Source organism: Fringilla coelebs (genome assembly GCF_963513975.1).
Source record: "Fringilla coelebs genome assembly, chromosome: 15".
NCBI lineage: Eukaryota > Metazoa > Chordata > Aves > Passeriformes > Fringillidae > Fringilla > Fringilla coelebs.
The window spans coordinates 8,538,033-8,798,576 of NC_140041.1; the positions used below are offsets into that span (position 1 = coordinate 8,538,033).

Sequence of the window (260,544 nt, forward strand, 5' to 3'; positions counted from 1 at the left end):
TTTGATTGTATACAACCTAATATATTAGAAACTAAAATAATAAGTAATTCAATAATGTGGTCTACCTCAAATAATCAGTGACTGATGGTGAAAGTAAAAGTCTATTTTCTCTGATTTGGAACTTCAAGCTGGATATTGGTTTATATAGTAAGTGATACTTTTTATATTTTTCAGGACATAAATGACATTGATTTGATTTAATCATTGATGACTTAACCAGAACAGAAATAGGAAGAAATTTCCCACTATTTGTACTTAATAGACCTATCAGTACAGTACATCTAATGGATTCATGTTACCTGGAAATGACAAGAACAGGGTAGGAAGCAATAGCACAGAATTCCCTCTATTTCCTTTTCATCCAAACACAGTTTATCCATGGTATGCAGATTCTGCATTAGGGCTCCTTCAGTCCAGTGCACTCACGAACATCTGAACTGCTGAAACAGAGAAGGTTGCAAAAGCATCACTGGCTCTGTGGTGGCTTTAGGTGGGAGTTCATGATAATTCATATGCTCCCAATCCCTAATTTATTACTTCACATGCTGCTAATACTGCGTAGTCCAGCTGGACTAACTCCCTTCAGAAACAGCGCTAAAGAAATGGAGCACAAGGAATAAGCTGTGATTCTGGATGGGGTTTAGCAAAATGAAAAGGTTTGGGAAAAGGCCAGCCTGAGATGCAGCAGTGGAGGGCATCCTTTATCTGGCCATGGAAGGGGAAGGAATACTGCCCCAAAAGACTCATGGGGATGGGCTAAAGGCTGTGTTGGCCATTGCTGTGCAAGGTGTCACCGTATGGCAGGACAGTGGATGTGGTGGCAGAATGGCCTGTTACGGGAACGTCTTTATGGTCAGGCATCTGGAAGCATCAAATCCCATTGGCATCACCTCCAATGGCCTTTCTGGGATAACCAGCAAGTTGTTTGGATAAAACCTTACATTTCTGTGGTCATCAGAAAGGGTATAAGTCTCATAAAGAGTAGGAACAGACTCTGGAGCTCTCTCTTAGTACAAAGCATGGTACAAGGAAAGAGAAAACTGTCATGTCAAGTTGCTTGAATACTTGGACTGTTGATAGCTTCTTTCTGCTAAACAGGGTCCTAAATATCTGTGTCTTTTACTAGCTGATGTTCGTTGCACCAGTACATGCTAGCATGGAGCTGTGCCTGCTAGATCTTTGCTAGGACAGTGGAAGCACACTTATTTTCTCTCTTATAGTGGAATCCACTGTAGACTTCTGAAGCTAAAAGTTTAAATTTTTAATCTAAACAGTATCTTATTTTCTCTCTGAACTTCTGTTGCATGCTTCCAAATGAAATAAATTGAATTAATAAGTTAGTGTTTTACGAAGACTGATTTATTGCAGTGATTTCAGAATAAAATGATACTTAGGAAAGCGTATCAGTAACATAATGACTCAAAGAATGTGGCAGTTTGATTTATCAAATGTGCGTTTGTCTGATTCCCTTTATGCATCTGATTCCTCATTTGATTTCAGTGCAGTGACTCATATCAGTCCAAAGTAAGTAAAGAAATATCTGAGATCTGATGGGATCATCATTTTTCACTGATGTGTGCAGCAATAGCATCCCTGGGGAATTTGCCACGTCAATGGAGGACAGGGATTATTGCATAAAATCTGGCTCTTTCGGTCAAGTCATAAAGGATTTTTATCTCAGTGAAGTTTAGTTCATATCCTTTTTGTATCAGCCAAAAGACAGTCATTACATACACAACCTTTAAAGCAATGGAGAATTAAATTCAGTACAATTTCCTGTCTGTTTTAATGCAACAGTTTTAAAATAAAAACCCCCAAACCCTAGTCATCTAACAAAGTAGAGAAAAGCTATTTTTCATGTTTTTTTTTTTTTTTTTGCCATTTGAATTTGATTTACTTTTCTCTTAAGGTGATTTCAGGCTTTTTGAGACAACTAAAGTCTGTATAAGTACAGAAGATTCCCATGTGAGTTTATTTACAGCTTAGATGGCTGTTATTTTTACATATATGACCCTGAATAATATATCTAGATTCTTCTTTTGGTATTTGATGCAAAATGTCAGATGCACTATAGCCAAATATATGAACACCAAAAGAATAAGAAAGTAAAAATGCAGACTTGGCCACACTTGGATGATGTAAAATCTGAGTTGGTTTTTGTCACACCAAAAGTGTGAATGCTTTCAGAACTTGTGAAAAATTATATAAATAAACTAAAAGCTCTCTTTTATACTTGTATAATCAGATTTTCCTCTGCAGATCACTCTCTAGCCACAATCATAAGGATGTAAGAGGTTAACACCTGAAAAAGAGACATGCATAAGGCATGAGCTAGGCTCAATCCTGCTTCTCTTCAAATTCCAGGAATATTTATTTTATATTGAGCTGTCTTAAACTGAAACACTTCTTGTGACCACCAAGGAAAAATCCCCAGGGCTGTCCAATAACCAGTTTGGTTTTGGTTTTTTGTTTTTACCTTAAGATAACTATTACAAAATTAGTTTCTATTATTCATCTTAAAAGGTGGAAACTCTTTTTGCAGTCAGTTTTACAGTTGCAGTACTGCATTCTTGGTTCTTCCTGGCCCTGGTGCTATGCCTATGGAATCACTGAATGTCTTATATATAAAAAACCATAATAAAATACATTTTTCAGGAAGAGGCTCTTGCTTAGTTATATATTTTGTATGTTCTTTGCTTGATATATTGCACAGAGAAAAAATCTGTTCTGCCAAAATGCACAAAGTGTGAGCAGAAACCAGACCAGAGTCTTTAACCCCATGGGGGCGGGGAATATATGGAATAATTCTGTCCTGAAAGGCACATTTGCAAGTTAAAATGCTTGATTTACATCAGGTGAGAGAGGGTGAATTTTTATTGATAAAATACCATTTTGCAATCTGTTAGTCAGTATCTGTCAGCAACAGTAAAGTCCAGTCTCATTGTTGCCATGAATGTAAAATTCTCATGTGTAACAAAATAATCTGACCTTAAACTCTGGAATGAAAAAAATTAATTTAGATTTTTTTTTTTTAGTTTTACATGTGTTAAAAGCACAAACTGCTGATTTATATGTAAATAAATGCTGCAAGATGAATGTAAAATGGGAAAGAATATACTATTTTTGCATGGTAATAGGTGACTTAAAGACCTCTTGATGCCTTAGAAAAAATTGAAAAAGAATTTTATTTAGAGGCAATTCTATTGGCTTGTCTTTTGTATATTTAGTTCACTTTGGTATTCTCGGGGTGGGGGGGGGAAGGAAATCAGAATTAATCATTGTTTCTTCTTGGAATTGGTGTTCTTCTATATTTTACACATTTGGTGGTTTCTATAACCACCTTTGCACCTGTGAAACAATGAAGCTTTTCAGAGAAGAAATCTGGATGCCCGTAGGCCAGAAGTGAAAAAGTTTTAAATCCCTTGAATTCTTCCAAAGAAAACTGTTTTCTGAGGCATCTGGAGTCCCTTTAAGCCCTTCATTTCAGCTTTTTGTTATGTATTTTAGCAAAGTAAAGCAGCCAACAAATGAGGCGTTTTGGTAAGTGTTGCCTATTGTATTTTCAACTGAAAGTGAAGGGGGGTAAAATTTAACATATACATTTGTGTAAAAAAAAAAATCCTAAGTTATTAAAAAATTTTCAGTTTTGGTATAGCATGTATATCAAAGAGTCATCTATGGAAACTTTTGTAAAGAACTAAATTTTCACCTTTCTCAAAACTGCTCATAAGATTTTCTCGTGGACTGACATAAAATAAAAGCTCTTTTATGAAATCTGTTGTTCCTCCAGCACTTTGTCCTCACCATTGGTATGAAGTCATTCAGAATGTGTGGCTAAACTAGACGTGTTGTAAAAATAAGAAATTATGTAAAATAACGACCAAAACCATATTGGGACATGAGATTGATTTTAGCAATCTCCTATGAAAACTAATTGTTGCAAAGTTCTCTGAAGATGCAGAAGTCTTTCTGTAATTGTTTCGATTTTAATTTTAAATCAATAATAATATAACCACATGTATATGCTTGTTTAATATGAATTGCAATTGGGAATGCATAGTATTTTTTCAGATTGTGTCTAAACCAATAAAGTTTCAAAGCATATGGGCTCTATTCCGCTTTTTGTGTTCACTTTTGTGTCCTTTCACTTGGAAATCCAGAAAGGCCTGGAGTGCCCAGGGCCAGGCAGGATGGGGCTGGGAACATCCTGGTGCGGCAGAAAGGGGGGAAGGGGATTATACCTGGGGTCCCTTTAACCCGAACCATTCTGATTCGATACGCTCTGTTTTTTCAGGTAACGATGCAACGAGATTTCCTCCTCCCTACAACCTGAAGCTGAAACGCGGGGTCGGAACAATACAGGGATTATCACACACACACCATTTATTGACCATTTATTGCGGGTGTTTTTCCCTGCGAGGGCGGCGAGGCGCTGGCACAGGGACGGCCGAGGCCCGGAGCCGCCGGGCTCGCTGAAGTGTCCCGAGTCCCGTGTCCGGTGTCCCGTGTCCCGAGTCCGGTGTCCCGTGTCCGGTGTCCCGTGTCCCGAGTCCCGTCTCCGGTGTCCCGTGTCCCGTGTCCCGTGTCCCGCGCCCCTGCCCACAGCGCCTCCCTCACGAGCGCCGCTCCCTCAAACAGGCCGCGCGCCGCCGCCCCGCGCATGCGGCCTGGGGCGGTGGGCGCTGCGCCGCCGGAGGCGCCGCGGGCGGCGGAGGCTGTGGCGGCCGGGGTTGCCATGGAGCGGGAGCGCCGAGTCCGCGCTCCCTGCGCCGGGAAGGCACCGCGGAAGAAGCGCCGCTCGTCCCCTCTACCGGGGGCGGCCGCTCTCCCGGGCAGCCGGGCCGGCGGCTCCCAGATGTGCCGGCGGCGCCTGTTCGGGGCCGCGGGGCCTCGCGGGCCCGAGCCCGCCTGTAAGCGCCTCCCCGGGGCGGCGGCGGGGCTTGGGGTGCAGGAGGCCGGGCCCGTACCGGCGGGAAAGGGTGGGGGGGGGAAAGTACCTGCGCTGTGCTTTGCGCGGTGTGTTCTCATGGGTAAAGATGCTGGGCAGGGTAATGAGGCCAAGATTTTTACCAGCAGCGTCCTCGGTGGCCCTCAAAGGTTTGTTCCTCGCACAGGTACCTAGTGCAGCGGCTCCTGTGTGAGGCTGGGAGGTGATTTCTTGTTATCCATGTCCCTCGCCGCTTGGAGAAAGCAGAGTGCTCTTCTGGAAACAGGAGTGTTACTTCTATTTTAGCTGCTCGTTAGCAATGGGAAGGATTTTTCCTTCTGTGAAGTGCCTCCCCTCCATTTAATCGAGTTGGAAGGGAGCATCGAGAAATGGCAAGACAAAAGCCTTACTTACCTTTGAGAGAATATTTTAAGAATTGCTTGAAGTCGTTACTCCAAAGGAGCTGCCTCGTTGTTGATCGCAGTGCAGCAGATACCAAGCTAAGCATTTGAGACCTGTTATGAAAAAAGGGAATGGATAGGAATCAAGTGAAGCCTGACAGACTATGGGGAACCACCAGCGCGGGAAGTCTTGATCTTAGGCTGATCTCAGTAATTTAAAAGGAAAGCTTTGCTGTGAGAGGGTACGGCAAACATTTGTTATTGCCTTGTTCCTGCTCTGCTGGCTCCTGCTCTTGTATGTATTTAGTACTCCTGCGCAGGGGACTGGGTGCAACCAGCTGCCTGGAGGTCTTCCATATGCTTGAAAAAAAAAAAGGAAGGAAAAGGATGAGTCCTGTCCATATATCATCCTGTCCTGAATTCCCAGGAAGCTTCAGCCTAAGGGCTCTGTGTGGCCCTGGGGAAATGCAGTGACTCAGACCCAGGTTTTAGTGTGGGTATGGACACTCCTTTGCAGTCATAAAAGTGTAACTCTAGAAAGTTTGGCTGTTTCTAGCTCTTAGATAATGAAAACAAAGCACAAAGCTAAATTACTCAAAAAATTAGTTTTAGGATAACAAAATATGTCTCTGAAATTTGGTGGTTACTGATTGATTGGGTTGTTAATGCCATTTGGGATTATATACAGTGAGGACCAGTTTATGCAGAAATCCTTGATAGTCCTAAGAAACACCATTTAAAACTGATTTTTACTCAGAATACTTTGAATCAAGGTAAAGGTTGCTTCCAAGATGGTGGGGTTTTTTTCCTTTTAATCAACAGGTTTCTAAAACATGAGAAGTATTTCTTTAAATCTGCTTTTTGCTTTTTCTTGATGTACTGCTGAAGAAAGCAAATTCAGATTTTACAGTGTTTGTGATAATAAGGTCAAAAAGTGTTATGAGTGTAGAAGGTGGAAACAGTTAAATTAGAAATAATAATCTAAATTCTAATGTTGAAATTATTATTATTCTCTAGACCTGAAGAAAAAGTCCAGTGGGAAAAGCTTGGCAAAGATTAAAGAAAATGTTGAATATACTGAAGAGAGCTCTTCATGCAACCAAAGGTCAGCTAGAACTCCTTCAAACACACTATTGTTACGACTTGCTAATAAATGATATTGTTTTGTTTTGTGAGATGGCAGTTGGAGCAATGCACTCTGAATTTTCAGTGCACTGAAGTTTGTCAAATTATTTATTGACACCCCATAAAGACATTTTGCAGTTGTTGTTTTTGTCTAAAGCAGTGTAGCTCTGTGATTGAACTTGGTCCTGTTCTTCAACCGCAGCAATCAAGTGACTGGAGGCGAAACAACAGACTTCAAGATAAAAGAAAAGGAACCAGAAGAAAGCAGTGTACCACTGAAGGTGAGAATGCTGTCTTGCTTTTTATCTACTAGTGATGGAGGCTTAATCAGAGAAATGTGACACATTAAATTCTTGTATTCAGGTAAAATTTCCTATGAGTTATGTCTGAGTGAGCCCAGACATTTTTCAGGCTGAACTTGGTCCTGTATTTTGGATTACATTTTATGTGTCTTTGGCCAGAATAAAAGATGCTGGAACTACTGGTAGCATGAGAAAACATCAATACTAATTATCTTGGATGAGGAAAGGCTGTAGGATTGTGTTCTGTGGAAGAGAACTCAGTAGATTGTGATTCCAGAGAATTGCTCACTTCTAAGTCAGGCACAGACCTTTGACATGTCACTGATGCTCTTTCTTGTGGTATTAAAACTGGAACAAAATGATTGGAGGTGATGGTGCAGAAGTGTTACAGGACAGTTAATACTACAATGGCAAGAGAATAGTGAACCAGATGTTTTTGAACTGAAATCTGCTGCAGCAAAGAGCACAGGTGATACTGGTATAGAGCTATTTTTCTTTAAAATGTTAGCTCTTCTGTAGAGTTTACCAATTATTTACATTTTCTACAAAATGCCTAGTTTTGTACAACCTACTGCCTACACATTGTAGATGTTTGTATTTACAGAAATGGTGTAGGATTCTGAAAGTGAGGTGTTTGAAAAAAAATCAAAAGACTGTGAAGATTATTACTCTACCTCTGTTGTGCCTAAATTCAGTTCATGTCAGTATGCCTTCAGTGGCAGTCTCATCCTGCATAGATTGCAGGATCAAGTGGTGGGATATTTGTCATGAATTTTAGAGCTGTAAGTTTGCAGATTTGTTAATGTACATGAAAAATCCTGCTACAAATTACACTGTGAATAGCAGGTTTAAGTGGTGAAGTACCAGATGCTAATGTAGATGATGCTAATGTATGATGATATTTGAATGCCTTTCTATGTCTGCATTCAGTTTTCTTAGGTTGTTTGTATCGGTCTTTTAATTTTAGAATTTCCAAAAAATCAACTTTGAAAATAAAGGAAGTTTGAAAAATGCTGAAGTGACTTCAAGTGAGTATAATGGCTATACATTATATTATTAAATACATTTAATACTGATAATAAACTAAATGTAAAATTCCTGATATAATTTTATTTATTTTAAAGTACTGGTCATGTACTGTGCTGTTGTTGTACAGGTTCTGAATGTGTGATATTAGAAAGTGAAGGCTCTGATACCGCTGGCTGCACTTCTGCCTCTTACTGCAGCCTGTGGCTGGACTCACATGAATTGGTTGTAGGCAGCACAGACAGACCCACAGCACCTGAGACAGTCTTGAGCCCAGCCTGCTGCAAACCACATGATCTTGGTTTTATCATTGACACAGCCAGCTGTGGACATGAGTTCTTCAGTTTACTCAAACCTGCATTCCTAAAAGCTTGTGATGTACTTAAGATTTGCCTTAGCAGAGGCTATATTTTTCAGCTATGTCTTGTGAGCCTTGGGCAATGAAGGTATCTTCTCTTGGCTTATGGGAGTGTATGGAAATAAACTAAGGATGCCCTTTACTGTATTATGACTTATTATATGATGAGTGACAATATTTAGCTCATTACAATAATGAAACTCAGATAAGGAAATTCTGATGGTTTGTATAAGATGATAGATTTTTTTTAGCCACATTTTTTGTCTCTTTCTCTAGGTACAGAAATTACTCTTCCCACAGGTGTTTCCACCTTTCTCATAGAGTGTTTAGATGAAGATGCAGCTGCAGATTTTAGCACTGCTAGCGACAGCCTGAAAACTTACTCATCCCCTGAAACATTCAGAGATGATGATTTGGGTGAGACTTTTGGGTGACTTTTTTTCAGTTTTTTTTGATGTAGGAAATGTGGAGATACTGTCTACAACAGAAAGACTAGTGGCCTCCCTTTCTGTGACTCACCAAGTCACATCTTTGCTAGAAACTTGTGTTTAACGTGGAATTAGTGTATCTGTCCTCTAATCTGGTGTGAATCAGGTCCTTATGTAATTGGAATCCTACTTTAAACCTGAAGTATTCACTGTTGACACAAGCTGTTTCTTGGGAATGACCCACAAATGTGTGTTCAGTCAAATTCCTTCCAAACTTTTCTGCAGCTGTTTGAGCCAAGACAGTGCTTTAATTTTGCTTTTTTAGTTCCTGGCTTGCAATTGTGATTGCTTTCAGTTTGGTCACAAATTTAATAACTCAATGAATTTTAGCATAAGAAATCTGCACTTATATTTTTTATGTCCAGAAAGATGCAATTTTTACTCTGTAGACCTTGGCAAGTACAAGAACTCTACTCTCCTGGACTCCAGCAAAGCGGTGACCATTGATAAGATACCACAGATGTCAAATCTTTCAGCAATATTAGGTAATTCTTTTCTACAATACTTCAGGAGGTAAACATAAACAAATTTCACTCTGGTGTGAGGAACCTGTATAAAATATGTAATGATCATTTTATGTAAGGTCTGTTAACATAATGGAGAGCAGCTCCCTGCTAGCGGTTTGTGTTTGCTTCTAATATTGTGCTTTATAAGCTAGTTTGCACTAAAAAATTGTCTGGTCTAAGCTGGCATAGCTTTTTCATTTAAAGTTTAGCTTTCATGTTTTGGGTTTTTTTTAGAACCTGTACCAAACGATCTTCCAGACCGATGCACTAAAAGGTAATTGCTACAGCAGACTCTGATGCACCTAAATGTTCAGACTTTTCTCTTTTGAGAGGTACTTAAAAGAAAGGCCAGTACAAATACACCTCTGCTCATGCAGACTCTTCTGTGGAGTTTCAGCTACCTGTGTTGTCACTAACTTTGATATTGGTGGAATTTGAAACTGGTCAGGGAAGAGTTTGCCTTACAGATTTCTAGTTTCGCCTTGCAGCTGTAGGGAAGTCAATGTAAGGGAACTCAGTGAAGGATTTTAGGAAGGAGATGGCATTTATTTACAAAATCCCTAAATAAGTTGCTTTTATGCAATTGTGCTAATTCTGTCAGATTTCATTCAGTCACAGCAAGAGGGGTGTGCTCAGGTGGTCTGGCCAGGCTTGTCTGTGCAGCAGACTGTGAAGAGTACCTGTTGTCAAGTCTTCATTAAGTCTGACATTCTGTGCTTGCCCAGAGAAAAATCAGTTTTTAGGCAGGTCTTTAATGTTCTGTAGGAATCATCAGCTTACATGGGGAGCAGCCTTTGCTTTGGAATCCACTTGACTGTATAGTATAATCTTAGGCCAGGTTACTGCCTGTTGATAGTGTTTCCTTACTCAGAATGTGTGTGTGTGCTGTGCTGGCATCCTGTTGACATCCTCCTGTTGTTGGGTGCTGGGTTTCCTCTGACAAGTTGTCTGTGGTGAGGTTTTATCACAGGGAAGGGTCTTCTATGCTTGGCTTTGTCACAGAGCTGCCTTCAGGTCCTGACACAGAAACCTGAGGAACATGAGTGTTCTTCTGGGAACAGCATAATTTCTTTTAACCCGTGTGCTTCTCCTTCCAGTCTTATATGCAGACATTTCCCTTCATAACACATATCAATCTTACTGTTACAGATCTCTACACAATTGATTCTGAATTTTCTTGCAAATGTAATTTCTCCTGCATCCTCCTTAAATGTGTTCTGTCCTAGAAAGCTGAAGTGCTGAGTATTTAGTGAATCTTCTGTGGGTCTTGAATTGCAGAAGTCGTCAGGATAGATGTGTGACTTGATAAACTATCAAATAACTGTAAAGGGTGATCAAGCAACTCCTTAACAATATTTTTTAAAATAAGATTTATCCTGTTTCACTCAACCTATATTTTCCTAGGATTTTCTTATTAATAGGTTTTTTTAATGTTAACGTTCATTCAGAATAGTTCTTTTCTTTTTCTCCTCCTCTAGAAAGAGACCATCAAGTTGCTATAACAGTTCTTCAGCATCAAGCATTTCAGCTACGCTGGCAGGTAAAATATGACCTGAAGCAGTTGTACTAGCTGTGAGAACAGAATATTCTACCCAAACTTAAATGGTTGCACAGTATCTAAACCAGGTTTCTACTGTGTCATTTGTCTTCCAGCACAGACTAAACTCAGTTGTATCTAGAAGGGAAAGTGTAAATTGAAAAATCGTCCCAGCAAATAAGACTTTGTTCTAATTAATGTGTTAGGAGAAGAAAACAAAAACAACCAACCAACTAAAGTCTCAAACCCTGCGTTTTTCCATTTAATCACCCATGATGCTCAGTGAAAATTGACATTTCTTATTTACCTTACTCAGGAGCACAACTGTTTGTGCCATGCTCTTTACTTCAGCTTATTTCATGTCAGCTTCACAAATACATTGCGTCCCTGATGTAACTGTAGTTCTGATCTGTGATCAGTACAATTCTGTCTGCAGCCCGGGTACCACATAATTTCCCCCTGCTTAATTTGGAGGGTAATAGCATCAGAAGTTGCCACTGGTAAAGACTGCTGTGATTATGTGGGTCTCTGGTCCCACAGTATTTCCCCAGCTGTAAATAGCCAGGTGAACATTTTAATAAGCAGCCTTGGGTACGGAATGGGAGAGGAGTAAAGCAGTCCTGATGGTGGGGAGAAGGAGACAAGGATTATATTGGAGGGAAGAATTGTGTTTACAGGAGTGGCTTTGGAATTCCTCTTTAAAAACCATCCTGTAAGACATGGGGTGGAGAGTAGCTGTAGTAGTCTTTGTCTCGAAGTTAATTAATGTGTTGGAAATCTGTCACAGGAAAAAAACTCTGTAAAATAACAGCTGCAAGAGAGAGAACTCCAGACCTAAAAAGCGGTATGCGCTGTTCTTCACCGTTAGGACCGGAAAGCAAGGTGAAAGATCTTAATAAAAAATCAGCAAGGTTGTAGCACAAATGACTTCCTCCTTGTATGGATGGAAAACTCCACCTAGAGGAATAGTAGTTCTTGCTACACTTGTAAAGTGGTGTTTGCAGCCAGGGCAGAGTGAAGATGTAGCTTGCCTCTCCCTCTCGAGAGAGCAATAATCATGATGTCCCCAAGCTCACTGTTTTTCAGACTGCCTGTGTCAGTAGTACTGAAATGGGTTGTCTAGAGCTTGACTATGACAAGGGGACTCTTTTTTTAGTGGCTCTACCAGGCTTTTTTACCAGGTTATAGAGATTCACTTTGTAACACCAAATCTAATTGTTTTACTATTTAGTATGATAATCGAACAGCCAAAGCCAAAAGGCTGAAGAAAAAAGAAAGCAGTTTTAATCCCTTTGAAGAAGGTTCATCATCGTTTAGGCAGCTTGATGCCCCAGAAAACACGTCAGCCCAACCAGAGGGGTTGACAGCAGAAGTTCTGCCAACCAAACCCACAGATGCTGTGGTGGTAAGTGTTCCCATTGTGCCCCACTGATTAACACTGGCATGGAAAATGGAAATGGGCGTTGTGAATCTTGACTGAAGTTACAATTAAACAGGAGAAGTACCAGGAAGTGCCACATCTGAAATATGTGAGTTGCAGTAAACTAATTCTTCATCTTAATTTTGGAGAGCATAAGACCAAAAAATAACCCTGAATGACAGGAATTCAGGACTTAAATCTGAAGAACTAGTAGTCATTCTAAATGGAATTCTCAAGTATTGTGTATTAGGAGAATACTGTAAGAGTAGTAATAAACAGCCAAGACTTTGAAACTGATACTGAGTTCTTCTCTGCTTTTGTTTAGCAAATGACTTCCACCATGCTAATCATGGAGGGAAATAAAATCCTAAAAAATCCTGGTAATGCTCAGCCTCTACAGCTAGATGTGAGTGCCTATCTGGTTTTTTTTTTGGTTTTTTTTGAATGATTAAAACCAAAGAAATCATTCCTTGTTCCTTGTGGCACATTCCATTTTTGTCTATATTTATGTTACATTGCAAATTGCACAACAAAATTTTAATTCTGGACACTTAAAAACCCAAACAACTCAAGCTAGGAATTTGTTTTCTATTTTTATAAATGTAATGTAAAACCAGCACTAGTATCCTTATTTGCATAAACGCTTTGATTCAAAATTGATATTTAAATGCCAGTTTGAATTCTTTGCCTGTACAGGTAGTACAGTACTGCTACTTGTCTCTATACTTGAGCTAGTGCATACTAGATTAATAAATAGGGAACATTAGGGTCTTGGTAAATCCCTAAATAATTTTTACTTAAGCAATAGAATATCTTCTGCGTGAGCCAACAAGCATTAGCCAATCTGAATTGTTGTCTGTTATTTAACTGGGCAGTTATTCCTGTACATTTTGTATTTTTATGGAACTGTAGCTTAGCCTGTCGCCAGTGTGTAAAGCCTCACCTGGGGAAGACCTGTTCCTGAATACCACAGGTCCATTTGTTAACTCAGATGAAATTGTTCCTGCATCTCTGAGCTCAGAAAAAGAAATGAGTCCTCAAAGTCCAGAAGAAAAGAATATTTTAAAGGTCCTGATTTTATTGTACTTCTTAAATCCAGTTTTGTCATGCTAGTTTCTACTGTACGTATATTTAATCTTACAGTATCAAAACTGCTAAAGAGAATGTTTAAAGCTTTAAAGCTTTTTATCACCCTTTCCAATAGCGTGTTGAATATACACAAGTAGTCTTAAATGTTTCCTAGTGACATGCCTTGAAATCTGCATGTAATCTCTAATTTCCCTAGAAGAAAGCTAAAAGAACATTTCTTCAGTGGGACTAGTTGTGTGAATGAAACGTCATTAATCTTTTCAGCCTCTGTGTGACAGACGAGAGATCTGCTCCATCGTTAGAATGTCACCAGACCCGAGGCCTTCCCGGCTGCAGCAAGTTCCAGTTAACTCCAAAAAGTTCTGCCTTCCCAAAAGAGTGCCTGAAGGTAAAGTGGTATAGACTTGGTTCTATACTCCTGTTTATATAGTACATATGGTATATATATACTGTGCCAGGTGCTGCCTGGTTAGTTGAGTGTTTAAGGGTTGTTGGGCTTTTTCTTAAAGTCTGAATATTTGGAAAAATCACAAGGCTAAAAAGAGGGAAAGATGCAGAAAACTTCAACTCTCTGGCTTAATAGTGTTCATGTGTAACAGTACTTTATTAAAATTGCATTAATGTTTTCTCCTCCAAGGATCTTTAACATAGGAATTAATACAATCATAGGCTACTTCAGAATTAAGGCCTTACTACTATTCTGTGCTTTATTTCTAGGTAGAGTAAGCCTGAGTTGAACTTTGGTATTCACTACCACCCCTCCACCAAAGTAGTTCAAGTTATCAGTAATGTTTTTCTTCAAAAATTACCAGTTTCTCATAAGGTTTCTGTTCTTTTTTCCCGTAATCCTTAACATAGGGAAAGCTCCTTTATTCACTTCCTTGGTTTTTCTTGAACAAAAATGAGAACTGTGAACAAAACTATCTCATCAATTAACACAGAGGTAAAAGCCTCTCCCTTTGCCATCTCTCATGAAGTTTCTTGGTGTACCACTGGATGGCACGTGTCTTCCAAAGTTTAAAGTAATTTTTCTCCACGTTTCCTGCAAGTTGTGTGTCATTTATTCTGTTTTAGTTCAATACTGCCACACTTCATACTGCTTAATGTGGCAGCTTTGGAAAATACTGAGTACACAAAAATTTCCATTTACACTCTCTTAGGTCCAAATGTCTTCCTACTTTATTACCAGTTATATGTAGCACCTAGAATGCAGGGGAGTGCTTCTAAGTGTGTGTGTATGTATTAATTATGTATTAATTAATGACACTCATCTGACGCTTCTGTACAGATCAAAGAACTGGGACTATGCTAGCTCATGTGCCCATGCAAGTTGTGGTAATACAGAACACAGGTTGTACTTGGTGGGCAAGTGAATCAGAAATCAGCAAGTAGTGCTGTCAGAGCAAAAGTTTAGTTTTCTTACTCCTTTTCTAGAGGGACCTGGTATCAGGAATAAGACCCCACTGTGGTGAGGGGTTTATGCTGGATGTTTTATTCTCTGCTTAAGGAGTCTTTCAGATGATGCTGGTATCCATTAGGAATGTACATATACTCAAAATCATCGTTCTCTTCTCACTGGTAAATGAGACCTGCAAGATCCAGATTCTTCCAGACAAATCCTAGCATTGGATATATCTAGTGAACATCTGAACAGCTGGTCAGATCATTGAGCTTTCTTTTACATGTGAGAATATACCACTTTATTGATAATTATTTATCACTTTTTTTTTTCTCCCAGATACTATAACAAGTACCAAAAATTGGATCTACTGTAAACAGAGATGAGATTTTTGGCTCTCAACAGGAGTTAACAGAAGAAATTACCATCTTGCTGCTGTGACAGGGTGGTAAAACAGAACTCCTAACTAGTAAATAATGGTTGTATGTTGTTTGAAATTTAATATTACATGTTTCAGTAAGCTAGTAAATTCTCAAATACTTTATATTAAATTATTTTGTACAGCAGCTAGATCCTGTTCTGGGCATTATTCTGTAAGGATTCCATAAAGATGATTCTTCAGTTTGTTTAGATTTTTAAAAAGTTTGACTGAAGAACAGCAGACCAAATTCCTTCCTATTCTTTTAATAGAATTACTTTTAGCTCTCTCTCTGCCAAGGTTTGTAGTTTTCTCTAGCAGCATTAACATCTAAAGATGGGACCTCTATTTAAGTGTTAACATTGACTATGAAGGTAACTGCATGTCCTGGGAGTGGCCATGAAAGCATTCATGTACTCTTGGAGACCCAGAAGCCAATAGTATGCCACCATTAAACTCCTTGAATGCTTAGGTCTGCAGAACTTTGGAGGTACAGGACTGTGAGTTCTGTGACTACAGGTCATCTTCACCCCATCATCACTGAGAATTGGCTCGTAATGATCAGCACTGTCACCATTCTGGGCACATCCACTACCCATCCACTGCTATCTCAGTCCTTCCTGCTTCATCTCAGGTATTTTGTAATATCACATCTCTCAGTCATTGTTTCTTGTAGTGGCTTCAGACTTAGAGAAAGTAAATGCCTTACATGAACACAATGGTGGGGAAAACCCTTTTATATCTAAACTGTTTTGAAGAGATGGATATTGACATTCTGGATTTTCAGGTTTCTGTTCACACTGTATCCACATAAGTCAATTTCCCAGTGCTTCCAGTTCAGGTTGTGGATTGTTAATTCATAAATGTTGTACTCAGTGTGCTGAATGTCTCAGAAAACACTGTCAAGAACAATTTTTTTCTACTTGAATTCATTGCATTGAAGTAATTTGGACCCCTAGAGTGTTCTCACTACAATATCCTTTACTCAGACTTTATCTGGACAAAAAGGAAGTTTTTCAATGTTTCAAAATGCTAGTATGGCTTTCAAAAGTTTGAGTTTGTTTCCCAGTGTTACCACCCTGGAAAATAGTTCTGTATTTTGTAAAAGAGCATTAAAAGAAGGCATACAAAATCCACAACTGTAGTTTGACTGCATTTGAAAATACCTGTAAAAGTTCAAACCCTGATCTTTTCTCCATTGCTCTGGGGTAGAAGGAAGTGCAAATAATTGCTGTTGGATTGTCTGTGAACAAGTATTATATAAACATTCTGAATGGCTCAAGGTTAAAAATTATGCCATTAAGCTATTTTTTTTAAAGCTTTAATAGAACGAGTTCTGCCAATAACTCCTTGGAGTCCTGTCGGGTATGCTTTTAATTATCAATATCCTTGTTCTTGTAAACACTAAGTCACTAGTAATTATGCAAGAATATGGAGCCCCTAGGAGACAGAGGTGAGCTCCTTGATGCAGCTTTAAGCAAAATTGAAAATTACATATTTAGTAAGTTTACTTGAATAATCATCGTAATGCTTATGATGATTATTCAAGTAAAGGATGGTCCACAATAAAGATATGTTTATTGTAAGGGTATTCTGGAAGTTATAGGAAAAAACACTTATTTTGCCCCAGGCCATTTGATAGTGTTACACAAAGAGACTAATACTGGCAAACTAATTGGAAAGTACAAGAGAGGAAAACATGGTCTGTAACTGTGGAATTGGCTGTAGTAGACTGAATATTGCTGGGGGTTGTCTTTGTTTTTCTTGATGTGATGAGGCTGTATGTATAGGAGGACAGAAATATCATGAACCACAATCTCTTGTCCTTCCCTTCAGTTAGGAAAGCACTGCTTCTTAGCAACTTTTGTCTGACTCTTAGAGAAAGTGTAATTAATTACCAGGCTATCTCTTTGCCCCAGGGAAGGAAATTCATTTTGAGGCTGCAACAATCCCTACTCTTGTTCTGCTGTTCTCAAAGGAAAGGCATTTTCCCATAGTTTGGTTTTCAGCTGAAAAATTACTACATACAATTTCATTCAGAGTGGAAACTGGCTCTTCCATATTGGTAGATAAAGGTTATGGGTCATGGCCAGTTAATGGGTAGGACTGAGGAGGTTATTTGTGCAGTGATTCAGGAAAAGAATCTGTTCAGTGTCACCAGGGCTGCTCTGTCACATCCCAGACATGATGAAGTCTTAATGGCTTGAATGGAATTGCTTCCAGCGAGTCAGTCCATGCAAGAACTCTGATAATCCTTTATCAGCAGGAATTGTGCATGGCAGATGCATGTTGAGTAAATGTATTGTACATAAATCTGTAAGAGGTTTTTCATTAACACTGTTCAGTTATTCTTGTTATCTGAAGTGCACTGTTAGGAGACTTTGACTCCAAGTACTCAGAGATGGTGGGAGATGTGTCTTGTACAGGAGCACTACAAGGGTACATGTACAGGTCAGTGGAGGGTAAAGCCCTACATGAAAATGGTTCTGGTTTGGTTCATAATCTTTAGACACAGAAGAGATGTCTGGGGCCCAGATCAAAATATGCTGAATGTACATGTAAGTTCACTTATATTTAAAAGGACTCCATCAGCTTCAATTGCAGTGCACTTGCACTTAGCTAAATCTTCATTGCTCTAAGTTGTGAAACTACTGAAAGCTGAGTTACACATCCTGGCCAAAATTCTATCATTTTGTTTTGTTCCCTGAGGACGATTTATCTTTGAGACTGTATTTATGTGCTCCTCTTGAAGCCAGGAGGCTTCCACATGGTGAAAAGATGTAAAGGTTGGTCATGTGTAAATGTGTGGCAGCCACGTGTGTCTTCTGTACAGAACAAGGGGGGAAAGATGCATCTAAACATTAATTCCTGTTTTGTGTTAGAATTGTCTACAACTTCTGGTAGATGGCAAACGAAGTTCCTACAGATGGGTGATTGTGAAGAATCATTCTGTAGATATGTTACACATGCACTAAATTATGCCTTAAAAATAATAATGCTTAATTTAATCTTACATCATACATTTTAGTTTAATTCCATTTTCCAGGGAAAGCAGATGAGTCAGTCAGTTTTGTCAGTCCTTAATTAAACTTCCTAGCAGGGCTGTATCTGAATAGTGACACATTGAAGGAGACTGTTCGCTGTTACCAGTGTTTCTATTTCACTTAAGTATTACTAATAAAGAGTTTTGTAAAAAGGCGTGGATCCTTTTGATTTTTAAAAAACCTATCACACCTTTTTTTTTTTTTTTTTTTTTTTTTAGAGTCAGTTACTGGGCTTTATGTCCTAAATACTCTTTTGTGGATGGATGTTTTACCTGTAATGATGGCTTCCTCTGCCATCAACTACACGCGTTCCACCTTCCCTGTAGGTTTTGACTCCAGTGCATCTGAGCTAAGCTGTTCTGCTACAGCTGTGGGAGAATTGCTTCTTGTACCTGGAAGGAGAGCGGGAAGGAGCTGGGTTTTCGAGGTTTGGGTTAAAAGACGTCGCCTATGTCTGGTGCAACCGTGCTGAGTCCCGAAGGCTCTGAGTACAGCCACGGGAAGGATCTGATGCCTCGATCGTGACCTCTTCTCGCCTTCCTGGGCCTCCTGCCTTTAACTTCCGTCCGAAGAAGGAAAACACAACAGCGGCGCGTTATCGCCGCCCCCGGGGCATTCCTCGGCCCTGCCCCCGGCTGCGCCCCGCCGGCAGCGACCGCTTTTCCCGCACACGCTGCGGCCGGAGGAGCGTGAAAGGCCGAGGCGGGTGAAAGGCAGGAACTCCGAACTCCCCCAGGCTCGGCTCTTCCCGCGGGCGCTGCGGGGCTCCGCTGTTCACTTGAGGCCGCCCCACGGGGCCCGCCCCGCCCGCCGGCCGGCCCCCGCTCCCTGCGTCCCTCCCTTCGCTCCCTCCTCCCCTCCTGGCAGCGCCGGGTGACTAATTTCTGTCATATGACTGTGACACCGAATGGAGCGGGGCGGGCGGAACTAGCCGCGGCGAAGGGACGGCGCTGCGCGGAGCCCAGCGCCTCGGCGGCGGGGGCAGCGGCAGCGCCCCAAAATGCCGCCCACCCTCTTCCAGAAGCTCTTCAACAAGAAGCACGGCCTGATCTCCCCGGCCAGGGACGCCCGCGACGACTGTGTCTTCAGGTAACCGGGACGGGGTCGCGCTCCTCCCATGCCCCAAACTTCTGCTCCGAGTTCTTCGCTCCCTCCGCCGCCCGGAGGACGCGGGGGCTGGCAGACCCTTCCCTGCCCCATCGGCAGCTCCTCGGCGACGTGTCCCGCTCCCCCCAGCCCCGGGGGATCCGTCCCCCGTCCTCCGCGGGAGCTCCGGGGCCACCCCGGCCGGGCCCCTCCGGCGGGCGCGGGGCGGGAGCCCCCCGGGACCGCCACGTCGGGGCCGCTGCGGTGCCTCCGCTCGGCTGCCTCCCCGCCGGGGCCGCCGCTCCCAGCGCCGGGCCGTGCCTCGCCCCCGGCCCGCGGCTGCCTCCCCTTCCCCGGCGTGTGTGAGGCCCCGCTCCCCGCGGGCCCCTCCGGGGATGCTGCGGGCCGGGGGAGGGCGGCAGGCGGCCAGGTCCCCAGGGAGCAGCCCCAGGAACGGGGAGAAAACGTGAAGTTTTGGCCAAGAGAGGAGTGGGGCTTGTAGCGAAATTCGTCACGCTCTGACCGCAGCAGCGGCGGCACTGGAGCGGCCGAGCGGGGCCAAGCTCAGCGCGGGGAGCAGGGCAGGGGCCCCAGGGCAGCCCGGGGGGCTCGCACGGGCCGGGCCGGTGCCTGTGGGGCCGGGGCGGGCAGAGGCTGCGGTCGGGTGCTCTGCGGGGCCTGGGCATCGCCCGGGGCTTCCGCGGGCTGGTTTGCTTGGAAACAGGTAGCTTTTGTGCTGTTCCACGCGTGAATAATGGTCAGGCTCGAAAGCGATGCCGTGTCTGCGTCCTGGCAAAGAGAGAACCTTCGCTATTGTTTTAAAGTGCGGTTTGCCACCTAGATGGAAATAAAATCTGCTTCATTAGTAAGAGTTACGGGCTTCTTAAAGCACTTCTAACAGTGTGGTGAAGCTCTCTCCCACTCGCTTGTGGGAAATTTACTTGAAATTTACTGCCTACAAATGATCAGCCCTTGGGTTGCTCTGTAAAGGGACATCTCTGACTGATGGGCTTAATTTTCAGTGGTGGGATACCCCTTTTAGCTGCAGTATTTAGCAGGTTACGTGGATAACAGTGTATCTGCAGTTATCTAAGCACAAGGGTTTTCAAAAAATATTGATTAGACTGTGTGAGTCCTCAAGGAGTCAAGACATGCTCCTGGACATTATCTGAAGCTCACACAACTTTTGAAGACACTGATCCATAACTGCTTTCACACCTCTCTGATACTCGCGGTGGAGTGAATCCTTTTTTTTTTTAGTGATATTTTCTAAGAAACAAAATGTTTTAATTATGTCAATGTCATCTTATTTTCCAAATCATCTTAATACTGGACCAGAGCCCTCGGTGGGGAAGGGAAGGAGTACTAGGACTGCTCTGTATAGCTGTCATGCCTTTTGCCCTGCCTTAGTGATGGGTTTTTCTAGAGACTGGTGGTTCAGGCAACAGCTGCAGTGCAGACCTGGGGCAGAAATGTGGGAATCACACCCGTGTTGAAAGAAGGAGAGTGAGTACTTGGCAAAGTCTGTGCTTTCCTTGTCACCTGTATCATTCTGTGCCAAACTGGGTCTGAAACTGATAGTGCTGTTGTATCACTTTGTGATAAGAATTGTCAACTGGTAGCTGGTGAATTTGCAGTTGGGTTTTTTTTTGGTGGACCCTCAGGTAAAATTTGCAGGGAAAGGCTGATGAGGCTCTGGGGAGGGTGGGAGATCCAGCTCTGACTTAGGAAAGCCAAGTAGTATTTTTGAAGATTAATACAGATGCTCTCTAGGCACATTACCTGATGGCTGCTTTCATTTTCCAAATGAAGCTAAGTTTATAGCTAAGATCACAACTTGTTAGGATAATCAATTCCTGGTGAAACTTTCAGATAATGCACAAAATAAGGACTGATATTTATGACAGCTGAGTCTTTGGAGACTGGAAATAAGCACTTCAGATTCTTGCTGGTTCCAGTGAACCTGAATGCAACAGCCTCATCAGTTCCATTGGGACAAGGTGATGTTTTATGGATTGATACATTATATCTTTTTACAGTCTAAATGACAGAGCATTTCCCAAATACTCTGAGCACTGTTATTTCTGTCTGTCTTCACTTTGAAAACAAAGGTCTCTTATTGAGAAGACTGTGTAGAACAACTGTAAAAATGCATAAATTCTCTTACTATATTTTGTGAATAATATGTCCTTGGAGAGAAGAGCCCAATTACTCTGGCAATGACATTACTATAGCAGAACATTTAAGGATGATTTTGCCACTCTTTTTTTTTTTTTGCTATCAATATATTTTACATTTCCATCAGGCTTATTGTGAAAATTCACCAGTTCTATTTATCTGACCTTACACTGTTTAAAAAATAATACTTTTCAGGGGAAACATTTGGTTTAGTTGTTGATTTGTTTGTGGTGGTCTTTATTTCCCCCCCCCCCCTTTTTTTTTATTTTTAATTTTTTAAAATTTCCTGCCAAGAAGCTCTCTCTGTGCTGCGGGTGTGTGAAATTTTGTGAGCCTTAGTCTAGCCAGACTCTGTAAAACCCTTTGGGACTAGGTGCTGGAGAAATTAAGAGGTTTAGTAATGGGAACAGTAGGTTAGCAACTATAAAATAACTGGCTGAGGTGCCAGTTTGCCATTTATATCATTTTTATATATATATATATATATATATATATATATGCCGTTAATTTACAGAAGAAACTTTAGGAAATCACAGTAGATCTGCTGCTTGATAGTTTTTTAGCTCTTCCATTTAATTCAGGGCAACTTGGCCCTTAGACTGAAAGCTCTTGCTGCAGCTTGACATTCACATGGTGAGCAAGAATATTCAAATTTTAGTGGTAAAATCTGTTTACAAGAAACACAGAAACACCTGCAAGTATTCTAAGAGGGAAAAATTAAGCCCTTATATTCCAAGATGTAGAGTACCTGCTGTCTACTGCAAATAATACTCATGTGAGTGGATTTTCCCTGAGGGTAATTCTTACTATAAATAGGATCTCTTGGCCATATTGTAGCATCTGGCACAGGCTGCTGCTGGTGACAGGAGAGCTCAGCCCAGGCTTGGGCTGTTACAGTTATTAGGAAAATAAAATTTCAGGTAAGCAGTTTTCTAGAATTTTATAATCAAAGCATTCCTGTTGTAAAAATACATAAAGGTGTTCACATGAGCTGTAAGCTGTATGTATCTAAAATGGAGATACACTTTAAAATAGTAAATAAATGAACCCTGTTCTAGTAAGACGGAAATAATCTTGCAAAAACTTCCTTAAATTAAGCAGAAGCAGCCATGCATTTCTGCTGTATATTATATGGGCACACAAAACATTCCACTGCACATTTACATTACTGACTGCTGCAGATAGTGGTCTTCAGCTGCTGTGTCTTTCCTGGCTTTCCAGGGATCCACTTCAGTCCTCTGGAGAAAAGGAAGCTGGTAAGTCACTGAAAACTCAACCAGCTTTTTGTTCTTCAAGATGGGCTCAGTAGATTGAGCCCAATGCTCAGTAAATTACCAAGAGGGCTGAGGCTTTATATCCTGGTCAGGATGTGTGGGCAGTATTTCCAATGGTAAATACAGCTGCAAGGACTGCAGCAGGGTTTCTGCAGGAGAGTGTGTTGGGATCCTGATTGGACCTGGGGCACTGTTAGCGTGTGGCACGAGGGAGAGGGATTGTCTTGTAACACTGAGCTATGGGACTTGTTGGGGCTCCGTGTAGGAGGGAACTCAGTGGGGATTTTTTCCGCTTCATGTATAAAGTTCAAATACTTGTTCCCTTCTGTCTCTAGACATCCTGCCTGCCTAGCTCGAGGATAGAGGGATTATTAATCAGGAGTTCTTTTTACTCTACAGCTCAATAAAAGCTTCAGTGTCTCTTTTTTTATTTTAATCTAGGGAACTCTAAAGAACCATCTCACCCCGAGGGGCATTCCACTGATGTTTGCAAACTCTGTTTTGCTCTTGTTAAAGCACCTGTTGTAGAGGTACAGCTGTGTGGTGATTGTTCAAGCTTGACAGAACCCCTTCCAGTTTGAAGTCTTACCAATGGTGTGGGGTGTCTTTGGGCACATTCTTCCTTTAGGGCTTTGCTTTGGTTATCTAGGTATTTTTGAGAACGAGTGCTGTTTTTCAAGCTGGGAGATACAGGAATAAATAATTTTAAATGTTCTTTATGATAGAGAAAGCCATTTTTGGTTGTCCTGGATATGTGCTTTTTTGGGGACTTCTAGTAATATGTGCTGCTCCTTATATTGAGAGAATAGTTTGCCAGGTTCCTGAGATAGGACTGGCCTCAGGCTGACTGCAGAGTAGTATTTCCTGAAATCTGTCTAGGCAAGCATTCCCCATCAGCCCAGGCTCTTTCTGTTCTCTGTGGCAGTGACTTTAAATGGTATCCTGAGATTTGTTTCCTTTCACATAATTTTTGGCAGTGGCATTCATCAAGGGAATTACAATGAACCTAGAGTTGTAAATGGGTAGCTTGATACAAAGATGTTTCATGAGCCAGTTCTTCTGCAGAGCTATTGTTCTTGCACAGTAAAACTGGTACGTGCTTTCTTACAAAAGCATAATTGCTTCTTGAACCAGAGGCTAATTTCTTGAAAAAAAGTGCAAAGAGACTCAGAGACTTTTATTAGTGTGTAGCCAGAGACTACTGCAGCTTTTCAAAGTGGAGGCTGGAGTACAGTGAAGGAGGAACATGAAAGTTGTCTTTATATTGGTATTTCCAGTCAAAAATTTTACCCAGAGAACTTTTATCTCAGGAGCAGGTAGCTTTGTGTACAGCTTGGCTGAGCCCAGGAAAGCAGATCTGTTGGCAAATTGTGTCAGTTATTGGGAGCAATGCAGCCAGCAAATTCCTGATCCTAGTAGCTGTGCACAAGGCTTTTTAAAGTTGTTCCTCAGCAGTACATCAGGCCAGCCTGACCAAAACCTGTTGTTAATGAAACAGCATGTTTTGATGTTTGTTCATTTCTGGCATTCTGACAGGTTTTTTGTCAATATTTGTAAAACTCCTGGAATTTCACCACCTCAAAGTCTTTGTTCCAAAAGAGCATTAGCTGGACCTCATTTTGTAATAGGTCCAGCTTTTTATCTTTTCCAGTTATCTGATGAATTTAAAAAGCTTTCCTGCCATAATTTTTAAGACTACTCGAATTCTTAACCATCTCAAATGTTACTGTGCTTTTATTGAGCTAATTTCTGCCCTTTAATGTCCTTTCAAGTTTTGCTTTTTTATAAAAATCCATCTCTTCTGTAATCTCTGGAAGAGTATGGTTTTGGCTTTTTGGTTGCATTCATTAGCTTGAGTGCACCAAGTTTTAATAAATACTTCTCTTTGATTTATGCACAGTTTTCTCTATGCTATGATGACTTTGGCCTGTGTTCTGAAATATATTGCTGTTTTCTAAAGTACTTCTATTTGCCAAAATCTGTTTTGTGTTTCCTGTCATGTAAGTTTTTATGTACCTTCCAGTGCTTACAGTCAATTTTCATCTTGGAAACGGAGACATACAAATGACAAGATTCCACTGAGCACCTCTGGAGCTTGGAGAAAGTTTTGTTAATTTCTTCTGAAAGGGCCACTCTCCAAGCCTTCCTTGCCACCATTCTCTAGGTCTCCCAATGCTTCTCCAGGTGTGAATGTGATGCCCCTAAAACACCCAGCATGTCCTTGAAAATTAGGTGCTGGCTCTGAATAAAGCAATGCTGCAAGCTGGGCCTGTACAGTGACTGAAGGAGCTGATAATCAGAGGGTTGGCAGTCCATCCAGTGATTATTTACTTATATCATCATCAGATCTGAAGGAATTAACTTGGCAGCATGCTAGGTGCATGTGAGCGCAGAGAAAAATGAAATAATTTGAAAACTGTTGGGGTGCTTGTGTCTGCCTGGCTTTGTGCCTTGGAAAGTTTTTCCCTGCCCTGGTGGGACCTCTGCCTAGCCCTTGCTTCTCCTTGGCTTCTTCCCATCACCAGTGGAATGGGGAACACGAATGGTGGAGTGAAAAAGCCCTCTGCTCGTTTTTTCTCTCATTTGTTAGAAGGAGGTAAAGTACATTACAAAATTAGCTAACAGGTGAAGGGTCACCCTTATTGACTTTCCTCCTGGCATATCCTGTGGTGGCTGGGTGCTCGTGGTGTCTTGAGAATTTGGCATCACGAGGCTGCCCTGCCCGTCCTGGCCATCACGAGGTCAGCACTGTCAGCGCGCACTCGGCTTCCTCCCAGCCTGCGGCGTCGCTTCCTCCCCGTGGGATGGCCTGGCTTGTCTGGGGAGAGCTGCAGTCTCCTGTCTCGCTGAGCAGCCCTTGGAACAGTCACTTTCTTGGTTCCCCTTCCTGAATTTCAACTCCTTCCTCTAAATTAGAAATCTTTTTCAGGAGAGGTTGGGGCGGGTGAGTCATGTACATGTAGATATACTTGAGTGGAAGTGCTTCACACTTGGGTTACACTGGCAAGCGTTGTAAGAAGGTGTTTCTACAAACCCCTGGGTTCTGTTTCTTCACTTTTCCTACTCCAGGTGAGGTCACGAGGCATGAGGATGTACCAAGAGCATGGGGTGTATGTACCTGCTTGTGCACTGTGATGTCTTCTCCTTTTCTGAAGCAATTCCACAATTTGTTTTCAGGTGACTGAGGGTGTGTTTACATGTCTCATGTTCCAAACCTTGCTGACTTGGGATGATCAGCTCATCTGGTTGACTGATAGATTGACCTTGTATTTTCAAAGGGCTTTATCCTTTGCTCTGTGCATACTCTGTTATGGTTCGAGTTAGCGTATGCTCATGGTGACAGCTTGGATGAATCCAAGCTTCTGTTCTGGAATAAACTGGACCAGTGTGACTTGGAGCCTGCAACTTGTTTTGTAATTTTGGCTGAATGCTCTAGGTGACCACTTCAGCAGTGTGTTTTACAAGTGGAAACTAATGCATGCAGTGGTTTCATGCTCAGTGGTTGTGTTCCCTCCCAGTGCTACATCTGGAGCTGGATGTCTGCAGGATCACATGTTTGTGAGTAATGTTAGGAAAAATGCAAAGCTCAGTTGCAGCAGCGAATCCACAGTGTGGTTGTGCTGTGCTTCCAGAATCTGCCAAGAGCAGAATTTGTCTCTGAGGACTTGAAACATTTTGCATTTGTGGTGTTAGATCTATAAAATATCTGCTGGAGAAAAAAAGTTATGCCCATTAAAAACAGGAAATAATTTTATTAATTAGTAATCGGTTAGCTAATGCACCGGCTGCTGCACCTTACAGTGAGTAGTAGCAGAATTCATATATGGGAAATATTCAAATATGGGAAATATATTTGCACACAATTCATGTGAATCTTTTGTGCCTAAGGAATGTGACCATAAGCACTATGTTCAATCAAGAATTTCTAACAATACCTGCCCAATACACACAATACAATTATGTTCTGCTTCATAGACAAGTGAGTGGATGTAGTCTTTGTATTGAAAAGGATTTATTTATTTTTACAACAATGCATGGTTAACAATGTTCCTTAGTGCTCAACCGAAGCTTTTACTTGTTGATTCTGCACATTTGCGTAAACAATCTTTTTCTTCTCTGAAACTGATAGCTTCTGGAGATACTGTTATTCAGAACACAATGCATTACAGCGAAACCTGTTCAAACGTGTGAATTGCAGCATGAAATACTCCATGAACTGCATATAGAGTATTAACAGTGCTTGTATGTGAGATGCATCTGCAAGTAAAATGTGCTTGTAATAAAGTTTTTTGTCTTTTCTAATTTCATAGCTCTTACCAAGCAATTAGGCTTTTGGACTTAAACAGTTTGACTGTATGTAAAAAATTTTGTATTTAACAGTCTTGTCTGATGCTTTTGTGTTGATAATCAGGGTGTCTTCCAGCTGTTGTATGTTATCTGTCTTTGGAACTCTGGCCTTGAAAGAACCCATTTTGTACAGGTGGAGGATTGTACATTGATGACAGTGTCAGTAGCAACAATCCTGGCTGTAGGTACCCCTGCCCACGTCAACAGCCCAGCAGTGCCCTGTGGTTGGCTGTACCCAAGTGTGGATCTGCAACAGCCCCTGCTGACAGCAGTGAGCTTCAGGCATGGGAGTGATCCATCACACAGCACTGATCCTGCTCTGTTTCTCCAGGATAGTTCCACAACATCCAGTAGTTATGTCTAAAACGAGTGAAATACATCACAGAAACAGTCACATTTCCTTTACTCTGGGGAATGATCATGCCCTGCACATTCATGCTGTTTCATGCCCCTCCAGATCTGTGTGTGCCTCACTCTCAGCACCTTCAAATGTTTTTTCCCTTTCTCCAGCTAAAATGTCAGCAAAACAGAATTCGTAATAGTACCAGAAACCTTCTACTCTTTCAGTTTGTGTGATACAGAGCTGGGAAGAAACAGGAGCCAAATTACAGTTCTCTTCCATCTGTTTTAGTTGATAAATGAAGAAACTTTGAATGCAGTTCAGCCCTGACTTTAGATCCTGGCCTTGTGCCTGTTTAAGCCAGAGCAGTATCTTCACCACAGTTCTTGTGTCATTTCCCACTCAAAGAGAGAGAAGGTAAATTGTCTAAGAGTTGCCCAAAGGAACTGTTACTTTGCTATATGCCTTCTTATTTTGTTTTATTTTAGCCTCAGGAGCTGTGGAAATGGTGGCTCACACATTGCAGTGCTTGGCCTTGCACTCCCCTCAGTAATTTCTAAACCTTTTGATTGATTTCTGTCGTGTCTGGTGGAGAATGTGAGAACAGCAGTTTGAGTGAGCTGAGTTTCTCTAACTTCAGTGAAAATGGGTGCTGTTGGGTGTCTCCTGGCAGTGAGGACATGTGCAGCTCTGAGCTGGCTGCACTTTGTCCATTCCAGTTTCCAATGGCTGTGTCCTGGGGACAGCCAGAGCATGGGCATGTTGGAGGAAGACAGGAGTCATGTGGTTCCATAGTTTGCAGGGAACAGCTGTAGGGCGACCTCAAGAAAGGCCAGCCCTGGACTACTGTGAATACCAGAATATCAAAACCTCTGTTAGCTAAATTATTTTGTTTTCAGACGAGTATTAAAGCACACACTGCCTGTTACATACCCAGGTTTCTCTTGTCTCATGCATGTCCAAGGTTAAAATCAGGCCTCCCAAGCCTGTGTGCTCAGCACTTAGTTTGTCTTGTTGTGGGTAATTACAGAACACTCCAGTTGGGCAGAAGGAAGCACATCACGTGTGAGCAGTTCGGTGAGAAATGAATGGGATTCTTGTCGAGTATTTCTGCACTCTCCCCGCTCTGCCCCCGTGAAGCCTTACCTAGAAAATGTTCTTGCCATTTGGAGAGTTGGCTGAATGCTTTGTTTACTCCTTTTTATGAAACTTGATACCAGAAATTTGTAGTGCAAAACTGTGTTAGTTCAGGTGTTAATGAAGAATGGGTGCTGATGATAAGCTGTGTGGCTGGCTGTGCAGGGAACAGGCTGTGGAACTTGGGGGGAGCGTGTGCTCCTTCTCAGAAGCTTGTTCTAGTTGAATGACATTATCTGAACATCTGAGAAGCTGCTAGGGGAGAAGTCTGCCAGAATTTTCTTGTTCCTACAGGAAAAATAACAGTATTACCCCTTAAGACAGACTTAAAGAAATGCCTCAAATGTCAGGACAGCGAATTGGCTTACAGCACTAACTGTGTTTCTATTTAAAGGCAGCCCAAACTGACATAGAACTTAAATAGTCAGACAGAAAAAAGTGGTTGGTTTTTTCAGTACTTAAACCTATTTCAGCTGCTGTGAGTTACTGGAAGTTACTCTACTTGCTCAGTAGAAAAGGAAATTGTTCTACTGACAGCGTGGAGTACTAAGAAACTCTGAAAAAGGGCATGATGGTTCTGAACTGGGTATATTTACTGGTCACACAAGAGATGCTAATCATGAACTGCTGACCTCTTTTTTTTTTTTTTTCCCAAAACAGACATAATAAAAAAGTGTAGAAGAAAAAAAAAATCAAAGCAACTTTAACTTCTTTTGAGACTATAATTTTATCTTTGCATAAATAAATATTTATCAAACTTTTTTCAGATAAGCAAAAAAAAAATCACTTTGTAATAAGACTAATTTATTTTACTTTCTCTAAATTTAGTAGGGTTTTTTTTCCCATAGTATCTTTTCTGCAGTTATCAGCAAAATGAATAATTTTGGTTAGCCTGAATATGTAGCTCCTTTAAAATGTGTCATCAGACTTTATTTTTCAATTGAAGCATGCTCAGAAACTGCTAGGTAGCTTATGTTTGTGTGTTTATGAGGCTTTTTCTCACATTAGGGTCAGAAGATAAGACACCAGGTATTGTGTGTGTGTGTGTGTGTGTGTGTGTGTGTGTGTGTTTGTTTGTTTGTTTGTTTGTTTGTTTGTTTGGGATTTTGTTGGGTTTTTCCCCCGCCTGGGTTTAGTATATGCTCATTTAAATACTGGTCTTTTCTATTAGTAGCTAGCAGGGCAAATCAGCTGAATTGCACTCAGGAGGTGACATTAGTCTATGCCCACACTGGAGAAAAAACCCATGCAAGATAATGTAAGATTCAGTAATGGCAATTGTTCTCATCTGTATGGATAGAGAAGACAGAGGAGAAGAAAATATAAAGGGAGTGGGGAATTTGACAAGAAATTGTTTTTTATATAAAAATTAAAATAAAGAGAAACTTAAACATTAAAGCAAATACCAAGTGGCCCATTTCTATGAAGTTCTCAGCATCCTCATAAGGTTTGAAGGCTTTCAGTGCCAAAGCCTTGAGCTTTGCTGAAGGATATTCATGCTGGGAGAAAAGAGATCACAAGAGCAGGAAAGTCCTCACTGTTTGATCTGTGTCAGAACACACATGTCTGTATATTTGAAAATACACCCAGGTGTCTTCATTTGGTATCATGGCTCTGAGTGTGCAAGCACCTGTCTCAAGTCACAGTGATCAGGATGCCACAAAGCAGGAACCTGCCTGCCTTGCTCAGCTGCTGTCTGTGAGAGAAGGACTTTGGTGTTTCCCCCAGCAGTGGGACAGGTAAATTCATTACCTGTGTGCACTGTGTAGACAAGCCTAAATTGCTGTCATGTAACACTGGGCAGACAGACTCCTTTGCATGATCAGAACCACAATGCTAAGATTTTTGTGGTTTTGGGGCTGATAGATGCTGTATAAATATAAGCTTTTTGGAGTTGCCCTGTGTTCAGAAGGTTATAAAGGTACACGTGCAAGTGCAGTTGGAAGCAGTTGTATGATGCTGCTGTGATTACATACATACAATTTACAGGATATAGTGGTTTTGTCAGCCTGGTGGTATTTGGCCAAAGGTTGGACTTGATGATCTTGGAGGACTTTTCCAACCTTAGTGATGCTGTGATTCTTTTTGCTTAGAATTTTTTGTTCCTTCTGGTGTTCTCCCTCATTGTCACTGTCCCTGTTTGCTGCTCTGCTTTGTGAACTTGTATTTAGTTACATGCACTCATACACAGAAGAAGAAGAGAATTAAAGCCCATCTTGCTTTCCCTTCTATTCTTCTGCTCTCTTCTTAATGTCTTCTGAGGCCTGCAGTGCTGCCTCTCCTCTCTGAGGTGTTCCCCTGGGTGCTGTGCTGTCCCTTCCTTCTCTGCCGCAAGCAGTGGCGTGCATCCTGTTTGGGGTTACTGTTGTGTCGCATCAAGTGATGTGTATGAGTAGGAAAAGGGGAAAGGGAAACAAAAAGCAAAGCGAGCAATTACTTTGCCAACAGCTCCTTTAGAAAGACCATGATAAAACAACCCAGTCCAAAATGTCCTGGTGGCATTGACAGCTGTTGCTGTCCAGCATGTGAGCCTTTCTTTTCTCTTGATGCAGTGTAATAAATAACTTTGTGTGTTGCTGTGGCTGGTTCACAGCAGGTTATCTGCAGCACTAGGCTTCTTCGGGTTCCACATTTTAAGGATGCTCATGTGGGCAGACTGAAATCTGCTGGCAAGCTGTGGTGGCTGGGAGTGTCTGGAATTATGTTTGCATCAATTTGGTTACTGCTAGCAGAGAGGGGTTTATTGAACATATATTAAATATACATATATATCTTGATTAAGTACAGCCTCTCCCAGTAGAACAACGTAGGTTTTATCAAGTGATTCTGTTGATTCTGTCAGGCAGAGCTGGTTTGGACTGTGTGTTCCAGCTCAGTTCTGTGATAAGGAAGGTGTGTGTTTGGAGTGAGTTTCAGTGCTGATACCCAGGGAGGTCATGTTGAGCTGAACCTGCAGTTTTCTTTATCACAGACAGATTTTAGCAGTAAGAAAAGCTCTGGGGCATGTAAGGGCTATGTTCAGCTGATGTTCAAAGCTGCCATGTATGTGTCATGTGGGGTTCTCAGTAATACTTGACCAGCTCAGTCTTTCTGCTGTGGAAAATCCCTCTAGATGGATAGTTGTATTGGAGAGCTTGGGCAATGGCCAGTCCTACCCTGTATTTTCCATTCCTACCATTCTTGGAAACCCAAAACCGTGAGCATGTAGTGAGACTTAGAACACTGAAGGGGATGGCAGAAAGCCTGAGGGTACAGAGCTCCTTGCAGCAGTGAGCAAAGCACAATGGAGCAAACCCAGTAGAGCACTTTGTTAAACTTGGTTTAAAGGCTGAGTGGGCCTTTTTACATGTGCATTTTTACATGTGCATTTACATGTTCTTCTGCTTTGGGGAACCAAAACATTTAGGACCTCACACTTAAGGTGTATTTGCTTGAAGGTGCCAGGCTGCTCCAATATTCTGATAGTCTCTATTTTTTTTCCAATATGAATGAAGTTGTGGCTTGTTCAAGCATCTGATTTTTATTTGTCCTCGTGTCCTTATGAGTTACATAAAGGTGAAGTGAACCAATGTCTTTAGTGTCTGCTCTATATAAATCTACCTGAAATAGTTTCAGGTCACCTTTACATGCTTAATTTGGAAAACAGTTGAGCAGCATGACTCTTGCCTTGGAGAATTAAGCAGTCTAGGCTCCTCACAGTAGTCTTGGGGCCCTTGCAATATCTGCACAAATCAAGATCTCATCCCTTCTGCAAGTTAAATAGGGGCCTGTTTGACTCGTAGAGCCAGTAAGGGAGGGATGTTCAGTGCATGGGTTGGAGCCAAGTTAGAAAAGTCTTCCCTCCTGAAGAGCAGCTGTAGGATAGATCCAGTCCACCTAAATATTCAGTAGTATTATTTGGCAGATCTATGAAATCATTCCTAATTGTTTCTGGTTCAGAACCTGGCAGTAGTTTTGAAATGCAATGTACTTGACATTTAGGGGTTTTGAGGGTTAACTAAAGGATGGGTTAAAGTCTTCTGTGCTTATGGCAGCAGGTAACCACTCTGTGTGCAGAGTGCAGAATTGGGCCACATCAGACATTTGAAGGTGTTGGAGGATGCTTAGATGGCCAGTGACTAGCACTCACGTCAGGCAGTTGTTGATTCCTGGGGAGTATCTATCATTAGGACTTCTGGGATGTTGATATTAATGAGCATCACATACAGATAGGGCAGCCTGGGATTTCATTCCATAGATATGAATTTCTTTTACTTGCTTGTATAATCATCCTCTGTCTTTAGTTTGCAGTTGTTCCTGTGTAACTGAGATGGGGTTTTGGTGAAAGCTGGTGGGGGCAATAAGGCTGAGTCAGCACTGTGCTTAGGCATGTGCTCTAAGTCTGGAAATAGTCTGACTGCTCCCAATGAACCCAGTGATGTGCTTAGCACTAGGCTTGTGTTATAAAGAAGTTGTAAAATTACACAAATGAGGAGGGTGAGACTGCAAACACACAATGTTTAAAATCAAAGGTTTAGGGGGTTGTACTCTTCAGGAAAAAAGCTTTTGGCATTTAATACTTTTCAGTGACATACTGAGCTTAAATGTCACCTGCATCGGGAAAATGACTGTCATCTATTAATTTTATGTGACTGTCTTGATAAATGACCTGGTAACATAGCAAGCTAAAGTTCACTGTAGTCCTCTACAACCCCAGGCTGTGGGCTGAGAGCAGCATCTTGGCATTATCCCTACGTCAAACCTTGTTTGAACTGAGTACGTACAAATAATTGTCCGCCAGCTTTTCCTATTACAAACATATACACAGTTTGTGAAATTGGCTTACCATGTCCTGAAAATTTCTTTGATATTTTTAAAGCCTGTTGCTATGGAAACCAGACCCCATAACAGGAAAGCTTTTTGGTGCTAAGGAGGCCAAGAAATTCACTTAACAACAGGAATAAAGCCATGGAAAAATAGCTTGTATTCTTTTTCCAAAAGCAAACAAACAAACCCCAGAAGAAACCCTGATATCCTGAAGCAGCTTGGACCTGGATTACCAGATGGAAGGGGACACTCTGCTCTCAGGGCTTCAGAGCCTGGCCAGGGAGCTCACCCTTGCACTGGTCGTGGCTCTTACAGGCGAGAATAACCAGGGAATCTACAAGCATCTTTCTCTGAAATAATTCATATGTCTTTTTTTCCTTTTTTTTTTTTTTTTTAATATGGAAAGGTTGAAATGATGTGATGGATTGGTTTATGGGCAAGAAAACACAAGTTTTGCTTCTCAGAACTGGATGTCCCCTTTGTGCTTTGCTAATACAGAAACTGGCAGAACAGGCATTACTTTGACGTTGGGGCTTGCAGCCCTGTTTCCTTGTGTCTCATGACTGAGTGAATCAACACCTAATTAAAGTCACATGAGGGACAGAGTAAAATGCTGTTCAGGCACTGATCCCTGTGAATCTTTGGAGAATAACTACTTACCTCTGTCTTCCTCCTTTTCCAAGCAACCCTGAACAGCTGTGGCTCTGCCTTTTTTCTTTTTTTTTTTTCCCAGAGAAAAGAATAGCGTGTGGACCTTGGCTAAAGCAATGCTGCCTATGCAGATAAATGAGATCTGGGGTAGGGGGAAGGAAGACCAGGGAGTTCTCAACATAATCTTGAGGAATTTGAATGGTTTGAGTTTGTGCTAGGGATGATTTAGCTGAAAGCCTGAAAGTATAGTCCTTGTGCATTTGATACTCCTGGAAATTTAACAGAATGTAAAGATTGGGCAAGGAAGTTGGAAGTGATCTGTGGGCTTTCTTGTTATTTTTAATATTAGCTGCAATTTTACCACTTGTGGCTCGTTATGAAGGTCCATAACAATTGTTTTCCATCTCTGAGTGACAAATACTTGTGTGGAGATTTATTAGGCTCTCAATTATCACTCGGTCACAAGCGCAGCCACCTTAATCAATTACAGGACTGTGGCTTACAGCCAAGGAATGCTCCAAGCCCCATGCTGCCTTGCCTGTGCTGGATGACTTTCACCACCAAGGCCATATTTTTTCCCCTTATAAAACTCACAAAACAAGTATTGCAGGATGTTTTAATCAGCAGAAGCAGATGTCTCCCTGCACCCTGACGCAGCAGAGGCTCATGGGTCGCTGCAGGGCTGTGCAGCAGGTGCAGTGGCTGCAGCCAGAGGTTTGGTGGCTGTCATGTGCTGGCACTGGAGGTACCAGTGGTTTGGGCACTCCATGGAGTAGCATCTCCAGGCTGGAGGTATCCTGGCTGCCTGCAGCCAGGCCAGGGGGTTTCAAGGTGGAAAAAGCAGGCTCTGGGCAGAAGACCTGGCAGGGACCCACTATATCCTGGCACCCTTGGCACAGCATCATCCACCCTGGTACAGCTCACAGGTTAAAAAGCATGACATAAAAAAATTGCAGCTCTTTACATTCTAGTCTTTTAGCCTTTAAAAATGTATTTATTTTTAGATGTATCTGTCTGATTAAAAAAAAAGCTTATTTAGATGTGTTTGCTTGTTGCAAGAATCAGCTGACATGTCAGGAATAGCTAGAGCAAACTGGCAGTTCAGTTATGCACCTTGCAGCTTTTCTTTTAATGTCTCCTGAAGTAATATATTAAAAATCTCAGTTTTCAGAAGTGCAGAAAGAATAAAACTGCCATAGTCTGTATGAAAATAAAAATAAAAGCCCTAAAGACACTCTAAGCTGAAGATAAATACAGGAAATTCAATATTTGTCTATTAAAAAATTGAAAATGTTAGGAGTATTGAGCCAAAGTACCCTTATTCCATCAGGAATCTTTCAAGGGTTCATTATTATTATTATTAATATTGGTGTTGATAACAATAGTGGAGCCTTAGTGATTCCTCTAAGATGTCTTCATTTTCATGACAGGAGAGGTCTTGCAGTCAACCTCGACTGTCATTTGTCTTTTCTCTTCATTGTCTCATCTATTAATATTCACAGTTTCCAAAATAAAAAGCAGCAATTCACCATTAAGTTCCGTAAGCAAACTTTGCAGTTGATAAATCCGAGCTTGTGAGCTTGATTTTGTTTTGTCAAGTTAGTTTTGTGTGTGAATTTAAGGATTGTTGAACCTCTCGTGACATCTCCAGAACTGCACAGCACAAAGGAGGGAACACAGACTGCCCCCCATAACCCTTCTCTGCTGCATTACATAATTCTGGGTGATTTAGGAGAGTCTTTATTTCCAGCAACTATGCTATTTCCAGCTATGTTCATCAAAAGCAATTTGTATTGGAACTTTTTTCTCCCCAACTTTTCATTAAATGCACACAACGCTGAGCTATTTACACTTCATTTTTACTAGCTACAGCAGAAGAGTCTGCTCTGCACAGCCGAGATGCACAATAAAATAACTGTTTGGCAGGGGGAAAATGCCCTGTTGTCTTGCAGTACCAGTTGGTATTATGGAGGTTTGTTTGGTGTCTTATTGTAGATTGCAACTGGAAATGTGATACAAAATGAACACCAGTGTTTCAGTAGCCTAACCATGCATCAGATTTTTACTTTAATAGTTATTTTCAGCATTTTTAGCAGGACGTGAAAAATTACAGCAGTGGATAGTCAATCTGCTGAGGTCTCCATGTTCTTAAAAGAGAGATAATTGTTTCATGTCCTACCCTCCAAGAATGCTCATAGGCAGATTTGTAGTTGCTGATGCTCCTTTACAATGCTGGTAGAGACAGTTTATTCCAGTCATGAGACCTTGTGCTGGTAGTGAGAATCCTGTGTATGGAAAGTTTATAAACTTGTTTATTTTTTTTTTAATCTCATCTCAAAAGCACTCTTTTCAGCATTTAACAATCTGTTTTCCTTTAAAGAATAGAGGGCTCAAGTTTTGAAACTCCTGAGGGCTGTTTGCGGTGATCTTTCTCATTGTTTGGGCTCTTGCTGACCTTTGGCTGGGCTCATGTTTGTGTGTGCAGGTTTGAGTATGCTCCAAGCGTATATGGGAGGTTCATGCTTTAACATCTCCGCTCTTCCTCTCCAGTAGTGAGAAATTTTTTTTTTTTTGAGGGATATAAAAATGCACAGAAAGCACATTTGTTTAGAAGTCTAGCTCAGTGGTAATCCTAGTGAGGTAAGTGTTTTGCAGAGAAATGGTATCCAAGTATTTCTAGTCAGATTTCAAATAAAATCCTAATTGGTTTTCTCTCTTTTCGTCTAGTGCGGCTTCCAGATCCTACCTTCGTGCATTACTAAGCAATAAATATTTCTTGGCTCACTCACTGGCTCTTTGTTGTGTGCATTTACAACATGTGTGAGGGAAGCCTTCCTTTAGAAGAAAGACTGAAAAAACTTGTTAAGGCAGTGAAGACCAAAAATTAATTATTTCATTACTCTTTAGCCTGTGGTTGGAGCAAACTCTGTTGTCTGCTTGGTTTAAAATCAGATGATTTATACCCAAAAGGTGCATATGAGCCTTTGCATTAGTTTTAAGTGTTTTAGAAATGCCTTTGGCTAGAGTGAAGAAAGTGGTTATTTTTGGTGCTGTTTGGTTTTGAGGGTTGTTTTGGGCTCTGTCTGTTTCAGAACATGCCCCAGCCCCAGTTGGGTGTGGGGGTCTGCAGAGAGTCCATTGGGCTCTGTGGCTGCTGGATGTGGTTGAACACCATCACCCTCATCTTTCCCATCTGCAGCTGGCTGGGTGTGAATGGATACTGAATTATCTCTCTGGCAGGTGATGGGCTATCACAGGAGATTTTGATAACTTCATTTTTTTGAACTTGAGTGTTTTTCTGAAACAGGGTAATATTACCAGCTTTGTTTTTCAAACTCAAATTTTAGACACAAAAAAAAGAAAAGCCTTCACCTTTTCAAAGAGAGGCCTGGATATACACCTAAAGGAGGGGATGGTGCATATCTCATGTTAAAGATGCTCCAGTGTTTTCTTGGATATGGGAATGGTGACAGTGTGTATAAATAAACATTGAATATCTGAATTCCTTCCTCAAGCAATAAATATTCACTGATCTGGCTAAAGCACTGTTTACTCTCTGTACAGTTTAAGTCTGTCTCTATTTGCAGAGAAATTCCTTCCAGTATTTTTCCTGGTCAGTTGTTGGATGGAGGCTGGGTCAGCTTTCAAAGCACTTCTTTTGATACGCATCAGGTTACCCTGAGGTAAAATGGAAACCTCAGATGTTACTCCTGTAAATAAATGTTTACATAATACAAGGCACTTCTCAGCATTGCATGTCTAAGAAAAAAGGTCACTTTTGACATCAGTAACCTTTAGAGAGTGGTGCTTTTGCCACACAGGTAAAGGAAGTTACTGTGCACTGCACATTCCTTCACTAGATCGAGTGGTCAGATGTTACTGCTTTTGTCTCCTAAAGCTTGGCGTTTTAAGCTTTAAAGGCAAGATTTGGGCTTCAGGTCCTATAACCTGGACATGCCCAGTTTTGCTCATGTGAGTAATTCCACTGAATTCCCTGGCACTTGTCACATATGAAAAGCCAAGTCTCTAATGTATGTGTTTGTGGCATCAGGGCCTCAATTCTTCATTTCTAAATGAGAAACTTCCTGTGAAGCATGGTAACAAAAGATAATGGTTTTATCTCTCTTTAATTTTGCTGCTTTTGTGTCAAAACACTTGTCCAACATTAAATATAAAAATATTACCATCCTATAAAACAGCAGCAAAACCATTGCAGTGGCAAGAGATTAAGGATTTCTCCCTGAACTTAACCCATGAGATGTGTAGCAGAACAGGGAGCTTTGTGTTCTGCTTTGCAATCCATTCCAGAGGACAAGCAACATCTGTCCTTTTGGGATTGTATGGTCTTGGAACCAAAGTCCATGAACAGGTGTGCCAGTTCACCCACTCTGTGATACAGGGGGAACCATCAATAACATTGGTTTGTGGGATGCAGTGGAACAGGAGATCCTGATGATAAATCTATTTTTTCTGCTTATGTATTTAAAATACTGGCAAAACTTATAGGTTTTCAGACACTGGGGGAAAAAAATAAAGTAGGAACTATGATGCTGTAGCCTTCTGCCTTCATGTATTACTTGAGTTTTATCCAAAGATGATAAAGAATTAATAGTATGAGTGATTAGCCCCGCCTATCACAAGACTAGATGGCTTTTAATGTCTGAACGCCCAATTCCTTCTTCACTTCCCCGTCTATCTGTCTCGTTCCTCCCCCACAGTTTAAAGTTTGTTAAATAGTTCTTTGCTATTTAATGTTTGTTAGAACGCGCTTTGCAGCTGTGATGTCTGGGTACCCTTCCTCGCATGACCCGGAGCACAATCAGCGAACCTTGTTCACAGCCACCCGGCTTGGTCGGGTTTTCTTTCAGCGCATTATTTTGCGTATTTAATTTTTTCCTCTCTATGGCCATCCAATTGTCTTGCATATGCCCGTTTCTCCCCTTGTAATATTAATGAGCCCTCGCCGAGCGCACAGAGCGCTCTTTGTTCGGAGCGGGGAGGGGGAGCTGCGCCGGGCGGGATGCGGGAGTCGCGCCGCAGAGGCAGCAGCGAGCGGGGGCGGCCGGGGGCTCCTCGTTCCCCTTCCCCGCCGAGCCCCTGCCTGGAGCAGCGCTCCACAGCCGCCGTGCAGGGAGGGCTGGCGGCCGCAGGTGGCCCGCGGTGACAGCCGTGTCACATGATGGCTGTCAGCGCGGGCTCGGCCACCCGCGCGGCCGGCCTGCGCCGGGAGCATCCCGCCGCTCCCGGGAATGTGCGGGCCGGGGGTGCCGCCTGCCTGGAGGCCGCCGTGCCGCGCCCCCCCGTTCCCCGCCGAGCGGGCTGAGTGCCCGGCGGTGCCCGGGACTCGCTCATGAGACGGAGCCGGGAGCGCGGCGGCGGACGGCGGGCGGATGGATGGCACTGACAGGTCCGGGCAGCGCTTGGCTTCCCCCTGAATTACGCTGATCTTCTCTGCAGCGAGCCCTGGAAGAGACGGAGGAGCGGAGAAGACGGGCGCTCTTTCCTCGAGCAGAAATCCCAGGCTGTGCAGAATTGTGGGGCAAGGATTTGCGTTATGAAACTGCGGGGCAGCGCAAACGCAGGCGGGTGCAAACCCCGACGCTGCTGTCCTTAAGGTGGTTTCTGTGCTCCTGTTGCTAGGATTAAGGCTTTGCATTGCAGCATGGAGAGTCTTTTGTTTGAGTTAAATTCAGACCTCTTGATATGTCACCTGACAGTCTTGTGGTTTTGGATGAATATGGCTCATTGCTATTATTAACCTGAGTTGGCAGCCAGGCACAACAGGAGTTTATAGGGATTTTCAAAAGTGGAGCTGCTCGGGCGACAAAGATGCTTCCCAGGTATGGTCACTGCACAGTTCTTGAGATAATTTTAATTATTTGAAAGCATATTATTTTCCCTGTGATGAAAATACTTATTTTCCAGAGATATGAATCTTCTAGAGACTTATTTTTTTATGATTCTGACTATAATTTTATGCTAAAGGACATGATTTTTTTTGCCTGAATTGATTCTATCTTGTAACTTTGTAAAGGGAAGTGCAGTCTGCTTGAATAATGTAATTTTGTTCAGTGCTAGTGAATTTAACTGAAAGGAGCTGTGTCTCATTTGTGTGTGGTTTTAATGAAAACATATTTCAAGAGAGCATGAAACTTGTGTGTGTATGTGCGTATATTTTGCATGCATACACGCGCCTAAATCAGCTAAAACCTGAACAGGTACTTTTTGAAATAGCATAAGTGAAGTAGTCCCAAAAATATTTTATGAAATTATTAAGAGTGACTGTAAATATTGCAAGGTGTGTGAATTGCCAAATTATTCAACATATTACACAGCTTTAGCAAAATCTTCCCACTTCCCACCAATTTATTTTCAGTATAACACTCCAGATTATGATTACTGTGTTGACTAGGCTGTACCTAACCTGTCAATGTTACATCTTTTTGCTTTTGGAAAAGCATCTGGCTCATGTATTAGACTTTGGAGTATAAATTAGGTATCTTAATGAGAGTCAAGTGACTCTCATTAGAAGGGAGAAAAAATGAAAACAAACTAAAGTCAGCTTCATATACAGATAAAGAATTGGAAAGAGCCAAGGAGCTTGGCAGGCAGTTGAAGTTCAGGTCCAAGTTTGTTATACCTGTGAAATACCTGGCTGATGTACTTTGTTCCTGGTGTACAATATGTACTTAGTATAAGCAGCACAAGTTTCCTGGAGCTCAAGAAGTGCATCTATTCCAGGTGAGGATTGCTAAGCTGGTAAATAATGAGACTGACTTAGAGATGGAGCAGGGAGCTGACCTCCACAGTGCTGCAGTGCCTGTGGACATGTCACCCTCTTTCAAGAGAATAAAAAAGCAGGGGGCTTGGATTTATTTTTTTATATTTTAAAGAAACATTATTTCCATGGGATCAACCCACGTCACCACTGCAAGTAGTCAAGGGTGCTTGTCCCTGAGATGATCCACCATCTGTCTATGCTTCCATGCTACCCAGAACCCAGGTCCTGTGACTTCTGTAAAAGCCCAGCTGAGGTCACCGTGGCAGAGGGCAGAGTCACCCAGGGCGGGTGAGCTCCTTCGCAATCCAGCCTCGAGGGCTCCCTGCCTGCCCCGGCCGAGGCACCAACGCTGCTTTTCTGGGTAGAATCAGCAAGTGCTCTCCACCACAGTGACACAGCCCTGACATGACCTCAGCTCTTGTAAAGACAAATGTTTTGCAAAATTTTTTCTAAGAATAGGCCCCGTAGTTTCTCTGCTTTAGGGAACTTTCTTCCTCCTCGCAGCCTTATGGTTGTGTTGTGTCACCAGCACTTAAACGGAATCTCTCTCTTGAAATGCCAGCTTTGCAAACCAGCCATGCAGCCTGGATCATCCTTGTCTTGTGAATCCTGAGAAAGTTCATTTGTGTTTCAGGTGCCGTTGTTAAAGAAATAAATAACCTGCCCATGCCTCTAAGAGGAGATGGTCTTCCAAAGCTGCAAGCATCATTAATACACATTACAGTTCTATTTTCATTGTTTCCAAATTAGTTGTGATCTTTCAGAATGGTCTGTGCAGCTGTTTTGTGCAATAATGGTCAAATAATAAGTGAATTACTGAGATACAGTAAGGAAGTATTAAAGTATTTAGAAGACCTTCCCCATTAATCCTATATAATGAACTTTTGTTGTATCTTCTCAAAGCCAAAAGAAAAAATCTAATAACAGATAATAGAAATCAGTAGAGGTGTTTGGGCAGGAGAAGGCAATTCCTAGTTGGAAAAGGCATTCAGGGCTGAAAGAGTATGATAGGATGGTTGGACTAGGCAAGGATCTTTCCTTCTGGATTTGATCACTCTTCTCTGTAGCAAAGTAACTGCAGGATCCTATCTACTGGGCTGTATAGGTACAGGTGAGTGTGCTTTGATGTAGGTGTACATCTCCATGGAATGTGGATATAATCTGAAATCCCAGTGCACTCAGTGCAACAGTCTTTTATTTACAATGTTAGCTCTTCATGACAGATGCAGCCTCTGTCAAATGCTTGTGTAGTAGAAGTTGGCTGGGTCTAAGCACCACTGCAACAAGGATAATACCTGGAGAGTCATCTTCAGGTGCTGGAGATAAGCTCTGGAATCCCTGTGCCTCTGTTCTGAAGCTCACCTAGCAGGAGTGAAGGAAGATGTTTCCTTTTGCCAGAGCCTGTGAGGGGAGCATGGGACAAGGTGGGCCCGTCTGCTCTGCCGGGCTGTTCCTGTCACCCTTTAAAAAGGTGCTAACATGTAAACCATGCAGAACAGATAAGCTGGCATAAACTATAAATATCATTTGCGTAGATGCATTTAAAAATAGTTCCAAGTGATTCATCACCAGGCAATTTTTATAACTATGGGTAACATGATGTAGGAAAACAATGGTTTGACTGATAGTTTCAACTTACTTTTTACATGTTTAGTCCTGTTCTGATTTTGAGCAACCTTACTTTTTAGAAAACTCTTTTCTAGTTCCTACCTGCTTAATATCTTGATCATTTTGCTTCAGTTGCTTTACTTTTAGATTTCTAAAGTATCTGTTTTTATTTAAAAGTAACCAGACACAGTCTAAGTCATGTTAATATAAACAGTTTTAAAAGTAGTCTCAGCCAGGAGGGAAGATAATACTAAGCTAAACCTTTAATGTCATGAAGAAGTGGTGTTCATGTTCTAGGTGGGAATGAGGAGGAAGGAATGTACTGGGATTCAATTACAGGGGAAAATCCTGTATTTTAATTGTTGGAGTGGTAATGAAGCATTTCTGTGTCTGTTGTGTCATCTATTAAAACTTGCACAGAGTGAAATAATACCAATTTACAGCCATTCAGTTCTTGCTGAGAAACCTTGATGGTGGTAATAAACTCCAGGAATACAAGAAAATTCATCCTTAGAGAGCAGTTGGCATTCTGGATTGCTATGAATCTCTATAGTAGAGGTGTCAGGAAGCATGAAATGGATTTGGTAGTGTAAGCTACAGGTGATATTTCTTGTGATTGAAGGTAAAGAAGGCAGAAAACCTTACAGGATGAAAAAAGGGAAGATCTGAACAGCAGTTGGGCTCAAGAGTGAATATGCTTAAAAATACCATTTTTCAGATCTTGGTCTCATTGTTGCTAGTTTCTAATAATTCCATCATTAATAATATGGGATTTTCCCATTCTCTCCCAAATATTTCCTTTTCTTTTGCACTCTGTACTTGCACAAGTAGGGGCAGTGCAGGGGCATTGGATCAGATGCCTTCCAGAAGACCCTTCCAACCTCAACCAGTCTGTCATGGTGTGAGAGCTGGTTTTGTTTCTGAAACATTCCATACAGCATTTATACATCAACGGATTTCCACTCCTTATAGGTATTTTTGAACATCTCATTCAGGAGGAATCCCCACTTGTGTAGTGGAGATCTCCACAGGAGCAGTGTCCTGCTCAGAAGGAATTTGTTTGTCACCAATTTTTCTCTTGCTCCATGCCCGAGGTCACAGCGCTGTGTGGCAAAGTCACAAACACTTCTACTGGTGAAAGGTATTTAGGGTTTTCTTGGTAGTGGTTCTTATGGGGTTTTTTGCCCTGGGTTAATTTTGAGGTTCTTCTTTTTTCTGCTAAGTTTCAAGGAGAGATCAGAGAGTGGCAGATAGTTCATGCAGGTAGAAGTCCTCATTAAGAAACTGTCATTTCCAGAGCAGTGTGGGAAATGGAGGCTCACCTTTCATTATCTTTGCTAGAACATTTCATTCTACATCTCCTGGTTTTCCTGTAGGAATCTCAAGAAAACATCAGTTAAATGTCAAAGTTAGTTTCCATTTATAAACAGAACTAATTATATTCAGAAGATCTAGGTCAGTTTTCATCTGCTGAAGAGGAGCGCTGGAGTGCTGCCCTGTTATGTTTGTTTTGAGAATGCCTCTTGCATGCAGGAATTTTATGTTTCTGGGGATAATCTATTCAGATATCAAGCTTAACAGTATTTTAAATCTGCTAACAACAAAAGCAAAGCTCTGTGTCCTGCTTCCCCCTCACTGGTGGGGGTGAGTTGGAGGTGCCAGGCTGCCTTCTGTTTACTGTCTGTCTGAATGAACTTTCCCCCAGCTCTCTGAAAGGCTCTTCTGGTTTGGGAAGTGGCCCGCTATTGCCAGGGAATGTTTTTGCAAGGCTGAAATGTGCTTAAGGATGCTATTATGTAACAGAGATAGCGCTTCTTTGGAATTATCACAAATTATATGGATAATAGCTACTAAATGCTTGTCTAGAGAAAGTTAAAATGTCATGTGAAGAAGCTGAGAAGTAAACAAGCTCTTGTTACTTTCATCAAATATGTTTCTGAATACAGCAAGAGTTTTATATTTAGCTTTCTCTCCTCTTAGTGTGTAATCTGCTCTTGGAGCTTTTTATAAGTAGACTTTCCTAAGATCTGGAACAGCTACTGCCTTCTTTGCCAGTAATTTCAAAGTCAAATATCAAAAGTACTAGGTAATGGAAGACATGCTTTTGTCTGAGTGTGAAGGAAATTCAAACGCGTTGCAAGGGTGGAGCAAGCAATCGCACCATTTTGGCAAGCAAGTCATTGTTATTGTCACACAGTTTCTTTATAGGAACCACAGTGGCCTATCTGGAAAAAATGTTTGTTTCTGGACTTCCACTGATTCCACTTTAATATATGGAGTTGTTCTTCCAGGAAGCCAGTTTATCCAGTGGTCCTCCTCACTTCTAGCCAAAGTCATGCTCCTAGCAGTTACCATCCCCAGTTCCAGTGCCTTTTGTGCCTCTCAGTTGGTAACACCCCAGGCATGTGTCAAACTAGGGGCTTTGTTTTCTTATATTTTCTGAAATGCAAGATGGGGTTAATTGGGAGAGCCTCCAGTAAATGTAAGCTTGGCTCTGAGTTTGTCACTGTGCTTGGGTTTTGGTACAGAGTTTGCTCAGTTTGCTCAGTCTGCATTTCATGTGGGCATTTCATGCTGCAGGTAACATTTGGCTGTAGGTGCCCAAATGAGGGAGCATGGCTCTTTGCCCCCAGATCTGGACATGAAGTTATTTCAGCTCAAGTTGCTCAAGGTTTTCTTTCTTGTAATAAGCGGATTTGGGCATTTGTTGCACACCATCTTCTCTGCAGCTTCTGTTTTTCTCTCTTGTTGCTAAATGGTGGGGATAGGCAGATTAGGAAATAGATTCCATCTCAGGAGAGTGTGTAACTGTATGTCTTGATGCTTAGTTTCACCTCACTGGGACTACACTAGCTGTAAAACTTGTGTACCTATACTGGAGCATCCTTAAAAGCTTCTGATAGGTGATGATGGCTTTGGTGGTCAAATGGATTTTCTGCTGGAACTTGTTGGTCACATAAAGCATGGGTGTAGAGCAGGAAACCCTTGGGTGCTGAGTTAGAAGAGAGGAAATTTTACTGCTGTCTTGGAGTGTAGCATGCTAGGTTTAACCCATGTTGTGGATGTCTTTTTGCTGAAATACACGTTCAGCTTCATACAAATTGGGACTCTGAATCCTTCATTAATGGCTGGAAAGTTCCAGTGCCTTGTTTCTGGCTTCTTGAAGTTCATGCTAACACTGCTTGTCTAAAAGCCAAGAATAAGGAAGACAGAATTTCACTTGATCTAGGAAATGGCTTGTAAACTAGCTGAAAGATGATCCCTGGTGGTTTCAAGGATACAGCAGATATCTTGTTTCTAATCTTCCAAGAATTGATATGATGTCAGTGAAAATGGATTCCCAAGCCAATGGATGACAATGCTTGCTGGGCTTTAAAGTGATGGCTGGCTTTTTAAATTGAAAATTTAAAATGGTGGCTACAAAGCACCCTTAAAGAGAAGATTATGGAATGGTTTCCAAGCTTGATCCCTGCAAGTTCTCCCTCTGAGACCTCCTCTGGAGTAGTGGCACTAAGGAAGGTTCCGAGACTTCAGGAAAGCTCCTTCCCTTGGAAACCAGTTTGGGAATAGGTGTGTTAGGACTGCTTTGTGTGGTTTGCTGACCGTGCCCTTGAGTCACAGTGGCTTGTGTGGAGAGAATCAGGTGGTTCTCTGAAACCACCCTGTGATTATTCATCTTGGGGTTTTTTGTGTCTTTAAAAACAAAAGCTAAGGTCTATGATGTTGATTCTAGATAGCTGGAACTTGAAGAAAACATCACAAGAGAGAACACAAGATCTATTAATGCTGCACACACATCATTTTGTGCAGTTGTAGAGGATTGGTGCAGTTTATGACAGTGTAATTTGGCACATGTAGGGGAAAGAAAAGAAAACAAAGGCTGTAGTTCTGGCTACAGGATCAAAGGGTTTGATGAAATGGCATTGACTTTTCTGGACTCTGTTTTAATCAAGTTGTATATACAGATAATGTAAAAAGAGCAGTGTAATAAAGAGTTGTGGTAATTGATCCTTCTGCTCTTTTCTTTTTCAATTAAAGCTGGCCTTTGCCGGAGTTTGACCCAAGTCAGATCCGACTGATCGTGTATCAGGACTGTGAAAGAAGAGGACGGAATGTTTTATTTGATTCCAGTGCTAAAAGAAAACTAGAGGATGTTTCAGTGTCGGTGAGTATTTTGCTAATTTACATGTTTATAGTTGTATGTTTTCAAATGGCCAAATTGATAAATTGCAAACGCTCTGCTTTATTCACATTGACATTTAAACCTTGGTTATATGCAGGGCTATATTTAAATGCCTGTTAAGTTGCAAATTATTCAGGCTTCAGTGGTTTCACTTTTACCAGCTTTAAATACTATAGGGATCTCTTCATTCTGGGATTTATGTACTTTCTGCTCTTTCAGCGAGAAGGATTTCTTTCTGGGGCTGCAGCAAGCAGTGCTGGGGGTTGAAACAGGGCCTGAACTGGGATTTATTGATCTAGTTTTGTGCCATGGTGGGGTCTGCATTCTTAATCAGAAGGTCCCCCCAGCCCTGTGTCCTTTTATCAATTGTTGTTTGTATGCTTTGCTGACAGTTTTTTCACACAAAGTTACTTGAAAACTCTGTTTTTCCTTTTCCATGATTTGCATGGTAATCTATTAATTGAAACTGAAATGGATGTGGTCAGATGAGGATACTTCCTTCTAAGGGCTCTGGACAGAAGATTAATTTCTGGCCACAGTGCTACTCAAAGTGGTGGTATGAGGCTGGACAACTTATTTTGCTGCTTTGAACTTCCTTTTCCCCATTTCTAAAAACATTCACAAATCATTTTAAGCTCTGCAAGCAGAAATCATGGTGTGAATTGAAATTAATGATTCCAGCTGCTTTTACCTATAGGACTTACAGAGGTCCTTCTGTAAGCAGGAATGCACAAAATAACACATTACCCCCAGGCCCTGGTTTTCCTGCTGGATATGGGAGTTCTCAAGAGCAAGAAGATTTTTCATCCAGCTTTCCAAACTCTTCCAGCCTGTTGCCAGCCTGATGCTCTTAACCCTGGTCTCAAATGCTGTGTCCGATATCCAAACCTCTGGAATCTGTGTCTTACCAGGCACAAACTTCCAGGCTTCTCCATTGCTTACTCCAGTGTTTTTATAGCCATGAATCAAAATCCCAGTATTCTAGTTTTTATAGAGAATTTGTGAAATAAATCAAGTTTCATAAAATGTTAAAAAAATGTATCTTTCTTTTTTATTTAAACTTGTAAGAATGGTTCTACTAGTTCCTGTTCTTCCTGATGTTCTTGCCAGGAAAACAGGTTTTTAAAGACAGAAGATCTTTAGAAGTGGTTTATTGGTATGAATTGCTGGCTGTACTTACCACTATTACTTCATTAATAAAAATAACTTACAGTATAAATCCTCTTGCCAGATTTAAATTAATTTCTTGAAAGTCTAAAACCTCTTTAAGATAGATGTATACTTGCCCACTGACCTTGCCAACTTCACTGCTTTGGGTTACTTCAGAAAGCTCATTGACTGTGGCATCTCAACAGCCACAGGATAAATGGCTGATAATGGAGCTGATAAGCTTCCATATTAATCTTCCTTTTTTCTTTGCTAAGGGGGAGGGAAACAACTGTAGTCACAATCTCCACTTGAGAGTAGTGGAGGAAAACGCTTCCCAGGGCATTTGAAATACCCAGAAGTCATCTCCAGGAACTTTATACATTTGTCTTTCATAGTATTAGGAGTCTTTGAAAGTGGATATATTGAAACATTTGCTTGCCATGTATCTGCTTTCTCCAGCATTCAGATAATGTCATGTCAGGCAAAACTTCTCTCATAAAACAAAAGTTTGCAGGTAAAAACATGCAGGAGAGTCTTCAGCTGGGCATGATGTGAGCTCAGTGTGGGTTTGTGCAGTGAGCAGGATGTACTGGCCATTTTCAAGGAATTGCATTGTTCCTTTCTCTGCTCTTTATCATGATTTTCACTAGCAAAGACACACCCTGCCTATACAAAGCCAGATCTTGGCTCTAAGCACATTCCAAGGCACTCTTGCCCTTTTGCAGCCAGCCATGTGTGGGCTGGGCACTCTTTGTTCTGAAAAGGGTATCTGTTCAGCACCCCAGTTTTTGTGCAAGGCTTTCTGCATCTCTTCCCCCTCACCCCCATTTTCTAATGTGACTTATACCTCTGGATCTACAAATAACATTGGGCAGACATTTGGAAGAGTGCCTGGCAGTGGCCAGAGTGTTCTGGTTCAAGTCAAAGCAGTCTAGCACAGAGAATCAAGAGGGTTTCACTTTGCTTTTTGGTGCTGTGCTCTTCAGTTCCCATTTTCTGTTGCTTATCAGACATGAGAGGAATTGTAATTTAAGAGTTGTATGCCTGCAAGGTGAGATGTATTTTGGTCTGGTTTATTATGTATAATCCCTACATATGTTAAAAGTTGTGTGTGGCTGAGGCTGAACCTGGCTCAGGCATTTGAATTCTGTAAGGGAGGGTGTGGTCATAAAATTTAAGGAGCATCAGAGAAAATCTTTGCAGACACAGATGTTTCAAGAAATGAAACAGTAAGCTCTGGATTTTTGATCAGTGAAAACTGCTGAGTTTGTGCTCACACCAAGCTGGGATCTCCTTAGTAAAGCATTACTAGATTCATCCTACCTGTGAGGGAAGTGTGGCTATCACACAAATAAGGACCTCTTGTTTTTGTTGGCTATTAATTCAGCCTCTTCATGTCTTCAGTAAAGGCAAATATTAAGTAGACAAGAATTTGGAGAGGGTTTTGCACAGCAGGACACTGAAGGCAGTCAGGAGTTTGCAGTGGCCATTGCAATATTCTGATTGCTCAGGAGAAGTGATGATTCCCCCAGCCTTGCTAGAGTTAAAGGTGCCAGGGAGGCTGAGCAGCAGCCTGGTGAGGGAGGAGGGCTGGAGGCCATTCCCCACACCGGGAATGTTGGCCCAAGGCTGTGCCAGGCGCAGATCTGCCTCAGGCAGCTGTGGGCACTTGGCAAGTGGGAGGCAGAGAGATCCCCTTTGTGAGTCCTATACCTTTTTTGGTGCTAAGCAGGAGAGGTCCTTCCCCAGCTTTCCAGGGGATGGGCTATTGATCAGCTGGGCTCTGGAAGCAGAGGGGAAAGGCTGCTGCCTCCTGAGCATCGGAAAATTGTGTGTGTGAGTTCTGCCAGGGTATCCCAGAAAGAGAGTGGCTGCCCCTTCCAGCCCTGTGGCACTAGGTCATGAGTAAATGCTTCAGAACAGCCATTTGCACACTGACTGTACCAGGGCAGCCTGTGGTATGAGGAAGAGGCATTACTGATGGCTTTACTGAACAGCCTCTGTCCCCACCCAAGCATCCACATCCCTTGGAATTCTATGGGCAAGCTTGTGGGGTTGAGCCACTGTCTCCTCTAGAGAGTTTTTGGGTTTTTTTTTGTTCCTGATAGCAGTAAGTATCTCATTTCTAATGAGACTGTGTTACTTGATGTGCAGGTTATAATGTTACAACCTATGACTGCTTTCTCCTGTTAGACTCTGTTCTGTGCTCCTCTGCTCCTCCTGCTCTGACACCTCCTCTCCTGCTCTCTGCTCCCAGGTGCCATCAGCCCCGCTCTCCTCCCTGTGCCCTGGCCTATGCTGAGTGCCTGAGCCAGGAGCTGTGTGTGAACACAGGTGTGCTCCTCAAAAAACTGTGGCACCAGACCTCCTTTGAATTTCAAATAAGCACAACAAGCAGCTCCTTCTCCTGCTTCAGGTGCAGCAGCCAGGTGGCCTAGGCAGTGCTGGGCTGTCAGCCTCAGCTCTGCCTTTCCCTGTGCTTGGTTGGCTTCCCAACCTTGACACTGCATCCATACTCAGCTCGTGCTAAGGCTGCCTTGTGTTTTACTGTGTGGTGCAGGAATTATGTCCCCATAAGTGCCAGTGTGCAAAGGCCAACTGAAGTATGAGGAGTTTGCCTCCAAGGGCTGGTAATTGATTGGGATAAGGATGCCACAGGAATGGTGCCAGGAGGGAGTGAGACAGGGATTAACTGTCTCATTCTAATGCTCATTTTCCTTTCTGTTTTGTCCAGTGGGGATTTAGGACAATAGAGTGGTTAACATTGGGGATCTGGCTGGAGAGAGGTGCTGATGGGATGTGTAAGAGCTAAAAGATTTCCTAAGTTTGAAGATCAGCCTAGAGAAAGGTTTGAAGTACAGGGAGGAAGGGGGGGTGTCAAGAGACCATGAGGAAGAGAAGGGAGGTAAAAAAAGGAAGGACCCAAACTGCACTGTGCTGAGCAGAGATCTAGAGTTTTGGGCATGTGGTAGGAAAGGGGGAAAGACAAGGAATCAGAGAAGGACAGTGACTTGTTGCCAGGACCCAGAGGCAGAAGAAGGTTTTCAGAAATAGCATTTGTTTTGGTTTTCTGAAGAAATGAGAAACCTGGGGTACAGAATTTGAGATGTAGAGGTGCCTTAGTGAAGTTCAGTTTGGAGAATGGAAAGTTCACCTCTTCCACTAGTTGTCTTTATCTTTGAATAATTTCACTAAAAGGTCATATGATACTTGATCTCCTTCAGTGTCAATTTCTTTTACTCCGAATGTCATATTTATCCCAAAGTAGAGAAATGGCACGCTGCTTGAAACAAGCCAGGATTAGCCACGTGTTCTGATAGACTTCAGCACTGGATAAATGTTGAACAGCAAATTGCTTTGAGGGATTAGTAATTGGATAGTGAGCCTCTTGCTTTTAGGTGAGTTGTGTGAAATGGAGACTCTGGACTCTGTCTGAGCAGAGTGGAGCAGATGGATAAAGCTGTAAGCACAGAGATCAAGTCCCACCTTCTTAGCTCAGCTTATTCTCTCTAAACAGACATGGAAAAATACTAGTGGAGTAAGGGAGCACAGGGTTGTCTTGACTTCTTTCACTGACCTCTGAGTAACAGAGGAACTCAACAACTCTAGAAATGAAGGAAAACTGCAGCACTTGACAGCTGCATTTTAAGAAACATATCTGGATTTTTACATGAGCACTTGAAGGGGAGGAAGGAGTGCCTGTTCAGGTTACTCCCATGTGTTAGGTGAATACATACATTTCATTGCACATACAGACCAACTCACATTAATACAGCAAAAGAGTTAATTTATCTGTTTTGAAATATTTATTATTCTGGAAAGCCTGTTTTGAAAATGAGGAACAGGGCTCTTGAAGAGTAGCAACTTTGCTTGGTAATAGAGATTTCTCTATCACTGCCATCATAGTGGTATTTGAGCACCTGCTGTTGCAGAGAGGTAAAAAAGAGTAAAGCATATGATGACATTTCTTTTCCCTTCTGTCACTCAGTCACAGCCCTAACACACCTACACAGACTCTGATTTAGTTCAACACACCAGGCTCCTTTCAACTTTCTTGTTATCCCCAAACCAAAACCTGCCCAGCAGAAATTCCTCTTCCTCTTCACAGCACTGGGCATGTTTTTCCCACTTGCTGAGGAGAATAGAGAGTTTGTGTCAAAGAGTTAAAAGGCTTTGCTGACAGATGTGGAGAAAAGAGACTCCAGAAGAGGAACTGAGGAAGAAAATGACTTTGTACCCTGTACCCTATAAAGACATTTTACTTTTAAGTTTTCTTCAGATCTACCTGATAGGTCTGCAAGACTTTCAGCAAATGATGACCTCTAATGTCAGAACTGGGACTGCCAGAAGTCTTTGGAGCTGGGTGGTATCTGCAGTGAGCTGGCAGGGAGAGAACAGAGTGTGACCCCAGCAGGGAGAGCAGGGTGGCAGCCAGGAGCAGAGGCATCCTTCCAGCAGATGTTCTGCTCTCCAGCAAAAATGGGCATTTCAGAGCACTCCAGCACCACCCTGCCCAGGGATCAGATTTGATGCAACTTGCTCTAATTGGGAAGAAAATTCACAGCTTTGAAACATTCCCATGTACAGTTCTTAAATAATGAGGTTATTTTTTCATTTTTGGAAGCCTGGCTTGAATATCTTTGGAATATTATGTGAGAATGCAAGCAGTCCTACTCCTTTGATGGATAATATCTTGAGATTTGTAGCATCTAAAATTTCATTGACATTTGAAGTCAGAAATTGCAGAGGAGAGGGTCACTGCAAGTACTTGATTTCATTGTGCAAGGAGTTCATCTTAAACACATGGAAGTTTGTGAAAGAGCAAACACCAAAATTCATCAGTGATCTGCATTTTAGGAGGGATTTACTGTTCACAAGGTTCTGAAAAGTGGGAGCTGAAAGATTCTGACCTCATTTAAAGACTCCTTGCAGGAGTTTTGGTTCATTAAACTCTGCTGCAAAGACCAAACAGCCATTTTCCTGGTTTGCTATTTAAATTAGGCAACTATTACTGCCAGTTACCCGACCACCCAGTGGATCTGGGAAAAGCTGCTGTGCAGAAAAATGCAATGACAATGAGAAAAAATTATGTAAAAGCAATTGATTTGCAAACTCAGCCTATTCTTTTTAATGCACAGAATTTTATTTTTTCTTGTAAAGTCAGTAAATGCATTTCTACAGTCTCAAGGAAGCTTAGTTATAATTGTAACATTTTAGAAGGAACTTTCAACATCTGATGGAAAATGCAAGCTGAAATGTGGTTTGCCTGCAAAAGCTGCTGTAACCCTGTGGATTGTATGTGGTTTTATCACATGATGCTTGCTTAGCCTAGGACATTGTTGTTTGTGTCAGAGATAAAATGCAATTCTAGTTCACGAGCTCCTACTGAAGTCATATGATGATCGTTCACATGTTCCAGCCATTGTGCACTGTGCTCAAGCCACAGATCCTCAGAAGCCATTAGCAAATCTACATATTGCAGGATTTCAACCAGCTTTCTACTGTGTGGAAAGGAGAGGACACTGCTGTGTGTCAGGAAGGCTGACAGGGCTGGGGGAAAGTGAGCACTTCCCTCCTCTCTGCCGCAGAGTTACTAATTCCTCTGCACATTTTTCCTTGAGGCTTTCTGTGGCAGCAGCTCTCTAAGGGAGCAGCAGTGAAGGCTGCCACGTCGGGCTTTATAATCCTGGCCATTTTCTGCTGCTTTGCTGACCCTCACTCACAGTTAGGGCCAAATTTGAGTCACCTGTCCCTAAAAAAATAACCTGGACAACCTAGGACAGAGGCATGGGACCCCCATCCCTCCACAGCAGTAAGGCCAGTCATCTTTCAAGCAGCTGTTGCTGATTATTGAGCAGTTGTGGAGTTATTAATGTGTGCCTTGGCTATTTCACACTTTTCTTTATGCCTTTTCCTTAAAAGTTGAGACATGGCCATGTTTTTGCATGGAGAGGAAGCTTGTGACAGGGAGCTGTGAGTCCAGAGATGAAGCTGTGACATATAACAGCACTTCTGTGTTCCCATCTGTCCTTAAACCTTGCTTTCAGCAGGGTTTGCTTCCAGCTTGCTCTTACTGGTTTGGTGATTGTGTAGGAAATGGTAATTAAGGAAGTCTTAGGGCAGAGTTAGTGTGGAATTTTGAGCAGTGCAGACTATTTCTGTCTCCTAGTGCTGCCTACCAGCAGATGTAAATAATGCCAACCTTACGGGGGTGTGCTGAAGTGTAACGAGTGTGTGAAAAATACATTGAGATCTTTAGGTGAAGAGGGTTGACGATGCCAGTGCTGTGTAAACTGCATTAACTTGGTGGATGCTGATTCTGCTCGGGATGCTGGGATTCTCCAGGGAAATCACAAATGCTTTTAAATAGTGAATGAAACATAGTGAAGCATCTCCCATGCCAGTGATTGATAATTCTCTGTGTGTAGAGTGAACACAGATCCTGCCCACCCTGTACAGCAGTTCCAGCTCCATCTGGGCCCTCTAAACTCTCTGCTCTGCTCTGCTTTGTCTGAATCTCTATCAGAATTTACCTTTTGGATTGATTCTCCATAATTTTGCAAATCTTTTCTGCCTTCTCTGTAGCACTGTGTTTTTCAGCGTTGTCCATTTTCAGCCTCACAATTCCCTCCTACAGAAAATGTAAGGAATATGTCACCTCTGTGCCACTTGAGAAAGACTAGGGGGCTTAGACACAGCTATGAGACATCTCTGAAAAACAGGATCTTTTCTCTCCACTTGCCTTTGTAACATGAATCTCCTGATTTCTGTGTTATTCTTGCTTGATAATTAATGGTGAGCTGCTGCTTACACTCCTCTGTCATCTGCACTCTGGCAGGCACAGGGAGTAAGGTGGACATTGCCATCCTTCCTTTAAATGCTTTGGTATCATCCTCTCTCCTAGTCCTGGGTCTAAAAATGTCTACTTAGGAAGATGGAGTTGTAGTGACCTGTTGGCTTCTGGCTAATTGGAAGTAAGAGAGTTCAGCCTTCCTTTGGACAGCCAGGCTGCAAGAGATATGATTATATGTTCTATTACCTGTTTCCTGGGGCATGAGCCTTTCAGCTGCTAAATATCTTACTTAAACAGGTAAGTGCAATGCTACTAACAGGGATTTCAGATCGTGGGTCTTAGTGTGTCACATGTGTTGTCTTTATTTCAGAAACTCTGCAGTGATGCTCAGGTGAGGGTTTTTGGGAAATGTTGCCAGCTAAAGCCTGGAGGAGACAGCTCTTCTTCCTTGGATAGTTCAATCAATTCATCCTCTTCATTCTCTGATCCAAAAGAGCAATGCCCAAAATACCAGGTGAGTCACTTTTTTTTCTCCATAACACATGTCAAATGCTTCACAGCAGGTGAAGCACAACTTGAAATGAGAGGCTGGCAGTGGAGAGCAGGTTTCAGTCAGAATCAAGACCTTGGGTATGACTCAAGAATGTTTAACACTGTAGCTTTGGGTATTATCAAGTCTAAAACCAACCAGCTGGTTCTCTTGGGATGTCTTGAATGGCAGCAATTTCTCCAGGGCATTTGTTCCATTTTGTGACCCAGGTGACAACACTTATTTGGTGCGATCAGGCTAGGCACAAATATCTTGGTGTACATGAAATAGTCTATTTCATTGTCAAATGCCAGGGAAATAGCAGAGAGACACATTGTCTGTAGGCATGGTCTGTGTAACAGCTTTTTAAGGGATTCAGTGCACTTGGGTTCCATTTTATATAAGAGATTTTGGCCATGAGAGTAGCTAGAGTCATCTGACACGGATATATTTTTGACATCTCTCCTTCCACAGATCACAAGTGTTTTATATTAAGCCACCCTAAAATAGAACTAAGCCCTTTTCACTCTTTGTAATGAACTAATTGTGTGTTTGAGGGAAGCTGCTATCTCCACAACCTGCTCTGGAGTACAATACTACTGATGTCTTAATCTCCCACAGATAGAAATGAAGAAGCTTCCAGTGCTGACTTTCCTACTGTCACGTTAACTCCTGCTATATTTGGCAAGCTGTGTATTCTTGTTTTCTCTGTCTCATCACACTCTTTTCCACAGCTTGGGTAAGGTGGCTGAAGATCTGTTTTCCGTTCCTCCCTTCCTGGCAGGGCATTTGCTGTGGTTATGAAAGGAAGAGACGTTTCTGTCAGCAGCTCCCTTCCAGCACAAAGCAACCTCCTTTGTGCACTGTGTGCCCAAGAAAAACCATGCCCCCCACTACCCAGAAACTGGCTCTGCTCCAGAGCAGGCTCTCTGCAAACAATGCTCAGTGTTACTAAAGAAAATGAATTTTAGTGTTTGGCATGAGGGTGTATTTTAAAGCTGTGGAAAGTTTTCCTTTTGAAGTTCCCATTTCCTCACGTGTGTCACTCACTCAAAATGTTACTGAGTTGAACTGAAATCTCAGTGGCTGTGTGACTGTGCCACACACTTTCAGCTGAAGTTGGTTTTCCACAGCATATTTATTGTGAACTATCTACTGCATTCATCAGACTCCTTCCAGGCTTCCCCAGCAAGTGAGCAGAGGGACAAAAATACAAGAATTCTTTAATGTGCAATAAAATTTAGTATTGGCTATGCAGAAGGGCCAGATTAAGTTTGTCCAGACTTCACTCAGCCTGGCATTTCTTACTGCTGTGTCTGTAGCCTCAGAGGTTACTTACTGCAAATCCAGTATTTATAAATTCTCTTGTTTGTTTTTTGTAAGGCTGTAAAATGGAAGTTCAAATAATGTAATACTATGGGATTTTTAAAATACTGCTTTATGTTTTCTTGTTTAAATACACTTTGATTATATATGAGCAACTTTAATTGCAAGGTGAAATAGGATTTGTTCCAGGTTTCCATATTTGTAATTATGTCCTATATTTAACACTTATTTCCTTATTGCCTTTTTAATTTACAGATATACTTAGTTATTGACAGGACAATATGTACAGTAAAGGGAGTATTAAAAGCTGTAAATATGGTCAGAAATGTAATTTCCAAATCATGCAAATGTTACTATCTGGAATGTGCTAATGTGCAATCACAAACACTTGTGGGTATTTTATGATCAGTTTTGATGGGAGCTCTAAGCTGTGACCTGAGGAGTTGGTTTGTGTCCAGGCTGTCAGTGCCCCAGGCTGTGCCCTTCTTGCCAGATGCTCCTTGGCTACTTTTTGTTTGAGTTTTTAATATTTAACCCATTCCCCAGTTGGTTGTACTCTGCTTTGGTTTTGAGTGACCTGTATTTTGCAGCATTAGAGGCCCAAAGAGTTGAGCTGCAGCAGTGTTTCCATACTAAATGCATGAAATATGTGTCTTTGGTTCTGCATGGTAAAATTACTGTTATTAATTGTAGAGGAAATGCCAGACTGAACAGGCCATGGGCTCATCTTGTCACACTCTGCCTTCAGCAGGGCTTGTCTGTCTTTCAGAGGAAAGGGAACCCCCTATAATTAAATTTGAAAGCAGCTGATTTTCACTTTAATTTGGCTGTCTGACAAAGAAAATCAATACTTTAAGATAAAGTATTTTTACTGAGCTTTAGAATGATATTTTCACAACAGCAGAAAGTTGAAATCAAAACCCACCATCAAGGGCTTGACAATAAATCAGAATTGTGTCCTTCATTTGGAGATCTGCAACAGATTTAAAAACAACAATCATAGTGTGAGGCTGTAGTAATTTGCAGTGTTCTTAAGACAGGATTTTGTGATGCTGGCAAACCTGTTATTTCCTGGAGTCATTAACATCTATGCTGAGATTTCCTTGGAGCTGCTGGTTCATACTGACTGGTTTTAAATTCTAGTTTTTCCAGTACTGCCTACAGTGCACCTGAGCAGTGGGATGTCCTGGGAGGCAGAGATGCAAATTTCACTGAGGCCCAGCTAATGGTCAGCTTTTGCCCTGACATTGAACACTTACAAACCCTGGAGTTGTACCCTCATTTTTACAGTTGTGGTTTCTGTTTTCAGTCATCCCCTCTCCTGGCAGGGATAGATTTCAGAGGTTAAAAGTATGGCTGTTAAAAGTATCATCAGCTTAATTGAGAGTGCTTGAAAAGAACTAAAAATTGAGAAATGTTGTGAGTGTGCTGCCTTTTGGCTGATGAGCTTTTCCTTGTTCCTGCTCTTGTTCTGTGGGCTGGTGTGAGCAGGAACACTGAGTGGGATGTTCACAGCTATTCTTGCTGCCAGTAGGGTCTGTGGTGGGGACACCCTGACCTTGGTGTGCTCCAGGCTCACTGTCTGACACTGGCACAGGTTGTCCAGAGCAGCTGTGGCTGCCCTAGCCCTGGAAATGTTCATGGCCAGGCTGGACTGGGCTTGGAGCAGCCTGGGCTAGTGGAAGGTGTCCCTGCCTATGGCAGGGGGTGGAACTAGATGAGCTTCAAGGTCCCTTCCAACCCAAACCATTCTGCCATTCTGTATTTCTGTGTAGAATACTTGGCTATTCAGGATTCTGGTTGTTCAGAGCTTGCATGAGGAATATGGAGATGCACTGAGCATCTTCCAGCAGAGCTGTTTCTGTGAGTGGTTTAAGGGATCTTTTGGAAGGATTACTCCAGGGAATGGAGTACTACATGCTATCACACACTTTGAAGGAAATATGTTGCTCTTTTGCCCAGGGTCAAATCTCCTCACCTGAGAACTGTTAGTGAGTTCTGAGTTCTAGTGAGTTAAAATGTAGTGATCACTCACTAACAGGCTGAGCTCTGTTAGTGAGTGATCACCACATTTTAAATTATTCAGGGCAAGGCACAAGTGGAGACCCAGCACTTACACTCTGCTGGCCTGGAGGTGAAACAGCCCTGGACAAAGGGACAGTAATCACAGTCATTGAAAACACACAAATAAGAAGTCTGTCTGCAGAGCAGTTGTCTCCAGTTGATTGCCTTGAGTAATTTTTTAATTTTAGGGTTTTGTTTGCAGAATTTGCCCTAGCCAGTGATGAAGCAAAATGACTTTGCTCCTTGGTATTTAGCCTGTGTGCCTTTTACAGCAAGTCCTGCCACCAGAGAAGCAGGAATTGCACCACTTTAGCCTGGCATCATGATGCTGCAGCTCTTTCCTGGTGCCATCACAGATGCACCAGGGAGAGATTCATCCCATATAAAATATCATCCATGGATAAGTTATGAATCAGTCTTTGTCAAGTAAACATTGGTCCAGTTTGGCTCCATTGCACAGTCTAACATCTCCAGTGAACTGCTGATTCTTCTTATCAAGCAGGAACAAGGTTTAGGCTTTAATTCAGTGAGATGTGTTAACACATTCTTAAAAGTTCTGTTCCCTGGCTCAGTGCTGTTGGAATCTGCTTCTTCTCACCTAGGTGGGTTTGGTTTGTTGCATGGTTTTAGTGGTTGAGCTCATAGCCAGTGTGAAGATCACCTTCTCTGTTAGCATTACCTTGATTAAACTGTTCAACTTTGCATGTTCAACAGTGTTCCAGCAAGATATTTTGCATATTTATCTTTTAAATAAGGAATATTTTTTCTCTTGTGTGTTGCCTTAGTAGAAATGTGCCTCTAAAATGTTTAAAACCAAACGTTGGTGGATTTGATTTTTTGCAGGGTTCTCGGTGCTCCTCAGATGCCAACATGCTTGGAGAGATGATGTTTGGCTCTGTGGCCATGAGCTACAAGGGCTCCACGTTGAAAATTCATCAGATCCGGTAAGAATAACGTTTTGCTGCAGGTGTTTTCAGAAGACTCACTCCTTAGTGCTGATAAACAGTGAATTGAATGGCACAAGTGCAGAGTAAAATGGATTTTTGTGTTTGCTTTAAAGTCAGTCTGATGTCATTTATGAAATAAAAGGCTGTTATGTCGTGTTAAGGTCAATAAAATCTGAAGGGCTGTGAAATGGAAGGCAGAGCTGTCTTGGCACTGTTTGGGACTGACATCTTCCCTCCTCTTCCCTCCCCAGCTCCCCTCCCCAGCTCATGCTCAGCAAGGTGTTCACAGCTCGCACGGGAAGCAGCATCTATGGCAGCCTGAACACGTGAGTGCCCTGCACTTTGTAGCTATTGCACAGAAGCAGGTGGATGTAAGGACACACAGGACTTTCTCTGGGCCCTCCAGATTCTTTCTCTAAAAAAATAACTCCTTGCTCCATCCTGTCCGTGGTGTCCTCACCTTGCCCTCACATTTGTCTTCACCTCAGCTGGCTCTAAGGGAATGAATGAACCATTCCTTCCATGCTGAAGGTGAAGCTTGGTACTGTGAGGTACAAAAGTACCTACCTGCAACCTTGGGGATTCAGCCCAAGATGAAGAAAAATACAAAAATATCAAAATGCAAAAGCATTATAAAAATATTTTACAAAAATATCTGTTTTCTGTTATTAAGTGACCCACCTGAAGATGTGGCTTAGGTGATGAAAGCTTTTTCTAAAAGCCTGTGTTCTTACCTTGTCTGTTCCATTTTGGCTATAAAGAACTATCTCTCTATTCTACTGAAATGCAAATCACTGGTTTTGTTATATGTTTTATGTTTGTTATAGGTTGCAGGACAGTCTTGAGTTCATTAATCAAGACAGCAATACATTAAAGCCTGACCACAGTACAATTATGAATGGACTTCTTGGGAATATAGGTAATTGCAAACAGATTTTATTTGCTATATTTTTAATTGAGTAATCATAGATTCTAGAATATGAAAATATTTTAAATAGAATCAAATTTTAAAAAAGCTAAAGATGTAACAGAAAATTAATGCTGATGGAGCTTGGAGGAGAATAACTTGGACTGTTCAGGGAATTAGCAGTCATTCAGTATACACAGCTGCATATGTGTATACAAAGTACATAATAGAAATATTTATATATACTTAAGTTCAAATACAGAAAATGTTGGAAAATAATTTTGTAGAAATTCCTGAACAGCATATCTCTGATCAGGCAGGACTGATTCTGCCTGGCTCAGTTCCCTGGTTTTATTGTCATTAATAATTCCTGTTCTGCTCTGTACTCTGCCCACCTGAGCACTTGTAGCTGTGTGTCCTGTGTGAGTCTCAGTTAACCTCACACAGCTGTGCTGGAGCTTTGGATCAGATCAGACAGAATATCTTTGTGTTCTCTCCTCTGACTGACCATGGCAGCTAAGCAGTCTTGAGAAACCATCTGGTGTCCTCAGTTCTCAGCTTCCCTGGAGGAGCTGTGGGTGGAGGCTCCATGAACATTAGATAACAAAGGTCTTGGCTTTTCCTCTTGGGAACAGTTGAGCTGATAGGACTGCCTTTGGTGCTTGGTTGTCCAGGGTAGCAGCCTGATCCATGGCTCTCTCCCCCCTTTCTGTTCATTTTGATTGTTGACTTTCCAAGCAAATGTCTGTTCTAAGTGGAATAAGGGGGTTATTTTCACAATTGCTTTCCAGGATATTGCTGTGTGTAAAATATGCTTTTATAGGGTTGTAAGTAAGGAGTATTTTTGATGACTGTGTTACTCTTAATGGGTTTCTAACTTTGATGTGGTTCTAGATCTTAGGGGTGTCTGCTGCTTTCCTTCACATTGACTTTGCTAAGACTGTGCCTGAGCGTGGGCTTAAATGCTTCTCAAGCTCATGAGCTGTATACCTCATTAAAATAATTTGTAAGAGAAACCAGTTAAGGTTGGAAGAACCTTACAGCCTACAAATTCATTTCCCACAGTCCTTTTAGGCTTCAGTTGTGATTTTTACAGTGAATCTGAGAGACAGGAGATCACCTTCATCTACTGTGAGGGTTTGCTGTGGCTTGTGCCTGGCAGAAGTTTGCTGTAGCATTAGAGTGATCTAAACTGCAAGTTCCAGTTCAGATAAGGCAGCTCTTAGGCATGGAGTGATTCAGGTGTAGCCAGTGCCACCTGTTCCCCTGTGTCCAGCTCTGAGGTGACTCTGGTGACTGCCCCAAGAACCGAGCAGGAGGTATGGGCACCTCGGGGCAAGGGTGTGGGGCAAGAGGCACAAGGTTGCCAGCAAGAAGAGGATGCTGAAGTTTTCTTTGTGGTTGAGCTGCACAAGTTTTCAACAGTGTTTGTTTACAGTTCCCCTTTGAGCACAGAGGGAACCCTAGGTAAAGCAGGGAGAGGAGTTAATCTGTAACTGCAGCATTTCTAACAACTGTGCTCAGCAGCAGAGATTGCTCCTGACTCACCTGTGACAGGAGGAGGGTTTATGTGTTTTGGCTGGGAACTGTTTACAAGGTGTTTTTTTCACATGTGCTGGTTAAAAAAAGCCAAAGCAGCCCTGGTCATGTGTTCCCTTTGATGACTGGAGGCCTGAGAGAATGGAAGGGAGCTTTGAGGTGCAGCTTTTGTGTTTTGTATAATCAGGAAACCTTGAGTGAGCGTTGGCTTCAAATATAGGAGGGGGACTGGCAATTAACTCTTTAAAAATACATATGTGTTTTTTCTGGCTCTGTATACAGTAAATACAGTGTTTCCCTGGTATATCTATAGTCCAGTATTACTTTTAAAATGAACTACTGAGACTGCTAACATTTATTTTCTATGTGATCATTTCACTCAACTTATGTACTGATTATTCTCAGAACTACTTCAGCCTATAATTTTCTGTTGGTTCTACTAAGATGAATTCCTGCCTTCTTTCTCCCCCTTCCTCCTTCTCTTCAGAAGCAGTGTTCCCAGGCACCCCACCAGTGTGGATGTTAAAACAAACATTATACTCTGTGATGAATCTCCTGTTTGTGGTCAAGTTAGGCTTTGAGCCTGCATAAATTAATCATTTTTCAACCTTAAAATTAAAAAAAAAAAAAAAATCCCTTTTCAAAAGCCCCATCCTTGTATGGGAGACAGTGGAAAGCTGGGTCTATTATTTTAATCTATAAATACTGTATAGCCCAGCTGTGAGACTCATCCTCGCATCAGCGTTCTGCTAAAGCCTCAGAGCTGTTCTCCTGCCTGCGTTACTCTGCATTTATGTTGGCTCAAACCTTTCCCTGCCCTGGCCCCCTCCCTATGGACTGTTCTGCTTTACTAACCTCATTCTCTGATGTGTATTTTACGTTTTGCCATGTAGGTCTTTCCCAGCTTTGCAGCCCCAGGCGGGCATTCTCAGAGCAAGGTCCGCTCCGCCTCATCCGGAGCGCCTCTTTCTTTGCAGGTTTGCTGTGTGCTGTGTGCTGTGCTGTGGGGCTAGTCTAGCTGGGGTGACAAACTCTGTGGATTTGTAGTTTAGCCCTGCAAATAAGATCTCATCTTTCAAAAAAAAAAAAAAAAAGAAAAACATGAACAGTGGTGTAGTGGTGTTTGCTCCCTTACCTTTCTGGACACATTGCTTAAATCCCCAGAGGACAGCAGGCATTAGACAGTCCTCTTTGGGATTGTCTGTGTTGTTCTGTTTTGGAAACTTAAATACTTAAATATGGAATTAATATTTTTGGGGATAATATTTCACAATGATGTCAAGCTATTTTGATCTGGATTGGTTTCAACCAAACTGTAAAAATTAGAGCTAAATTAGAGTAATTCAAAATGGACATTTCTTGCTTTTAGTGGATCTTATTTCCATGGCTGAGTAGCTTTATTTCACACAATATTTGTAAAATATATCACATTTAAAGACTGTTGAGCCTGACACACCTTTGATCTTGTCTATATGCAGACTGTGAATCTGGACAGCTTACAGCTTAGTTGAACAACCAATGCACTGCTCACAACTTAAAAGTTTCAATTTCTTAAAGACAGCATTCAAAATTCCTTTAAAAATACATATCTAATACCTGAGAAAGCCAATATAAGAATGAAGTTGTGTTTATTTTGAGTTTTGGTTGGGTTTTGCCTATACATTGAGTACTACAAATGTGACCAACATCCTCTTGGTACAATAAAATTTTATTGAAAATTATCTGTGGACAGAAACAAAGTCCTGGTTTTAGTTTGCACTAAAATAGGTGTATGGACTTGAGAAAAACACATACAGCCTTCTTAGGTAAGTGTTTTGGTTTGTTCAGCTAAGCAGCCTTTCTTGGTGATGGCCTTGTGCAGTGCTGTTGATCTGAATTAATGAGCATGTTTTTGTTTCATTAATTACATGGAGATCTGCAAACAAGAAAGGAACTGTACATTCCCCTGCTAATTGGTATTCCTTGTTTTACAGTTCACAGCAACCCTATGGATATGCCTGGGAGGGAGCAGAATGAGGACAGAGACAGCGGTATAGCAAGATCTGGTAATGGCAGTTCCATGTGTTAACCCTATAAACTCCAAAAATATTCATTTGTCTTGGGATCTCTGCACATCATGAAGTAGTGCTGAAATGGGATTGTTCTGGTTTGCTCTGTGACATTAATGGCACCTCTCTGTACAGGTCCAGATGGTGCAGGTGTTGAGGGTGTGTGTTGGGCACCCCACAGTAACCTGACAGCAGTGTCTTTTATTAAACAAGCTGCAAATAAGCAAGGCAGATTTAATATTGAAACAAGCTTGCAGCATTTCTAATCAATACTTGCTGTCATCTCCTTTCCAAATCCAGGAGGCCAGGCTGGATGGGGCTTGGAGCCACCTGGTCTAGTGAAAGGTGTCCCTGCCCATGGCAGGGGATGGAATGAGACGAGATGAGCTTTCAGATCCCTTCCAACCCAAATCATTCTGTGATTCTGTGTTCCTATGATGGTAATGCTAGAGCATGAATTGGCCTCAACAGCTCCCCTTTCCTCCCTCCAAATTCAGGATGTTGGTCACTTGGGCTAGGATTGTAAAGGCTGTTAAAGGATGTGATCAACATTACTCCTTTCCACAAGGAATTTATTTCCTGATACTCAGGTTGCTGAGCAGGGTGCATCCTGTGCATTACCTGTTATGAAAATCAGCAGGACTGTCCCACCCTTGTCATGATTGCATGGCTTGTTAATGCAATTATAAACTGGTTATTTTTATATTAGAAACACAGCTAAGCAACAGAGAAGACACTTGAGAAGCAACATCAATATCTCTTGAGAGACTTGTTTTAGTTGCTGGTGTTATATTCCGAATTCTCTTTTTTCTGGAGAGGTTTTTATTCCTCTTGTTGTTGCAGCATCTCTCAGCAGTCTGCTGATCACCCCGTTTCCATCTCCGGGCTCCTCGTTCAACAAGAGCTGTGCCAGCAGCTACCAGCGGCGCTGGCGGCGCAGCCAGACCACCAGCCTGGAGAACGGCGTCTTCCCTCGATGGTGAGCTGGCATGGGAGGGCTGCCTGCTGCCCCTGCACCGCTGTCAGCCTCATTCTGCTCTTGCAGATGTGCATCTGCTCTTGCTGGTGCTTTCACTGGGGTATTTACAGAGGTGCAAGTCAGGCTGAACTTCTTTAGTCTCTGTGTTCCTCATGGCGTTCGTTGTGTTTTCACTGACTGGAAAGCCTTCAGCAACATGTAAATCTGTAGGCTGTAGTTTTGAGGATAAGAAGCCGTAAAATTGTACTCAAAACACAAATTCTTGGCAAGAATGGGAGAGAACTAGAATACCAAATTCTGATCCTACGAACAATTTGAATCTGGTTCCCGAATTTTGTGATTGCAGAATCAATTACTAGTTGTTTGTAAAAAATCACAAAGGGGTTGTTATCAAAGATGATGATTTGACAACAGATTCAAGCAAAAGGTATTTGTTGAAGTTAAATGTTTAAGAACTGAATCACACAGGAAACCAAGGTACAACTTTAGCAGTGGATTACATTAACTTTCCCTTTTGTTCCTGCTCCAAGGTCCATGGATGAAAGCTTCAACTTGTCAGATGACAGCTCTGGTCCAAACCCAGGAATTGTTAGGAAGAAAAAGATAGCAATTGGGGTTATCTTTTCACTCTCAAGAGATGAAGATGAAAACAACAAATTTAACGAGTTCTTTTTTTCACACTTTCCTCTTTTTGAGAGTCACATGAACAAACTGAAGAGTGCAATAGAACAGGTAAACACAGTTCCTTTGGCTTCTTGCACTTGTGTATGTTCTCCCAGCCCTGTCAGATTAATTTCTAACTCCTGTTGCTAGTTACAAAAGTGGGATCAACTTCATGTTGGGTGTGGGAATTGCATCAATGCAGTTAACACTTTGACCACTTTTATGTCTTGAATAGTGAAAAGTACAGAAGAGGCAAAAGCTGCAAACGTGCCTCACCTGTCTTCCCTCAGATGGGAAAGCTGGCACTTGGACCGTCACTTTATCACTTAAAAAAATTATTTGCATGACCAGTTGAACAAAAGATAAAGTCAAACACATGACTTGGTTTTCCATTTTCTGTTCTCCTGTAGCTGTTTGTTACTTATCTGTTTAATGATTGTTTTCAAGGCCATGAAAATGAGTCGGAGATCAGCTGATGCCAGCCAGCGGAGTTTGGCATATAACAGAATTGTGGATGCCCTAAATGAGTTCAGGTGAGCCACATGTCTCCTGTCTTTTCTGCCTCTTTCTTCAAAAGCACTTGAGCCTGTTTTAGAAGGGTCTTCTTAGTGCAGGACAAGTAACGTAAAATGTCTAAAGTCCTCTGCAAAAGTCAGTACAGCAAAGGACTGGTGATACCAAGCCATCCTGATGTGTCTGAGGTTTTGGATTTGTCCAAGTGTGTGTGTCCATCAGTCCTGTGTGAACAAGACACAGATGTTCAGGGTTTTCTGTGCTTCAGGTGATAAGGAAGCTCCCAGTGACCTCTTAAGTGGTCTTTTGTGGCTTGTTGAGAGGAGGGGAAGTATTGCAAAGCCCTGTTAGGAAAATCCTCCTCTAGTGTGTATTGTCCTGATGTGTGAGCAAAGCTCACCCCTCTCTAAGCTGTGCTCCAAAGGTGTTTCAGAAAAACAGCTAAGAAGAGGGAGAGCTGTCTTTTCCCACAGTCAAATGCAGTGCTGTAATCTCTGGCTATTGGTACCTGCAGAGCCTCTCTGTTCAACAGTTATTATACAAAGTAACACAGATAAGCACATCCCTGGCATTTAGCTGTATTTTCTTTCCATAGTTGAAGTCATGGGGAGGGAGTTAAGATGAAATCCATCTGTTTGGAGTGATTCATCTCCTTTTAGATGGGAGTGGCAGGGTGCTTCCTTTTACAACCACTGTAGAGCTCCTTTTTAGAGACATTATTGAAGACAGCTCTCTGATGTTATAAAAAGAAATTTCTGACATCAGGATGTATTTTACCGAACAGAGAAGAATCCTGAGGGCTCACTTATTTTTCCACAATTCCACTTCTTACCTGAATGCCATGGATTAGGTGGTGTTGCAGGATGAAGACACAGTGTATTTTAAATTTTTTTAGAAGCTCACCTCCAGGCAGTCACAAGGAAGGGCAGAGGATATGTCCTGTAGGGACAGAAGGCAGAACACAGGGAGCACGTGGGCTTGTGGATGGGATAAGCTGTGCCAAGAGAGGGAGCAGAGGGAGCTCATGACTGCTGGGAGCCACTGATCCAGCCCAGGGGCCTGAGACAAGTTCAGCAACTCGGAGCAGCCACAATGATTCCTCCACTCCCACAGCTCTGCCTTGTCTTTCCTCCCAGGTCTCTCCCTGTGCCATTTCTGTGCCTTCCCACCTTCTGCTAGCACCAGCTCCCCAGCTGTTTTCCAAACCTTTCCCCCAAAACATTCCCCCTCAAGATATCCTCAGTGGACTTTGCCCGTTCTCCTTTGTCCTTCCAAGTTAAACAGTTCCAGAGGGCTGGGGAGGGGCACCTATCCCAAGTCAAAAGCAGCAAAAAAACCCTGAAAACATGGGCCAAATCCTCTGTGCTGGCTTTTCCTCCTGGAGTGGGCTCAGCAGTGCTGAGCTGGGATGGGGTGAGGAAGGCTGCTGTGGTCAGGCTGAGGAAGAAAGCACTGTCCCAGCAGGCACAGGCAGATTGGCACTCACTGCACACCAGGAGCTGGGATCATTCCCATGACATGGCCATTGCATAACCAGCACTTGGAGCTGAACCACCAGGTCTATGCAGAGGTTTCCATGGTGATATAAATACTGCTCTTTAACAGTGTAATGAAGTTAATTAAATCCAGTTTAATTTCATAGAAATTAATTTCCTGGGGAAGCAGCCTTTGGCAATTTTGGGTTTTGCTGGGGTTTTTTAAGGAATTGCATTCAGAGGTGGGCAACAGCTGGTGCCCCCAGTCTAGGCAGGGTCCTTCTGCCCCTGTGACATGCAAGACCCCCTTGCTTTTCAAAGCAATGCAGGATGTGTCTGGTAAGAAGGGAGAGGTATATTTAAATACCAAAGGCTGGATGCAAAGATGCTTTGGCACAGGTTCAGCAAACCCATTTAGGACACTATTATCTCTTTAGGTGTCTGCTTTCCCACTGAAGTCACGGGGAAGTCAGGAGACGAGTCCTTTGGTGAACCTGAGACTTGTGTTGATTCCTGTCCTCTTAGCAAATTGTGCTGGAGGGAAGAAGGGTGCTGACTTCAGTGGGCTGGTGATTCTAAAATGTAATCCTGTTGCTGGTTTAACTCATTATAGTCTAGTTGTTTTAAGGAGAATTTTCTTTGTATTTTCCTTTTTTTTTTTCTTTAAACCCCCCAGATTTTCAGAGGTGCTCAAGAGTAGCTGGTGTGCGCTCGTCTGGTGATCAGAATAACCTCAGATCAGTGGGCATGGAGGATGTGCTGCCCTGCTGATCAGGGAAGGCAGCATGTCACCCCAGAGTCCCCTCTGCAGGCTGTAGGTCACTCCTCTGCCTGCAAAAAGGGAGCTGGGTCAAAGCTGGAAAACAAAGCTGCCTTCTCTCAAAGGCCCAGGCTGCTTCTGCAGATGGAGGCTGTTGATAAATTTGCCATCAGTTTGGTGCCCAGCTCCAGGCCTACCTTTGCATCATTAGTCACTTTACAGCAATTTTTAATTTTCGAAAGCGCTGATGGGTTTAGCTATTAACACTTGACTTAGAGGCTTAGAACTCTGTGGATGTCAGCTGTGCAGACACATGACTTAGGAAATAAGCTACTGTACTTGCATAAACATTTTGGCTCCCCCGGTCCCCGAGGCCAGCGCAGCACATTGATAACACAGATTATGCATGTGACTAATACCTGTGTGGCACAAATGCTGGCTGGCAAGGAAACCCTGATTGCAGGGCCTGGGGAAACACCTCTCTGCTCTCTGGCAGACAGATTTGATCCCATTTTCTGCCAGTAATTTTTAAGCAGCTTATGCTGCTGTGAACTGAGTGTGCTCAGTGGTGCCAGCACGGGCACGGAGTTGTGGGGGAGCCCCGCTCCTGCATTCCCTGCAGAGGGGATTGCCTTTGTTTTGCTGTTCCTTTTTAAGGAAAAATCATCTTTGGAAGGATGGAATGAGGATAGGAAACAAATGTATGTGTATTAAGCTTTATAAACCACTGATTATTTTCTTTCTTTGCCATTATGTTGTGGCTCCTAAATAGCAGAGCTGCTGTGGGGGCACAGTGCTGAGGGTCAGTGTGTTTTCCCTGGGGAGGAAGGGGGCTGCAGCAGGATGCTTCCATCATGAGGAGCTGTCTGGCTCGTTTGGTTTGTAGAGCCCCAGGGAAAGATGTCTCTGACTGGTACTGAGAATGGGTACTGAAACCGAGGGTGCTTGGGGGGTGTGTGAGGGTGGAGCAGGGAGCAGCTGTGCTGTGGTGCCTGTGGGAGCAGGGCTGCTCACCTTGGTGCCACCTGTGCCTGCAGGGCGGGCAGACCCCAGAGGAATTGGGCTGGGCTTGGCTCAGGGCTTCCTTTCTGCTTGGCCGGGCTGGGTCTCAGTGCTTCTCAAGCCCTGTGAGATATGAAGGTGTTTCCTGAGGGGCTCCTCTGGCCCCTGTGCTCGATGCTCCCCTGCTGGGGCCAAGGTGCCTGGAAGCTCCAGGCTGGAGTTCAGCCTCCCAGAGGCATTTCCAAATATAAACCAATTTAAATGTACTGGAACCCTCAAAAGAGCAGAGTCTCTCATTAACTGAGCTTTTCCTCACATGCTGGTGTGTGTGTGGGGAGGGAGGGGAGGGGTGCTGCTGCAGATGGCCAAGAGGAGAGTGGCCAAGTGAGTTTTTAATGATTGTTATTTTTGAAATCCAGTTAACTTCCCTGTAGTGTTTGAGGAGGGTTTCTTGGTGTCGATTTTTTTTTTTTTTGTTTTGTTTTCATTTTTGCCCTTTGCTATCTGGCAGGAGAGCTTCCCTGGGTGTTTGAAGAGCTGGGAAGCAGTTAATCCTTGCCCTTGGTCTCTGTGCCATTGCTGCCTTGGCTGCCGTGGAGGGTTCCCTGTACTGCAGTCACATGCCTGCTGGCCAGGGGCCAGGGCAATCTGATCTGGCTCGGAGGAAACACTATCAGCTGCAGATGCAGCCAGGGTTACCAGAATAGTAAATAACGAGTCACAAGACTCGGGCTATCTTTTCAACGAAAACAAGTATTTTAATATGTTGGTTTTAGTACAGAAGTAGTTTCTTTTTTCAAAGCAGCCAAGCTGCAAGAGGCTTGGCTTGGGTTAGTTTGCATAGGATGGAGAAATAAGCTGTGTTTTACGTTGTGCTGTTTATCTTCAGCTTCTCAGGTCAGCTGTGTCTGAGGGGTGTAAGTTTTCATGCTTGTTTTGAGCTTTGAAACTCCTTGAGTTTGAGATCCTTGGACTTTTCTTTTTTTTTTTTTTTTGGGCATCTTTAACATCTGTTCCAGTTAATGGACTGTGAACAGAAAGCTTTCCCCCAATAACCCCCCCCAGTCCCAGCCTGTCCCTGCAGAGGAATGAACTCCCAGTACCCCCAGACTGTTTGTGCTGCTGGAGACCCTCTGGTGCCCCAGAGGCAGTGCTGGTGTCCCTGGCTGCCTGCCCCCCTCCTGCCTAGGCAGCAGGACTTGTGCTCAGGCTGGGCTTTTCTCCCAGGGCAGGACCAGCAGCAGAGGTAACATGGAGCAGCTGGTGAGGCTGCTCCAAAGTGAGCCAGCAGCCAGCAGAGCCCCTGGGGGCTGGGGAGGGCAGAGGTAACTCAGCTGTCCCCCTCTCCAGCACAATGACTGCTCATCATGCAGTGGAGGATTTGAAGGTGTAACCTTTGAAGAAGACAGAGTTGATTTTGGCTGTTGTGAACACAGAGAATGGATTTTGTATTTGATGCAAATTGTTAGGAAAAATAAAGCGGAGAAAGCCATTGCCCCCTCACCTTCCACCTCAGTCACCTTTGCTGCCCTTTGGGGAGCAGCTCTGGGGTCACCACCCAGCTGCTTCTGTGCCCAGGAACTGGGGGTGCCCCCCTCCTCCCCAGGGTGGGATGTGCTGAGCTGCTGCTGCTGACGTGCAGCTCTCACTTCCTGGGAGTTTCACTTTAAACACTAAACCATGGAAGATTTGGCAGCTGCTGCTCCAGTGTGTTTGCCTGCCTGCTGTGCACAGCTTTGCTGCTGAAAGTGTCTGTAAATCCTGAGACCACGATATCCAGAGAAGATATATAAGATATAATAGAAGTTCAGGAGTTCTTATATCTATAAAAAAGAAGATATAAGATCTTTATAAATCAGGGGTGGTGCTAGGGATAATAGGGTAATGTATATCTTTGCCTTTGAAAACAAAAATACTTTGCCTAGAAAGAGTAGTGGATAAGGCAGGGAGAAACCTGAATTGATCAGTCATTTCCTATGTCTTTTTGGGTTTTTTCAGACTTACATTTTTACTGAGTTAAAAATACAGCTTCCCATAGTGTCATAATGTAGGCCCTGTACTTTAAACTATAACTTGTTTATATTTTAGAGAAGTTTAACAGTAATCTGAGGGATTTTAATCTGGTATTTTACTGCAGAGCAAATTTTTAATCATACATTTACTGTCCTCTGTAGAGTCAAAAAGGATGTGGTGAGTGTGTAATAGGTACAGCCACAGGGTGCCTTTACTGTCATACTCTCTATTTAAAGCTAAAGATGTGAACTGGTTCCCTGCTCTACACACCCACACTTCATAGGTTTGGCCTGGAGATTCACCAAGTTTTTAAAGCAAGGAGGAAGTTAAGGTATTTTTATAAGCCAGATACATACAATCTTGTCCTAGTCATAAATAAAGCAGAAGTTTGTTTTAAATGAAATGAAGAACAAGCAGGGAGATAAGAAGAAATGATCCATTCCTTCTTCATTCAGAGCAGGGCAGCTCTTGCCTTGTGCCAGGGAATGTTGATGTGTTTGGGATCGGGTCAGGTGGATGCAGGAGGAACCTGTGAGGTTCAGCTCTCTGAGTTAAAGGGTGAATTTGTGCTATTTAATGAACAACAGGGTTTGGATAATGGTTGCTGAGAGAAATTTTGTTTCTAATAGAAATGATAGATGGATCTAAATGTTGCACAGAATTCTTTTAAGCTGGGATTTCTACTTTTTGTTGTTGTTGTTTGGAATTTTTGGTTTGGTTTTTTCGGGGCTGTTGGGTTTTTTGTTTGGGGTTCTTTTTTGTTGTTTTTTTTCTTTAACCTCCTGGATTTTTTGGTTTTGTTTTCTAGAACAACTATTTGCAATCTCTACACAATGCCACGGATTGGGGAGCCTGTCTGGCTCACCATGATGTCAGGGACACCAGAGAAGAACCAGCTGTGCCATCGCTTCATGAAGGAGTTCACTTTCTTGATGGAAAACGCTTCTAAAAATCAGTATGGTGGATTTTAGTTTCGAAATTACATATGTGATTGTGCCTTTTTATTTCAAACCAATTTTTAAATCAGTTGTTAAAATCCTGATAATCAAAGAATCAAAAGGCCATCCATAAATACCTTATTTTTGAAACAAGTGAGAAGTTATCTCATTAAATTCCTGCTTCCTCACAGTCCTCTAAATCTTGATAGAGGCTGAACATCTGAAACATGTCCATAGGAAGTGTGTGGTGTGTGTGGATGTCTGGAAAGGGGTGAAGATACCTTACAAAAGGAATTAACTTATCTTTCAGAATCAGTTATCATATGATGAGGGATTATGCATTCAGGAAGAGCTGTGTCAGACCACAAACCTTAAATGTCATTTTAAAATGCCACTAAAGAACTGCTGTGCTCTTTGGTGCTCACTCACCTCTCTGGCCTCAGGCCCCAGCTGGTGAGCAGAAAACTCAGAAAGAAAGAAAGAAAGTTCCTGATAAACTGGGGAAAGTCTGATAAATGTACTCTTTTGTCAGTACTTTATCCTCTTTTCCCAGGGTGTGAGCAGGGGTAATTTTTAAAGGGTTTATCTCCATTAAAGTCCTAAACAGAGCACAAACCTAGTTTGGGTGGGGATGGCACTAGCAGATCAGATGTTTGGTCAGGGGCACTGCTCCCTGCAGGGTGGGAAGGGGCTGCTGCTCCCATCCTCCAGCTCTGCCACCACCTTGTCATCTCTTCTCTCCCCTGAGGGCAAGGTGACAGTGGTCACTGTGACAGTGGTCACTGGGTCTGCCTGCTCCTGCCCCAGGGCAATGGGAGAAGCCACAGGGAGTTGTGAGGGGTGCAGATGTATTTTCTTAAGATCAATTCCTGCTTCAGTGGAGGCTCTTTACTGGGATTGTCTCCTTTGATCCCTGCCATTCTGAGTCCTGTACATGTTGGTTACATTTAAGTAGTCATTTATTTCGGTTTGTTTTCTTTATTTTAAATATAATAAAATTTTAAGTGATGGAAACCAAAGAAAAATTAGGCCCTTTATCCTTCCCCTGGGTCCCCATTGTCATGCCCAATCTAGTTTTAAATCTCTCCTCATTTGGCTGTCTCTAGCATGGCTGCATGGAAGCTGTAGGGTTCCTGATGCTTGTAAATTATTCAAATAACACTATTTTGAGACATTTGGCTGTTTTCCTCTCCACACATGAACCACTGTGGCCAAAAGCACCATGTGTTGGTGTGTGGAGCCTCCTGGATCAAGCTCCTGCCAGGAAAACCAACTGGGAAAACTCCACAGAGCAGAAACCATTGCAGTAAATCAGATAGTTCATATTTTTCATTAAGTTTTTTCACCTTAATTGCTTAGCTAGTGAAAACTTTTTTTGTCAGCATAAGAACACAGTTTCTCTGGCTGAGCTACAGAACTTTGCGGGGGTTCTTCTTGAAAAGGAGCAGCCATATGGGCTGAAATTGCACAATAGTTCGGTGAAAGAACACAGCACCCAGCTATTTTACAGGTTTGGTGGCAATAGTCTTCCTTCTCATCCACAGTCACAAGGTTTGGGGGTTTGGGATCTTCTTGGAGTACAGGGGCCACACAGTGCCCCTGCTTTCTTACAGTGAGTGAAATAAATTGGTTTTGAGATGTTTTACAACATAAAACTTGCAAAATAGGAAGTCTTATAATTATTGCCAAAGAGTAAGTGAGATGCCACAAAAAGTTAAAATATTTCATTTTACTTTAAATGTGTGTTCTAGAGAAGAGCTTTGCCAGGCTGGGAGGGAGGGTCCAGCCACCCTTTCTCTCCCCAGGGAGCCAAGACTGAAGGGATGATCTCTGCTGATTTTGTCAGGCTGTTTCTTTACTCCTTGATCCATACAGATGAGACCTGCTGTCAGTTAAACATCTTGAGTGTATATCTGGAAAAAGAAAAAACATGTTGAACATTTTGCTTTCAGGTTTTTACCAGCTTTGCTGACTGCAGTGCTGACTAACCACCTGGCCTGGGTCCCCACTGTCATGCCCAATGGCCAGCCACCAATAAGAATCTTCCTGGAGAAGCATTCTTCCCAGAGTGTGGACATGCTGGCCAAAACTCATCCCTACAACCCACTGTGGGCTCAGCTTGGTAGGTGGCAAATACCTCTGAACCCCCAGCAGCTTTACAGAAATGGGAGTGCATGAGGTGGGGTTTATGATGCTGCTTACTCCCCTCCCAGGTTATTTGTTTTCAATACAAAATGAGACAAAAGTGTGTTTCAAGGTTAGAGGTGGTCACTGTGGTTTTTTATGCTCTAAGTTTTTAAGGCATTATCCATTAAAAAGTGTTAGCCAAAAAGTAAAGTCCTCTTTAGTCCTCTCTGTGTTGGGCCCCTTAAGGTCCCCTGCTCTGGTGCTGGTGGAGGATTCCAGGCCTCCTCTGGTCCTCCTCCTCCTGTAAGGAAAACCTGCTTTTATGTTTTGGGATGCCACTATCACTAAACCTCATTCTGGAATGAGAAAATCAAGAAAATTCATATTTTGATCAGAAGTGAACATACTTCTAATACAACAGAGCAACCCCCAGGCAAGGTCTCAGAGCCCAGTCAGTGATGTAGCTGGTCATATTGTCTGATAATTGCCCAGCAGAGAAGAGCAGGGCAGGTCAGATTGTCCTGCTCTGCACACAAACTCAGGCATAGAATTTGATTAGAGAAGGTAAGGAAGGTTTTCTGAGGTTGTCCTATTATTGTACAGGTAGGAATGGCCAGGGTGTTGGCAAGAAAACTTGATTTCAGGCCTCATGTGGCTTGAGGGACCCACTGTGGTGAGGGTGGCATTTAAGAGGACTCCTTGTCCCCTCAGCCCTGCAGTCATGCAGTGCCCTCATACCTCCAGAGCACACTTGCCCAGGTGACTCAAGTACAGCCAGAACACCCCATCCAACCCATAGCAGAACTCAAGGAGGGCAAGAGAAGGAGGTTGGCTTCAGCCATGCACCTGTCATGGTCACTTTTTGTCCTCATTCCTGGCATAGGTTTGTTTCTTTTACAGCTTTCTTTTGTGGGTAAAAGTCCAGCCCACTTTCCAGACTCTCCAGGGTAATGTGGCACAGATGCCTCCTCTTTCCCATGGCTGTATAAGGATCCCAGGAGATGAGCCTCCAAAGCTGGAATGAGGTGGTGTGAATGCTCCCTGATGTGTGAGATCAGATGTCCCCCTGACCAGTGGCTCACCTTACAGATCATACCAACAGCATCTCTGGGATTCTCTTACTGAAAACAAAATACAGCATAGCTGTTTTAACTCTACTGCTTTAGTATTTCTCTCTTATAGACCTGGTCTTTGAAACTGGCCCAGAAGAATAAACTGGCTGTTAGAAGAATAAATTATTGCAAAGATGCCAAATAATTGTGTGTTTAATATCCTGTCCTAGGTGACCTGTATGGGGCCATAGGATCACCTGTGAGATTAGCGAAAACAGTCGTGGTTGGCAAAAGACATGACCTGGTCCAGAGGCTGCTTTATTTCCTCACTTACTTCATCAGATGCTCTGAACTTCAAGAGACACACCTTCTGGAAAACGGGGAAGATGAGGCCATCGTCATGCCTGGCACTGTTATCACTACCACGCTGGAGAAAGGAGAAGTGGAAGAGTCTGAGTATGTGCTTGTCACGATGCACAAGAACAGGGGCAACTTGCTCCCTGAGTCTGAAGAGATGAGAGCTCCCAACTGCAGCTGTAAATACTGCAAATGTCCCATTTCCCTCGCACAGAACATAGAAGGTGTTGTACAGCAAGAGAGAGAAGACATGCAAAGCACTCCTAAGGTAGAGCTGGAATCTTCTTCAGATGAGAACAGAACCATCGTTCCTGAGGATGGCCAGGAAGATGCCGTGGATGTGACACAACCGAGGCCCTGCCTGGATACCAAACTAGAGACTGTGGTGTGCACAGGGTCAGCTTCACCCGAGAAATGTGCGGGGACAGAATCTTGTTTGGAGGCAGGAGGCAGCACGTGGAGGAGCGAGGATGCGCTGGAGGCGGGCAGCCAGGCGGGAGGGGGCACAAGGACACCCGGCATTGCTGTGGAGAAGAAGCCTCCTGATAAGCTCTTCATGGACACGTTCCCATGCAGTGCTGCTGAGGCTCAGACAAAGGTGACTTTCCTCATCGGAGATTCCATGTCACCTGACTCAGACATTGAACTGAGAAGTCAGGCAGTAGTGGAACAAATTGCCAGGCATCACAGCCCGCCAGCAGCGGAGGCAGGAGTGTCTGCTGATCAGAACTGTGAAGCTAAACAAACTGTTGAGGACCAAAATAGAGACTGTGGGACAGCTGAACACTTTCCTCAAGTTGCTAGTGAGCATCAGAGCTGGAACTCAAACCCATACAGTGCTGAGAGCATGAGTCTGTTTGATGAATATTTCACTGATGACAGTTCAGTTGAAACCCAGACTACTGATGATATTCCAGGGCAAGCAGCTGCGAACCTTCTTGCTCACAACAGTAGTTTAGAATTTTCTAAAAAGCTGTGTACAAAGGCTTGCAAACCACCTAGTGAATTTTGTAAATTTATGGACTCTGTTCGACAAGAGACCTGCAAAAACTGCTTTAATGAGCAGGACCAAAGAGAGAAAATCTCTATTCGCGTCCCCCATGGGGACAGGGAAAACGTAGAGAAAAAAGTGGCCCCGGGAATTGATTGGGACATTCCAAGAAATGAGAGTTCAGACAGTGCCCTGGGTGACAGCGAGAGTGAGGATACAGGCCATGATCTAACTAGACTGGGCAGTAACTATTATGGAGGAGAGCAAGAAGACTGGGCAGAGGAATATGAGATTCCCTTCCCTGGGTAAGTACTGTTCAGCCCTAACAGAGCCTAAAAAAGATGGAGCCTCTTCTCCTGTCACGTATTTGGAGGACTGTAGCCTAACTTGGCATCAGGGGCTGGAAAAGTGTCTCTTGAGCTTGCTGGTTGTTGAGGAATATTGAGAGATCAGTTGTCTGGAAAAAAATACTAATGGTGTATTGTGATCTTGGCTTGTATTCTCTGCTTCCATGATAAGGTGACTGCAAAAGCTTAACTGTAAAGTTTTTTAAAAGTGCTTTACTTCAAGTTAGAAGATATATGAAAAAAATATAAATGCACCCTATGTAAGGTGAATTTGTTGTTTACTGTTGTACATCTCTTTGATGTGCCTTTCTTGCAGGTCAAAATTAGTTGAAGTCAACTCTGTCCAGCCCAGTATTGCCAATTTTGGAAGATCCTTACTAGGAGGCTACTGTTCCTCTTACGTCCCTGACTTTGTTTTGCAAGGAATAGGAAGTGATGAAAAGCTGAGGCACTGTTTGGTGTCAGATTTGTCTCATGCTGTGCAGGTAATTAAGCTATATTTGGTAAATGTATTTCTCACAGTAGGGAAAGATAAATGTTTGTGAAGGTACAAACCTGCTGGAAGTGGAAATATTTCCTGTCACAGCTCCTGTCAGATTTCTCCAGTCCCAGGTCACCAATTTTTCTCCTCTCTCAATTAATGTATCTGAAAAACGTGGATATTTCACTGCAATTCTGGAGCATGAAAGATGAGATTCCCACTGAAGCCAGCTGGGATGCTTGTGCCCTGGGAAGATGGATCTCAGTGCTAAGCTGTATCACTGTCTCCTGTAGCTTGGCAGCTGATGTTTGTGTCCCCACAGGATGGAATGATGTTAAGCAAGCCCATATTCTGAGGTTGTGCCTCTCTCCCTGGGCACAGAGTCCTTCTGCAGTGGTGCAGGAGCTCTCATTGCTCCCTCCTCTGTCCCTGCACGTCTAACCAACGTGCTGCTGCTTGTGCAGCAGAATGTCTTCTCCATCACAAATGCTCAGTATTTTGGAGACATTCTTTAGGATGGTAGTCCATGTGTCCAATAGCACTGTCCTCCTTGGAAAAGGAGAAACCAACATAAAGATTATGGTCTGAAGGGAACTCGTGCTTCTGACGTGTTGGAAATCATCTCTCTTCCACAGCAGTTTTTCCCTAGATGAACTGGGGCATGACTAGGAACTGTGGTGTTTCCTCCCTCTTTTTCCAGGAAAGAAGTAGAAAGTAGGCTGTCACTGAAAGTGTGACATCTGCTCCCATCTAGTTTATTCCCCAGAGAATAAGGAAAAACAGACTGCTGAGCAGCTACTTTCCTGAGACCTTCCAAAAAATCCCCTTTTCCCTACTTCTCACTTCAACAGTGTGCATTAGACTTGCAGCCCTTCTCTGCATGCCCTTGCTGACTCCTTGGAAGCAGATAATTGCTAACAGTTCAGCCCAGAAAATTTATTAGGGAAGGACAGTGGGTTTCCAAATACTCCCCTTTTGAACCCTTTTTCATGGCTTTGGAGAGGTGGAACACCAGCAGGGGGGAATGGCAAGGCACAGGCTTGGTTCCTGACTCCCTCTGCTGGCCTCCCGTGAAGGCAAACCTGTGACAGCTGGGAATAATCTGACCTCATTAACACACTAAACAGCAAGCTGGATTTCTGGTGCTTTCAGTTTTAGGAGTTTAAAATACACTTTGGATATGTTAGATTTCTTCTTATATCAAATACCAAAGATGTAACTGTCAGCCAGTGACATGCTTTAAAGCCTGTAAGAAAAGATAGCCACTATCCTAACACTGTGCCTTGCTCACAAAACCCTGCTGGTTTTAATGGATGGCATGCAATGTGGGCAGATGTATTTTAGGTGAAGCAGTGTCTGGGATGCTATCCTGCTATCCAGCAATGCTCTCCTAATATCCAGGATGGATGTTTCTGTGAAAAGAAATACTGCTGTCATTTGTCATTCTTGGGGTTCTGCTCTTCATATTTTGTTCCTAGCACCCTGTTCTGGACGAGCCCATTGCGGAAGCTGTCTGCATTATTGCAGACACGGACAAATGGACGGTGCAAGTGGCCAGTAGCCAGAGGCGAATGATTGAGAATAAACTAGGAAAAGAAGTGTTAGTCTCCAGTCTCGTCTCCAACCTGCTTCATTCCACTCTTCAGCTTTACAAGCATAATTTATCTCCAAACTTTGTAAGTCTAAATGGAAATCACAGGGGCAATGGTTTTGAAGCACCCTTTAACATCACAGGTTAGAGATACGTAAGGCTCTCCCTAGTGTTTCTATTCCTAGCCAGTGCAACTTCTGGTGTAGCTGTTTGTGATGCCTATTGAAATGCCACTCTAAACAAAACAGCTGCCTCATTAATTTTGATTTAACATGTAATCAAAGGCTTCTGCTCAAAAATGAAAGTCCTGCCACTTAGACACGGCCACAGAATAGTCAACAGGGGTATGGGATCTGTGCTTTCTGGTTTGGTTCTGTCTTCTCCCTGATACAAGTATTTTTGCTTTTTTTAGTGTGTGATGCACCTGGAAGATCGGCTGCAGGAGCTCTACTTCAAAAGCAAGATGCTGTCTGAGTATCTCAAGGGCCAGATGAGAGTCCATGTCAAGGAGCTGGGCGTGGTGCTGGGGTATGGTCACAAACTTCTCCCAGCAGTGCTACCCTGGGTGTCCTGGTGCCACACCCTCCGCCTGGGCTTGTTCCTAAGCACGGTGAAATGGATTCCTAAATGGGACTGGAACTCCTAAGTTACCCATGGCTTCAGGCTTCTCCTTAGGCATTGCTCAGTCACAAGGATCCCCCAGCTTTTCTGTCTTCCCTGCGGGCAGGAAGATGGGCTCAGCACTCCGGAGCTTATCAAACTCCCTTCTTAGTTGGTCAGTCGTCACTGAACAGCATGGGGCACCTGATTCCTCCAGGTTGACTTTCCCTACATGGCAGGAAACACACTCTGTGTCATGTAAGGCACATAATACCTCTCTGTGGGTGTGGGGCATGGGCAGAGGAGCTATTTAAGGGGTGTTTATAGGAAGGCTCTGACTATGTTTTCCTGCAGAGGAGTGCAGCGTGAGCAGGAAGGCACACAGAGCATGTGTGGTGCTGGACATGGCAGCTTTAGCTGGTCCTCTGCTCCTGTACTGTGTCCCCCAACTATTATTCCCTTTACTCTGAAGTTAGGCAGGAATTTTCCTTCCCCCATCTGCTTCCTCACCAGTTTGTTGGCCCTGTTAAAAACCCAGCAGACAGGTGGGAGCTCAGACAGTGCTGACAGTGTGGGAGCAGGCACATCTGGAGGGGTGGGAGGAGCAATCTGGCAGCTGCAGTGTGTAGCCCATGGCCCAAGTGCAAGTGCTGGGGCTTGAGCAGGCGGTGTGGGTTCTGACACGTGTTCAGCCCAGTGACATTTCAGGCTGGATTAAACATGACTCTTCTGCTTCCTTTCAGGATTGAATCCAGCGACCTCCCCTTGCTGGCAGCTGTAGCGAGCACTCACTCTCCGTACGTTGCCCAGATCCTACTTTAAAATGCCAGAGGCCACAGACTTTGACTTTTTGCTTCTCTGGAAACAAAGTGGAAGACAACTTGTTCTGGCTCCTTTCTCTTTGCAGCAAGTAAAACAAACTGCTTGTTGAGCTTGCAGCACCTCCATATATGACTGCATGGTGTGCAAACAGTTGGAGACTTCCTCTCTCCCACTTAGCAATTTATAAAAAAGGATAAAGAAAGGAGAAAGGAAAACTGAGTATGCCCAAGATTTCCACCACAGAAAAGTGGAGATTTTAGCAAAGCTGAAGAGATGCATTTTTTTAGCAGTTTCTGCCACAATAGCTGACTGTGACTTATACTGGGGAATGGAGGAAGAACTGCTCTAAGAAATACGTGATGCCATCACCCCTTACAAACTGAACAAGAGAGCAGCTGCCTTCAGCCAGGCTGCAGCTGATGAGGATCACATTAGGATCTGTAATTCTCAAGCTGCAATGATTTGTAAACAACTTCTACTTTTTCACATCATAGTCCAATTCTGAATACTTACCGGGGCAGAGGCCTGTGTTTTTTTCTGTAAGAAGCTTATTAATGACAGTCAGCTGCAGAATTTATTTATGATCTTTCTCCTGGGAAGAGGAAATAGTGGGGGACAGAGGGCGACAGGGAGAACGGACGAAGAGGCCAACAGACAAACTAGCGATGGAGATTCTTGGCTGGATGCTGTAACCAGTATTAAATGTTTATAATGTTTAAATGTTGCTTTATACGAAATGATGCTTTTCTTTGTCAACGTAATCAAAATGTTAAAAACAAAAATAATCTAAAGAGAACGTTGGCTGAAATTTCCCCATGGGTTCCCCAGAATGACATGACAATTACCTCTAACTTTTTTATGATATATAAAATCTTGGACCATCATATTCTTTTTACAGCAGTCAGTCAGCTATTGAAATAATGAACTAGAAATAATTGTACCAAAGCATTGGGGACAGAACGAGTAGACTATTACCCTTAACTGCTCAGGTAACAAATTGATACATTTTTTAAAACCATTCTACAAAAAAAAATGAGCATTGATTACACCATAGTGTAGTAATATCCAAATTATTTTTTGACAAATATACCCTTGCTGCAGATGACTCTAATCCCTTTTCTACTCACTTGTGTAATTACCAGCAGGAAATGTTGTTTATTTTATTCTCAGCATTTCTCTTTTACTCAGCCATCACTGGTTTGTCATTGTATATACAATAGCTGTACGAGTAGCTGATGGACCCAACCTGGTGTAAGTAATGTAAATACACAGTGGGAGGTGGATTGTGTTTTCGAAGGCTCTACTACCTCAGTTTAACTGGACACTTCATTCTAGGCTTTGCTTTCTATATTTGTCCTAGCAGCCAATTAATGTTGCTGATTTTTAGCTTCCGTTTTCATCTGTTAGGTTTAGCATATTGAAATTCATGGATTATCCAAACAAGTAGGAGACACGTATTCATTTGGTCGCTAAACTCTATAAAATTTCTATAAATACGTCATTCTGTAATCATCTTTTCAATAGTACAGCACGCCTGCTATTGTTGTTTGAAGAGTTACTTTAAGTACAAATCTATTTTAACCATTTGATAAACTTGAAAACAATAGGAGAGATCCCCGCCCCACCTCTGTCAGTGACAGAACTCTCCTCCCTTCCTTCTCTGGGGCCAGGATTCACCTGGAGTAGTTTTTCAGTACTACTTAAAATCTGTCACCTAAAACTCTGTTCCAGGGAGATCTACGTGGCAAACCCACCCCTCCCTTCCATGTAGGACTGAGTCTACATCAGGAAGTGACCCCAACATTCATACAGGCAGTGTCATTGGAAACTCTTTTGTATATAAAATCTAATGCTGACTGCTGCAGGGGAAAACCTTGTGTTTAATCTGTGATCCAAGGATTTGTTTCTCCCATTTTTCAAATGTCCTTTACTTGCCACACAATTATATTACATCTGGCTTTTGGAATGAGCACAAAACAGGGGCCCAGTTGTGTAAACACATTTCTAATGAAATATAGGATTGCACTCAGAACGTGGATGTTTAACTCTTTGCTAGGATATGTGGCATAGGCAGTAGTTGGATACCACGTTGTGCACAGACTGACAGCGGCGACCTGGCAGTGTCTGTGCTGCTGGGGCTGGCAGAGGAGGGTTCCTTCCTGTGCCTTGGGAGGTTCTGTGGGTAAGTTCATCCACAGCACGTGCCCAGAGAGCTGGGCAGCTGCACCCTCCCCCTGGCATCCCCCAGGACTGTGCTCACAATGATCCTTACAGGAGAATACTGGTCCTCATTTGAGCCTTTATTGTGCGAATTGTTGGGGTCACTTTGAAATGGGTTTGACTCTCCAGAAAGGCCCTTGCATGGCCTGCAGTGATGACTGATGTGAGAGGAGAAGGAGGTGGCTGTTGAGTGGCACCTTCTCTGCTGCCCTCTGCCCAGCACCAGCCAGTAGTGGCATTAATGGTGTGCTCAGTCAGTCCCAGACAGAGCAGCCACGGATGCAGCTTCCTCATCATCCTCCCACAGTGCCAGTCCCTCCTGGCATGGCAGCAGCCTCTCCACCCCTCAGCAGTGTTGTGGGCAGAACAACCAAAACCCTTCTGTGATGGGAAGTTTTCCTGTGAGTGAACTTTTTGGGTACGTGAACAATGTGGTACGTATGTCTGTTTGTTAAATACGAAAAGGGATTTTTACAGGATATAGAATTGACTTTTTAAAATATATCACTATTCTTTTATGTGAATAGAAAACTAATGTTTGATTTCTTTTTTTCCACTACTCCCAGTCTCCATTATTAACATGTCTTAATTTTCTGGCTGAAACCTAATTATACTAGGCACACAAATTAGCAAATTTGATTTTGTTGCAATTGGCAAACACTGGGCTGCTAAGAACAAAAAACTGTTTAAAAGAACAGATTTTACACCTTGCATATGTTTTCCCTATTAGTTCTTAGAAATGTTTTATGACAATTTTTTGCTTTCTCTAAATTATTTAGATGGTGGTACTTGTAAAATGCTGGGTAAAATGTACATACTTGTTATCTCTTCTGTTTTTGTATATATTTCCCAAGATGTGCACTTGTATTATAATAACCATTCCCAATTTTAGGGGAAATTTGTGCAATAAATACAGTATGTCAGTTTAGTTCTGGTACCTTATGTGTCCATTTTTTGACATGTGCTATGAGTCCGTGGGTGAGTGAACCACCTTACATTTGACACCTGTCTCCTCTCAGCTCCCCTTTTTGGGACATTGATTTTGGCACTTGGCAGTGCTGGAGCCATTTTAATTTGGGAATCTCGTAAGGAATTAATTGTTTCAAATAGGAATTTGTGACTGAACTTCCTGTCCCTTCAGCTGTGAATGTTGTTGGCCCCCAGAAGGCAGTAGTGAGATGGGAGGGAGGTCCTGATGCTCTGTACCACTGCGTGACTTTGTGTGAGGTGAACAAACATAAGCAGAAAGCCATTGTCTTCCATTGGTTCATACCAGTGTATTCATACCACTTTAGGAATGAATATTCCTAAAGTGACTTGCAAGGAAGTTTGTCACAGAGGTGTTTGCCATTTGTGCCCATCTGCCTGAGTACAATCCCTTCTCTGTCTCTCTGGGCTGCTGCCCCGGAATGAAGGTTATTGAGGAGTTGTCGTAAGGTTTTATTAAATCTTAAGTTCAAATTGTGATAGCAGTGCTGCCAAGAAAAGTGAAGTAATAATCATACAGCAGGAAAAAAAATTAGGAAGATGTAGCAGAGTATATAAACGAGGCTTTAAAGCATCTGGGTTAAATAAGGTCCTGTGTTCCTAAAGAATGGAAAAAGGACAAGCAGAAGATGGAAGCCTTTGCCTGAAGCAGCTGCATCTTCTATTTTTGATAAATGCTACATGGTTTCCTGCCCTGGTACATACCTGCCCCAGGTGCCCTTGCCACATGTGAGGTGCAGGATGAGCTGAGGTCAGTGTCCCCAAGCCCTGTCTTGCAGTGACTGAGGTGCGGGGCAGGGACCACTGTAGGTCCCACATTCAGCACAGCCAGACAGCACAGGAGCCTTCTAGGATTTCCACTTGCACCTGCCAAGTCCTGTAAAAGGATGCCCATGATGGGAGCGTTTGGAAGAATGGAATTTGTCCTCTCGGAGGAATGAAGGCCACAACAACTGACTCTTGGGTGCTTAAACTGGTCCTGTAACACCACCGTGAGGCTTCCCTGTGCACAGGGATGAATTGCTCTGCCTGCCTTCTCTGCTGGCATCCCAAGTAACACTGTGTCAGTGCTCCAGGTGGGTGAGTCAACAGAAGCAATTAACATGGGATTCTTTGCCTTTTAATACTGATAACACAGGGTTTTTGCTGGCCTGGTGTACTGTTCATGATGGATTCACAAGGCAGAGCCTGCAGTCCCACAGCAGCACTGAAGGTGTCAAGCAGGCAGCTCCAGCAGAGTCCGCAGCAGGAGATGCTCGGTTTTAGCTGGGAGTTCTGCCATGGAACACTGAGATGTGCACTGTGCACTGTCAGACCTCCTGCAGGGCTTCTCGGGCTGAGTGCACCTGACAGAGGGCAGAGAATTTTGTGTTACCAGAGTAGATGGTCATGAGGTGTCCTCCTGACGGGGATGGCAAGAGGAGCTGGAGTCATGTGTCTGTGTGGGTGTTTGGCAGCAGTGATGTGAGCAGTAAATTCAGCAATGTAATCACTGCAGCATCCAGAAAATGCTGATGTTAATGCCCAGAATTGATTTCCCTTTTAACTTTCCAGCTAGACTGGGACATAGCACTTGCTAGGCAATATTTTTAATGTATTGTTGCTCCTTTTCTGTAATTCCCTTAATTTTCTTGAGACAAAAGTTAATTCACTTAGCTGAGGCAAAGACAGGAAGGAAGCCACAGGAACCCGAGTACCATGGCGTCTCTCATCTCCCACATTATTCCCAGGGGTCTGTAGAAGAGGATATGATTATTTTCTGTGTGGCTTAGAGCAGAGTAACCACAGGATAATTTCTGGATCCAGGGGTGGGAAGCAGCTTGATGTGTTGGCTGTACAAAAGCATAGAGCTCTTAACAGCTCTTTGCTAAGCTGCTGTTGCTTTCTTCTCTCGTAAACATTTATTAAAAAATAGTGGCCTTGTAGTTGGAGGTAAAAGTAAGCAGAGAGCCTGGAGATACACGTGATTTCTGAATCTCTGTGCTGCAAGGAACATTTCTGTTTATGTGCTGCAGCATGCACATTCTGTTCCAGCCATCCCCTCATTTATTTTGTGGTACAGGAGCAGTTACAGGCTTTGCACACCACCCCTGCAGCCTCCTTGTCTTCCCCCTGTACAAGATCATCTTTGCTTTTGCTGCAGGCAGATCTAAATACACTAGTGCTTAGGGTTTTTGAAAGTGTTGCTGGTGCTGGCTGGAGATGCTTCTTTACTGTGAGCAGCACTTCTCTGTTTTGACTGCCAAAGAACCACAAGTTCAAATCCTATGGGATCTGTCCACAATTCTGGAGCAGAACCTGATCCCCCAGCAGCAGTGGCTTTGCTTTGAGAGTCCTCTGGCAGAGGAGCTGGAAGGTAAATCATCTGTGCCCAATGGGCCTGGTAGCTCTCCCAAAGGGGTGGTTAATTTTCCCGTTGCTGTGGTCAGTGGGAAGGAACAGACATTAAAGGACAGGCAGCTCAGCACCGAGGAACAGGAGTGAGAGCTCCTGCCCTGACTGGCATGGAAAGTGCCAACACGGAGCATCCCATGGGGCTGGGGTCCCCACAGGAACCTGGTGGAAGAGCGGGCATGAGGGGTTTTGCGTTGGAGAGGTGCTGTGATTCTCCTTCCACTGAGAGGACTGCTGCTGGGCAGCATTTTCTGCCTCAGCAAGACCTGCTGGCCTGCAAGGCTGGACAGTTGTGTGGCCTCTGGAAGGGAACAGCTTCATGTGAGCCATCACCTACATGTCACCCACTTGGGTCTAGTTCAGGCTCTCCGGCAGCTTGTCTCCTCCTAGAAGAAGCATAGTAGCAGGAAGCAGCCTGTTACTCCCATGTATTTGTTTATTTTCATTACCAAAAATATTTGTACAGCAGCAGAATTTGATCTCCAAACCTCTGTGTGTTCCAGCTGTTTGTTCCCAGCTAGAGTTTAAGACATCTGCTCGAAGGGTGGGGATCAGTGCCTGGGCTCCTGAGGACCAGCTGCGGCAGGGCCCAGAGCGCTCTTCACACCGGTCGCTGGTGGTTACGGTACGAGCAGGTGCAGGAGTAAAGGCAGGTGGCAGCAAGTAGCTGGTCCGGCGGTTTGGGATGTGGGTGATAAGGAAAGGCTACCTGAAGCACTCGGGAGTGGTTCGTGTTGAGGCAGCACCTCCTACGTCCGGCATGACCTCAGAGGGCACGGCGGTGACACGAGCCCTTCCCCTCACCGCACGTCAGCTGCACGCCAGCAATGGGCGCTGCCCCTGCCCGCTGCTGTTGCTCAAAGCTCCGTGGGTTGAGCAATGCCCGCGCTGGCCGTGGCTGTGTGGGCAGGGCAGTTGGTGCCCCGGATCCCATCGGCAGCCAGGGAGTGCCGCCGTGCGCTGCGGCCGGAACAACCGGCCCAGGTGGTTCGCGGGGCGAGCCCGGCCGCGGGGCTGCTTCCTGCTGGGACTGACTCGGGCGTAGAAGTCGCTTTGTTTCAGGGCCAGGTTTCCCCAGAGCTCCATCTCGGAGCCCTGCAGTACAGCCAGGCAGCTGTCTGGGTGCTCAGGCACCAGCGAGGACGAGCGGCCGGGACTGCGGGGCAGAGCTGTGCTGCCGGGCCGCACGGAGGAGCCATTCCGGCCCGGCCAGCAGCCCTCATTGCAACATCCCAAAGGAACTATTTGGGCCGAAGGCGCGTCCCAGATTTCCAAAGCAGCACAGGCGATAAGCTGTTGCCTTTTTTTTACGACACAGCTGCTCTGCCTATGCTCCAGCTTTGGCCAGGCCCCCGGCTGCGAGAGGAGCACCCAGTCCGAGTGCTGGTGGGGACTTCTGCCGTGATTCACCTCTCACTGCACCTCCGTGCTTTCAGTGTGGCGTTGCCTTCCTTAAGGACCTGCAACCCAGCCCCTTTGGTTACAGATTTTCTTTGGATAAAGCTTCTCAGAAATGAAATTATAGACCAAGAAAAATCTTAAGGAAAAACGAGCCAGGGTCGGCAGGATGGAAGTGTCCTACTCTGGCTCAGCTTTTTTCAATTTAAAAAACCAGAACCTTGTGAGCGGGAGGGAGCCCCTTCCTCTGGAGCAGGTCACAGGGGAGCACGGGCTGGGAGAGCCCTGCGGTGCCACAGTGCCAGACATCAGGGCCATCCCAGGGCCATGATGCTGCCTTTTAGCCCATAAAGACATTGTTTAATTGCTGGTATCTTTTGGTTTGAAGATTTCATCTGTCCTGTTCTTTTTAAGATGCTGAGGGAGTGGAACTCCGTCTGACCGTGCCTTTGCCTGCTTCCATTGTTCAGTTTCTAGCACTAACCAGAGTGTCTGTTTAATCTGGAACTTGCTTTTCCTTCTTCATTAACTCCTTAAGATGAGCTTTGATTCCACTGGTTGGACAGGCCCTGATTTTTCCTTATGGGAGAGCACTAAGGAGGAATGGGGGTCGTGCAGATCACGTGCAGCTTTGCTGTGCTGGAGCAATTGCAACCAGTGCTGCTCTCATCATTATTTCCTGTATGAGCAGGATGGGCTGAAGTTGCAGCTCTGGGACATATGAATGTGTCACTGGTGGCAGAGCTAAAGATGGAGTTTGTCCTAGGTTCTTAATGGAAAACAAACATTTTCCTTAAGTGGCATTGAAAATGAAGGCCGTGTTTCTTATGAAAGTGCACACAGGTGGGCTGAGGAAGAAGGGTGAGAACATTTCCTTGAGAAATGAGCATCTTACTTCCCAAATGCTCATTAATTTAGTTTTCTTGACTAATCAAATTAATTTCTAGAATATTTTCACTAATGTCACCAAAAGAAAAGTGGTTTATAAACAGCCTGGAGCCAGCAGAGAGAGCAGTGGTGAGGGCGCCTGGAGGCAGAGCCCAAGTCAGTGCAGGGGTGACCCCAGCAAGTCCCTTGGCCAGCTCCCAGTGCTGACACAGAACCACTGGTGGGATATCTCCTGAGCAAACACCCTCATGTGGGGCATTTGGAGTGGCACTGGCAAGAAGTCCCTATGCTACAAAGGTGTCCATAAACAATGACTTCAGGGCAGAGGGTACCAGTGGGTTTATGTGCTTGATTTTCCTGACAGGGATGCTATTCACTTTGGAGAACTTCAGTGTGTTAGAAAGACTATGTTCAGCATTTCTTCTATAGCTATTTCTAGAATTACTTCAAAATTACAGCCATGAGCAATTATAGTTTCAATAGCTTATTGAGTGCGCTGAATCCTAAGACATTAACTACCACATTTTCAAGGAGTCAATTTATTAATAGCAGCTGTAACTAGAAATCTTGTCTAATTTTGATCTCTACCAAAAGACATGAAAAAATAAGGACTCCTGTTTTCATGTATTAACAGTAAGACTGATAAAATTTGTGGGAGATATTCTGGGCAAACAAAAAAATTACAGCTGTGTTCCTTGTGCTGCAATAATTAATGATCATGCACTTTATTCTCCAAAGCTGTTTTTCTTGTACAGTTTAACTAAAGGTCTTGATCTCTGTCATTTCACATGACATTGTTCTGAGGCTGTAAAAGCCATCAGCCTGAAGGAGAATTTATTTTTCAAAATACAGCTTGACTCTCCAAACTATTTCTTAAATTATAGGTTAGTGAAAAGCAGGCCCTTCCCATGAAAACAGAGTTTTTTAAGAACTATAGACTTGATCTGATTGAGTATTAAAATCAAGGGCTCTGTCAGGCTGGTAAGAATCCCCATTGCCCCTGGCAACAACTACAGTTCTTCACAGCTGTGAATCCAGACACATTTTTCAGGGGAAAATAATCCTTAACCTAAATACAACTTTTCAGATATTTTGAGGTTGACCTTCGCCTCCTTGTCTGTTTTTTCCTAGGCTGTCTGGCTGGGAAGATGCTGACCCCACTGGATTACAAGCTCCTACAGCAGCTCATCCTTCCAGTGAAGGAATCACAGGCTCTGTTGAGCCCATGCAGGGTTTGTCCAGTGCAAGTGATTAGTCTCAGAAATACAGGATGAATTCCCACTTTTTCAGGATGCGAACAACAGAGGAAGGTTTGGAGGAAATGTCTTCCATCAGAAGTTCTATCCTCTGCCTTCATCACTTACAGTCAAAGCATGAAAGCTCATTAGGTGTGATTTGGCTGTTTCCTGTTCAGGCTGTCAACTAAAGAAGCAGCAGAGCAGCATTGCTGGAGCATGTGGTGGTCTCATTATCTCAGCAAGGGAAGTACTCTGCAACAGAACCCTCACCCCCTCCTTGCCCATGGTGTTTAAACTAAATGGTTTTAAATGAAAAGAGAGTCAATTTATGTTAGATACAAGGAAGAAGTTTTCTGCGGTGAAGGTGGTGAGGCCCTGGCACAGGATGCCTAGAAAAGCTGTGTCTGCCCTGGAAGTGTTCAAGGTACGGTTGGATGGGGCTTTGACCACTAAAGGTTCCTTCTAACATAAACCATTCTGTGTTTTTGTTATTGCATAAGTTACTGACAGCTTCATCTGCTGGACCACCATCACCGCACCTCCAGGTTTGGGGTGTCCCTGACACCTGTCTCCACTCACAACCTTGCCACACCCCAGGACATGGCTTTACTGATAATTCCCACCCTGGCCCAAGGAGCTGCAGAGCTCTGCCCTCTCAGTTTCTTACTGCAATACTCTTGCCAATTTTGATTGCAGATTCCTTACCATGTGTGTGCACATCCTTCTTTAGACCACAACTGGAAAAAGCTCTGGGGTGGTTCCTGCTCAGGGTCTCCTTAACTGCAAACCCACAAACTGTTTCCATTTCTCTGGGTACCTTCTTCAAAAGTGCAGCACTTTTGTAATACCCTCCTAGCGTGACACCCAGTGATGGTTCACAAAGTAGCAACTACTACAGCAAGAGTTTATATAAAAGAAAACACTTCTACTGCAAAGGCAGTTTTGCCTTGGATAAACAGAGCAATGAAATCCAACTGTTCCAATGCAATGGACTGCCATGGAAAATGTTTGCCACTGGCAAAAGCTCTGGAAAAAAAAGTCACTTTTTTATCAAAAAAGTAGTGAGTTATCTGCTGGTACCATCCATGGCTTTTAGTGTGCTGATATGGCACTGAGAGTATCCCTGACAGACAGAGGGGGGAGGTAAGGGCACTTGGAGGGCAACTCCACTCAGCTTTCTAGAAAAGTCAAAGGTTCCTGGTTCCACTTGTGCAATTACTTCATATGCAGCTATTGAAAATTATATTTCCTTGACAAGATTGTTTTTGGTGTCAGGGTTTTTCTGGAAGTCAGTGTGCTGCCTATGGGCCAAGCAGGTCACTGCACAAATTTCATTGTGTTTCCCTTTTCAATGGAAATTGCAAATGCATTTCCAGGCACAGCTCTCTGGAAATACCCCAACAGCAGCCTCTATCACCTCTTCAGTATTTTAGACTGGGCAGTGCTTGTGTCTCAGCTTTCAGCTACATGGAGTGAAATGCCTAAAACTCTTAAGAAATTGCATCTGCCTTAATGTCATCACTGCTATCCTACCTAATAAATATTTTCCTAAAAAACCTCAGTCCTCTCTCTCTGATGAAGAAGACTACTTCCTCAGAGGTAAGCAGTGATAGGTAAGTGGTATTTGTGTACTTGGGTGACATCTGTTTTATTGGGAGGAGCACTCAGCTGTGCACTTGATAACTTGCGTCACCCTCTGATTCATACAATCATCTGACCTTCATCTAACTGCTGCTCTGCTTTTATTTCCTTTTCTCCCGATGAGTTACAGTAAAGGAAATTCGTCCTGTGCTCCATCCACAATGCTTCCTTTCATTCAAGGTTTGGTTGTGCTTTTAGCATTTAAAAAGACAACCAGTATAGCCATCTACTGAAAAAGCACAGGATGAAGTATCACGTTCCTCTCCCCTCACATTTACCCCCCTGCAGGCTACACACTCCAGGAGTTGCTGTACTTTGGACACAGCCTGGTGAAATCCCAGCTGGGAGATGCTGCAGCCCCTCAGGGTGGGATGATGGGGTTTGCTGTGAGGGTTTCTCCCTGTTTGGTGTATGGACAAGTAGGCAGGTCTTCCAGGAGGAGTCTAACTGCTGGTTCTGTCTGGTGCTGCACCTTCAGCTCCTGCTCTGCCCTGGTGAGGCTGTTCCTCTGGGTGCACACTTGTGTCCTTCCCTTGCAGCTGAGGAATGACACCCATCTCCCTGGATGTCCCAACTTTATGAAGTATGAAGGTAAAAGAGAGTCTGGTGGTCTCTGAGCAGGAGCATCTCAGCTGTCTGATGCAGGAGAGCTTCTGGAAGAGGCCATCACAGGCTTGAGACACTGTTAGGAATCAATATCCCAGGACACAGAATTACTGTATGTTACCAAGGGCAGGGTCTCCAGAAGGAAGGGAGGAAAACCACATTGTGTGGAAGAAGAGTGATCTGCAGATCTTTCTAAAGTTAAAAATAGTGAGGATTTTGTCTGCTGAAGACAGTTTGTCCTGTTATGCTGCTGTCATCATGTGAGCAGGCTGTATGCTTCTGCATTTGAAGGCTAAAACTGAATGCTGAAAACAGGAACTTTCTGGAAATTCCGCATGCCTGAGATGTAATGGTTTCAGTGAGTTTCCTGATATCATCTCATCCATATGGTTGTGCTTGGATGGGGGAACTAAACATGTCATTAGCTCTGTAGGGCCACTATAAGTCGAAGAAGAGATCATAAGGAATCATAAGGATGCATAATATCCTGCAAAGACATCCTGACAGCGAGCACTTCAAGGCAAGAGAGCCCAGTTTAAGAGCATGGAGGAACTGAGCTCTTGCTAACTTATGCCAGCAGGATCTGTTTATCCCCTCTTCATCAAAAAAATCAGACTGACAGCATCGAAATGTGACTAAAACCAGAGGATGATACAGGGAATTTTGGCCTTCATAGCTTTGCAATGACTTCACCAAGTATTCCTGGCTCCCAGGCCTGGACTGAGTCTACTAAACTGTGCAACATTTCTTCATAATCAAATTATAGTTTATACACAGGCACAAAAACACAAACACAGAGACCTGTATCTTCCCACAAATGCACCAAATGTCTGCAAACAATGGAAAGCTGGTCTGATGCTGGCTGAATCGTCAGTGTGGTCTAGGCTACAATAGCAAAGCTCGTGGTTGCAAAGAGCCTTAACACCAGCAGCAAGAGAACGGTAAGAAATGAAAGTCTTCCCCAGCCTTGGTCTTGACTCAAATGCTGTAATGTTTCTCATAGGATTTCACAAATAAGTAGAATGTATTTGATTGCATAAAGCAGTGAAATTGCCTGTCAGGCGTTTATTCACAGTTTCTTAATCTAGATGATTTCCAGTTAAGAGAAAGTCTAGACCGTTGGCTTGTTCTTTGGCAGAAGAGAAGTTTTTTATTGTTTTTTCACATGCTCAGAGAATTACTCAATTTACTTAAAAAAGGGGAAGGACTGAGATCCTATTTACTCTAATTTTTATCATATTTAAACTGGCTGCTCTCTGTAGGCATGCCCCATTCTTTTACCAGCTTAACATTATCGGTCAAAGTGTTGTCCAGTAACAAATGCCACAGATACACAGAATGGTAACATTGAGTTATGCAAGTGCTTGGCTTTTTGCCTCTGAAAATAGCTACTCAGTAGAAAAATACAAATCCCCCTGCAGGTTCTCTTTGGGTTATAACAGGTCACAGACACAAAATCCTCACTGTTTGTGAAATCTTGCAGCTTATAGTTGTACAACTTTTAAATCCTTAAAAAATTACCGGGAATAGGATATGATAAATTGGCAACTGATACCAAATTACTGCTGGAGAGTTTCCCATGCCAAGATTGGTCTTTATGTTTGTTACTTAAGTCTTCATCTTTATCTGCGCCCAGCCCATTCTTTTACCCACCTTCCACTTTATAATGGCTTTTGGCATGATGTTTCCAATGAAAATGAAGAAAATGTTTCAGTTGAAGCTGTAACCTGATTTTAGCAACAAAGAACATGCAAATGAAGCAGTCACCAGACTCCAGATTGCCTGCTGTCAGGGCAGGTTTTCCCCCACCACCCCCATCTTTAATTTTTTCAGGCTTGAGCATGGACATCTGTATACTGTTTCTGGATACCTCCAATATCTAGACAGGTCCATATGCTCTTTTGGGTTTTGTCAACAAAGTGCTGGGACGGGAATCACATATCTGTAGGTTGTGTGTAGTAAAAATAAAGTGGCAGAAAACACACAAAAAAATTGATACAAGAGCCTGTTTCAGACAGAGTTGTTCCATTGTGTGGCGTGTAGCAAGCCACCAACTTGCAGCTTGGAGCAAAGCAGCTCCAAGGGTTTAGGGGTTTAGATGTTATTTTGTAACTATTTTGAATGGTTTTTTTTCAGTTCTTACTCGCTGTTGATAATGTTGTACACTACACCACGCCTGAGGCAGTTTGGATACTCCGGATTTGGCAGGAGTCCTTTTTTTCCTCATCCCACTCACTCACATTCATCAGGGCTTGGTAACTCCATCAGGGTGGTGGCAGGCCCTGGAGAGACCCTTTCAAGTCACTCAGCAGTGGCACGGGAGAGGAATGCCCTCCTTCATACCTGCTGTTTGCCATACAGACAGGGAAGGGAAATGAGAAAGATGAGAACGTACATGTCAGTGTCATGGGACAGCCAGTGTTCTTTCAACACAAACAGCTTTCACTGTCCTCACTGGCAACCTTCAGAGAGTGCATCAATGCCTGTCTTTGTGTTCACAGAAACCTTAGTAAATGAATAGCAAATAACCCAATTCACTGTTTCCTTTTCAGATTGTCCCTGACTTGGGAACAGGACTCCATAAGCACTGGCCAAGGATTACATGACACAAAGGTCAGGGTGACATGTTCCCAACACACTGCATCCTCAAGCATCAAATATTTGTTAATTCATAATTTCCACCTGTCGTCCATGAAGCCTTTCCTGTGGACACCCCACAAATTACCCTCAGCTGAGAGATGTGTCCTTCAGTTGGGACTAAGACTTGGGAAATTGTTACTGCCTCCAGCTGAACTATGGCTCAGGCTGCTCTTAGGAGCAGCTGGGGCTTGTCATCCCCTCTCTTTGCATGTTAATAAAATCTTTCAATCTTAAGGCTCACTGAATTTCCAGTCCATTCACACCAGCACTCAGCACGTTAGAGACCATCACAGATGTGTGACAGTGAACATGAAAAACAAGGAAAATTGCCACTGAAGGTAAAATGTAAGGAAGGAAGGTGTTCCACCCCCACATTTAAAAGGTGTCAGGCTCCCCATTTGTTTCTGTATTGTTGATGGCTGAAAAATAAGTGTTTGACTGTCACAAGGAGATCTGCAATTGCTTATGTGTACATGGCTTCTACTCTTCAGGAAAAAAATCTATATATGGAAGGAAAGCCCTTCAGGAAAAATCTGTACTAGATTTGTTTTTTAGAAGGAAAGTCATGTTAGTCTCATGTTAGTTAGATGAAAATTTAGTTTTAAAAGCTAAATGTTAAACTAATATTATAATAATACAGCAGAGGGATAATGATCTCACAGTTCTGTTTCTTTTTTTTTTTTTACTTTTACCTTTATCCTTTGAACTGAAGCTCTGGAAATATGCACAGTGGGGAAAAGTAGCTCCAGTATTTGGATCATTTCATTCTTGCTCTTGATTTTTCAAAAATAATTTGATATTTCACTTTTAATTTCAGAATGGAAATTTTGAGCTGAAAAATGCTGTCATAGCCAAGAAATCAATGTTCTTACGTAGCTACCTGAGCAGTGTTGCGCCATTTGCAAAATTGTAACTTTCCTGCAAAAGGTGAGCTCTTACAAAATTCCTAATGATCCCTTTGCCTCCCCAATTTTTCAGAAGTTCATCATCAGAATAAGTATATATGGTACCTCTGTCTGAAGAGGTTCTTCCCATTGGACATCCCAGAATATTTTGTTTTCCTCTAGTCAGGCAGAGAATTAATTTGTGTATCCTCCTTGTGGTATGTTAACCACGTACTTAGCTAGTAGTTGTTGCCAAAGATGTGCACAAATGTCCAAGGGGATTTTTTTTCCAAAGCTAAGAAATTAAAACCAACAGCCTAACAGCCGGATTGGAGAACGAGAGGAAGGAAATTGACAGGCTGTAACAGAACTCACAGGACACTAAATACATAGAATACATAAAAATAAAAGTTAAAAATATTTCAGTGCATGATGATTATGAATCTCTCCCAGTGGGAGACGTGAGGAAGTTGAGTTTTACCCTGAGGAATCTGGGATGTGCACACAGTAGTAAAAGGCATTACATTAAAAGGCATCTTTGGGAGTGTCAGCAAAGCAGAACAATTGAGGGAACATACTGGGAGGAGGAGATGTACTCTGTACCTCAGCTGCTCTTCCCTAATTCACACATGCTTGAAGCAGAAACATTTAATCTCCTGAGACTGCAACTCATCTGTATTAATAGCAAAGCACCTCTGATTCTTACATGATACAGATACTGTTTTCAATTAAAAAACTTTGCAGTAAGTGATGATGCTTTACTTGTGCAGGGATAAAGGGGAAACAGATTTTCCCCTCTGCATGGACAATAGGTGTCCTGCTTGGCCACTTCCCTTAATCCCAGCCCTGAAATTACTCACTTGTGAAAGCCTCTTAATTGTGTTTAACCATGTCAGCTTTACCACGTGGAGACATTGGCTGCGACACCACTAAGCAGTGAGGATCATGACACTGGTTTCCATTGTCCTCCAGGTATCTGGGAAAATAAACCCTATGGCTGAAATAGCCCCTGAAATAACTGCAGCTATTAGAGCCATTACCTACCCAAATTCAGGTGCTTTTGGAGTGAAGGAAGGCCAGGTAAGCCAAGCAATGAAATTGGAATGGCAGCTTTGGTTCCCATAGAATACTGCTGGTTCCCTCACTGCTCCTGTGCCTGGCTGTAAGCTGGCATTCAGGATGGGAATTTGTGTGCCAAAGAAAAAGGAAATTTTAGGCTACTAACTTTATTTCTACAGTGAGTGTCCACTTCTGTGTTATGTTTGTTGTAGGAATGCTGAACAGCTGGAATAGGTGATAAAATGAGTCCCCTTCTGAAAACCAATAGGGCTTAAATTATTTCAGATCCATGAAAACTGTGACTGCATAGATCTCACCAAAATCTGGGCTTTTCTTGTTAGCTGTTAATTAGCTTTTTTTTCCAGCCACCTGCATCTGGAGAGTATTGACTAATTTTTACATGATCTTTAAAAATGAACTGAGCTGGTAAAACTCTTGATTTGCTATCACATCTCTGATTTAAAAAAAAATAAAAAATCTCCTAACAGAAAAGGATTCCTGTTTCAGTTATTTTCTTCTTTTCTCTCCTTAGTTACTCAGGAGGACTTTTTCTCTCTATCTTTTCCATTTGGTTCCTGGCAGGGAATCTCTGAAGATTCCCACAGCACTGGAAACAGTATTTGATGTACTAAAGTTGAAAGAGGATAACATGTTCTGCCAAATAACTAGTACTAACTTCTGACCTTTGGAAGAATAATAGACCTGATATTTGGAAATCTTACCTTTACAACAGAAGTTCAAAGACAACAAAAAAAAAAAAAAAAAAAAAAAGAAAGAAAGAAAATGAGTTTTGATAGATTTCTTGAGACTGAAACCTGTGTCTTTCCTGTCAGTTTTGAGAGCATCTCATATTCTCTCTGTTGTGCAGGAGGTGTAATGACTGTGATGTTAAGAGTAGGTTTTCTTTAGATCCTTGCTGCCCATCCCATGGTTATTGTGCCTGCAGTGATACCAGGCACAGCATCAGAACAGTCTACCCTGGAGGAAACGTTGTATTTCCTCAGATTTTTTTTTTAAGAAAACTGTAGAAATATTATAAAACAACGTGGAAGGGGCGATCAAGTCCTTGAGCACAACAAAAGTAATTGTGCCATAAAGGGCAAGTGGTAAAGAGAACGGGAAGGCGCAGCTGGAGAAAGGGCAGGAACAAAAACACTCTTGGTATTAGGAAGGAAAGAGGAAAAAGCAAAAGGGCAAACACAAGTTGTATGCCTGCAAAGCTTTGATCTCATAAATTTACAGAATCGGACTTGTAATAGGAAGGAAAATGTTGCGATGCGTGTTTGGTATGTGGCCGCTTCCTGTTGTCCCCGAGCGGCCGTCAGGACAGGCAATGCAGGGCTTGGAAGAAGTTTGTAAATCCCCACAGGACCCCGGAGCTGTGGTAGCGCTTTCCTTACTAATGCATTCCTTATTTGTGTTTAATGCCGAGCTGTCTCCGGCGAGGCCGGGCTCTGCAGTCCTCACTGGGCACCGCCAGGATGGGGCCGGTCCTGCAGCAGCGGCCCAAGGCAAAGGCTCGGAGCAGCTCCGGAGTCACGCAGGACAATCAGCATTCGAGGAACTGCAGCGTGAGGGAAAGGGGGAACGCACGCAAACTCCGGGGGAGCGGTGCCGCGGCACCATGCCTGGTGTGATGGGTGCTCACGGGCACTCTGCTCCCAAGTGATGCAGAAAAGGCTTTCTTTCGGCTGCAATTGCTGAAGAACAGCCTCGTGTCGGGAGCCCAGGCAGCACAAAGCAACTTCCACCCTCCTGGGGGCCCGGCACGGCCGCACCGCGCATGCGCCCGGCCCCTCCCAACCCTCGCGAGCCTTCGCCCCGCGCCGCCCGCCGGCCCCGCCCCCTGCGAAGGCCGCGGCGCGGAGGGGCGGAGCTCACTGCAGCTCCGCCCACTCCCCCTCCGCCCCGCCCCTCTCTCTTCTTGCTGATTCTCTGGGTTAAAGCGCCCGCTCTCGCGCATTTCTATACCGGGGGATGCGCGGCGGGTGACCGGGGCGGGGGGTCCGGGCGGGGGCGGCGACTCCCGGAGCGTTCAGGGGAGACGCGGGCTCGTAGCCGGCCGTGGGGTTTCTCTCCGGACCCTCTGGCGCCGCGCCGCGGAGCAACTCGCCCGTCCGCATCGCTTTGTGCGGGCGCGGAGGGCGGAGCCGCGGGGGCCGAGCGCGCGGGGAGTCCCGCTCGGGCCGGTAACTTCGCGCACGGAGCGCTCGCGCCGCGATGGGGAGCGGCGCCGGCCGCCCCGGGAACGCGCCGGGAGCCGCCGCCGGCCGCCCCGAGCGCCGCCGCCGCCGCTGAGCCCGAGGCGCCCTGAGCGCCGCCCGCCTGGTGAGCAGCCAGCCCGGCGGCGGGCACCGCGCCCGGCCCCGCTCCCGCCCCGGCCTCCCCCGGTCCGCTCCCCGGCCGGGCCCCGGCGCGGGGAACGTTTCGGGGTGCGTCCCCCGCGGGCCCGGAGGGCGGCGGAGCCCGGGCAGGAGCCCCGGCGGGCCGCGCCGGTGTGATCGCGGCGCGCCCCGCGGCAGCGCCCCGCCAGCCGCTCCCGAGGCGCCGCGGGGCGGGGGGCGCCGGGCCGGAGGATGAGCGCCCCGGTGGAGCCCAGGATCAAACAGGCGCTGCGGAAGAAGCCCGCAGAGCGTACTCCGGAGGTAAGGCGGCTCCAGCTCCTTCCCAGCGAGTCCTTTTATTTACTTTCTCAGTTTTCCTTTGCGTAAATCCGTGTTCCGACAGCGCGGGATCCGCGGTGCGCACACAGACCGGGCTGGCGCACAAACTTCTGTCTGGAACTGGGTTATTTATTTATTTCTCTCCGAAGTTGGTCCTCTCGGGACCAGCAGAGGTTTAAACGCTCAGAAACACGCTGGGTACAGGCACAAGACGCTTCATTAAGTACTTCGGGCCAGCTGTAGGAAGAAGAACAAGAAGAAGTAGATCACCGAAAAGTAAAATGATGCATATTTCAGTGATGCAAAACTTATGGGAAAAGTTATGGAGCTGAAAGGCTTTGCTTACCTGTACAGTGATGCAGATTTAAACAAAACCAAACTAATTATGCTGCCCAGACTTCATAAAGATGTTTCTGCAGTGAGTGGGAGTGTAGAAATGTGTGAGGCTAGTAAGCTACAATAAACGCATTTTCCAATTAACTGCCTTCTCTGTCCCTTCCCCACAAGCTACTCTGTAATCAGCCATGTATTTTTGGGAATGGTAATGTCATGGAGCATTAACTTAATAATGAAATAGGTTTGATATCATTTGCATTTGTTGAAGCTCTGATTGGAGTTTGTTTGCTTACTTACCCTTTGCCTTCCTTCATTTGTTTCCCTTGCTGTGATTTTTTTTTTTAATGTGTTCAAGAATTAGTGCTGTGGAGTGATACACTCTTGAGTTTTTCCCTTGGAGACTGGGAAACATCTGTTCTCCCTTGGTACTTCATGGAGAGCAGAATGTCCTGCCTGGTCTTCCTTATAAGTTAATTATGGAAGGGCTACTCAGAGAGCTGCTCAGAAGCTGCTCCGGGGTTCATCCTAGCAGGACAGAGTCCCTAATTCCCTTTCAAGTCGGCTGAGTGAGTGAAATACAGATGTACAGATCTCCTGAAATACAGATGTTCAGTCCCAATGGTTACTTGCTCTGGGATATCCGGCACGTTCCTCCTTGTGTCTCTAAATTAATGATGAGGCAGTTGCAGTGTCCATTCTTTTTCCTTACTTTTAGCACTCCCCTCTTGCTTCAGAGCTTTCTTTCTCTTCAGCTGGAGTCTACAGTTAGTAATATTCTTTTGCTAGTGTGGCTTGCAGTGTTGGGCAAGTGGGTTCATCACAGAAGTGTCATTCAGGAGTTGGCATTCCATGCTGGCTCATCATGGCTTGGACTGTGGGGAACAGGTAATCTGCCTTGGCCCAGAACCCCTGCTCACCACTGCTCCTGCTTGCTGTACCAACCTCTGTGGCTGAGTAGGGCTTTTTGTTCTTTTCTTTTTTTTGGGCATCCCCAGTTTTCCCCCCAGTGGCCATCCCGGAATTCCTTGTGGTTGTCGCCTTGTTTTGGCTAAAACGACCTAAATATAATTATTTTGTTTAACCTTGTAGTGTGAAACTGTCAGATATCACAGTGACTGACTGCTTGTGGGTCTGTGTGCGTTTGTGTAAATTTCCATTGAGAGTGACATGAGCGTTGTGTGCAGGTTTGAATTTGCTAAGGTATCTTAATTGTGGGAAAAAAAATCTAATCTTTGCTGTCTAAGTAATAATGCTTCTAAAGTGATTTTAAAAAGCTAAATTCCCTTGTTAATTTGACCCTGTTTTGGCAGGCTAATTTTAGAGACACTGCACAGTGGGACTACATGTGATTAAAGTTAAACATGTACTTAAAACTTGGCAGGATTGGGTCCTCGGTTCTTGCTCCCTGTTGCTGAGTAGATAATTACAGTTAAATCACTGTTTTTTTCCTTAGGATGCTTTTGTTTACATACATTTAGAAAGAGAAGCTTTTGCCTGGTTTGATAGCAGGGTCTACTTGGGGGTGCCCAGTCTGGATCTGTGTTACCTGCTCAGGTACAAAGCATGGAATCCCCTGTCACAGTCACACTGCCAGATTTTCCCAGCATCTGCTCTGGGATGTGAGGACAGATGGATAGGGTGGTGAGTGAACTGGAGGAAACAATTGCAATGTTGTTTATTCATTTATTTATTTATCTCAACATCCTGACTTGTCCTCTTTCCTCTTAGGCTGCAAGACTTGGGGCAGGGAAGCTGAAACCTGTTTAGCACAGCCATTAGGATCAGACCCAAATTTCGGGTGTCCCTGCACAGGATGAACAATCTGGTGACTCCTGCCTTGAAGTATCCAGTTGTGCACAGACTAACGTGTGTGTGGCTTCATTTCTCCCCTCCTACTCTGGTGGGAAGGTATCATCAGTTCCTCCCACACAAAATCAGCTGCGCGGGGCTGCTCGTGCCCTTTGACTGCGTTTTTGTGCAGGAACCCCCTCAAATACCCCGAGCCACCATTGGTGTTTTGTGATAAGCCAAAGCTGCTCAAGCACAAGAGTTTTAATTGCTTTCAGCCCCTTTCTGCCCCCATCTCTGTTTCTGATCCTGCAGTTTATATGAGCAATTTACCTGGGTATTTATTACAAATTACAGGGTTGGGGCTGTACTGATCAGTAGCGTGGTCTGGTGCTTCATTCCTGTCATCTGTGCAGCCTCTGGAGAAATACAGATAAACACTCCACATGCCAGATTTTGCTTACAAGTAGTACAATTATCCATCTGATTTTGATTGTAGGTTTTTTTCCTTGAAAAAACGTTTTAATTTCTAAGAATTACAAAACTAAGCAGGGAGGTATTAAAAAATTTCTGTAGTTTACTTATTTTGAAATTGACCTCACTGTCTTGCTCAAGTAAATGTTTTTAGTTCCTGATACTACAAATATTTTTGTTTGGAAAAATCTGTGTTAGGGCAAGTTTTCAGTGTTGTGGTAACATTCCAATGTTTGCTAATTGTTAAAGTGTATAAGTTATGCATATTAGGCATGTACACACTTGATTTTTTTTTTTAGTTGTTGTTGCTCAGATACTTCATGTATCTTCATGAAGATGAACATGGAATCTTCAATTTATTTTGCCAGGGGGAATTATTTTGATAAATTTGTAGGGATTGTAGCAAAAATTTAACGATGCATATATTTTTATGTTATTTTATGTATGTTTTTTAAGTAACACAGTGTTGTGTTACTCTGTTTAGAATCTTTTTTTTGCAACTATTGACAGCTGGCAAATATTTTGCTCCCTTTCCTCTGTTTTTGCTGCATCACTGGAGGTGCATATTATTCATATGGGATGGAATTGACTTCTCATGTGGACAGAGTTCCAGAATGCTTCCTAGTGGACTGATGCCTGTCTGTGTAGCAGGTGCTGCTCTGGGATTTGAGTGAGTCTCATTTAGTCAGATGTTTGCCTTGCTGGTTCCCTGATGGCCTGTGCCCCTGTGCTGACACTGGAAATAAATCTGTGTACCTGTCTCTCAGGTATGGCCTGAAAGTGCAGAATTTTTGAGTAATCTCTCAGATATTAGTTTTGATGATAGATTATCCTAACAAATCATCCCTTCTGTTTTGTCAGAGGAAGGCAACTCTGGCAATAGTTGGATACTTAAAAATTATCATACCTATACTTAAATAATAGAATTTTTTACACTTCTTTACTATTTTAACATAGGCATTTTCCTCCCAAGGTTATGCAGATGCCTGTGTGGTGGTAAATATCTGAGTGTTTATACATGCAGATCCTCCAGTTTTTGCTTGGGAATATGGGATTTACTCTGCAGTGTTTCTTGTCACAGGTGGGGATATTAAATTGGTAATTTGGGAATATTTTAATAGAAGAAAATCTTTAGTTCAAGGCAGTAGAAGGGAAGGAGGAATGCTAATGCCACCATGTGTGTGCTCTCATTGAATATTTAATTTTTTTTGCGGCCCAGAATTCCTTATCAGATCCATACAAAGGCTCTGATGTTGGTCTTTAGGGGAGCTGTTCATGCTGCTGCAGATAAGGACTCAGTGGTTGATAGGGCCAAACAGCAAATGATTGTGCTCCTTTTTCTTTGTCTTTCCTTCTCCTCCCCTCCCGTGAGCAGGCTCTCTTCCATTTTTAATGGAATTTCTTCCCAATATAGTATCTTTTTAGTTCTTCATGACTTTGTTCTAGACAGTGTTTACTTTCGTGGCTCAGAAAGCTTTGCTTTTATTTGACATCAAAGAATTGGAGTTTATTTTTATACTCTGAGCTCTTGTACTTTCCTAACTTCATCTTTTTGCAGTAATTCTTGATTAATGTTAATTCGACTTCATTTGGCAATACTAATTCTTTCTTCTCTTCCTGTTCCCTTTTTATTAATACAGTGGAAAGAGGAAAAAACCCAATTTGCAGAATTGTGTCATGACAGTGTCTGCTGTTTGGAGCGTGTATGTGATGCTTTTTGATGGCTTGGATGTAGAGAAATAGATCTGTGTGAATGTAAATCATGCACAAATGGTACATTGATAGGCATTATGAAATAGCTGTAATAAATAAAATAAATTATTGTTGACAGCATAACAAAGGCACTCTTGTACTGTAGCACAGCTGAGCCAAACAGAGGAGAACATCTGCTTCTTGTTTCCAGAAATAACTGGTATTTTGAAGTGGGTTTTTTCATCCATTTAATAATTTTCTGTAAACTTGGTAGGTGAAATGGGATTAACCATTGTAGAAATCTATTGTTTCTAGAATCTGAGGTGAGCTTTTAGGAATGTGACTGTGTCAAGGTGTTGGCTTTGGATAGCCATTGAAAGTAATTAGAATTGTAAAGTCACCACAAAAGTGGGGATGCTTGTTATTGTAAAGCCAAAATAAAGTTGTGTTAAATGAAGTTGCAGATGCTGGTTTCTATTTATTAAAAGCACCTTACTGTTAGTATGTGGGCCTCTAAAACAGGGCCAAAGGCGTGATGGACACTTGACTTATGCCATAATTTTCTACTACCTAACCTCTGTCTTACACTTTCATTCCCAATTTTTTGTGATTTGTTTTTTAAAGACAACACTTTGTAAGACTTTTTCATGCAGTTACCAGTTCTGGAGCTCAAACTGAAGATGAGCAGCAGCCAACTGTTATAAAATCCTTGAGATTGTTGTGTGTTTTTGTGCTTTGGTGTCTTTGCCAGAGAACCTCCTGGAACCTTGATCCAAAGATGCACTGACCAGTGCTACATGATCCCTCACCATGCAGAGACTTAGGCTGATCTTGGCAAGTGGCTGTGCTGGGAAGCTGGAAAAGACCTTTAAAGTGGAAAAATGTTATCACTGGTGATAACCAAAGTGATAGAACACGTACTGACGTGCCTGCAATTTACCCCTAATGAATTCCTTCCTGAGCCCTTGTGTACCCTGTGCAGATTGCCTTTGTGCACTCATAGGGCAACAGTTATCTTCTACAGTTAGAAAAACGTCAAACCTTGTAATACGAATAATTTATAAGTAGTTCTGTGAAGGCAACAATTAGTTTTACTTATGTTCAGTGTGATTGAAAAATCAAGTGCACAAAAATAGTTTCATGGACAAAAATGTTGAGTAACTGCAACTTCGGAGAGAGTCTTGGGAGTGCATGCATGTCATTGACACCATATTCCATCAGCATCTTGCTAGGACTAGGAAAGACCTAGACTTGTGATGTTTTCTTAAATACTAGATTAGTCTCTTTAAATAAAATGTGTTGTAAAGCTTTTTTATAGCCACCTACTAAAATCAAAGTTCAGAACAGAGGTACATAAGGAGTGGCACATTGAGTATCATAGTGCTGACTGACAGTTCTTTAGATTCAGTCTTATTTACAAGCAGACTATAGTTTCTGTGTTAATGAAGTTGAAATTCTTATTACTTTTAGTGAAACAGTCACGAACCTTCTCTCTTCTTCCTCTGCTTCCCTGCCACATAGCTTTCAGTTGAAGGTAAAACAAAACCACATTTTTTTTTCCAGCTGCTCATTAAATTAATGTATTTAAACTCATAGTAAATACAGCAGTGAGAATCCTGGAGGGTTGTCCAACAAGCCTCAAAGCTTTGGGAAAACAGCATCCCTTCAGCTGCCAGCTTGATGAGTTAGGAAATTTTTAGTGCTTAGATTTTCCTCTATTTTGTCTTGTGCTTTAGGTGGGTAGTTGTCTCTTATTTTGTTTCTTAACACAATGTAGTATCATGAGTCTTCATCTCAATTAGACCTGTGGTTTTCCTGTAATAAAAAAAGCCAAGCATGCAAACTCTTATATTACCTCAGTAAATGCTGCTTGATAATTCATTTTCACAAACTTTGTGTATGTACCTTGTTTTCTGAGGTGATCAAGAGTGATGTCCTTTGCCAGATATATTTTATCTTTTATTCCAAAAGTTCAGATAAATACCATGGGTTCATGTTGGTGGTAGTTGTTCAGCCTTCCTAAACATCCCTGGGAAACCAGTGCAGGTAAAGTGTGGTGTCCAGTTCCCCAAGACTGGGCAGGGTCAAATCTCTTCTCTGAGTAATTGAAATTAACCTCAGTTAGCATCTTTAATCTGTGACTGATCAGAGGATTGATTTGGAATTCACAAAGTCTTACTTAAAAACCAGTGGTACTTGGTTATTTTATGTTTTCATTGCCATGTGGGCACAGTTCTGTGCTTGTGGCATACAGTTGAATCTTGGCCAGAGGTACTCAACAACCTGGCTTATATCAGTAGCCAAATAATTCAGATTATTACTACTTGGAACCTTAAGTACAACACACTTTCTGAAGCTGAAATCAGCCCTAAATTAGTTGAACATAAAAAATAAAATTCATCTGTTGTTTCAAATGAACCAAAATACAATATTGGAACATTTACCAGCTTTAACAACTGCTAATCTATGTAAATATTCAGCTATATGGACTTCAGTATCTGTCTTGGGAATGCTTTTTGCCTCTTTTTTAACATTTTTTTGAGTTTGTTGTTGTGCTTTCATCAGCAAGCCTGAAGGTGTTTCTCATATTAGTCTTTGGATTATTTATGTCTCAGAGACACAAATAAGAGTGTGCTAAGCCTTGGACAAGGTCCCTTGTTCGCAGAGGAGGGATCTGGTTTGGCTGTTCTGCAGGTATTATCTGGCTGGAATATCTGTCAGGAAACTTTGCCTGTAGTTCTCAGAAATAAATATTTTTTCCAGCTTTGTTAGCAGTAAAGCCTTTTGACTTCAGTCAAATAGAGATTTGTGGTTCCAATGAAATAAATCAGGTTTCAGGGCACTGTTTTAGCTTTGACTGCATTTACTGGTTTTACTGAAGGGACTATTGACAAATAGATTTTTTCATAAAGTCTGTCTAACTAAGTTTCCTTGATTGAAAAAAAGCAATATTAAGCAAGTAGAGAAGATCAGCATGAATGTTTTGGGATGGGTGAGTTTTTTGATTTTTAGAGTCTGTGTCCATATTAACCTGTTTTGTGGGTAAGGATGCTGAGCACTGTTCTGGAAAGGAAAATCTGGGCAGGAGTGAAAGGATTTAAACAAACTGTGATGGAGACAGGGAAACATTGTGATGATTAAGTTGCCTTGGAGTAGGTGTATATAATTTGTTAATTATTTTTGGAAGATTATTCTGAACCACAGCTGTTCAAAAAAAAAAGGAGGTCAAAACCAAACCCACAAAAAACAAGATGCCAGAGAAAGTAAACTTTTAATAAAAACTCTGAGAAGTAAATTAGACTGAACATTCATTGTTTATCACCTGGTGTAGGTGGAACATGCATATATTGTTCCATCTAATAGCTGTGACTTTGTGGTATCTGGTCTCCCTGGCACCTGAGGGATGATCAGGCCTTCTTCATTGGTTTGATGAGTATTTGGTGCTTCCATCATTGCAGTGTAAAGTCATGGCCACTGCTCCTCTAAGTGTCCCTGTAATTGGCTTGGAGCAGTGCTGTGAAATCCCTTTGGTTTCTGAAACAGCTTCTTTAAATCTGGGTCTGTGAGGGTCCTTGGGACTGTGTTGCTGCTGCTCTCCCTGGTATGGGCAGACCCTGGGGTTTTTGTTTGCAGGGGTCACTCGGACATTTTGGCACCCTCTGGGAAGAATGTTGGCAGGCTTTCTTTAGCCTTTCCTTGTGCTGATACTGATGCCTTGTGTAGTGGAATCTCTCACCTCTTTGTCACAGAATCACAGAATGGTTTGGACTGGAAGGGCTCTTAACCACCATCCTTTTCCAGCCCCCTGCCATGGGCTGGGACACCTTCTGCTAGACCAGGCTGCTCCAAGCCCTGTCCAGCCTGGCCTGTAACACTTGTAGAGATGGGACATCCATGTTCCAGTGCCTCACCTTGTGGGAGCAGAAGTGTACAGATGTTTTGTGTCTGTGACAAGCGATGCTGTTTGGACCTCTGCACAGAATTGGAAGGGTTATTTTAAGTTATCTGCGCTGGCCCTTTATTCCTGCATGTTTCACTCTGCTCTTGGGCCATGACTAATGAAAATTCCTCCATCCAGTGTAAAGTCTGCTCGCCAGAACATGGATGTATTAAAGAGAAGATGAAATTACAGTGCACTAATAACCCTGTGGACAATGCCTCATGTATATTGGCATTGTTTGCAGAAAGTTGAGGGTTTGTGTGTAGTGAGTCACTGAGTTACACATGACAAGGTAAAAAGCTGTTCCACCATCCTTGTTTGTCTCCTGCATGTAATTTCCAATTCTGATTCATTGAAATGAAGCGGTGAGCAGGAATGTGGTTCTGTTATGGGATACAAGTGAGTGGATATCTTAAAGCACTGAGCCTTTTCAAACATGAGGTGCAGCTATTCCCAATGCTAGTCCAGTTTACCTGAAGAAATGTGAGCGCATTTAGGTCTGGCTGAGAAAGAGCTACAAGTTAACCTTGGCGAGCTTGAGGAATTGTATTAGAATCAACAATCATTCTGAGTTGAAGGGGATCCACAGTGATCATTGAACCCAATTCCTGTCTCTGCACAGTACCATCCCAAGAGTGAGTGGGACTAATGAGCACAGCTGGTGGCTTCCAGTATTTCTTGTGTCTAAGTTTTGGTGAAATTGTTCAACCTGAACATCCTACTTAAGCGTAATGGTTATACAGTATCTATTGTGTGTAGTTAAAAAAGTCAGAGGCTGTTGCCTAATTAACTTGCCTCTGCAGGTTGGGGTTCATCTGAAGGAAGTAGGGCCAAATGTGGTAACAAAACATTTTTGCTTTGTAATTTGTGTGTTAGTGTCTCTTGCTTTCTATGACTCGTCTGTGTGCCTGTTATTGTATGGGTGCCTGCTGCACACCTTGTGTATAGAATTTTTAGATATCTTTCCTCCAAGATATATGTACAGTAATGATTTTGAAGGAAATTATATTCTAAGGCACTCTTATATGTATGACTTGTGTATGAGAGGAAAGAAGATGGTCATGATCTGTGTGTGTTGGTGGTTCTGCACAACGAGATAGGACAGGGGGTGCTTGCAGGAATTCTGCTCTCAGACCTGGGGGAGGAACTTTCCCTATCAGTGATGACAGACATCAGTGTCTTTCCTCTGGGACAGCAGTCCTCAGCCTAAAGGAAATGCTCTTGAATACTTTTACAGAATCACAGAATCATTAAGGTTTGAAAAGACCCCAGGATCAAGTCATACTGTCAACCCAGCACCACCACGAGTTCACCATTAATCCGTGTCCTTGAGTGCCTTAACCACATGGTTTTTCTGAACGCTTCCGGGGATGGTGACTCTTCCATCATGAGCAGTCTGTTCCAATGCTTGACAGCCCTTTCCATGAAAAAAGTTTTCCTAATATCCAATCTAAACATCCTCTGGTGTAGCTTGAGGTCATTTTCTCTTGTCCTGTCACTTGTTACCTAGGACAAGAACTTTGTGTCATTCTTTAATCAGTCCAGAGTCTGGTATGTGTAGGAACAGTTTTATCTGAAAACACTGTTGTCTAGGTGTGCCTTGATCTCTTCTTATTGCTTTTTTGTTTTCCTTTTTTGAGCTTCTGCTGTTACAATCCTAACACAGAATGATTCTCAAGCAGAGATTTCATTAGCATTGTGCCTGTTGGTTGAAGGAATTTGAGAATCTGGTGTGAGTGTAGGTCAGAATATTTAACCAAACATTTCTAGAGTACATCAACTTCCTAATCTGCCTGTGAAGTTATTGTCAAAGCACAAAGTCTTCTTCAAATCTCCATCCCTTTTCCTTCATCTTGTTCAGAAAGTTGGGTGTCTGATACTGATGCTGTTGTGTATCTGCCTTGGGGTGCTTGGTGTGCAGCCCCTGTCTCTGTTCAAGCTTTCAGGGGGATGTTAGGATTCCCTGAGAGGGCTGCACATCCTTTCTGTTCTTTTTTTTAATGTTTTGTTCCAAGGAAGTCTTTAGAAGGTTCACTCAGTGGTTGTGGGGTTTTCTGGACTGATGATATATTTGTCAACAAGGCTTTTGTGTTGGAGAGGTGATTGTAAAACAAACTCATTGTTTTCACTCTGTGGTTCAGAGCGAGCTAGAAACTTACAAAACTAGAAACTAGAAACTTACACACACAGTATTTTGAGATATTTTTCAAGCTATCGGCCAAAGTAACTGTAACTAAAAACCAGAGATCACAGCAGATTGTTTCATGATAATCTTCATACTAAATGCAGGATTTAGGGCTCAGCAGATGGGATTGTACAGATTAGGTCATACATTCGTATTGATCAGATATTTCAAGGCCTAATTCTCTACACTGTGATGGTAGGGTGCTGGTAAATGTAGCTTGTAGGGGGCAGAAAAATGACTCCAATTTCTGTTTGTTACTGTCACAGAAGGCACCCAGTGCTCCAGAACAGCTGTGGGGACCCTGCGAGCTGCAGCTGGTGGCAGCAGGCAGGTGGTGCCTGCAGTTTCCTCTGTGCTCCCCCTTTGCAAACACGGGAAGCTGGGGCCAGGTAATCTCATACCTGGAACTTTCCCAGCTAGGATTGGTTTGGTTCTTTCCAGAAGGTAATGTGACTCCTGCTTCATATAAATCCTGTCAAAGGAGCAAGTGGAGTTAATGTGTATTAGGGTAGCTGTTCCCAGCCATCTTCCAAAGACCATGTGAAATGTTATTGTTCCAAGATTGCTTTTCCTGTGCTTGCTTCTACTGTTCCTGAAAAACTGTTTTTTCATTTTAGTGACAGCTGTGACAGCCCTGAGAGTAAAACCAGAAATTATGGTGAAGTCTTGGAATTTTTTTATTGGAACTTACTTCCTTTAGTATATACTTTTCTCCCTGAAGTGGGGTCATGCACTTTGTTTTGTCTGTGGAGTGATAATTTAACTAAAAGTTTTCACTTATGAATTAAGGTTTAAATATGTAATGTAATATTTTTCTACCAAACTATTTCTTATTGTGGTATCTGAATTAAAAAAAACTTATTTCAGGGACTGGTTAGGTAGTAAAAGTGTGTTTTTTGCTTAGTCTGACCTAGAGTATGAGCCTTACTGACCTTGCAATAGGAACTTCTTGGAGATACTAGAATAGTGAGAAAGGGCCAGAAAAGGGTGTGGAAGGAGGTGGGAGGGAACTGCAAGTATACTTGGCATTCAGAAAAGTTGCCAAATGGGAAAAAAACACATTTCTTTTCTGCTTTTGTTCTCCAAAAATGCAAAGGGTGGAGGATAAGCAGTCAAGATGTGTAGGTGTTAAATTCCTCATAGAAGCAGTATTAAAGCTGCAGAATATTGTAGTGAATAAAAAGGTAACTATAAAACAAATAATGATTTTCAAAAGAAAATCTCTTCAGGTAGGATACCCGAACTTTTACTCTGTATAAGCTTCAGAGAGGAGTTTTTCTTTAATGTTTATTTTAACAAAACCCTTTCTTGTGTCACATTGTGTAAGGAGAGCTGGATATCTGCAGTGAAAATAAATTGTAGGAGAGTAGTAGCCTTACAGAACTTGGTGTGAATGTCTGCTGTGAGAGGAAACTGAGGTGCCTGTGCCCAGGTTTGTCCACTTGTGGACAGCCCCACTTGTGAGGAGCCCAGGGGAGGAAGCCAAACCCCTGCAGACAGCTGTGTGACATCTGTGCTGTGCTGCTGAGTGCACTGATCACAGTCTGCTGCTGTTTGCTCCATGGCTCTGTAATAACCCTGTGTGCAATGGCTGATGCTCCCATCCCAGGAGTGTAAAAAGCTGGCAGTCTGCAGATGGAAACGAGTCCCTTGGCATTGACAGGTGGCTTGTGGTGGTCTTGTCACTGGCAAAGAAGCTGCACACTTCTCAGGACCATTCCAGATGAACTTCCAGTTTGCAGGGAAGTGCAAAACACTTTGCCAGATGTGCAAAAATGAGTTTTCCTTGAGAAGTATATTGAGAGTACCTTGATAAAGTCCGTTCAGAGCTCTGATGCCCTCCTTTTGAGAGAGCTGATATTGCTGTAAAAGAGCTCTGCTCATGTTAGTATTGCCAGACAAGCTGTTTTTGAAACTTGGAGGTCTTCTTGTTTCAATGGCTTCAGGCTTAAAATACAGAGGATTTTCCTTTGATGATACTGTGATACACCCTTCTTCCTCTTTTGAGCATTTCAATGCAGTATTTTGGAAATACCCTGAGTTGAGGGAAGCATGCACAAATTAGTTAGCATTCTGCATCTGGTTTCTTGAGGTTCCTTAGCTCTGCTAATTATTGGTTGGCTTTTAGCATGTCAAGAGTGTAGCAAATTCTTGATGAAAAGAACAAAAATAATTGCCTTAAGGGATTCTCTCTTTGTAATCTTTTTGTGCCTGTTTAGCATTGACATTTAAGCAGTCCATCCTTCAAAGACTGATCATTAATGAGCCTGCAATGATGGTCTGAAGGGAAGGAATTTTTGTGGTAGTGTGTTGCATTGCAGGCACATACAGTTCCATTTGGCCAAACATGAATTCCTATGAAGAGAGTTCCAGAGCTGTGGTAATGTTTTTCACTTTGGCAGTTTGTATTCGAAGAAGCTGAGGAATGAGGTCTGTCATTGTAAACCATGTCATGGTTTTGAAAGATGTTCATACTGATTTTGTTGCACTTCAGTTTTGGGAGCTTTATGATGCTCTTGTCATAAGGGGTTGTGCATTTCCATGGCCACCAGATACTGTGGGAAGGTTATTCTACTTAAATCTGATTTACTTGATCCAACATTTTCAGGGCTCTTAGTAACATGTCTAGCTTCCAGCAGGCTGTGTTGATTTGGCTGTAAAACCGTTCTTTCCAACTGTTGCAGAAGAAGTTTCTGTTCCTGTTTCCCATTTGAAGCAGGAAGGAAGCTGGCAGTCTGATGTCAGACTGCTGACCTCCTGTCAAACACATTTACTGCTTCCCTTCTGTTGGATGGGAAGGCTTCCTTCAGCAAACTCCCCTACAGATGCCAGTATAGGTCACTTCCAAGATGCTTGTCAAAGTCTTCTTGTTCTGGTTCTTCCAAACTGATATGCAGTTCATACAAGGATGAAAGGGTATCATCCAGGTGTGATCATTAGAAAAGATGTATTATCATGTATATCTGGCCCACCATTTCAGCCCAATTCCTGAGCCATTGGGATACTTTCCTGGTGAAGTCCAAGGCTCAAGAGAGGAACTTCTTTCTGTTTTGTTTCCCCTCTGCTCACTTTAGGTAGAAGGCAATTGTGGAGTATAGCAGACCTGTAGTTAACAGGTACTTCATAACCTGTCAGAGCTGAGAACAGCCTTGTTTTTAAGAAAAATTGAGAATTTCCCTTGTGCTTAGTTTGGGTCTCTGAAATGCAGCAAATCTGGCTCTAAAATCTGGAGCCATGGACTTCAGTGATTAGTTTGGTGAATAGTAATGTTGCTTTGATTTTTCCCAAGCTCTAGTAGAATGTTTTTTTAAAATGTATTTTTATATGAAATATAATTACATAGCTTTCATGGTTGTGAATGCTGATGTAATAAAGTGAGAAGCCTTAGATAACAGGTCTTCCTTTCCTTCCAGCACTTGAACCGGGTGTACTTGCTAAGTACTGCAGTGGACCAGCTGCCTGAGTGAGAGGCTGAGACACTAAATGCACAGCTTTTCAAGAAAACACACAACAGAAATATCTTAATTTTCAATGTAATTGTGTAAAATGTCTGAGCTGCAGTACCAGATCCTTCTGTTTCTCCTGCATTTGGGGGGACAGTGATCTAGAGTATGTGTTCTCCACGACTGCAGGCACAGGCTTGACTGTCCAGAGGCTGTGGTGGTGTAATGTTCTGTGGTGGTGTAATATTCTGCTGCTGTGTCCAGACATTGCCTGTCATTACCCTGTGTGGATCCTCTCTTTTAATGTGAGCTGATGAGTCAAAAGTTGGAATATTAAAGGAAGGCATTGCATTGCTGCTTATAAATCCAACTTTGCTGAGATCAAGTTTTGTATTAGTTGGGTGGGTTATTTTTTTTTTACATCTTCAGTAAATAATGGTAGTTTTGCTGTCTTAAAACACAAGTCTTCTTTTTAGGTGAGACCCTTGATTTGTTTAAAAGTGGGTTTGTTGTACCTCCATAGAGGCTGTGGTTGGCTAACACTGGAAGATCAAGAGGTTGGAGGAATCTCTGGTGTGGTACAATACAAATTGTGTTGATCATGGTTTCCTAGGAATGAGGAAGGTAGGATTGGCTTGTTTTGGTTTTGTAGTCAAGGCTGATTGTAACCTCTGGAGTTTTTGGTCTGCCTGAGGATTGAATGGTTCATTGGAGGAGAGGTTTCCTATCAACTCCTATTCTACAACACAGCTGAAGGAGCCCATGTCTCACGTGTTATCAATTAGTACCTGTTTGATTTAGTGTGGAGGTGGAGGAGACAATTCCTTGGCACCTTGTCTGTAGTTCTGTGGATGTTAGTCATGAGTTTGTTGCACTTTGTGAAGCTGGATACCTGGTGGGTAGGCTGCAGGATTTGGAGCTAGAAATTCCTGACTAACAGTATTATCTTATGGTTGATTCAGTCTCTTAATGGTATACTTGTTTATTGTTCCTCCTAATGTTTAAGTTGTTAATTTTCTTAATTAGAATTATTCCCTTTGTAACATTATGCGTCAGTGATCGATGTAATGACTAGGGAAGTGCTCAGGTATCTGTACCTCTGACATTTATTTGATTTGATTTCAAACTTGAAACCTGTTAACCTAGCTAGATGAATATGCATATACATATATATATAAAAAACTCCTCAGTTTGGATCTGTAAGCTTCTTTGTGGTTTATGGCACAGGTATTGCTGAGAAATACAAAAGTAAATGTTAAAATGGCAGAGCATCAGTTCCCAGAGTTCTGCTGTGGAGGTTTGCATTCAAATGTTGCAGTGAGGTAAATCTGGCTAATTCTTTGCTATGAGCAGAGACGTGAAGAGCTACTGATTAATCCTTTTTTCTTTCACAAGGGATATAAGTATGTTTGCCACTGTTTGGACACAATGAATGCAGGCATGGTAACCTTTCTCAACAGGTGAGAGGATATTGTAGTAGTTGAAGTATTAGTAAAGTTTGTGGGAATCTATATTCAGATAATTTAGACCCTTTAAGAAATATTGCTTCCTCTTCATTGCAGTAACTTTCTTGGATTGATCTATTTGCTAGTGCTTGAGTATCCTAATACCAGCATGCAGAAGGAGTTACTGGTGAGCATATTACTGCTGTCCACTACAGGAATTCCTTCATAGTTCATAATGACATTACTATGGGAATTAAATAGCTGGAGGTTGATTTTTCATTTTTCCTTCAATGGCTTTATTGAAAAAACTGTAGGAGAGCATTACAGTTGTGTGATATTTTATTCTCGGTTGTAATCTCATAGTTCTCTTCCTGTTTTACTGACGCACCAAAACATTTTTAGGCAGTTAATACAACTTTATTCCTCTCCCTTACCTAGATACTGAGTGGGTGATTTAAATTACAATATTGATAAAGGTCTCATTTTGCCTTCATTATTATTTGTTTAGCAGGACTTAATTTTTGGACAGGCACGATCTTTGCTTGCTTGAATTCACAAAGAAGTAAGAAATTACACACAGAAAAATTGTAAATGTGCTGTTAGAAAAATAACAATATTCTTATCCATTTGTATGAATTTCTGCCAATCATTATGATGGAAAAAAGCTACAGTAAAATGAAATTATGGTGTCTGTCAGTCCTCTGTGTGAGATACCTGTTGAGCTGCAGAATGGGAGCTCAGTTATGACATTCACTTGCTGCAAAGATACATTGGGCAGAACACGATGAAAACATTGACAGTGGAGTTAAATGTTAAATATGGAGTTATATGTTAAATATGAACCAGTTGTTGCTAGTCCAAGGGGGGGGAAGAGAACAAGAAGTAGAGCATTTTCTGCAAAAGAGCAAAGTCATGTGTAAGTAACAGCTCAGATGTTTAAAGTGTCTGAGCTGCACTCAGCCTCACTCCCAGGTTGTCATGATGGATAAGCACAGAACTGACCTTTGGATTTCATCCTCCACCTCCTCTCTCCTCAGGTTTCTGTACCAAATTTCTTATTTAATAAGAATGTATCTTTTTTTTTTCCTGAATGTTTCAGTATTCTGACCTTTCCTACCACAACTCCTTCTTTTCTTAAAAAGAAATTTCGGATGTTGACACTTTCCTTTGAAAAGAGCAGGGAGTTTCTTTGTGAATCAGAGGAGCTGATGTTTTTGGAGTTGTAACCAAAAGGTTTTAACTGAAATATTGCTATTTGATGGCTGTTGTCCTCTGGAAGGGAGGTAGGTAATTCTGACAAGTGGTCAGCTGCTTGACTAACAAAGTGTTGATTGAACTGGAAGCCACCCATTTTTTTGGTGGATTTTAGGTGATTTTTCAAGAGCCTGGGTTAGGAGGCTGACTTCACAAACTTTGTACTATTTAAAAATGTTTGGTATAAAGTGTTGCTCTTAGGGGATAATTTTGTATTTTCTGTGCTTCCCATCCTGTTGAACTTCAGGAACTTGAAAACTCAAGTTTTAGAAAACTCAAGTTTTACAACTCAAAAAAGAGTTTTTGAGGCAACTTGCTTTTAAGTCTGAAAGATATTTTAAATTAAGTAATGTGTGTCTGGGAACTTTGTGGTAGTGTTTTACTTGAAGGCACTTTTTCATAGCTGCGCTTTCATTCTTAGCTGTGAAAAGGGCTGAATGGTGCTTCAGATACTCAGAACTCTCCATGAGGTTCTTGCTTTCAAGCAGTGGCATTTGTTGTTCTGTATTTCTAGTTCAGGGCCCTTGCAATTTCACTCTGCAAAATCAGCTTTTCCGAAGGAAGTTTTTTTCTCTGGCAAAGTCAGGGTTCCAAAAATGCTGACTCTGTGATGAAACAGCAGTAAAAATAATACAAAATTTCCCCTCCCTCATTCCTTTAGATGTTTTTCTTTCTACCAAAGTCCTATATCAACATAATCCAGGGTTCTGAGGTGGAAGGTGTTTATCTGGATTGGGTGTGGGGAGTGATTGGTGAGTAGAGAAACTTTTTGTTTTATTTTCATGTGGAAAGACTTCAGTTCTTTTATTTTGCTTTTAGAAGTATGCCATTGAATTGAGGTATTTTCAGTCCATCAAAAAGCTATAATAGTGGCTCTCAAGTCTCTGTATTTAAAGGTCTGGCTTTTCCAAGTTTTCTTCGGGATAGTTTGATTCTTAAGAGTGCAAGTCTGTGCCTGTAGCCATGTGCATGTCATAATGAAATACTAGAAAATAATATATAAGGAAACTATTTGCCCCATTGAGGGACTTGTTACTTTTTCACAAAAAATAAGATAAAAATCCAAGTGTGCAAATGATACTTCTTACTATCTGCAAAAATAAGAGTCAGATTTTAGTTTTCTGTTTGTGGCTATACTGTTATTAATGGATGCTGTCAATGGGAATTGTTCCCTGGGTTTACAAGAGTGAAATGAAGTCTCTCTTAATCTCTTTTGTCCTGTATGTAGATACATACAGTATATAGTATAAAGATACTATAATAACTAGACTGACATTTCCTTATTTGGAAAAGCCACTATCTGTCATTTGTATAGGTAAATGGGAAGTGAAGAGTTTAGAGAGGAGTGCTCTATCATAGTCAGGATATGATCCATAGTTGCCTGATAGACATAGGCTCCAGGAGTCTGGGGACATCTGAAAGTCCATAAATCAAAGAGTTCAAGTTCTTGGTCATTTTCAACTATTCAGCTTCTTTATGAAACATATGCCATTTTTTCTGAATAATGGAATATAGCTCTGAAGTGGTTGAACCAGTTTGTTGTATACTAATGTTACTGTGTACAGTCTCAGGCAGTGACATAAGATCATGCAGGAGTTTGCTGTTATGTTCTATGAAATGTTCTTTAATTAGGCTTTTTGAATTAGTGGTTTTTCCTACATGGAATGATGCAGCTTCATTCCTTAAGCGTGCTGCTTAAACTCTGCCGTTCTCTGCAACATACTTTAATGTCCTTCATTCATAAAATTTTCATTTGTCTGACTGACTAATCCATCCTTTCTCTTCCCTAATAGTGTCTCAGTGCTTCTGTTTAGCTTTTATTTTTGTTTTTAAGTGTCCTCCAGCTAAACAGGAGGCTACTTTAAGGGGAATTGTTGCTTTAAGTGAAGAGCCCTGAGCTGACATTCTGTTGCATCACTTGTATTTTTATTGAAGTCCAATGTCTATGCCGCTGAACAAGGAGAGTAAATAAGTTAAGATGGAAGGGTTGCTTTCCAGTTCATCTCATCATCTTGTTTTTAGTTCAGGAGCTGTACATTCTGTTACATGTTTACGTGGATTTTTTCTCCTCCTCCCAGAAGTTTTGGGGATAGCTGACAGTGTGTAGGGTGGGCTTCTTGAACCAGCATCCCTACAGTTGGTGAATTTGCTCTGTAGATATCTGAATGTGTAAAATATGGATCAGAGAACTACAGCATGTTTCTGTGTTTTTATTTCTGGTATTACAGTATCAGGAAAGAATTTGGGAGTACTATTTTTAAATTGGCCCTAAACAGAAACTAAAGGAAACAGCGCGGATTCCAGCCTTCGATGAAGCAACAGGAAGGGAAGCAATGAAAACCATAAACCATGCTGAGTAACATTTCCTCTCTTCTGCTACACCCCCCCCCCCCCCCCCCACCCCCCCAAGGGTGACAAAGTCTTTATTGAGCCTGACAGGATTCCTAATAAAAGCTGCATTCAATCTGTATAAGGAGCCTGCTGAATCACTGAGAAGCAAGTAATGGCATTGGGCTGGAGGGAACCTCCCACTTAGAGCTTACACAGCTTGGGCTCTGTGCTCCAAGAATCACCTCTGTTTGCTTTACTGAAATCTAGGCACTTTAAATAACAACTTTAATGCAGAGAAATTCAGACACTGTCCAAGAGGCTATTAAAATCCTTGTCCTAAAACCAAATGAGTGCTTGATTCTGCTGGAGCTTGTTTCCAGATTTGTTTCTGCTCAGAGCACTGAAAAGGCAGAAGAAGCTAAGCAGCACACAAACAGCAAAGTACCTTTCAACCATGCAGCTTCCTTCCCTGGAGGATTTTATACCTGATGGTCTTTTTGAATGCCATTGGAATTTGGGAAGCTGTTGCCATATGGTTTAACTGCTGGTTCAAAGGCAGAAATGTGTGTCTATTTCTTTTAAAGTATATTCTCAGCCACATGACTGGATCTCTAACATATCTTGAGAAAAAACTAATATTTTGTTTGCTCTGAAACATATAAAATATGGATCCTGCCAACTGCCTTAGCTTGGAAAAGGAGAGGATGTGAAATCCCATCAGTCATCCTTTGTGCTTTTGTAGAAGCAGGTTCTTGTGTGTGACCCAGGGAATCCTGGGTGGCTCGGCAGCCTGCGTGGGCTGGCTGTGGGGAGCCTTGAGTGAGCCAAGCATATGTTCTTGCAAGAGGAATTTAATGTGTTTGGGGTGGATTGAGAGACAGGTTTTGTGCAGCTCTTTGGGACAGGTTTGCATGTGAGAGCAATCTGTCTGGAACTTGCTGACACAGCTGGTTTTACGTGCAGCTTTGAAGTGCTGGTGCTCTGGTGCAGGCTCTCTTCTCCTTCCCTGAGCAAAACTCCAGACTGACTGAATAACACTTGCCAGTCTGCTTTCTTTGGGAGCCCTTGTTTCAGGTTCAGGGTGGATCTGGAGTATCTGTGAGGCCCAGGCTGGTTGGGAGTTGGGAGCATCCCCGGGCGCTGCAGTGAGCAGCTGTCCCTTGGCCAGGGGCTGATGCAGCTGCTCCGGATCTGCGCTGACTCTGCTGCTGCCATGGAGGACACAACATGACAGGCAGTGCTCAGAGGAGTCTGGGGGGATTTATCACTTCCTCAGCATCCCTAGTACCTGATTGCAATTACTGAAGTTGTCTCTCTGTGAGATTAATCAGAATTTACAACTATGAGGTCATTTCAGAACAATTTATTTTCCTTAGAAATAGACCAGACTTCCTGTTTAGTGTTTAATCATAATAGTAATAATAATATGTTACTGGAACACCTGGCTGGGGTCACATAAAGTGAAGCATTAGTTTTTTGTTTTGTGTTTTTGAAGGGCAAAGTTGCTTTGGAGGCAGTCATTCCATCCTTGTTTCAGAGCTGCTTTTTTTTTGTTTTGTTTTGTTTGGGGTTTTTTTGTTTGGTTGGCTTTTTTGTTTTGTTTTGGGGGGGGCTGGGATTTTTTGTTTTTTTTTTTTTTTTTTTTTTTTTTTTTTTGTTGTTTTGTTTTTTTCTTTTTTCTTTTTTCTTTTTTTTCCCCACTGCTTTTACCCCTTTTAGCTCCTGGTTTTAACACTACAGGAAGATTTGACTTGGACCTTGCTGTGGACTTGAAACATCTGGATGCAGGTCATGTGAACTACAGTTGTGCTGGCTGCAGTTGTTGTTGGTTGGGAAACTTTGTGGTCAGAACTCCATGTTCAAGACCACTGTTGTTCCACTGGAGCCTTAGTTCCAAGTTTGTAAAGGTGCTTCTTGGATTAAAAGCCAGAGATGGGGTGAGAAGAGGGTAAAGCAAAAGGAAATGATACCTACTTGCAAATTTTGCTCATTATTGGTGTTGCTGCACTGTTGGTGCTTGTTCAGAAACATCCAGATCTTGGTCATATTTTAAAAATATGTCAATAATGAAACTTAGGGGTGACCGCCACTTCCTCAGCAACTTTGAGTTTGGATTATATTTTTCTGATGATTTTTCTGGCTGACTGTGCTTACTTCTTTATTTTAAAAAGTTACATCTTAACAATTAAGAAACTAATATTTCACCATCCTTGCAAAAAAAAAAAATAGGAGTGGATTATTTTCAAAGAAATGTGTTGGGAGAAATGGATGATGGTGGTTGCTGGCTGGTGGCTTTACTTTCATGTAGTGAGTTTTTAGTTGATGCTTCTTTTATTTTCCCCTCTTATGGTATCTCTGAGAGTTAGCATCTGGCAGGGAAAATGAGAAGTGGTCTGGGTGTTCAGGTGGCTCACTTCTAACTGAATTGGGATGAGGATGTTACCATAAAAGAATATATATTTATATAACATGGTATTGTTACTAAAATCTCTGTGTTTTTATGCCACCTTGGGTCGAGCAGCTGGTTAAGCTTTTTGCTGAGGGCTGTGCGTGCTGGAGCTGATAAAAGCTGGTGCTGAGAGCAGCTGAGGCTGCTGCTGACCAGCCACACTTCTGTGATAACAGCGCCATCCTCAGAGCCATCCCCTGCTTTCTGCACTGCTGCTGAAGCCCACGCTGTTTCACACTGTGTATTCTACCATGGCAATAATAATTTGAAGACACAGATGTCCTCTGCTTTTTTTAAACACATCTGCTTTGAGAACTGGAGGCAAGAACGATCTGTCCTGGGCAGCTTGGTGCAGGATCACTGTGCTCGTGGTGTTGGTGTTTCCTCTCTATGGTACAGAAAAGTTCCTTTCTCACAGGATTAACAACTGCCTGGTTACTCTTTGCTCTGTTTCCCACATTCCCTTGAGTTGCTGGAGCTACAGTTTCAGCTAGTTGAATAGATAATGTGAGTTACTTTCTCTGTAAATAACCTTTAGTCAAGGTTGTTTTCTGTCAAAGGTTGAAGAATCTGTTGTGGGCATAGCATTTGCAGGTAGATCCTGTGCTTCAGTTTCAGCTATTATTTCAGCTGATGAAAAGCTCTGAAGAAAAGATTGCAAAATAAATTCATACTGACCTTGTTCTTTAGCTTAGAGTATGCGGAGAAATTGTTTCATCAATAGTTGTGTCTCAGTTGGATTGACAGAATAAAGTAAGTAAAGAGATTATAAGGAAGGTTATGAAAAGAGGCTGTAAAATTCCAACAAATGTTTTGTGTTCAGCTGATATGATGGTGAATGTTGCCCTTTGGCATCAGTTTTCGTAGTGAGTATCAGAAAGCATCTGTGAAAATAATCTCTACCCTTTGTATTGAGGTTATGTGCTTGTCCACTGTTTATAACTGCTGTGGTGAAATGAGTCTGTTTTTAAAAATAAAACTGAAAATTATATTAGAGGCTATTGTAAACTCTGAGTTAGAGAAAAAAGTGCTTTCAGCTCTGTTGGAGGAGGATTTTTGGAAGCGTGGTGCAGATGGATTTCAGCCTCTGTCCACGAGGTGGCCACAGCCCCTGCCCATGTCCAGCCACCCTCCGGTTAATTGATGTTCCTTGTGGGCAAAAATACAGAATGAGACTCTAAATATAGTATGTGAAATGTAATTTCAGTGCTATTTTAAGCACTTAGTCTGAAATGAGTTGGAGGTATAGAGAAAACTTCACAAACTTGGACTGATTTTCATAGGTCATGTAATTTTCATTTTATTGGGAAACCTGGGATATATGCACCACATGTACTATACCCTTCTGTGTTAGAATCTGAAGTTGCACCTGAGGGAAAGGAGCAATTCTACCTGGTTGTATCCATTTAAACAAGCAAAAAAGGCTTTCTGCCAAGATGTGAAAAACAGATTGGAAGGGTACATTCGAGGTACTGGCAGAAAGAGGCACCTCACAGCCCTTCCCAGGAGACTGCTGAGTTTTCTTTTGCTCAGTGGCACCCAGAATCACCTTCTCTGCATGTCTGGGGAGAGGGGCTTGCTTTAAAAGTCAGGGATTTTTAGGGAAAGCATTACAGATCTGGATTTAAAGCCGCCTATAGAAACTGCTGTGTGAGTAGCCAATGTGTTTAGCTTGTTGATGCATCACCTGGCTGGTACATTTATCGTGTAGTTTGTTATTTTTCAGCATTAGAGCAGTAATAGTGGGCAGTGTAAGTTGAATGCCTTCTGCTGAGGGGGGGAATAGGAACCTTTGCCTTCCTTGTGCTCAGCTGTTCCCTCTGCTGCTGCTCATCTCAACAGATGAAGCTGGAGTTGGGGGATGCTTTCCAGACATGTATCCCTTTAAGCAAATGTTTATCTCTTAAATTTGCCAACTGTTTGATCATCAGGCTCTTCAGTGGATCAGTACAGCAGTCTGAGTGCTGCAGGTGGAGTGCAGGAGTCACTCCAGGCTGAGTGAACTTGCAAAGGGGCTGCATTCTAGGGAGTTGTAGAGAATAATTCACAAGTCAGGATGTGGTCATTTTTCATATGCAGAAGTTAAAAGCTTTGTGATTAAAAGGGGAACATAGGCTCTTGTTCTGCTTACAGTTTTCTGTAACTCATAACTACAGAACTGCTTATCTAAAATGTTGTCAAGATGTTCTATCTTAGTCCCACTTATGTAAAAAACTACTGGAAAATGTAGGAAAACCTATATAGACAAAATGAGTTATGAAGACTTAAAAAATTCAGCTTTAATACCAAATACTGATTCTCTTCTGGCTACCCAACTTTCAGAGGAGTTGTGAGTATCCTTCTTTTGGCCTGGACAATCAGATATTATTAACTACTAAGCCGCTGTATGGTCTGAGTACATAGTTGCTGCATTTCTGTGCCTGATGCTTTCAGGTGGAGAAGCTGAGGTAGTTGCCTGCTCAGAAACAGGAAAAGCTCAGTAATGGAGCTGTTGGTTATCTGAAGTGACCCTTTGGCTGGCAGGTGCCCACCTCTGACAGGCTGTGGTGTGTTTGGAGTCTATCCATAGCTAGTGCTCCTGGATGGTTTCACTAACAAAAACATGTTTGTGGCAGCTTGGATGAGTAGAATGAGATTGGACTGTGTGAAATGAATGCTTTGTAAATGTGTTACAAATTCAGGCCTTCTGTTTAATTTTAATGGGATTTGGTAATGACATTTAAAACAAAAAATCAGAGTTTTATTGGTATTACATGGTCTGCAATTACGTCTGACCTTTCATTTGATACAACAGTTCATATCAGTTATACTGCTAAACATGGACTGTGGAGCCAGAGAACTTCTCTGAAGTAAATCCATTGTAAATTCTGAGGCCAACATTCATATTGATTTATCTTATGTAAACACTAGATAAATGCAGCACTTGAAAATTCAGAACATACCTTCCAAGGCCAAGAGGAGAGACTGCCCTGTGGTGTATAATGATTTTGTTGTGTGTGTATTTGGCTCTAACAGCCCACCTGTTCAGGACAGTAAATTAAGTGCTGAATAGCCCTAGTGAGCTGTTCCCTGCCATGTGGTCTGCACCATCAGCACAGATATTTTTGTGACTGAAGAGGATTCTGTCTGGTGAGAGGTTTTAAACAGCTGTAACTCCTAATTACAGCTTCTATGTAAAGTTCAGTTTATAAAGCAAAGTGTTGTAATACTTTTGTTTCTGTGGTTGCTAGTGGATGACACTGATGTGATACTGACCAGTGGCAGTAGGAGTGAGAGACCTCTAAAGCTTTATTGTTTTCATCTCTGCCAAAGAGTATTTTGGAGTACTTTTGATGTTCCCTCCAGACATGGACTGGGCTGAGCAAGACAGGCAGTAGGATGGTGTAGTTTGTAGTGGGCCAGCTAGGTCTGGGGTGGACATGAAAGAGTTTTTCCCCCTCTTAATATAACCTCTTTGCTATGAAAAGGTACTCTGGTGGTTCTTTGCACCCTATATAGTGGCTTAGGTTTTTCACTGGTTTTGAAAAATTCCTTCTTTAAAGAGATCTAAGAAGGTTTCAGCAATTTTTGACCTTGGGTGAACAGGCCTGCTCTATTTGTCTTATTCCATGTGTTGCTTGCTGCTGTGTCCATTCACATAAATAATATTTTCAGAGATATTTTTAATATTTTTTTTTTTTAGGTCAGTGTTTATGCATCAGTTGCATTTCACTCTTTTCACTGCTGCAGCTCAAGTGTAGACAGGGTTCTTCAAGTCTGTGTGTGTCCTGACCTACCTATTTATCTGGGCTTTGTATAATTCTGTGTAACTTAGTGCAGAATCTGAACAGTAAAACTGAGTGATTAGATGTGAATGAGATTGCTTAATTGGTTTGTTTTGTTTTGTTTTTTTTAGGACTTGAATACTATCTATTCTTTCCTTCATGGGCTGGACATACTATCACACTTCAGGGAACATCAGCTAAGGTGAGGTACTCTGCAGTTTGTGTTTTTTAACACACATCTATTACTTTTTTTGTGGAGATAAGCAGAGCTTTTGTCTGCCTACAGTTTGAGGTGGCAGAGCATTGGCCAAATCCATTGCTGAGTTAAGTCACTGCCATTATGTGACACAGAATTTAAACTAATTAGCTCTTCTAAGAGGGAAGGCAGAGCTTACTCCCATTTGCCTCCCATTTGTCTGCTGTGTAGTCAGTGCTCTGTCTTAACTCCAGATTACAAAAGTTTTTTAATGCTTCAGACATTCTGATGGTCTCAGAACCCATAAAATGGAAGGCCAACAGAGCACAAAAAGTGCTTTGGAAGTATTTTAGTTCCTTCAGTTCTGTTGCTATGGGTAATTCCAATGTGTGGGAGCGATTTAAACACTTGGAAAACATGCTGTATATTATCTATTTGGATAATGAAGAACACCGTAATAATTTGAATTTTCCAGTTAAGAACATCCTTTTTTTAGAACAAAAGAAATAGTTGAATTTGAGGTCTTAGAGCCTGAAAGTGATTCTACTGAAACGCAGTGATTAATGTCTTATGATCTTTGGGGATTAAAATTGAATTTAAACTTCTCTTCCTCTTCCCTCAGAATAATGTCGTCAAGTGCCCGCTACGAGAGGTACAAGGGCAACCAAGTTCTCTTCTGGTGAGTACACAGCACTTGCTGGAGTTCTTCTGCAGAAATGTGGGCAAACCCAACGTTTTGCATGTTGTTATGTGTCATTTGCTTTTCAGTCCTTGTCAATAATTGGTTAAAAGCTTTGGCAGAGGTGCTTGTGGCAGTATTGCAGTGTTGGTGTTTGAGAGGTGCCCGTGACATTCCAGCCCGGCTCCCAGGGACAGCAGGAGGTGTGTGTGTGTGTGTGTCAGTGACAGCAGGGGACAGGCAGGCAGTGTCCCCTCTGCAGTCTGGTGACACTCAGCTCAGTAGGTGGCACTGTATCCCTGGAGCTGGCACTGCCTGCACAGAGCAGCCTGTGCTGGAGAGGGCTGGAGCTCAAACCCCATTGCTTTACAGTGCAAAAATTGGGATTTTAGCTTACAGCTCTCTAGGTTCTTCCTGGGAGGAAAATATACTTTTATTTCCCTGATATTTTAGCATTGCTTATGGCATATTTATCATCTCCCAGTTAATCCTAGCTTTCTCTATAAGGCACAGCTTCCAGCCCTCCTGAGTCTAAATGAGATGCCACCTGCTTGTTGGTGTGGTGGGTATGTGTGACACACACCTGCTCCAGTAGCAGGTCAATATCTGTGTGTGGGGGTTTGTGCTGTCCTGCATTTATAGCCTTTGTGTATACTTTCACTGGAATAAAAGGTTTTTACTTAAAATTTCATTTTAATAAAGTAAATTTTTAAGCTGAGTTAAATGTCAAAATGTTAGGTATAAGAAATATCCCTTATGTCAATGTTTTAAAAAAAACTCCTGGTCCAGTTGGAGTTCCCAGGTTCTTATCTTAAACTGGTAGAACAATAAATCATTATTTTACTACAATAATATTTTCGATAATGTAATTCTAAGGTGCTGTAAGGAGAAGTACAAATCAGTGATTTCTTTTCTTACAGCTCAGAAACTATTGCAAGATGCTGGTATATTCTTCTTTCTGGGTCTGTGCTCATGAAGGATTCAATGTTTTTGCCACCTTGCAGGTAGGTAAAATAATTGAGTTATTGTTATTATTTAAGGCAAGTTTATTTTTTTAAATAAATGCTTCCTATGTATTTATGTTACTGTAATTTTTAAAGAATTTTAAAATAATTTCATAATTTTTTTTCTAAAGTTTGATAGTGAAATAAATGTTCAGCCAATTCAATTAAATTTTCTCAGACTTCTTCTGCATGCTGAAATTTCTTTGTGTAGTACTGCACTCAATCTAGTTTGGCTTTTTAACTTTGTAAGAGGATTTGTAGTCAGCCTATTACCTGGGGTCTCTTTGAGACAAAGAGACCCCTATTACCTGGCGTTTCTTTGTGCTGTGTGACTGTTCTGGATAGAGTTCCGTGTCACAAAAATATGACTGCAGATCACATAGCTGCTGCCATTTGGTGAGAGCTGTATTTAATGGCACTTATGATTTTTATGTGAAGCAAGAAGGGGCCAGCAGCATCAGCTGTGGAGAGCTTGTGCCAGGAGCCCATCTGTGTCCTGGGGTTGAGACAGAGTGAGCACTGACATGCTTTCACTGAAGCACATTATTAGACTTGAGCTGAACTTGGGCAAGTAATGCCCTGAGTACCCAGAGTAATACTCTGCTTGACCTTGCACATCACTCATTTTTATTTCACTGTGTTTCACTTGACTCAGCATGAGCTGACCATGAGTGCATAGACTTAAGGCCAGCTCCAGCTTACATTCATTTCTGTGCACTTGAATTTCAGAGTATGCACTAGTAAAAACAGACAGGACTGAATTTTTCAACTCAGTTAATTGTAGGCTGGGTATCAAACACTTAATGCTCCTTGAGTGACTGAAGGTCCTTGAGTGAAATTGTCCAGAGAATCTGTGGCTGCCCCATCCCTGGAAGTGTTCAAAGCCAGTTTGGATGGGGCTTGGAGCAGTCTTGTCTAATGGAAATTGTCCTTGCCTATGGCAGGGGAGTGGAACAAGATGTGCTGTAAGGTCCCTTTCAACCAAAATCATACTATGATGAGTCAGGTATAAGTTCAGGAGTACCAGAAGTGAGGACATGGCATGCTGGTATTTGCATTAAAACTCTCTAAAATCATAGTTTTGCAAAACCTGGAGTAAGTCACTTAAAAGCACCATTTCTTGTAAGGTTTCTTGTGCCTTAAAAAAGAGAAAAGCAAAGTAGATCTGTGGTATAGTTAATTCACAAGATTACAGCTGCATTTATTATGGATAATGAGGGTGCTGAAAGGGTCATCTGTTAGATGGAGCTGCTGGGAGGTTACAGCTAATAAAGGGTGGTTCCTGGGATGTTCTCTCCTTAGATGGTGAGATCATGTGGAAAGGAAGAGAGTGGACTCCTGCTAGGTGTCTAGGGTGTTCAGCTCACTTCCTTTTTGTTTGAAATACAGTCATGTTCGTGACCATTAAATAGAATGGGTTTTTTCTTCAGTAGAGTGGGATAAACTTCAGTTACTTTCCCTGTTTGGAATACCTTATCTGTCACATTGCTAGTTGAGGGAACTGCAGTCATCAGACACAAGCTAATTTCATATGAAACAGTGCCTTGGATAAGTTAGTAGTGTTCTTTCATAATTGTAATTAGCAGCATTTGGATTACATTTGAAGTAATACTTAATGTCTCTTTATTCTTTGTCCCCAACCAAGTTCCTGATTGTGTCAGTCATTCTGAATGGAAGCTTAACTACACATGCATAGGAATGTCTTTATTCTCATTGCCTCAGGTATTACAGAGCTATTCTGGATCACAGGAAGCAAAGATAACTTGCTGCCATGTTCTCTTTGCCTGATGTGCATATGATCCAAAACCTGTAATGTTTGTCAAATAAACTTTATGGGAGAGTGTGGGATACTGCTTTATCTGTGCAATCATTTTTCAAAATTCACTTTAATCAATTAATGCCCAGCATTAATTATAAAACAACAATTATATAGGAAACTGCTGTTACAATTGATTGTTAGTGAGGTCTTTGCAGTCTCCATAAATAATTGTAGCCACTGGAAGGTGGTTATGGCTTAATAACTGTTTGCTGGTATATCCTCACAGTACCTGTCCTCTTTCTGTCATCTGCCCTGTGATTACCTTGATTGATAGGAGGAGACTGTAGTAAACAACTGTAAACTGAACCTGGAGAAGATGCTATCCTGCTTTTTGCCTGCCCCCTTTCATCCGCTGTCTGTCAGAGCTTCGGGAAACCTTATTTTTTTCTGCAGAACTCTTTGAAATAAAATATTCTGTGGAATCCAACCTGCAAGAGGCTTAGCCCCTTGAAAACATAAGGAGGTGGCCAGTTACTGCTTTATTAACTTTTATTCAAGTTGTCATTCAGAAATTGGTTTAAAAATTGGAGGACTAAAACTTGCAACCAGGCACAATAAATCTATTCAATATTGTGACACTGATGCTCATGATGAGAGAAGCCCTGCAAGATTTTTAAGGTAAGATGCAGATCAGTCAGTAATACCAGGTACAAGGATGGCAGAATCTTGATTACCCTATTGCCTGGAGAATGGATTTGAATTTGCTTCTAACGTGAGAGTGATGGCTGGAATAAAAGAACAGGATTGACAGATTTGTGGAAGGAAAATCATGTCAGCAAGTTAAAGAGGTTTTCTGTTAACCTTGCTTGTTAATGAAGATAATTCATGTGAACAGGATATTTGAAGGAGATTACTCACAGCAAGATTAGCCATAGGAGATATATCAAGGACCTGGAGGAACTTTTGAAGCCAATTATGTGGCTGACGGCCTCCTACAGCTGTGAGAATTGAACCTCCAAGGGAAAAATACAAACTCTTGAAACATTCAAGATGTAGTCATACTAAAACAAACACTTCTCTTTTCCCCATCCTTCCCAAATCTCTCAAGTGGAGAAAATTGGAATTACTGTTCTACTCATGTAGTGCATTTCTTGGCTAAAAACAATTGCTTTACTTAAAATGGCCTTGTGGTTGTGTGATGCCTTTTCATGAGAGTTGGAGATGCATCAATGACTCAATTAGCCATTTCTCTCTTCTTTAGTAAAAGGAGAAGACCCAAATGCTTAGATCAAGAAAATGGTCATAATGAAAGAGGAACTCCAGTTTTGCATCATGAACAACAGCTTGGGTTGAAATTATTTTAGCTTGTTTTGTATTAGTATTTGTGAGTAACAATATTTTTATTTTGCAACTGACTGTGACTTAATAGTGACTGTTAATAGTGTTTACATCCATTGTGTGTAAAGTGCCAGAAGCTCAGAAAATACTGTGCTTCTACAGGACTGTCAGTGATGGAAAGGAAGACTGTGAGATTAGAGATTTGCAATTTAAAGAATTTAAAGATTAACAAAATGCCATAATTTAAATGTTGATGTATGTAACTTTGTTCTCAAGCATATTTGTACCTCAAATGCACTATCTAAAGTCAGATAAGTTTTGCTTCTGAAGCCTGTAGGGCAGCTTTCTGCAAATAGTTGTGAATTTGTACCATTTGCTGCAGAAGTAAACCAGTGGCTCAGAGCTCCTGTACTCCCAGCTTCTGGCAGGGCAAGGTATACTGGTCTTTTTGTCCCCTGATCCTTCCTTTTCAGGCTTAACTTGAATACTGCTTCTCCTTAGACTGCACCTGCTATATCCAAGCTCTGTCCCAGTCCTCCTCAAACTCTGCTCTTCTTCTTCCTCATCTCCATCCCAGTCCCAATGCCTGGAGTGTGAATAGTGCATTTCCTCCCTCAGCTGCCATGATCTGGATCCATGGGTGCCAGTCCCCTGCTGCCATACAGTAAACCTAATTTCTGACAAACTGGCACTTGCCAGGAAGGTTCTGAATTGTGATAATTGTTGGCATAAATTGGGATTTAAGTTTCTTACTGTGTGAATCTAAATATTGCAGTCACAATACAATACTCTGAGTGTATGTTTGCTTCACACTGGAAAGCTCTTCCCAGCTGACTGTTGTGGGTGATTTTCTCTGCTCTCTTAAAGGGAGCTTCAGGCTTGCATCCCTGTGCTTATCAAGTCTGAGAGATTTAGTACTCAGCACAGGTTAAAAGCAGTGGTTATTCAGTGCATTTGTGTCTCTGGGTGAGGTGATGTTTTCCTTGGATGTTTCTGTTAAGTGGTGGCTGTAACTTGTAGCATTGCCTGACAGCCAGTAAGTGAAGCAACAACTTGGGAATGCTACCAATAAATGTATTTGTAAAACTAATTAATTCAGATAGAGTTGTTCAGATTTAAATTCTTCTGGCAGAGCTAGTGCTGGCATGAAAATACTCTGAGGGAAAAGGGAATGTGGATGAGAAGAGGCAGCTCACCAGTGAGAAGCTGTGTCCTGGTCTCCCTAAGTGAATTGGGCTTGCTGATGTTGAGTAAGGGCTGGGAAGGTGCTGCAGACTAAGAGTGCATTGTGCATCTTGTTTGATATGGACTAATCTTCTAAGAAAGTCAAAAAATGAAGAAAGACTGTGTTCAGGCCTGTCTCAATTATATGGCAGAATAATCTTGTCCACATTTCCCCTGCACCAATCATTTCCTTGTGGTCTATTGATGGCTCCTTACAGCATCTACCCTTTAGAAATTTTGTGGACTACAAGGGATGCTGATTGTGCCACAGAGTTTTTTGTTGGCTAAACTTAAGTTCAGGAGAAAGGAAATTAGAAGGAAGGGGTGATGTATGGTTTGTTTATAACTAAAATACAATTTTACTAAGACTTTGCAATTCCATGATCTGAAATAACTGGAAAGCTGCACAGAAAGTGGTAGGTGAGACGCAGGCTTCTTCAAAGGGTTGTCATGTTCGGTGTATAAAGTAATTAATACAGAGATCTTGAGCTTGCAGCCTGCAAATTGAGTAGCATGTTATACAGCCTCCAAAATAATTTCCAATTAGAACTTCAGCAGGCTTAAGAGATAAACCTGCTAAATGTTGTTATTGAGAGCTAATGCAGAAATGGGTTTTGATGACCGAGTATTAATTGAAATAGGTATTTTGCATTCAGCCATGTATCTTGTGGTGTCTGGTTTCCTTTAAACCATTTCCTGATGGAGTTAAGCATTATAATATTTTTCTAATGAAGTTACTTTGAAGAGCTCAGGACTTGCATAGCATATGATATCTCATAAACTCTGCCACTTGCATTTGCTGGAACTTTTGGTCCATGCTGATGGACCTTTTCCCCCATCTTCTTGTTCTGTTTCACAAATAGGGACATTTGGGGCTGGTCAGCAGCTGCTGTGAGGCTCCTGATGCACCTGTGAGCCTCAGGCAGCTCCCCACCAACCAGCCCCATTCTTCAGATCATGGCTGGGCTGAGACAAATCTAGTGAAATTGAGACCTCCATGGAGATGCCAAGAAAAACAAATTATTCCTGTGAGGATTTTGGTGTTGTGTATACTCCTCTGTCATGACTGCAGTGCAGGAAGGGCAGATCCTGGCTTTTCTATCCACAGTCACTGTGGCTGTTAATGCCTGTTGTGCAACTTCATGGGTTTTCCCTCAGTGTTATTTCCCAAACAATGACAAATAAATTTAAGTATTAAATGACATTTTTTGAGTAATTAGATTGATCTTTAATGATATGAATGGTTATTCCAGCCATTAGGATACTTGTGTGTTACTTTCATTAGTAACAGAATGCATTTTATCTTGGATCTGACCAACAGCCACTTGGCAGTAGATATCCAGGGGTTTGCTGGAGCAACTGTTCTGCACAAGAGGTACTCTGCAAGGAGAGGAAAAAAATGCTTTTCATAGCATTACAGAGTGGCTTTGGTTGGAAGGGACCTTAAAGCTAATCTCATTCCAACTCTCTGCTATGAGCAGGAACACCTTCCAGAATCCCAGGTTGCTCCAAGCCCCACTCAACCTGGCCTTGAACACTTCCCGGGATGGGGCAGCCACAGCTTCTCTGGCAGCCTGTGCCAGGGTCTCCCCCACCTTTAGTAAAGAATTTCTTCCTAATATCTCATCTAAACCTACTTTGGCCAGCTTAGAACCATTCTCCCTTGTCCTGACACTATATGTCCTTGTAGCCCCCTATACCTGCACAAAGTCACATTTTCATCTGTTACAAAAACACCCAAACATCATGTTTATTCCTTCTGCATCTTGTCTCTTCCAGGCCCAGTTGTGCCCTTCTGTACAAAATCTTTTTGCATGGAAGAAATGCATCCAGGTTAATGGATAAGTGGGGTCATGGGATTCACTCTGCAGTGCCGAGTACAATTTATCATCATTATGTGCCTAAAAGCAGCCTGACAGGCAGACAGGCAGTTTGAGAGACAAGTATATTCATAAAAAGAAAATACCTGCAAACTCTGCTTGTTATCTTGATAAACTGGTGTATCAGGGCCCTGACCCCGTTCTACATGTAATACAGTACTGAGTATTAGTGCAGTAAAACTCCTGCAGGTAGCTTTATTGACAGTCACAGATAACTGTGCATTATTGACACCAATTTACACAGACAGGATCATGTTATGATTTTACAGTTCCTGGAAAATACAGAATGTGAAGTGCCTGACATCCTGCCATTAATAGCTTTGATGTCTGAAATACCTGAAAATATTGTTTCAGGATGTAGTAGAATATTGTAAATTTGAAGATGCTTGTTGATTAGTGTTGAAACAAATAAGACAGTCTCAGTCTCCATCTGTTTGTAGGCTGAAAGCTCCTGAGGACAGGCTGTGTTTTTATCTTTAATGTATGTATGATATTCTGAGTAATAAAGAATGAGAAGCTATCAGTATTGAAAAACTTGAGAATGTTGATATCAGGAAATGTTTGAGTAAAATGTGATGGCTGTTGCTTAAACTCATCAGTTTTGCCATTCCAGATGTACTTCATCACCAAATACTCAGGTTGTGCAACAGCTGGATATGAGAATTTTCAAAACACTTGTGTTCACAAAGCCGTGTTTGTGCTCATCCTGTTTCAAGAGCTACATTCAAAATATGTTACATTGCAGGAGTTTCTGAATAGTTTACTTTATAAAAGTAAGGTTTGTTATAAAAGGTCCAGTACCTTAAAAAGTTTTAACACCCTCCTGTTCTGGGGAGTGAGCATGAGAGTGAGATGGGAGTATTCTCAGATACAGAAGGTCCCTGCAGTGATTGATTTTATTCTGTTCCCTGTGTGTCAGTGCACTCAGGTGCCTGCACTTCTGAGGTGCTCTGCAGTTGCAGAGAGGTGAGCAAATCACACAGCAGGAAAGGGACAGATGAACCAAGGAATGTCACAGAATCACAGACTGGTTTGGGTTGGAAGGGGCCTTAAAGCTCATCCAGTTCCAGCCCACTGCCATGGGCAGGGACACTTCCCTAGACCAGGATTCTCCAGGCCCTGTCCAGCCTGGCTGAGAGCTGTTTCCTGCAGTCCTGGGCTTTTGCATTTTGGTAGCTCCAGTCTGATCCCACAGCCTGAACAATTAGTTGTTGGTATGGGGTATCATGCCAGTTTAACTTACATTCTTTTCTCAGATTATGCAACTGCTTAAGCATTTTTAATTATGAGTAGCAGTGAATTAGAAGGAAAACACAATTTCTTGCAAATGAGGCATCCATAAATCGAGGATAAACAAAGCTGCCTTTGGTCTATGGAAGACTTTTTTTTTCCCCCCATGACAGCATTGCAGGCCATTGAATGAGTGTGTGAAAATTAATGATGCAGATGAAATACATGAATATTAAGTGATGGGAGCATACAATAAAATAATAAATAAAAAAAATTGTAGTGCAGTTTTATAGTACTGAGTTTTTTCTAGGTTTCCAGCAGTGGCAAGCTATAGAATGCCATTAAGACATATTTAAATCACACATGTGTTAACAATGCCCATTAAATTGTTCAATCATTTAAAACGTCAGTGGTTTATACCAGTGGTAGTATGTCCTTTGACAATTTTTTCATTGTAAATAGAGCTTAATTTACATTAGCTTCATATTTTCTTATACTTTAAGTGTTAATTTAAATTTTTAATTAGATTATTTTCCCCATCCTGCTTAAAGCACGAGAGCATGTGTAATGTGCTGTACCTTAGTGAGTCTTTCCCAATTTTCTTACGTGTCTTGCCACATATGACATCAGGAGGATGTAGTGTTTTTGAGATATGCTTTTGGTTGGGGAAGCTGCTGTGATGGTTGGTAAGCAGAAGTACTGAAATGGGCTTCTTGGATTGGACCTTTCCAGGAAGCAAACCTGACCCTGGGAAAGGATGTCTGTGGTGCCAGCTTGGGTAACCTAAAAGGCTGAGTAATAACAGCTCCTGCAAACAGCACCGTGTGTTCTTGGTGCCACAGCAAAGTTCTCTTTTAGTACCAAAAGATAAGATTGCCCCATCTCTTCCAGAATTAGATGTATTTTCCAGAGCTCTCTCTTTTCAGAAGCAGCATGGTTCAGGTTTGGGTGGGATTTAATCACCAGCTAAAGACTTCTCCAAGTAATTTGTTGTCACAGAATTGTTCCTTCTTAGAAAGAATGTTCTGTGTCGAAGTTTGCTTTTGTTTCCCAAGTGGGTTTCTCTCCTCCATTTTCAAAGCTTTGTTCAAACGAACCTTTTCCATTTACAAACATTTAGGAATGAATGTTTTTCTGAAGCCTTGATTATAATTGGCAGATTAGGGAAGTGTATTGATGTCAGCAAACCTCTTAACTGATAAAGAAGCTAAATATTTGTATTCTAGAGGAAAAATATGTAATAAGTCATTAAGAAATTTAAAACCCATATTTCTAAAACATGTTGTGGATGTTAATTAAGAATGTTAAAAGTTGGTATTTTCAAGACATAGTGGTAGTTATGGCTGGGGAAAAACCATATGTGGCCTCCTCCTTTGGATGGAGCTCTGCTGTGGAATAATCAATAAACCATCCATGATGGTGTGTGCCAGGAAATAATGAAACTTGACCTGTTGACTTGTTAATATGAGTTTATTCTCTAGGATTAGCTGGGTGGGTTTTGTCTTTGGAACCTGATCCTTTTCCAAGTGTTTGGTTGTTGTAAAGTGCCTGATGGAGCAGAAGTGACAGGGCCAAGACTGTGACCTTTGTTCCAAGCACCATTCTTGCCATCATTAGCTTTTACTGCCATTACCTAATTAGCAAATGCTGCAACATCAGCAGAGGGAGGCTGGACAGTGGCTGTATCTGAGGAATGTGTTTATGTTAAACAAAAAAGAAAACAACTCCTCCTTGACCTCCAGGAGTTTGATAAAATCTTGTTACACAGCAAAAATACTTTGCTTGAACAACCTGCACAGGAAATTGATGGTTTTCCTAACTATAGGGGATGTAGCAATAGTGTAATCTGTTTTGTCATAAAACTGATAATGATTATTTCTGGTTTTAAGAAGGTGCAAAACCTGAAACTTCCAGTTGCACATAATTCCTTTATAATTTTGGTGTTTCGGGAAAAAAAAATCTCTGGTCTTTTGTTTTCTGCTATAAGGAATAGGATTATAAGTTATTTAACTTTTTTTTTCTTTAAATTGAAAATGATCCCATGGCAAAGTTGATCTCAGTTTGTTTTTTAGTTTGTAGAGAAATCCTAATATGGATTTCAGTGCACCTCAGTGTTGGAGCTGACATTAAAAATGATAGTTTTGTATTTTCTGAACTGAATTAATGGTTGTAGGAGTGAGAGTAGTTTAGCCATTCTTTTTATGTGTTGCAAAAACACAAGACTCTCATGCCTGAATCACATGCTGTGTGGAAAAAGCATGAAAGAAGGCATGAACATTTGATCTCTGAGTTTCTTACTATAGATGTGTGAAAGTGGCAGTTTTCTGTGTGAAACTTGCTCTTGTCTGGTCTGGGTGAGAAAGTTTTAGTTGTCATGTCGTTTATGACTTTATTGCAGTCATGTAATTTAAATATTTTTCCTTTTCCTTCAGTAGACCATTAGCAAAATCAAAACTTGACAGTGGAAGCTGCCATGCTCCTATTAATTGGAATTCTTTATCCTAACTGGATTACACTGATAATTTTGCTGTTGCAATCATCTGAGGCTTCACTTGAGTTACTTCACAGTTTCAGGAGAATCTCAGAATGATTTGTGATCTAAAGGATATTTAAGCTCACCTGGTTCCAACCACCTGCCATGGGCAGGGACACCTTCCACTATCCCAGGTTGCTCAGAGCCCCATCCACCCTGCCCTTGGACACCTCCAGGGATGGGGCAGCCACAGCTGCTCTGGGCACCCTGTGCCAGGGCCTCACCACCCTCACAGGAAGAGTTTCCTCCTAATATCTAATCAAAACCTCCCCTTCTTCAGCTTAGTTTAGTTTTTTAGCCTCAGTTCAGTTCCTTAAATTCTTTTCCCATAGTTGCATATATCCCACAGAAGTTTTGGAGTGTTGTTTATAAACATGAGTCTTTTTAAGCGTTCTCTATAAAGTGGTGGTGGTGGTTTCAGTGGATCTTTCCCATGGAGATGACCATGCATGGAACTCAAATCTTGCATGGCTGCAGTTTCAGATGTACTTTTTAAACATAATCTCAGTGAAAACAGCTGAAGCTGACCCATTTTTTACTGGTTTGTCTCCACTCTTGTCTTAACTTCCTTCTAATTCTCATGTTAATCCTGCTTTGCATGAACCAGTTCTTCAGTTATCTCACCTGCTGGTAGCTGCTAAAACGTGATTGATGTTGACAGTCTGAGTTTGTAGCATGGCAGCTGCAGCTGCTGAACTGCTCATCCAGCCTGTGCTGCTCATCAGGGAGCTGGTTTTATCTGCTGGGCTTGTGGAATCACTTTCCCTCGTGCCAGGAAGGGAGCAGGTCAGGCATTCCCACCTCAGGCTGATGGGTGAGGAGTGAAGACAAGCTTACTTAATGTGTGAAGCCAGATCTATTCAATTCCAGGTACCACAACAGGGACAGATGGATTGATTAGAGAGGTTGTTGGTCTGTAACACATCCCACAGTCCCCCAGCAGTGTCTAGCCCAGTCCTCTTTTGCTGGTGGCTCCAGCACACTCACATTTGGTTGCATGTTGCCTTCTCCAGAGGTGATTTCTCTAAAGTCACCTCTGCTGTTCAATGTCCTGAAGGAAGTTTGCTGTTAGAGTTGGTGAGCTGGGGCACATCAGGTTGTTTTTAGCTGCTTTCCTCAGCTGCTGTCTTACACTGCCCATCGTGCTTTGTTACATTTGTGTTTTTTATACTTCTTAAACAGAACCCATCACCGTGACCCAGTCCTTGCGGTACAAGTAGCAGCATAAAAACAGATCACAAGGCTCAGTGTGAGAAAAGAGGTTCTCTGTTCCCCCCTTTGCTGGGAGGGGAACAGAGTTGAGGGAGCTCTCATTAAAGATGCTCTGTGCTGAGTAGTATTTTGGAATCTTTGGAATTTATGTATATTTGTTTTTACAAGGCCCGTTTAATGTTTAATTAAAATGTACTAAGGTTTTCTTGTCAGAACAGAAATGTATTATGAGTGGTTGTGAGTATCTGCAAGTAATAATGATTTTACAGAAGAACATTCTTTATATTTGGACTTTACATAGCAGGCTGTGATGAGGGATGCTGAATAAATTAAAATATTATGGTAATGATACTATCTAATTAACATTTTTCATACAATAGTTTTCATCAATTTTTCTTTGTTCTTTTTTTGTTTTTTAACAACATGGACCATTGCCAATTATTTTTGTTACTGAAAAGGTAAAATAGGCTGTTCATCTCATTCCTTTTTGTTTGCTTTTTTTCCATCCCACTCTAGTTTTGGCAAGCAGTCTGGAGGAAAGCGAGGATGCGAATGTATCATATTGGAACCTTCAGAAATGATTGTGGTAAGGCAGATTTTTTTCATATGTATTTAAATCTATTGCTGGTTTCAGCAAATTCTTTCTCTTTTACAGCAGAAAGCTTATTGTAAAGTATTCTATGAAATTGCAGTAAAATTGCCTTGATTTCAATTATACCTATGGCTGCTCTCATAACAGCAGTAGCTATGTAAATTTAATCTAGATGGGTAAATGATGATGATGATTAGGTCATTCTTTCTAAAATTATGCTTACTTGAGTTTCAAAAAGCCTAACAGTCACGGCTGAGCTGAGCATTCCTGAGTCAGGCTGTGGCAGTCTTCTATCTTGAGTATTTTATTTACACCCCCATTCCCCATTTCATGGCTTTTATTGGGCATGTCTGGGTGGAACAGCGTTCTCCCTCCAAGCCTTTCCAGTGCCACATAGTGTGGAGGCTTGTAGGTAGGAGAAGAAACATGAGAGTGCTTAGCCAAGCTTGAAGTAGAGGATTTGTCACCATCCTTCATGTCCAGGAGTCCTTCTGCTGCTTCAGAACACTTACTGATGCTGCCAAGTGCACGTATAGAGTCACATATACGTGCTTAGAGAGCGTAGCTTAGTCCCTCCCAGGTTGTTATCCACATGCAGTTGCAATATTGGGATTGCTTTTCCATAGTGAGGACCAACATTGTATCTCAGCAGTGTGCCTGAGGACACAGGCAGATGTCTTCCAACTTTCACCTGAGATGTTTTTAATGGAGCTGGAACAAAGCTGTTTGTTGTGCTCAGAACCCACGTGTCTGTTAATCAGACTCCCATCTCCAGACTGCTATTGATTTAGCTGCCCTAGATCTAGATATGGTAATATTTAAACTAATATTTGACAGTGTCTCTTACTGAGCATGTAAATACTCAGCTTCCATAAAATACCTGTTTCTCACAGTGCATTACCAGCAGGGACGTCAGCAGTGTCCTGTACCAAGTCCACTTGCTATCCTTTGTGCAGTTTGCTCTGTGCAATGTCAGTCTGACTCTGCTCATGGGCTCTGATAGCATCAGTAATGTGCTCTGTGCTGCAGCATGTATTTTAAGCTAAAGTCTGCCTTGAAGTGCAGGTTAAGAGTGCAAGAAATCTGTCTTCATCTCTGGAGTGAAACAGTTAATTTGTTTAATTCCAAATTGTCCAGTCTCTTCTCAAAGCTGGAATTCTGGGGGAAGATTTATGCCTGGAGGGATGTCACAGGACTGTTGGGTGGCAGTATGTGCAGCCATGTCAAGGGAGTGCCCCAGGCCCGCTGGTTTGCATTTTTACTTTTTAATTGCAGCTGCCAAGGGTCTGGTGGCTGAACTGAGCATGTGGTAAACTCAGTGTGCCTGAGTGCTGTGCCTGGGCTGAGCTGAGTCTTGCTCCTCAGTGCTCCTCTAGCAGAGAGAGAAACACTCACTTATCCAGTCATATCTATTATTAGGTATTAGGGAGAAGTTCTTCCCTGTGAGGGTGATGAAGCCCTGGCACAGGTTGCCCAGAGCAGCTGTGGCTGCCCCATCCCTGGAAGTGTTCAAGGCAAGCTTGGATGGGGCTTGGAGCAACCTGGGGGAGGGCTAGACCAGCCTGGTCTGGCTGGTGACTTGACTCACTGCAAGTACATTTGTAAGTTTACATGAAAAATATTTCATGGGCAAAGGAAATCTTAAGAAATACCTACATCTTTGGTCACATCACCATTGCAATAAAGAAATAAAAATAATAAAAAAAAGATGATGGAAATAAAAGAGGAGCTTCTGTGCAGTGTGTGCTTCAAGAGAGAATCTGACCCTCTTGAAATATTTATGGAAGAAACTAGTGTTGTGTGTGTAACTTGAGTAGGCACAACTGTGATGGGTGTTTTCAGAGGAGCACAGTATCACAGGAGCTGGGGAAGCCAGCATTGGCCATGTCAGCAGCCTCACACACTGCTGGGTGTTCCTGGAGACAAAGGCACAGCCCAGACAGCTGTTTGCTCTGTTTTAAATCTCCTGAATTGTCTGTAATTGTGATTAAATGCCAGTGAGAGTATAGAGGCACTTGAAAGTATCTTATATCCCTCTCTGGAACTTCAGTATAATTTTCCAGTAGGAAAATCAGAGAATTAAAAGTGCAGAGTTCTTTTCTCATTATATTTATGGTCATATTTTACAGGTAAATGTAGCTAAAGGTGCTATTGGCTCTATTTTCTAGGAAGCACTTCAAACAGAGTGAGAAAAAAGCATCAGTGTGGTGGTGTGCACCTTGCTAATGATCTTCACTGGCACAAGGTGTACTTGAGTTTTAGTTCCCTGATTGCTCTTATTAATTTGTCTTAATTATTTTATTTTCTATAGTTTTTAATTTCCAACATACTAAGGAGGTTTAATACATAATGAATATTTATCTTCAAGCCAAAATAATTAGTTAGCTGCCTTAATGGAGTTAAAGAACTCTATCGTTTCCTGCTGGTGACTGATTTTAATTTTTTTTTTCCTTCTCTCCTGTCACTTTAGAATGTAAATCAGTTTTGTAGTGGGAATCCTCTGGGAATGGACCCATTTTAAAGGCCATAAAATGTGGTCAACTTAAGTTAATGAGGATAACAGATAGTGTGTGAATAGGCATTGTAACTCATATTTTTGGAGGCTGAGCAATCTATTGAATTAATAATAGCCCCATTTATCATTTAGGAAGATGGCCCAGAATTGCAGCATATTGGTATATTGAAGTGTCATTACTGTTGTTCCTTGGTGCTTTCATTTTCTTCTTCAGATCTAAATGTAAGATTTCAGAAGAGCAGTGTGATACTTGCAGGTGGAACATATATCATTGCTGCTTCGGACTGCAGAGTGAAACATGACAGTGCTGTGGTTTAGATTGGATATTAGGGAAATTTTCTTCATGGGAAGGGTCAAGGCCTGGCACAGGCTGCCCAGGGCAGAGGTGGAGTCACCATCCCTGGAAGGATTTCATGGATGTGTCAATGCAGCACTTGGGGACAGGGTTAGTGGTGGGCCTGGCAGGGCTAGGGGCATGGTTGGATGTGATGATCTCTGAGTCTTTTTCCAGCCTTAACAATTCTGTGATAGCGTATTGAAAATGAAATAATGGGCAGCAGTCTGTGGGACAGTGCCTCCATCTGAGTTGAGGGCAGCCTGGTTCTCCTGGCTCTGCCGTGGCCCAGGGAATCTGTCCTCCCTTTGCTCCCCTGCCAGGACCTGGCTCACAGCACTCACAGAGGAGCTGAATTCCTCCACAGGGCTGTGATGAGGGTGACTCCTCTCTGCCAACAGGAATTTTTAGTTTTAACCAGGTGAAAGCAGGGCTGAGTGAGGTGCCCAGGTGTGTCTATCCTGTTGATGCACAGAACACCAAAAGCAGTTCTTGTGACTCATGGGTGTTGACAACCTGGTGGTCAGCTGGACTCAAAATACTGCTCGTGCTGGTGGTACTAAGCTGCAAGCTCTGTGGTGTGGAGGTCTTTCCTGGTTTCTGATTTCCATGTTGTTTTTGCCAACAGCAGTTCACTAACCAAAGGAAGCAGGTGGTCTCATTTTCCGCCACTTGTTTGTTCTGACTTAGTGCTAGCAAATAATTTATTAGTGCTTACATCTTAGTTTTCAGTTAGAATTGTGAAAGAAAAATTATTTCCTCTGTCACTGAGTATTTGTTTTAATTTAGCCTTAAAAATACACGTTCAGTTTGGGGTTTCTTGATAATAAGGGTTATCTGTATTGAAAGAGTCTTCGTCCACCCCAGCAGTTTCTTAGGTCCAGGTTAATCTGTTCTGTTGGAGAAGTTCACTGCTTATTTTGGTTTCTATGATCTTGTAAGACTGAATGCAGGGAAAAAATGATAATGCATTTATTGAAGGAGCTCACATAAAAAAATTTAAAATTAAATCATGATAATTCTGGTTATTTAATTAATAACTACAAATCCAAAATTCCTTATTTCTGGAGGACTTCTGTACAATTTGAGAGCAATGTTGTTTCTAGCTAGAAATCCATATTTATGCTACATGAAGAAAGGCTTCTATGTCAATCATCTTAGTGCACTTTTTGATGATACTGGATGGCCTGTTTAAAAAGATTTTTTTGTTTCTTTTTGTGTTTCTGCTTGCATCCACTGTATTCTTTACACTCTTACACCGCAGTGCTTACTGCAGTGCTGCAAATAGATATCTTTGGTTGTTGTCCTCTTCCTTTGCAAAGAGATAGTAAAATTATAGTGAAAAGTGTGGTTATGCCTTTTTCAGCTCAACTTTTCTGATTTCTTTTTTTGACAGTATTAATGTGTGAGCTTCACTCTTCTAGCTTTTCTAAGTGTTGTATCTTTAACCCATGTTATTAATGTATGATTTCTCTATGGAATCAGAAATAACCCACAAGACAAGCTTAGCTGCTTGCACCTTCTTTTGACCTCAGACAGACCATAGGTGTTTGAGAAAAGTGATGTGGAAGGTAGATATGATCTTGCTTTTGTGATGGTGTTAGTTTGGTCACTTTCTTGTTTCTGTCTAAGTCTTTCTGTGTTTCATTTCTTTGTATCTTTTGGATTTTAATTTTTTGAGTATGTGAAGTGAGAGCTGTGTAAGACCATACAGAGGTTTTTCTCCTGTTCCAGTAATATGTTTAGGATTTTCCAGTGAAATTTGGAGGAAAAAAATTAAAAATAAGGCATTGAAGACAGTAGAAACTTGTGCATAGCAAATACATTGTAGAGAAGCTTCTTGCCTGCTGCAGCCTGTTTGCATGTCTGTCCTGCTTCCTGCTGGGAGATATTTTTCCAAAACATCAAAAGGAAATGGGAAAGGATGAGACTGCTTTTTATAGAAAACAAGTATTGTAGCTATTGAGATAAAAGGTTTCATGTTGGCTTTTACTAAACAGATAAATCTACCTAATTTTTTTATGTTTGGTCAGAGATAATATTTAACATCAAGTTATGAATAAGTTCCAGCCAGTTCTCCATAATCCACTGAAAGCAATTAGGAGGCAGTATGACATAGGTGAAGTAGCTATTTATAAAAAACTGGAATATTTGAAGTTGTTTAGCTGTGAATGGTACTAGAAATAATTTATGCTTTTAAAAATTACACTACTAAAAATAGGGTATAATGCAATATTTTCACCAGATTGTAAATGCACAAAAAACGGTAATTTCTGTGTTGAAGGTAAGCTTGAAATGAGCAGTGCCTGTAACTCCTTCAGGATACATGTGGGTGCAGAAGAGTTTCTGCTGATGACTGACATTGTTTAGAGGATATGTGTGCCTTTTTTACTTTTTTTTTTTTTTTTTTAATGCACTGGTTCCCGGAAGGAAACTGTGGCCTCAGCTCATTGTAACAAGGCCCTTCTGCACATGTGGTTCTCTGAAACAACCACAGCCATTTACTCCAGAGGGGTTCAGCTGCCCTTAACTTATGTTTGTTCCTTCCCCATGAGCTTCATACGGCTCCATCGGCTCTCAGTGCTATGGAAGAACTGGATGTTTAACCAGGAGCCTGAACATGTGTTCCAGGTGGAGAACTCCAAGGACAATGAGGAGAACATCCTGCAGAGGGAAGTGCCGCTGCGGCAGTCGCGCCGCAGGTACCGCAGGATCAACCAGCGGGGCGAGCGCCAGACCATCACGGACAACGTGGACTCCAGCAGCTACCTGTCGGTGAGTCTGCCCTGCCCTGGGCTCTGTGCTGCCTGCAGGGCTGCCTGGAACTGTCTTTTGGGGACTAAACTGGTCAAGTGAACAGTCCATCCTCTCTGGTTTTGGGAACGCTTCTTTAGTGTTGAGGGGCAGTGAGGTGGTTTGGGCTGGAACACCACAGGTGGAAGTGAAGGAAGTAATTAGAAAAGACGGGTTTGTTTGGTGTAAGGATCTTCAGCTGAGCACTGTAAGTAAACCTTAACCTGCTCACTGGACAGAGAAATTGTTGGTTTTACCTGGTGTTCTTTTGGCAAGATGTAGAAGTTGGTGGGTTTCTTTTTTTTTCCCTTAATATATTTGAACTGTGGCTTAGAGCTGAGTTAATTGCAAATGCAGATCAATGCAGCATTAACGCTCTTGTACTTGGTTGGGTTTACTTGCTTAAAATAGCATAGTGGTAGTTCAGACATCAAAAAGGGTAACAACTGATCTAGTCTTCAAGAGCAGCAGAGACTATAAACTCTGCACTTTCAGGGTTTCAGGGCTGCAAAGTTTATGTGAAGGGTTTTCTTCATCATTATTTTTCAAACTTCCTGCTTAGTAACGTGATATATGTCATCTAGACAAATAATTTAATTGAAAATAATTGTTCTGGATAATTTCATCTGCTTTGAAAATCAAAGTTTAAAACAGTACTAACATTGAAGTACAAGCCTGGAATAGTATTCATGCTCAGAACAGAAAAAAACAATTTGTCTCCATTTCCCCCATCTTCCTTTTCATCTCCCCAAAAGAGTTAGACTCTCAGTTGATATGCTTCAAAATATCTGAAGTGTGCAGTCAGATATGAGCTTATTACTTATATGAACTGATGTTTTTCTGTATGTTGGTAGCAGTTGGGTTGCAGGTGGTGATTTTAGGCCTTGCACAGCATTACTGTGTCTGTGACAGGAAGAGAATATGCTGCTTGAAGTTTAACATGCTCTGCCATCTCATTTCTAGAACTGTCACATATGTTGGATTTTATCATTAGTAAGACATTAAATTAGTTATTGAAGAAACGAGATGTTGTACCCTCACACTCTGGGTGAGTGTGCATAAAGCTTTATTAGGAATTAAATTCCACTCTGTGTAGGACAGAACCTATCTCTGTCTCTTTGGTGTTTGTGACAGTGAATAAGCACACAGCTAATAATTCTCAGGTTTCATTGCTAAGAGTAGGAGAATCCCAGGAGCAGCTGATGCCGGTGCTACCTATGCAGCTTGCCTGGAGGGATGCGTGAGAAGGGACTTGGCATCTTTATTCTGAGAAAGACCAAGTTTCACGGCTTCCTGAATGATTTCAGAGGCTGTCAGTTACTGCTGCAAGGAGTCAGTGTGGTACACTCACAGGACTGTGCTTCGTCAACAGATCATGTCCTCATTAAGGTTTTTCTTCAAGTTATTTTTCTTTCTGTTGATTTATTTCACTGTTACCAACAATGCATCTGTGCCTGTAGTTGCTTGTTGCAAACCTGGTGGATTCCTCAGATTTTGGGGGGGAGAGAATATGGGAATATATATATATATATACACACACACACACACATATATATATGTATGTATGAGGTGTTTGATGGAAATTGATATAAACTTCTCAAATCAGAAGCACATTCCCAAATCTGCTTTTATGTCTGTTAATTAGGAATATATAAGAAGAGTTCTGTAACACTGTTCTCCTGAATGAGTGATTGCTAAGTGGCAAGGACTAAACAACCACATCTCTGCTACCAAATCTCCAAGATTTTGGGTTTTCAGCAGTCTGAATTGAAATACTACTCCTTGCTTTGTAGACTGCAAGTTTCTGATTGGAAAGTGTCGTACTCTGTGTACTTAAGGTAGCAAAAAATAATTTGTAACTCAGCAGATGACCAAGGAATCAAAACATGGTAACAAGCTGCCTGTGTGACAAGTAAGGAAAAGTTTGGTGTCTATATTTTCCCATATTCCATTATAAACTAGTAAAGTAATAAATTTATTTTGTGTGATTAGTTCCATGCCTATACAAATGTGCTCCTACATTGGTTCCCAGTGATCTTGAAAAACAGATTTCATGGTGTAACCCTTTATGTAGCCCATGGGAGAAGGGTAGGATCATAGAATGGTTTGAATTGGATGGGACCTTAAAGATCATCTAGTTCCAGCCCTCTTCTGTAGGCAGGGGATCAGGATAAGGAGGAGGGTAAGTCAAACTTCCATTTTACAGGAACTTGCAATAAGGTTTCTGCCAGAGAGGGAAAAGTGTTTATAAACTCTCCAGCAGATTTCCTGTCTGGCCTAATGCTAATGAATGAGCACAGAGTTGTATTTCACTCTCCAGCCTGTAGCTGAGTGCTCTGTGACAGATGCTGAATGCAGCCTCATGGAGCTTTTGTGAGTCCTGTGTGCTTGGGGAGGGCTTGGAGCTTTCCAGCCTTCACATGGGCTCTAGTCCATCTCCTGTGGTTGATGTTGGAACACTCAGTATGACACCATTTAAGTTTTTACATGCCTCATGTGCAAGTAGTTTTCTGCTTTTTAAAGCAAACTCAGATCCTTTAGGTACTGAAATCCAGTATTTTTTAACCCAGCTAGGAATATTTCCCTTAATATAAGGTTTCTTGGATTTGCTTTTAAGGGGAATTATTTATGCAATCTCCATTAACTCCTTAGAATGTAAATCTCTGCACATTAAATATACTGTGATTATATTTATGATTAAGGTTAATCTGTGTTTTGTAAAACATTACCTGTTGGGTTGTGACATGAGCTAACATCTACTTCTCACATGGAGTACTTCTTGTTAGTGCTGGAACTTGTTCTGTAGAAATACCTGATTTGACACAAACTCAAGATTTATATGCAGATACTTTAAATAATATTTTCAATGATTGTTACAATCCTTGAAGCTCTTCTTTTGTCTTACACCTCTTAATTAAGTAAAAGAATTCTAGTTCTTGATTTAACTGGATAGCTTCAGGATAGCTGACATTCAAATTATTATGGGTATCTTAAATCTCTTCCCTCCCTGCCTTCCCCTCAAATGAGCTAATGTTAAGAATGCATCATCTGGTTGGTTTCTTTGGTAAAGGTGTTACCATTTCAATTCCTTTGCTACATTTTTGAGGTGTATAGAACAGTGTTATTTCATAAGAGCACTGGTTGTCTGCAGAATTAACTATTTGTAGTTGTTTGTTGGTTTTTTTCCTTCCAGGTAAATGCAGTGAACACATGCTGGCAGTGTTCTTTCTTTTCCCTCGGAGGGAGCAGGTTTCTGTTTCTGTCTCTATCTTCAAAGTGCCCAGAGTGTGACTTTGCTCTTGCAGCCCCTGTGCAGGGGATGCCAGCACTGCTCTGGGGGTTGGTGAGCAGGCTGGGCTCTCCTCCAGATCCAGAGCACACCCAGGCTGTGTTGAGGCTCTGCTGGCACTGGGGATTTTCCCTTCTGTAGCACATCCCAAGGACAGCTGTGTATTTGGCAAATACTTAGCAGGGTTTTTTCAGGGTGCACCACAGTCCTGCTGCCTGTGAAGGGCTGGGGGACGTGGCTGTGTCACCGCGGGTCACGTGTGAGGCCATGGCCACTGTGGCTGTCAGTCTGCCTGGGGCAGGTTTGAGCATCCCATAATTACATCAGATCTCTTCATCCCTGGGCATTTCTGGCCTTTTCCATTTTTGTCACTTACTAATTCTGCGTCTTGCACATCCCCCCCACGGTAACGTACTGACTGTGGGGGAGAAAGTGAGGTTGGCCACGTTTGGCAAAAGCTCTTGCTCAGAATGAATGGATTAGGAAGAAATGTGCCATTGGTGTTAATGGTGCCAGCTCTTGCTTCAGATCTGATTTGTTAGCATGATTGCATGTCTTGGTACTGATAAGCATCCAGCCAGGAGCTGGGGTCATTGCAGCAGGGCAGCATCACAATGGAGACGAGTGAGTCATTTCTATTCTTAGTCTGCTTCTCAACCCAGTCAATAATGCTGCCGTGTTTTATGATTACAAAAGAAGAAAGTAATAATACAGCCATGTTTTTTACTTACAAATTATTTACTTACAATTATGATCATCTCTGTTAAACTACATCCCAAACTTCTGTGCTCGTGCAGTAGGAGCCTGCAAAACTGCAGCCAGAATAACAGCAAGTGACTTTTTAATGATAATGCTTAAAAAAAAAAAAAAGTTAATTATAGCTCTGGTGCTTTATAAAAATTAAATTGCTGTTTTGATCTTGGATCAAGTAATAGGAAAGCAAACAGTTCATTTATTTATCTCCACAGTTAAAAAATAAAACCTGAGATAGTAAGTTTTGCATTTATATTTCTCGCAGTGTTCAATTCCAAACAGGGTTTAACAATTCAGTACAAATTTTCAAACCTCTAAATGCAAATATTTTTTTAATTTCAGTAAAATTTTTCTAGTTCATGTTTATGGTCAGTAATTTGAGGCTGTGGACTCCCCATCCCTGAAAGTGTTCAAGCCAGGTTGGATGGGGCTTGGAGCAGCCTAGTCTAGTGGAAGGTGTCCCTGCCTTGGGGAGTTGGGACAAGATGATCCTTAAAATCCCTTCTAACCCAAACCATTCTGTGATTCTATGCATTTATTACCCACATACATTTTTTACAAGTCTCTGTGATATTTTTTTTCACATGAAGAATATCTGTAGCTCTAAAAATAGTGCATGTATGATCCAATGCCTGTATCTGTGGAGTTGTGACAGCATACTGAATTTTTTCAGCTGTTAAGTTTATTGTAGAGGAGAAGAAAGAAATTAGTACCAAACTTTAGTAGTAATCCACTTCCTCAGAGATACAATTTTTTAAAACTACTGTAAGAGGATAACGAGGTTTAAAAGATTTATTATAATACTGCATTTTATGGACAGTATCTTAATATTTGCATTAAGTAAAATTTGTCCTGGAGCCTTGTAGAAGCATTTATCTTCAGAGAAGTCTGTCACTGCAGACTGCTTGAGTGGCAAGTTTCTTGTTCTTTGATCATTACTTAATGTAATCCTGTCAGAGGCTGGAGGTAGAATTGGGGATCTCATAATTGGAGGGAATTAAGTCACATTTCAATATACTGGATCAAACCCATTAGGTGCTTTAGCATCACCAATCCTTTTCTTTTTAAATGCTATAAAACACTGTGGATCTTTTATAATTACTTTTAACTACAGGTAAATTTGCTGATATGGTTCCTTTTATTGATATAAACCAAGTAAGACTGACTTAGAGCACGTCTCCAGCTGCCTGTTGTTAAACCTGGACACAATATCACTGACTTCTGCTTATTTGGAATATCAGTTAATTGTGATGGGGCTGTGGCTGATCTTGTGAGTGGCTGAAATGAGCTGGAGGAGGGGTCTCTTTGCAGCTCGTTGCTTTTTATTTTGTTTGTGTCCACACTTCCTCTTTTTGACACTTTTAAAAAATACTTGACAGAATTTTAAGTTTATTAACTAATGACAGGCTGAGAGAGTTGGGGCAATTCAGCCTGGAGGAGAGAAGGCTCTGGGGAGACCATAGAGCACCTTCCACTGCCTAAAAGGGCTCCAAGAGGAGCTGGAGAGGAACTTTGGACAAGGGAGGTTGGCTTCAGGCTGATAGAAGGAGCTGGTTTAGATTGGTAATAGGAAGAAATTCTTTACTATAAGGTTGGTGAGGCCCTGGCACAGGTTGCCCATAGAAGTTGTGTCTGCCCCATCCATGGAAGGGTTCAAGGATAATGGAAGATGTCCCTGCCCATGGCAGGGGCTTGGGACTGGTTATTTTCTAAGGTCCCTTCCAACCCAAACCATTCTGTGATTCTGTGAATCAAGAAAAAATTCAGGTCTTGCTGAAACCATGGGTCTTGCAGTGCACTTAAAGGATGCAGAAATGTACGTCGTTGTTATCTCTCTAGAGATGCTGTGCGATACAAAGAGATACTGCAGGTTCCTTCTTCCTGATGCTGTTTTTTCTCTGGTCTCCATCTTTAATTTTGCATGGCCCAGGTGGGATCCCAGCTCTCAGATGCTCAGGAGCAGGCACATGCTCAGGTTCCAGAGCATGTGCCAGAGCCTCTGTTAGCCAGGAACCCCGTGCTGGACAGGACCTTGGAAAAGTCTACGTATGCTGTGCCTCATTGCAGCTCTTCTAAACTCCTGCAGTTTCACATGTTTCTCTTCTGTGGTCAAAAGAAGCGTCTGCAGCATGTTCATTTCCTGTGTGGGGGCCCCTGTGGGTTTAGTTTGTTGTGGGCTGCACACAAAGGACACGTGGGTGTGGAGCCAGCGCTGTCTGCTGGAGATGTACATGGATGGAGCCCCCCGCCTTCTGCAAAGGAAAATTTCTGTTAGGCTGGGCTTTGGGGGGGAGGAGGCTGTGAATCAGGGGGTGGTTAAGTAGCTCCGTTAATGAATGGTGTAGAGGTGTCTGCTTCCCAGGCCAGCATCTGGGGAAGGGTCTGCAGTGTGAGTCTTGATGAGGAGCGGCCGAGGGAGCTGGCAGGGCTCAGCCTGGAGCAGAGGAGGCTCAGAAAGGACTGTACCACCCTCTACAAATAACTCCCTGACAGGAGGCTGGAACCACGTCAGGATTGATCTGTTCTCCCAGGTAACAAGTGATGGGATGAGCAACAACAGCATCAGGTTGAGCCAGGGAATGTTTAGGTTGGATATTAGGAAAAATTTCTTCATAGAAAGGGTTGTAGAGCATTGAAATAGGCTGCCCAGGGCAGTGGTGGAATCACCATCTCTTGAAGTGTTAAAAAAAATCTGTGGGTATGGCAGTGAGGGCATGGTTTAATGGGGAACGTGCTGGTGGTGCTGGATTGATGGTTGAACTTCCTGTCTTGGAGGTGTTCTCCAGCCTTTACAATACTGTGATTGTATGATGTTACTGCTTCACTGGTGGAGCTGGAAACAGCCTCTGGCAGGGTCCCACTGGCATGCAGCATGGGAACCTGTGCTCGGCATCTTGAACTCGCCCTGGTTTGCTGAGGTGTCCTCAGGCACTTCCCTCTACTTTTGTAAGCAAGGGGAAAATTGCCAAATGTATGTTCTCTCATACTTCATTTTACATATTGATTTTGTCTGCTCATTTTGTCAGCAGTGTTACTTTCAAGGGCTCCTTGAAAGTCTGCCGCTGGTTATGGTGGTCATTAGCAAAACACCAATCCTCAAAGTGTGCTGTGCATTAAAAATCTTCCTAGGAATTTCCATAGACCACTGGTGTTCCCCAATCCAATTAATGAGCACTTGCAGTTTCAAGTGAGTAATGACTTGAATAGGCTGCGGAGAAAGTATGAAAATACTGCCCTTTGGTTAAAATCTGTGTTTTTCTGATTAATTTTTTTTTTTAAACTAACAACGTAATGCAACATGTCAACCCCAATTTATCCATAATGAAAGTGATTGTTTTTCAGACCTTATATTCAGGAGTTTCCCTAAAGATTTTGTTGACTGGACAAGCAGGTTATATGTAAACTGATTTACAAGAATCACCTCAGTTTGGAGGTGACATGTGCAGCTGTGTAACAGCACTTAAGAGTGATGCACAAATGAAACTACATCAGACTGAAACTTGGGAGGGTTTATTTTAGGCAAGCACCTGTACTTATTGAAGTCTGGCTGCTGGCAGTAGTTTCTAGCCCTGGGGAGAGCCTGTGGAGGGGGAGCGATGCCACAGCGTTGGGATGTGGCATCTTCCTGCTGCTGGGGAGAGCTACACTCTGAGGTTGGTAATAGAGCCCATCTTCTCTGCTCTTCAAGGCCAGGTTGAACAAGACTTGGGGAGCAGCCTGGTCCAGTGGAAGGTGTCTGTGCCCATGGCAGAATGGCTGGAACAAGATGAGCTCTAATGTCCCTCACAGCCTGTTCTGCGATTCTTGCCTCAAAGACCTGTTTTTGACCCTTTCTCCATCTTGAGCAAGTTTAGCAGTCAGCTGCACATCTGCTCCCTCGCTGGTGATGGGTTGATGATGGGCCCCCTGAACCCACAGCAGGTTTGTGTGTTGCCTTCCCCTTGCCCAGCAGAGCAGCAGAACTGCACTTGTTTGTGATAATTCAAGAAAAACTTGTGGATTTTTTTAACACTAATTTCCTACTTGCAGTCCAAACACATCAGTCTTTTTACCTGGTGATCACATTCACCAGGAAGCCTGGAACTTGTTGGAAGCAGATCCAGAGCGCTGTTCTTTGTGGGGAAACCATCCTGCTCTCTTGACTGGGATGAATCTGGAGAGTTGCTCAAACCTTGACCTCAGCTGGTCTGACAGTACTGTGGGAGGGATGTACTTTTGAGGCAGAAGAACCTTTCAAAACTTCTAAATATTTTGCAAATTGCCATCACAAGAAGTAAAAATTCAGTCACTGAAAAATTCAGTCACAGTGCTGGTTTGAAAGCAAACCAGTGGGAGATCCCAAGTCAGAATTTGATAGGAAAATTAAAATAAAATGCAGTAGTACAAAAACATTGACGGAATACAGGCTGATACCCTGCGGGTCAAGGTGTTGGTAGCAGCCCCATTAAATGGTGGTTCTTGTGGAGCAGTGATCCTGTAGAAGGGTGGAATTTTCCTCAGAAGGTCCAGGGGTGGTGTAGATGGGTCTGGTCTTCGTCTGGGAATGCAGTGGGAAAAGGCTGTCTTGGTGTTCCAAGTTTCAGATTCTATCCAGGTAGGAATGCTTGGCTCCTCCCCCTGGGTGGAGCATCTCCCAGTGGGATGCTGTAATTTTATCAGCCATGCAGTGACACTCACTGGCCCATTAACAGAAGATATCTCCCCACAGGGAGGATGGGTGTGGAACAGATAAAGAACACTGCTCCACCTGGTTTCAACAGCTGGTAATAAAATGCATATTTTTGGTTGCATCTTGCATTGTAACCTAAGACAGCTCTCCACACAATAACCAGTTATTTGTTTGTTTCTCCTTTTACCACATAGACAGATTTACACCATGGTAGAAATTAACTCAGTTCCTTGGAAAATGCCTGAGAAAATATTTTATGTAGCATGTTCAGGGAGTTAATCTCTGTTTTGATGGACCCTAAGGGTTTGGGTGGCAGTTCCAAAGTCATTAATTCTTTATAAGCAAGCTCTTATGCAAACTTGATGGAGAATGATGTGTGAGGGTTGTGCCCACTGCTCATAACTGCGTTGTGTCACTTGGGGGTTGATGGTAAAAGATGCTCTGCACCAGAGAGATGTTTTGTTTCTTTTGGAGACTTAAAAATCTTTTTTCTATGAGTTGCAGTTCCTTTTCTGATCCTTGTTTTTAACATTATTGTTTCAGTCTCTTGAAATGACATATTGGGTAGCTTTTTGTAGGGAAATCTGACAGGGAGTAGCCAGCAAGCTGGTCTCCCTGTGTTCAGGGAGATGGTAGCACCCATGGAGCTGTTTTTTTATTTTGTGTCTTCCATCTGGGCTGCTTCTGTCCAATATGCTCCACTCAAATGTAACAGCCTGGTTGTAGTCTCACTTGTAGCCAACTCAGCCTTTCACTTAGGTTTAGGTTTCTCCTGCCTCAGAGAAAAGTAGTCCTGTGAAGGGTTATTTTGTATATTTGCCTTGTAAATTTGTATGTTGGAGTTGTTGGGTTGAATGTCACATAGCACTGAAGGATTTCTTTAAAGGGCTGTGATGGTGTTGTCTTCAACTTTGTGTTCAATGTAAAATGGATTTCTGATTTTGAATATGGAAATTCACATCAACTCAGTCATGTTCTTCATAAGCCTCATGGACCAGTTTATAGATGGAGAATATCCTGAGCAATTTTCAATACAAATCACCATCAGGAAATGTCAGTGCATAATTATAAGCATTTGGATTGTCTGTTTTCCTTGGAGAAACTTGGCATGAAGACCACTGTATGTAGGAGAGAATAGCTTCATAAGTATCTTTGGTTTTGGCATAGAACTGATTTCTATCTAATGACATTTAACAGCATTTGTAGTTTTATATTTGATATGTGACATCTTTCTTAATAGTGATATGTCTGGCAGATGAAATACTAGACTAAATGGGACCACCACTGTATCTTGTCATTGTTCCTCGCCTTGTTCTTGGAAGTCAGACTTGCTTTTCGTTGCTGAGTATTAATGAGTTTTGTTCTTACATGACGAAGTTTCTCCTTGAAGGTAAAATAGCCATAATATTTCTATTGTCTTTATGATTTTGATTTTGTTTCTCTTAAAGTTTGGTTAGCTGTGTTAGTTGTGGTTTGTCAACTTGGAGTGCAGGTATGGCATCTGGCTTACCCCTTGCTTTATCTGTCAGATCAGTTTCTCAGATTGGGTGAGAATTGCTGGGGTTTTCCTGCTGTTTTCCCCTCAGTGGAGGGAGGACCCCAAATGACTCTGGGGAAAGCTTTCTCTGAGCATACTCAGCTTTGCATTTTTAAAGGTGATAAAGGCTGGATTTTACTAGAAAATAAGAAAGTTTAGAAATTGCTGTACTGTGGTGCTCCATCTGATGACAGAAGCTTTGCAGAGCTTCTGTAGGGTCTGTGCTGTGTTTCCCCAGCAAGGCTGGTCTGGGGATCCAGATCTCAGGATCTGCAGACCCTGAGTGCCTGGTACCCTCCCTGTTATTCCCTGTTCACTCTGTTACAGAGCTCAGACAGTGCTGAGCCTGGTCCCAGCCTGGGTCTGGGGCCAGCTGAGCTGTTTGCATGAAGTTGTGCCTGAGCACAGGCAGGTCTGTCAGGGTGGGACTCCTTCGCTCTTCAAACTGGATGCACTGACCACTAATAAATGAGAGTGGACTGTTCAAAATTACCCTTGCTTAGGAGAGAAATTTTGGCAGGAGGAGTCAAATCCCCTCTTCCCACTTGCAGGCTTCCAGTTTGGTGTTAAGTCTCAAGCAAAAAGACAAAAGAAGTACTGAAAGTGGCATTTTCATGATTTTTTAAAAATTTCATCTGTGGACTTAATGCATAATTCTCAAGGTCATTTAATCAGAAGCCTTTTTCTTGTGAAAGGTGTGGTAGTATCTTATGTTTTAAATAGGCTTAATCTACTTGTTTTAACCTGAGATGTTGTTTTGAATAACTGAGGGAAGAAAAAGTGGTATTTTGTGTGGGTTTTTCTATCAACTTTTGCAGAATGAGAAAAATACATATCACCTTTATGGGCTTTGCAAATGGGAGACCCCACCTGGCTTCCCAGGTCACTGTCAGCTGAGGAAATCAGGTCCTTGATAGGTTTGGGAGGTGTTGTCTCCCAAGAGTCTGGATTTGAGACTAGACTGAGGTTATGTTTAGTGAGGAAAATCCTAAATGTGTTTGGGAAATTTTGCTGCGGGATGTTAGGTATTTTGTCCTTTCTGTGTCTCTAAGGGGATTCAGTCCCCCAGACTGACCTTTTTGGGGTTGGTATCCACACCTTTTCACCACCAGGGATTTTTGGGTTGCAGACCTTCCCAGACTTCACCATGCCTTGCCAGAATGAGATGTCAGGAAGGAAGGGAGGAGCGTGGTATGAATCATCTCAGTTCAAACCGCTGAAAGGAACTTTATTTGTGTGAGTCCATAGCAAAGGGGGCTTCCCCCTTCCCCAGCAGTGCCGTCAGCCCTGCTTGTGATGCGGATCATGCTCTGCCCGGCTCTGCAGAGTGTGTGAGCGAGACAGAGCTGCAGGAGAGAGCTGTAATTTATAAACCTATTATAAACCATATAAATCTGAATCATTTTAAATAGAAGATGACCTTTCCCTGCTTAACACAGCAGCTGAAAAAAAGAGTCGGGGTAGTGTGAAAGCAGTGGAGAAATTCAATCCATGGTGCCTTTTTATTGTTCCTCCTGTGTTGCTGGTGCTATATTTAGAAGCTTACATCACTTAAGGAATGATGACAGTCTCTGCCCTCCCCCTCCCGCTCTCCCTCGCTCCTTCCCTTAGGATGGATCATGTTTTCATACTACTTATGAGTCCTACAGATCTTGGGGTAGGATTTTTCTACAGCCTTTCAGTGAGTGCTACCGTGGAAAGTGACACGTGTAAGGATGCGATGGCACCACGGAATGTCGCCCTGAAGGGGAACAGGAGCTTGTGGTGCTGCTTTCCCTGCCTCCCCTTCCTAAAGAGTCAGGAACAGGGTGGAGGTTGTGTGTTTTTTCCTGAGAAGCCCTAGTGAGGGGCTGACCATGCCACGACAATACAGTGAGTTTTTTTTTGTGTTTAAGTTCAGAGGTGGGGAGAACCTCTGAGCAGCATGGCAGTGACACTGAATCCAGTGAGCTGTGCCAGCATGGCAGGGTCTGCAGCAGGCTCTGCCTTCTGCACCCTTGCTCCCCATTGCCTGTCTATCCAAAAAGATGTAAAGTACTCAAATCTATGGAAATAACCTCTTGATGCAGATGCCCTTAATGCTAAAATATTTCTGCATTATGCTGCTATGTTTGGCATTTCCACTTGGAAAACTCCATTAAAATGAATTATTTTAGCCTGAAACATCTATGCCTGAGTGGGTGCAATGACAGATCGCCTTCCGAGCAGCGGTTGCCTTCCCCAGCCCCCACCATGGGCTGGGGGTCAGGATGAGACTGGAGCTGCTGCTCTGGAAATGGGGGGGAAGGGGCAGCGAGGGTGCCTGCTCATGTCTGAGCCCTGCAGGAAGCTGTGTGGCAGGGACAGTGTGCCAGCGGCCACCTGCCTCTGAGGACAAAAGGACAGAAGTCCTTAAGCCCAGCTCAGAGCCCCAGGCCCCTCGGCCGGCAGCTCCTGCCTCCTCAGCCAGGGCCATGATGGCTTTGAGACCGTCCCCGTCCTCCCTGCTGGAATTGCACAATGGGCTTTTCTTCCTCTGATTGATCAGGGAAAAGTCCTGCTGCTTGTGGGGGTACCTCTGCCAGCAGCTGCTGGTGCTTCCCGCCTGTGCAGGGCTTGCATTTGTGGTGTCCTTAAATGAGGGAAGACTTTAATCCTGCCTAACTGAATGTGCATTTAAATTATGAAAGGCTTTACTATCCTTTTTAAAACACCTAATTTTTCAGTGACTTACTCTTGTTAGACAATTAGAACGTGCAGATTTGGTTAACAGTCTGGAGGATTCAGGTAGCATTATGGGAGGATAAAGAGAATGATGCAGAGAAATCTATGGAGTGGTATTTCAGCATGGAAGTAAATCAGTGTTAAGGAACAAAGACTCCCTTTACTACAGAGATTGTATACTGTTTTTTTCCTTAAGATCTTCTTAAAACTTGGATTCTGGCTTAAAATGTGACTGGTGATTTTCTGTTTGTGATTCTGCTCAATGCTGCAGCTCTTCTCAAGTATTTCAGTTGTGATCACTACCAAGCCTTTGTATCAGATTTTTCATCTCGGAGTTGCTCTAGTTTTGAGATTTGTCATTAAAACAGACGGTTTATAAAAAACTTACATCCCCATGCTGCAGGGAGCTGGGGCTGCAGAGAGAGGCATGTGTTAAAATAAATAAATAAATGGATGAAAGCAGAAGGGAGTGGGGGGATGCCCCAAAAGCCGGGGTGTGGAAGTAGGTCAGGTTTTCCCCCCACCCGGGGCTGGGTGGGCAGGGCTGCGCAGCGTGGGCTGCAGCCCCCCGGGACCCCCGCTGCCGCCGTGCTCATTGGCGGCACGGCCACAGGGATGATGTCATCTGCACTTAAAGGCAAAACCAGGAGGAAATAGAATTTCATTCCCATTATTGAGCTGGTGTTTACAGTAGTTGTAAAATATGGCATCTGCGCCAAAATCTGCGCTGGATCGGGTTTGCCGCACAATGCAGCAGGATGAATCTGGGAGGTGGAGATCTGCCCGGAGAGCTATCAGGGGCAGGCAGGCAGGGAAACGGCTCTTTCAGCTGCATGGGTTCTTTTCTCCTTGATATAAATTGTGATTATGCTAACCATAATGCAGGTAACACCACATGGAAGTGTTTGGGTGTTCGTTTCTGCTGAGGATTTATTACTGTAGCATTACAGACATTTAAGATGTTTCTAAATACAGTTTTATGAATTATTAGAAAAGAGGCAGTACAGTAGTGTGTAAGATGAAGCTCACATATCCAGTCTATTGTTTAGTATTGAAAAAGCAGTAAAAGAAACAGCTATTTGTGTAGCTGTGTAGTGCTTTGTAAAAATCTAAAGTAGTTAGAATGCTTTCAGCTTTTAGAAATCAAATAGACTTCGTGTTTGCAAATTTTGCAAGCGCAGGATTGAAGTTCAGATTGTCCTTTATGTTTAAATACAAATTAAACCCAGTAATATTTATGGGCCCTGGTTGCATTTATTGTTTTTGTTGTCTGATAAGAGGTTGAGTAAATTCAGGCAGTGATGCCAATTTTTTCCTTTTAGGATAGTTTTGGAAGGCACCAGGGCAAGGTCTTTCATGGTTAAGGTGCATCTCCTATCCTAAGTGTTGGACTTGGTGATCCTTGTATGTCTCTTTTGACTCCAGATGTTCTGTGTTTCTGTGATAATTTGGGTTATATACCGGGAAGAATTCAGCTCCTGGATGACTGCTTAGGAGCTATTGGTGTGGGATGGAGAATGGTGCCCTGTTGATACAACTTGGCTTCAAAGATGTGAGAATCTCCTTCTACATGCCCCTTGGCACAGTAGATGAAAAAGAGCTTTCTGGGGATTGTTCAAATTGTCTGATTCAATATTCAAAAATAAGCAAGCAGACAAGACAAAAAAGGCATTTTTGGCCCTCACTACCAGCAAGCCCCCCTTGGCAGCTCCGTTTGTGCGCAGGAGGTACAGCCATCACGGGCTAGTTTTGATTTGGAGAATTACCCTCAAGTCTGATGTGGCGACAAAAATTCTTTCCAGAAAGAGGAAAGCAGCAACAGTGAGTGCCCCTTCTTGCAGATGAAGAAAATCATCCAGAGACCAAAATAATGGCTTTAACAGAGCCTGCACCCTCTGTCCCTTTGCCTGTCTCCTCCCTCCTTCTCTCCCTTGCGCAGTAGCAGAAGTCATTTGCCTTCTAGGAACCGAAAGCATCATGGCAGACCCGGCTCAAAGGTGTGGGATCTCTGAGATCCTTCCTAGGAGCATCCCTCCAGCATGCTGGGCTGCCATCCAAGACTTTAAGCTCCTTTCAAATATATCAGTTTTTAGTTGCAAAAAGAGATCATAGAAATAAATTGACGACTGCAGAATTAAGGCAAATTGGGTTGGAAATAGAACTGGTCTTGATTGAGCATGGAAAAAAACCCCACCCTCCAAAACTTTTAAAAAGTGTTCCAAAACCATTAAAACTATGAGAATTATAAACCTCCCTTTTTAAGAAGAAATTTACTTCTCATTCTGGATAAAATCTCTGTATTGTGTAGGATGAGATAAAAGTGCTAGAGAATCTCTAGAGTGAGGCATATATAAAAGCAAAATTTTTTTATTGTGAGCCGATGATGCATGTGTCTGTGTGCATGTGAATGGCTGCAGATATTTATTTTACTTTTTAAAAAATTTGAATGCAGAGATGAAAAATAATCCACCTAAATGCTGCTGCAAATGTTAGTAGATACATGTGATTAATTAAAAAAAAAATATTTAAAAAAAAAGAATAATCAGAGTTCCTGCACATCCCTGAATAGATATAAAATGATATAAAAGCTGATGTGCAGCAGGGTGTTTGCTGAGCAGTTGTACTGATATGTGTGTTTATATTAGGTCAATAAAGATGCTCTGTTGGCTGCATCTGCAGATCCAGTAGCCAATTGATCTAATGCAGTTTCTAAAGGCTTTCTATACAGGTGATGTCATCCTTTTAGCTCCGTTCCCCTCCCACTCTCTTTCCTCCTTATTAGATATTTCATCTTGCTGCGGAGCATCCAATCGATGGGAGCTTCTCCTGAGGGAGCTGCTGAGAAGCAAGCAAAGATAGTAGGAATTAGGACTCCAGCAGTCAGCCTTGCTGTAGCTATGGACGTCCTGTTTTGTTTGGCATTACAGAAATGTTTTAATTGGAAAAGCTAGGCGTGGATTAGCCGTGCTATCTGACTGATGCATTAGAATACTAAGCGACACTGCAGAGTTGTAAACGGCATTAAAAAAAAAAAAGAAGGAGGGGGGGCAAAAGAGAAAAGGGTTTGTATTGCAGAGGCTTTTAATACATTCCACAGTGCAAACCTGTTAGAGCATATATCCTGGAGCTACAGTACGGATGTGAATTCAATTCCTGCATTTATGATGGACATGAGTATAAAGAAGAAACTTTAATATCCCAGGGTGTGGGATTCCTGGATCGCCTAAGATGCTGAAGAGCCTTTGCAAAATTTCATCTACAGTATTAGGATGAAATTTCTGAAAAGTGGACCCGAAGATAAGCCACTTGTAAATGCATTTTAGAAGAGAAAAAAGAAATCTGAAGAATTCATACCTTGATTTTTAATGTATTGTTGCTTTAACCTGCAGTTCTAATCCATTTCTGAATTAATTCAATTTCAGCGGCACTTTTTGGGTGCATGCCTCTTGCCTGGAGGAACGTATGGATATTTGTATTTGAGAAGCTAGGAAACATTTTGATTTGAATTTATGTGCTTGTTAAAACTGGAACATTTTTATAGGAATTGCTGCTGCTGCTGCTAACTCCCTGCAATACTGAAAACTCCTCAGATCTAGTGGAAGCTGTAATCGAATTCAGTGTGAAATCCAAGCCTGAGAAGTTGCATATATGCACATTGCTGCTTTATGATTTTTAAAGAGAAAGCAGAAGGGATTTTTCTCATTTTTTCCCCCTGTGGCTTCTATTTGAGAAAGGAAACTTTTTTTCCCCAGCCTAAGAAATGGCTTTTCTTGTTCGATGTTATGCCAACTGCCTACAGCCCTGGGCCTCCAAAGTAAGTAAGATTTTGTCTGTGCTGCATTTCTGTGACATGTATTGACAGCCCTGGTGCTAGCTGAATGTTCCCTTCTCATCCCAGCAGCATGCTGGGTTGAAGGTACTGGAATCCTGGCTGTGCATGAACTATTTTTGTAGAATCATTTCTTAACAGGAAGGGGGGACCTAGAAATCATGGAATTGTTTTATATACCAATAGCTTAAAAATTACCAGCAAGTATAAAAATAATGACATTTCCTTATGAAATGTGTTAAGCTTGGTTTTTAGCCTATAAATATGAAGTGTATATGAAGCCTATAAGTATTATTGCAGTGTAACATTTTTATAACTGCTGGCATATTTTGCTAACTTGAGATTACTAGTATCCAGACCCAGTGATGTTTTAATTTTCAAGCTGTGTGGAGCTGTACTGGTTGTTTCCTTTGTGCAGCAGCATGGAAGTGGTTAATTATTTAGCTGAACTATGTAATTACAATTAGCTTTAAAGGACTCCAGTTATTTTTTGTGTCTGAGAATGCAGTATTTCTGTGAAACTGGGGAGGGAAGGGTGTTTCTTTTAAATGGCATAATGAAAGCTAGAACGTTCTAGCAAACCCACCTTGAGATAAAAGCCTTTAAAGGAATTAAAAATACAATATTTATGAGTCTGTTACTGTTTGGTATGCTCAGTCAGAAAATTAGCTGAGTTTCTGGTATTTTATTAAGGCTACTACCAAGAAGTAGTCAGCTAAGATACAGGAATTGCCTTATAAATCTGGGGCCAGGCAGATATTCATTATTATTCCTTTATTATAATTTTGTATTTACTGGGTAGAAAGAAGACTGTGCAACTTTCTGGCATTTGGAGGCAGTGGGTAAAAGCCTTGTGCTCGTGGCAGTGTGAGGTACAGCGCTGACTTTGGAGCAGGAGGTGGCTCTTGACTTTGGTCCCGGGAAGTTCAGAGTCTCAGTGACATGATGCTGTGTAAAGGCACCGGGAGAAGCCGGCTGGGGGTGTGGGCTCCCTGTCCAGGCTGATTTTCCCTGTTTGGGTTTTATGTCTGGTGTGATGTAAAGGGAAGCTCGTGGTGAATAGGGGAGTGCAGGCTCTGGGCTGTGGGGTTTCCCTGTGTGGGTGCCAGAACCAGCGTGGAGATGCGTGGGTGGGTGTGTGGCTGCGTTTTGGCGTTTCACATGTGCTCAGTCCACCCCATCAGCAGTGAAGTGGAGCTGCAGGCACTTGTGGTCTTGGAGAGTGGCACTGTGTGCTCACACAGGTGATGTGGCTCCTCACCTCCGTGTTCCTGCTGCCAAATCCTGGCCTGTTTGTGTTCTGGTCCGAGCCCCAGTGTACACGTAGAGTCTTTTTTCCCTTCCTACTCTGCAGACATTAATTATGAAAGGCTGAGTTTACTTAAGCTTGACTTACCTGCACTGCCCTTATTAAGAAGGCTTGAATGTTGTAGTGCTGCTTAAAAACTGGGAATGCTTTAGTCACCTTGGTACTTCATCTGGGATGGTACTCTCCACAGAGCTTGGGCTAAGTGAGAAACCACAAAAAAGCCTGTGCTCAAATAAGGGCTTCATAAGGATAAAATAATATCATAAAAAAAATAAAAAAGCTTTTTGACCCTTGTGTCAGCTCTGTGGACAATATCCAGTGGATTGCTGCTCTGCCAGCCCAGCCATTTATTCACTCAGTTACTATTGATAAATGAAATGTTATAAAATGTTAGGAAGGGGAAAGTTTGTTTTTTCTTTTTTTTTTTTTTCTAATGGCTTATGAGAACCCATTAACTGATTTTGCATTCCAGCCCACAGCTAACAGTTCTTTACCTTTAAAGCTACAAAGATAAAGCACTTTTATTCCTTTCTGAAAAAACCCACAAGCCCCCCAAAACTTCTACAGCTCCCCCCCACCCCACATTTTGAAGGGATCTGTTCATGTTGTTTGATAACTCTGAAGAGAAGTGTGCATAGGATTAAACGAACTGATGTGCTGAATCAGGTCTGAGTTTGTGCCATTTTGGTTTTAGCTGAGCTTTGTACTAAAAATCTGTTTCTATGACAAGTGTTTTATAATAATACATAATACAGCAAAATAAGTCATATCAGAATTTTAAATATGTAAGTTAAATATGTAAGTTTCAAGTTTAACTTGAAAATGTCAAGTATTTTGTGTTTTGAAACTAGAACTTACATTTATGCAGAGCTGTGCCAGGATTGTTTTAATCAGCTGCTTTTAAACTGGTGTAGGACAGTAGTCTGAAAATGGGGCTGTTGACTCAGTGGTAATTACAGCTGTTCTGGATGTGACAGTGTGATGATCCATGGATTGAATCAGAGCAAGATGAAGTCATATTTCTTATGACTAATCATAAAGGTTGGCTTTTGTGAAGGTAGGACACTTGTGAAGGTTAACCTTAGCCTAGGGAGGTTAATGGCTGTGGCTGAGGAGGAGCAGAACTGAAGACATTCTCCAGTACCAGGTGTCTCTCAGTACTGGTGTCCACAGCAGTTTCCTTAGCACACACTGTTAGTGCTGCTCTCACCCTCATCCCCCAGGACTCCATGGCTTTTGGTTTCCAGAAGTAAAGGTGCAGAGTAGACGTGTGTAAAGCAATCAATGCTTTATTCCATTTCCCTGCATCAAGAGCTGTAAAAGGAGGATGAGCAGAGGGAGAGGGCAGTGAACCTGTCTCTGCAGTGCCCTTTCAGGCGGGTTCTTGGGGAGGTCAGCGTATTTCTGAGGACTGCTGAGAGCTGGGAACGTGTCTGAGAGAGATCACCCTCTCCTTGGCAGGGGGAGGTGATGGCTGCCTGCATCTGGAGGAGCCAGCAGCGGGGCAGAACAGCCCTTGTGAGGGATGGTCTCTGCGCTGGGACCTGCCCCTGCAGGAACGATGGACTGTGGGGATGACATAAATAGATGCGGGCATCTGGAAGGAAACGTGGGGAGGATGATAAGCAGCGAGGAGTGTGGTGAGCTGTGATCAAAGCTGTGCCAGCTGTCAAGCCACTGTGGCTCTGGAAGAGGATGAGGAAGATAGAGAACCTTGCATCACGTTGGTGGAGATCTGGTTCCACAGACTGGTTCTGTTGGCAAGGACAAGAGACTTTCAACTGGCATTAAACAAAACTCCTGTGATGCCAGTGCAGTATTTTAAAGAAAAAATTAATTCACATGTAATAATTCACAAATAATTCACAATCTCAGCAAGATTTTGGTTGTCTTTGTAATTCTGATCATAACTTTCTCTGTTCAGTTGTCTGATGCACTTTGTGGTATTGGACTCTTAACTGTAACTGTGCTATGAAGTCATTATGAAGGAGAGCTCTAAACTGAACGATTTAGGTGTAGAGGGTTCTCCTGTCATAGAAATTTTATTCACATCTTAAGAATTTTCCAAGCCTGGAATGTACCCACAGTTACTGTGTGAAGCATGAGGGTCTGATGGGGGGACTCTGGAGTGACTGGATAACGTGTCTATAGAGGATATTTAAAATGGATGCTTTTTGAGATAATGTACTTTATATAGAAAATAAGAGTTTTTGAATTAACATTTAAGCTTTTAATTTTTTTTTCCTGAAGTAAAATAGTTTAATTCAAGATCCCAGGTGCATGTGAAACTTATCTTACGGCAGTAGATGGTAATTTATTTTCTCTAGGCTTCTGTGCTCTTCTCTTTCTGCTGTTTAGCTATAAATCTAATAATGTGAAGCATGATAATGATACGTTTGCTCTGTAAAAGTTTGTGTTTGGGTTAGAGCAGAAGACTTGGAGTAATTTTTCAGTCCCATTCCTATTTCTGGTGCCCTCTCAGAGGGAAGTGATACAATTTTTGGTTATTCATAACTAAAATCAGTGTAACTTCATCTTCTGATTCCAAAGGGCATCAGTTTCTTCTCCAGGATCTTGAGCTGGAACCTTCATGCAATTAAAAATTTAATTTCAGTTCCTCAGAAGAAAAACAGAGCTTTGATACTTTGTCCTTGATTTGATTTGATGTCATCCTTATCTTGCTGACGTGCTTACATGGAAAGTAGCCCCAGTAGTATGAATTTTAAATGTTTTCAGAGCAAACAGAGTAACTGATCCTTTGCTCTATTTTTTCAGTCAGTTTTGATAAAGTCTTTCTCTTCCCCTTGGTCCTGCCTTTCCCCCCAGTTTCTCTGTCTGTGCCTGTAGCTCCAGCCCAGCTTTCAGCATCACAGAGCTGGCCCTGTCATCCCTTGGTGTGGTTGCTCTCTGAGCTCCTCTCCTGGCTCCTCATGGTTCCCTTCCCTCCTGGAAACTTTGCATTGCATGGTTTAGCCCTCTTCGGAGTTTTTGGAGTTTCAGCCAGCTCCTCAGGGTATTCATGGTCTCTCCTACCCTATATTTTATGATCCTTTTCCCCTTCATCCACTGCTCAGAAGGATTGCTTTGATTCTCCATGGTTTTTTTGGGGTCACAGCCTCTTGGCTCCTCAGTACTGTGATCCTGGAGCCCTTGGAGAGTGAGGACTTGGACTGACAAAAGGCAGTTTTTCTTACACTTAGATACAAGTTTTAACTCTGTTTTCTGTAACCACTTACAGGATACTTTTTGTAAAACCTCTTAAACTATCAGGCAAAAAAAATGCATTTAAGATAAAAATGGTTTAGTATGAGCTATGTGGCCATTTACTCCAGAAAACTTGGATTTTCTTATACTCTGGTGTATAATATGTTAAAGTTAAGTGCAAATACACATTGTGCTACTTTTCAACAGAAAAAGCCTCCTCCTGAAGTATTGTTTTTATGGGAAATTAATATACAAATAAACCCCTATCTGTTCATTTATTTCCTCCTAGACTTTTGTTTAAACCTGCTTTGTTAGAATTCTCCTTTCAGCTACAGCCTAGATCAGGACCACCCTCTTTTTCCCCCCTCACTTCCACGAATGCATTTCTTGATGAATACAGAAAGAAAACGTGGAAGCACCAATGGAAGGCTGGTGCTCCTTTGGTTTTTTTGCATGTGCAGTGTCCAAGGGCCTCCTTACACAGCTCCTGGCTCAGAGGTGGTGCTGACAGAGGCACTGTGCTCCCGTGTCCTTGGAGCCCTGCTCGGGGCATCCAGAGCTGATTGTCACCTGCATGGCACTGCTGTGACGTGGGGCTGTGCCAGCCTGAGGTGTGTAAGGGGGGATTGTCACCCTGCTGTGTTTCACCAATCCGTGCAGCTAGCAGTTGATAAATTATTTAGTGGATGAAGGTCGATGTAGGTGTGGAATTTTATGTGCCCTGCTGTACTGGCTTAGGATGAGAGTTCCCAAATGTCAGGCTGCTGGTGGCTGCTGGAGTTCCTGGGCTCCTTGTAGAAATGAGCATTGCTAGTCCCTGTCACACTTTTTCTGCTGTGATTATTTACAGAAGACACTTTTTACTTAAAAGTAAAGACACTTTTACTTAAAATTAATTTTCAGTGGTGAGAACAAAGAGTAAAATTTGGAGTAAAATAAGTCTTTTTGAACATTCCTGTTCCATATTCAAAATAACAAAACCACAAGTCTTGACATTTTTAAATATGTTACTTTGTGAATGGGCCAGAGAAGAGTTGATCTTCATTTCTTGCAACCATCAATTATGTTTATTTGCTGGATATTTGCTTTATAATGGAGTTCCCATCAATACTGGTACAGTTTTTTGTGGGTGAATTTTCAGACCCACTTCTTCTCCAAAGCTGAGATGTTTGCGTGTCAGACACTTAGCATTATCGTGGGCTAAGGCATAGTAGTAATCTATAATTTAGACATATGAAAACCAAATTAAAATTGCATTACATGTGTGCTTTAAGGCAACACTAGAATATAGTTTGAAATTCTGTCCTCATATCACCTTATTGTAACTAAGGCAATGTAATACTTCAGAGAATTTTAATTTCTATGTGCTATAGGAGCCACAAAGATGAAAATGCTCTTGGCTACCAGAGGCAATAAACAGCCTCTAGGGATTATTAATTCTTCCAAATGGTTTTTGTGTGTTATGTGTGCTTTTTTACCTTATTGTAAGCCTGGAGATATTTTAGGAAGGCTTCAGGAATAGTTTTTGAGGCACTGCAAGGCTGCCATGGGTGATGTCAACTTGGTCCTTATTTCTTTGAGATTAATGTGTGTAGTATAGATAAAACCAGGAGTAGATACTGCAGATAGTGAATTGAAGCATTGAAATAAATATTGTCATGAAGTTTGTGTAGTTGGATAGGCACTGAGGTTTTTTGCATCATGTTATTGAAGGGCACAGGATTTTATCTGGACCTGTTGGGTAAAAAGCTTGAGCCGTCACTTGGCTTTAAGAACAACAAAAACCTCACCCTCCAGACATCATTGGTGCTTTTTAAAAAGCTGAAGAAATCTGTTCTTGTGCCACTGGTGAACCATCTGTGGTCTTTAAGGAGGAAATGGTTCTGTTTGCATTAAGTCTCTGGACTGATGTCAGCATGAGTAATTCAGCTGGGCTCATCTTATTCTCTCTGTGGACACCTAAGTGGCCTCTCTTTGTATCTCAGAGAAGCAACTTTCTCCTCTCCCATTAACACAGCTCTAAGTGTGTTTTGAACTGGAGGAGAATTGTGGCTTGTATGTAAAAGGTTAATATAAAGCAGAGTTAATTTATACAAATCCTTGTGAAAAAGATTACTGAAAATTCTACAGAACAACTTCAGAGAAGTCGTGGGTTTTAGTGGTTTCTTGTTGATTTACAGGCAGGATATATGAGATGATTAAAATAATTTACTGATGCCAGGAAAAAACATCCAAGAGGTTTGTTCCTTTTTAATTTCTTAGATGGAATGTATGGGATGGAGGAGAGCAGAAAGTGGGACATAGAAAGGATTGCAGGTGAGAGACTGCAGTCAGCGGAGTGAGCAGCACTGCTCCTTTTTCAGTAGGTTGTGAAAAGGAAAAGTAGAATGAATTAAATAAATTAGTTATCTTGTGTAAATGAACAAGCTGATCGTGGAGAGACAAGCACGTAGTGAGACCATCAATGCATCTTGCCAATAAGAGGGTGGAATGTAGAATTTGCTGAAAACTAGTTCAATATTAAAGCTTTGAAAGGTATCAAGGGTATCAAAGGTATCGAAAGGGAAATCAAGGGTATCAAAGGGAAAGTGGTGTTTGAAGGGACTGGAAGGACATGGTCACTGAAAGGGAGGGAGGAGACGTGGAGGTGGGACCTAGAGAAGTCCTGTTTCAGAGGCCTGGGGTCCTGTTCAGCTCTTTGATTATGTGGTTTTTTTAGTTTGGCAATTTGTTTAATTTTTAAGACTTAAGGCAGACATATTTGGTTTTTTTTAAACTGGCTTCTTGTGACAGTTCAGGCTTTCTGTGTCATCTGAGAAAGGAAAATTGCTGTCCTTAAACCACTTGGGTATGGTGGAGACTGAGCAGGAGTGTTTCCTAAGGCTCAGAGGTTACCCAGTGTCATCACAGTTAATGCTCTGAGCATGTGTTAATACATACCAGCTTACAACAGTGAGAACCTTTAATGGAAAACCTCAATAAGCAAAATACTCAACAAATGTGCCTTAAAATTGGGACTGTTTGTCTTGCAGAGCCAGTTTTCACAGCGAGGTGGCTGAGTTGGGGGTTTTTCAGTGGCCCAGCAGCTGTGTGTGTGCCCTGACACCACAGGGCTGCACTGCGCTTGTCCTCGGCTGTTCTGTGGAAAATAACTCCCGTGTTGTTTCTGAATATTAGTCTTGCTGGCAGCATTTCAGGGAACTTCAGAAAAGCAAATAAGGTAGAAGGTTACTGACAGTCTGTAAAACCAAGGACAGAAAATTTGCTTATACAGCCTGGAAAAGGACAGACTGTTCTCTCAGAGGCTGATGCTTCTGCTGTGTCCAGACTGCATCGATTGATTGTAAACATCCATATGGGCTCCTAGAAAAACTGATAAAAAACTTTGCTATCAAGGAGTATTAAAGAAAGGGGCAAACCTTGTGATTCTTTATTGCCCTTTTTCTTTCCATTAATTTGAATTTGGAATGGACCAAAGAGTTCAGTGGGTTGTGCTTCCTTTATTAGTTTTTATCCTCACGATGAGTCCTTTGGCCACTGCCCTTATTGTGGGATCTTTTTGAATATGTTAGATAAGCATACAATTTACTGCAGGTTAAAACACAGTGGTGAAGCTCCTACACACAGGAAAGATAATTCATAGGTGGTGTGTCCCTCTGTCAAGACTATTTTGCAAATTCATATTGCCTATGCCTTTTCAGCACATGTTTTTTGGTTATCCAAAGTGTAACAGTAAACACTGATACTTTCAAAACTTGTAGCACAAAGGCGTGGATGTGGTTTTTCCTTAGGGCAAAAAGATAACCAGCAAATCCTAAAGGATGAAGAGCATGGTCTCTGCCAAAAGAGGTTCTACTGATTCTTTTCATGAAAAAAAAAAAGGGAAATAGAAAAGAAGAATGTCTCAGTTTGGCCAGTCCGTGACAAAACTTAACTTCTGAATTCTGTGGTTGCCTTTCTCTCTATTTAAACACTGCAGTGGCTTTCTGTAGCCTTTATTTTTAGCAAACCCTCTGTCAGGAGAACACGAAGGGAGGCTGTCCTCAGGCTGACCATCACTTTGTGTCCTTTTCAGAGGAGTCCATGGGCGGTCATCTCGTCAAAGGTCACGTCACTTGCTCTGTTGGACAGAGCATGTGCAATCCTGAAAGTCTGTTACAGCAAAATTAGGTTTTAATTTAATTCCCAAGTATTCTGTGTGACTTCACTGCTGAGAGTAAATGGTGTTTACGTGGGAAGGAAATGTCACTGCAGACGCACTGTCCTTGTCTGCTGGCCTGTGAGTTGTGCCATGGATCAGAGCTTACCCTCCAATTAATTTCAAAATTACAGACACGAGACTTGGAGTAGATACACAACCTTGTACTCACCTTTGTTAAACTTTATACTGTTCTTGCTGGAGAACAGAACCTCAGCTGTCTCAGGGAGAAACCATCACATCATTATTCTGCTCTTGTTACCAAACTACTTTTAGAAAGTCTATAATTCTGTATAAAACCAAAATGTCCTGATATCTGTTAAAAAAGCAAACAAAAATGATCAAATAAAATACTCCTTTTAAGGAAACTTTGTATTATGTAATAGGAGAAAGGACAGGTTTGGGGCTTGCAGAGTTTTTTGGAGTTTCTCTAGTTTGGCAGCAGGATTGCTGCTTCCCCTTGCATTGGTGCTAGGTGGCTGCAGCCATGAAATTGATGGAAAAAGCCAAACTCCTGGTGGACCTTTGGAGTCTTCACCTCAGGCTTTCAAGTCTGCTCAAGGAGAGTTTGGTATTTTGTGTCTCTTTTTTATTAAATGTTACTGAGTGCTGGCTTTTGCACTCCCATGTCCTCTCCCGTCGCCTCCTCCCTTTCCTGGCTGAGGTGCTGGCCGTGGCTGTGTCCTGACAAATGAGATGGGATCAGCCTGTGAACACTCTTCCAAAACTTCAAATTCCTTTAACAAAAACCAGTCCAGGCTGCTAGTGCTTCTGGGTTTGTGTGGCATGGCAGGATGATGCTACCATTAGGATGAGCATTCTGAAGGATTTAGGGTTTTTTCTCTCCTTTTTCCTCTTGCAGTTTGCAATATTGCTTTAAAAATTCCCAGTTGATCCAGGATTTTTTGGTGTAATCACCAACTGTGTTTTTCTGACTCAGAGGGGATGCAGAGCTGAAGGTGGCTGTACTGATGATAACTTCTATTCTCTTAACTTTCTTTCTGGTGCAGTTCTGAATTGCAGTGTGGCATATCAACGGGGGGTTTGTTCCTAAATATCCCTTTGTTGGGAAAGGTCAGTCACAAGGATGTGCTGGCACTGATGCAGGGACAGGCTGTGCCAGCATGTCAGATGCACTCATATTACAATTCCAAATTATCCCTTCTTGTGAAAAAATGAAATTGTTGTGGTTTAAAGTAGCAACTAAGTAGTCTGTTGGAGCGTTTATCAGAATATTGTGGATGTTTGTGGTTTTCCTGTCTGGGAGTGCTGGGGCACACAATTAGCCAGAAGATACTGCAGATCTAAACATCTGTATCCAAAAGCATCTAATATGGATATAGTTGGACATTGCTATGTGGGCCTTGTTTCCCAACACAGGATTTTTCAGGATACTGATGCTCTTGTAACAAGAGTTTCTGAGTTTCAGAAGAAAAGTCACAGTCACCAATAGTTAGGACAATTTTATGTCACTTGCAGCAACTTCCCAGCCACAACCAGCAAGAGCTTCCTGTGTCTGCTGTCATGTTGGTACAGAAACTTCCTCTCTGTATCTTGCTGCCTGGTGAGCTCTACAAGAAAGAACAATCACTTTGGGTAATAAAAATGACATACAAAAGGCAGAAGCTGTGATTTATTTTGGGAGATCGACTAGAGTGGCAAGCAGTACTTTAAAGGTCACTTGTCTCAAATAAACCTTATCTCTCTCTCAAATTTAAAGAGATACTGTGATGTTTCCTTGCATCTAACTTGCATTAAATGTCTTTTGCAAGAATATATTGCAAAGTCCAGCAGGACTTTGCATCATACATACCCATGTGCTTTATAGGTGATGGAAGTGAAGGGGAGTGCTGGCAGGGGGATTGAAGAGCAGTTTTGATTAATTAGTTGTTTAGAAAAAAATCCTTTGGGAAGGCTGGCAGTGCTTTGATCATCAGTGGGTTTTTGTGAAAATGACACACAAAATATATGCACAACCTGTTTATTTTGAGAGCATGTCTTGTTCCATCAGTACTTAGAATTACAGAATCACAGAATGGTTTTGTTGGGAGGGACCTAAAAGCTCATCTTGTCCCAAGCCCCTGCCGTGGGCAGGGACACCTTCCACTGGACCAGGTGGAGCCCCACTCCTCAGTGTAGGTACAGAAGACAGTGTTCATCACAAGAATCTTAAAATCTCAAATAAATCAGAGAAGACAAACTGCACATGGCAGTGCATATGTGTGGATGCTGGGATGTCTTTGGGCCAGAACAGGCTTTAACAGCAGCACTTGTTGGTAAAGAGCAGCACCTGCCATTGTTCTCCTGGGAAATCCTGCAGAATTGGTTCTGCTCTTGGTCCTCCTCACTGTTTTACTGGAGCTGTTTTGAAGGTTTGAGAATCTGGATAGAAGGGAGCTTAAATTAGATTTCCTTATGTCTGTGTCACCGCAGTCAGCATTGGATTTGATCATGGACAAAAGATTGAAGCTGAAGTCGGAGCTGTTTGTTGGAGTAGGGAGGTTGTAAAGGTGGGGACAGCCTGAAGGGTGTGCAGCAAACCTGTGGTCTTGAAGCTAGAGCCAGTGAATCTATGTGGGCTGATTTGTTCTCGAAGTTCCTAAAACTCCTGGATGTTGTGTCAGCTCTTCCCATGTGCTGACAGCTCTTCCCCAGTGCTGCTGGCCCCTGGATTGAATTTTGTCATCTGAGTGCTTTGACCTTTTTGCTGTTCTCAAATCCTGAAAATAGGTATTTTCAGCCTGTAAAACTTTTTCTTGTGGCTAAGCATAGGCTTTAAAGTGTTGTGTTTCCTTTGTATTTAGATCAAGCTCACTCACAAGTTAAGTTCCCTAATCCTCATCTTGCCAACCTCCTTTTTTCCCCCTACTGCTTGAATGGGGTATTTTTGTGGGATTTTAGTGACTTTTTGCGTTTCAGACTTTCTCCTTTTCATGTGACCATAGATATGAATTTACAGGTTGGGTATTTTATACTTTATTTTGTTAGGAAAAAACAAGGCTAGAATAAGGTAAAAATTAGGATAGTGAGGAAAAATAATGTTTTCTTTTATAGCCCATATGGATTGTTGTGTTTGAGCAGTGATTGCCAGTGAGGATGTCACTGGGAGTTGCAAGGGATGCAAGATCCCTCATGTTCCTTATCACAGTTTTGGTAGTAAAATTATGTTGCATTTGTCAGAGGGTCTCAACAATTTTTTCCCTGGGTGTGGGGAAGGTTTGGCAAGACCTCTGGTACCATCTGTGTTTTCAGAAAATATGTGAACTGGTGTTTGGTGAAGTACTTCTCTTGTGTGTTCTTCAGATAATGGACATGGAATTGTGATGGTAAATCAAAACCTGTTTATCACTTCTCATAAGTTTAGTATTTATAAAGTTGATACCAGCTCAAGAGTATTTTCCAGTATTGTCCTTTAATTTGTAGGACTGAGTATCTAGTAGCTGACATGATTGTGTGAAATTTGGTTTGTTTTACAGAAGAAATCTTACAATTTTTATGACAACAGTTGATGATTTTGGAGTAGTTTTGGACTTTTTCTGCATCAGAACTTTTTTAAAAAAGAAATAGTATATAACTTGTAAAATTTAAAAATTATAAAAGCACATAGAGAATTCATAATTCCTTGATGCAATGGGCTTTTCATATAATTGAGTATAATTTTTTAAAATTTTAAATATTACATTTTGTATTTTTATATTTTAAAAATAAGTATATGTGACAAAAAATAAACAAGCAGCTGAATTAAAGGACTGTTTGTTTGACAGTATCTCATGCAGTTCTGAGTCTTAAAAAACTACTGCTGGTTTTTTTTCAGTAGAAAGATTATGTTTGTGAACTTGAATAATGCACTCAAATTTAGATATCAGTGTGTTTGTTTACAGATAGATCGATAAAATAGGGGTGCTGTTGTACATAGCTGTACCCAAAATGCATAATAGTCTTTGTGTACTCATTTCTTTAAAGAAAATTTGAAGCCCTTTACAGACCAGATGTTTTATTTAGATTACATTACTTTTTGTTCTACATTGATATTTTCTAAAGGTTATTCCTGGACTAAGGTGCATAAATTGAACTTAGAAGAAGGAATCCTGCTTCTTCATAATAGATTGCAATGTCACCTAAGGTTAAATACTGTGTGCTGTTTGGCCAGCATCATGTATTTGTCATCTTGGGGTATGTCACTTAGCTGGAAATATCCAAGACCTTTTTTTTATAGAAGGGTGCATTGTTTTCCATCAGTTTTATGAAATGTGAAGTGTGATTGGGTCAGCTTGGTCTAAACTAGCTTTTTCTCAAAATGTATGTCAAGTTGCGGGTTCAAATTCTGTTTGATTTTGATTCAGTAATTCAGTAATTCAGATACAAATTTAAATGTGTCACCAGTATTTTTTGAAAAGCTTTGTCTTCAAATCAAACTTACACATGTTCTTTTCCTTTCTTTTTCCTGCCTTTCCCCAAATTCCTGTTATTTTCAGCTTCCAGCTGACCTTACCAAGATGCATCTTACGGACAATCCTCATCCGCAGGTGACGCACGTCCCTTCCAGCCAGTCAGGGTGCAGCATTGCCAGTGACTCTGGGAGCAGCAGCCTGTCTGATATCTATCAGGTAACACTGCTTTGGTTTCATAGCTTGCCTTCCTTGATGTTAAAACTATTCCATTAACAGGAAGAGTGACCCTTTATCCAAGACTGGGTAAAACCCTCTTGGTGCTTCCACCCATCCCCGTGCTGCCCATAGGGCTCATCGCTCCCACAGACACAGACATGCAACAAGCTGCTGCTTGTAAAGCTTTTTTTGTTGTTTTCCACATCTTTCTGTGACACCAAGTATGCTGTGGCTTTTAAAGGTAACATTTATTGATTCATGGGATCATTTTCCTTTCTGAAATGGAACAAATCTCTCGAAATCAGCCTGGTGTTTCCAATACCATCCTTGATTATTTATATTTATTGCTAATAGCAGATGTTCAGTTCTGCAAACAAAAGTGTGGTAATAAACCCACTTTGCACTAATTAACTGTGGAAATTCTAGTGTGGCTTCCTGAGAGCAGAAGTTGGCTGAAAGCCAGAGATAGCTTCGTTTGTTTACTGATAATACACTTAATAAGTTACCTGTCTGGTGTCATATAACAGAGCTCATTTCATGAGTATTTATGCTCTGGTTGATGAGGGGATTCAGCTTGGATTTGTATTGATCAGTAGTTTCACAGCTTTTTCACTTCCAGGTTGCAGTCTGTCCACAATACAGAGTATATGCCAGTTGTTGAGCATGGTGTAGGTGTAACTTGATTTTAGACACCTGTTCCTTTTCCTTAGGTGCTGCCTGGATATTATTTCTATGCAGGAAACAGATTAATGATACCTATTTACATCAATTTATTGCTAAGGGACCTTGAAAAATAAGACATTAAAGCCAAAATTACTTTAGAACACTGGAACTGTCCCTGCATTTTTGTCCTGTTTAATCTACAACCTCACTACTTTAGATTTGCTTGCTGCCAGCTAGATCAGGAGCAGCTGGCATCCCTGAGAGTCTCTCCAAGATGCTCCATGAATTCTCTTATTTCTGAGAGGCTGTGCTGGAAGATGGTGTTTGGTATCTTGATTATTTTTAGTCTTTTTAACTTTCTGAATCAAAACTACATCAGAATTGATGTTAGATTAGGGTTAGGCTTGATAGAGAGTCCAAGAGCTTACAGCTCCACTGGGGCTGGAAAAAGCCTGCCTGGGAGATCATGGCAGGGCCACAGCATTGCTGCTGCTGCTGCATCCTTCTGACCTGGACCAGCCATGGTGAAATATATTATTGATTACAAAGATATCACTCTAGCAATGATATCTTGTAATAAGTGAATAATCTTTTATCATGTGTGGGTAAATGCCTTATATCTACTCATCCATGAATGACAAAACAGCATAATTGCTAAACAGATAAAAATTATATAAATAAAAGAAATTATGGAGTAACATATTTATATGCACTGTAGCAAATAAACCATGGTGCTAGGTATTTTGTAGACTAAGGAATAATTAATGTGAAAATGACTGCAGATTTTATATTCATTTTTAGGAGTTAGGACTTTTCAGGTAAGAATTTCCTGGCAGTGGCAGTCACCTGTCTGGTTTTACATCCTGAAGGAAATGAGGACATCTGTTAGAGAATTCCTGGCTGGCCAGGGTGAGGCTGAGGCAGGTCACCACTGTTCATCACTGATGAGTGAGATCTTGCAAGATAATTCTACAGCCATGTATGATCAGAGCTGCAGAGACATTAAAGGTGAAAGGTTGCATTAGAGAATCAAGTGTTTGATAAGCTGTGGGTGCAGAGAAGACATGCTACAGGCATGGCAAGAGGGGGGGAAATCCTCAACAACCCACAGTGATTTTCTCCCCCTTAATTTTTTAGTGAATTTTTAGTATCTCGTTCTCATATGCCTAATGTGCTAATACTAACCAGATAAAAGATGTATTTTATCTACATTAATGTATTTTATGGATTTTATTGCAGTAGCTGTAACAGTTAGTGTTGGAGAATTCTCTTATTATTTGTCACAAATCTGTAAATGATCTCTAGATATTACTTAGTAATAGATAAATGTTATGTAATAGTGCCATTGCACAATATTTAACACAGCATTATATTGCAGCAACACATCAATATAGACAGATTTTGAAATCACAAAAAAGAAAAGTGGTTTGCCCCAAATATTCATCATATTATTAAGGTAGAGAATATCTTTGATACTTAATAAATCTACATTTTGAGTGTGATGTATTGACTCAGGGATTGAAAGCATTTTTGGTGCAGCAAAACAAGCTTTTCATAAGGTGTTTGGAAAATGATGCTTTGCTTTTGCAGTCAGCTTCATGTGTATCATGCCAAGCTTCACATGCTAAACTCATTGGAATTATCATTAGTGTCACTAATAATCTGAATAATTTTGATTAATGTAGCCATGAAAATGACCTTTTGAATTAATGGTATCTTAACATTAATTTTTACAGTGAGTAGTACAAACTACTTACTTGTAAGTAAGTAGTTTTGTACTTGTAAGTAGTACAAAAATTCTAGAATTGGAAAACATTATGAGAATGGCCGAACTAAAGAATGAAACAATGTTTTATTAGGATAGATAAAGATTTTCTCTTCATCTGTGTGCAGTGCATTCATCAATGGTGTTGAAATGAGGTTTCACTTGTTCCAGCTGCCTCTCAGTCCAGAGTAAAGCCCATTTCCAGTTAAACAGGAAATGATGAACGTAATGCTTAAGCTGAGATCAGCAGAAGATTCCTGCCTGTAAGCTCTGCTGTGGAGACATTGTGTTAAATCCTGAATGAATTGCAAAAAATTACTAAAATTTATGGTTTTGTTTCTTGTCCTGTCCTGTTGCTATTCCCTGTTGGAGATTTCAGTGTTTTGGTCTCTGAAACACGGACACCAAAATGTCTAAATGTGTGTGTTGTAAATTCCAGCTTGCTTAGAATACTGCAGAGCAGGTGTCTTTCTGTTGTGCTGCAGACTTTTTTTAATTATAGATAGAAAATGTAAGTTACTCCCTACAATTTTTCAAATGACTTCTTGCTTGAAGGGGTTTTAAAATTTTTTTATTCTTTTTCTTTCAATCCCTTTCTGAAAGTACATTTAATTTCAGAGCTGTGGTCTTCAGCTGGAAGTGGGGGAAGCTGTTTGGTTGTGCATACAGCACATGAAATGCAGGCTGGTACAGCTGCTTTACCTGTTACAGGAGTCCTCAGGGAAAAAGAATTCAACATTTCATTACACAGGGAAAACACCTTTTTTTGCCCTTTTATGGGACAGGGTCTAAGGTGCCCAGCCAGAGTCACACAGGGAATCCAGGTTGTCTTTCCAGATGTGGCTGGAGAGGGTCTCACCTCTACTCTGAGAAGTGAGTTTCTTGTATCAATACCTGGCAATCATCTTCCCTTAGTGACCAGCCAGTTTGCATCAATTTTTTTCCTAGCTGTTTATTTCTGTCAGTTCTCTCCCCTTTCACTTCTTTCAAAATCCTTCATTTATCACTCTGGGAGGATGTACTCTTTGTGGGCAGCAAGATCATTGTCCAGCAGTAATTCCAATTGTGGTTAAGGCTTCAATATTGAAATAGATTATCTATAAAATATTTATCAAGGATGTATATTTCAGTAGATACCCTTATGTCACAGACCAGATCCTGGAAATCAGTATTTGTGGGAGATTTGAGGATTGCAGTTTCAGGTTTCATTTTATATATCAGTAGTTCATAAATGTTTGTGTTAGGATTGATTTTTATATTTGATAATGGAAACAGCTGGAGCATTGTGGTTGGGAAGAGCAGCTACTTTTGCAGATGGCTTTATGAGTGAAATCCTTCCTGTTCTTCCAGCACTGCCCTGCCAGCATTCTGCCACCCATCTGCACAGAATCTTGGAAACACAGTTGGAGGACTTGCTCCTATTTCATAGTTTGATCAAAACATAACTTATTTATCAAGAAAGGAGCTGGTTTGCCTATTTTCCTATGTAGGATATAAAAAATTTGGTAGAACCTGTAGCCTCAGTTTTTCTGGTTTAGCATGGGGGCATCAAAATGAGGATTGGTGCTGCCGTTTGTCATAGCATGGAGAAGTTGGTATAAATTGTGGCTATTTAGATGAAGAAATGCTAGAAAAGTCCTAGAATAAAATGCTGTACTGATCATGTGCTGCTGAGACTCTCCAAGTACAATTTGCACTTGGGCTTTATTCCAAAACTGTTAATGTGAGCTACAGAAGCCAATAAAGTGATGTAATGTAAAACAGATTTAACCCTCTCTGTATTGTTACCCTCCTCTGAAAGAAATACATATTTGAAAATCGTTTTAGCTTTATTTATTAGGTTTGCTGGCTAATTACCAAAATGTGAACAAGCTTTAAGGTCATATCTAAACCCCAGGGTTTTTTTCTGATGTAGAATGACAGAGCTGTTCCTCTGTGCAGGTATTGGGGCTCACATCAGCATGGAGTGCATAGGGAGATGGAGACAGTGCAGTCGGGTGTGATTAAATCACTTAAAATGAATATTGTTTTATGTGAGGCCATAAGAGCAGGAGAGCAGTGACCAAGTAAGGACCTTCTGGTGAAAATGAAGCACAAGAAGAAAATGCATAGTGGAATCAGGGAGGATTCATGTGTCCTGGGAAGAATATGGGAACACTGCCCCAATGTGTAGGGTTGGGATCAGGAAGGGTAAGGCTCAGCTGGAGGTGGATTTGGCAAGGGATGTGTCAAAAACCAGAAGAGCTTCTATGGGTAGATCAGTCAAAAAAACCCTAACCCCCAAAAAACCAGATAGAAATTGTGCTTCACTCCCCCAGTAAATAAGGCAGGAGAACTGATGTCATGGAGAAGGCTGAGACACTCAGCAATTTTTGTCTCAGTTTTCACAGGTTGCTTTTCCCACATCTCTCCATGCCCTGAACATCAGGGTAGAGAGTGGGGGATCAGAGTCCTTCCCATGGGAGGAGAAGGTTGTGTTTGACAGCACCTGAGGATCTGAACAAGTCCAGGGGACCCAAGGCAGTGCATGGCAGGGCCCTGGGGGACTTGGCTGATGGAGCTGTGGATGCTCTCTCCATCTGGCAGTTGTGGCAGCATGTGAAGTCCCCAGGGACTGGAGAGAAAAGGGATTAAGGCCTCAGGGATTCCTTATTGCATCCTGTCAATACTTAAAGCAGATTCATTAGAAAAACTTTTCACCATGTCCTTTAGTGACAAAGACAAGGCTCAGTGGTTTTAAACTGAGAAAGGTAGAAGCAACTTGGGTATAGGGAAGAAGATCTTGCCTGTGATGGTTTTGAGACACTGGTACAGATTGTCCAGAGAAGCTGTGCTCTGCCCCATTACAGTGTTCAAATTCATCCTTTATTTTGGATGTTTTGTGAACTGCAGGGTGCTTGATGCCTTAGTTCAGTGTTTTTGTGAAATCTCAAGGGTTTCTTCAAAGTGAAAGTGAGTGTTGTAAATCTGCTCATTTAAAAACAAACTCCATTTTCTGCAAGTTTCTATATAATTGCCTTATACTTTTCAGTGACACATCTTGTTGTTCAAATTTCTGAATTTAAACAGCAAAATGATTTGCATTCTGGCTTAAGCTTTAACAAAAGTGATTGAGCAACTACTCTGTAGAAACTGAGAATTCGAAACTACTTTCTTTCCCCCTTCCATCTGTTTGGAAATCTATTTTCATGCCATTACATCATCTAAACTGTACATAAGGAATTAGTGCAAATGATTCCTATGTGATTCTGCTTTTTGTTGCTGGTATTTTGTTCTCTTTGACCATTGTCTTGTTTGTCTGCTCAGGGTGATGTCTATGTTGTCATCTGTTGCTGACAGTAGAAATGTGTCCACAGGCATTGGGCAACCAATGATACTACTAAACTATATTATTATTATTTTGTTAATACTGTAGACTCAAATGGTAAAAAAAAAAAGTCACAGGAATTCACAAGAAGGAGAATAAATGCTGTAAAATGAAAATCTAGTTAATTTCAGTACAGCATGTTTTCCTCAGTGTTCAGAAAGGGAGCTGGTAGAGATTCTAGTTAGACTTGTTGGTCACAGAATTTATTTTTTTTTGATTAGCTACCTCAGACCATAAATCATTGAACTGAGGACATTGAAGTCTGTCTGATTGCCATTTTCTTTGTAGGCTACAGAAAGTGAGATGGGAGATGTTGATTTAACGGGTCTTCCAGAAGCACCTGTAGACTCTGAAGATGAAGAAGAGGAGGAGGATGAAGATATTGACAGAACTTCTGATCCACTTCTAGGGCGAGATGTTGTCCGAGAGTGCCTTGAGAAAGAGCCTGCAGATAAAACTGATGATGACATTGGTGAGGAGGAAGAATACAGTACTAAAATTTACATAGGGCTACTTCATATAACATCTGTAAGAGAAGCAGAACCAAAAACTGTTTAATGAGTTCAATGTATATCTTAATAATTGAATGATGTCTCACTTTGCTCTGTTGATACTCTTAATTGAATAATGTCTTCTCTTGCTATCTGAGTATTTGTTCTGAGAATCCAAGTATTTTGAACAACAGTCTTTGTGATACTCAAGATGTGATGTTTCACAGTCATTGTATGTGTTGATGTAATGGGACATGTAGCAAGGTAATTCTGACTGCCTGAAAGTGTTGAAGTAGTCATTAAATAGCAAAGAGAACATACTATTACTGAGTATAGGTATACTTAACTGTAAGCTGCAAAACAGTTAAAATGAAGATAATTTACTGCAGTGTTTAACTAGAAATTGGCATGAATTTCAATAGCAAAATTTGCTTTCTGTTGTACTTCAGATTGCGTCGCTGAACGCTGGAAAATCCTTTCATGCTCCTGTCTAGCTTATAATTACTGTACCTAGGGGTATTTTTAATTTTTCTAAATGTTTGAAGCTGAAGTGCTTTTACTGTTAGCTAGACTGCTGTCCTGAGAGTCAATCAGAGCACCAGCAAGGCTGTGGAGCTGTGTTCTGCCTGTTGATGACAAAGTGCACACTGGGCTCTTTTTCACCACAGGCACTAATGGGAAGTGCAACACCACTGAACAATTTTCAAATGAATTTAACTGAAGTTTAATACACTTGTGGAGAGTAAGGAATCCAAGGAAACCCTGGGCCTTGCACTCATCATACCAATGTTTCCTTTGTCCAACAGAACAATTATTGGAATTCATGCATCAGCTCCCTGCCTTTGCAAACATGACCATGTCTGTGAGGAGAGAACTGTGCTCAGTGATGATATTTGAAGTCGTAGAGCAAGCAGGAGCCATCATACTTGAAGACGGCCAGGAAGTAAGTGCCTGCTTCCAGAAGAGGTGTGGAATCAGTAGTCAGGCTCCCAGCATAGGTGCCCAGTCACTATCCTGAAATCTCTCTTCTGCTTGGATCAAGACACCTGGAATGGCATTTGCTGTTCATCCCTCCCAGAAGGGGTGAGGTGGACTCATCTCTGGTAGTGACTAAATGGGTACCCAGGGAAAGAATGTTCATTCTCACTAAATGGTACAAATATATCATAGCAATTAGCCTACTTATTAAGAAAGCAATCTATTCATCAGTATTTCTCCCTCCAGAATCAGTTCTGAAGTGAATGAAGAAAAGATTCCTGTTTCAGTCTCCATCTCTTACATCTCACTGCCTTGCAGTGCAGTGTTGGTGAATTAAATGTTGCAGAGATGTGGTGATAGCAAAATGGAGGCTACAAGAATGAGCCTTTCTGAGATAAGAGCTTACAAAAGTTGTTGAATTAGCTTCACTTTTAAATTTTTTTCTTCTTGCTTTCTCTAGCTTGATTCTTGGTATGTTATTTTAAATGGCACAGTAGAAATCAGCTATCCTGATGGGAAGAGTGAGAGTCTCTGTATGGGAAATAGCTTTGGGATTACTCCTTCACTGGACAAACAGTACATGAATGGAGTGGTCAGAACCAAAGTAGATGATTGTCAGGTAAGGTTGTAATTCTGTATAACTCCCTCTTATTTTTAAGCATCTAATAAAAGAAAACAGGTTGGAATGGGTCCAGAGGAGGCTACAAAAGTGCTCTGGGGTGCACAGCCCCTCTGCTGTGGAGAGAGACTGGGAGGGTTGGTGTTGTTCAGCCTGGAGATGGGGATACATTCATATTTTAGATGCTTTAATGACTATTGTTCTCCTTGGGAACAGTTTGTGTGTATAGCCCAGCAAGACTACTGGAGGATTCTGAACCATGTAGAAAAAAACACTCACAAAGTGGAGGAAGAAGGAGAAATTGTGATGGTAAAGGAGCACAGGGAGCTGGATCGCAGTGGAACCAGAAAAGGACACATAGTTATCAAGGTACATTTCTTTCTGTGCTTTCCATTAATCTATTAAACTTTTATTTATTAATAAATAAATTTGAATCTAGTCTACGTATTCAGTTTTGTCTGTGTCAGCTCAAAAAACTTGATTGGAAGGGATGTGTATTATATTTCAACTTTACTTCCATTTCCCCTTTAATAAAGTTACATACATTGTAATCTGTTCAACACATACATTGAGTTTTGTATGGGGAGCACCCTTTGGGGTATTTATGACCTTTTTTTTGTAATCTGAAAGAGGAACTTAAACTGCTTACTAAAAATTAAAATTATGGGAAGTTACTAATTGTTTTAGCCAGGTGTTACCTTTGCAAAATGTCAGGGCTGAGAGAAGCAGGAGGATTTAATTTAAACCTGTTGGTGCTTTCTCCCCTGAGTTGGCCATAACTGAACTTTCTGAAAGGATTATACTGGTCACATTGGGTTTATGTTGAAGTACTCTTTAGGGAGAGGTAGTGATGAGAGATATCAGTTATTTTTTGGTTTGCTTTTTTTAAGGCAACACCTGAGAGACTCATCATGCACTTGATAGAGGAACATTCTATTGTGGATCCAACCTACATCGAAGATTTTCTTTTAACATACAGAACATTTCTAACAAGTCCCTTGGAAGTCGGAAATAAACTCTTGGAATGGTTCACAGTGGACAGCCTCAGGGATAAGGTTGGTTGCAGTCTAAGAGATTTAATATTTCTGGTGAAAATGTATTTAAATTGATCCCTTTTTGTATTGCTGATAAGCTAGGATAAATAAAACTAGGTTTCACTCTGTCTAACTGTGTGCACATTCATGAAAAACCTTGATAGTCTGGAACTTATGCCAATTTGTGGATTCTTAGCCAATGTTTTTATGTGTTTTAGCCTTGAGCTGAGGAAGTCCAACATGCTGTCAAAACACTGGATGTTTTGTATAGGAAGTTGTGCAGGGTCTGCTGTGGTTACTGCTTCTCTTCTTACCTCTTTCCATGCTTTTCATTTTGGTAACTACTGGTTTTCAATAAAAGCAAAGATAAAGAGAAGTGTGTCATCAAACAAAAGTAGAAATGGTATCATTTAGAAGAGAAGCTGCTATAGACTCAGACTGACTTTATAATGAATGGTAGTGACTCTGTAGCACCAACAGAAGCAATCTGAAGACTTAACTACAATTTCTTAGAAGAAAGCTTTTTATTATCACAACTAGAACTTCCTTTAAAGGAATCATTAGGATGCTTTAAAAGGTAATTTTCCTGAACAGTGTCAGGAAGGCTTAGCTGAGGATGGATTTATGCACCAATAGGTACCAGTGAGGTTGCCAGTATTTTTTAGGCATAAAAATACTTGTGTTTTTAAATTCTTCATTTGCTTCCACAAATACAGGGAAAAAGAAGATGATTTCAAGTGTAAATGTTTTTTCCTATCAGATACAGTAATCTGTTTTATGTTCTTCTGCCATGTCCAAGTATTCCTCTGTGTTTATAGATGAACGCTTATAGGAGAAGAACCATAGGTACCTTTATATGTATATCTATATCCATAATTTATTTTGTTTTTACAGGTTACCAGAGTAGTGTTACTGTGGGTGAACAATCATTTTAATGACTTTGAAGGAGATCCTGCCATGACTCGATTCCTGGAAGAATTTGAAAAGAACTTGGAAGATACGGTAGGAGCAAAAAAGAATGAGTGGCACATTTTCCAGTTCTACATATTTCAATCTTTGAGGGTTACCAGTACCTAAAGCTGTAGTCTCTAAGTGTAACAGTTAGCAGGTAGCTTTTAACATGGGACATATTTGTTCTTAAGTATAAATTAGCTATAAAGGCCATATAAAGTAATACCTATGGCACTCACTTGGGAGTTTCTGCATTTCTGCAAAAGAGGGCAAGGTTTATTTAGTAAGAACTGAAAATCTGGTATGAAAAATCTGTTTTCTGGCACTTGGGGTATTTTTCACAACTGTTTTTCCATTTCTGATAAAAGAAACATTGCGCTGCATTTTGTGTCTTCTGTGTTACAGAAAATGAAAGGCCATCTCAGATTGCTGAATATTGCCTGTGCTGCCAAAGCAAAATGGAGACAAATCACCCTGCAAAAACCTTCCAGAGATTCTCCCCTGTTTTTCAGCCTTCTTGGAGGCAGTGACAAAGGGTTTGGCATTTTTGTAGAGACTGTGGAGATAGGCAGCAAAGCAGCAGAAGCTGGACTTAAGCGTGGTGATCAGGTAAAAACAACTAAGTTAATTTAAAATATCTGCTTCACCCACCTCTTGGTTTTTCTCAACAGAAATATTATGCTGTGTACTAAAACCAAGCCACTGGCAAGTGTGGGAATGCCACAGCTCAGCTTCCATTTCTGTCTGTTAAATGGGTTTCTATGAAATAGTTTTCAAAATATGTAAAATATTTAAATATTCCTAAAACTGAATGGGAAAAGAAACCAAGTTATGGTTATCTTTTGAAACTTTCTGATTGGAGATATGGTTACATTGAAACCATCAGATTGTTTTGTGGGATGGATTCTCACCTGATGTGTTTGTTCCCAGCTCATTGAGGCAGGTGGAACAGTGACAGGTCACACTCAGTGAAAATCCAGCCTTTGAAGTGATATCTGTGGCTCATGAGCCACCATTTCTGACTAATTGCAAGATTGTCATGTTATCATAGAAAATAAATTTATTTAAAGCATTTTTCAAGTAAAAATGGAAGTCCTACTTATTTACAGGATATAACTTCTCTGACATGATGAAAATAGTTATTTTACATGGAATATTTTCATTCTGTAGCTGCTGTAAAGATTATATGGTAATCCCTGGGAAGTTCTTACTGTGTCTGTATTATCACCTTTGTATTTGTAAGTCTGTCAGATATATGTTCTCCTAATAGTCCCAATTTTTATTTCTTAAAGATAATGGAAGTAAATGGACAGAATTTTGAGAACATTACCTTTGTAAAAGCTCTGGAAATCTTAAAGAATAACACACATCTCTCCATTACTGTAAAAACAAACATTTTTGGTGAGTAGACTTTATATATAATGTATTTTTATCTGTGAGAGAAAAACTCCACTCCTTCTGGCTTTATGAGTGCCATAGGGTTCCTTCTTCTTTTTTCCAAGTTGCTCTTGAGGTGGGAAGTTGTGCAGGAGTCCCCTCATTGTGCCTCTGTTTTTTTGGATAAGTTCTCATGTCCCAAGGGCTGCCTGTTGAGTGGCACAGAGCCAGCACAGGCAGCTCTTCAGCTCCCTGAGAAATCCTCAGATGACTGTTTAGGCTGATTTAGTGTCCCTCCATGCAATGGGGCTGAAACCAAGCCAGGGGATCTGGACCAAAATATTTTTGCCAAGAAACAGCAAAAATGTAAGACTGGGATTTTGTGAAACTTTCTTTAATGGCTGTAAGAATGAGAGGATAAAATACCTTTATAATTGAAAAGGGGCTATAAAAAGTGGTATGGAATGTAAATGTCAGCTTTTAATTGTCATCATGAATATAAACACCTAAATACCTCTTTAAAATCTCAGTCAAATCATGTGTTCTTTTTCCATAATCTTGTTCAGGCAGCAGCATGACAAGAGCTACAGAAAGAAGGAGACTGTGCACAGGATAGCTCCTTCCTCCATAGCTGTATCCATATCTTCTGATGGTTTTCTTCTCCTATTTCCTTCCTCCAGTTACCTGCCCTTGCTCACTATTGATTTTCTTTTCATTATTATACTGTGTTGATCGCTGTGCAGCTAAAAAGGTCCAAGCCCTCAGCAGTTGTTTATTAGCATAATGCAAAAAAAGCTTGAAACAACCAGAGTCACCAGTGGTCCAGACATGAAATGAAGCATCACTATAACTGAGACAGGGATGGCTTGTTCATTGGTATCATAAATGTGAGCAGCGTACACTTACAAGTGGGTTCTAATCTCCTCCTGCTCGCTGATACAATTTCAAGGTGATTTCTTTGACAAGTTTTAATGAATTAATATCTTGAAGCTTTTTTCAACAGTGATACTTATTGTGCTGACTTTTTAATTGAGTGTTAAGTATCTGGTGCTGACTATGAGCAATTCCTGTTGTTCTATTCAAATCTGTACTGGGAAGGCTTGTAGCCTTAGCTTTTATTATACAACAGAAATGTACCATTTAATTGGACTTTCTGTGCAGAAAGTTTTGGTTGCCTTCCTCATAGGGACAATCTGAGTAATTTGCATTGTTTTCAGTTCTGCATTTTTCCAGTATCACTGTATTTTCAATAGAAAATCCTGAATTTCTGACTTGAAAGGTTTTCAAAAAAATTTTAAAGGATCTTTAAAGAAGTAATTGATGTTGACAAGACATTTTGAACTTTTTTTCCACCTTATATATGTGGAAAGAAACAGAACAAACCCCCTATAATTTCTGTGGAATTCTAGCTTTGAGAATGTCAGTGTGGGTTATAGACTAGCTTAGTTTCATAAATGCAATAGGAAATCTGATGCAGCTTCTGTTCAGTAGTGTTAGTAGAGGCAGAGACAGTTTGGGAGAATATCAGTCTGTGTTGCAGTTACTCTTGAAAAGGCATGTGCACTCCATTATCTAAAAGATGCAAACAAAGAAGCCAATAAATGCATAGTGTTTATTGCCCTGAATGCAGTGTTTCCTTATTCTCTCTCTGGGATGTGAGAAGCAAAAGGTTTGAGAGGAAAATAATATTTCATTGTTAAGTTCTGAGTGTGCAAAAGTTACTCACAACAATTATATCTTCTCTTACAGTGTTTAAGGAGCTGCTCTGCAGGATAGGACAGGAGAAGAATGGAATTCCACATATTCCAAAAATTGCAGAAAAGAAGAACAACCGTTACTCTATCCCAGATATGCCTGGAGATGTGGAACAGATGTTTCCCCGTGAAAAAGGAAACAAGAAAATGAAAGCAAACACTGTATCTGGTGGAAGAAACAGAATCAGGAAAATTTTAGACAAGACCCGTTTCAGCATCTTGCCTCCAAAACTGTTCAGGTTTGTCAGACTCTTTTGCCAAAAACTAATGGTTCCTGATTAGGTTGTGGTACTTTAATCATAGAGTAGTTGGAAAGGGATTGGGTTGAGAAAGAATTTAATATCTTAAAGACTATCCCATTCCAGCCCCTCCCAGGGGAAGGGACACCTTCCACTCTCCCAGGTTGCTCCAAGGCCCATCCAGCCTGGCCTTGGACACTTCCAGGGATGGGGCAGCCACAGCTGCTCTGGGCAGCCTGTGCCAGGGCTTCATCACACTCACAGGGAAGAATTTCTCCCTAACCTCCACCTAAAACCAACCCTCTTCAGCCTCAGGCCATTAAGAGATACCAGTTGCTTAGTATTTCTAGTCATTATGTCCATGTTGCTTATGTTTTTTAAAAAATCATGGCACCTGCTCCATGAGTGCAGAACAAGACCAAAATATCTTTTCTCTCCCCATGAACGCTTTCAAATCTTTATCCCCATACTGGTTTGAAAGCCTGTCTACAGCATGTAGTTCAAACAGCTGAACACCATTATTTTTCTTAGTGTCATTCATCCCAGGGTGAAAAGGAGGAGTTTAATGCAGATAACTGAGGCAGATCTGTTTTGCAGTGATGGCAGCGTGAGCCAGTCTCAGGACGACAGCATCGTGGGCACGCGGCAGTGCCGGCACAGCCTGGCCATCATGCCCATCCCAGGCACCCTTTCATCTAGTAGCCCTGACCTGCTGCAGCCCACAACCAGCATTCTGGATTTCTCTAACCCTTCAGGTAAGTGGCAGCTCGAGGGTGATTTACAGGATGGTTAGCAAGGCAGCTGGGGCAGGGGGAATATTGCAGCTGTGCTAGCATCACTGGTGCTGAGTGCAGTTGCCTGGCATTGTTAGGCATCCTGTGGGCCTGACAGGGATGAAACTGAAATGTGCTGAAAATCCACACTGCCTGAGCCTCTCTTGCCTACTTTTTTAGGTAATGTGAGACTTACTTTTTTTTTTACAAAGAAATGTGTTTTGCCACTTCTGAGAGCCTTTCATTTACTTGGCTCTGGTGGATGGAGATAATCTTTGTTAGCCCCTTTCTCCTTTGCCATCTCTCCTCAGCGCTTTGATTTGTCCATCCTTCTATCTGCCAGTATATATTTCAGGCAGTACTGTGGATGGAATAGGACTGCCATGGTACCAGCACAGTGATTTTCATATTTTACAAACATTATGTATACTCAACAGTATGTCTAAAATTCTAAAAAATGTTTTGAGATATGTGCTCTGGGCTTTCATTGCTATTGCTGTAGGAATCCAGTTTATGGGGTGGCTGCAGGAAGCATTTGTTGCAATAGGCAGCTGCCTGTAAACATGTCTAGTCAGAATAATTTTTTCCCCTATTTTAAGTGTAAGTTCTGTACATAATGACATATTCTGTAAAGTGTTTTGTGACTGTGACTTATGTTTACATAAACTTGCAGATTTCCCCTTTAAAGGGATATGCACAGATATATACCATCAGGTGCAAAAGTACCCATAGCAAAAAAGTTCCCTTTTTGCTGCAGTTCCAGATCCTTGCTGCCTGCATGAGAGCTACATGTTTTTCTAAAAACCTTCATTTAATACTATACAAGTTACTGCTTAATATGAAATGGTGGTAACTAGTTCATCTTGGATAGAATCACAGAATGATTTGGGTTGGAAAGGACCTTTATTGGTCATCTATTCCAGGCCCCCTGCCATGGGCAGGGACATCTTCAGCTGGCTCACTTTGCTTTACTTTAAGCTTGCTATAACAAATATGCTGCCAGTTTGAATGTCAGAGAAAGCCAAATTATTTCTGACAGTGTACACTTGATAAGTTTTGTAAGCATCTCAATCTTGATTTTGTGTTGATACAATGTTTTTCTTTTTCTCCTGTCTGCAGCTGTTGGGTTTTACTGTAAGTATCCTCATGTAAAGCATCCTGCAGACCTTAATATTGCATGGCTTGCCTGTAAATGTAACACTATCAGACATTGCACTGGCGTGGTTATTACTGTGGGGCATTGGACAGCCCTGTGCTCTGTGATTTTCCTTAAAACAAATCCATGGGTTCCTATACAGGCACAGTGCTGTGCTGAGGCTGAGCCCTGCATTTTATTCCCATTTCTGCCCCCAGCACACTGAATGACTTCTTGCAGGTTCCTCTGCTTCTCTGTGGCCTTGCTTTGAAGGGATGAAGTTTCTTATATATGTCTCTTTCATAGAACTGAAGCTTCAGAGGATAACAGTTTGAGGTTTAGTTTGTTCTTCTGTTGTACTTCATAACTAAAATTCTGTGCATGCCAACTTGAAATGTGCTTTGTATTGTCAAAATGAGCTGAATAATGCATAAAAAATTTAATTTAATAATTTATGTTTGCCTGCTTAAAAGCAAAGACTATGAAGACAGAAATGTGCCTGTAATCTTTCCCTTATCTGTCACAAGTTACATTATTTTGTTTGCATGGGTTTGGGTTTTTTTGTTTGTTTGTTGGTTCTTTGGTTTTGGGGGTTTTTTTTACTTTTTTCTCCCCAATTAAATTTCAGTTTTACACCTTGAGTGTGTTCTTGTTTTTAGGTGTGGATACTGAAGTATAGATGTTTCCCTCTTCTGTTTCTTTATTATCAATTTTATGACAGGCACTTCTTTAATTAATTCAATATGTCATTTCCACCCCTTTCACTCTGAAATAAAGTACAAAATACTTCTCCCTTATATTGTCCCTATTCACATATATATTGAACTTCTGATATTCAGCTACAACCCAGCTTCTGATGAGAGTGTTCTGATAATGTTTTAATCATAATCATGAAACAGGGGAATTGGCTTTCAGTTGGAATTTTTTTAACCCAAGTTTTCTTCCATCTTAAAATTTATTTACAACTGATGTTGAGCCTTTTTTTTTTCCAATGGGTGGGACCTTAGGTGCTGGATTATAGATTATCTCCTTACTTTTTACCTTGAAATTCCTTCTTGTGCCTATAACACGTATAAATCCTGATGCAAGAAAAAGTTACCCCAAGGTCAATGCCCGCAAAGAGCTTTGTTGCCTCTTTAAGCAGTGGATTTTGATGGAGGAAAATCAGTGTATAGGCAGTGGGGTGAGCAGCATCTGAAACTGTGCTCAGAGAGCTGCTGCTGGGAGTGCCTGAAGGACCTGGGTGCTCTGCCCAGCAGGATGATTCCCTGGGCTGATTCCCCGTGGGCAGAGGGACCCCTGACCATCACTGGGGCTCCAGGGCAGCTCACAGCTCAATCCACAGATTTGGCACTCAAGGAATGGACAAATAGCAGTGAGAGAAGAGGAGGGGAGGGCTGTTTGGGAGGCTGTTGCTTTAATGACAGCCCTTCCCTTCCCTCACTGGGGATCTCTGATGCAGCAGTTATGGCACATCTGCCTCTGGTGTGGTTTTGGAGAGCTTCAGACTCTGAAGCCTTGGCTGAGGGCTCAGCAACATCCTCCCACCTTCTCAGCTCTGCAGAAAAGTTGTGAAGTTTTGGTCTTCAGGGAAGGGAAAACTGGGCTTCCCTGTGCTTGAATTACTGTGCATTTTGACTCCTGACATTTTTTAAAAAACCAGTTTTATTTTGAAAATCAAACTTTCTGTAATAACTAATGGAGCAAATTATTTGCAATCATCGAGCTGCGAATTAAACACATGTTTCTGTAGATATTTATTTCCTGCTGTAGGCTGCCTCAGATAGAGCTGTTCTCTAATGCATTTATAATACATAAAATGTGCTATAAATAAGTACACCAGCCAAAGAATTAACTGCTGGCAGCAGCTTAGTTCCTTCAGGGGAGAGTGAGGGTAAAAGCTTGCGGCTAGTTCAGGGAGCAACCAAATCTCCTTTCCTCCTCATATCCTCCCACCCCAAGCTCATCCATCCATACTTGGTGGCTTCCCATCCCTGGGAAGAGTGCCCTGGCACGTGTGTGGACCTGGCTCTCACAGACACAGGAAAGCCAAAGCAGGAATGTTGCTGCCAAAGTTTTTAAGACACACTGTGAAGGAGCCATGCACAGTCTAGTTACATACCTGCATGTCTTGTGCTTTGACTGGGGTCGTGGGATGGTAGAGTAATTGGGTTTTAGAGGAGCAGAGAGGAGAAGAGTCTTCTTTTTTCCTTACAAAGATAGAGAAAAACCCGGAGTATTTTAAATATTTTTAAAGTTCAGCATTTTTTTTTCCCCAGAAGCTGGTTGTTTTTGTTTCCTGATGATCAAATGGGACAGTAAATCAGAGAATCACAGAATGGTTTGACTTACAGTAAGATCATCTAGTTCCACCCCATATCTTCCACTAGACCAAGTGCTCCAAGCCCCATCCAGCTTGGTGTTGAACATCTCCAGGGTTGGAGAATCCATAGCCTCTGTGGGCAACCAGTGCCAGGGCCTCACCCCCCTCACAGGGAAGAATTTATCCCTGATGTCCAATTGAACCTGCCCTCCTTCAGCTCAAGCCAATTCCCCCTTGTTCTATCACATGCCCTTGTAAAATATCTTTCCAGATGACCTTGTGTCTTTTCAAGGGAAAAGCACTTCACACATTAAAGGTGTTACGCTCTTTTTTTAGATATTCCAGATCAAGTGATACGAGTTTTCAAAGCAGATCAGCAGAGCTGTTACATCATCATCAGCAAAGACACTACAGCAAAGGAGGTGGTGAGTCACGCTGTCCACGAGTTCAACCTGACAGGAGCCCCTGAGACCTATTCCCTGTGCGAGGTGTCTGTCAGCCCCGAGGGCGTCATCAAACAGCGGCGCCTCCCGGACCAGTTCTCCAAGCTGGCTGACAGGATCCAGCTCAATGGACGGTGAATATTCCTTGTTTTGCTTGCCTTTTTTGGCTTTCAGGATTGAAATGTTGCATGTTTGAAAAGACCTCCATGATAATTAAGCCCAATATCAGGGTGTTTTAATTAAAATAGATGGTTATCTGTTGGATCATCTTCCTCTTCTGCACCCAAAAATCCCTCCCTAAATATACAGCAAGCTTGCTTGATGGCAGCTAAATTTAGCAGATCGAGATAATGTATATAATGGTTTACTCTTAGAGGAAAAGGTTATATTTGTTCTGACACTTCTCACATGTACTTGAGGATTGAAGAACACAATTAATTTCTTTCTCAGTGTCATACTGCAATGAACTGATACTAACCTGAGATAAATTCTTCCATTTTTAAGTAAACTGTTCTGAATGTTTCTGAAATGTTAAGTGCTTTGGTTTTATCTGATGACCTGACCCATACCTGAACAAAGTTTATTAAAGTAAAATATTCAGTAGTTGTCTTTGCTAGGCAACTGAGGGAATTTATGAGTAGTAAACTTTTGTGTATCTGAAAGTGATTTACCTGGAACCATGGAATGAATTTTCCAGATATTTTCATTTCCTGAGTACTCTGTGCCTCATGTAAATATTAGTATGCCACAGTAAATTTATGGAAAAAATACCACACTAAATTTGTGTAAGAAATGTAGAAATACATTAACAGGAGATTTTTCAGGACTAGTGTGTTTTTAAAATGCTATTTTCGTTGCTGAATTTACAAATGGAAAAGGTGAGCACTACAGCATATTACAGAGTACAGTGTAAAAATATTAACAAAGAGCTTTTGAAATGTTTGTTTGCTTAAGTAATGGTGCTGTTTTACACTAACTGAAGTACAAGGTTATGTTGTTCCTTCTTGTCTCTAATGCTCACAGTGATTGGTATAGTTCAATGCCTTTGCATTCACAAACCCTCTGAAGAGCATCTCTAATGTGTTGTTGTTCCTCAATCATTCTTCAGGTATTATCTGAAAAACAATATGGAAACAGAAACCTTATGCTCAGATGAGGATGCTCAAGAGCTGCTCCGAGAGAGCCAAATTTCCCTCCTGCAGCTGAGCACCATCGAGGTGGCCACTCAGCTTTCCATGCGGGACTTTGAACTGTTCCGCAACATCGAGCCCACCGAGTACATCGATGACCTTTACAAGCTGGACTCCAAAACAGGCAATGCTCACCTGAAACAGTTTGAGGATGTCATAAATCAAGAGACCTTCTGGGTTGCCATGGAAATTTTAGCAGAACCCAACCAACTCAAAAGAATGAAGATTATTAAGCATTTCATTAAAATTGCTCTCCACTGTCGAGAATGCAAGAACTTCAATTCCATGTTTGCGGTGATAAGGTAAAATACTTCCCATTTCTCAGATCTGATCGGTGCTGTCACATGCAATTCTGGTAATCCAAATGAAGGGAAAGAAGTGGGAATATCCTGAGCAGACTACAGCTGGGGCTGGGGGGCTTTTCCAAAGCCAGACTGGTCAGGGGTGGATTGTCACCGGAGCCTCTGCGCTGTCACCTCAGCTCTTCAGTCCTCTTGTGGTGCTAGGTGTGAGAGTCTCTTTTTCACTGGTACCTCACAGGAAAAGAGAATATGGGCACAAAGCACTGTGTGATTGATGAGCTGCAGAAACCTGCCTGAGCATGGTGTCATTTTCTGTGACTTTGGCACCCAATTTCCCTTCTTTTTGTCAGTCACTGTTACTTTTCCAGGACGCAACGAATCGTATATGTGATGATGAGATTACTTTATTTCTTCCCTGCATTGTAAGGACTTCCTCAAATCAGTCTTGTTTTGGTTTCATTTTCCTTCTCATTCTTTCCTGTCATTTGCTTGCTTCTCTGTTTTATTTTTTCCCTCTTCAGTTGCACATTTAAGCTTTCTCTTCTGATTTATACTGAATGCTGCTGCTTTAACAGCATGTGTTCATCATTTCCTGTATTTGCAATTATCTTACACCCAGCCTTTACTGTAGGAAAAAAAAGACACCGTGATTCATCAGACAAAGATCTGGATTTGTGCTTTATCCCAGCAGCATTATAGAAAACAACATTTTAAAATATTTTCTTCCATGTCTAACCAGTTCATCAAATGTATTGGCTTGTGGTTAGTCATTAAAGATTTAATGAGTTTCTGTGAAGGGTACTGGACAGTCATTGAGATTGTGGCTGCTCCTTATGTGGGAATACACACATGGATACTGATTCTAATTTTTATATTCTGCTCCCTAATTTTTCATGGTTTATTCTAGGTAAGGAAATTACTCTTTCTGCTTCTCATTTAAGTCCAATCAGGCCATAACTAAAGTGGTCTTTAGTCTGGAAAAAAAAAAGGCAAATAAGTTAGTTTTTGTTTTACTTTTATTTCCAGAAGAGTACTTTTTTGTTAGCATATGGCACAGGGGTTTTCTTTCTTGCCTTGTCCTGCACAGCAGTTTGGTGCCATATGTCTCATGAAATAGGAAGATAACCATCTTAATGTAGCGTGGCAAAGAGGAGCTGTGGGCTGGCATATGTTTGATTTTTTTCATGTCAGAGAAGGCTTTGTTTGGCATAGCATGGAGAGAAATTTGTCTAAAAAATAAACCAGATACAAAATAAGTTTTTGAAAAAAAAAATAAATCTGAGAATAGCAAATTCAGTGATAGTGTGGCTCTGGATTTGCCAAGCAGTGCTGGAGCACATCCCTTTCCAGTTCTGCAAAGGTGATGACTTTGCAGTTACTGCAGAATTCCTTGAGCATAGGTGGTGACAAATTATGATAGGGAGAGTGGATTTAATTTATTAAATGTTTTTATTTAATGGGGTGTTTTTGCATCCAAATAATTCTGGATATATTTTTAGTTAGTGAGAATGAGGGCACAGTGACAAGTTTTAGCATATCTGCTGCTTCCAATTCTCAGTCACTTGCTCATTTACAAATGCTCTTGTTTGAAGCTCTGAAGTCAGAGAATCACAGAATGGTTTGGGTTGGAAGAGACCTTAAAGATAATCTCATTCCAACCCCCTGCTATGGGCTGGGACACCTTCCACTAGACCAGGTTGCTCCAAGCCCCATCCAGCCTGTCCTTGAGCTGGATGGAGCATCAACAGCCTCTCTGGGCAACTTGTGCTGGGGTCTCACCACCCCCATAAGGAAGAATTTCTTTTAAAGTCATGCCCCTTCTGCTTGGGATGAGCTCTGCACTGTTCTCATTTTCTGTGCAGTCATTGGTTCACCTCATGCATTTTTTACCATTTTTGTTCGTAACCGTGGCATACATTTTTACAGGATTCTTAAATAGATGTCAATCCTGTATTACAGAGGTACTATTTTGGCAGTAATTTGAAATTTGTACCTTGAGCAGTCATGTTTTTTACCACTCCTGTTTAAACAGCAGAGGGTTATTGTGATGAACTCGTAGCCCTCTATTCACCCAGCTCCACAGTTAACCTTGGGAAAGCTATTTTTAATCCTTAAAACAACCCCCCAACCCTTCACTTCCTTCTGAAAGGTAACAATTCCACTCACAGCTAATAATGAAACATTTCTGCCTTGCAGCGGGTTAAATCTTGCACCAGTAGCTCGTCTCAGAGGCACTTGGGAAAAGTTACCCAGCAAGTATGAAAAGCACCTCAGAGACCTTCAAGATCTTTTTGATCCATCTCGAAACATGGCAAAATATCGCAACATCCTCAGCAGCCAGAGCATGCAGCCTCCAATTATCCCACTTTTCCCTGTTGTCAAGAAAGACATCACATTTCTGCATGAAGGTAATGTCAAACAGAGAGAAAATAAATGAAGCATTGAATGTACTTCAGCCCTTTCTTCAGTGTTCTGTGTGTCCACGTGTGTCTAACAAAGCTGCCGCCAGTAGGATGCTTCTGAGGGATCCTTTGTAGGAGTAAAATAAAATAGAACTGGGAATGCCTAATGGAAGAGACTGGTCCTAGACAAAAATAAAAAATAAGATGCATATTTTTAATATTTTGAAAGCGATGATGTAATCCTCAGCTCTCCTGAGGTTTAGGGTGGAAGCATAGGCGAGTGTGCTGTCTGGTAGCTACACTACTTCAAATATTTTCTCTTAAAAAAAAACTTGTTGCTGTAATGTTTCCATGTTGTGGCATGCACACAGTGCTACACCTCCTACTCTTACTTTCAACATTTTCAAGGGATTTTGTTTAAATATTTCCATCTTATTCCCTTTATACAAAGTCCTGTTTACAACTGGTTGAGGTGAACCATTTCCAAATATGATTAATTCTTGGTTGTGATGGTTCAGAACTATTTGAACTTCTTTCCTAATGTGAATGTTGTTAATGTCAATTCTGTAGTTATATTATTTTAATATTATGCAGGTGAATTTGGGCATAGTTCACTTCTTCCTTTTTCCTCCTACTAATACTTGTTACTTTAGAAATCAGGTAACAAAAGAATATAGGGTAGTCCAAGTGGGTTTGATTCCATCAGTGTTTTGAGAGAACATAGTCTTTTCCCAAACTCCGGTTTTCTTGCTACTTTGATTAAAAAAATTGAGTTGATTGGGGGACAGGGAGGGGAGAAGGGTAACAAGGGAAGAACTAGAAGCACAGTGGCTGTTCAGAAATATTTATTACTCCTTTTATTTTCCTTATATGCGTGTTTCAATTATGCAGGCAACGATTCTAAAGTGGATGGCCTGGTAAATTTTGAGAAGCTGCGGATGATTGCCAAGGAAATCCGCCAAGTTGTCCGAATGACCTCTGCAAACATGGATCCAGCTGTGATGTTCAGACAAAGGTGTGCAATGGGAGGGGCAGCAGCACTCAAGGGGTCTCACTGTGGGGGGATCTGGGTCTCTGTGTGCATCAGCACGTTGGTATTTCATTGTGTGCCTCGTCATTGACATCTACCATCAAACCACAGCCTTTATCAAATTATGGCAGAACACTTGATGCTTCCCAGACCTGCTTTGAATGACTAATAAACCAATTTATTGCCTTTAAAAAGCACAGAGGAATAAGTTCTAATTTTAATGATACATATTTCTGCCAAATAAAATGTTAGTGTCAGTAGAGTTTTGAGAGGTATAGTATTACAGGGTACAATATTTAGATATGAGAGAGAGATAAAAAACACCTAAATCACTGATGTATAGATCTGAAATGCTGTTTCAAAACAAAAACCCAGTGATAACATATTAAATTCAAACTAAATATTTTTTATTTGTTCTAGGCACAGCTTGTTCCACCTACATAATGTTTGATATGTTCAGGCTTCAGCAGGTGGAGGGTGTTTTCTTGGCTTCATTTTCTTATTTTTTACTTTTTATCTTGATGCTGAATATCACCAGGCTTGGTGTTAACAAAGTGCAGAATAAAAGCAACACAACTCCTAATCTGCTGCTGATTAGCTCCAGATTTTATTTAGTGGAAATGAATTATTTCCTGCATCTGTTTTCTCCCCACTGGCTGAACTGAAAGCATCAGTGGCTCTGTTGTGTCAGGTCCTGACCCTGCAGGTGTCTATGGGATGGGTGGTAGCCTCACTCCTTGCACTGTCTGCCCCAAACTGATGGGCCAGACAAGCCCCCTCGGGGAGTTGGGTCATGGCTGAGTAGCCACATGGCTCTGACTTAAAAAAATGGCAAAGTTCTCTCCTGAGCTGCCCATGCTTGTGTGCACCCCAGCAGAGCAGAGCTCTCTGAACACCCTGGAGGGAGCAGTGCGAGTAGGAGACACAGGGGACAGTTTTTGGGTGAGGTGTGCTTCATCCACCCAAAATTCCAGTCTCCTGTGCAGTTGTGGTTCTCTCTGATCAGGGAATTCAGTTACATCTGTGCAGTGTAAGGAAACAGGGCATGCAAGGATAGGGAGCCTTTCTAGGAGCATAGAGATTTGGTTCCCTGTGGTATTCCCATGGTTGGGATTCACAGAGGATCATCAGTTCTGTCTGGTTTTTATTTGCAAGGCTATCAGGAAAGATGTTTCTTTTTTTCAGGCATTTAAAGGCAGCCTGGATAGGGCCCTGAGCAGCCTGGTCTAGTGGAAGGTGTATAGGGGGAGGTGAAGGGATGAACTTTGGGGTCCCTCTTAACACAAACTGTTCTGTGATTTTGTGACTCTAAAAATAGCCCAGTCTGAGCCAAAAATAACAGATCCTTGTTAATGTTACTTTGTTTCCCAGTGGAGATTCACTTTTATACAGTTGGATAGAAATTAGCAAGATTTCATTTTTAGTATAAAATTATACAGTCACTGAGAAGTTGTGATTGCTTTTCAGAACTCTGGCATTCACAGCTGAAATTAGTCTAGAAATAAATTTCCCTGATGGTCCATGCACTTCCTAAGACCTCATGAAGTCCAATCATTAAATAACTTTAATAGTAAATAGTTACCTTTAGTATGTTTTTCAGAATTTCAGAGCACATTTTAATGACTGTAATTTAAATTACACACACTGCCATAAACTGCTTAGGCATCCAATATTAGAGATAGTGCCAAAGATTAAAAGAAAATAATTCCATGTTTTCATGTAATTTATATTAATTTTCATTGTCTCTCATGTTTGATCTCTCAGTTTGTGTTATGAAGCATTAAATAAATGCTTTTGAAGATGAAAAATGAACAAGAAAAGTCTGTATTAGTGGTAACATGAGACTTGCTCACAAGTTCATTACCAATTACTGAGAGCATCTAGGCTTTCAAGGTGTATTTGGCAACTGGCTTGTTTTCCAGCCAACAGTCAAGAGAAAACAATATCATAAACTTGAACATTGATAGTGATGATTTCTCATACACTTTCAATAGGCAAAGAATGAATTAATTTAATCCCATTTTCTGCAATATGAATGAATTTCACTCCATCAAATTTGAATTTGACTTACAGAAAATAAATTAATGCAAGTTTGAATTTTTCAATTCGTAGGTTAAACAAAAAACTGATAGATATCAAAGTATTTGTCAAGTCTTGCCCCTGCATTTCATGAAAACACTGTGTTATTGTTTGAGAAGAATTTGGCTGTATAGAGATTTTTCTTTTCTGTTCTTTCCTGTCTACATCTTTCTTCCTGACTCTCAACTGTTTTATTTTTTTCCTGTGCTTTTCTGTTCAAATACATGCTTCAATGTATATGGCTCTTGCTTACAGGAAGAAGAGGTGGAGAAGTTTGGGGTAAGTGTAGAGCTGAATGCAACTAAGATAAATAAAGATTATGCAACTCTTAACATACTGCATCCTCCTCGTTAGTGCATGCATCTGAAATACAGCATGCATTTTATTAACCCTGCAATACATGTTTTTTTTGAAAACAGGAGTAAGGGGTTACAGCCAACATTTTACTGCAGCTATAAGAATTCTGAGTTGCTTTTGTGTAGTAGATAAGTTGTTTGAGTTTTGGCTTTGTGCATTAAAAAAAACTTTGCTGTGCAGTTATACTGGAAGGCAAACTATTGTGGGAAGTAAATGAAATAAGTAACTTGCCTTTTAACATGTTACTGGAAAGTTGAAGCCATTCTGCATTTTCAACTATAAAGACACTTTGAATTGTGGTAACGGTGTAGTAATTTCCTCCCTGAGGTTTGTCTTCAGACAACCTTCAAAGTATTTATTTTTAGCATATGGTTAAAATGTATTTCACATTTCCTGCACCAAAATCCTCATTGATCCTCCTGGGAGCATTGGTTGTGTGAGGTCTGGATCATGGAATGACTAAAGATGAGAGTTCTGATGGCCAGGGAAATTCCTGCCTGGCCCAGGGCAATGATTTTAAGACTGACATTGTAGCCATATTTTCTGTGTTGTGTGTTACCTGTGTGCCTTTGCATAGCAGTGATGGGGACAGTGCCAGGACCTGGGCTGGCCATACTGGGCTCAGCAGCTTTGGATACTGGTCCCTGATGCTGGTGTGGATGCCCTTGACTGGCAGCATTTGGTGTTCAGTAATCATCTGCTCACAAGGCAGCTCATGGGGAAAAAAAGCCAGGACCCATGGAGACACTGTAAATTTCTAACCCTTGGAATTACTGGAAACACAAGGGAACAAGGAAAAATAATTGTTGAAAGAAGTAGAATTAAATTGCCTTAAAAAGTCAAATCCAAACTTTGAAAAAGAAAATCAGTGTGTACATAAACAACAAAATGTTTCTATCATTTAAAATGCACATAATTTCCTGATCATTGTAGAATAGCTTTGTGCTTATCCATCAAGAGACAGGAGTGTCCCCTTGCTTTGAATAGCTGTGAACACTGTCATGCCTTTTGCTGCTCCTTGTCTCCAGTAACATTACTTTTTTATTTAATTAAGCTATAAATTGCTGAGAGCTTTTAAGCTTCTATTTTTTCTCAGAATGATTTATTTAACATGTCTGAAATATTGCAGTCAGCTGTTTTCCAACATTTATTTTCTAAGCTCAGTTTACTTGATGCCTTGGATTTTCTCTAACAACATGTTTCATTCCAACTCCTTTGGCCATTATGGCTCTTCTGTGCCTGTTGTTGTTGTTTATTCTGCCACTTGTGATTCTGTAAACACACAAGATCTTGATAAATGTCTTCATGTAGCTTTAAAAATTTTCATCTGAATATCTAAAATTCCCCACACAATCCCAGCTTTGAATAACTTTGACATTTTCCATTAGAATTTACATGTGACTTATACTGTGTTCTCCATTTATTTAAAAATGCATCAGAACTGGTGTGGCTGTAGGACTTTTGGCAGTTGAAACAGAGGTGGCTGTGTTTAAACTATACCCAGATCAGTTTTTTGGTCACTCATCCAGTGTGAATAGGAGTGACTGTTCAGGGAGAGTAACTCATGTTCTTTATCAGTTACAGTATTATTTATTTTTGCTTCACTAACTGATAGATTTGAGACCTCAAAATTAGGAGTATTGAGGAGCATCCTCTTTCATAGATGCAAGCCTGTACAAGTCTGGGTGTATGTATATCATCACTGCCTTCCTCACCTTTCTTGGGATTCATTTTTTAATGATCTGCTCTTCTGTGAATGTTTTTAGTTAATTGGAGAAAGAAGTTAAGTGTGTAATCAAATGCACTTTGGACATTTAACATAATTTGCCCCTTGTTTAACCATTATGAGAAGCTCAGTTTTCCAAGAGGATTGCAGTGGTCACTCACCTCTTTGCTCATCTAAGTGTTGGAAGTTTCTCTGTAAGCCTGATGCACACAGTGGGTACCCAGTTCCTTAAACCAACAAAGTTACCAAGTTTGTTCACCTTTAGAATCTACAGTTGAATTCACAGAGCTGTTAAGGCTGGAAAGGACCTCTGAGATCATGAAATCCAACCATCAACCCAACACCACCACCATGTTGACCATTAAACCATGTCCTCAAGTGCCTTAAACATATGTTTTTTGAACACTTCCAGGGATGCTGCCCCCACCACTGCCCTGGGCAGGCTGTTCCAGGTTTTGACAACCCTTTCCATGAGAAGTTTTTCCTAATGTCCAATTTAAACCTCTCTTGGCACAACTTGAGGCCATTTCTTCTTGTCAGCTGCGGCACAAGCCTGGGGTTCATTAGTGGAGCTGAGTGAGTTCCACACACAACACTGCCCCTTGTTCTTCCCAGCTCCACATTTCCATAGGCAGCCCTGTTCTAGGCTCAAATCCCTGCTCTCAATTTACCCAAATATGTTAAGACAAGTGTTGTTTTAATGCTGTTCATCTTCTTTAACTCATTTGCATCAGCATGCACTAGCCCTAACTGAAGATTATTGGTATTAATCTGCTTTGGCCTATGCTGCTGTAGGTCTTTGTTGCTGTTGAGAACTGAACCTTGAGTGCTTTGATCTTTTCTCTTGTAGGTCTCTGAGCCAGGGCAGCATGAACTCAAACATGCTGGACGTGCAGGGAGGGGCTCACAAGAAGCGCGCCCGCCGCAGCTCGCTCCTGAACGCCAAGAAGCTCTATGAGGATGCCCAGATGGCCAGGAAGGTGAAGCAGTACCTGTCCAACCTCAGTGTGGAGACAGATGAAGAGAAGATCCAGATAATGTCACTTCAGTGTGAGCCTGCATACAGCACTTGTAAGTACAGTGAGCTAGAACAGCAGCATGGTCGATAACATTTATGTAAAAGGTTATTCTCTAAAAATACTCTTAAACTTTTCTTCCAAGGAGAGAATACTGTAGGAAGGGTTGTTTTGTCAGTTCATGTGCTCAGAGCTTCAGCAAGACAGCATGTGTGTTCATGTTTTGGTTGAGCTCAGAAAATTTCTGTGATGTTTTTTATTTTGACCTTTAGTTCCTAAAGCTGTGTGTCTTTCCATCAGTCTGGCAGGAAATCCAATAGCACGTCAACCCTGCTGTCCTTGCAGAGAACCAGGAAGGATAAAAGCAGTCTTTACCATATGAACTGCAAGAAATGAAAAGAGACAAAATCAATATAGAAACTGCAATGGATTACACCTTAGAATAAATGAAGATTGTTGAGAAGGAGAAGTTAGGTCAATATTGACTGATGAGTTTGACATGGCTTGACAGTCACAAATTGAGGACTACAGCAGGATAGCTCTCATAATTTGAGCTCTTGTCAAACAAACTGTTGTCTGACTTGCTGTCTTACACAGTTCAGTAAATTCTTATTTAGAAATGAGAAGTTATGATTGTGTGTTATTTAGGTATTCTAGCAGTTTTCACTTTCTTGAAAGACAGATTTGTTTCAAAATAGATAGGAACAACCATGCTAAACAAAACTATGTTTCCTGCCTGCCTTTGTCCAAAAATAGCATTTTAAGGCTTTTTTTGTCTTCAAATACTGTTTTATCTCTGATGATTTAAGTTCAAAGCATGACTAGGAGATGGCATCTTCAAGATAAAATTTTAAGTCCTTCCCTTACCCAGTATTAAGAATGCAAATCCTTGTTATTCCCTAAGATGCTGTCTTATGCAAATTTTCTTCTAGCATTTACTTCTAAGTAGCCCTGAAGCAGGAAACCTGGAAAGGGCCATATTTAACTCCCTTTTAAAAAACGTTAAATCCTTCATGTTTGAACTCTTTCTAGATGATCTGTGTGCAATCATAGGTAGCAGGTCCGAGAGAAGAACATACATGTTATCGGATTGTTTTTTATTTGTTTAAAAATAAAACTTGTATGCAGTGTGCTAGCCATAGATAATTGAAAGTAAAAATAGGGAATATATACCAACTGTTCTACTTCATGTAGTTAGGCAAATCAAGTCCATATTTTCTTAAACATCAGAAAGGAAAATGAAGTTTAAGTGGATATACAGTAGATTATTATTGAAAGTAACATTTTAAAAAACTGGGGAAAAAGCCCTAAGCCCCAAAATCCACAGGTAGTAGATCCAGTTGAGATTATCCTCCTTACAGGGCTGGGAGGAAGAATAGAGCAGTGATGTGTGGCATGAGGGAGCTGCCAGCCCCTCGTGGCTTTAAATGTGGTGCAGTGAGAGCCCTGACCTGTCCAGGGATGTCTCCCCCCACTTTGGTTGGATTACCCACACTCAGGGGTTCAGCTCCCCTGTTTCTTACCTCAGTAATAAACTTCTGCCCTTGCTTGTGGTGGGAATGAGCAGCAGTGACACTGCAATCCTGTTTTCCAAGAGAATTTAAGGAGAAATCAGATGAGGAGCAGTCTGGGAATTACTCTGTGATTAAAGCAGAAGCTGCAGCAGTGCCCTGTGCTGTAAATCACTTGTGCCACCTAGTGAAACATTTGATGCCAGTTGCAAAGCCGCCTGATTTTGAAAGAGGTGCTGTCATGCAATTGCACCTTGCATGCAAACATTTAAAATACAGGCTTGTGGTAGAAATAAACAACATCTTTTGATCTTTTGATGAAGTACCTCGATGTCACTTTCAAGAATTTAGGGCTTTTTTTTAAAGCTCTTCACACATCATCTTCAGTGTGATGGGATCACCATGTTTGGACTAGAAATGGTTTAAAATACAATTTATCTTCTTTATACTGTGGGTCCTTTGTCTGGATGGTTGTACTGCAATAATCCTGCAGTTGAAAGTGCTAGATATTTATATGCAGTTTTTCCCTAAAAGTGACCAAGAATTTAAGTGAGAGAAGAGGAGGGAAATCTTCTGAAATGTCTCCGGTGCCCATGAGATCAATTGGCCAAACCACAAAAGCTCATCAGCATCAACAAAACCGAATGAGTCAAGTCCTTCAGGTGCCAACTGTGAATTTGTACCCCAGCAGGAAAAAGGGACTGACAAAGGATCATGTCACATTCAGTGAGTATCTTCAGTTCACCTGGCTGGGGAGGTTTTAAGATGTAAATGTAGGAGGGAGGAGCTCTTTTGTAGCTAAGTGGTTTGTGTGAGATACTTTTGTAAACTTCATTAAATTAATTCATTTTAAAACAGCTGATACATATTGCTGTGCTTTAAGAGAGCATGCTTTGTCATTTGCACAGTCTTTTATTACTTTAAAACAGTCAATGGTGAGATGCTGTCTCCAAATATGCTCTTGCTTCATGAGGTCTAATATATTTGGGTGAAATCATTGAAACAAATCACTGACATTTAATATTTTAACCTCTGGGACAACATTTTAACAACATTATGGTCAAATGGAGCAACATATATTATTAGTTGCTCCTAGTGAAATATTTTTTTGGTCTCTAAATTAGCTAGTTGCAAAGCAGTATATTCTTTATTAAAAAGCTTTTGTCATATTTACATTAACTGTTGTATAATTTGAAAGCTGCAGTTGTGGGTTATTAAATGAAGTTAGCTGCAGTCAATAACTGATATGAAATTTTCTTAAATTGGACATCAGCATAATTTAAAATAGCTTCAGAAAACAATATATTATGGCATATAAAATACTGCTTCCAGTTAGTCCTTATTTCAGTTCTCCTCTGAAAAGCTGGTGCAGTTTGATAAGTTCCAGAAACTTTTCTCAGAGGTTTTTCTTCATTTGTGTGTGGTGGTCCATGCTGATCTAACAGTTATTGGGAACTTGAAATAACTCCTCAGCACTGAGTCCTCTGCAGGATGGTCTAACAGTGAGTAAGAAACCCCAAACCATGTGTGGGACCCAGGTTTTGCTAAACTGGCCGAGCTGTGGATAGTGCCAGTGAGTGTTGGTTTGAGAACTCCTGCTTGTGAAGATCTTGAACTGACCTGGTAGCTCTGGCACACGTGGTTTTTAACACAGTCCCAACAATGCCATGGGCAGGGATTTCCTCCAAGGTTTATACTGCACACAGATTTTTTTTTTACATAGTCCATTGCCAAAACCACAAGGAATGTATCCATTGCAGTGGTTCCTGTTAGGATATGGATGTTTCAACACCATTTAGATGAGCAGCCAGCAGCAGCAGTGGCCACAGCTGATCTGATCTAAATTTAAATGGAGACTGTCTCCACATGCAGAATTTTCTGAGCATCTGCTCCTCTCTTTGCTGAATATTCTGATTGTTCAGCATGGTGCTTATTTGTAGTTTAAACAGAAATCAGTAATTCAAAAGAAGAAGAATATGTAGTAAGTGATCCCATTGTTTTCATAGGTACAGGCTCTCCACAGAAGTCATTAAGCTTGTCTGAGGAAGTAAGTAGTAAGAAACAAACAGATGACACTATGTCCATGGCATCTTCTTTGCACTCCAGCCCACCTGCTTCTCCTCAGGGCTCCCCACGCAAAGGTAAGTTTGTGGCAGCATCAGTCCCAGGAACTGGAGCCTAAACCAGGGTGGGCAGTGGCAGGAATATTTGTTGGCAATGACATATAAGAGAAATAGTAATGTAGAATATTCATGTCAAGAATAGAATCATGTCTTTCTATGAATAGATATGATTTTCCAATGTATTTGGATATTTTGGATGTTTAAGTCACTTAGTATTTAAATAAAGGGTAACAGTTGTTTTCTTAAAATACTGCCTAAGAGCTTTTGGCAGAATCCCCAACAGAACTGAAGTGCTGACACCTGCCATCATGCCAGTTCAGATTTTTGGCCACTTAAATAAATGGGATTTGCAAACCTGGGGATTTCTTGAAGATGACAGTGTCGGACAGAAACTGCAGCTATTGAGATTACTTCTGGTCTTGTCCAAGATAGTTGGGATAGCAGGTGGTTAGATAGAGCTGGAGGTGGAATGGTGTCATAGTTGTCCAGGACAGGTGGTTTAGTTGCTGCAGAGGTAGTGCATCCATCTAAATCCTCGGGTCGCTGTTCATATTTTTTGTTCTTGTGCACAGGGCTTTGTATACATCCCTGTCTCTCATGATGCCCTGAGAATCCCTTTATTTTTGATGTCTTCATCTTAAAAGACCTGCATCACTTCATCATTAGTCAACCTTGGATGGGAATTGATTTGAAATCTCTTAGCAGACTCAGTAGCCAGCGCGGGTGGTTGGTGTTGGATGGCGTAAGGCCTCTCTCCCTCCCTTCTGCTGCTTTGACTCACTGACAGCCCAGAGCCACCGCCCTGGCATGGCACGGCACAGGGACCTGCTGCATCTTCTCACCCCCCTCAGTGGGAGATCAGCCTGGTCTGTCCACTTCTGCCTTCACAAGACCCTGTTTCCTTTAGGAGAATGCCACATCTTTTACTTAAACACAGCATATGTATAAAAAGCTTAAATACTTGGGTTGCCACATCTTACTCCACTGAGCGCTGCTTATAAGTATGCTATTTTTGTTAAATTTTACCTGGTTCTTTGAAAATAATGTTTTGTTTCTTGGGGATTGTTTCATTAATTCAGCTTGCTTTCAGCACTGATCTCATTTGATTGAGGTGATCTGTGCTTTGTTATGTATTGTGCTAACAGCTCATAGATCTAAAATTAGGTGCTTCACAGACAGCTGAAAGACATAATTTTAGGCATGAACACATCCCACTTGATCTTAGATTTCATTTTCTTTTGAGCTATACCCAAGTGATATACAAATAGGACTGAAGAAAAGAGGATTTTCAATTAGGATGTTGTTTTTGTTGTTATTTATCTCATCATCTATCAACATCTGTCTGTGTCTACTTCATTGTAGTTGGCAACATCCAAAGGTCGGATAACTGCAGTCAGATGAATCTCTCTGGCTCTTCCTCCTCACTGGCCAGTGAAACCAGCAACAAGAACAGTGGACAGCGCAGCTATGGAATAGGTGGGGCTTATTTACAAAAGCAAATTCAGAAGATATGCCAAGCTGGAGAGAGTTCTGAGAGAAGTGCAAAGGTGGACAGAGAGAAAGAGAGTAGAAAGGCAGAAGCTGAGCATGAACCCACAAAAATAAAGGGATTCCTGTTTAGAAGACTTAGGGAAAGAAGCCTCTCCAGGGAAAGAACAGCTGTTACTGCAAAAAGGGAAGCAGAGCCCACTGAAGCCTTAGAAAGCAGTGGAAACCAAAAGGACAAGGACTTTGATACTCTGAGTACAGCGAGTATCTGTACCAACAGCAGTGTGTACATATCCTACTGCCTATGCCCAAGGCCTAGAAGAAGGAGGAAGACTATATGATGTATTTTTAGAAGGAAGACTGATGTCCATGTTGTGTCCAATATCCTGAGTTTATCTGAGTTATTTCAGCGTTATCCATTTACATGTTTAAGATGTTTAATGTGCTTCCCTTCCAGATGTTTGTGTCAGTTCTTTATAGCTAATCACCCTTACAGTGCAGTGAAGACAATAATGTGAAGTTTAGAGACTCAAGGAACAGGTACAGTGTCAGTTCAGTTACTTAGTGTGTTAGAAATGCCAGTGAAACAGTAAGTTCTGCAACATTTGTTAATTAAATAGTTCCTGATATGGTGAAATGCTCACTGCCAGTATTGGTGTGTATTCCACTGGTCACATCTCCTGCTGTCCTTTGCAGCCCTGCAAATACTTATATTTAGTCTGTTATACACACGTGTTTTTTTATGGCTCAGCTTTCAGATAGTGTTAATTTCTTTAATGAAGAGGAGCCCCTTTGTTCTCCAGATAGTTGGAACACTGTGAGGACATTTCTTACTGCAGTGTAGTTGTGTCAATTTAAAGAGTCCCAAAAAAATGTAAAGAACAGGAAATATTCATTATTGCCAAATGAAAGGAAACTGAAATTTATCTTAAAAAGGCTGCTCTTAGGTACATTTTGAGGTTCAGTTCTATAGCCTGATAATATTTACTGCTCATTCTTGCTCTTAAAATCTTACAGCAATAATCAAATTTAAGCTGTGAAATCTCAGATTATGAACATTATGCTTAGTGACTGTATGCCAGTGTCTCCACATGCCATACTGTATCATCTCTGTATTGTTTATGCATTTAAGGGCATCCATTTTCTGTGTTAGGTTGTGTGTATTACTGGCTTTTACACTGCCTTGTCATTTCATTTCTTCACCTAATCAATGTAAATCTGTGTCAGTCCCACTAAAAAACACAAGTGCAGAAATTTAGGAAAAAAGGAGGTTGTCTGAAGTGTTAGATTTATAGGGGTGTATACCTTATTTGTGTCTGAAAGAAGTTATTTGAGGGTAAGCTGAGCAAAGAAAAAAGAGCATTCTACATTTTGCTCTGAATCTGGTGGGTCTTCAGTTGCTCCCCTTCTGTGGGAGCAACACTGGAGTCTGGTCCAGCTCCTGCCAAGGTTGTACTTCCTGATTTGCTTCCTTCTCTGTTAGTTTTGGAGCAGATAATAAAACTGAAGTGGATCATATGGCTAATCCCTGAGTGCTCATAGCTGTCTTTCACCTTAGTCAGCATCTCCTCCTCCACTGCCAGAATCTTTTTTTGAGTCTTGCATGGCAGTATGGCAGAGGGATAGTGGGAAGTGTGCTGCATTTTTACTGAAGGAGCCAGCACTTGCAGAATTGGAAAGACCTGATTTGCCTGCCCAGTAGTGATGCTGTAGGCTGCTGATTCTGGCTGTGTAGGTTAAAGCTGCAGCTCTGCAGAGTAGTGGAGGTGCAGGTGGGTTATAGGTGTTTCTGGACTTGCATTAGTAAATCAGTGCTAGATGCTGATAGATGCTAAAAGCTTTAGTACCCTAAAATCCTCAGTGGACTGATTGTATGCAAACAGGGTTTGGTTGGTTTTCTCCTAAATATCCTTGCTGTATTGTGTGAGTCAATTCTTCGTTGTTGTGTGTTTATTGAGACCTTCTCCTCTCCTCTCCTGTACTTAGGCTATGCCCTCATACCTTCCACTAAATCCGACAACTTCTCAGACTCCAGTCACAGTGAGATCTCATCCCGCTCCAGCATTGTGAGCAACTGCTCTGTGGACTCCATGTCAGCAGCGCTGCAGGACGAGAGGGCTTTGTCCCAGTCCCTCATCGTGGTGGATTCAGGCGGGGCAGAGAGGAAGGAGCATCCTCAGGCACTGACAGATTATGGCCAGCCCTGCCCAGGGTAAGGTGCAGCTGCTTCTGCTGGGGTGGGCTGTCAGAAGGGGTAAGGAGGCTTTGGCCAGGACACAGTTGTGCACTCCACTGTGGTTATCCAGGTTCTGCTGGAGGCTGGAGCACTGGCTGCTGTGTGGGAGCCTGTTTCCATAAGAAGCTTACGGTATTACTTGGGGAGACAACAGCTTGTTCCCATTGGTGGGGTTTAGCTGGATATTTCTTGCAGGAGAATGGAAGCTTGTTAAAAGCCAGGATGATGCTTAGCAAATTAATGCCATGGTGAGAGACAGCAAAAGAACAGCAGGATATGATCAATTCTCTCTGAGTCAGCAGTGCCAGTCACTTAATGTGCTCTAATGTGATTTGTAAGGATTTTTCTAATTATCATTTGTTGCTTAGGCAGACTGGCAGCTTTCTGCCAATGTCTTTCTGACAGTTTCCACACAAGAGGTCTTGTTACTTCAGTGCAGTGAGAATTTGTACTGAAATGATGCTTTGAACTGGAAGGTTTTGGATTTTTTTGCTAGATGTAGCACCTTGATCCATAGGATGTAATATCTCCTAATATATCTTGGGATAGCATTCTCTGTCCTCAGCTGTCATGGATTCAGCTAAACCAGAGATTCTCCTTACATTTCTAATTTTTCCAGCACATGGAATTATAGAATGCTTTGGGTTGCAATGGACCTTAAAGATCGTCTTCATCCTACCCCCTTCTCTGAGCAGGGGTCAGGGTGCTTCCAAACCCATCCAACCTGGCCTTGAACACTTCCAGGGATGGAAAGAAATGAGTAATTCAGTTTATTTCATAGGATTAAATTGGGAATTTAAAGATGTGCTTCATCAAAGAAAGTAATTCTAATTCCCTTTCTAGAAGACATAATATACACTGAGTTCATGTTTTGTGGTTTTTCCTTTATTCCTTAGGTTCAATAAGTTGTGAGGGAAGAAAGTGGATTTTATCCTAGGACTTAAATAGAAAGGAAGGAAATAAAACCCCTTGCTTGCACATACCTAAAAAATGTTCCTTGATTTCACAACATGTCATAAACTGCTGAGGGAGGGTGTTGAATTTTAATGTTGTGCTGCCCATGCATTTGTTAACACAACCAGAAATAGTTGGGAGACTTGAATAATGTCTAGCAATCCTATCTTCATGTATTCTAAATTCATACAAACTTGGCTTTATTTTCCCCCCTTAATTGTGCATTTAGAGCAGTTAGAGCTTTCAGCAGACATTTCTTTAAAAAAGAAATGTTGGACTTTGCTTTTCAGAATCTGTCCCTCCATATTGTTCCTACAAATGTTACAGATGTTATTGAAATTCAACTGCTTCTACTCTGAACAACTTGATATTGCTGCCAGTGAAGGGGTTGGATTTTATTCTATATATTTATTTTTGTTTTAGTTTATGAATGTACAAAAAAAGATGGTAGCAGACTAAATGGAAGACGTAACTTATTCCTCTGCTTTCTCTCAGGCACTATTTCTGTGATTGGTAGAGAAGAGCTTCTGTGGGCCAGACTTGGGGATCTGGGGTTGCAGCCTGGAAATGCATGTTGCAAACTTGTTATTCCCTTGGGAATAACTTCCTTGCTGCTGGCTGCAATAATGATTTGGGAGTAACAGTGTCTCTTGTCAGTGCTCCCTGGTGCCTTGAGCTTTCTGCTCACCTGGTACAAACCCAGAGTTGGCTCTGAGTACGTTGCTCTTGTTGTAAAAGCTTACAAGTGTTTTTTTCCCAATTTCTGTTGTTTTCCAATGTAGCTGGTCCATCACTAGGCCTGCTCTGATCAGAGGGATGGCATTCACATCTTCCATGAGCAGCGAGGAGATCTCCCATGAGCACATCACAGTAGAGGCAGCAGACAGCGGCCGGGGCAGCTGGACTTCGTGCTCAAGTAGTTCTCATGACAATTTCCAGAATATCCCAAACCAGAAGAGCTGGGATCTCCTCAGTTCTTACCGTCACACCCAGCTGGACGGACCTATAGCTGAGGTGGATCCCACAAACTGTTACTCTGAGGAGGGTTATTTGTATTCCGAAGCCTTTTCCAAAGCCAACAGGCAGTCGAAAGCCAGCACGGAGCTGGATCAGTCTCGGCAGAGCTGGGCATCCTCCAGCTCCCTGTCAGACACTTACGAGACAAACTATGGGACAATTAAGCGGAGGGGGCTGGAGAACTCCTCGGCGGAGCAGACGGAGGCTTTGGACTCTAAAGCAGGCGCTGATACAACTTACAAAACTGTTACTTCGAGTACAGAAAAAGGCCTGATAGGTAAGCCAAGCCAACAGCTCGTGGAAGCTGCTACATCTGTTTTTCATTTTGTACTAAGTTGTTAAGAAGTGATGTCAGCAGGTCTGGGGCTGCCTGGCATGTTGAATTCAGCTTCACACGTGGTTGCAATCAGAGCACTACACAGAGTGTTTTCAAGGCACCTTCTTTTGCCTTAGGAATATCAAGATAATAAACAAGTGCACTTCCCCATCACTTCATGGGTCTGCAGGAAAACTCTCTTCAGGAAAATGTCAGGCAGTTCTTTTCTGTAGTATGCTATTTTGCTTTTGGAGGGTATACTCATCACTGTAGATGTTCTTCTGACAGTAGTCAATGATCCCATACTCCTTATAAGACAGACTTCCTAGGAGCCCAGAGGGAAGAGCATGACTCCAGAGTAGTGTAGAGCTCACCTGCCTCTCTGGAGCTGGGGCACCTTTCATCCACAGGGCTTCGGGCTCTGAAAGCTAAAGGGCAAAGCAGATTCCTTTCCTTTCTTTGCTATTTTAAGATGCCATTTATTTGATTATACGGCTGCAGTTTGGCTACTTATGAAAGGAGAAAAAAAACTTAAAAAGTTCTTTGAAATATGCATAGTTCTATCAGGCAAGATGTTTTTCCCCATCCTAGTGAGTTCAGTTGCCAAAATTAAAGGAACTGGGTTAGTAGCAAGATAAAACATGGAATGCAAAGCTTTCTAAGACTTTGAGGCAAGGGTGCAACTGAAATGTAGTTTAATTACTGAGTAGATTGCTGGAGGGGTTTGTTATCAAAGGTAATTGCCTGAATAAACATTGCACGTAGGGCGGAGGTCTTGGATTTTGTTCCTCCTTCTTGGCTTTGAAAAAAGAAATCGTGGAGGAGCCTTGCAGAAGATTTGCTCCCAGCTCATTGCTGTGCCTGTGCTCTGCCCTTGCAGCCTTTCAGAGCTGTTCATGACTGTCTGGGCTGTGTGAGGAGGTGGCAGGTTCACTGTTCAGTACATGCTGTCTTTGCTGACAGCACTTGCCCTTCCTTTTAATTCTCTTTTATTCTGCACAGTGTAGCTGTGAGGAGCACTCACAGAGTGCTGGACATGAGTATGTCTGCTCAGGGAAGGATCTGATATGGGTGGATGCAATTAGAGGTTTGCAAACACAAATCCATTAGCTGCTCGCCATCACAAAGTGTGCCAGTTATCTTCACTTTATTTCACTGTAAAATACTGTGAATTGGAACTTAACAAAGGGACACATTATTCTTGCATTACTACAGTAGACTAAAGGTTAGCTCCAGGGAGCCTGAAGCTTTCTCCTTTGAAGGAGAACATACCCACCCTTGTCATTCCTCCTGCAAGTCCAACCAAGACTGAAGGTGAGGTGAGGGCCCAGCCCTTCCCCATCCCTCCAGGGAAGAGCAGATCCTTTTCACTTCCCCTGCTTTTTCACAGAGACCTCATTCAGTGCTAGTTAAATGAAGATAAATCCTGTAATTAAATAGTATCAATCTCTGCCTGTACCCACGTGTATCTGCTAAACCCCAGATTCACTGAATTTGATTTTGGTTGTTTTACTGTCAGCCCAGGCATGAGCTGAGGCCCTCAAGTATAAACCAATTTGTGTTCCTGATACCAAAACCTGGAATCTCACAAGTCTACAACACAATAAGAAATACTCCCTTATTTTTCATCCCTTCGCATTCTTCTAAGATAAGAAACTATTATATTTTCTGAAATAAATGGAAGTAATGAACATGCACTGTTTAAAATGGATCCACAGGAAGAATGCAAATTCACTTAAGTAAGAGATTAAAAAAGTTACCCTGGCTTTGAAATTCTCCTGTTGCAACATGTCCGTGGAAAAAAGCCCAGTTTAACATGCACATAAGCCCCAGACCTGGGGTGGGAGGGAGGGGAGGCAACGTAAAAGAGTTATATTTTGGGTTGAGAGAGCCTCTGTGACTTGAACTACTGGTGACCAGGGCAGGAAGGGAAAAGATGAATTATGAGGCATGGACATTGCAAATGTATAATACTGACTGTAGTCTTTTCATGACTGCACAAGGTGTAATGCAGCCCTGCCAAAGGCTGTTCCAATAATTGTTCCTGTTTTTTTCTCACTTGTAAACAGAACATAGTTTAAGATAATGGTAAAAAAGAAAACAAAGCAAAAACTAAGGGAAAAAAGTAAGAAATCAAAAGTATGGGTGTGATAAGCCATTATTCACTTTGTGAAAATATAAAATAATTAATGCAGGCTCAGTACACAGTTTGCCTCATAGGATCGACTTTAAGTGATGCTATTTTTTTTCTTCCTATGGCATAGCTGGATGGTTTCATGTCTTTATACACATCAGTTGATATGGTGATGTTTTATTATAATGAATTCGTGTTAAGCGACTGACCTCTTTTGGGTGATGAAATGGGTGTTGGAAGTCAACCAGCAGTTCTTGCTGTCAAACACCAGCATGCTGTGTGAAGTAACTCTGGGCTGGTTGCCTTAGTTCCTTCTGTTTCAGTTTCCATGCCTGTAACAGTGGCAGCAGACTTGGCTGTGCTGCCTCTCCATCCTGCTGGAGAGCTCCAGAGCATCCCCTAGTGCAGCAGGGCCACAGGAGCAGGGACTGTAATAAAAGGTGTTAATTGCAGTCTGAATGCAGACAAGCTTAGAGTCCTCTTTCCACTCAATTGACATCTCACCTAAGAAGTTCATAGATTCTCTTGTTACTCTGACTTCTTAAAATAAATAGAAAATAGAAATGAAGGCATAAATACCTGCTGCTGTCGTTATAACCAGTGTTTCTGCATTTGCATTTTGTTATCAGTTTCTGTTTTGCCATTGTAACATTTCATGATTTTTTAACGTTTTGTTTCCTTTCTTTTTCTTCTTTAACATTTCCATTGCTTATTTCTTGTGCCCAGTGTACTGTGTCACCTCACCTAAGAAGGACGATAGGTATAGGGAGCCACCGCCCACCCCTCCGGGATATATGGGGATTTCTTTAGCGGACATTAAAGAAGGATCGCCCCACCACCCACACCTCAAACCTCCAGACTATAGTGTGGCAGTGCAGAGGTCAAAGATGCTGCACAGTGACCTCTCTAGACTGCCACCCGACGCGGTGGCCTGTGTCTCCTCGAGGATGCCTCAGTGGCACGGCCGGCAGCCGTCCAGCCCCAGGGTAGCAGAGCTGCCTGACGCAGATAGTGAAGAGGATGGTAGGTGAACAGCTGGCTGGGGAGCGGGGCTCTGCAGGGTGCACTTCACACCAGTGGTCTGGGCTTTCTCTTGCCTCACCCTTGGAGATTAAAAGCAGGTTAATCTCTGAATACACACTTGGGTTTGTGTGGCTGTGTGCACATGCGTGGCTGTGCGTGTCATGCATAGCTGTGTGCATGTACATACACGGTTAAAGCGAAGAAGAATGCCTTCCCCTTAGAAAAAGCATGTTGGCACCAAACAAACTCAAAGTATATGTAAATAAATAAATATACAAAAATGTGAATATAACATCTCCTAAAGTGCAGCTGAGACACTTAAGAGCATGTAGATTTTTTGTTTCTTTGTTTTTGTTTTTTTTTCTTTAAAATGGGTCCCCTCTTAAACAGTGATGGGACACTGACAGGCTACATGTGGAAAAACTCCTGCCTCCCTGGGCTGATTAACTGGTGTCCCAGTGGTTTGGCCAGCATCAGGATGATGGTCTAAAATCAGTGATTTAGATTTGGTGGAGTGAACTTACTTCATTTGTATTCAGGTGTGCTGGCATTGAGCTGCCTTATGCCTCAGCAGATATTTTTAGAGATTGAGTTTCAAAATATTGAACAAAATAATAGTGAATTTCTGTTTTTCTGGAGAGTGCATTTGATGAAACCTGTGCTCTCTGCCTAACTTGGCCTGACAGTGTCTCTTCCAGTTCATTTTTCATGATCTTGTTTGAAGCAACAGCCAGTGCTGCCAAGCATGGCATCTCTAGGGTGACCAAAATGTGAGAGGATTTTCTGGTAAAGACTGCTCTTATATTGTGTCAAAGCTAACTTCAGGTCAGGAGGATTTCTACTTAATTGTTTATCTGCTGATTTGCTTTTAATTTCTGTGCACTGATGTGATCTTCTGTACCTTTTGCTGGTGAACTCTTTTTTTATTAGAAGGTTGTGATCATTTCCTTCCATTCCAGTCTGATTTAAAATGAGCCTGTATTTAGATTAAAACAATTTCTGATGCAAAATTATTATATCTTGGCCCTTTAAAATGTGTAAGCAGTAGTTAACATATGTATTAGTACTGCAGTTCAAACTTATAAAATTACCTGCTATTAATTCTGTTGTGTTTTTGATGTAAAAATACGGAAGTCATTGCTTCAAACATTTTTAATCAAATTTTGTCTAAGCTAAATTTAACTGTGCACTTTTAGAGGCACCTATTTTACTATTTTTGAAGTGCTTGGTTAATTTTATTTGGGATAAAATGCTCACTGCATGGAAATTTGCTGGCTTTTTCCCAAATCCATAGCTTTTGGCATACTGGGAACTGCATGCTGATAGTTTTTGGAGGATCTAGGATTTTCAGTTTTGCAATATGTCTTTATCGTATGACCATCATACCTCAGAGTGCAGAAGCTGTGGCTGCCCCATCCCTGGAAGTGCCCAAATCCAGGCTGGATGGGGCTTAGAGCAACCTGGATGGTGTCCCTGCCTATGGCATGGAGTTGGAATGAGATGCTTCATAAGGTCTCTTCCAACCCAAACCATTCTGTGACTGCCTGAGGATCTGATAAATGGTGATATAGAGTGTGTAGTGATCATTGATAAAGACAGTGAAAACATGCTGCTGCTGAAGGGCTGGAGCTGTCATAGACTCTCTGTTATCACCTCACTGGGTGCTGGTCTGTGCCTTGTGTGCCTGAGGTGGGGACTGGTGGAATAACTGCTTATTTCTTTGTCTTGTTTTGCAGAAGATGAACAAGTATCAGCAGTTTAACCCTTGGGCTATTTATATGAACCGCTCACAACACAAAGGATGTAGGAGAAGGTCTCATGGTTCTGTTAGGACTGCTGACAACTTGCTGCTACTGACCTCAGACCTTGCCTGTGTCCTAGACAAGATGGAACGGGTTGGATCACCTCTTCACACCTTCCTTCACTCTGCCATCACCACCTAAGAAGCTATTTCTACACATGAAATAGAAAATCCTGGAATCAAGGAATGTGCTGACTGCCTGGGTACCAACGTGGGTACCCAGAGATGGACCTAGCTTCGTGCATTGGGGAGGACCAGTTGTCACCACCACTTGAAACTTGGGAGCATTTTTCTGTATGATACCATATAATCCTTTGGTAGTTTCCATTGTTGTTATTTTCTACATGACAGTTAGAAGTCTGAGAGTGTTATTTTATGAACTTCAAAAAAAAATTATATCAAAATGTCAGCAAAAGCAAATGATGTTGCTGAAATATCTGAAAATAATTTATTAATTTAATATTTTTAAATGGGAGTTTCCTTTACGTGCTTTGGGAGTGCTCTGGTTGGCTAATATAAATGTTTAGTCAATGTGACAGTAAATTAGCTACACATAAACTGTTGTGCTCTCAAAATAAACACAGAAAAGTAGAAACGGGTGCAGAAATTTATAGATTTTAGAGTGGGTTTAGATTTAATATGAATAGAGTCCAGTGCCCTGCAGAGCAGTGTCTGTCAAGGCAGCACTCCTGCTGCTCCCCTCCCACATGGACACAGCAGAAACCTGTCCAAGGATTTTAGAAATTGTTTTAGCTGCCAGCCAACTAAGGCAACAGTTGGTGCTCTCCTCCCCTGTTAAGGAATGTTTGAAATGTGAAGCTGTAGCTTAAGGGTGGAGCATCTGGGGAGATCTGAAGCTTTCCCAAAAGAGTTTTAACCAGGTTTTGCCTTGCAGAGTTCAACATGCAAAGCATGTTCTAAAACTCAAAACTCCAGCTGTGTGTTGTGGTTTTTAAGATCATCTCACATGTCCTGGCCTTTTCCCAGAGTTGCACAGGGTTTAGGTGCAAAGGTTATCTTTGAAAAAAAAAAAAAAATTAGAAATCACCTACATTTCACAATAAAATTTGTGAAACTGAATAATAAATGACACAGTGCTTATAGAAGAGCATAATGCATTTTATGATGGGTTAAAAAACCCTGTTGTGTTTTATCTGGAAAATAGAGATAATCTCAAACTATTTTTTTTTAAAATCCTAATTAAAAATCCTGGTGTTGTTGATGTCAATGAGAATTTTGACTTACAGCCAGCCAGTATTAACCCATGATCCTCCAGTTTGATTATGGTCAAAAGAATTGCTTCTTTGATTTTACTTTTAGCCAGCCAGAGTGCAGAGGGGTAGAACTGGAAATGCCTGCAGGTTTTCTTTTCCCTCCCTCCCTCCTTCCCTTCCTTCCTCCCTCCTTCCCTTCCTTCCTTCCTTCCTTCCTACCTACCCACCCACCTACCCACCCACCTACCCACCCACCTACCCACCCACCTACCCACCCACCTACCCACCCCATTCTAATGTTAAAATCAGACATGAATGTGTGAATATGTATTTAAACATTTAATTGTAAATCTTTGTTGTGATGTTTACAGCCTAAGCTAGAAAGATGATGTTTGTCATTTTTACAGTGCCTCAAAACTGATTTCTACATCCATAGCTGTGGAGAGCTTTAAGGTTGTTTTTTGGTTTGTTTTTTTTTTTTACCTATATGTGTGCAGGGGTGCTAGGTGAATGCAACATTTTTGGAAAATTCCACAAGTACCAAAAATAACCCAAAGCCTTTGATGTGCTTTCTCCATAGTAGCTAGGGGCTGATGCAGGCAGGTGGATGAGAATGACCCAGCCTGTGTCTGCCTTCAGAGCAGTTCCAGGTTCAGCATTGCCTGGAATGTACCTCTCACCATTGGAATTGGGAAGGTGTAAATGAACAGTGATACTGAGGAAGAGGATGCCTAATTTATAACTCACTGGTTGGCTGTATGAATTTTTGGCACAAGTATCAGAGAAGCAAATGGTTGAAAAAATGCATTAAAATCCACTTGAGGTATGGCATAATACATGCATTTTGCTTTCTCAAGGCCTTAATGCTTATAATGAACCTGTGCAGGCCTTAATGACTAAAGATTAATGTGTCAAAGCAATGCAGGACAGAGTGAGTGTTTTCAGCACATGCAATATTGGTAATTGAACTCTTGAACTGATACTCCTGTGGGATGTAAATCCAGGTCCTGCCATCCCATTGTCAGCTGTAGTTAGTTGCTTGTTAGCTTCTACATGGAAACAACAGGCTTTGTGTTCCATCAGAAATCATCTGTGTTGTGCCAGGTGAATGAAGCCATACGGTTCCTTGTCCCTGGGGGGAAGCTGCAGCTTATTCCAGCCTGTTGAACAAATTATAGGGGATGGGGGTTACTAAAGTGGCTTCCTTTTACCCCAAAACCCAGTAGTGCTGCCTTGGAGGACGCAGGGAAGCCCCTGTGGGGAGCAGGGTCGGGGTCTCCTGGCACTCAGCAAGAGCAGCTGAATTAATCACCCATCCAAAGATGGTGTTTGATGGTGTTTGCACACCAACAGCATCCATCTGTTCCACAGGGCTCGGCAGACACTGAAAAGTTCTGGAATGAGCGAAAGTCCTTCTAATAATATTTTCCTAATAGCCAACACAGCTGGTGTACATAAATCATGCATAAATGATGGACAGATGAGCTACTCCTGCTCCTCCTGCCTCGCACAGTGTGGCTTCTCTGCTGCTCCTTGCTGGGCTTTCTGTTTGTTTGTTTGTTTTTAACTCAACCGATCACATTGATTGGGGCCAATAGCCAAGTGTAGAGTGTCTGGTGTGGGTTTGAAGAGACATTATCCCTTTTTTTGGTAATTCAGACAGAAGCAATACGGTGGTTAGTACCTGTTGTACACTGCTTTGTTGAAGTGATGTCTTCTGGACTACAGATCCCTGACTCAGTACCTCTGCTAGGTTCTTCTAGCTCGGGCTCTGTGCTGATGGACAGTTAAGGTGCCTCACGTCATGTTCTTCCACTGCCATACCTGGGTTTGCTCACTTCCTGCTCGTTGTTTGCTTCTGTCTTGTTGGTGAAAGATGCATTTCAGATTTCTGTGATTTAAGCGCACAGTGTTTTGTTATAAATCTCAAACTTCCAAATAATTCCTGAGAAAGCAGTGTAGTTTGGTAAAACTGAATTGGCCTCTCCATTGCAGAAAGGGGAAAATGAGATCACTGAGCCTCTGAATGTCACGTTCCTCTCCCAAGTACACAAAAGAAAGGAAATACAATGGCTGTGGGTGTTTGCAGTTCATGTTTTTGCAATGTGGACAGATTTTGAGTATTTGCCAGCAATTGGCAGTGTGGGGCTTTCCTGGCTCCTTACTCAGATAAGTTTGTAGGTGTTGCCTCACCTTGAGACCTGTGTGTGATTTTTGGGCACCATGACATGAAAGCTATTAGAGAGCATCCAAAGGCGGCCATGAGGATGGGGAAGGGTCTGGAGGGGGTGAGGCCTTATGAGCTGAGGGCACTTGGTCTGTTCAGCCTGGAGGAAAGGAGACTGAGGGGAGAGAGACCTCATTGCAATCTACAGCACTGTCCTGAGGGGCAGGACCGATCTCTCCACTCTCATGAGCAGTGACAGGTCACGAGGGAATGGCCTGAAGCTGTGTCAGGGGAGGTTTAGGTTGGGTATTAGGAAAAGGCATTTCACCCAGAACAGGGCAGTGGTCACAGCACCAGCCTGGCAGACCTCCAGAAGTGTTTGGTCAAGGCTCTCAGCCACAGGGTGGGATTGTTGGGGATGGTGCTGAGCAGAGCCAGGAGCCAGACTTGATAATCCTGATGGGTCCCTTCCAGCTCAGCAGATGCTGTGATGCCAGGTCAGTGATGCTTCAGAAGGGGGTCAGAGCCCATTGCTTGGGATGGGCTGTGCTGGGGCTGTCTGACCTCCCAGAGGCAGAGGGTGTCCTCAGGGGCTGAATGCACCAGTGATGCCACTTGCAGAGGGGCCTGTGGGGCATCAGGGGTGTTCCAAAACCTCTTTCATCATGTCCGGAGTGGTTTTACTGCCGGCAACAGTGAAAACCCTGTCATTTAAGTTTTTATAAAACATCAGAGTTTTTGAAGGATAAACTTACCACTGCCTTTGCAAAAAGAAAAGAAAAAAGGGATACTCTCTCTTTAGAAAAGCTTTACACATTATATTTTAGAACGCTTGTATAGAGGGTAATCTATCTTGAATTCCCAACCCAGCTTTTGCTTCTGTTGTGCTTTTTATTGTTTTATCTTTATTTCTGATATACCTGGAATGCAGTTTAGCTTGGTATTAATTAAATTCTAAATATGTGAGCATATTGGCAAAACTGCACAGATGTAATGATATTCCAATAGCAATTGTACTGCACAAGTCAGTGATTGTAAAGTATTCTGTAACAAGCAATGTTTGTCTCCTATTTTTTGATACCTCTTACACTTATGTCTTTTAGAAAGACAGTGCCTCTGTATGCTTTTTGTATTTTTACTGAGTGATTGTAAATATTTGTTATATTTTTGGTTAAGAGAATGTTTAAAAGTACCGTTTATTATCCAATCTATTAATATGTTGGAATCAATAAACAATCAACATGTATTAATTGTTTTCAGCAGCTGTTTTCTGGCAGCCAGTGGAGGATGGAACTGAAGTGGTACAGAGCTGGGAAGAGCCTGGTGGGAGTGATGCTCACCCCAGGATCAAAGAGGAGCCACCACTGAGTGATTTTGTTGTGTCTTCACAGTGAGGACAGTACAGACCTGTGATGTTCAGAGGGCTGGAGCAACTTTTCTGTGAAAACAGGCTCAGGCAGGTGGAGTTACTCAGACTGAAGAAGAGAAGGATCTGCAGAGACCTTAGAGCCCCTTTCAGTATTTAAAAGGGCTCCAAGAGAGCTGGAGGAGGACTCTGGACAAGGGGGAATGGCTTTATTCTGAAGGAGGGTAGGATTGGTTTTGATTTTAGGAAATAAATTCCTCCCTGTGAGGGTGGGGAGCCCCTGGCACAGGGTGCCCAGAGAAGCTGTGGCTGCCCCATCCCTGGAGGTGTCCAAGGGCAGGTTGGACAGGGTTTAGAGCAGCCTGGGATAGTGGAAGGTGTCCCTGCCCATGGCAGGAGTGGGGGGCTGGACTAGATGACCTTGAAAGGTCCTTTCCCACCCAAACCATTCTGTAGCTCTATGAGCTTTTCCCTTTCCCCAGGCCCTGTGGCTGCTGCCTCAGGATAGAGACCAGAGGGGGCCCTCGGCCCTCGGCAGGCCTGTGGTGCCTGTGCAGCACCTACCGCTGGAGCTGTGCGCTGGCACTGAGCCAGGAACCACTCCCTGGTAATACTCAAACACTTCTTTTCCCTGCCCTTATTTCTGCAGAGGGCCTGTGGTCCCCAGGCACCCCAGCATGAGGGTGGGATGGGCAATGGGAGCAGGAGCTGTGCTGGGCCCCCTGCCCTGGCTGGCAGGGCCCTTCTGGCTGCATTTTCCATGGGTGTCCTGGTAATACAGCTATGGCTGCTTTGTGTTCCCCTAATTTTATGGGAAAGGACATTTTTTTTTTAGGGGCAGGACTTTTGTGTAATGGGTTCTTTGCTGGCAAACAGAGTGCAGCTTCTTGTCCTCTGCTCCCCCAGTGCACGAGGATTGTCCTCCCTGTGCAGCCCCTGTCCCTGCGCTGTACAAGGGGATGTGGCTGCACCTCTGCTGTTCAGGTAAGAGTTGAGTTTTATCTTCATCATTTTGCTCACTTCAGTGGGAATTTTCAGTTTTAGAATCACAGAATCATTTGGGTGGGAAGGTACCTTAATCCTCACCCAGTTCCAGCCCTCTGCCATGTGTGAGGATGCCTTCCAGCAGCCAGGCTGATCACAGCCCTGTCCAGCCCCACCTTGTTCTCAGAACCCTGCTCAAAACCAGCCTGGTTTTATTCCTGGGAATCTTTGAATTCCAGCAGTTTCTGGAAGATGGTAAGGTTTTTAATTTTTTTTTTTTAACTTCTGAAAACCTCACTTCTTTTTAAAGAAGGGAAAAGGACCAGAGCTGCCACAAGAGGCCAGCATTGCCTCTGGTTTTGTGCAGGCTTTGCAGGGGCTGTGCCCGCTGTCGCTGCATCGCTCAGCCGGTACCCAGCACCCTGGCAGGTGGCACAGGTGGCACTGGGGACATTCTGGGCTCCACTTGATGCTCTCCAGCCGTGGGCTGCCCTGGGCCCCGTGGCAATGTCTGCAGGGACAGTGTGGAGCCGTGGGGTGCAGGAGGATGTGGGTATTAGCAGGTCACTCTGCACTTAGGACTTTCAAGGCAGCCTGGTCCCTGGTCCTGATTTCTCCATCATGTGCCTGGGTGATCCCTTTTCACCCGTGGTAGTTATTCTGCTTTGGGAAAGCCGTGCCTTTTTCTCCACTGCTCTCCATCCACTGTGCTGGAGGGAGGCTGTGAAGCATTTCTTCCTGTGGCAGAAGCATCAACAGCTGGTGGGACAGTAGGGAAGGCAGCAGGTAGCTCTCAGATTGTGTTGGGAGGTGCAGTGCCAGGATGGCCTGACTGCAGCCAGCAATTCCTTGTGTAAAATCAAATGGAGGAGAAGCAGTGCCATCCAGTGAGCAATCCACTTAATGAGTTACTTGGATTTTGGGCTTCTCTTTCACCTTTTCTTTCCAAGTGGTAGAAACCCAGCACATGATGTGCAGCATCACTTCCCATGCTCACATTCCATGTCCAAACATTTGGGTTAGACCTGGCACTGCTGGAGTGGTGGAAGCTTTTTGCTTTGACAGATCTTCACATTCCCTGTGCTCGAGGGCTTCTAAAGCTGCACTCAGTACATCAAATAGCTGCTGACCTAAACTTGAGTGTATTCCCTGGGGGCACTCAGCCAAGGCTTTTTCTGATTTTCTGCTGGAGAGTCAGTATCAATCTGATTTTATTGGTTAGAGTTAACAATTGCTTGTTAGACTGCAGTAGTGCCATGTGTTATTTGCTCATGGAGAGGTTGAGAATTGTCCCTCCAAAGTAAATATGAAAAGAGAGATGAATTCTCTCTCCCTCCACAGAAGATTTCTTGCCCAGCAGGTGCTGCCTGCTGGAATCATGCTTTCTTTTTGCCATAAGGAAGAAAGCAAGAACTGCACTGGCAGCAGCAGGGTCACAGGCTGAGGTGTCCCCACCACATGGGGACTTGCCAGGAGGGCTCTGCAGGCAGGGTCAGTCAGTGCTTTCAGCCACTCATCATTTATTAAGAGGGTAAAATGTTCTGGACAGACCATGTCTGAGCACCATGAGGAATAAAACCTGTCCCTGCACCATGCTTCCCTCTGGGTTGAATTCCTGCACTTTTGAGGATGGAGTAAATGCATTTCTCCTCATCCAACCTCAATTCAGGAGGAGCACTTCAAGTCTGTGGTGTTTGTGCTATGTGCTTTCAGGCTGTGGCATCAGCTCTTGTGGTTTGACCCAGAATTTGCAATATTTTTATCTTTCCTGAAGATGCAGGTCCTGGAGGCACGTGATGACATGAACTGATGACATTTTAGGGTTGGGGGGATATGCAGAGCAGCTCTTGTTGCTACAAAAATCTTGAAAACACAAACTATAAAAAGAATTCTTTAAAAAAAAAGGAAAAGTGAAGGAAATGAAGACCCATATTGATTTAACCTGCCCCTGGCTCTCATCAGCACTGAGCTGCAGGCTCCTGATGCTGAATTCCCACAGCCCATCAACAGAAAAGCACAATGTCTTTCCCCAAGGTACTGCCCTGGAGACTTTGACTTGTCTGAGAGAGCCGAGACTCCTGGAAATGAAGGAAGAATCAAGTTGTTTGTACAAGATGAATGTTAAATGGGCTCTACAAAGATTTCTGTTCATTCCCCTGAATTTGTCAGAGGAGGAGAATAATTACTGGTGTCACAGTGCTGCAAGTCAGTCTTGGTTTGGGAAAGAGGGAGAAGTATGGCAATAAGTGAAGTTCCAATGTAGATATAGTTGCATTTAACACTTAGGAGGAGCAATAAAGATGAAGGTTGTAATTGTATGTGCAATTTCAAAGCTCAAAACATAATTTTATATCCTCAAACATCTGTTTTAGGATCAGAACAGAGTGCTACATAACTGGCTTATTTTTATATCTATCAGTTAGGCACCATCAAGTTTATTATAAATTCAAACTCATTTATGTAAACATGAACTTGGGTTGAACAGCTCCACAGAGTGATGATCCTGGGGACAGTGTGGTTGGAGCAGCAGAACTCCAGTGGGCTGTTCAGCAGGATGCTACTACATGGCAAAACTCCAGAGGGAGATGGCACTTGCAGGAAGGTGTTTTACGTAGGAAAAACTCTTCCAGCATGTCAGGGGTTGATGGAGGCTTTCATGAGCTGATTGCCCAGGATTGTGAGCACACCTTGTCTTCACCTCAGGGTACTGTATTTTTTGGTAAATACAGCGATAATGCTTGGCTGCAATGTGATGGCTCCTCTCCTTTCTCTCATTTTATTTACAGTGCTGGAAGTGAAGCTGATGGAGGGGAAGGTCTTGGGGTAGGTTTCTGCTTGGAGGACCAAAGGAGTGATGAAGGACCTGGTATTAGGAAGGAATTCTTGCCTGCAAGGGTGGTGTGGCACAGGCTGCCCAGAGAAGCTGTGGCTGGCCCATCTCTGGAAGTGTCCAAAGCCAGGCTGGACAGGGCTTGGAACAACCTGGGATAGTGGAAGCTGTCCCTGCCCATGGTGAGGGGTAGAATAAGATGAATTTTATGACCTTTATATGGGAAGTGCTGTGCAGATGCCATCCAGTGTGGGTTTCCCAGGCTGCTCCTGCAGGCAAAAAAGGTTTCAGAGGGTTTGGGGAGCAGCAGCACGCCCAGCTCCTCATGGGTGCTGTTCAGGTGGATTTGCTGTTGGTTTCCCAGCTGTCTCATGGTGGGATGCTGAGAGCTCCTGTTGCCTCTGCAGATTTGTGCTATGGTGCCTGGGCAGGCTTCATGCTCCTTGCACAGGCTCCTTTGGCTCCTTTCCCTCACCTGTGTCACCATGTGCTGCCCTGACTGTGCCTCTTATCAAGCAGCCTGGCAGATACCTTTGTCATTGGCCTTCACCGTCTGCAGGGGAAAGTAATTAAATTTAGTGGAGGTCACCATCCATTTTACAGCAATACTAATTAAATGAAATTGAGGTGTGACTTCTAAACAAGGCTGTATGGGGTTTTTTTCAATGTTTCACATGAAGAAAAACAAATAAGTAACCAAGGGCATGCAAATGTGGTGTGTGATATGAACCTGTGACCTTACCTGGGCTCCCTTGGCATTGTCCATTACCAGGGACACGCCTCTGCCCTGGCTTAACTGAACAATGCTGCTACTAATGGGTGGGAGCAATCTGCTGGCGTTCAAGCACCTCGTTTCATCAGCAAAGGAAGGTTTTAAAATTGAAAGCAGCAGCAGAAGGCTGGGAAGCTGTTGGATTCCTGCTGCCTTGTCTCTGGAGGAGGCTGTTCCACTGCAGATCTCCTCACAGGAGGAGGGTGCTTCATCTCCTGACTTTGCTGTAAAACCTTTGCTATGCTGTAGAGACCTTCCTGACTAAAGCAGTTATTAAAAATAACTTAATTGTCAGGAAATTATACAGTTTAAAAACCAGGCCTTCAGTGGGGTTTTCAGAAGTGCAGAAACACGGTCAGATGAAAATTACCAATTAAAAAGACTCAAATTTGTCATGGCTCTTCTCCAGCCTAGGGAAAATATGAACCAAGAGATTCAGTAGCTGATGCTTCTGCTATATGTGCCCTTTCCTGCCACATGGAAACGTCACCTGTGGCCAGAGGGAGTTGTCCTGCGCTGATGGGAGCCCTGGGCAGAGGGATGGCAGCATTGGCACCTGCTCTTGGGTGCCTTGGCTTGTTTGAATGCATGAGTGTCACCCTGGAAGGTGTGAGCTGGGCCCTCATGGGGCATTAAACAGCCCTGGAGCTGTGGGAGATCAGAGAGTTGCAGACACTGAGCTGGGCAGCACTGCCAACATTTTGGCCCTGGTGCAGTGAAAACTGAGGGAGGGATAAATTCAAGGCAAGAACAGAAGGGAAGGCATCATGTCTGGTGACGCTGACTGCTCTGATGAGAGAAGAGATAACAAGGACATTGCTGGGGAAAGAGTTTAACAAGGACATTGCTATTGTAAGAGGGATTCTCAAGAAGATTGTGTTTTTAAAGGGGACGGGGACAAAGGGCTCTGAATGGAAAATGTTTGTACAAACATAGTGACCTATAAATACTGGTAAACTGGTGTAATGAACTGGCTTTGCTCTGCTGGCATAAGCAGAGTCCGTGCCTGTCAATCCCAGCAGGGTGTGTTTTATTTGCAGGATTTATTACTCCATGGGAAGGGAATGCTGTGCGGCACCATGCTGATCCAGAAGGGGCAGTGATGCTGCTGGAGATCCCACTGCTGACCAGCAAAGGTGGGGAGGACTAGAAATATGCTGGGTTAATTGTTTTTAATCTGAATTATTATTTCACAGATGGCTGAGCTGGCAGGTAAGGAAGTTCAGTGCCGTGGTTTGTGTGCCAGTGGTTTGGCACCAGGTGTTGACACAAGTAATGCAAACACTATTGACTTGGAGGTGTCATGATGTGCTTCATCTAGTCCTGTCAAACAAGCAAAGTGACTGCAGGGGACACCCCATGGTGCCTGTTAACCCAGATCTGTGGTGCTGGCACTGATTTTGGTTTTGGGTTAGTTCTGCCCTGTGAGCAGCTGTGTGCTGGGCAGGGGTTCCCACTCTGTCACTGCTGGCTGCTGGGACTGCGTGTGGGGAGTGTCAATAGCCAGCCAGGCTTTTCACTGGGCAAATGATGTGTGGCCAGCTTGAATTCTTCAGATCAATAACCCAGTGACAGGCAGCTCGAGCTCTTGGAAATAGCATTAAGCTCGACACTGCTGTTTTGTGTATTGCAAGGGATCGAAGAACACCAGGGCCTGAATTGCAGAGCTCCATCACTGTGTCAGGGCTGTAAGTGTGAATATAAAGTGCTGGGGAAGAATGTGTGGCCTCTTTGAAAGGTGAAAAGGAAAAGTTAACATTTGGACCTGCCAGCTGCTGGGGAATGGACATGGGAGCTAGGACCAATTTCCACTGAAGTGCCATATCCGGTCACTTTGCCCATCCAAAGCTGGAGGAAGGACAGGAATATAGAATGTTTGGGTTGGAAGGGACCTTACACCAAGTTCCAACAGCCTCCCATGGGCAGAGACACTTTCAGTCCAATAGGAATGGAGGTTCCTAAACTCCCAGAGGAAGAAGCCCTGGGCAGAGGATGCAATCCTTGTACATCGCAGAATCTGTTGTGAGCAGCGAGGAATTTGCTTCTCTTGTGGCCAGGATTCACAGGAAACTCCTTTTCCACTTAGGCTGATAATATTTGCTCTGCAACAGAATAAACAGAACTGTTTGATCTCCAGCTTGGATTTTTTCATCCCCCAGAAGAAACACCTTTTTTGTTCATGTTCCTGAAATCCATACGTGTAGTGAGTCAAGCACAAAGATCCTGTGGCACAAAGCTGATGTAGAGCCTACAGGGGTGTTCTTCATGATTTTATTCCAGGTCTTGCATTTAATCCAGTGTAGCTGGTTCTTGAATGCTGCCTCATCTGGAAGATATTTAAAGAAATGTAAATTTGGAACATATTCTCTTCAAAAAACAAATAAAATTGCTGTACCTGGAATCGTTATATTATTGTTGCAACCTAGGGTTCCTCTCCCTCCTTTTGCATTTTAGTTACTCTGTTTGCTGTTCTATTAAAAACTACCATGGGTTTTAAAGCATCAGATTTTTTTGGCTATGGGAAGCAGATGCCTAGGGAGGAATTTTAATATTGCTTTTGCCAATTGCTGGGAAGTGAAAGTTAAGCAAGATAAGCAGGCATTGAGTAGAGCTGGCAGATGACAGTCATTACAGACAGAAAAGTCTGGTGTCACTTGTGAGAAGGTTTAGTAGCAGTAGTAAAACCAGCACAACGTCATTAGAGTCTTTATAGGAAAAACATTTCAGAAGCTGACTCTGAATCCCAGTGAAGTCTGTGCAAACACTCCTGCTCACTTTTAAAGCCTGAATAAAATCCAAGATGATTGCTAAGCTACTCGTAATGTCTCCAAGGTCAGAGGAAACTCCCTGTATGGGCTTATCCGTGTAAAAGGAAAAAGAAAACACTAGACCAAAAAGCCAAACTAACCCTGATGCCTGAAGAAACAGCATAATAAAAGCCTGCATAAAAAAGGGAAGTTTGGGTAATGAAATGGTGATGGAATGTGTCTGTTTTGCCCATGGAATGGGAGCGTCTCTACCCAGCTCAGCCGTTGAAATTACTCGATTGTTGACTTTACTCTGCATGTTGACTTGTGTCCTTCTTGTTTCGTCTTCAAGCTCTATCTAAATGTATACCTCTAAAATTCAATACTTATGTATTTGTTTGACATGTTGCAGCATTTTAATAGATGTCATTTGCCTGTGAACAAAGGTTTTCCCCATCCCTACCATCAGCAGCCTTTGCTGACTAATCAAGATGCAGCCTCGTCCTGCTCTGGTAGCCTGAGGGGGTTTGTGCAGCTCTGTGGGGTTTTGCCATTCATTTGGATGCTTTGCCAGTGTGTTGTGTACCTGGACAATGTCAAATACATATTGCCCACAGCAGCATTTAATAGACTTCCTGATGTCAATGGAAAGTCAATAACTCGAGATCTTAATTGCAGGACATGTCTGGGTCCTGGCTCATGGATGATATTTTCTGTGTCAAATAACTTCAGATATTTGGAACAAAACTAGAGTATTGTTTTCTCTGTGGCCCTAGGAAAGAAAAATAACATTTTGAGAGGCAGTGGTATAGAGTAATGTTCATTTTTTTCTGGAGAAAGAGCTGCAAGGAGGGTCATTTTCTCAGCAAAATGAAGCATTTACCAAATTGTTCCAGTAAGTCAGTTTTGTAGAATAAAAGGAAAAACATTAGAGAATTCCCATTTGTGAGATCAGAAAGGAAAAGGTGATGTGTAGACAAAAATACTGATTAAAAGCTACATTCATCCTTTTGAGAGGAATGCAAAATATGCTGGTGTGGCATGTTCTGTGAGGGAGTGTAACCCTTTTATGTAGTTGATTATTGAGCTAATACTATCCTTAATCAGTCTACAATTGAATGTAAAACTAGCTGAGGCTCAAATTCTCTCCCCTGATTTTCAGAGCCCTGCACTAGAATTAAATCCTGGCAATTTGTCAAACCAGGGCTGGAAATCAGCAGTTTTAAGTCCCCCAAAGCTGTTTCCTTGCATGGAGGAAGGAGGAGCAGGAGTGCTGATGGCATCTGCCCTTTTGGTTTACAGCTGGAATCTCAGGTAAGTGAGACCCCAGGGCAAAACTGTGAGTCTAAGGTGTAATATAGATGCAGCTAGGCATAGCAGGAACAACAAACAGGAGCCCTGACCTCCAGGGTAAACATTCTTTCCTTTGCATATGTACTAAATCCGGAATTTATTGTGGTTTTAAGAAAAAATAAGAATTTCAGAGACAGTAATAGCCAGAGCTAAATCCAGCTGTTGATGTGGCCAGTGGTTTTGGGCTCTTGACCCTCAGCCTTGATGCTGGCAGAGCTGCTCAGACCAAAAGATGGCACTATTTTTCTATTTCATTGCAAAGGAAATTCCTCTCTAAATCAGATTCATTCGCTATTGAACCTCTCTCAAAACCACTATTTTTCTGAGGCTTTACATACGGCAAAGTCCATTATTTTGAAGGCCAAATTGCTGCCAAAAAAATCTTCTGCTAAAAAATATATATCTATAAACTAATAACCCATCATCCTGATGAATGATAACACAGGGGAGAACTTTTTCTCTATTATTAATGGCCAATGTTTGTTATACTGTTGTGTTTAGTCCAAGAGGCCTTGATAGAGAGAGGCTTTTCAACATGAATGGTACTTCAACAGGCGTTTTATAATTTTTACAAAAGAAAAAAGATCTCTGGAATATTTAAGCTCCCTATTGATAGTAAAGAATGGAAGCTGCAGGCTGTGGGAGAGGGATCAGACGTGGGATCAGATGGCAGTGCTGCCATCCCCAAGGACAGGAGAGCAAAGCTCAGGGTGCACCCAGGGCTCCCTCAGGTGGGAGCACACCCAGCACGGCCCTGAGAGTCCTTAGCTTAAATCAATTCAGGTATCAGCTAAGATACACTCTAGGTCTTGCTGCAGGTGAAGGTTCCTGATCCTCAGGCCACTATAAAAAGTTCCTTCCTCTCAGCAAAAGGCAGGAGCCTGCACCAGAGCTGAGCCCGGGTCCCACAGCACCTCACCTCTGGCTACCCAGCTGGATGAATTATTTAGGGTCAGCACAGGATTTGGACACTTGATCATGATGTGTTACTTATCTTTGATGCTGCACTTTGGCTGCCCTTCCTCTTCCCAGGGAAAGCACGACAGCATGGTGTCATGGAGCAGGGTCCTCTGAGTGTCTGGGGGGCACTGGGGTCTTCTGGTTGCCTGCATTCCCTGGAGAAGCAGCTGTGACATGGCATGGCTTTCCTCAGCTTGGCTGGGATAACCAATGGCAGCGTTTTTGTCTCATATAAAGTCCCTATAACTGCCTGATACAGCCCAAGAAATGAAAATTTAAAGCAGAAGCGAGTAGTAACACCAGGCTGAGTGATCAGAAGAGACTCCTGTTCCCTGGTGAGGTCACTTAGCCCAGCTGCTTAATTGGAGGTGATAATGCAGCATACATTTCATCTGGCAGTGTCTATATTGCAGCTTATCAAATAGGCTGAAAAGCTCAGGAATAGCAGAGCAGCAAGACCCCAGCAAAGACAAAGGGATGAGAACAAAGTTCATTTCATTAAGAAAATGCAGGAATAAAGGAATAGAGCTTTTCAGACCAGCCTCATTAAAAGCCTAAGCAAATTAGTGACATTATGGTTTATTAAATATTATTATGCCAAGGACAAAAACCCTTCCTGCAGAATGCTCACAGCAATGGCAAAAAAAAAAAAAAAAAAAAGAAAAAAGAAAAAAAATCTAAGAGAAACTGTGTTTTCACTTAAATGCTGCCCTGTAATGTAATCTTGAGATTTCTTGGTTTTAGCTTTTAAAGCATTAGAACATTTACTAAACATAAATGTGGAATTGAACTGTCCATGCTGAACTTGAACATTTCAGCCAAATATCTTGGGAGGTCTCATAAGTTCAGAGAAACACGAGCCAGTGAAAATATTTTCCGAGAGTCCATTTGGAGGGAAGAGTGTCACAGATTTTTCTTTCTCCTTGAAAGCTAATTTGCAGTGGTACTTGTGCGAGTGCATGCATATTGATTTTATTAATTAAAATTAAGAATGTACAAATCTGCCTCTGTGGAGGCTGTGGGGCAGGGAAAGGGAAGGTTAATCACACTTAGCATTTCCTGCTGCCCATGCTCAGGATTCCCTGCACACAGGCTCTGTGTGTCAGAACTGATTGGGATGCAGAGCTCCTTCTGTCCATCTTCTGTCTCTAGACTGTGGCACACATTGCGAGGAAGATAAAACAGAAATAAAGATCCCTTGACCAGCTGATTGCAATGCAAACTCAGAGCTGTTTGGCACAGACCTGGGCTGGGCACAGACCCACTGTCAGCAATTAGAAAAGGGAGAAGGGCTTTGAGCTGCAGACACAGACATTTCGTAAACACAAACCAGATATTGTGAGGTTGGTTTTGGGCACGGAGGGCAGGGAACAAATCTGGTGTGAAATAAATCAGATGAATACATGTGAAATACATCTCATTAATACATGTGAAATCTCATTCATTTGAGCTGATTCTGATTGACAATGCCCACTGATGTGCTGGAATGGAAAGGCAGTGGAGGGTTTATGGTTTGTTGCTACCAAACTGATAAAGGGACCATGAGTAAGTAGTGATTGTTGTTGTTTGCCACACAAGGACATAATTTCTGCTGAAGTCTGGGACAGGCTTTTCTTAGAGCTGACTCACACATGAAGCTGCAGTGGGATTTTCAGGTCTTGTGCCCCACTGGAGTCACCCTCTGTATGGCTCAGTTCAAGTGAAGTCTGTGCTGGCTGGCAGGAGTGTGTAGTAGTGGGTCAAGGATGATGGAAACGAAAGCCAATGTTCTGCTCCATCTTGACTAGCCTAAAGCTGTCTGCATGTCTGTGGATGAAGCGAAAGGAGTCCCAGTATTTGGCCAAGAGATTAATGTGCTGTCAAACCACAGAACACCTGAGCAACCTAGTCTAGTGGAAAGTGTCCTACCTTCCACCAGAAGGAGAGTTGGAATGAGGTGGTTTTTAAAGTCCTTTCCAACCAAAACCATTCTGTGATTCTGTGAGTGAAGGAGTACCTTGTGTAGCTGATGGACCTGTGCGTGCAATGTGCATCTTCAAGGGTTTCTATTTTACAGGGGCAGTGGCCTCTCTGGTCACCTCCTGTAGAGATGGTAAAGCTGGATGACTTTGCTGGATATGGTTGCTCATGTTTTCCCACTTTGTCTCCAAGCTGTGTGGTCAGAGGACCAGCTGGACGCACAGACACAAGCACACAGCCAAGGGTAGGGTCTGGAATGTGACAGAGATGTCGCTTGTGCCACTGGCTGTTACAAAGCCCAAATGAATTCTTACAGAGGTTGGCAAAAATAGCCTCATTTGCATTCATTTCAAATCCCATGAGGTGCCTGTCTTCATTTTTAGGCACCTAAATACTTCTGCAAATCTCCCTCTTAATGCTGCGTGAGCTGGGGATTGATCTGGCACATCAAACTTAGCTAAAACAGGATCCTAGATCTGAGCAGTTCCTAAAATGAGAACCAGAACTTCTCAAACATATGCTGAGGTCAAAATTGCTCATGCTAGTGAGAAAGTAATTTCTGGAGATATGCAGATTTTTTATATTTAAATGTATTTTTAAGGGCTTTTGTTGCAGTTGTTTTTTCACTTATGCTATGGCAAGAGGCAGAAGATATTTCTATCAGCAGTAATACACTGGGAATTGTTTGGGTCAAATAATTTCACCCTTTAGTTAAACATTGTTTTTGGAATATTAACACATCCATTGGTTATATTAGCAATCTGTTTATCCAGGTAACCAAGAGGCAAATAAAGCCTGACAGCTCCTCAGGAAGACAAAGACAGAGTGGGGAGTGTTTATATGATCCTGCACAGAAATTTCTTATTTGTTTTGATAAGATATTACAGAAATCCAGAAGCGAGATTGGACATACAGCTGTAAAATACTTGTCACCATGAAGTAATGCCCACTCTCTGTGCCTGATGGGCTGCTGTTGGCAATTCCAACCCAGAAGGGTGTCTTGGCTAGAGGGATCACTGTATCCAAGTGGCACCATGCCCAAATCCTGATTCTCTTCCGTGCTGGCCCTGGGGTTGTGAGGATGCTTGAGTGGGTGCAAGGGCAGCTGTTCAGGGCCTTGTTACCTCTTTATTTCTGGGGGCTGAAAAGGGAGGCTGATTTTTTCTAGTCTTGATCAGCATTGCAGTGGCTTTGCTCAGAGGTCTGAGCAGGTCTGCTGGGATGCAGAGCTGGTTGTCCTTAGCCAGCTCATTCCCACCTTGGCAGCTCCACTTTGGTGAATGCAACAGCAGTGCTGAGAGAGCTCTGCCCTTTACTTGTTTCTGAGGACTTTGAATGTTGCTGGAAGCAATGTAAAATGCGTTAATAAGTTTTTAGTCTTCCCCTCCCCCCCCCCCCCAAAAAAAAAAAAAATCTAAGAATGAAAAGTTGCTTAGAATCTCCTGTCAAAGCAGCAATGCTACAATGCCAATGCTGCAATTACAGGGATCGTGCACGCATGAGTGATGAGACTTTTACTTACATGAGAAATAAGAAAAAGGTCTTTTAAAATACAATTTAGTTTTACTTCATGATTATGTGGAATCAGGGTGATGCATCACAGAGATATCCCTATGCTCAAGTATGAAATTGTTTGAACATTTATTTTTATCCAGAAGCAGTACCTCAAGCAATTCTTCAGAAAATTCAGAAGACTAGAATTATATTGACTAGAATTATATTAGCCACATTTTTATTACAAAGACAGTAATTTATGCAGATGATTTAGAAGGTTTTGATTTTCATTTCTGAAGACCCGAAGGGTCAAAACATAAATCAGAGTAGCACATGGCAGTGCTGAAAGTCTAGGTTATAAAAGTACTAATAATTATGTTTTAGTAAACCCTTAAACAGTGTTATGTGGAGTGGAGAGTCTGTAGCCCTGGAAAAAGATATCAGAAAGTAACTGATAGTATAGAAGAATTAATAAATAATAGCATATTAATTCTTTTAAAAATCAGCCTGGGAGCATGAGTCACAATGTGGTCTCACAACTTATCATAAAAGCAGAGACATCATCACTTTTTGCAGCTTTGTCTGAAGGAGTCAAACCAGCTTTTTACCCCCTGGAAGGTAAAATGTCCCACACATTTTAAGAGTTATTGTTTGCAAAGAACTTAAAATGTTGTTTCTTCTTTTTTTTCCTGCAAAGAAGTTCATTTGAAAGGTACTGAATGTTGTAAACAGGATCATTATTCTGCAAACCACTGTGTAAGAGATGCAAATTGCCTTTTGTCTGGAGTGAAACAGGCTGTACTTGCCAGTCACACCTGCTGACTCTTGCAACTGGACCTGGAGATCCCTGTCCATAATAAAAATAATAATCCCAGACAAGAGCTGTTACAGGTAAGCATGCTTTTTTTTTTTTTTTTTTTGCACTGTGTGGAATGGCTTAAAGACTTGATAGCCTTAAACATTACTTTTTTGGTTTTTTTCTGCAAGGCACAAGCTTGAAAATAACAGTTTTATAGAATCATGGAATCATAAAATGGTTTGGCATGGAAGGAACCTTAAAGAGAATCTCATTCCAGCCCCCTGCCATGGGCAGGGACACCTGCTTGCCCAGGTGGCTCCAAGCCCCATCTCAGGAACTCTTATATTCATTTTGGGTGTCCTCTTCTGGGCACCACTGACACAAACATGTGAAGACAAGGACATCTCAAAAGCACAAATTGCTTACTGATTGTATTGGATTGCTGGGTAACCATTTGCTTAGGGCAATTACCACTAATTATTTAACAGAATTGGGAGAGCAGAAAAATAATCCATAAAGGATACTAGGGACACATTACTGTGTGATAATGGGATTTTACAAAGATAGACAAAAAGTACTCTGTTGTAAATGTCTGTAGATGTACAAAAACAGATACAGATTTTTGTTGCTTGATATTTCATGAAAAAAACCCTAACTACTGCCTTGTATTGAGCATAAGATTAGGTTTTGGCTGATATTTATTTATGGAGGAAGATCTTCTTGATAATTTAGAAAGTATGTAAAGTGCATCTAATTTTATTCTCCCAGATACACACATGAGATTCTGTCTAAGCTAAAATTAGCTGAGTGGTTTTTGTCTAGACCATCTGTAGATGTAATTTTATCTTGCAGAGTACATGCACACCCAATTGTAGCATATGACTTGAGCCTCTTGTCCCCTCTGAGGGGCAGGAAGGAGGAAATGCTCCATCTCAGATCTATGAGTTGGATTTTCCCTCTCTCTTGGTCAGGGTTTCTACTTTTTACCCCAACTACCATCCTTGCTAAATGACCTGAAGGCAGGCTTAAGGGGGAGTTGTGACCCTTTTCATCCGTAAAAGGAGTGTAATGAAACCCATTTAGATCACACAGCTGCTGTGAGGATTATTGAATTGAAAGCGGTTTTGGACTGTCAGTTGAAAGAATGTCCAAGTATTGACTGGTATTAGTTCTGGTCTTTACTCAATTTCTCTAACTAATTAAGATGGCAACTGTATTTGGGGAAGAGTTTGATCACATGAAGCTGAAGAGCAGGAGTGGCTGAACTGGCCCAGCACAACCCTGCCTGCCCTGCCCCAGCCCTGAGAGCCCACAGGAGGGGCTGGGCTGTGACCCCACACCACTCCTCAGCCCTGCTTGTGCTTTGCTGGGGTTCTCCAGGGGGCTGCTGGAGCTGTGGGTCACTGCTGGGCTCTGCTGCTCCCCATTCCCTCTCCCAGGGAGGGCTGTTGTCACCGTGATATTTTCTGGAAAATCCCTTTGCTAGGATTTTTTCTCCTGGGAAGCGGAGAGGCCTCAGAAAAGAATGAAAACAATAATTATCTGATTGTTTGGGAATGTGGTCTGGAGATCATTTACCAACAGGTGCATCTTTGATTTGTTCCATGTAAATTGTTTTTAATTAATGACCAATCCCCATCAACTGTGTTCGACTCCCAACCTCCCTGCCATGGGCTCTGGCACTTTCCACTAGACCAGATTGCTCAGAGCTCTATCCCCAGAGAAGCAGGAGGCTCTAGTAATTATAATATAGTAGTAATAATAATAATAACAACAACAATGACAATGTAATGTTTTCTGCTAAACAGTATCCTAATTGCTTTCAAAAGTTAGTTAACAAGCCTTAATTACATCTTTTTAAAAACATGTTTTTATAATTTGAATTGTCATTCCAGCAGTTCACTTTGTTGGAGTCTATGAGAACAAAAAAAAATCTCCTGGTTTAGTCCTGTTGGCAGTGAATGGAATGAAGGCAGTGGATGGCAATGTGTGAGGGAAAATGATCCCTGGAGAAGTGTTTGTTTTTTGCCAAGATAGAAAATACTGATGGATGAGGCGTCTGTGGGCGCTGCTCCCATATGTACAGGCATTTTGCATGAAGCTGGCCAAAGTTTGTTTACTGAGCAGTGCTTTTAATGCAGTTATAGATCTCAACTGCTGTGCATCAGTGCTGGACAAAACCCTCTAATAATGATAATAATCTTAAATTTATTACCTATTCCCATGGAACCCCATTGTGTTGATTCAACATACGAAGTCTTTACAGAATTGCAGCTAACAAGAGCTTGGATTGCATTGAAGTCATAATATCATCTGTGAATCATCTTTGCACCTTGTGTGCACAGCTTGGGTTGCAGTGAGGGCACATGGATTGTCTGGAGTGAGCCAGTGACACCCCCTCAAGGTGGAAAACAAAGGAAAAAGGAGCAATGCAATGAGCTGGCCTAAACAAGGGTTATCTCTTCTGTGACCATTAACTAAGTAAGATTCTTAGATTGATTGAGAACTCCTTGACAGAGGGATTTAACCACATAGATTTGATTTCTTTGTTTGAAAATGGGGGGTTTCAAAATAGTGTACTTAGAGATTTAATTCAATCACTTGATATCAGGTGTTTCCTAGGTAGCACAATCAGGTGCTATTGGTTGTCAGCATGTTGTCAGAATGCTGCTACTTCCTTCAGAAAGTTATGCAAAACAGCTATGTTACCAAAATTAAGGAAACTGAAATGTTAAAATGTGGGGATTGGACTCAGCTCCCTGAGAACAAGACTCTGAAATGCTTTTTATAACCTCCTGCTTCACTCTTTTCATATTGACTCACATCATTATGCAAATGCCATAAATTGCAATAAAATCAATTAAAGGGCTATTGAGTCTCATAAAAATATGTACCCATTAATTTTCTGCTGAGACTGTATTTCTGCTCTGCTTGCTTTTGGCCAAGGCAGAGAGGAGTGCCCAGCTCTGGGAGCCCTGGTGCCACCTTCCCCCAGTGCCAGAGCCCAGGTGAGCAACGTCCTGCTCACATCCTCTGGACTGAGAATGCACAGCTGGGGAGGGGGCTTGTGCTGGGTGCCAGGGAGTCTGGAGAGGGATGTTTAATAAAGGCATGGAGTGACAGGACATGGGGGAATGGCTGCAAACTGAGAGGTTCAGGTTTAGATTGGATATCAGGAAGAAATTCTTCCCTGTAAGAGTGGTGAGACTCTGGCACAGGTTGCCCAGAGAACCCTGGAAAGGTTCAAAGCCATGCTAGAGGGACCTAGTTCAGGGAAAGGTGTCCCTGCCCATGGCAGGGGTTGGAGCTGGATCAGCTTTAATGTGCCTTCCAATCCCAATCAGTTTGTGGTTCTGGGATTTCCAGCCCTGCTCCAAAATCTGACCATGCAATCTCTTCTCTTCTAACCATGAAACTGTGCCCTGAAGAAAGGACCTGGAGCACCTGCCTGCAGGCTGCAAGACAAGCTGCTAGGAGCCATAATTGGATAGAAAATGTGGATTAAGAAGTAAGTCTTTAATATTTATGTTTCCTGGAGAGTTGTATCCTGACTGTGCTCAAGGGTTTGTTCTGTCCCTTCTCTGTAGTACCTTTGTCACAGAGAGCCCTGATTAATGTCTTAGTTTTTCAGGTTTTGGTTTTCTTTAATCATGCTAGGGCAAACTCTACCCAGAAACAAAGAGGGCTCTGCTGGATACTGTGCAGTGTCTGGGTTTTACATCACTCTGGGGAGAATTCCTGAAGCTAAAAACTTCACTGCCAGGCTGGGAAGGCTAATGTCTTTTCCTGCAGACCACAAGGACTACGTCACAACAACACAAAAGTGATGCAGCAAATCACTGCAGTGCTCTGCAGTGCAGAACTGGTGCCATTTTTCTGTGCAAATAAGGTTTGCATGGACCTAGTTGGTACCTGAGCTCAACAATATCCCCAGGCAAACTCTTCTATTTAGTCTTACTGTGCAAAGAAAGGAAGTCTCCTTTGTCTTATCATTTTGAAAATATAGAGGTCATGATACACTAGGAAATACCCAAAAAAGGCAATACAAATTAGATGAATTTATGCAAAAATGATGGTTTATGTAAAAAATGTCTGTGCCTCTAACCCAAGAACTAAGTAATGTCATTCACAGAGGGCTAGTTTGAAGGTCTTTTACTTGAACATGATTTAATGTAAAACTGGTGTATCCGCATTGTTGTATACACCTTCTCTTATTTGGATTTAACAAGACCTTTACGTGAGTGTCCAAGGCCTGACCTGTCTGAAGGGTAGCTTAGGAGAAAGTGCAATTGCGCTATAAATAATTCACTTTGGTGCCTTGGCTACCATCCACTATAGCCCTTTTGATACCCCATAAACTCAAATGTACCATGCTATTTCTCTCCATCTTAAACTGCTCTCCCAGGGAAAGCTAATGGAATAGCACCATCAGACCATATGCTGTGGAAACCAGGGAGGGCATGAAATTACAGAGGCACCGACACGTGCTGGATTTTTCTGGCTGTTAAGTTCATGTGGTAAAACACAGCTCATTCCTCTACCTCTGTATGATATGCATTGAGAAAGTTTTCATATCACAACTTCTTTGTGGGATGCAATACCATCTGGAGTGAGGATGGAGAGTTCTCCTGGGTGTTTTGGTGAGCAAGGAATGTGCTGGTGCTTGTCCTTCCTCATCTGCTGCTGAAACAGGGAGAAAAGGAGCCAGTCCCACCTGATGGGCAGCTGTCCTTGGCTCAATAACTCAGGCATGATTGCTTCTGAAGTCCTAGTGTTGCAGATCTGGCAGAGGTTTAGGAGAATGGTGAGCTTCAGACAAAAGATGCAGCTCTCTTTAAAGCATTGTAGTGTCCTTGCTTATCCCACATGGTCCTGCTCTGTGACAAAATTCTGTTAGATATTAGACCCAGCTTAGTTACTGTTATGGAAAGAGAAGGGAGAGCTCGAGCCCTGAGCAGGTGTTTGCATCAGAATCCTTTATCCATCTACATTTGCATTTAGTTTAAAAAAGGCAGGGTTCACCACAGCCCATCTGCAGAGTCCCAAAGTTATCACCATGACCTGGTTTCTCCTTGCTCTTTCCCTCCCTCCCTCCCTAAAGGTCAGTGAATGGATTTTGGGCTCATGCAGGAGTGAGACGACTCTGGCTTGTGGGCACCTTGAATTTACTGATAAGGAATCTCAAATGAGTTTTCCCCAAGTTATGAATGGTACCTCTAAGGCTATTGTCCCATCTGGCAGGAGACCTGGAATCCCCACTCTGCCTTGTACAAGCCTCCATTAAGCAGTGTAAAATCACTCTATTTATAACTCATTTTAGGGTCTAAATCTCAGGATGAAGCTGAAATGACTAGAGCTTCCTGGAAGGCAGCCAGGATTTGTCTTGCCCTTTTCGTTTTCCTCTTGAAGAATAAAACCCTCAATTAGGACAGAAAAAATAAGGTAGGGTGGGGTGGGGGGGAAGAAACAAGCTAGTGCTGGAGGGGGAGAAAAGCTGCTCCTGGGCCACAAGCTCTTTTTGAAGGTTTTACAGATAAGAGGTTGCCTAGGGGCCTGGTGTGGAGGGGATGTCTTGTAGGATGATTTTGGGATTTGGTAATCCAAACCCCTTTCCAATCAGGCCTGGTATTCCTACTCCTAACTGTACATTGGCCTCCCTTCTCTTAGTGTTAAGTTAATTATATTTTTCCCAATTTCTTGAGTTATTAGTTATTGCTAAAATGAGGTGTGAGAGCAGAGCTCCATGTGTTTGAAGGCAAATTCCAGGTTAAGCTGAAAACAATTTCCAGACTCAAGGAGCTTCCAAATACTGCAGTGACTCCATTTCTTGGGTTTGTAGAAATTTCCGTTTGGTTTTTCACTGCAGACTGTTTTCCTCGGCTGATTTTCTAACCAGGCTCTGCCCTCCAAACCCTGAAAATCACATATTACACCACAAGACCCCTCCTCTCTCCACTGCAGCACTTGCATTTAGTGCAGTTCTCTCTGGAGTTACTCATTTGCCTTGGTTATTACTGAATAAAACCTTCTCTCACCACCAGCTCCTTCTGCTTTGTTCTGCCAACAGTGACAATCCAATGTTTGTAAGGTAATTGCAGTTTCTGTGACCTGTGGTGTGAAAAAGGCAATGCCAGCATTGTGGAATGAAAGTAAGAGGATGAATTGGGCACACTGAGAGGGGAAAATGTACCTGTTTGCAGACAGCCAAGTAACCAAGAAAGGAGAAAAATGAAAAAAATGGGGGTTTAATAGTCTGGTAGAGTGAGCAGGGTGGAGGTGAGTCTCTGTCCTCTGCTGCAGGTTCAGGCTGGGCTCCACCAGGGTCCCTGGCAGCACCCTGGGCTGGTGGCATGTCCAAGGCCACCCCAGATGTGTCACCTCTGAGTGGTTGACTCTGTGGATGTCTACACCACTTAGCTCATCTTTGGAGAATGATGCTGATGTTTCTAGAGGAAAGCAGACCTGGGATGACTGGCGTCTCTATAAGGGACTTGTGAATTTTGCAGAACACTCCATCCTGCTTCTGACAACAGCATCACTTTTTATTACATTGCTTGCTTTACTGTAGCTTTCCTATAAGTTTTGGGGTCAAATGGGCCCCAAATGTCCCCTGACCCAGTGTGCTTTTCCTCCACTTTGTGTCACAAGCTGCAAATGTCACATCCCTCTGTTGCAAAGTGATAAATCACTGCTGCCTTCTGACCATGGAGACGGTGGAAGGCATGATTAAAATCCTGTTTTTGCTGGATTGCAGCAGGGTTTTGGCATGTTGAAAGAAGCAAGCTTTGTAATGGGTTAATGCACCCTTTTTCATAGGCTTAGCATTAAACACATGCTTAATAACTTTGTTTTCTCAAAGTGGAGCCTGCAGTGAATGACTGAAACCTGGACTTTTCCAGGCTCTCTGCTTTCACTGACTCTTTCTATAATGCTGTGGAAAGTCATTTAAATGTCTCCAGTATGTAAGTTTACCCAACTGTAAAATTGGGTATAATAAGGCTTGCTTACTTTACAGCTGAGGTTTAATTCAATAATGTTTGTTGTGAGTGTCAGATCTCATCTAGGAGGTATAATAGGAAAGGTGTTATAAATGGGCAGCACAGGGGATGTCCATTAGCAAAGTCATTGTTATAAGGAAAATCTCGCTGGAACAGAACACAGAAATCAAACAGCAGCTGACAAAACCAGATAATGATCTTGTCTGTAAAACATAACCTTCCAGATAATGAGATGAAGGTGTTAGGAAGGGAGTTGGTGTGACAGAATGACAGGTGTCACTAAGTGCCTGGAACCAAACAACCAGTGTCTGTGTACCAAACACAACCCCATCCCACCACCGTGGCTGTTGGGATGGACCTGCCTGGCTCCTGCCCAGCCCTTTGCCCTCTGCACTTCTTCTGCTCAATGTGGCAGGAAGACTTTTTAGAGTAAAGCAGGAACCACATGGTGGGTTGGGAAATCTGCCTGCTGCACCCTCATCTAGACCCCAAAAACACCAATGAGAGCAATACACTTATTTTAGCTCAGCTGCCCTCTGGCAGCTTTATGGTGAACACCACTGTTGAACAGTGTATGTAGTTTGTTTTAAATGCACATTTATCACTTTCATGGGTGATTTATAATATGAAGCACATTAAAAGAATAAGGATTGTGGTTTTTCCTGCCATAAAAGTTTTTGTTTGTGTTTGTGCTCTCAGTGCCTGTTCACTGCAGAGAGAACCACTGGGGGTTTGTGGGAGGTGGTGTTCTGCTGGAAGCTGTTGGTTTTTATTGAACTCCTGTGTGTTATGTTAAAGGCTGGAGTTCAGGCAAGCTGGGCACTTATCTTGGTTAGGACATGGAAAAATTCATTGCATCAAGGTGACAAAGGTCCAAAAAGTGGTAGTAATAGGGTGATGAGAGATAAATTGCTCTGAATATAGGTGACAATAGAATCAGCTGTGGGCAGGGTGCACTGGGTGAAATCCAACTGTGCCATACCCAGAATCTGGTTCCAGCGTGGTCAGGCAAATGTTTTTGGAGTGGCTGGGGTAGCCATCCTTGCTTTTCTTCATCACTCAGGTGTAATCATTAATCTAAATAACCTTACTGAGGATATGAGGATCCAATTTTGACTGTACCAGGGATGGTGTGAAACTAAGACTGTGCAAGTCAACATGTCTCCCAGGACTGTTCCCTGCAGAATCAAAAGCTTAATCCAATACTTTAACCAAAGAGGTTCCATTTTGGCTATAATTTGGCCAACAATGACTTTGTAACATGGAAACCCTGAGGCCAGATAGGTCTTTCTTATCCTCCAACACTCTGTGGCTTTCCTTCCTTAGGTGTTTTCTTTGTTGTGTTTTGTTCACAAACAAAATTGCCCTAGTCCAGGTGAATATTTTAAGTTTATTTTGTGAACCATGTGGTTTCCAAATCACTTGCTGGGAGTTGTAGTAAGTGCAGATGCTGTAGCTGTTTAAATTATAATTATCAGATCAATCAGGCAATCTAGAAAAGGTGCTCCCAGAGGAAAAAAATCCTTCTGGTTCTGCTTTTCTAATGAACTCAACAGCCACTTGCACTTACTGTATATTACAGTGCTTTTTTTTGACTTTTATATTTCATGCTTCCACTACATAGCTCTTTGTTTCCAGTGTTAGGAAAATGTGGCCCACTTCTCAAAAATTAAGGGCTTTGAAGGACTTCAATTAAATCTGACTTACTAAAGAATTTCCTCTACTAAGGAACACATCCTCTGCTTTTCTTTCCCAGCCTCTCCACAGTGGAGGGTTCTGCTGGGAAAGAGCTGTACCACTGACTTTGATCGTTGCCATGTTACTCATAAACGTGTCTCCTCTGTGGATTAATCTTCCCCTTGCATGTTGACACAAGCCAGGGACTCAGTTGTGGGATGGAGGGGAGAGTTCCCTTGTGCCTGGCTCTGAACAGGACTGTGATGGGGATGTTGCAGAGACCCCTGAAAGCTGCTGGCCAGGGACATAATGAGGGGCTGAGCCCAAATGTGCCTGACAGAGCCTGTGTAAATGCCCTGCAGCCAAGCCTGCCTCTCACACACACAGTGGGCAGGATAAAAGACAGTCAGTGGATAAGAGAATGACAGGCTAAATAAGCAGACAAAAATAACAAGTTTAAATTCAGCCAGGGCTCAGATTTCAATCTGAGAGCACAATGCCTTTCATTGCATTAAGGGGCAAGGATAGAACAGGTCTCATCTCTTTCACAAGTGTCGCACACTGGACGTGGGGATCAGTCAGCAGCCCCTCCGTGTGTGAGGAAAGGGCTGGGCCAGCAGGGCCCTTTGGTGACACAGAGCAAGATCCAGAACAAGACCCAGAACTGGACTGTGGCTACAGGGACCTGGCACACGTGAAACCTGCTCTCCTGGGGTCATGCTGATGGTGCCATGAAGAAGGAGCTTCAGCTGTGTCTGCAGGCAGAAAGCAAATGGGAATGCCTGGCTGTGCCAGAGGCATGGTGCCCAGCCAGAGTGGTTCCCAAGAGATGGCTTAAAATTGAAGATAAATCAAAGGTGTTGGAGCTCAGGAATGGGCTGAATAATATTGCAGATAAAGGGAACATCACACACCTCTGACCAAAAATTCCTTATGCTGTTTCTCCCAAAACATTGTTTCTACCATGGCAATCTGTTTAAAGGTGCTGCTGCTTCTCGTGCTTTCTCCCTCCTTATTTATTTTGAAAGTTGCCTAATGTTTATCTCACTATCCAACTGACCTTCCACTTTTTTCTCTTGGTTTTAAGACAATCTCTGCATTCACTTTGTCCTTGGAGTGATGTTGGAGAGCCCACATGTGCATCCCAGTCTGTCTGTGCTGTTCATCCTGTTCCATGGGAGCACTGAGGAGCCTTCAGCTGCCAGCCCAGCTCTTTCCTCCTCCCAGCCTGGCAGGGACCAGCAATGCCCATGAGCAGGTTGTCAGAGGTGAAACACAAACTTTTATGCACTCTCTGTAAGTGTTAATGAACCTTGTAAAGCAAAAGCTCAGTGAAGAATATCAAGCCCCAGCTGTTCTCCCAGGGGAAGATAACCTGGCAGAAATAGCATCGCTATTTGCTGAAAGATTCTTCCATTTCTAAGGCTGGTGTGGATATATAGGAGGTGCTTGCAGAGGGAGATGCTTGCAAAGGGTTTGCAACCCTTGGAGAACTAGCTTCCTTCCAACGTGGTGATGCTTCCTTTTAAAAATGTCTTGTTTTCTCTCTTGCTCTTATTTTTCTTTTAAATTCCTAGTCACTGCCCTCAATTCCCCTCCAGTGTTCTTTCTGATGTCCAGGAGAGGAACCCAGCTTTATCCATCCTACAGAGGAATACTCACAGAAACCCAGGGTGGGTCAGGTGGAAGGGAGCGCCGTGGCTCAGCTGGCTCAGCCTCCCTGCTCAGGCAGGGCTCCCTGGGGCACACTGCTCAGCATTGCAGCCAGATGGTTCTGCAGGGTCTCCAGTGAGGGAGAGGCCACAACTGCTCTTCCCACAGTCAGATTTTGGAACCAGTTTGTGAGTCTTTTCTGGGCAGAATCAGGTTTCCAGTAGTGCATCTCAGTGTGCTACTGGAGAAACTCAGAATTTTGTTCCCTCCCTTGATTGACTAGAGCTGACATAAACACTGCAGCTGACATTTCTGAAGTGATCATAGAGAGCACTTGGAGCTGAGTTGAGCTGAAGGGCAAGGATAAGAGAATATCCACTGCAGCAGAGGATGCTGCCAGGTGCAGATGGCAAGTCCTAGGACAAAGGCAAAATGAAAGATGGAGGAATGGAGTGACACTGAAAGGGAAAATCTCTCTATTTTGAAGTCAATAACAGAAATGTTAAGGCTAAGCAGCCTCTCTGTGTTAGTTATTAATAACCTACAAATGACAATGAATTGACGCTGCTAGCCTGGCTGCTTGCAGCTCTCTTGGAGAGTGTCTGTTGTGTCAGTTAAGATGCACATCTTTATTTGGGTTAAGTTACAGGAAAGAGGCAGGAGTATGCTCTTACAATCTACTCACTAGTTCAAACAAAAATTTTTCTTGATTCCCTCTAATACTTAAGACAACAGGAAGCTCTTTAGTTCTTAGAGGAAAAAAATATTCCAGCTTTATATAAATTTTTTTTTGGCATCACAAAATATCTACCATCATCAGTTATTTCTTTATAGTTATGAATTGTCACTGTTGCAATTTTTACATTGGATATTTCTAGAGATATAGAAGATATTTCTTTCTGGTTCTGTTTTGTTTTAGTAAATTGCAAGTTGTGATTTAAGTTTCTGCATTCAGGTTAATTTCTGTCTCCCACTGGGATAATATAATCAACAATAATTACTATTGCTTTCATTTTTAAGAGAGGATTGATGAACCAGTTCCCATACATGTCCTGAATGAAGTTAAATTAAATACATATTTTGATAGTTCCTTTTTTTTCCTTTAACAGCAAAAGGATATTATTTAGTACAAGAATCACAGATGAGAAATCCCAAAGGTGTATTTCTTATTGTACAAATTTTCATGCAATAAATGAATGAATACCCTTAAAGTGAGAGTGGATTCTAATCTTTCTTCTGCAGATGAAGTGCCCATAGACTAGTCATGAGACTGAAAAAGGCATCTATGTCCTTCATCTTATGAAATCTTATGTAATATCTGACTGGGGATCACTAGATGGGCTTCAACACATCTTGAATGCGTTTGATGGCCCATATGTTTAAAATTTGTTCATGCAGCCATATGTTGAAAACTTCCCCAAATGCTGCTACTTCTTATTTTTAGGCTGTTTTTAAGTTTTAAGAAAATGACAGTCTAATGTTGTGACCCCTGTTACTTCAGACTGTGCCAAACATATTGTAGTCAGCTACTCCACAGTGACCCCACGGGGATGGGAAGTGTAGGAGTGAAAGTTAGGGAAACAGAGAGAAAAGCCTGGCAAGTGACTGCAGCCAGAAAAATGGAGACAAGTGTTTGGAATGTGCTGTGATTATTATCTTTCTATTTTCTTGGTAATAATTGTGCAAAAAAATTAATTCAGAAAGGGAGGATATTATAATTGATAACCAAACTGTAATCTCTCTGTATAAAATGTTGCAGATCATCAGTGTACAACTCTCTCCATATGCACACCACTATAATTTTATATTCTCATCTTTAGGGCTTCTTCATGCTCTTGCATGAATTAAGTCTCTTTCTATAAAAGATTAGATTATGGACCTCTTTCAAGGTTATCACCTTCCTTTTGAACAAAGCAGATTTGAGTTTAAAACCAGAAATGATCAGTGGTCACTTCCAAAGTGGCACCCATTGGTGAGCCATGCTGGACCAATTACACAACAAACAGATAAAGAGGTGGCAGGAGCTCCCTCCCACACCTGCATGTGCTTGCAGTGGCTACTGAAGCTGAATGAATAATGCAAAAGTGTGCATCTTTTCTTCTCCATTTCCTGCTCAAGAGCACAGTATGTGCTCATGTCGGGTGGGAAATGCCATTTTCCCCATCTCTTTGTGCAAGTACTGAGCAACTTACACTGAAACTGAAAGGCAGCAACAAAAAAGTGTGCAGAGGAAATCACTTTGTGAACTCAAATATATTAGAATATGAACCATGGCAATGTAAAATGTCTAATCCTTCTATCAGTGCTGAGTCTTTAGTCTAAATGCTAAGTAGAAATGCCGTGTGCAGAATTTAGACCAAGGATTTGAACCTGATAGGGGATTACCTATCTGATATGACAAAGAGGAATAACCAGTGTTACTAGGGTTAACAGTTAGAAACACTTTCTGGAGGGAGATTTAAAAGCTCATGCTTCTGAATTTAAATCAGTATTTGTCCACGTCTGGGGTAAACAAACATAGAGTCAGAGAATGGTTTGGGTTGGAAAGGACCTTAAAATTTTCCTAATTCCCATGCCCTGTGGTGGGCAGAGACACCTTCCACTATCCCAGGTTGCTCCAAGGCCCATCCAGCCTGGTCTTGGGTCATGGACACTCCCAGGGATGGGGCAGCCACAGCTTCTCTGGGCAGCCTGTGCCAGGGCCTCCCCACCCTCACAGGGAAGAATTTCTTCCTAAACTCTAATGTAACCCTGCCCCCTGTCACTGTGAAGCCATTCCTCCCTGCCCTGTCACTCCAGGCCCTTGACAAACTTCAACAGAGCACAAACACAGCAGCTGGGTAATGGCTTTGGTTCAAGTGGGACATGAACTGCAACACTGATTAAATGAGGTTTAATCCAGCAATCAGTTAATAGGTAAGTGCACTGTGCTCTCTGTGCCCTCTGCACTGACACCACAGAACCAACACCCGGCTTCTGTGTCTCTCTGACTAAAGCAGTGGGAAGGTAATTTTTCAGGAGTGAGTCAGAGTCACCACAGCACAATTAGCCCACTGCCCCTACATATCAAGGCCTCCAATGCTTTAAATATTTTGCAATTTTTCTGCCAGTAACAAAGTTAATGTCAAAATAAGTTTTTTTGATGCTTAGGCACGTTTCAAACACTCGCCATCAGACTGATACATCTGAACAAAAAGAGAAAATTAATTTATAGAGCTGTTAGCAGAAATGTTTGGAAAACATAAAACATGATTTAGCTGCTATTTCCTATAGCAGAGTGAAGCTCTAGATGTTCTCTGCTGTACTGCTTTGTTCTGGCCATCCCTTATGGCTCCCTGGGGCTTGGCTGGCCCAGGATCTGACTGCCCAGTTCTGATAAAATTGGGAAAAAATTTATTTTTAAATTCGAGTCATAATTTAAAATATCCTTGGGCAATCCTATGAGGCTTTGGGGACTCTTCTGGGGTTAGCAGCTTTAAAAAGCCCAGAATCAAATTATATTTCATTTAACTTCACTTAATATCAATCAAACTATTTAAAGGACAGGTTTTGTTGTTGGTTTAGATTTTTAAGCTGTAAAAACACTCTTCAGACATCTCTAACAAAGAAAAAAATTGTCTCAGCTCCTGCTGCAGGTGAATATCTGTCATTTGAGGATCCATCCTGGGATGAAGGTCTGCCCAGTGATGGAGCAGGTCAGCCCAAATGTCACCACTCAACATGTCCAACAACCTAAAATCACTGCTGTTCTCCCTCAAAGAGCTGGCTTAAGGTCTGTAGGTACCTTTGGAAATGAGGGCTCTGGCCATAAGGGCAGAGCAAAAGAAAGAAGGGGCTGGGAACTGGAGGTGAGACAGGAACCCTCCTTCCTCCTAACTCTTGTGATGCATGAACCAGCTGGGTGCATTCTATTTTGGGTGAGAATTGTTTGAAGTTTGCTCTGTTGACCTGAAGGCAATTTTTTTCTCCATCTCAGACCTGAGAGAAAACCCAGTGAGAGAAGTTGTGCTGGGAATTATGTATTGGAATAAAGGGGGGTGTGTGTATATTTTTATATATGTGTATGTATGTATGTGTATGCAACTCCTGGAAACCCTCTTGGCATCATGCAGAGTTTGAGTTGAGAACAGGCCCCCCAGACAGTAGCTTTGATTTATGCCTTGCAGAGGCACCACAGTGCAGCAGGAGCTCAGCTGAACCCAGAAGATATTTTGCAGCAACTGCTTGCCACAGGGGCACCTCACGTGGGGGTGCTCTGCAGGTCCCCCCTGCTCATGTGCCTGAGGCTTGTCTCGGCTCTGGGAGCTCTGGCCATCATGTGCTTCCCTGCTTGGTTCCTGGAAAGTCCTTTCATGCCTCTGGCTCAGTTTACTCAGCCACAGGAGTGCCTAGTAGCTCTTGGATAAGGTTAATGCAGCTTAGGAGGAGCTTCCCAGTGCCCTGGGATGAGTGGTGCCACACAAGTGCCAAGTACTTTTATATAATAAAGCACTTATTAACTAAGTGTGCCTCTCAGAGAAGAAGATCCATGAGGAACTCTGCAGTGGAGAGGGCACTTGGTTTTCTATTGCTGTCAGTGCTCAATGAATACCCTGGAGAACTGTTTGAAATGAGTGTGACATCTTCCAGGGAGATCAGGGTACTTCCAGAGGGGTTTTGCTCAGAACCCTGTGAAGCTTCTGTTCCTGTAGCTTTTGACAGTTTATAGCTTCCTCTATTTCTGTCATAATCATTCATTAGATTTTGTCAAGCTGTTCCAATTGCTATAGCAACTCTAATGAAATCTTGCTCTCTAAATAGGCACGCCAATTTTATCAGGTCAGAATCTGCCCTAACTAATTCACTACCTTTTGAATGTACTTTTCCCTCTGTAGAGAGTTTGCAGCTAGAAGGAGCCAATTATTAACCCCAAAATTTTTTCTCTTTTCAGTTTAAACCAAATGTAGATTCTTCTCTTTTTTTTTTTTTTATATCAGGTGTGTAGTCCACTAATGTTTGTGGAAAGACAAACCCTCTGGAGAAGCAAGCTGAGGCCTGTCTTGTTCCTGTGATGCTCCTGCTGGCTGACCTGAGGATTTAGAGCAAGGCAGTGAAAATTCACCATCATGACAATCCAGCACGTGTAAGATTTCTCTGAAATGCCCTATAAATCCAGGGAGAGGGTGTAGTGTGTATTTTATGATAAAATCTCTACTATTTCACTGCAGTAAGACCTGATCTGGCTTGAATTCAAGGCCCCAACAAGGCAGTCTGTATTATATTTGCGGGACCCTGAGGCACTTTGTCACCCCTTTCCCATGGAAATCCAGGACAGAATTTTGCAGTACCTTTGTTGGCTTGTGAGCAGGTCTATAATTGAATAGTAAAGGTCTCTTTTTACTACTTTCCTTCTGGAATAATATCTCCTGTGCAAAAGCAAGATTTTCTTCCAGTTTCTGCCAATGAATGAGCTCTTTAAGGTGTTTAATTTAAAATAATTTGTTTCAGTTTATGGGTTGGAAGGAATAAGATGAAAGTAAAAGATGAGTGGCACGCTCTGCCCCGAGTTTCAGCTGCAGCCAAACAGCATCAATAGATATTACCCAGCTGGACAGAGATTAAATTATTCTCTTTGGCTGGACAAAGAGTTTTTTTGCTAAACGAATGACTGAAGCCATACCTATAAATGACAGCACCTTAATAATAAAACCACCATATTTCACAAGTTTTGAACAGAAAGCAGGGAAATGTGGAATGAATTCGGCAGCTGAAATAGTCTGGCTGATGTGTATTGAGGTACTTTGAAAGGGTATTGTGAAACTTTCATTATATCTTCCTACATTTTACATGAGCAGACACCTTCCTCTTGCCTAGCTTGTATATGTTTCTCCACAAAAGGAAATGAAAAAACTTTTTCCTTGCAGTTGGAGAAAAATGGTCAAACACCCTCTGAGACAGCTGCCATGTCCCCAAATCAGAAAACTGCCTAATAAGCACAATGCTATGAAGTCTGGGCTAAAGTACTGTTTTCATTTTGCTTGCAGACCCTCATCAATTTCAGCACTAGAATTTCATTAGGGATGGAGTTTTTGAAGATATTTATGGAGTGGATGCAGAGACCCAAGTTTTGCTGATACACCATGCAAGTTTCATGCTTCACTTTTCCCCCTGTTGCTCATGTGCTGTCCTGTATCCTTGCTCCCACAGCTTTGGTGGCACATTGTGTTGATTGTGTGCCCTCTGACCCCTGGATTGGCAGGAGACTCAGCACAATCATTTGGGAGTCATGGTTCAGGCTGGATATTAGGAAAAATTTCTATACTGAAAGACTGATTAAACATTGGAACAAGCTTTCCAGGAAAAGAGAGGAGTCACCATTCCTACAAGTGTCCAAAAATGAGTAGAGATGACAATTTGTGATGTGGTTTAGTGGGAAAGTGGTATTTTGTCAAAGGTTGAACTGGATGATCTTGGAGATCCTTTCCAACCTTAATGATTCTACGATTCACCTACCCAGAGGATGGCATAACCCAAATGTCATTGCTATCCTCTGTAGAATCTTGCCCTCTACTCTCAAATAGGTGTGAGGAGTTTGGGAGCAGGAGCAATGCTCACTTTATAATGGTAAAATGTGATCAGAATGCGGGAGGACTCAATAACAGAAGTAAAGCTGGGTTGGAGAAGCAAGGGGATGTTGGCAACCCGGTGGAAATGAGGAGTCTCTTGCCTGACAGCAAGAACCCCTCCAGCTGGCAACCTTGATGAAGATGCCCTTGGTGTGGCACTCACTTGGCTGCAGCTGTTTTTAATTGTTTTCCGCTCTCTGCTGAGATTTCCATCACCCACCCACCCACACACCCTGTGTTTCACTGGCACACAGAGCTTTCTGGAGATCAAGATTTGTGTTGCTCTGGGGACACACCACGTAAGTACCACCCAGCCAAAATCTGACTCTACTGGAAGTGGTGCATTTGTAGGAAGATGGTGCAGGTGAACATATGTGTTTTGTAGGAGTCCACAGCTTAAGAACTGCCAGAGCCATTATTATTTTACGTTGCAGGTTGGTAGCAACCCATCAAAGGAAAGGCAAAGGCTGCAGGCAGGGGTGCTCAGATTTCTCTGTGAGAGCAGATGCAGAGAGAAGGGTCTGCAGGGCAAAGTCAGGAGGATCACGTCTAAAATCGAGGCAGGGTCTGATTAAAATGGGAATATTTTGATGCTGGGGGGATTTAAGTATAGGAGATAGTAAAAAGCCAAAAAAGATCTCCAGAAGCAATGTGCAGATTCAAATGATGATACTTCAGTGACTGGAAAACACGGCCTGCAGTGAAAGACAAGAATCTGATTCCAGCACCTGGAGGTTGGCAGCACCACAATGATTGGCATGGTTAAGCCAGACTTTGAAATTCTACTCAGAAAACCACACTGCACTAAATTCTTTTTTCTCTGCTCATGTGTTCAATCAGAAATTTGTTCGCTAAATATTTTATAATAATCTCATGTCACCTCAGAGTCTTTCAGGAATATGTTGGTACTTGGGAACTTTGCTTCCCTGCGTTACAGAATTTTGATTCCTTTTGTAAGTTTCCTGAGCTTATTATACATTTAATATGCTGCTCTGGCTGACTACATAATCTGAAATTTCTGCAGTTAGCAAATGCTGCTCTGCTTTAGCTTCTGCTGATCTTGACAACCAACCCGCTCACATCACTTAAATCACTAATCCCATGAAATTACTCAGTGTCAGTCTCTAAAGTACATAAAAAACCCCAAACAAAACCCTCATCTAAAATGTAATGTCAATCACAGAGAGCAGTTATACATTAAATTTTAGCTATGGGGAAAGAAAAAACCCAAACCTCTCAATTTCACTCATAAAAATCTTTTTAGTTGTGAGTTTTTAGAAAATGCTGTCTAATTCAATGTATTTATGATGTTAAATTACCACTTACCTGCAACTCTTCTGTTACCCAAAGCCATTAAATCTTCCTCAGCCTATGCCTGCCTCCTCTGGGAAGAAGGTGATAGCATTTCTTCCTCTCCAAGCCAGAAAGCAATAACTTCTTCTTCTCAACATTTTTTTCCCTGAGAAAGCCACTACAGAGGAATTGAGACATCTCCAGCATTGAAGATTACTTGAAAATAAATGTTTTGCTGGCTTAAATAATTCCCTTGGCATTTTCCCTTTGCCAAACTGCATTTACATTTCTAGTCCTATTTAACTAGAATTTTTCCCACATCTGTTGCAAGAAATTAAGGGTTCATATTCTGGAAATTGTGTTTCTGGAGATAACTTCTGAAACTAGGAACATCTGCCCAAAAAGGAGGGCTCTCCCCTGTAGACCCTCTGTCTCTCCAGGAATCCTTTGGGATGTAAAAGCTGTCTGGGGGCAAGTTGCTCATCATCAAGATTTCAAGGAACTTCCAGCTTCATTTTTCTTCCTAAGTGTCAGCAGCTGAGCACAGATGTCTGGATTGGCAGCAACTCTGAACCCAATTAACCCAGCTAATGGCACGAGAGCCCTCCATGAAGGGAGGGATTATTGCAAGCAGACGTGGCACAGCCACTCACCCCTGTCGTGTGCCCTTGTGCTACTGAGAAAGGATGTGGAGGTAGGAGCCACCAAGTGATTAACTGTTATAATATTGTTAATTAAGCACCAGTAGGAAGTTTGCCAGAAAAATAGAACTAATCTCCCTCCATTTCTGTATCCCATGTTTGGCAATATGTTACTGTATCACATAAAACAGTCTCAGTCCAGTATCTGGGCAGCAACTTCAGAAGGAGAAGTGAATGTGAAGAAAAATGAGAGATTCAGGAGGTGTAACCCTGCCATGGGGCATTCACTGAAGTGAATGTGTGCCAAATTCAAATCAAACAGCTCCAAAATTTCACTGGGTCACCCAGTTCTGCATCCCTGTGGTGGTGGGTCTCATGGATTTGAGACCAGGACAGCAAACTGGAGCAGACAGGAGTTGTAACCAGTCTGGGCCAAACAACTTGAGGTGTGCTGATTTGCAAGATTACACTTACAACCAGCTGTTGAAGATCATTGAATGGTTTCTCAGTTTCACATGGACTGCACAAAGCAGGTGAAAGCAAATAGCTGATTTTTTAGGGAGGTCTTCCTGCAAACCCCTCTGTCTGTTCTGTCTGGTTAACAACAGCTGCAGTTGTGTTACTGATGGATCCCTGCAGCTTTACACAAATGGTTCATGTAATTTTCCCCAAATTAACCAGCTCAGGACTCCTGACACCCTATTCACTAGTTCAATTTCTCCCTGGAATTAAGCAACTATTTTTTTTTCTGTGCTGTCTCATGTGGCCCATTTTCCTGAGGGTTAACCTGAGCAGTGGAGTGCTGTGGGAAATGGCACAGTTAGGGAGCAAACTGCTGTTGCAGAAAGAAATGTTAAAGCCATATTTCAGAGGAGATTTTAAGAAAACTACAGATAATATCCTGGCCTGTGTAATCCATTCAGATAAAATTGAGTGTAATCCTACCCCTATCGCTACACCACTAAATGTATTTAAAGGAAGAGATTTATTTCCCCTCCTATTATCCTTCTCTTCTCCTTTCCTCTTACACTCCATGCTACTTAAAAGTTCAGAGATGAATATTTTAGCAAGAAAGTTCTGCTTCCCCCCCCCATCTCTGGGAAATTTCTGGGGTAATATTCATGTATTTCAATGCTTCCTTTCCTCTACTATTATGATTCAGGACTTCAGGGATCTGTTTTGTAGGCAGGCTTTAAAGGTTACTCCCTTTAGTATCTCAATACCTCTTACTCTAAGGTTATTCTGACATTTTTTCTCTTAGAAGTCTTCAATTTTTGTTTTAAATGACAAATATCTCTTCTAGCCCTTTTGAAGAAATCTTGTCATTTTGCCCTGCTTTTCCAGCTCTTTGTGTTACCACATCCCATTTTGATCACAACTAACTGCAGCAATTATTACAAATTCTTTAGATGTTCTGGTAATTTACAACCAGCAAGGAATGTCAACCATGGTCAAGTAGGTCTTTCTGCATCTTCATCAGAATTCAGGCTGGACCCTATTCTTGGCATTTTGAATAAATTTTTTTTTGAATAACTGAGAAATTGAACCTTACTAGGACAATAATGCTCATTATGTAAATTCTAATCCAGAACAGGCAGCATCATTTGGATTTTGAGTTGACAATTTTCTCTGATTCTCTGCCTTCAAGACAGCATGACCCACGACTTCCTGCTGAACTGAGATCTCTGCATCCCTTATCCCTGTGAAAAGGGCAGCATGCAATAATTTTTAATGTTTGAATTCGTGATTTGTTGCTTAGTTACATATGTCATGAAAGAAAAGAAGTAATATTGCGTGATTTATGTAACTAACTGACAGTCCAAATATTAAGGCTTGAACATTGACTATTCATGCCATGTTTACATGAATATTCATGCCATGTTTACATATTATCAATGGGGGGAATATCAAGAATAAATTCAACATCTTCTCTTGAGCATTTTAAAGCAAATAAATCATTAGTTAGTCTGAATACTTGGCTGTGTTTTACAATTAAATCTTTAAGTGTTGTTGTACATGGGGTTACTCTTGGCTTGAAATTTTCTCACCATGGTGATGGACAGATTCTGCTCTCTAAATTCTGCATATTAGAGTGAGAGTCTGCAGGGACAAAGTGTGCTTTAGGAAGGGAAAGGATTAACTATTAAAGTAAAATGCCTTCAGTTCCTCAGGGAATAGTGGAAATGCATTTTCCCTTGTACCCAGTACAAAATATCCCCAGGACAATAGGAGAAAGAAGAGAATATACTTGGGAAGCTGAAAAAGAAATGCTTTCACCATGATAAATGTACAGCAGCACTTAAAAAAGTACTGCCTCCTGAAATAAGGAGATTTGCAGAATAAAGAGTAAATGCATTTTCTCATTTCTTCGGATGAAAAGGTACTAAGATTTTAATTTTCAATTGAATGCGATAAATTCTTCTTTTTAGGAACTAATCTATAAATTGAAAAGATTTATCAATTCCCATAAAATGTACACTTTCCCATAATATGCCAGGCAGTCTGTTCTGAGCAGTCATCAGAGACAGCTGAGCTGCTCCTTTGTGTCCATTTTTGCACAGCCTTGCTGTAGTCCAAGAGTTTGATGCAACATCTAATGAAGTTATTATGAACATTTCAATACAGACTTTATCAGGTCTTTAAACACTAAATATAGTTTCTAAATGCAGCTTTGCACAACCTCCCATTTGTTTTTATTAATTTTAAGCTTGTTCTGTCCTGCATGTTAGGAAAGGATTTACACTAATCTGACAAGTACTGAATGATTTGGTTTAAATTTCTGGCTACTGCTTTAATGTCTGGAAAGAAGACAAATCATGTCAGCTTTGTTATGTGATAGAATTGAAAGACTGGAATTTAAGCAAAGTCCCAGCATTTTTCTTGTGATTTTAGTTACTTTACAAAGGCAGCACCCTTCTGTGTCTTCATATGTATGTGAGAACAGTGCAAAAGCCTTCTTTCCTCAGCAGTGCCATTCTGAGCTGCGTCATTGAAGAGAATCTTTTCTTTCTTTCTTTCTTTCTTTCTTTCTTTCTTTCTTTCTTTCTTTCTTTCTTTCTTTCTTTCTTTCTTTCTTTCTTTCTTTCTTTCTTTCTTTCTTTCTTTCTTTCTTTCTTTCTTTCTTTCTTTCTTTCTAAAAAACAAGTAGATGGGACATTTTGCAGTATGGCTTAGTGGACATTGGAGTGTTAGGTCAAAGGTTTGACTTCATGATCATAGAGGTCTTTTCCAGCCTTAGTGATTCCGCAGTTTAGCTTACTACAAAATGCCACCTTGAGCATTTTTGTGCATGAACTGGAAATGGTTTTTCAGCCAAATGTAATTTGAACTAAGAGTCGTGCAACAAAACTGAGACTAGGGGTGGATAAAGCAATGGCATTTAAGGAATTGTACATGGCCTTGAACCAGTGCAGCCTGCCAGCCCCATGAGAGCAGCTCTGTTCATTCATCTGGAATTCACATGGAGGCCTGAAGTAACATCCATGTTTTCCAACGACTGACTCTTGCCTAAAGAGCTGAGTCATTTGACCATAATAATCAGACCTGATATTGACTTATGAATAGCAGGACTCTGTCACAGGGATGTAAACAATCTGGGAGGTGATTTGAACAGATGAGCCCCACCATGATTCAGCAACAAGGAAATATACTTTACCTGCCAAAATACACATCCGCACAGTTTCTGAGCTGGCATCATTCAGTATGAGGAAAGATAAACTTGAGGCTGCCCTCAAAGAGCCAAGGAGGCTGGGGCTGTTCTACACAGCAGAGCTTGAGCATGACCCAGAGTTGGGTTGGAAGGGAACTGGAGGAAGGAGATGGACTCCCCCACCTGGCCTTGTGGAGCAGGGAGTGAAGGAAAGGGCGGGCTGCCCTTTGACAGGAGGAGGTAAGAAGGACAAACACCTTTTGGACACTATAACCCAGGCTGGAGAGATATGTTTGGCAAAGAGAATCTGTTCCAAGATACCTATTCCCTCCCTGTCCGTCTGAGGGATGTTACTTAAGGTTTGAATCAATGAGGTTTCACTACTTGTGACTGATTTCAGCCTCAACTGTAGACTGAAGACATAGACAAAATTCTAGATTACTGGACAGTGTGAATTTTTTTTCTTGGCCCATGTGTTTTTCCTTGGCAATAGGAATACAGTGCAGTATTATGTGTTTTGGAGAAGCTGTGGACCTGTTTGGAAGTATAACATATAGAACTCATCTGTGAGTGACTTTGGCTTTAGCTTCAGTGTCCTCAAAAGCTGTGAATTATAACTTTTTACTCCACTTCAAGGGTCAGTACTCTGTCCTAGTCTCTCCTTCCTTCTTAAGAAAAAAAATGGTCTCCTATCTCTCACCAGTGAGGTTTTCCATTCCTGATGCCGTATTGCTTCATTCTCCTTGGTCTTGTAATGAATATCTGTCTGTTCCTTTGCCTCATTTCCCCCCTTTGCTGTTCCCCCTCTTCCAGTGCTTGATTACCAGGGACTAAATTTGTGAAGTGTGTTTAAATGCTTGAACCTTTTTTAAGCACCTGACTGACTTTTTTTTCCCCTACTGTGATGAGAATTTAGGCCTAAGTGATTAATCTGTCTTCTGGAATAATGACAAAAATGTTGCATCAGCATGAGAGGATCTAACCTTTAAAAAATTCCCCCAGGAGCATCCACTTCTGCTGGGGATTTCACTGCCAGTCAGAGCAGTTAATCAAAAAGGCAAAACTGATAACACTGCCAGAAGTTTTTGCCCCATAGAAGTCAGAGGATCAGTTAGAGACTGTCAAATGTAACATATGGCATTATTAATATGAAGAATTTCAGATCAAAATGAGGCTTACTGTCCCAGTGACTGGGTCATGTGGAAGTGGCTGAGGAAAAGGGGAGTCTTCAAGTGGAATTTTTAGAGGGGAGTGCTTGGGCAGACTTGCAAAGTCATTAATTTCAGTATTTCAGGAGGATGAGAAAGTGAAAGATAGGAGAGGAGATATTCTAGCTGTAATGCTGGGTGCGTTTCAGCATGTGGCCTCTGAGCTCCTCAGGATGTGGGAAGCCTTTCCCTTCTGGTGAGCAATGTGGGCTGCAGGTGCCTGGACAATGCTGAGGGACAGGGTAGGAGCCTACCCAAGTAGCCATCAAGCCATCTTGGCTGCATGCAGTGCCAAGGCACAGCATCGTGAAAGACACACTTCTCAGCCTTGCCCCCAGGATTTTTCTCCTCTTTTTTAAATGTCACATTCTGAAAACATGGGCTCAAACCATGCAGGAAGTTCAGTTTATGCTAAGAATTTATTATGCAGTCATCATCTTTTCATAAAGCCACAGACTGTTTATTTGTTTAAATACTTGTTTTGTTTGTTTCATATAAATGATCCCAATCCTTATTATCTGAACACGCAGTGTAATTTCATCTCTCATCTAGTGGGACAATGCTCTAGTACAGCTGCTTGGAAAGCTGGCAGCTTAGAGAAATATTCATAAGGCATCCTTAGGAGCCTAAAAATGGCTTGGTAACCTATGGAGCTTCAGCAGCTTCTGTTGAGTGCACAATTTGTTTGACAAATCCCATCTAATTGTGTGTGAATTATCTACCAGGAAAAGTTCCTTTTAAAATCATTGGTTAGCTTTAAATAATTTCTCAAATATGTATAGATTTTCTTGTGGCTGTTCCATATCAAGATATTTCTTTGAGTGCAGAAGGGAGTGCTGGGCTCCTGGTAACCCCTCATTCCTTGACTGACCATAACCCTTGGAAGCAAAATGTGCTGCATATGTTTGGCTTCAGAAATGTCTTTGCATGAATGCTTCCAAGTTTCCTGGGCAGGTCTGTGCCTGTCCCTGGTACTCTGGGCACCCCAGGCACCCCAGGCACCCCAGGGGCCTGGATCCATCACCCTGGCCCAACTATGGAACTGTGACTGGGTAGGGAGCCACAAATCCTCATGGGGGTGGGGCTGAGAAGGAAAAGTGCAGAACTTGGTAATTGTTTTGCTTATATAAGCTCTGTACCAGGTTTGTGTAATCATTTTAAAGCAAAATTGATTCTTATTCTGCTGTGTTAGATGTTTGTATTTAACTTAATTTAATTTTCTTATATTAAGGGCAGCTAACACATAAAAAATGATGATTCAGGTAGAGTTAGCTGCTTCCATGTAACTTTTGCAAGGAGCAGTATTGCTGCCCCACTGTAGAGGAGTGAAGGGCAGTTAGCAAAGTGATTAACAACATAAATCTCCATTCCTTTTTACCTCTAATAGCTGTTTTTGACAGCAATACCAGTAGATATTAGGTCTTGGTTGGCCATCAGGTTGGTTTTTTGGTCTTTTTTTTGATGGACCAGATTTTATTTCTGTAATGGTATCCCTGCCCCAGCAGTATCAACTGGTCAGCCACAGCTTTATTTTCTCTTATTACGAGCAGGAAGGAAGGTCTGTGACAAAATACCCATCTGGAAGAACTCTTTAGTACCAAGACATGGATTCATCCCATGAACACTGCGACCTTTCCCTTCCCCTTCCTTTCCCTCTGTCCTTCTTACCATTGTGTCTCTGACCACTCTCTATAATTGAGCTATGAAATAAGAGAAGATTTCTCTTTCCAAGTAAAGTGAGATGAAGTGTTCCTCCCTAGAGTCCAGGGAATCGTTACTTTAATATTTTTTGCTTGATATAGATAATCTCTCAGCAACTGAAGGGCACTGCTACAAGCTGCATGTGTGTCCTGGGCCATCTTCTTTAACTCCCTCATTGTGAGGGATCATTTGTAAGATAACAGGAAAAGACCATTTTCCCACAGGAAGGTTTTCCAGCTCTCAAATTGGTGATTTTTTTTCCTCATTACATGTCATGGGCTGTTCATCAGCTCCTGCCTGAATTGCA

At 42.1% G+C, this 260,544-nt stretch overlaps 3 protein-coding genes across 11 annotated transcripts; all 3 read left to right on the forward strand.

Annotated features, from left to right (window-relative positions):
• The first annotated feature begins 4,558 nt into the window (after positions 1 to 4,558).
• MEIKIN (meiotic kinetochore factor) lies at positions 4,559 to 18,082 on the forward strand. 5 transcript variants are annotated; one of them, XM_084215679.1, is made up of 14 exons: positions 4,559 to 4,910; positions 6,346 to 6,433; positions 6,656 to 6,734; positions 7,723 to 7,783; positions 8,416 to 8,556; positions 8,993 to 9,112; positions 9,368 to 9,407; positions 10,612 to 10,673; positions 11,458 to 11,552; positions 11,902 to 12,075; positions 12,416 to 12,496; positions 13,003 to 13,158; positions 13,444 to 13,567; positions 14,918 to 18,080. In XM_084215679.1, the coding sequence occupies exons 1-14, from the start codon at positions 4,661 to 4,663 to the stop codon at positions 14,962 to 14,964; spliced, it is 1,518 nt and encodes a 505-aa protein (XP_084071805.1). In that variant the 5' UTR covers positions 4,559 to 4,660; the 3' UTR covers positions 14,965 to 18,080. The 5 variants fall into 5 exon arrangements, with proteins under 5 accessions (XP_084071805.1, XP_084071806.1, XP_084071808.1 ...); XM_084215680.1 differs by having other exon boundaries at positions 9,017 to 9,112; positions 14,918 to 18,075; XM_084215682.1 differs by lacking the exon at positions 13,003 to 13,158 and having other exon boundaries at positions 14,918 to 18,082.
• Positions 18,083 to 18,930: 848 nt separating this feature from the next.
• Positions 18,931 to 83,592, forward strand: FNIP1 (folliculin interacting protein 1). Of its 3 annotated transcripts, none has more exons than XM_084216057.1 (18): positions 18,931 to 19,129; positions 46,287 to 46,413; positions 54,744 to 54,887; positions 59,136 to 59,236; positions 59,491 to 59,565; positions 60,067 to 60,158; positions 62,579 to 62,662; positions 63,659 to 63,730; positions 64,577 to 64,712; positions 65,243 to 65,444; positions 65,823 to 65,908; positions 71,947 to 72,093; positions 74,029 to 74,198; positions 75,486 to 76,908; positions 77,267 to 77,435; positions 78,910 to 79,107; positions 79,435 to 79,550; positions 80,366 to 83,592. In XM_084216057.1, exons 1-18 carry the CDS (start codon positions 19,041 to 19,043, stop codon positions 80,442 to 80,444), a joined length of 3,510 nt encoding a protein of 1,169 aa, XP_084072183.1. In that variant the 5' UTR covers positions 18,931 to 19,040; the 3' UTR covers positions 80,445 to 83,592. The 3 variants fall into 3 exon arrangements, with proteins under 3 accessions (XP_084072183.1, XP_084072185.1, XP_084072184.1); XM_084216058.1 differs by lacking the exon at positions 18,931 to 19,129 and adding an exon at positions 39,122 to 39,699; XM_084216059.1 differs by lacking the exon at positions 62,579 to 62,662.
• A 15,268-nt stretch (positions 83,593 to 98,860) lies between these two features.
• RAPGEF6 (Rap guanine nucleotide exchange factor 6) lies at positions 98,861 to 220,745 on the forward strand. 3 transcript variants are annotated; one of them, XM_084216063.1, is made up of 31 exons: positions 98,861 to 99,044; positions 124,295 to 124,365; positions 124,982 to 125,038; positions 125,959 to 126,042; positions 137,735 to 137,804; positions 143,291 to 143,434; positions 173,419 to 173,550; positions 179,634 to 179,817; positions 180,643 to 180,779; positions 181,275 to 181,433; positions 181,650 to 181,802; positions 182,324 to 182,488; positions 183,362 to 183,469; positions 183,824 to 184,027; positions 184,711 to 184,819; positions 186,545 to 186,788; positions 187,386 to 187,543; positions 188,681 to 188,695; positions 191,356 to 191,596; positions 192,571 to 192,954; positions 195,151 to 195,362; positions 196,248 to 196,371; positions 198,721 to 198,744; positions 201,399 to 201,619; positions 203,610 to 203,801; positions 205,082 to 205,216; positions 206,561 to 206,674; positions 208,673 to 208,898; positions 210,659 to 211,170; positions 214,070 to 214,366; positions 216,103 to 220,745. In XM_084216063.1, the coding sequence occupies exons 1-31, from the start codon at positions 98,976 to 98,978 to the stop codon at positions 216,126 to 216,128; spliced, it is 4,971 nt and encodes a 1,656-aa protein (XP_084072189.1). In that variant the 5' UTR covers positions 98,861 to 98,975; the 3' UTR covers positions 216,129 to 220,745. The 3 variants fall into 3 exon arrangements, with proteins under 3 accessions (XP_084072189.1, XP_084072191.1, XP_084072190.1); XM_084216065.1 differs by lacking the exon at positions 214,070 to 214,366; XM_084216064.1 differs by lacking the exon at positions 198,721 to 198,744.
• The last annotated feature ends 39,799 nt before the right edge of the window (positions 220,746 to 260,544 follow it).

Bases quoted from the DNA above. Each gene is read 5' to 3' on its own strand.
- RAPGEF6 (XM_084216063.1), top strand. From the start codon at position 98,976: ATGAGCGCCCCGGTGGAGCCCAGGATCAAACAGGCGCTGCGGAAGAAG. The intron at 179,818-180,642 runs GTGAGGAGGAAG...TTTGTCCAACAG, and splicing joins TAAAACTGATGATGACATTG to AACAATTATTGGAATTCATG. The intron at 184,820-186,544 runs GTGAGTAGACTT...CTTCTCTTACAG, and splicing joins TGTAAAAACAAACATTTTTG to TGTTTAAGGAGCTGCTCTGC.
- MEIKIN (XM_084215679.1), top strand. From the start codon at position 4,661: ATGCGGCCTGGGGCGGTGGGCGCTGCGCCGCCGGAGGCGCCGCGGGCG. The intron at 6,735-7,722 runs GTGAGAATGCTG...TTTTAATTTTAG, and splicing joins AAAGCAGTGTACCACTGAAG to AATTTCCAAAAAATCAACTT. The intron at 10,674-11,457 runs GTAAAATATGAC...AATCTGTCACAG, and splicing joins CATTTCAGCTACGCTGGCAG to GAAAAAAACTCTGTAAAATA.
- FNIP1 (XM_084216057.1), top strand. From the start codon at position 19,041: ATGCCGCCCACCCTCTTCCAGAAGCTCTTCAACAAGAAGCACGGCCTG. The intron at 60,159-62,578 runs GTAATTGCAAAC...TTTGCCATGTAG, and splicing joins TGGACTTCTTGGGAATATAG to GTCTTTCCCAGCTTTGCAGC. The intron at 74,199-75,485 runs GTAGGTGGCAAA...ATCCTGTCCTAG, and splicing joins CCCACTGTGGGCTCAGCTTG to GTGACCTGTATGGGGCCATA.